This window comes from Tiliqua scincoides, chromosome 4 (assembly GCF_035046505.1).
Source record: "Tiliqua scincoides isolate rTilSci1 chromosome 4, rTilSci1.hap2, whole genome shotgun sequence".
NCBI classification, from domain to species: Eukaryota; Metazoa; Chordata; class Lepidosauria; order Squamata; family Scincidae; genus Tiliqua; species Tiliqua scincoides.
The window spans coordinates 55808621-56070214 of record NC_089824.1 but is presented as its reverse complement, the minus strand read 5'-3'; the positions used below and the strand labels follow the sequence as shown (position 1 = coordinate 56070214).

At 43.3% G+C, this 261594-nt stretch overlaps 3 protein-coding genes and 1 pseudogene across 3 annotated transcripts; 2 read left to right on the top strand and 2 right to left on the bottom strand.

Annotated features, from left to right (window-relative positions):
- Positions 1-50918: 50918 nt before the first annotated feature.
- Positions 50919-172919, top strand: COLEC12 (collectin subfamily member 12). The gene is made up of 10 exons (XM_066624804.1): positions 50919-51044; positions 71775-71825; positions 140869-140991; positions 141920-142018; positions 142601-143647; positions 150857-151327; positions 154953-155089; positions 164382-164491; positions 167472-167617; positions 170821-172919. Exons 1-10 carry the CDS (start codon positions 51038-51040, stop codon positions 170832-170834), a joined length of 2205 nt encoding a protein of 734 aa, XP_066480901.1. The 5' UTR covers positions 50919-51037; the 3' UTR covers positions 170835-172919.
- On the bottom strand, positions 163468-163587 carry LOC136650700 (5S ribosomal RNA; annotated as a pseudogene).
- A 33898-nt stretch (positions 172920-206817) lies between the features above and the next one.
- Positions 206818-232836, top strand: THOC1 (THO complex subunit 1). Its single transcript, XM_066622826.1, has 21 exons — positions 206818-206908; positions 208801-208874; positions 208971-209031; positions 210083-210149; positions 211517-211635; positions 213040-213088; positions 214322-214417; positions 214781-214863; positions 216073-216146; positions 216714-216822; positions 218071-218202; positions 218899-218999; positions 220112-220178; positions 220851-220901; positions 221636-221706; positions 226763-226861; positions 228053-228118; positions 228212-228295; positions 228473-228620; positions 230367-230445; positions 232431-232836. Exons 1-21 carry the CDS (start codon positions 206861-206863, stop codon positions 232724-232726), a joined length of 1974 nt encoding a protein of 657 aa, XP_066478923.1. The 5' UTR covers positions 206818-206860; the 3' UTR covers positions 232727-232836.
- Positions 232837-236453: 3617 nt separating this feature from the next.
- On the bottom strand, positions 236454-261272 carry USP14 (ubiquitin specific peptidase 14). Its single transcript, XM_066622827.1, has 16 exons — positions 260903-261272; positions 255697-255842; positions 254041-254073; positions 253448-253552; positions 252101-252204; positions 250290-250348; positions 247955-248085; positions 247592-247672; positions 243523-243608; positions 242663-242777; positions 241592-241657; positions 241010-241102; positions 240458-240586; positions 239077-239137; positions 237411-237518; positions 236454-237204 (listed from the first exon to the last, which is right to left on the bottom strand). Exons 1-16 carry the CDS (start codon positions 260916-260918, stop codon positions 237053-237055), a joined length of 1485 nt encoding a protein of 494 aa, XP_066478924.1. The 5' UTR covers positions 260919-261272; the 3' UTR covers positions 236454-237052.
- Positions 261273-261594: the final 322 nt, after the last annotated feature.

The window sequence follows — 261594 nt, the reverse complement described above, 5'->3', positions numbered from 1 at the left end:
ATTAAAATGGGTTCTCATTCACTCTATGGAGATGCCTATTGCCACTTAATATACATGCCACATTAATGTATATGTAATTAATGGGGTGTTCATACCTTAAAACAAGTGATTGTTCCAAATTAAAATATTGTTTTCATGTTATTGAAAATATATCTCATCATATTGCAACTATGAACTATTTGTCAGTAAATAGTGAAAAAATATGATTCCTATTGAAGTCAGTGATAAAATCTTAATTGATTGTAATATAGTTTGATTGTACCCCTCATCATTGTTTAAAGTCTGACTTTATGTTCTAGTCCAGAATATTGTTTATATGTCTGACAAAGGTAAGCACCTTTCAGCCCCATTTATTGCAGTGGAGATCTATTCTCATGCTTATTTTGTCCTTTGACAAAATAATGCTACAATCCTATCAATAATTATAATGGCATAGGAGCATGTAGATATAGGACATGGATTTATATTTGCAAGCCCATCAATAGCAAGTGGTCAGCATATTTTGTTTCAAAGTATAATTTAGCAGTGCAATCCCCAAGATACCATATTTACCACTAAAGCTGAAGTTTCCTCTTGCAAACCAGTTTCCAGCTTCAGGACAGATCAAGGCTGTGTGCTGTTCTAATTTCCATGTGTGTCACGGATTTTGCCATGTACTACTTATCTAATGACAAGGTTCTTAATCCTATTCACTCCCGGATTGGCCTTTTCAGCCACACTAGACACTGTGCCAGAACCACCTTTCAGAGCGCGATACCATAGTCTTTCGAGACTGAAGGTTGCCAATATATATATATAATCCTATTAATGGGACATTTTGTGATTAGACTACAGGCACTCTCTCTCTCTCTCTTTCTCTCAGGCCTGCCTATTCTTGCATCCAAAAATAGACACTAGAGGGAGCATAAGACACAAGTGTGGAAAAATAGATTCGCTATTTGCTTTGTTGAACATATTAGATATATCTCCGTCAGTGTTTCATTGAATTATTGTCTTTTTAGGCTAGGCATAAAGTCCATAGGTACCAATGAATCCTTCTTTATAAGCCATTTGAAATGAATAATTTATATATTGTCAAGCCATGATTTCAGTAGGGATCCAGCAAACTTGTAGTAACTACTTTAGGTGTGCCTAAGGCCCCAGGCCTATCCAGTGGCAATCTCTAGTTTCGCTTTCAGTTACATTTGCTTGGATCCAGGCTTTTATTACAAAATCACCCTGAAGATGTTTTACTGGGTCTCATATTGCCACAAGGATTGTAGCCATAGGATTGTATTAAAGGCATTGTATTAAAGGATTGTATTGGAGGCAGGCTGTGCAGCATGGCCTTTCCCAGTTTGAAGAGACACTTTGCCAACAGTCTGAGGCTAAGAGGCAAAGAAGGAAGGCCCATAGCCAGGGAGACAGACCAGGGACAGACTGCACTTGCTCCCGGTGTGGAAGGGATTGTCACTCCCGGATTGGCCTTTTCAGCCACACTAGACGCTGTGCCAGAACCACCTTTCAGAGCGCGATACCATAGTCTTTCGAGACTGAAGGTTGCCAATACAATGTAGCCATAGTCTAAAGACTCTACTCAAAAGTACCCACTGTAGTGTTACTGCACAACTTTTTAAGTCTTTGCAGCAACATGAGAACATGGTTTTCCCCATCTGGAAGATGAAAAGGCTCTATTGGCAACATGCATGTACATTGAACTGTGTGCACCACGTTTGAGTTTGTTTGGTCATTTATGAGCTAAATCATCCTCCCAGCTCATGCTTTGTTGGCAATTGGAGCTATAGCTCTGAAAACTACTAAGTGTCCAGTAACACAAGTGCATTGCAATAAAGAGCAGGGTGATGGGAGCAACTGAAGGAGAATGAAAGATAAATAGGTGCAACTTCTTGTACATGAGTTAGGAACTGACTGGATTGTATCATTTAAGTACCATTGTGTATGAGCAGAATTTTGAGATTAAGCCCCTGCTGAAACTTCCGTAATGTTTCATTTAGGCCCACCTCCAGCTCCTTCTGCTTATTTTCTGAAGGCTAAAAGTAGATACACTTTTGTTAGGTAAAGGACTTTTAAAGCATCTAATGAGACACTAAAATTCTAAAAATTATCATATAAGCCTCAAAAATCATAAAATTGTAACTGAAATCTAAAATTCTTATTGCTTTAATTGTAAATACCTTTCCTATTGCTTTGTTATTAGTATGAATGATAAAAATTAACAGACAGCCAGCAAATAAGTTGGGATCCACTGATTTCTAAACAGTATGTTATCTTTACTTGGAAGTAAAATCTACTGAAACCACTTAGCACTATTGCTGTGCAATCAGTGATTTGATAAGAGTGATCCATATCTGGAAGCAGATTTCCATATAGGAATGTGCCCTGTGGAACATACAGATGTTTCCTGCAGGATACAACATTCCCTATATCTAACGCTTGGGATCATAGTATCATGTTCCTGTTCTGTACATGTACAGATGATTAGTGCTATCAATCAAGAGCAGTCATCAGATATTAGGAAAGAGGAAAGGAAGTACTAGGTTTTCAACCAGCGCGCATACACACACACAGGTTCACCTTTAGATACCGGAGTCCCAAGCAAGTCAAGTAAGCCACCTTGAGGGCCCTTAAGCAGGGTGGAAAGATGGGGTATAAATCTCTTAAATAAATAATAAAGTCTTTTAATGTTTAAAACAAACACTGTAAATTGTGGTCAGAAATGAATCTAAAAGCTGTGAAACTGTTTTAACACTAGAAAGATATGTTCAGTTCTACTGAACCTGATCCAGCACCTGTATTTTGGACCAACTGCAGTTTCTGAGCAGTCTTCGAGGAGAACACAGTGGATAACACATGGCAATAATCTAAGTGACTGAGGGTGCAATCCTAACCCCTTATGTCAGTGCTTTCCAGCACTGACATAAGGGCAATGCAGCTCTGAGGTAAGGGAACAAACATTCCCTTACTTTGAGGAGGCCTCCATGAGTGACACCCAACTGCAGGATGCAACACACGTCCCATTGGCACCGCTATGCCAGTGCTGGGAAGCACTGACATAAGGGGTTAAGATTGCGCCCTGAGCTAAACATTTGTTCCCTTCTTGTCTGGAGCTTTCAAGGGAACACAGTTTGTCCATATCTTCTATCAGAGTTACATTTTCGAGTCAGTGCTTAAAGGAAAATCGTATGTATGATACTTAAAATTACCTTGAAAATCCTGTACTTTGAAAAAATACTTACTGCCTCTTTAAAAATTACAAGAGACAGGTGAGAACAGAGACCGAGTGAGGGTGCAGCAGCTTCATTCTGCTATCTCATGCTCATTCTTAGGCAGGTATTAGTAATGGAATGGCAGGCAAAATTGCCTGCACTATTTCAAACAGTTGTTTTCTTATGTGTGTGTGTTTGCTGAGCACATGTAGTTGAATTTGGGCAAGTCAACTGGGCATTAGATGAGGAGTGACTGTACTTACATATTTCAAAAAGTCTGAGGCAAAGAATCCTGATTGATCTCTATAAGTAAAATATATCAACATATGCAGTAAGAAGAGAACTGTGTTCTCTTCACTAGCTCTTAAACAGAAATTCACTTGCTTCAGGCACCAGTCACTATTCTGCCTGAAACTGAAGATTTGGCTTCTATTTAAATCCAGAGTTTTTCCTAATTCATCCTTCACTGATTTTTACCAACTGGAATACAAATGCAAGAGAACTTTGATTCCAGTTTTAATTACAGTAGTGGTTTACTGTGATTTAGAATTAATAATGACGTTTAGAGTATTGTCCTTTACTTTCAAAGTTATTATCTCATTATTGTGTGTTTTTACAGCTGCTTCTAGGAATATAAATACGATGCTGCCCATTTACTGCTGGCATGTAATTCTACAGTGCTTTGAAGTTCTGAGGTATAAACATTGGTTATAGTGGAAAAAGAGGGAAATATCCCCCTAAGTATCATTGAAGTAGAAAGTTGCTGGAAAGACCGGGAAGGACTAGTATGGAAAGGGAATAAAATGAGCAGGGAAAGGGAAAGTTAGTGGTAGAAAGAGGAATTCACACAAGTTCTGCAATGGAAAAATGTATTGTTCATTGGAGGGACTGTGCACATACAACAGGTCCCCAACTTACGGAAACCTTGGCTTACGTAAACTCTACATAAGCTTATAGAGTTTGCATACGCTTGGGTGTACTCACACAACAACCTTGTAAAGTAGGATAGAATAAAAGAGAGAACGATTGGTCCAAAGTCAACCAGTGAACCAAGAGGGATTTGAATCCAGGTCTCACTGGTCGTAGGGTATCCACTGTACTTTACAGGGCTATCTTTTCCCAGCTGATTCATATGATTACATCTCTTGCTACCAGTAGCCACCACTGTTGCTCATTGCCATCTGCCAGCCATCCTTAGATACCACATTATTCATGTGCACTCAGAGCTTTGAAAATGGCTTCAAATGGATAGAAACAAATGTGGTAGTGACAGCCTTCATGCTCAAAGCTTTTGAATTTGGAGATTGTTGGGAAGGAGACATAGCTTAGAGCAATGCTTAGAGAGAGAGCAACCGGGCTAATAATCATGCCATAATATCCCCATTACTAGACTTACCCAATGTCATCTCCAAATTCAGAACAGATTGTATTTTAGGGAAGCCTTGCCTGTCCTCATATGTTTCTTATAAAGAACAATTAGAAGGATGTTGGAAAAGGGATGGCATGAATCTAAATCTCACTTTCACTGGCTCAGATTCATTTCCCCATGTAATTTGCCACTTTGCTTTGTGTCACTCTGCTCTCAAAAGCAATGAAGTGTGAGCCAATATAGATCATTTTACATATCAGCTTGAAGCAGAGTTGTTGCCATATCATTTCCATAGACTTGTTCAACATATGAACTGATTTACGAGATGCCTCTCACATATCCTCACAGCATTCCCATGAAGTAAGTCACGGCGGCTGCCATTTTACAGATGTGGGGCTGCATTCTTCAATTGTACAGTATATGACCCAATTTGCGAGGAATGTTTTGGGTGTGGTGGATCCTGCCTCACTACTGGAGTAGTAAGACCTCTCTTCAGTTCCTTAGCTCCATGCTTCTTCAAGACAAAACATTCAGTTATGGTGTTGGTCAATGCAGTGGCTGACTTTAAAACATGGCTGGAAACTCTGGTGGACAGGCGTGCTTCAGGATCTTTGGCATTCCAGTGGAGCCCCATTTCATCTGTCTTTGCTCCTTTGAAGACACCTCCTTTTCCTCCCACATTCCTACAGCAAATCTTGTTCTCCTGAGGTTCCTAGTTTCAAAAATGTAGCAGCCTGTCCTTTACTCACCCTGTTTCATGTGCAAAGCCCAAATGCAGATGTGTTAAACATTTATTGCTTTAGGAAATATTTTTGAACAATACAGGCTGTTACAAAGCTGGTGTTACTGCAGACACTTGCCCTGCAGTCAAGCAGAAGGATTGAGAAGCCATAAGATTTATTTTAAACATTTACTGCTTTAGGAAATCTTTCTGAACAATGGAGACTGTAACAAAAATGGTGTCACAGTAAACTCTTGCCCTGCAGTCAAGCAGAAGGATTGCAAAGCCATAGGATTATTTTTTTAAATTGCTTTCTGCTTAGGAGTCTTAAAGTTGCCATAGGACTGGAAGGTAACCAATGTTACATCAATATTTAAAAAGGGATTGAGGGGAGGTCCAGGAAATTACAGGCTGGTCAGCTTTACGTCTGTTCTGGGTAAACTGGTGGAAAGCATATTTTAAAGATAAAATTATTAATTATATAGAAGAGCAAGCCTTGCTGAAGGAAAATCTGCATGGTTTTAATGCAGGTATGTCCTGCCTCACCAACCTTCTAGAACAGGGGTGCTCAAACTTTCAACTTTAGGGATGCTGGACCTTTAACAAGTGTATAGAAGAGAGAATTTCAGCAGGTGCAACTTGTCATCCCACAGATGACAAGCTGCACCTGCTGAAATTATCTCTCCTACACAATTTTAAAGGTCCAGGGTCCCTAAAGTTGAAAGTTTGAGCACCCCTGTTCTAGAATTATGTGAGAATGTCAACAGGCACATGAACAGAGACAATTCAGTTGATATTATATTCTTGGACTTGACAAAGTTCCTCACCAAAGTCTCTGGAGTAAATTTAACCATCATGGAATTAGAGGACAGGTCCTGGTAACTGGTTAAAAAACAGGACACAAGCTGTAAGAATAAATGGGTAATTTTCACAATAGAGCAGTGGTTCTCACACATTTTGCACCGGGACCCACTTTTTAGAATAAGAATCTGTCAGGGCCCACCAGAAGTGATGTCATGACTGGAAGTGACATCATCAAGCAGGTAAATTTTTAACAATCCTAGGCTGCAGTCCTACCCACACTTACCCAGGAGTCAGTCCCTTTTACTATCATTGTTAAAAGAATTTACATAGTAGCTTGTTAAAAATACAGGTCTGTAACAGTCCTTCAAATGCAGTCACTTACTATGGTAGCATCAAGTCTATATGTTAAAAATAAAATATTGAAATGAACGGGGACCCACCTGAAATTGGCTTGCGACCCACAGTTTGAGAAACACTGCAATAGAGGGAAGTAAGGGGGATCCCAAGGAATTCACTTGGGACCAGTACTTTTTACCTTGTTCCTAAACAGTTGGGAGTTGGGAGTAAAGAGCAAGATAGCTGTAGATGACATTCAGGGTGGTAAAAACAAAAGCAGATTGTGAAATGCTCCATAGGGATTTCTCCATACACTAGTAGCATGCGCACATGGGGGGGAATGATGGGAGGGGACCCAGTGTGATGGCACAACTGTATAATTGATGGCCCAATCCTAAAGGCACATTATGCCAGCAGAACATGCATTCCTCACCAGCACAGTGCACTTTGCAGCTGGCAGAAAAATGACACTGACAAAGAGCATGGCCTGGCCACCACCAGAAGCAGCAAGCAGACAGGTCTATGTGGTGATGGATGCCAAACAACTGCCACCCGAGGTAAGGCTGTGCAGTGACCAGGAGGAAGGCAGGGAGGAGCAGAATGGGGCAGGGTGGGCAGAATGGGTGGTGACAGGGTGGGGAGGAGGGTGGATTGGGGCAGGTTCAGTGGCTGTGATGCCCACTGAATCCTGAATCCAAATTTGTAGTGCTAAACTGCATGGATTAATCGGGGGTGTGTGTGTGTGATTATTTGTTTCAATAAAAAAAAAATGTTGTCTTCCGGGCCTTTGGATCTGTAGCTTCTTGCCATAAGTCCTGTAAAATAGTCGTATTACTGGTCTGGCCCTTTGCTTTCCAGGCAGTCACTTGGCACCAAGTACACATGTTTAAATGCATGACTCCTGCATGCCTTGAATTAAAAGAAATAAACAGAGATAAAAAATATTGACCAAGTAACATTAGTAATGGTTATTGATATGGAATGTAATACAGTAGATTTCTTTCCTTGAGTATGGTCTCTTGTTTCAAACAATAAAGAAATCATATCCTTGAAACATCACATTTCTCCACATCCGTCAAGCACCTTCCCATGGCAAGATTGGGAAGAAGCTAAGCTCTACCCCAAAGGTAGAGTCTTCCATTATTTTGAAATAAATACTACAAAATGAATCAACACCAAAAGCAAATATGACTTTGGAGACTAGCAAAGCAATTTTCTATCCAAAAGAAGCTATTTAACTGCATAGCAGAATTTTTCACCCCTTTTGCCCTTTGATATTTTTCACATTTTGCCCTATTTGTTCTGATCTGTAAGGTTAGAAGAGTATGGCACACCACAGAAACATTGCAATACTAGTTTTCTCTGGTGACTCACAGCCCAATCCTGAGCTTCCCAGTACCCCCTAGAGCAGCAGCACCAAACCAGTTAGTGCTGTATCCAGCGGGTGCCAGGAAGCAACCGGAGGTCTCCTTGGGAAAGTCCCAAGACCCGCAATAGAGCTTCTTAAGTCTGCGCCAGCTTTTTTGCTGGTGAAGACTTTAGAGACTCTGTGTTGGGCCTTCCAGCTCAACGCAAAGTTCAGGATACGGCAGAGCAGAGCTCCACTGATCCCACTTCCTCCCACCTAGTTCCTCCCCCCAACCCTCTCTTATTCTGTCCTTTTCCCACCACCCAGAGGCCACACCATCACCCGGCGGCTGCACTTACACCCAGCACAGTGAGTTGTCTTCCAGCCAGCACTCCTTACTCACCAGGTGCCATAAACATGCTTTATGGCACATTTACCGCACCCAGGACCAGCACTAGGGCAGCACTAGCAATGAATTTACAATTGGGCTTTCAATTGCCTTTTCTCATCAAGTATACATTGCTGATACAATCCAGTGACTTCTCAACTGATCATCCAGAACCACCACGGTATAATGGAATCTTGCCGTGTTGACAACCAAAATGGGTGATAATGGAACAAGTGATTTCTAGGTTCAGGGACTGGAGGAACAAGTGAACCTTGCAGAAAAGACAGAGATCAATAGGAGTTTTCCTGTTGGAAAAATAGGGATATTTCTAATACAATCCTGGAACATACAGAATCAAATTCTGGAAAACAAAATAGGCTGCATCCCACTTATATCTCTCTGTGACATAAGCGAAGAGCCTGTATATTCTTCATGAAGGTCCTTTCATGTATACAGAATATTTCATGGCCCATCAGAATTCATATTTATAGGAGATCCTTGCCTTGTATAAGCTGCTCTAAAGCTAACTTTCTGTCATGCATTCTAAAACCATATGGCAAGAAGATAACTAATTCCAGATTCTAAGTCATTTCAGATGATGCAATAACTCATCAAAATCCAGGGTACATTTTATTAACTGTCCACAACTCTACCTGGCTTTATATTTATAGAACAAATACAGCAAGAATCCATCCTGAAATTACTCTAAGTGCTGCCTGTTCATCAGATTACATTGGTTGACAGTAGGGCCTTTTTGATGGTCGGTTTAAGCCGTGTTGGGGCCCTACACTATGTCATGCCTAAGAGGTCCCATGCTATAACACTACCAATACAAGTTTATTATTCTTGAATTCCCAGAAGAGAGATAAAGTGGGATATAAATTTGTTAATCAACATCATCATCATCTAAAGCAGGGGTGCCCAAACCCTGGCCCTGGGGCCACTTGAGGCCCTCAAGGCCTCTCAATGTGGCCCTCAGGGAGCCCCCAGTCTCCCATGAGCCTCTGACCCTCTGGAGATTTGTTGGACCCCACACTGGCCCGACGCAACTGCTCTCAGTGTAAGGGCGACTGTTTGACCTCTCGCGAGAGCTGTGGGATGAGGGCTCCCTCCACTGCTTGTTGTTTCATGTCTGTGATGCAGTAGCAGCAGCAAAGGAAAGGCCAGCCTTGCTTTGTGCAAGGCCTTAAGCTATTGAAAGATCTTCATTTAAGTTCATCTTTAATATAGTCATTTCTGTAAATTTATGTAAATTTGTTTAAATTTTAAATGCAAATTAATTCTTCTCCCCCCCCCCCCGGCTCCCGACACAGTGTCAGAGAGACAATGCAGCCCTCCTGCCAAAAACTTTGGACACCCCTGATCTAAAGGAAAGGACAAAGACAGCAAAAATGCTAAAATTTTATGTTCACATATACTCACAGGTGAAGGTGTAATGAAAAACTCATTAAACAAATATTGTGCACTAAGCTATTAACATCATGAAGCACCTTCAAATGAAAACACTTTATAATCTTTATGATTTCTTAGCAGAGGCCCCTTATAATGTAATGTCCTAATCTGTAGTTTACTTACAGCCAAACCCTATGGGCCCACTGTGCTGCCAGAACTCATGATCCAGCAGCCCAACATGCTTTACAGAGGTCATAAGATGCAACCCGCCATTTCACACAGCAGGTTTCCACTGCAAGCAGCAAGTGGCCATGACTGCATGCCAGCAGGTTCCTGAAAATCCCTGGCACCAATAAGTTGGCACTGGGTGGGAGTGAGTGGAACAGGGAGATGCCTGGGAGAGGGATGCAGTGTGTAAAGGCCAGGGAGGGGTGGTTTAGGCAGTGGCAGTTCCACCAATATCTTATGCCCTTCACAGTCCTCCTTCCTGAATTAGACTTGCAGCAGCAAAACCATTGTCACAGGTCTGAGTACAGCCATTGTGGCAGTAGAGGCTTATCCCTAAGCAAGGGAAGAAATGTTTCCTTGCTCCCCCCTCCCCAATGCAGCATGTGCTGTGTTGGCACGGCTGCACTAGTTGGGGGGGGGGGTGTAGGTAGGATTGGGCTGTCAGTTTATGAATAGATCTGGTTTTGTCTTCCCAAGAAAGCTTATCTAAACAACTCTTTGTCCTCTTCTGGGTGGCAAGCAAAAAACTTTATTTTATCAGTTGTGGTATTGGTTATGCTGTAATGTTTTATGTCTGCTCTGATAATTTTAGTTGTGTGTCAATAGACTGTGCTCATAGTGCAAACTTGTTTTGATGTTTGAATTGCTTATTATTGTTCTTACTGCGAAATGCTTTGATCAAGAAATTGCTGGAAATGGTAGATGATAAATTTATACAGTTAAATGTGTGTGAGTGAGATCCCCCCTCCGGATCTAGAGTTCGTAAACCACACACACAGTCAAGAATGCAAACGTTATAGGAGACCTTTCTCATTTAGGACCTTACTAAACAAATAAACAGGGCAGCAAATGGAATTAACATTAATGAAAACCATTGTTTCCTCAAAGAAAACAAACATTCATGACACTAGGAATTAGAATTCATTTGCTTTGAGAGGAAAAAAAGTTAGTAATTAAAATTCCTTCATCTCACCCCACATAACCCTGTGGTTCTGAATTACTTGAATCATGTACTCCTAGCCCTGTTTAAAGACAAGTTATAAAGAAGACAAGATGCAAATAAGAAAGATTAACAGCGTCATCCTATACATGTTTACTTGGAAGTAAGCCTCACTGTCTTCAATGGGGCTTACTCTCAGGTAAGTGTGTATAGGATTGCAGCATAAGATAACAACTGTCATAATATGAAAACAGAACGCACAGCAAATTCTCAAACTGCCTTGCAAATCTGGCTTTCTCCTAGCTTGGTCAATACTAAATCATGACACAAATATTTATCTGAGCATGTGGAAAATGAATTTCATTATTTGAGCAACTGCCACTTATCTCATGTCTGAAATGAGAGACAGGACTTTCAGTCACAGTGTGAATTCCAGACAGACACAAACCTTGGCACCACTGCTGTTAGACACTAACCACTACATGCGTGGATGAGACGGTGGTGTAGGGAGGAGGGGTTTAGATTCGTTAGGCACTGGGGAACGTTTTGGGACAAGCGGGGCCTGTACAAGAGGGAAAAAGTTGGCAGAGCAGCTTTTAAACTGATCCCTGGGGGAAGGCCGACAGGAGCCGAGGGGCATCCGGTTCGGGACTCCTCATCCCTATTGGATGAGGATAGGGAGGTTAGGGAACAACAAGACAAAGGCAGAGTAGGAGAAGAAATTGGGAAAGGTAGGGTGATGGGATGTGATAGACGGTTTGGCACAATGAGAGGATGCGGGGTCAAAGGAGCGAATAAGCAGCGCATCCTGGGGCATTCCATGTATAAATGCTTTTATGCGAATGCCCGAAGTCTATGAGCAAAGGTGGGAGATCTGGAATGTCTGGTGACAAGGGAAAATATTGACATAGTGGGCATAACGGAAACCTGGTGGAATGCGGAGAATCAGTGGGATACCGCAATCCCGGGCTATAAACTCTACAGGAGGGACAGGCAGGGGCGTGTTGGAGGTGGGGTGGCCCTTTATGTTAAGGAAGGGATAGAATCCAGCAAAGCAGAGATTGAAGGTGGGTCCGACTCCACCGTAGAATCTCTGTGGGTTAAATTACCAGGCTTGTGCAGCGATGTAATACTGGGGGCCCACTATTGTCCTCCAGACCAGAAATCTGATGGGGACCTTGAAATGAGAAAACAGATCAGGGAGGTGACAAGGAGGGACAGGGTTGTAATCATGGGGGACTTCAATTATCCTCATATTGACTGGGTCAATTTGTGTTCTGGTCACGATAAGGAAACTGGATTTCTTGACGTGCTAAATGACTGTGGCTTAGATCAGCTAGTCATGGAGCCCACCAGAGGACAGGTGACTCTGGATTTAATATTGCGCAGTACGCAGGACCTGGTTAGAGATGTAAACGTTACTGAGCCATTGGGGAACAGTGATCATGCTGCGATCCGTTTTGACGTGCACGTTGGGGGAAGAATACCAGGCAAATCTCTAACAAAAACCCTTGACTTCCGACGGGCGGACTTCCCTCAAATGAGGAGGCTGGTTAGAAGGAGGTTGAAAGGGAGGGTAAAAAGAGTCCAATCTCTCCAGAGTGCATGGAGGCTGCTTAAAACAACAGTAATAGAGGCCCAGCAGAGGTGTATACCGCAAAGAAAGAAGGGTTCCACTAAATCCAGGAGAGTGCCCGCATGGCTAACCAGCCAAGTTAGAGAGGCTGTGAAGGGCAAGGAAGCTTCCTTCCGTAAATGGAAGTCTTGCCCTAATGAGAAGAATAAAAAGGAACATAAACTGTGGCAAAAGAAATGTAAGAAGGTGATACTGGAGGCCAAGCGAGACTATGAGGAACGCATGGCCAGCAACATTAAGGGGAATAATAAAAGCTTCTTCAAATATGTTAGAAGCAGGAAACCCGCCAGAGAAGTGGTTGGCCCTCTGGATGGTGAGGGAGGGAAAGGGGAGATAAAAGGAGACTTAGAGATGGCAGAGAAATTAAATGAGTTCTTTGCATCTGTCTTCACGGCAGAAAACCTTGGGCAGATACCGCTGCCTGAACGGCCCCACCTGACCGAGGAGTTAAGTCAGATAGAGGTTAAAAGAGAAGATGTTTCAGACCTCATTGATAAATTAAAGATCAATAAGTCACCGGGCCCTGATGGCATCCACCCAAGAGTTATTAAGGAATTGAAGAATGAAGTTGCAGACCTCTTGACTAAGGTATGCAACTTGTCCCTCAAAACGGCCATGGTGCCAGAAGATTGGAGGATAGCAAATGTCACGCCTATTTTTAAAAAGGGAAAGAGGGGGGACCCGGGAAACTATAGGCCGGTCAGCCTAACATCCATACCAGGTAAGATGGTGGACTGCCTCATCAAAGATAGGATCTCAAAACACATAGACGAACAGGCCTTGCTGAGGGAGAGTCAGCATGGCTTCTGTAAGGGTAAGTCTTGCCTCACGAACCTTATAGAATTCTTTGAAAAGGTCAACAGGCATGTGGATGCGGGAGAACCCATGGACATTATATATCTGGACTTTCAGAAGGCGTTTGACACGGTCCCTTACCAAAGACTACTGAAAAAACTCCATAGTCAGGGAATTAGAGGACTGGTCCTCTCGTGGATTGAGAACTGGTTGGAGGCCAGGAAGCAGAGAGTGGGTGTCAATGGGCAATTTTCACAATGGAGAGAGGTGAAAAGCGGTGTGCCCCAAGAATCTGTCCTGGGACCGGTGCTTTTCAACCTCTTCATAAATGACCTGGAGACAGGGGTGAGCAGTGAAGTGGCTAAGTTTGCAGACGAAACCAAACTTTTCCGAGTGGTGAAGACCAGAAGTGATTGTGATGAGCTCCAGAAGGATCTCTCCAGACTGGCAGAATGGGCAGCAAAATGGCAGATGCGCTTCAATGTCAGTAAGTGTAAAGTCATGCACATTGGGGCAAAAAATCAAAACTTTAGACATAGGCTGATGGGTTCTGAGCTGTCTGTGACAGATCAGGAGAGAGATCTTGTGGTGGTGGTGGACAGGTCGATGGACAGTGTCGACCCAATGTGCGGCGGCAGTGAAGAAGGCCAATTCTATGCTTGGGATCATTCGGAAGGGTATTGAGAACAAAACGGCTAGTATTATAATGCTGTTGTACAAATCGATGGTAAGGCCACACCTGGAGTATTGTGTCCAGTTCTGGTCGCCGCATCTCAAAAAAGACATAGTGGAAATGGAAAAGGTGCAAAAGAGAGCAACTAAGTTGATTACGGGGATGGGGCACCTTCCTTATGAGGAAAGGCTACGGCGTTTGGGCCTCTTCAGCCTAGAAAAGAGACGCCTGAGGGGGGACATGATTGAGACATACAAAATTATGCAGGGGATGGACAGAGTGGATAGGGAGATGCTCTTTACACTCTCACATAATACCAGAACCAGGGGACATCCACTAAAATTGAGTGTTGGGCGGGTTAGGACAGACAAAAGAAAATATTTCTTTACTCAGCATGGGGTCGGTCTGTGGAATTCCTTGCCACAGGATGTGGTGATGGCGTCTAGCCTAGATGCCTTTAAAGGGGGATTGGACAAGTTTCTGGAGGAAAAATCCATTATGGGGTACAAGCCATGATGTGTATGCGCAACGTCCTGATTTTAGAAATGGGTTATGTCAGAATGCCAGATGCAAGGGAGGGCACCAGGATGAGGTCTCTTGTTATCTGGTGTGCTCCCTGGGGCATTTGGTGGGCCGCTGTGAGATACAGGAAGCTGGACTAGATGGGCCTATGGCCTGATCCAGTGGGGCTGTTCTTATGTTCTTATGTACATGTCTTTTTTTTTAATTATTTTTTTATTTTTCCATAAACACACATACAAAACACATACATACAAACATTGAGGTTGCAGGATACCATATACCAATTAATTAATAATTCATTCTACCAATAATTTCTTATATCTTTTAATATAATCAAAAAAAGAGAAAAAAAGGAAAGAAAGAAAACAATTATAAACAGAAGGAAAAAAGGATATATAAAAAATACATATCCATTTCTAAAAACCCTGTTTCATATTTTATATGGCTTCATGTCTGCAGCATCCTCATAATTCAAGTCTTTTCTACTTGTCTGTTAACATGTCACACACTTAAGAATACAACAGGATGAATATCCTGAGGCATACTCTCATACAGTTGCCTGGATTTTGCCTTAAAATGTTAGCAAGTTATATTCATTCTGTGCTGTTCTTTTTTTTCCCCAATATGAAGAGCACCAGAACATTGCACATGCTAGAGCAGCAGTTTCTCAACTTTTTCATTTCATGACTCACTGACATGGTGCTAAAATTGTCAAGGCACACCATTAGTATTTTGACAATTGACAAGGCACTACCACACTGCCAGTGGGGGGGCTCACATCTCTCAATGGCCCTACTAATAAAAGACCCTACCCCAAACTCCCCCAGCACACCTGTGGATTATTCACAGCACACCAATGTGCAGTGGTACATTGGTTGAAAATCACTGTGCTAGAGGGACATATTCACATGCTGTTTCCCTTTTCTTTGTTGCCAGGATACACTTCTCCAGTTCATCTATGTGATCTTCCTCCTTTGGTCTGTGATCTCACTATTTTTTATTTATTTCTTTAAAAATTAATAAGTTTTTTTAAAGAAATGACAAAAACAACATATACTATAAAAAGGAATCTTCCATATCCCAAACTTAAATTTATATAACAAAACCCCCATCTTCCCATCCTGGTTGTTCACTCATATAATAGATGATTGCCAAGAAATGATTCAACTTGCTGAATGTGTTGTTAAGGTTGCAATCATATTGTAAGCTGTCTTGGGTGCCCTTTGGGGAGAAAGATGGGATATAAATCAAATCAAGTAAATAATCTTATACACACTTACCAGGGAGTAAGTCCAACTGAATTCAATGGAGCTTACTTCTCAATTGGCATCCACAGAATCATGCTGCAAGATTACAGAGAAAAGGTTCTATATTCACTTGGCTTATCCCAGTTCTGGGGTGTCATGTCCAGTTACATAAGCACTGGCCATCAGTTTTTCACCAAACGGTCTGTTTTCCCTTGTCGTGTACAGATTTATTGGGCTAACTTGTGCACAATTATCCAGTCCTAGATCCTTTGGATCCATTCCAAAAGTAGAATAGATACTTTATTTACGGTCATCCGACCAGCTGATCACAAACAACAAAACAAAATACACAGAATTAAAACCAACACCCCGTTACACATATGTAAAATCATAAAATCAGAGATGTACACTCTCAATTTTCTTCCTTACCAACTGTGCAGCATGACAGAAGTGGGCAACCCTGATTGATATATCTAAGTATACATCAGAAAGCAAAAAAGCAAGCTTTTCCTCCACCTGCATCCCCATTTCAATACCGAAGATCGGGGAGATAAATTTAGATCTCAAATCATCATAGTATGGACATTGCAATACAATGTGGGCAGTTGTCTCCACCACATTTTGAGGGCAGGGGCACAGTCTCTCTGAGTAGGTACGCCTTGCATAACGACCCAAAAGAACAGCTGATAAAAGTGCATTACACCTAGCTTTAGTAAAAGCAATCCTAAATTTAGGAATAACAATATTATAAAAATATCTGGCAGGAGAAAACGCAAGAGCTTGATCCCCAAGAAAAACATACACAGAAAGTCTGGCTCTCGCAGATCTCGCAGAGGTCTACCAACCTCTGACGCAAAATTTATTTTGCATCTCCCGGGCTCATCATCATTAAACACTCTGGGGAGAGATCACAGAGTTTGAAATGATCCAAGCACCTTTTTTCCCAGGTGCCTACAAAAGGATCCAAAAAGATCAAATAAGTAAAGTTATCCTGTCGCGAGAGAATCTTCAAAAAATAATGTAAGGCATTTAGCCACATCAACATCTCTATACTTGGGGTACCGGATTCCAACCTGACCACTGTGTTCGGCACACATCGGGGAACATACATCAATTGGCGCAAAAATTTGGTCTGGATCACCTCCAAAGACCTGGTATTTAAATATGGGGCGATCTCAGAGCCATAGAGCAATTGAACCCTAGTTTTAGCAGTGTGCAGCCTTAAAGCCGCAGGAAGAAATTTGGCGCCTTTAGATGAATAAAAACGATAAATGGCACCAGATGTTTTTTGTGCTGATTGACCGACATAGTTTTTGTGGGCCAAACGGCCTCCTTGATAATGAAAGATCACCCCCAGGTATTTTATTATTTTAACCTGCTCAATGGGTTTCCCATTAAGGAGCCATCAAAAGGCCTTATAATGTCTAGCAAAAACCAGCACCTTTGTTTTATCAGAATTTATAATTAATTCCTCCTGTGAACTGACCAAGGCTAGATGGCGAAGAACTCTCCTCATGCCAACCTGTGTTCTTGATAATATAAGCACATCGTTGGCATATTCCAAAAGTAGAATAGAATCTAGAATGCAGCAGAAATCCAGTAGGAGGGTCAGCATATTTCCACGTATGTGCTATCATGCAGTTCTTTGATGAAAAAGATTCTGTTTAATGTATTTACTTTCACAAAGAAACACTTTAATAAAACTCAGTATTCTCATAAGCACATGCCAAAAAAATGCCAAAACAAAAAGAACAGCTGGTAGAATTACAAGGCAAGTACAATAGTTTTATTCCTCATTCATTTTGATGGAAACCAGTCTTTCTCAAACAAATTCCTATAACAGGTACAGTAGTAGGACCTTCATATCAATATGCATTACATATACTATGCATTTACAAAATACTAACATGCAGGCTCAAAAACATATTTGAAAGTACTGTAAACTACATTACATGATAAAATTTGAAAATAAGATTAAAAATGAAAATCAAGGAAACTAACAGATATTACTACATGTGATGCACAGAAGCTCCCTGCTTAAGAACAGGTTAGGTTCCAGGGGTCTGTTTGTAAGTTATTTGTTTGTACATCCAACATCACTGTTATCTGTAGTAAACATGTAGTGAAATATGAAAAAAAAAATTTCAGTGCACCTACAGTACAGCCCTCTATAATTTTGTAGACCAGTGGTTCACACACATTTAGCACACATTTAACATAAACATTTAGTTTATGTTCTCACACATAAACACGTTTAGCTTTCTAAAAAAATCACTTTTTAATTTGTCAGGACCCACTGGAAGTGATGTCATGACCAGAAGCAACATCGAGCAGGAAATTTTTTAACAATCCTAGGCTGCAATCCTACCCAGGATTAAGAGGCCAATTGTGGGCTTGGCGCCGCAACTTTGTGCCGCCGTGCACTGTTGCAAACATGCCATAAGGCACGTTTGCAAGCCTCACCGATGAGCTCCCCCCATGCTGGTGCTGGGCTAGTGCCGGGCTAGTGCAGGGTGGGCACCCAGCCTCCGCCACTCAGTGGTCTCATGGACCGCCGAGCTGCGGCACAGTAAGCGGGGGCGGGGAGGAGGCGTTCCGGGGAGGGGGAAGGTATGGGGAGGGTGGAGAGAGGGCAGGCGGGAGGTGTGCCAGGGGGCAGTGGCTTAGCTAATGATCGTGTAGCCTGGTGCCAAGCTCAAAATGTTGCCCCGGAAGTGATGTCACAATCGGAAGTGATGTCACGCCCAGGCTTTTTAAAAAGTGAAAATTGGGAAGAACCCACCTCCTCCCCCCATGAACTCACCACCCACTTGCTCTGCTGCCTCCCCCCCAGTCAGTGGCATAGCTAAGGCATCTATCTGCTGCCTGGGGTCAAGGAAGATTTTGTAGCTCGTCCTCCATGACAAAGTCAAATTTAATTAATTAAGTAAATAAATAAAAAGTTATTGGTTCCCTGCTGTATCATAATAACATCTCATTGGCATTCAGAACAATCAGTCTCATAGGTCAGTTTTGAGTTAAGCAAATCTACTTTTTGTTCCATAAGGCAGTTGTGTTTTCATTTTCTGGTTAATTTGCCATAACTTTAGATAGAATAAAGATATTTCAATGTGGTTTGCTTCAATGCATTAAGTATTAAATTACCTTTCCAATGATATATAACATGATGGTATTATTCATACATACCAAGATTTTCACAATTTTAGTCACTAGTGTCAAGCTCAGCTTGTGGCCCCCCTAAAGTTTGATGCCCGGTGCAACTGCTACCCCCTGCGCCCCCTTAGCTACGCCACTGCCGGGGGAGGGATTGGGGAGGCAGGAGGCCGGTCCAGTGGAGCTCTGCTCCTCCGGATCCTGTCCGTTTGTGCAGTGCACAGTGCTCTACATGAATGGCTTTACTTTACTGCCGACCTTTTGGTTGGCGGTAAAGTGAGTAGCCCCATTGTGGGGCTGCTTCCCTTACCTGGGAGAAGGGGAAGAAAGTCCCCTTCTCCTGAGGTGCCACCTGCAGTGCCGCCAAAGCTGGGCATGCCAGGCACCTCAGGATTAGGCTGTCTGTTCCATTTACTATCATTGTTAGAAGAATATACAAAGGAGCTTGTTAGAAGTATAGGTCTGTAACATTTCCCAAAATGCATTCACATACCATGGTAACATCAAGCTTAATATATTAAAAATAAAATATTGAAATGAATGGGGCGCTTTTCAAGAAAAGCAAGCTCACAGGGCTTGTTGGGGCTGGCTAGAATAAGGCAGGGACTGTTAGGGAATTCTGGGAATGGGCACCCTCTGTGGACATATGGCCAGGCATGGTTTTGTACTTTGAAAATTCTTAATAGGGGAGCTTCTGTAATTTATTTTCCAATGATGAGTGTTCACTAGCATTAGAGTTAATAACCAGTAAGAAAGATAGCAAATATGTTTCTAACAGATATTCCAGGTTCTAATAGTTGCAATCCTATGCACACTTGGGAGTAACCCTCTTTGAACTCAGTGAAATTTATTTCTGAGTAAGCTTGCTAAAGATTGTGCTGAAAGAAATTCTCTGTTGAATGCTGTTCTGCATGATTGATTTGTGACCTGAGCAAGCAAATTCCCCTCCTCCACCCTCTTTTAATTGTCTTATTAACTGCTGCTCCCTTAAGGGAGATGAAAGAGAGAGGGAAAGACAGAATACTGTATCAGCTTGAAACCCAGCAAAGAGCAGAAAGGGAGCAAGATAAACTTAAAATGTACTGTGCACTGGTTCAAAAACTTTTAAAGCATCCATGTTTCATCTATGTGATGAATGCCTAAAATGGCATGCAGAACTTAGAATTCCATGCCAATTCCTCAAGGGCAAAGAATATTTAAGCATCTTTAGTTCACAGCATTCCAGCAGGCAATTTCCTATCTGCTCACTTCCTGTCCTGTTTATCAGGCTGTATTTATTTCATGCCATTCTTTATTAAAGTAACGCCATCTTATCTGTAAACAAGAAAATGTACAAAAAATTTTTAATTTTTCCTATATGGGCATTTGAACTTTCATTCATTCCTGGGAAATTATATTATATATGAAATTGGATGTTGTTGATTCAGGGCTTTAAAACTTTTTTAAAAAAGTGGAACTCTTCCTTCTCTATCCAGGTTAGTAATTTGGTCCATGATCATTTGATCGTCCCCAGCCCAACACACTGTGGTGCCTGAATCTGGGAGTGAGGTGCCACCCCTACCCTCTCTTACTTGGTGCTGTAGGATGCCTCCCTCTTTCTTAATATTACAGGTGTTGCCACCTTAATCTTGACCTTTTGCTTACTGTTCTGCCATGTTGCTCCTCCTCCTGCCCATCTCTACTTTCAGCCATCCAATCTGTGTCTGAAAAGCCAGAGAGTGGAAATGGGACCGACAAATGACAAAAGGAACAAATGAAAAGCTGGTCTATTAAGAGTGACCACTCAACTCCCTTGAGGCATGGGGAAGGCAATGATTATCTCCCACCAATGTGCAACAGTGGACTTACTGGGGTTCCAGACATTTTCTTCCTCTTGCTATCACAAAGAGTTTTAGACAATGATTTTCAGTACTGAGCCTTCCTGCAAACAAAGCGACTGTATCACACGAAAAAGGAAGGAAGACCTCGCATTGATACCAGCAAGACCCGGGATCAGAGAAAAGTGGAGGAATTTGCACAAGCGCTTGAGGAATCTCTTCCAGGCCCGGCCGACGCAAACGCATCCAACAGATGGGAACATTTCAAGAATACCGTTTACAACACCGCCTTGTCCATATTCGGCAAGAAGACCAACAAGGCGGCAGACTGGTTTGAAGCCCACTCTGAGGAGTTGACACCAGTCATTGAGGAAAAGAGGAGAGCTCAAGCAGCATACAAGGCCTGTCCCAGTGAGCGCAACCTGCAGGTCCTCCGAACTGCTCGCAGCAAAGTCCAACAGACTGCCAGGAGATGTGCTAACGACTACTGGCTCCAGCTCTGTTCCGAAATACAGATAGCAGCTGACACGGGCAACATCAAGGGGATGTATGATGGTATCAAGCAGGCCCTAGGTCCAACACAGAAGAAAATTGCCCCTCTGAAGTCTGCCACAGGCGAGGTCATCCAGGATCGGGCGCAGCAGATGGAACGCTGGGTGCAGCACTACTCTGAGCTATATTCCAGAGAAAATGTAGTCACCGAAGAAGCACTGAACAACATTGAGTGCCTGCCTGTGCTGGAAGAGCTTGACAGTGAACCAACCCTAGAAGAACTTCACGTGGCCCTGGACTCCCTTGCCTTTGGCAAGGCACCTGGAAAAGACAGCATCCCTGCTGAAGTCCTAAAATGCTGCAAAGAGATCATAGTCACTGAGCTGCATGAAATCCTCTGTCTCTGCTGGAGAGAAGGTGGAGTACCTCAAGACATGAGGGATGCAAACATCATCACGCTGTACAAGAACAAAGGTGACAGGGGTGACTGCAACAACTACCGCGGCATCTCTCTCCTTAGCGTTGTAGGAAAGCTGTTTGCCCGAGTTGTACTAAAGAGGCTCCAGGTACTTGCAGAGAGCGTCTATCCAGAATCGCAGTGTGGATTCCGAGCCAACAGGTCCACCACTGATATGGTATTCTCCCTTAGACAACTGCAGGAGAAATGCAGGGAACAACGACAGCCACTCTTTATAGCCTTCATAGATCTCACAAAGGCTTTCGACCTGGTCAGCAGAGACGGCCTCTTCAAGATTCTCCCCAAGATTGGATGTCCACCCAGGCTCCTCAGCATCATCAGATCTTTCCACAAGGACATGAAGGGCACTGTTGTCTTCGATGGCTCCACATCAGACCCTTTTGACATCCAAAGCGGAGTGAAGCAGGGCTGTGTTCTTGCACCAACCTTGTTTGGGATTTTCTTCGCTGTCCTGCTGAAGCAGGCCTTTGGAACTGCAACAGAAGGCATCTATCTCCGGACCAGATCAGACGGAAAGCTCTTCAACCTCTCCAGACTGAGAGCAAAATCCAAAGTCCAGCTGAAATGTCTGCGTGACTTCCTCTTTGCCGACGATGCAGCTGTCACTACCCACTCTGCCAAAGATCTCCAGCAGCTCATGGATCGTTTTAGCAAGGCCTGCCAAGATTTTGGACTGACAATCAGCCTGAAGAAAACACAGGTCATGGTTCAGGATGTGGCCTCACCTCCCTGCATTACAATCTCTGAACATGAACTGGAGGTTGTCCATGACTTTGTGTACCTTGGCTCAACGATCTCCGACACACATTCTCTCGATACCGAGCTAAACAAGCGCATCGGTAAAGCAGCTACCACGTTTTCCAGACTCACAAAGAGAGTCTGGTCCAACAAGAAGCTGACGGAACATACCAAGATCCAGGTCTACAGAGCTTGCGTCCTGAGTACACTTCTGTACTGCAGCGAGTCATGGACTCTTCGCTCACAACAGGAGAGGAAACTGAGCGCTTTCCACATGCGCTGCCTCCGACGCATCCTCGGCATCACCTGGCAGGACAAAGTTCCAAACAACACAGTCCTGGAACGTGCTGGAATCCCTAGCATGTATTCACTGCTGAAACAGAGACGCCTGCGTTGGCTTGGTCATGTCATGAGAATGGATGATGGCCGGATCCCGAAGGATCTCCTCTATGGAGAACTCGTGCAAGGAAAGCGCCCTACAGGTAGACCACAGCTGCGATACAAGGACATCTGCAAGAGGGATCTGAAGGCCTTAGGGATGGACCTCAACAAGTGGGAAACCCTGGCCTCTGAGCGGCCCGCTTGGAGGCAGGCTGTGCAGCATGGCCTTTCCCAGTTTGAAGAGACACTTTGCCAACAGTCTGAGGCTAAGAGGCAAAGAAGGAAGGCCCATAGCCAGGGAGACAGACCAGGGACAGACTGCACTTGCTCCCGGTGTGGAAGGGATTGTCACTCCCGGATTGGCCTTTTCAGCCACACTAGACGCTGTGCCAGAACCACCTTTCAGAGCGCGATACCATAGTCTTTCGAGACTGAAGGTTGCCAATACAATACTGAGCCTTCCTCTCCTTCCAGCACAGTTAGAAGATCTTATCAAAGCAAGTAGGTTAAGCTTGAGTAATCAGCCTTACCTCATTCTATTCATAGTGATGGCAGCTACATTATTCAATTATTCTTCAGTGGAAAATCTTTGGAGCAAAGTACCAGATCTTTCCTGAAAGCTTACTGTTCTAATCCTAAACACTCTTACAATGGCTTCATTTATACAAATGTCAATGCATGTAAGTGGATTTGGGGTTAGGGCCTTCATCAGGTAAGCACTCCATCCAAGTGCTTATAAATGCAAATTGAGTTCCTCTGGTTTGCTTGTGCATGGAAGTATCTGCCCATTTTTGAGACTCAATTGATGAAATCAAACACTACACAGGAACAATGTTGGATCCTATGGGTGTATGTGCATGCACATGCACTGTATGTCCCTTTGCACAATGACTCATTGGTCTATGCTTGGAACAGAGTTGGCATCCTTCAGTCTTGGAAGACTATGGTGTCACGCTCTGAATGGTGGTTCTGGAACAGAGTGTCCTCTCCAGTGCGTGAAGCCTGGGTAAAGTAGGTATGGAGGATAGGCTGTTACCCATGCAGCAAATCCCCCCTCTCCACGTCGCTGGAATGGTCCAATGGAAAGGCAGAGGCCAATACGGTTGGTTCCAGCGGCGTTGCAGGAGTTGCCAGAACGTGACTGTGTTCAGCCATGAACTGCCTCAGGGACTCCGGCTCCGGATTTTGCCTCGAGGTTGACTCCTGAAGCCTTTTCCATAACTGGATGTAGCCACAAGGCAGTGGAGGTTTGGGATCAGAGTTTTCCTTCTCTCAGATGAGCTGCCTTCCCAGGCTGAGGAGTCCCATCTACCCGGTGGCTGTTTAGTTGCCTCTTATGACAAGTACAGCCAAACTGAGGGCCTATTCTTATCCCCAGCCCCCAGGGGATTGGAACAGAATGAAGTGGTTAAGTCCTGAGGTGATAACTGCATTGTACCATTTCATATACCAGGTGAGGGTCATGTTTTTGAATGGCTTCTGTTTAAAAAGAATCTAGCATAGCAGGGAGTAGCCTGAACCAGATTCTTTCTCCTTAGTATTATGGTGTTGTTTTTTTAAAAAACTATTTTTAAAAAATAGGGATCTTTTGGGGGGAGGTGCAATTCAAAAACGTTACACAAACCTCTGAAGTGGTGTGATCCACTGCTTCCCCTTGGAGACTACTACTTCATTCTGCTTTTGGTATAGATTGTATCACTCCCTCTGTTCACACTCTATCCATCATAATGATTTACAATTTGATATAGATAAAAAACAGGTATTTATGTATATATAATAGCAGAGAGGATGTGTACGTACTTGGGAAAATGAGCTGCTAGACTTTCATTACTATATACACTCTACCTAACTAATCAGGGCATTTGTAAGTTACCTTTCAATTTCCTAAGATGCCCTGAAGGTGGCTCACATTCAATTAAAAACAGTTCATCTTTAAAAAGCATCAGCAGGTGGAGGAGGCAATTCTGTTTTCTAGAAACCAATTATATTTTTTTCAGGTTCTTTAAAAGTCTGTGCCATGTGCTAATGTCCTCTGTGATCCTAATCCAGGGTAACAAGCATGCTTTCATCATCTAAGGCTGTAATCCTGCATATACTTAGTCACAAGCAATCCAAAATCCAGAAAATTCTTCTCAATGTGCAAATGTGATCAAGTTGAGACTATTTTGCATTTTATTTTAGAGTCTTGGTTCAAAAGTTTTGCCAGAGTGGGAGTCCAAAAGTTTTGACAAAGGAGTGGGATGGGGATTGGGTTATAGAAGACCAAGGCTTCATTCCTGTTTGCTGCCCCAGATGCTGCTTTTCCATGTCTGCATTCTTTTTCGTATTCTTTGTTACAGTCTAGAAAGTCAGAGGAAACCTGACTTTCCCAGATCAGGAGGTGGCTGAGGCAGCTTAGAACAGAATTTAAAAACTTTTAATAATTTTATGAATGTAAAAAAACTGTGAAGCAATATTATTGCCCTGCCGAGTTCCATCCTGCCCTGTCCCATCCCAGGCTCAGAGTGACAGTATTTTTCTGCACCTGTGGCTGATGACAGGCCTGTTTCCAGCAGGCTCTCAAAAAAAGAGGGGGGGGGGAGGATTCAAAACAGCTCACTGAACTGACCCTGTAAAGAAAAAAGAGCTCATCAGGCCCATTGTGCTCTGGAGGCAGGAGCGCCTCCCTGGCGCATGCTGCCCAGCAGGCATGGGGGAGGGGGTTGGGAGGCCTACTTAGAGGTGAGGGGGAAAAGAAGGGCCTCTTGGCTCCCTCCAGGTGGCCTCCCTGGGCTCCAGCCCAGCTCCCCCCCAACAGGCAGGGACAAGGGAGCGAGGAGCCTGCTTCTGACGGGCAGCTGGCCAGGAAAAGCTGGACTAGCTGGCTCTGAATGGTCTGTGGAACTCCTTGCCACAGGTGGTGGTGATGGCACCTGGAGCTGCCTTTCAAAGGGAGGCTGGTCAGAAAGGGGGTCTGGACAGGAATGGAAGGGGTCCAGGTGGGGATGCTGCAGCACCGCCCTGGAGCGGGAGGGGGCAAAGGAGCGTCTGCCCTCCTTGCCTTTCTGCTGCGGTGAGGGGGTGGACGGGGTAAGTGGGGGACCCCTCCGCTCCCAGTGACGTCACAGCCCACGCGAAGGGGGCGCCCCGGAGAGCCGGGCCGGGCCAGCACAGGGGGCGCACTGGCCGGGAGCGGGGCTGGAGCTGTGCAGCAGTGACGTCAGGAGAACCGTGTGGCGCCACGGCCTGGGGCTCCCCAAGGGGCGGCCCGGAGCAGCCCGTGGGGGGGACGGACCGCGGCAGGGCGTGAGTTCGCCTCCGCCGGGGAGCCGGTGCCACCTGTGGGGCGCCCACACGGAGCGCGCGGGCGTTTCCGGGGACGGGCCAGGAAAGAGCGCGGGGTGCCGGCGCCGCCCAGGGAGGCTGCGGGCGTTCCGGGCAAGGGCCGCCGAGCTCCGGGACCCCGAGGCGCCCGCGCTGCCCCTCCCCCCCGCGTGCAGGGGCTGCCGGTCCGCAGAGGGAGGAAGCAGCCCCTGCAGGCGCTCCGGCAGCAGCACTCGCAGGCGGGGACCGACCTGGTGTCCCCCCAGAGCTCTCGCACCCCCAGTGCCTCCCCGTCCCAGGGGCTGACGGTCCGCAGGGGGGAGGAGAGGAGGGGGGAGCTCACCCCCTCCCCCTTTTGCAGGAGAGGCTCAACCTCGCATCCCACAGCAAAGCAAGCACCACGCGGGGCTCCTCCGGGGAGGAGTTTGGGCTGCGATGCGGTTCACCCGCTGGCAAGACTGGTCATCCATCCTTCCCCCAATCAACCAACCCTCCATCCCTCCCCCATCCAGGGAGTGGGAGGAGGAGCAGTGGAGGCAAATAGGCAGAGATGAGCATTCCCCACCCAGCGCCTCTGAGAGGAACCTTCTCAGGGGGTACAAAGTTTCTTTTGGGGCCCTTTGCAAAGCAGGAGGGGTGACTGGTGAGCAGAACAGGGGCAGGGAGGGGCAAAGCGGGGTGATAGGAGGATAGAGGCAGCTGGAAACTACTTTGGAGCCCAGGTCTACCCACCCGTGTGGCATCAGTGGTGTCTTCAATCATGGTAGTGTCTTCAGCATCCCATACGGGCAACAAGACTGAGTAGACAGGAAAATGTAACATCCCAGGAAATTTCTGGGCCCCTCCTTCAGACCTGGGTACAAATTACCCCCTTTACCCACCTCTCCTAGGCCCTGTCTTCTCCAACCTGTTGCCTGTGGCAACTGTTTCAGTTGGCCCCATGGATGGGCCAGCCCTGCCCCAGGGAGAAACCAGCCAGTTGCTGATTGCTACCTTGCTGAATTGATCCCCACACTCTCTTGCTGCTTTGCTTCTCCCACTCTTTACTGCTTAGGTGGAAGTTGCTGCTTCCCTCCGCTTCCAAAACAGGGATGATGAAACCCTGCTGTGCAAAAGTGTGACGTTGACACCTGACATCGCGCAAGAAGAAGAGGGCCATTCTTGTCACAGCTCAGCCTTTTTGGGATGGGAATCAGCCACGACAAGTGCTGGGCTGCCCATTTTGAGGCAGGGCAGATGGCCCTCCATTAAAGATGACAAGTTTTGGAGGTGCTTGACTTCTTCCGAAACAGAGCCTGTGTGTGAAAGTATTGAGTTGACAGCTGGGTGAGGCTGGCTTCAGTGGCATTGCTACGCAGGTGCATTGGGTAACGTGCTCAGGGGGTGACACTACCACTGGCAAAAATGATGAAATCCAACAAACTGCACTGAAATATCTGTGTTCTATCAAATGTTATACCCCCAAAACCAGAAGAGTTATGTAGCAAGTGGATTTTCTTAACTCAAGACTGACCAATGTGATTGATTGTTCCAAGAGTCAATGAGGTGTTATGACACGGCAAGAAACCAATCAGGTGTTAGTATGAGTCAGCCACATATCAGAGCTAATACACAACTGAAGAAGAGTTCTAGTGTCATCAAGTTGGCACTGGGTTTTTTTGGTTGGTTACTGATTTGTTGGGTAACCTGTACTGTTATATATTTAAATAAATGAAGTTAATGGGGTGACACCAACCCTCAAGGTGCCACTGCATTTAGGCTGTGCATGTGATATTGTAATTTATTCTGGATGGTCTGGTACAGGAGGAGACCCAACATGAGGGCACCAGGTAATACAAATCCTAGTGCCACCACTGGTTCATTTCTTTGATCCCTACACAGATTGCAACAGCACAGGGAGAAGGCTACAGCCAGCCTTCTATCATTTAAAATCATGTTTATATTGTGATGCATGAAAACAAGTATCTTGGCAGTCACAGCATTAAAATATCCACAGTTAAATTGTCAAGTAAAAACTGATCAATAACAACAACAACTGATCAATAACAACCACTGCAGCAAAATCAATGCCAGGCATAATATAATCATTTCCCTCTTGTGGATGTTTGCCAGCAGACAGGGCCTTCTCTGTGTTGGCATCCAACAGGGATGGTACCAGTTCACAATGGGCACCTGCTTTTTGGGGCCTAGTGGACATTCATGCACACACTCTCTTGCACATGAAAATGCGTCCCATTGTACTTGTATGTGAGGCCTGTGAGGTTAAACTGAATTGGAGGCTGTTTGCACAATGTGCAGTTTTTGTCCTTGTGTCGCAAGGCATATTCGCCACCTTTGTTTTGGTTTTCTGGGCCAGATTTAGCTCTTTAAAGCCAAGCAGGCCAGAGGTGTGGCAAGCCCAAGTCCTCCCTGACTTCGGAGTCCTCTGCAGCACTCTGGTACCCTGCTGGGGATCTTTTTTCATGTTTCTGATTGTTTTCGGTTTATCAAGACCTTGCCCAAGGTGCTCATGAACTGCAAGGGTTACATATCCCAAGCCATTTGTTTTTCCATACACCTGCCATTGTGGTCAAAGTGAGTGAATCTGTTTAGTCTGTTAGCACCTCAGGTTTCAAAACAGGCCCAGAGATTTTGTGGGATCTTACATTTTCCTATCTCACCCAGACTTGCTGCCCATGTAGGATGCTGGGGGCACTACTGTGGCATGATAGCAGCTGCTGCCGCAAGCCATATGCACCAGTCTGAGGAATGCATACATGACACGCCTTAACAGTGTCAAATCTAGGAGGAAACTGACCTGCTATAATAGCTCTTTGCTTGTGCATCTGCTAACCACAAAGGAATGTTTAGAATACAGCTGCAGAAGTAAGTTTTGATGCACAAAGGACACTTTCCATTCTAGTGTGAGCCTAAATACAATGGTGCTATTTTTTTGCACTGATTTTCTATATTTAAAAGACTTTTGAGAGACTTAGGAGTGGGTTTGGTTTTCTGTATTACTGTATTAAGCTGTTGATGCCACGTGAACAAGTAGACCTGCATCAGGAAATCCAGGAAATCTGAACTCCAAAGTCTATTCCAGCTGTCCCCCCCCCCTTTGAGAAGGGACCCAAAAGAAACTTTGTACCCCCTTATAAAATTCATCTCAGAGGCCCTGCTTGAAAGCAAACCCCATTGAACTCAGTGGGACTTACTTCCAAGTAAACATGGACTGTGTTAAGTAAAAAGAAAACAGGGGAAGAAAAGTGATAGTGACATTTAAAATATAGAGAATAGTAAATAAATTCACCAAATTTCCAGTTGGTTCTGGAAAATCTCACGATCCTGATGGTTTTAAGGAAATTACACACTATGAATTTGAGCTGTGTTTCAACCATACGGCTTTTGCTGATGAAGCTTTTTGAGCAAGCTAGCATAGCAGACTAATTGAAAATAAATAATCAAGAAATCAATACAGGCTTAATGTGCTGTTGTAACACTGTTTTGCTTCTTTGTGGCAAAGATAATGATTCCACTGTGTTTCTGAAACATACAGTAGCAACTATGCATCCTGGTTAATAAGGTGGGTCTTCCAGATATGGAAAAAATTAAGTTCTTATTAAATGATTGCTCACCCTCAGAATTGAAAAAGGTTTCAAAATTCATGATGGAGGTGATAAGCCATAACAGCTGAATGATGTGTTCAGTCCAATCACCAAGAGGGTGGCAGTCTATATGCAGCTGATGGTGGCAAGTAGACCCAAGAGAAGCTATCCAGTATATTTTATATGTTAGGCCACTATGTTTTATATGGGACAAATATACCTCACTTATTCAATTGTGATGTATTATACATCATAGGCTTGTACTCACTACTGTTTTTCTCTTTGTTGTGTTGTTATGTTTGTGTTTGTTATGTATGCCAATAAAGGTCTTATCTATCTATCTATCTATCTATCTATCTATCTATCTATCTATCTATCTATCTATCTATCTATCTATCTATCTATCTATCTATCTATCTATCTATCTAAAACTAGCTAAAATGTTAGATCTTTCATTAGACATGTAAAAAAGATGTCAGTAGGAGAACTGATCCAGGAATGGAACTTTCCTCTGAAAGTACTCCCTCTGAAAGAGCAGGAATGTGGCTTAGGAGTGCTCTGAATTCAGCCCTGCTTCTGGAAGGTGATAGAAATAGTCCAGTGTGCCTTTGCTCTTCTGTGGCTAGTGTGCCAGCTGTGGCCCCTTTTGGGGAAAACTGATCTCATGCTTTAATCACATCTTGGGGCTGTCTTGTGTAGATTGTTAGGACAACCTTAAAGGCTAAGGACTTCACACTTTATAAAAATCAAATAAAAGGAACCTGAGATGTTCAGGTTGCTGAATTCTACGCAGGTAAATAGACAGTGAAAACCTGAGGCAGCTTGCTGTCTTTCAAATTATGCACCTAATACCAGCCTCTGTGCTTTTATGGTACAGTTGCAAAGTACCCATTCTTAAGGCTGAGAACTAGATCCCAGTGCAGGTGTGCCCTAGTATCTGCTGGGGTTGCATTCCAGACTCTTTTGTGGATACCTGAAAACTGGATACTGGAGCCACATTTAAAAAGATAGGGGAAAGTTTAAAAATCTTGGTAAAATAGATTTTTTATAATGTTCCCCTATCTTTTTAAGAGGTGTCACTGGTATCCATGGTACTTGTGGATACCAGAGCATGCTTGTAGTTCATTCTTGATTATAAATAATTCTTTAATGTAGCAGGCTTCCATGCTCATTCAGCCACAAAATATAACCTCTTAAGGTACAACACATATTACTTCTAAGACTCATTTTGCTCCTCTGTGTGTGTGCGTACACACACACAATTTAAATAGTACAGAGGAGATTCTGAATGTCAGCAGAACTGTAGGAGGAATAAGCACTAAGATTTTGTACTGCTACAGTTCTGTTCATGGCCTGTCCCTGACACATGCTATTTAAATTAGGAAAAAGCTTCACTTGATGAACTAAACTACAGCAAAGTGCAAAAGGCTCCCTAGCCTCTCTGCCATAGTTTTGCTGCAATTTGAACATGCCCTCCAGTGCAATTTTAAAAAAGAAAAAAATACTGAACCAAAGTACTGCATGAAAAGTAATGTGTGTTTGGCCCTCTTTGGTTGCCCTGTGAATGTAAATTGCTAGATACATGAGTCTCTTGGAGTGACTGTTAATAAAAGCTACTAACAAACTTACCCTTTTCTGTCCCACACTGTGAAGTTATTTAAGTAATTAAAAGGGTTCCTATATCAAGTAACAAAGGCTCCCTATGACATAGGAATGTGTGCTGTTTGTGACTTTGCTCTTCTAGTAAACCATCCGCATTTTCAAAGAGAAAAAGGATTGTCCGCTGGGACCAGGAGCCAGGAAGTCTAAGATCTGCCCTGGATCGACTACTATCCTGCTATGTGTCAACTGAACTTTATAACTTGTTTCCTTTTAAAATTGCTTCAGGTATCGCCCACACACAAAAAGAAAAGTATTATTAGTATGATGATGGTTGCATGCATTAATATGTTTATTTGTAAGACTAATCAATAAAAACTGGAGCTGCTTAATTTGTGAGGGCAAGTTTTAAGCATTGAGACTTAGGGCCCAAACCTGTCCATCTTCCCAGCGCCAATACAGCTGTGCCAATGGGGAGTGAGCTATATCCTGCAGTGCAGGGTCAGTCACAGAGGCCTCCATAAGATGTGGGAACATTTGTTCCCTTACTACAGGGCTGCATTGCAGCTGCATTGGTTCTGGAAAGTTGGATAGGGCATCCCCTGGGCATCATCCCAGCACTGAGGCTCAGCACCGACTGGTATTGGCCCCTCTGCTGGTGCTGATTCACCTTTTAAAGGCATCTAGGCCAGGTGCTCTCAGCACATCCAGTTGCAAGGAGTTCCACATATTAATTACATGATGGGTAAAGAAATATTTATAAAGAAATATTCTGTGCTGCTTCCCTTCTACAGGATTCCAGCATAGGCTGTCTGATGGAACATGATAGGACATGCAGTGGATTTTCTGACTATAATATGTATATCCAAATGTCTGCAAAAACAAGTTTTTTTTCAACTTTTTACTGTTACTCAGAACTATTATGAGGCTCAGAAGGAGCTATAGTTGCATTTGGAAAGCTGTGATATTCTTCCTGTTGAAATAACGGATGCAGAACTAATTACACATTGTAATGTATCTATGGACTAGACACTAAGGTACCATTATAGTAACTCTCAGTACAATGTTTGTTTTAAGCAGTACATTTTCTTCCTCCTGCCAGCTGTATGTCCATGGAATTACTAACAGATACTTTTTAAATGCTGGTCTAGGAATTATAGAATACAACTTTTCCACTCTGTTTTTTATTCCCTGTGTGAAGATTTAGTCTTACAATAATTCCAACTTTAAGCCTCCTAGCATCTTTCTCTCAAAGCAATGATGACTGCCTGTAAAGGATGTAAGAATGACTGCCTATGAAGGATATCCAGAGAATCAGCCAAGGGTCTTTTCCAGCCCTATCTAGCCAAATGCCAGGACTGAAATGGGGACATTCTGCAGCTAGAGCAGCGACCCACCAGTTCATGTAATGCTTCCCCCATCCCTTTAAGGGGCAGGTGAAGGGGAGGGAGGCAGCAACACAATCCCTAGGATCGCACTGCTAAGGGGGGAGAAGGTGGGTGCTTGTGACTTACTTGGCATGGTGTAGGGCTGCATCAGGCTGCAGGAGGTGCAGGGAGCTCTGCACAACCTTCCACAGCTCTCCCCGAGGCTTGGAACCTGCAATAGAAACAGGAGCAAAGGACTTCCGTTTTGCAGGAGGTGCTTTGCGCCCACTTCTGTTGCAGCTTCCAAGCCTCAGGGAGTGCTGAGGAGGGCTGAGCAGGGCTCCCTGCACCTCCTGCAGCCTGATGCAGCCCTACACCATGCCAAGTAAGTCACAAGCACCCCCTTCACCCCACTTAGCGGCGTGATCCTGGGGATCACGTTGCTGCCCTAGCCCTTCCCCCGCAAGAACTTACTGAGGGGGTAAAGCTCCCTCTAAGTTTGAGAAACCCTGATCTAGAGAATATGCATGTAAAGTACGCTGAGCTTTTCCAAATTTGCAAATGAAGCAAATAGCAATTTTGGAGGGGCTCAAGTTGGGGAACTGCTGCAGAGGCAAAGGGTTCAATTCCATAAAATGGCCTTGATCCAAATTTGGCCTGCCTCTTGTTTTCTGAAGAACAAAATCTGGGGAAATTACAAGCATAGAAGTCCACATACCTTGTACTTCGGCACCTAGACAGACACTTTCAGATGGAAGCATGAAGACAGCAGAACAAAGCCGGTTTCCTACAAAAAGTATAGTGCCCCTCTGCTTGCTGACAAAGTAAAGGTTTGGGCTCTTTCCCCCCAACATGTTAAATGGACTTGTAGCTTATGTTTTGAGGATTATGCCATGCCTCCTGCAAGAGGAACCCTCAGTTAGGTAGAATGATCAAAGAAATTGTTGCAAAGGACATAGCTATTCATTACTGGTAAGTTTTTTGCCTTTGAAGGTGACTCTGGAAGTCTTCTCCCTGAGGGGGCTATTCACCATCTTGCATGGACTGTAGATTTTGTTACAGTGAAAAGGAAATTGTGCACTTGCAGCACAAGCACAAAATTACATGGGCCAGTCTTCTGGAGGCTGAAGGCAAACAAAACAATCAAATATGCAATACTGTTGGCATCCTTTAGTCTTGGAAGACTATGGATGAATAGTCTCTGAATAGTGGTTCCGGAACAGTGTCCTCTCCAGTGCGTGAAGCCTGGGTAAGGTAGATATGGAGGATAGACTGTTACCCATGCAGCAAATCCCCCCTGTCCACGTCACTGAAATGGTCCAATGGAAAGGCAGAAGCCAGTACGGTTGGTTCCAGCGGCGTCGCAGGAGTTGCCAGAGTGTGACTGTGTACAGCCGCGAACTGCCTCAGGGACTCCGGCTCCGGATTTTGTCTTGAGGTTGACTCCTGAAGCCTTTTCCAAAACTGGATGTAGCCACAAGGCAGTGGAGGTTTGGGATCAGAGTTTTCCTTCTCTCAGATGAGCTGCCTTCCCAGGCTATCGAGTCCCATCTACCCGGTGGCTGTTTAGTCACCTCTTACAACAAGTACAGCCAAACTGAGGGTCTATTCTTGTCCCAAGCCCCCAGGGGTTAATATGCAATAAGAGCAACTTAATTCAACTTTGCATGCAAGACAAATTGCACTTGACTTTCTCCACTTCAAGAAATAAAAAAAAACAATTCAAAAACTCCAATGTTGAGCCAAACTCCAGGGAAACTAATAGAGCATTCCAGTGGTAGTCATAGGCTTTGACTGGATTCCAGTTTATTGTTCTTAATAACTGTTCGAAGACAAAAACATGAATATACTTTCTCCAAGCAACTGGTATCAGCTTCTGGCACCTGATGCCCATTCATAGTTGAATGGCCCTTGCCACTGGTATTCCATACCTCCCACCCTTCTGAGCCAATCTCTTCAGACTCCTCAGGAACAGTGGCAGGGGGGAGCACCTTGGAAGAACTCAAGATGGGATTGCCCTCAGGCAATTGCTTTAGGAAATCTCTGTGCAATCTGTATGCCAAAGGGGACATCGCCCCTTTGTATCACTACTGGAGAGTAGTCAGATGATGCTTATGTCCCCCAAAACCACTAGAGATAGCCCTGCTTCTATAAAAGAAAAGCCTGATTTTCATTAACAACAGTTTGTTCTCTGAAAACACTGAAACATTTATTGGCCACCAACATATTAGCCCTGTACAACAAAGGGCACAATCCTAACCCCTTATGTCAGTACTTTCCAGCACTGACATAAGGGCAATGAAGCTCCAAGGTAAGGGAACAAACATTCCCTTACTTTGAGGAGGCCTCTGTGAGTGACACCCAACTGCAGGATGCAGCACATGTCCCATTGGTACCGCTATGCCAGTGCTGGAAAGCACTGACATAAGGGGTTAGGAATGTGCCCGAACTGAAATAACTTTTGCATCTGCATTTTTGTTCTTTTATACAACTTTGTCCCAGATCATATGAGCATATTAGAAGCAAATGGCTTAAAGAAGAATGGAAAACGCTGAAGCAAAGTCATGTGCAATTAAAAGTTTTAAGTCCTAATCCTAAAGGTGTGCAGTGGCAGCGATGAGCTCCATCGCTGGTACTGTTTTTCATAAATGTGCCGTAAGACTAGATAAGAGCTCTGGGTGGCGGTAAGGGCCTTGGGGGCTAGAGGAGGCATTCTGGGGCAAGGGGAGGATGGGGAAGGGCGGGGCAGTGGGAGGAACTGGAACAAGAGGGCGTGGAACCAGCAAAGCTCTACTCCACTGGATCCTGAACTCCGTGTTGGTCCAAAGGCCCAACAGAGTCTCTCATGTCTGTGCTGGCAAAATAGCTGGCACAGACTTGGGAAGACCCATTGCAGGGCTTGGGGCTTCCCCTGAGGAAACCTCCAGTGGCCTCGGTAGTGTCAGGAGATGCAGCAGTAGGTGTTTTGGCGTCCCTGCTTCCAGCAGAGCAGCCAGCTTTCGGATTGGGCTACCAATCAGTTTTCATTACATCATTGCTATTTTAGAATCTTGATACTAGTATCCTGGAATGTTTTCTGATTCTTGATTGTAGCGGCAACAGCGTTTTTAGCTAACAGCCTCACCATGTGGGAATCAGCGACTTAGCATGAAGAACACTTTGGTGAAACTGTAGAACATGCTGGAAAACGTGCAAATATTAATAGCAAAAATGTGTTTGTAAATCAAATAAACCAAGGTCTTATTTTTGGACTGCTGCTTAGGATTTACTCTTAAAGCATACATTTGTTCCTGCAGGAGAAAGCTTTGCAATTTATGTTTCTAATTTGAAGACGTTCCATAGTTCACCGCATACATTATTTGGAGGGGGCAGGGAAGGAAAGCAAATGCTATTTTAAATTAAATACAGATGAAATATGCCTTACCTTCTGTACTCCACCTTTGTGCAAAATATGTTAATGCATATAGGATGCCAGCCTTTCTTATTCTTTGTATTTTTTTTTTTGCCTGATTGCTATATTGTCTTGCACAAAAGAAGGTCTGAAGTGCAGAGGGCAGAATAGTAGTTGTGCTGCATTAAAGTAATGCTCTCGTAATGCTCAATGGAAACAACAGACCGTTTGCAGTTATAATCTGTGGAAGGCTATATATACACTAAGTCCCAAACATACATACTGGTTCTGTTCCAGAGGTTTGTCTGGAAGATGGAATGTACGTATCTCAAAACAGCCAGCTCTTGCTGGCCCAATGCTATCATTGCCTGCACAAAAGCACCACAAAGGACATAATGCACCTGCATGAAAGCGCCAAAACTCAGATGTCTATAACTTGAAGAGCATGTCAACGTTAACTTTAGCCCATCGAACTCCTTCACTTCTGCTCCAACCCCCTCCTGCTTCCCCATAGGAGAGAGGCAGTGATGGGGAGGTGAGGTGGGAATGCAAGGGAGGCAACAGGGGAGCTGGAGGGTGGCAGTAGCTAGAAAGGTGAAGAGGTGGAGGCAGATTTGGCAGGTGTGGGCATTCTCGTGGGCAGCAGGGAGGCAGGAATTTGAGCAAGGCAAAGATGGGTGTTTCACTCATCAGTTCATTCTTGTTAATGAAACCATCCAAGAACTGGTTGCACATCCTGGATCATTAGCCCCAAGATTATTTATTTGCAAGGGGTAATTTTTCCGTAACTGTGGGGAGGGACATCTAGAGAAAAATTACCCTTTGTGTGCCTGTACCTCATCCTGAGGTTAATGGCATGAAAAATTCTTGAATTCTGATGCAGCCATACTATAAACAATGAAGCAAAGTGTGAAGGGAAGCCTATTCAGGACTGGAAGCAGGAAGGGTAAACATTCTCACAAAGCTTCAATGTCTTTTAACTTGTTAATGAACAATGGTTAGTGGGTCACAAAAGATGGGATGCCATTGGAACCTCCATAACAAAATGAACTCATTATAATTAGGAACAGAGCCATGAATCTTGAAAAGCTTTAGTTCGTTTCATTGAATGTGTTTCCATATATATTAGCAATGGACAATGGTGAGGATGTACCTCATCAACATTTTTGCCTGAACAGTAGTACTCATTTTTTAAAAATATCCAGTTCCAGGTTTGGCTCGTCTTTCCATTACAGAGAGAGATGTGAAACTTGGAGTTTCACCTTGGCTCTGGTGCATATGCAGAGATTCTGGTGTGTCAATGAAACTCTACAAAAGCAGTGGCAGTCCCGTTCATTTCAATGAGTGTTATGCTTGTATAAGTACCAGATCCCCACAGAATGTTGTATTATTATAGCTATTCTGTGGGGATCTGTCATGGACAGAGAGATGGGGGGGGGGGTTAACCTGGGAAGAAGTACCAGAGTTCTCAAGGTACAAGTTCAGTGCGTTTGCACTTTTGTCCCAGATGAACAAATTTCTTCTAGCTATAGAACTTAAGAGTTTTGGTTTTATCATCAGATGAGTTTTTGTGGCTTCTGTTCACAAGACAAACTTAAGTTATCAAGTCTCTCTTCCACACTCCCTGTACTGATAGATGAAATTTCACTTAAACAACAAATGAGAAGCCAATATGTAAAGTGTCCAGAGTACAAAGAAGAGACCATCTCAAAGGTGTAAGCTGAGACTCTTTCTTTCTAAATGTTTGGGGAGAAAAAAATAAAACTTGGCAAATGTTAGTCTGAAGCCAGTTCTGAACTACTACTAGTTGGCAACCTTCAGTCTCGAAAGACTATGGTATCGCGCTCTGAATGGTGGTTCTGGAACAGCGTCTAGTGTGGCTGAAAAGGCCAATTCGGGAGTGACAATCCCTTCCCCACCGGGAGCAAGTGCAGTCTGTCCCTGGTCTGTCTCCCTGGCTATGGACCTTCCTTCTTTGCCTCTTTGCCTCAGACTGTTGGCCAAGTGTCTCTTCAAACTGGGAAAGACCATGCTGCACAGCCTGCCTCCAAGCGGGCCGCTCAGAGGCCAGGGTTTCCCACCTGTTGAGGTCCACTCCTAAGGCCTTCAGATCCCTCTTGCAGATGTCCTTGTATCGCAGCTGTGGTCTACCTGTAGGGCGCTTTCCTTGCACGAGTTCTCCATAGAGGAGATCCTTCGGGATCCGGCCATCATCCATTCTCACAACATGACCGAGCCAACACAGACATCTCTGTTTCAGCAGTGCATACATGCTAGGGATTCCAGCACGTTCCAGAACTGTGTTGTTTGGAACTTTGTCCTGCCAGGTGATGCTGAGGATGCGTCGGAGGCAGCGCATGTGGAAAGCATTCAGTTTCCTCTCCTGTTGTGAGCGAAGAGTCCATGACTCGCTGCAGTACAGAAGTGTACTCAGGACGCAAACTCTGTAGACCTGGATCTTGGTATGTTCCGTCAGCTTCTTGTTGGACCAGACTCTCTTTGTGAGTCTGGAAAATGTGGTAGCTGCTTTACCTATGCGCTTGTTTAGCTCGGTATCGAGAGAAAGAGTGTCGGAGATCGTTGAGCCAAGGTACACAAAGTCATGGACAACCTCCAGTTCATGCGCAGAGATTGTAATGCAGGGAGGTGAGTCCACATCCTGAACCATGACCTGTGTTTTCTTCAGGCTGATTGTCAGTCCAAAATCTTGGCAGGCCTTGCTAAAACGATCCATGAGCTGCTGGAGATCTTTGGCAGAGTGGGTAGTGACAGCTGCATCGTCGGCAAAGAGGAAGTTCTGAACACACACATAAAAACAGCCCAATCCTACAAAATTCACCATGTGGCAATGCAGCGGCACCAGCACAGGATACTTTGCATCCTGTGGGGAATTTTTGTCTCTGGGGGTCTTCTTGGGGTAAGGGCACATTTGTCCCCATGCCCCAGGGTAAACCCAAACAGGTGCAATGGGTCAATCCAGACCTGCATCAGTGATATTGCTGGCGCAAGTCTACATTGATCTGTAAAGGCAGATCAGGCTAGTGAAGGGGGTTTGGATACTGCGCACGCTGGTGCTGCTGATCCTGTCCCCCTCCTGAGCCCAATCCACCCATCCCCACTCTATCTCCTCTCTGTTTCACTCCTTTTCTGTCCTCCTCTTGCCCCTGCACTGGACTTATCTGGTCCACCTGGCATCTCAATGGCTGCTGGCACATGCGGGAAGATTGTGGGCCTTCTTGCCAGTGCGCAGGCTCTCAGCACTGTCGCAAAGTGCTTTATGGTGCTTTTGTGAGAGTGTGTACTGGCGGAACATGCATTCCACTGGCAACTCCTTTAGTCCTTTAGTAAGGATCCTTTAGTAAGCTCAATTTAGTCCTTTAGTAAGCTCAATTCTATCCTTTCCCTCCTGCTGGTGCAGCTATGACATAAAGGTGCATGCTGTATCCAACGGAGGGGGAGATCAGGAGGCTTCAGAGGGGAAAAGGGATTTAAGCCTCTCACTCCACAATGGGTCTCCTTAGGCCTGTACCAGCCCTTTAGCTGGTGCAAGTCCAAGGAGAGAAAGGGGGAAGAGAACTGCCAAAAGGGGAGGATAGGATTTAGCAAAAACCCACATGAATCTCTCAGTAAATTTAGCTTCCGCTCATAGCAAGTTCAGGACAGCTCTATGCATGAGCAAATAGAGAATACTTCACACTCTAGATCAGGGGTTCTTAACCTGGAGTCCATGGACCTCTAAGCATTTCATGGATGTGCTTCAGAGGGTCTGTGAACCAGACACAAAAAATGTTGTGTGTATGTGTTTATGCGCATTTTTATGAGGAAGGGGTTCAGACCTTTCATCAGATTCTCAAGGGAAATGTAATGCAAAAAAGGGTAAGAACCACTGCCCTAGATCAGTGTGCACTGGAACACCTGTATGTAGGGTTATCGTTCAACTGTAGTCAGGGCCAGCCCATCCACGAGGCCATCTGATGGAGGACTGCATCAGTGGCAGATTGCAAGGAGTCCAAGGGGGCAGTGGATTCAGGGTATCTTTCACCCTGAGCATGCTGCCCCCTCCTTCCAACCTGGTGCAAACCACCAATGCATATTGCAATGATCTGCCTCCTGCTCACTTGCGTGAGTAGCAGATAATTCCCTTCTTACTGTGCTCCTCATACCCTATCATCACACCTGGCAGGACGCATGGCAAGGGATTGTTGTTTCGTTTGTTTTTTTTGTAGTTTGGAAGCAGCAGACCTGAAACAGCATTAGGCAGAGTTCCAGGTGGCACCGTCCCTGGCTGTTGTGGTCTTATTTTATGCATGCACGGTTATGATGTAGCATGCAAGACAAGTAGACTGCATAGCTGAGCTGAAATGTTCTCTGTCTGAGATCTGGATTACTGCATTTCATTAAGGGGTTGGTGGGAGGGGTGTCATCAGAAATGGAAACAGTAATACAACAGACGGGGGGGCAATTTCCTATATTGGCAAAATACATGGAATCTATGACAGTATCTGAGACAGATATTTCCCATGTGTCAGGGCAAATTTGAGGCATCTGTAATGTACATCTGATTTGTGCAGTCCATATTGTAAACATCTGGAAATCACTGTTGATGCAACACAGTACCTGCACTTCAAAACCCTAATGGGGCAAACACTGACTTGCTGTACAGTATCCACTATTTTTAAAAACAGAGTTTGTGAACTATTCAAATGCCAATATGTCCTCATGCTATCATCTGGAATGGGGGCACTTTTTTTTCTCCTTGTGCTTATTTATGCTCTTGCGTTATTCTTATAACATGGAAGTGTGTAACAGTATAATTGGTGCTCCCCTCCTTTTTAAAGAGATAAGCAACTCCATCTAGGAAATTAATAGATGAGCATTCCCTGCTCATGCTTGCACTTTCTGAAGCATGTTCAGCAACCATACCCCCCACACTAACCCAAAATAAACAAGGCCAAAGAAAACAGAAACACAGATTAAAGCAGTTGTTATACCCTAGAAAGCAAAACATCAAAGACTCAGCATTTCCACAAATAGCCATTTATATAAATTACAGAGGTACTGATCTAAATACTATATGACCAGTGTGGTACTTAAATCATGTACAATGCCTTTGTATATTTTCTGGTTTCAAATTAGGAGAGAGTGGTGTGCTTCAGCCTTGACTTCTTTAGATTTAGTTTCACCTACTTGCTGAACTGTGAGCCTTAATTGGTACTATTGGCAGCTACACAGTCAAAATAAGTAACTTGGATAAGAAAACTGCTTTTCTTGCACTGCTCTCATAAACTTGAGCATCCTCACCCCATATACCCCAGAATCAGAATCATCTGAAAGAATCTGAGACTGTTGATTTAGGCCACTCTCCACAGCAGATGAAAAGAACGCTTAGAAAAATAATGTATTTGATAATCTTTCTCAAATAAAAATAAATAGTTCCAAGAGATTACTCTAAAAAAAGTCATCTTTACTTAGGCTTAGGATCAAATTATCTTAGGGACTGCTGCTCCATACCGATATGCCAGATCTGTAAAGTCTTTCAGGGAAGCCCTCTTGCAGATTCCGCCACTCTGAAGCTCAGCTGGCAGTGAACTGCGAGAGGGCCTTCTCAGTGGTAGACCCTGCTGTTTGGATCCCTATGCCCTTTGAGATGCAACTGGTGCCTTCCCTATGGGTATTCACCAACTGAACTCCTTCTTGTTCTGGCAGGATGGATTTTGCCAATCTGCTTTAATTAAAGGTCTTTTGTACATCTGTGTTTTTAATTTTGATTTTGACCCACCTATTCCTGTTAGTTTTGCTTAGGTTTTTTTTTTTTTGTCCTGCTTTGAATTATTTGGTTGTTTTTGTCTTGTTTTAATTTGCTTTTGTTGTTGTAAGCAGTCTGAATCCTGTGAGAAGGGCAGGATATATGCTTTCAATAAATAAATTTTTTATTTTATTTTATTTTAAGAAATATATGTCCCGCCTTTCCCATGCCAAAGCAAATTCCCAAGGCAACTTACAAAGTTTTATAGTCAAGTACGGAGTATCACAACAAGTAATAACATCAAACAAGAAAGTAGAATGAAATACATATTTTCTTTTTCTTAGGATGCCACTTCTACTGGAATCTTTTTTCAGGTTTTGTTACTTTTGACTCTGCTTTATTTTGCCTTGCTTTTCCTTTATTGGTTCATGAGTAGAATGTGTGTTGGTTCTCGCTAACTAGCCACTTCTTCAGGGATCACTATTCCAGAAGGCAAACCAAAACACATTGACATCCACAAGCTATACAGGTACTGTTGCCAGCCTCTTCGTTGATGGCTCCTAGTTCAACTGACCAGATGCATGATACTGTCTGAACCTAGCACCAAGTCTCCCTTCTAGTTGGTGTCTTTTGGGCATCCCATATCACTCTCTCCATGTCTGGTTTAGTAGTAAAGCCGCTGTGAGAAGGTCCCATCTGGCCACAATGTCTGCATCAGTAAGAAACACACGATTGTTTGAATGCACTTTAAACCAGAATTGAGGTGCAGAGAGAATGACACTTAGCAGAACACATGGAATAGAATCAAGTGGATTAAAAAAAAAAACAGTCTGCAGATTGTCACCAGGCTGTTTCTATCAACTAGCACCAGAAGAGCAAGAGAGTTTCCAACTAGCACTAGAACAGCAAGACAATTTTTTGATAGGAGGACTACAGAGACCAACGACTACCATGAGGATACTATACAACAGGGTTTCTCAAACTTTGAGGGAGCTTTACTCCCTCAGTAAGTTCTTGCGGGGGAGGGGCCAGGGCAGCGACATAATCCCCAGGATTGCGTTGCTAAGGGGGGCAAAGGGGGTCCTTGTGACTTACTTGGCATGGTGTAGGGCTGCATCAGGCTGCAGGAGGTGCAGGGAGCCCTGCTCAGCCCTCCGCGGTGCTCCCTGAGGCTTAGAACCTGCAATGGAAGCTGGTGCAAAGCACCTCCTGCAAAACGGAAGTGCTTTGCACCCCTTTTATTGCAGGTTCCAAGCCTCAGGGAATGCTGCGGAGGGCTGCGCAGGGCTCCCCACACCTCCTGCAGCCTGATGCAGCCCTACACCATGCCAAGTAAGTCACAAGCACCCCCCCTCGCCCCCCCTTAGCAGCACGATCCTGGGGATTGCGTCGCTGCCTCCCTCCCCTTCCCCTACCCCTTAAAGGGATGGGGAAGTGTTACACGAACTGGTGGGTCGCGACCCAGCAGTTTGACAACCACTGCTATACAAAATGCTTTATCCACATATGGAAGACAAACTTGCCCATGTTACCCTTTAGAATAACTAGGGCCCAGTTTACACATTACCATCCAGTGTGGTAGTTGCTGAAAAGAGCCTTCCCTGTGATTGGGTTCTGTTACTCAGCAGCACTTATCAGAGCAGTGATCACAGGGCTATCCAGCTCCTGCTGCTATTTCCCATGTCAGTTACACAATCTCCATATGGTGGGAAAGTAGCCATGTAAGTCAGGCAACTCCTGTTATCAGATCATGCTGGTGCCTTCCTGTATCCTTCCCTCAGCTGCCTCACAATGGCAGCAGCCAAGATAAGACCGTCTCCAACATCCTTACTTGTCACTGTCTGCATCAGTGGGTTATCTGACAACCCTTCTTGTAGCCTGATCCTGCCCCAAGAAGTTTGCATCAGGCTACTGCATGTTGACTTTATATCAAGGTAGAATTACAGTCTGTAGTGGAGCTTCTTAGATTAAGAGCATGTGGCAGAAACTATCATTCAAGCAGAATCCATTATCGGTCAGAAGCTTGGTGGAAGTCAACTGACCATGACGCATATTTATCATTAACATATCTTTTTGCTCAGACACCTTAAATTACTGGTCAGACACCTTAAATTACTTCAAAAACCTAATTTTACTGAACAACTGCACACAGTTTATCACAGCTTGTACGAGCTGGGACCATCTCCATGTGAACCTGGGACCATCTCCATGTGAAGCAGCCTAAGATGGGACTGCAATTTTGTTGATCCTCCATAATCAAATGTGTGCATTTTTTTTTAATGAAAGACTACCAAATTGGGTAAACCTTATTTATCTAGACAGAGAAAAAACTCAGTACAGTTAATGTTGCAGAATGAGATCTAAAACATGCAGTGTTAAGAATACAGTATGCTATTTTTTCAAAGCAGCAATATTTGCTAGATGTAAGGTAGCCAAGCCATGTGAATTCTGGTGTTATTACATCTTGTGATCAATGCAAAAGTCATATGCATAACTCATAACAAATGAATGCATAACTCATAACAAATGCTTATGTTAATTTTTATTAGATAAAACAATTCTAATATTTAGTGAGAGGAAATATTTTGTAAAAAGTCATCATGAATGTCAATTGTGTCTTTAAAAAAAAAAGGCCTAGTATTTTCACTACATTATGCATTTCTAGAATGAACCATTGTATATTGCAGTTACTCTAATCCGGAATTGGAAATCTTTATGATCATAATTACTGGTCTTTGCCAGACTCTTAATGTGCTACCTAGTTGGCAACCTTCAGTCTCGAAAGAGTATGGTATCGCGCTCTGAAATGTGCTAGTACATCATGATCACTTAGAAGTAACGTACCCATCAGGCTACTATTTATTAAATTAAAACTGACTCTTGCTATTAATTAAAAGCCAGTGAAGATTCATTATTTAAAACAGAAAGAAACAACTTGTCTTTGAAGACTTTATCAAATAGAATACAACACAGGTACCAAAAGTTACCACTTTAAAAAAAAGGCACTCTGTTGATTTGAATAGGTCTACTGCACAAGATATGTTTCAGGATTAGGAATCAATGTGACCAGTTTTCATGTTCCAGATTCAGGGAGGGGTAAGATTAGGGATTGAGTTTCAAATGTTGAGGAAAACTGCGGATTGGGGGCACTGGAGAAGAAAACTGCGGATTGGGAGCATTATTAAAACACATTCAGTTGCCAAGTATTTCTGTCTGAGTTAGTATGCATAGGATGAGCAGCGTAGCTGAAATCCTATGTGCACTTCCTTGGTCAGGTTCCAGGAGATTCCAGGACAAAGTCCTGCACTGGACCCCCAATGGTGCCTCCTGCCTACCCCCTAATGGCAAACTGGGTACTATCACTTTCACCAATACTGAGGGTTCAGAGGTCTACCTGGCCCTCTGACAGGTATAGGCTATCAACCAGTGCTTAACATCACACCACTGATTTAGAATATACTGCTTTGCAGGGATGGGAACTCGCATCAGGCAACTCTAATCCGAGTTGTGAAAATCAACATTTTTTGCCAACTCTTGGAGAGTCAGCTGTGCCAATGACTCGGGAATCAAGTCTGAGGCCACTGATTCGGTCTCTGTCTGTGTCTGGGTGTGCTTACTTTTTTTTTTTTTTTTTTTTTTTTGCAGCGTGAAAAACCTTGTGGGGCCATCATTCAGGCCAGGTGAGCAGCAGGGAGGTTCCAGCCAGGAGGCACAGTAGGTTTAATGTTTTGCTTTTGCATAGAGGAGGAGGGGGGAGGAAGAAGTGGGCTGAAGGAACCAATGGTCATTGGACAAAGGATAGGAGGTCTGATTTGTTTCTTTGAATGAGAGAAGGCAGGAGGAGGAGCCCAAGGGAGTTCTTGCATTGGAACTGGCTGGAGAAGACCAGGGAAAGGAGGCAGGGAAATGGGGGAAGGGAGGTTTGTAGCAATCACATTTTCCAACCGCATGGCTGCTGTGAGCTCCGTTGTTACTTGGAGGGAGGAAGCCCCATTGAATGACCAGCTGCAGTGGGGCAACTTCTTACAGCTACAAAGGATTGGGTTTTATGGTAAGCCTCCCAGCTGCTACATGTGATACTCCTCCCTCTTGTAGCTTCTGTCCCTGCTCTCATGCAGTCCATTCCACCTCCTCCCACCCTGTTTTCAAATGGGATGGGGCAGCAGGGAAGTAAGCTTCTGTAAGGGTAAGTCTTGCCTCACAAACCTTTTAGAATTCTTTGAAAAGGTCAACAGGCATGTGGATGCAGGAGAACCCGTGGACATTATATATCAGGACTTTCAGAAGGTGTTTCAGACATGGTCCCTCACCAAAGGCTACTGAAAAAATGCCACAGGGAATTAGAGGTCAGTTCCTCTCCTGGATTGAGACCTGGTTGAAGACCAGGAAACAGAGAGTGGGTGTCAATGGGCAATTTTCACAATGGAGAGAGGTGAAAAGTGGTGTGCCCCAAGGATCTGTCCTAGGACCAGTGCTTTTCAACCTCTTCATAAATGACCTGGAGACAGGGGTGAGCAGTGAGGTGGCAAAGTTTGCAGATGACACCAAACTTTTCCGAGTGGTGAAGACCAGTTGTGATTGTGAGGAGCTTCAGAAGGATCTCTCCAAACTGGCAGAATGGGCAGAAAAATGGCAGATGCGTTTCAATGTAAGTAAGTGAAAAATCATGCACGTTGGGGCAAAAAAATCAAACCTTCACATATAGGCTAATGGGTTCTGAGCTGTCTGTGACAGATCAGGAGAGAGATCTTGGGGTGGTGGTGGACAGGTCGATGAAAGTGTCAACCCAATGTGCAGCGGCAGTAAAGAAGGCCAATTCTATGCTTGGGATCATTAGAAAAGGTATTGAGAACAAAACGGCTAATATTATAATGCTGTTGTACAAATCGATGGTAAGGCCACACCTGGAGTATTGTGTTCAGTTCTGGTTGCCACATCTCAAAAAGGACATAGTGGAAATGGAAAAGGTGCAAAAGAGAGCGACTAAGATGATTACTGGGCTGGGGCACCTTCCTTATGAGGAAAGGCTATGGTATTTGGGCCTCTTCAGCCTAGAAAAGAGATGCCTGAGGGGGCACATGATTGAGAAATACAAAATTATGCATGGGAAGGATAAAGTGGATAGAGAGATGCTCTTTACACTCTCACATAACACCAGCACCAGGGAACATCCACTAAAATTGAGTGTTGTGAGGGTTAGGACAGACAAAAGAAAATATTTCTTTACTCAGTGTGTGGTTGGTCTGTGGAACTCCTTGCCACAGGATGTGGTGATGGCATCTGGCCTGGATGCCTTTAAAAGGGAATTGGACAAGTTTCTGGAGGAAAAATCCATTATGGGTTTTTCAAAAGCCATGATGTGTACGCGCAACCTCCTGATTTTAGAAATGGGCTATGTCAGAATGCCAATGCAAGGGAGAGCACCAGGATGCAGGTCTCTTGTTATCAGGTGTGCTCCCTGGGGCATTTGGTGGGCCGCTGTGAGATACAGGAAGCTGGACTAGATGGGCCTATGGCCTGATCCAGTGGGGCTGTTCTTATGTTCTTAAGTGTTTAAAGAGAACTCCAACACACACACACACACACACACACACACACACACACAGCCTAGCAGCAGCCCCATTTTTTTTTCCCCCACACATCCAAAAGACGAGTCTTTTTGAGTCACAAAACCCCTCTGGGCAACTCGGAAAGTGGTCTCATTAGGACCCATTTTTGAGTTGATTTGGGGGGGGGGACACGCCTGACTTGCCCATCCCTGCTGCTTTGCATATACAAAGTCTCATTTTCCATGGCATTTTCCATGGAAAGGAGAGTTGCAGTGCTGGCAAGGCATCTGCCTGAGACCTTACTGAGCTGGTGACAATCTGAATAACCAGTACTGGGCTAGAGGAACTAATATCTGACTCAATAGAAGGCAGCTTTACATATCTGTATGACTTAGTTCTGAATTGACATGTATAAGCTCAGGCTTCCAGGAAGCACATTTGAGAGCCCAATTCAATGTATTAAGTCCCAGTGAGTCCAATGAGAGTTATTCTTAAATAAGCATAATGTTGCAGTTTCTTTCTTACATATTATGTCACATTGTCAAGACAGAAAAGTATTCAAAAGAAAAAATAAATCTCATGCTCAGTCTCTGTACAGGTGGACATTTGCATTAGGAACCATTCAAAACAGATCCAAATTAAGGCTGTAGTCCTTACATGGGAGTACATGGGCTTACTTCTGAGTAGATATACATAGGATTGCTCTCTCACACACACACACACACATGTGTATGAGTGGAGAGGAAGTTCAAGCAGAGAGAGACACACATGAAGGTTTAAAGAGCTTTAGGTCCAAATCCTAACCAACTTTCCAGCCAGTGGTGTAGCTAATGATTGTGTAGCCCGGTGCCAAGTTAAAAATGTTGCTCCGGAAGTGATGCCACAGCCAGATGTGACATCACGCCCGGGCTTTTTCAAAAGTGAAAATTGGGACAAACCCACCTCCTCCCCCAGCAGCTCACCACCCACTTGCTCTGCTGCCTCCTCCCAGTCAGTGGCATAGCTAAGGCACCTATCTGCTACCCGGGGTCAAAGAACATTTTGTAGCCCCCCACATAATAAAATCAAATTTAATTAAGTAAATAAATAAAAAGTTATTGGTTCCATGCTGTATCATAATTATATCTCATTGGCACTCAGAACTATCAGTCTTATAGGTCAGATTGGAGTTAAGTAAATCCACTTTTTGTTCCACAGGCCACTGTGTTTTCATTTTCTGCTTAATTGGCCATAACTTTTGATGGAATACAGATATTCCAGTGCAGTTTGTTTCTTGCACTCTGCATTAAATTACCTTTCCAATGATATATAACATGATGGTATTATTCATACATATCAAGATTTTTACAATTTTGGTCACTACTGTGAAGTACAGCTTGTTGCCTCCCTAAAGCTTGATGCCCCCTAAAGCTACCCCCTGCACCCCCTTAGCTACACCACTGGGCACAGCTGTACCAATGAGGCATGTGCTGCTTCCTGCAGTTGGGGGCAGACACAGAGGTCTTCTCAAAGCAAAGGAATGTTTGTTCGCTTATCTCGGACCTGTATTGCCCCTGCATCGGTGCTGGAAAGTTGGTTAGGACTGCGCCCTTGCTCAATGAGGTGAGAGTACAGACAGTGTGATCTTAAGTTTTATAACCATACAGATTAGTTAAAGGGAACACAAATCACAGATAGTCATCTTAAACTAGCCTGGCTCCCAGATCTGTTGTTTTCCTGAGCCACTGATAAAACTGCCTCTGCTGTCAGTTAACCTCTTTTTCAGTTCAAAAGGTTAGAAGGGCAAACCTCTGGACATATGAGAGGTCATTGGAATTGTCTTCCTAGGAAAGAGGCTGGTTCTCCCAGATGAACATTCCAAGGTAGTGACAGAAGCCTTGTTCAGACATTTAGTATCTGGGTCCCCTGTATTCAGGGGCATGACCATTAGCCCTGTTTTTGACATGGGCACTTGTCTGGAGGCAAGTTCTGAAACTGGGGAGAGTTTCTCTCTGGGTCTGGAATGCTGGGCTTGAAATTAGCAGGCAAAGTTCTTTCTGGGCTCAGCAGTTGTCTCTGCAGACAAAGCTATGCTTGGGAAAAGCAGGTGGCATAGCTACAGTGCACATTGGCACAGAGGACATCATTAGCACGTGCTCCCATTTGCCCTGTACCTGGTGCACCCAATACGTAATGCCTGAGCAGGGCTGAAGTTTGTTCATGACAGGGAAGTCGGCTTGAGGGTGAAGGGTAAGAACCTACCCACCTCCTGCAGCCACCCACCCACCCAACCCTGTGCCACAGCCACAATCCAAAGCAGAGCTCTGTGCCTGCTTTTTGAAAAAGAAAAAGGCACTCCCATGTTTCCATCTAGTTTGCCTTGGCGATGAGGGAAACGTCTGAAAAGGGTTGACAACTTTTTCCAGCAGAGGAAGAGGTTTGTGGTTGAAAGTTCAAGCAAGGGAAAGTGTGGGTTCATGGAAGCCAAGCTGGAAGTGAGCACAATACACAACACTGGGGAACCAGTTTACTGCTTCTGTTCTGTGGAAGATATTTTGTGGAAGTTGTTTTGTGGAAGACCAAATTCCCGTGCTTCGGGGGGCATTTGCAAGCATCTCAACTCTTATTTTAAACTGCTTTTCTTTTTGATTCTAGCATGATGCACTGTTGATGGGCTGTAGCTTAAACAAACTTGAAAACAAGAGTGTTTTTTCTTATTCAATTGGGATGTTGACTCAGTCCAACTTGAACAGCATCTGCTGATGGAGTGATGATGCCTCCAAGTTCAGCCAAAATGCATGCCTTTCCTGCATCGTGTTCTACTGAGCATGAATTGATGCACCTTCTGAAGTGACAAGCTTCCCCATCCCTCATAAGAACAGCCCTGCTGGATCAGGCCATAGGCCCATCTAGTCCAGCCTCCTGTAATCTCACAGCAGCCCATCAAATGCCCCAGGGAGTACACCAGACAACAAGAGACCTGCATCCTGGTGCTCTCCCTTGCATTGGCATTCTGATGTAGCCCATTTCTAAAATCAGGAGGTTGCAGATACACATCATGGCTTGTAACCCGCAATGGATTTTTCCTCCAGAAACTTGTCCAATCCCCTTTTAAAGGCATCCAGGCCAGATGCCGTCACCACATCCTGTGGCAAGGAGTTCCACAGGCCAACCACATGCTGAGTAAAGAGATATTGTCTTTTGCCTGTCCCAACACTCAGTTTGAGCCTTGCTACATTTTAGCCCTCCTTCTTCAGCCTTGAACATGAAGAGCTGGGGCTGCAGGGAGAGAGAGCGGCCTGCGTGTGGAAGAAAGCCCACACCTTTGCCTCTGTGCCAAACCACTCTGGCCTCCCACCGGCAGGCCGCCCTAGGAGGCCGGGGCGGGCGGCCCAGAGCGCGGAGTGGGACCGTCTGGAGAGGCTGCGGTTAGCCCAGCGAAGGCACAACCCTGCGGAGCGTCTCCTCCTCACTCAACCCTCGCCCGGGGTTTCTTATTCCAGCCTCTTCCCCGCATCACTTTCCAGCCCAGACCGCGGAGGAGGCGGGGGGAAGTGGGGAGGGGGGTCAGCTCAGCTCAGCTCAGCTGCCCGGGGAGAAGTGTGGAGCCAGCCAGCCAGCAGCCTTCTCCAGGCGGAGCAGAGGAGGGGCAGAGGCTGGTCGTGAACTGGGACTCCTGGGGGAGGCCGGGAGGAGGTGGGCGCTGCAGCCGGCCGGCCCAGAGCCCGAGCAGATGCTCCAGGGCGCCTCGCACGCGCGTCCCGCCAAGGAGTTGAGGGCGCGCGCCGCCGCCGCAGCAGCACTTCGCTTCTCCGGGCTGCGCGAGCTTCCTATGCGGCTGCGCTGGGCGCCAACATGAAAGGTAAGCAGCAGCCGGGGCAGAAAGCGCCCCGCTGCCTCCAGCGCCGGAGCCTCCGGGCCGCGGGCAGGTGGGCGCCAGCGGGTCCTGCGAGAGCCTGGCGCAGCTGCGCTCCAGCCAGGCTGCTCGGCAAAAGTCGGAGCTCAGCCTCCCGCCAGTTGTTTACAGGTCCCCTTTTCAGATGTTTGCCCTGGAAAAAACTGCTCAGGGGAGCGCCCTGCTCACCCACCCCCTTGCGCTTGTTTTCTCCAGCACAGAGCCATGGGGGGGGGGGGATTGCCAGCCTTCTGTGATGTTCTCAGTGTTGCATCTAAACATCTGGCAATGATTAGGTTCCAGTAGAACTGGTTTGTGAAATGTATTTGGCACCTTTCTCCCCTCTCAAGATCCATATAGACTGGAAAAAAAATATATTGGGGTTTGACTACATTTCATGTGCTGAAATCTGAAGTTTGCAGTCTTCTTCCTTGCATTTCGAATCACATTTTGGCAGCAGTGCGTTGGGCAGTCCTGTTTTGTCCCATAACTTGTGACCATTGCTTAAGTACTTTGGGGCCCAATCCTATCCAGTTTTCCAGCACTGGTGCAGCTTCAGTGCAACCCCAAATGTTCCCGTACCTTAAGGAGACTTCTGTGACTGCCTCCCCACCACAGGATGCAGTGGCACTGGAAAATGGGATAGGACTGAGCAATTAACTAAGCAAATGCATCTCCACCTTGTCTGTGGCTGAATAAAAGAGATGTTAGTGTTTCGCAATAAGGCCTCTTGTTAATGAAAAGTGCCTTGGAGTGCGCACAGAGCACTGGGCACCAGGGAATAATTACACGCAAGGCATCAGATAACCTTTAGGAATGCTTAAGAAGTAGTTGTGAGCTTGCCATCATAGACTTCCTTTAGCTACAAAAGTAAATCCACATATGTAAAGGGACAAAATATATATGGAGGAATCTGTGACTGGGTACCAGCCTGTTGCTTGGATTGTACTGTGTAGTTCTAGATGCCAAGGGGGCAGTGTACTTTGCAATAGTTATTTCCAGAGGCAAATAAGAACACTATGTGATCACTGATTTAAGTTGCCAGAAAAGCAGCCTATGGGGAGAAGTATTTTGTTTTACTGAGCCCACACATGCACAAATAACTCTTGAATGTCCTCTGGTGGGGAGGACTGTAGAGCAGTGATTTTCAGCCTTTTTCATCTCATGGCACACTGAAAAAGTGCTAAAATTGTCAAGGCCCACCATCTGTTTTTTTGACAATTGACAAGGCACACCACTCTGCTGATGGGGGGCTCACATTCCTCAATAGTCCTACTAACAAATGACCCATCCCCAAACTCCCGCAGTACACCTATGGACCACTCATGGCACACTGGTTGAAAACAGCTGCTGTAGAGGATACTGAAGATTATTAGCAATTAAAACAGTTTTATCTGTAGAGGCACCAGGGCACATATTTCTGATATTGCATGCTATTTGCAGGTGTGACGGAATAGCAGTAATGACTGAAAAACTGCACTTTTGCTTAATATAGACAATATAATATTAAAATACAATACTGTGTGAGGTGTGAAGATTGTACCTGTTGTGTGAGTTTTTCATTTGGGAATGAAAAGAGCACCTACTGTTAACACTCCTTATTTTACTGCATTTTATCCTGAACCAAAAGTACTTGCACCAGGAACAATGAGAATCTTCCATTTAGGGCACAATCCTACCCTGTAATGGAATAATCAAGCCAAGAAGCTTGCACTGTATCCAGCACAGGATAGTGGCCCAAAGCGGCTTAGCCAGAGGCAAGGGGAAACTTTTCCCCTTACCTCCAAGTAAGGCGCCTTTGCCCCTATGTGTCTCCTCAGACTTGTGCCACCTCCTGAGGTGGCACAGGTCTGAGGAGAGTGAAGCGACTTGAAGCTGCTCCGATCTCCCTGGGAACAAGGGTTGGGATCCAGCGTAACTGCTGGATCCCAGCCCTGCCTCCTGCTCCCCACTGCCAAGACCCCCCGCCCTCCCCCCATCCAGGAATGCCTCCCGTCCCCTCCCTCCTGCCCACCCCAGAGCCTTGTGACAGCCCAGCCAGGCTGATGCAAGGCTCATGGAGTAAGCCACCACGGAGGCTGGATTCCGTCTCCGTGTGCCAACGTGGCTTACTCCTGAGGAGGCACAAGCATGCTTTATGGCACCTCTGGATTGCACTCTTATTTATGCATTTATGCATGATTTAGGTCATATGGGGATTTTCATGTAGTAAATGTATTGCAAACTTCCCTTCTCGCTGACTGATTTGCACCTAAGAGGCTACATCCATGATAAGCTGTCACATGGCAAAAACTTAACCAGGATGTCATTTTATAGCTGCATGCATCTTATGAATAGTATTGTTGCTTGTATTTCACATTCAAATGGTTTCTGCCTCATTCATTCGACATCTGTAGCCCGATTCTTTGTGTATTTACTCAAGAGTAAATCCACTGACTGCCCAATTCTGCCACCTGCCATGTTTTAGCATTCAGCTGCGCCAACAGAGGCTGTGCTTCATGCTGTGGTGGGGGGCGATGGGTCAGCCTGAAGGAGGTAAGCAAAAATATTTTTTACTCTGGTAGGTAGCCTAGTCACCACTGGGCCTTCTTGGATATATGCCAGCCATTTTGATAATGCTCAGAGAAAGGGTGGAATAGACTCTGGCATATGTGACTGCTGCTGGATCCACCCACTCTCTCCCTCTGGCATGGCTTCTGGTTCCTCCCCTGAAATGCCTTGGTACCCCCAACTTGCCCATGGCCTGTCCCCACCATTGACTTACAAGTCCTTATGGAGCCTCCCAAGGCTGCAGCCATGTGTGCCATGACTCTTGGCATGCTCAGCAGCATGCAACAGTAGCCCAACTATTATGCTGCAGTAAAGATCATTTTACTGCCATAACTCGGTTCCGGCAGTACAAGGCACCACTAAAATTGGGGCCAAAGCGACTTGCTTTCAAGAAGGAGACTGTGGGCCCAGTTCTGTCCAACTTTCCAGCACTGGTGCAGCCACAATGCAGCCCTGTGGTAAAGGAACAAATGTTCCCATACCTTGAGGAGGCCTCTGTGACTGCCTCCCCACCATAGGATGCAGTGCATAGCAGCACCAGCACTGGAAAATTGGATAGGATTGGGCCCTAAATCACCAGTGATGGATTGGAATGCGGGGGGAGGAATCCACCTATCCTTCCAAATATGAGGTCACAGAGCAACCCTAGTAAGAGTTTTCAGTCTGATAAAGTTAATGAACTGTTTCTCTGAGAGGCTGGACAATAATTACCATGCACACAGTAGACAAAATGCAACTGTCAAATCCAGTACATATTTCTGCACCTAGAGCAGGTGTCAAACAGCAGGCTGAATAGCATTCATTATGCCTGCTGAGGGCTGGAGGTGAAATCATTAGGCAGAAAGTGATATCACTAAACAGGTCATAACCAGAAATAAGCACTTTTTTCTCACATGACAAGGGCCCAATCCCATCCAACTTTCCAGTGCTAATGCAGTCATGCCAACATGCTGCATCCCACAGTGGGGGGCCAGTAATGGAGGCCTCCTCAAGGCAACATATGTTCCCTTCCTTCGGGGCTGCATAGAGGCTGCAACAGTGCTGGAGAGTTGGATAGGATTGGGCCCCAAAACTGATACATGTGCAGTATATCAGTAGTATAGGGTGCAGCTGTTTCCAGCTCTCTTGTGTGTATATTTGCAATTATGTGTAAAACTGTTATATTTTTACATTTCATATATATGCCACACAGTACAATTTTATATGCTAACAGTTATAAATGATGTATTTTATGCTGCTAAAGCAGTAAAATAAATTCAGGCTTGATATGAAAATAGCCATTATATACATTTCATTCCGCTCCCCCCCATTCCATTTTTTTCCATGGACAACATCCCATTTTTTTTCCTGCAAAATTTCCAGAAATTTGCTTGTTAATGAGCCCTACCTAATGAGTCTCATCCTGTAAGACATTTCACAAATCACATTATTTATCCAGAATCATGGAAACTCATAATAAAGCTTGCAAAAGAAAATGTTTAAATTACAGAATTAACAAGTCCTTCATGTTTGTGAAGCATTGCAAATACATCAGTGCCGATTAATTTCAGTGTTTTTCAGTTGTGCCTGTGACATACGTACATATTTGGCTTTCCACATTCTTTGTTTAAATCCCCTACTTATAAAACCTTGGAGCTTTTCAGTTTAGAGTAATCACATGGTCTCTTCATGAGTAACCACAGGGTTGATCTGCTGGATGCAATAAACAGCTGTCTCTGTTCCTTCATTCACCTTCCCTGGAGAACTGAAAACTATGAAAATAATTACATCATGAGAGATCTTCAAATAGTGCTCTAAGGTTCTGTTGCTAAAATCTTAACGTCATGTGGCAAATCACTGATAATATCCATTTAATTACATATTTCCAATGGCTTTACAAGAGTTCCTAGGCTTTGACGTGCATTAAAAATACAAAATTCATTGTGTTAGTAAGTGGAGTTTCTATTGCTTTAGGACCATTTGTTTCTTAATTAAAACTAATTCCAATTATTCACAAATTCAGACAGTTTTATTGTCATAAGTAATGGTTCTTGCTCATAAGAAATAGAGGGGAAAGAATAACATGTTAAACCCCAAGTCTTCAGAGGCAAGGGTAACTCAGTAAAGTAGCTTTAACTCACATTCTAGTCGTAAGATCTTGGATTCTGTCTCTTGGTCATGCTAGAGTATGACCATTATATAAAAGAGGCAAAATGCACACACACCCCACTAAGGTCTTTGACAGGTGAATGGAAAATGGGCTGATGATCAGGACAGGGCTGGAGAGGACTGTCCTGCAGCCTATAATTCTGATCACCACTATAGAGCAAGTGAAGAAAACAGTGGATTTGGTCTTACCTGTGAATTTTCCTTCTCGGTAGTTCTGAGTGATTTTACCCACAAAGTGCCTGGGACACATGTCACAGTGGACCTCCATGTGTTCCTCTTGGTCTACTGGTGGGGTCTGATGGAACTGTTCCAATATAAAACAGAATAGTTCCACCTGCCAGCTCACTGCAGACATGATGGTGGCAGAGAAAAAGGAATGCTTCACTGCCATCATTGCCACAGAGCTGGCCCAAAATTAACTGTAGCCTGTTTCCAGTCAGACCTGGCACAAGTCTTCTGCCACTGTTGCTCAAGACATCTACCCTGCCACTTCAACATTCACAGTTCCTCGGCAAACCAAGGAGCCAGTGATTCTGCAAGATGGTAGACTGCTCAAGAGCAATCTCATGCATAGCCCTGGCCATCTCACTATTGCAGAGACCAGACAAAGCCTTAGATGAGTTGCTGGCCTTGGCAGCAGAAAAATTCCCCATAGCCCTTAAGAAACCATTCAGATCCATTAGTCTTTGGAGGTGGACTATATAATGTGTTCCTCCTCGTCTGTGGAGGCAGGAGGCTGCAACAAGTCTAAACCTTACCAGGAAGTTATCTAAGAACATAAGAAGAGCCCCAGGCCCATCTAGTTCAGCTTCCTGTATCTCACAGTGGCCCACAAAATGCTTCAGGGAGCACACAAGACAATAGACACAACCTGCGTCCCCTGCATCTGGCAATCAGGCAGCCTTTTCTGGAGGAAAAGTTCATTACAGGTTATGTCATAGCAGGTATGTGCAAGCTCTTGGTTTTAGCTTGCACATACCTACTATGACTTGTAACCCGTAATGAACTTTTCCTCCAGAAATTTGTCCAATCCCTTCTTAAAGGCATCCAGGCAAGATGCCATGACTACTTTCTATGGCAAAGAGTTACACAAACTAATTACACACTGGGTAAAGAAATATTTTCTTCTGTCTGTCCTAACTCTCCCAACATTCAACTTTAGTGGATGTCCCCTGGTTCTGGTGTTATGCGAGAGGGAAAAGAGCGTCTCTCTATCCACTCTGTCCATCCCCTGCATAATTTTGTATGTCTCAATCATGTCCCGCCTCAGGCACCTCTTTTCTAGACTGAAAAGCCCCAAACGCTGTAGCCTTTTCTCATAGGGAAGGTGCCCCAGTCCAGTAATCTTTTTGGTTGCTCTCTTTTGCACCTTTTCCATCTCCACTATATCCTTTTTGAGATGTGACAACTAGAACTGGACACAATACTCCAGGTGTGGCCTTACCTTCCATTTGTACAACAACATTACAATATTAGTTGTCTTATTCTCAATGCCTTTCCTAATGATCCCAAGCATGGAATTAGCCCTCTTCACTGCCACCGCACATTCATCAAGCTGTCCACAAGCACCTCAAGATCTCTCTCCTGATCTGTCACAGACAGCTCAGAACCCATTAGCCTCTATGTAAAGTTTTGATTCTTTGCCCCAATGTGCATGACTTTACACTTACGTTCATTGAAACGCATCTGCCATTTTGCTGCCCATTCTGCCAGTTTGGAGAGATCCTTCTGGAACTCCTCACAATCACTTCTGGTCTTCACCACTCAGAAAAATTTGGTGTCATCTGCAAACTTGTCCACCTTGCTGCTTAGCCCTGCCTCCAGGTCACTGATGAACAGGTTGAAAAGTACAGGTCCCAGGACAGATCCTTGGGGCACTCCACTTTCCACCTCTCCCCATTGTGAAAATTGCCCATTGACACTCACTCTCTGCTTCCTGGACCTCAACCAATTCCTAATCCAGGAGAGGACCTGCCCTCTAATTCCCTGACTGTGGAGTTTTCTCAGCAGCCTTTTCTCAGCAACCTCTGTCCATGACAAGAGTGATCGAGTCTCCTCCACATTCAGATCACCTTCCATTTGTCCAGTACAAAACACCAGGTCTAATGTGTGTTCAGCCTTGTGAGTTGGGGCTGAGATCTTTGGTGACAGGCCCATGCTTACTGTGGTGACCATAAGTCCTGAGCTGCATCTACCTCTGGGATCTCAGCATGTACACTGATGTCCTCCAATACCAATAGACGGCCCAATGCAACATCCAAGATCAACCCAGTCAGTTCAGGTAAGGAGACTGTTAGGTAGGCAGCATGGCTGATGATGCACTATCAGAATCCCAATCCTGTTTCACCTTCCAACATGACATACAGACACTCAGACCCAGCGAATTGCCAGAGAGATCCTGGTAAGAGAGATGGATTCCCAATAGATCATTGCAACCACCCACTTCCCATCCCTGCAGTATGGCTGCTGCACTACCTGGAAGCCTGGTGGACAAAGCTGGGAATGATTCACTCCTCCCACCTCACCCAACGTGGAGGACCTCCCCAGCCTCACGCCTGGGACAGTGGTCCATGATGGCGCACCCTGTGGACTGTCACCGCTTCCCTGCACAAAAATCTGCCCCCCTCCTCACTCACCTGAGGCTCACGGAGCCTTGCATGACCACAGCCTGTGTTGGGGAAGCCTTTCTGAGGTTCCCCGACCCTATAAACTGTTTCAGGAAAACTGGAAGCACAGTTTCCAACCCTGTCGGGAGCCTCCGAGAGCCGGCTCATGCCTGGGGCATTTGCCTTGAAACCCAGTGGCAGGTCAGCAGCTGATACATGCCAGATTGTTATCCTCATCTGGGATTAAATCCCAGATATGGTAGGTATTATTATTCACCAATCTAGTATTCAAGAGCAGTAATTTCAGACCCAGGGAATTGCTACCAAGGCCACCAAATGTCAAAGAACTGCGGGAAAAACTGGAAAAGAGGGGCAATCTGTACCTCCTTCCCCTGGAATGGCCTGCTCCCCCCCCCCCAACCATAATATCTTCAATGGCCTGTTATTCTCTTGATGGTGGCAACCTTCCCCTCTCCTTTAATCTTTTGTAAAGGTCTGAAATCATGTGTCATATTCTTCAGATATGCAAGAAAACAGAGCCTTCCTTCGGTCAGCATTAAAAGTTTGCTACATTTAGATTCCATAGCATGTCTCCTGCATGAGGTCAGTTTCCTTGTCTAATTCCAACTTTCTCCCCAGATATTTTCATGTAAGCCCAACTTTAAAACACATATAAAAGGTCAGAAACATTTTCTTATGAGGGAAAGGTATATCATTTTCATCCTCCTTGAAAAATAGTGGAATAGCTTCCCTTGCAGTACTTTCCTGGATTGAGGCCAAGGTTCAAAACAGCTATTACCTTAGTGAACAATTCCCAGAATATAGCAAATTTGCAAATTATCATCAACTGAAAACCAAGGATTGCAATGGAAATGATCCAGAAACCTGAACTTTGTTGTACCTACCCCAAAGATTTGCAAACTAAACATTTGAGCAGGTACTATAAATCCATGATGCAATAAAGAACAAATTCTGAAGTGCACTAGTAAGTGATCATAGAATCGGACAGCAGAAAAGATCTGTGTTTGTAATTTCTTGAAAGGAATTACATCTACATGGATGCACATTTGCATATTCAAATAGTGACCTTGGGCTATCACTTTCAGCCTCACCTATCTCACAGGGTTGTTGTGAGGACAAAAAGGGGACCAGCTGTGTATACCGCCCTGAGCTCTTTGGAGGAAGAGTGGTATAAAAATGTGAAAAATAAATAAAATATAGGCACATAGTCATCCTCAGACCACAACAACTTCATTTATTTAAATGACGGGATAGATTTGCATGCATGTGCCTAACAAAATGAGGTCCTCCCCCTTCATTGCAATTAAAGCAATTAATTCAATTGCTTGAATTGATTCAAGTAATTCAAGTGCAATTTCAGCACTGCAAGTGCAATTAAAGCACTGAGGCAGAGTTGAAAATAACTGCCCAATACCACAATTCTGTGCATATCTACTCAGTAGTAAGTTAAATTAGGTTCTGTGGATCTTACTCCCACAAAGGATTGCAGCCCAAGTCGAAAGTTAAGCTTTTTCTAACAAGTTTTTTCTGCCTATCCTTCCTTCAGCAGCTTCAAGGAAGTTATTTTATATGCTCTTTGACAGGTTGTTCCATTACTAACCAGCTCTCTCGGTTTTTCCCCATGCATTTACTTTAAACATACTTTCCAATAACCAGAGCCTTTGAAAGGAATTTTGTCAGGGGGGTACAAAGTTTCTAGTGGGCCCCTTCCCAAAGAGGGATGAAACAGAGTGAGAAAAGGTGACAATGGGGGTGGGCAGAATGGGGGTGGGGAGGGGGTGAAACAGGGTAACGGGAGGGTAGTGATAACCAGAAAAGTCCTTAGAGCCCAGGTGTATGTGCCTATGCAATGTTGGCAGCTAGATACAATGATACTGAAAACCAAGCACACTCCTCTCTAAAATCTTTTAAATTTAGAAAATCATTGCAGACAATTAGCATCATGGAAAGTGTCTTGGGTGCGCCAAAACTTACTTCTACAGTAGAAGTAGTAGTCCTGCAGCTGTGTCACTGAGCTTCTGTACGCTCCTTCATGGTAAGTGGATCCACAAGCCAAAAAGCTACTGTAGCAGGCTGGTTTCCCCCTCCTCCCAAATTTGACACTGAGCTTATTATTAGGGCTGATATTCTTTTTTCATTAGTAATTATATAACAATCACCTTGCTTAAGATTGGGACCACTTTAAGCCCTTTGCCCTGCCACAGTCCTGACCTTGATCCTCCGTCCTGTGGATGCTATTTATCCCAGAAGGGAGCCTTCCATTGGCACCCTGATCAAGTCTCTGTCAGATATTATTTCCTGAATGTCCCTGTCAAAGATTGAAAGCAGGTGGGCTGCTTCAGGGAGCTCTTGGGTTCAGAGGAATGTGGTGTTCTACCAGGCCAGATGTTGTTAGTGAGAAGGGGCAGAGTACATGCATGGAACCTGTATCTTCATATGCAGTATACCTCTGAATACCTGTTTCTGGGGGCAGCAAGAGCAAGGACAGGCTCTATCCTTTATGTCCTTTTTGTGGGCTTCCTAGTGGCATCTGGTTAACCAGTGTGGAGAAACAAAATTCTCTACTTGATGTGTCTGGTCCTATTAGCAGGGCTGTTCTTATGTTCTTAAACCTGGGATTCATTCCTTCTTATGCCTTCTTCAGGAAGTAATATCTGATCAGGTCTCAAAGGACAATTGAAAGCTGGCCCAACATAGAGGCTAATTAGCAAAGTGACCCGCCTCCACCTGCCCGCCCACTTCCACCACTCCTCTTTCTGCTCCCTGCTTTTAAATAGAAAGTGCATCAGAGTTACTCTGTCTATTGTTCTTTTCTTTTCCACAGTTCTTCCTTTCTATTTCTTTCTTGCCTTCTGAATTCAGGGAATTACAGGAGCAGTGACAGATGGTGTGCTCCCAGGTAAGGGGGTGGAATTTGGTATACTGCCTTAGTTAATAGTGGACCTTGGACTGTCCCAGATAAGATCTCTCTCTGAGTTCAACTCTTCTGATTTCCTACTGTTACATTTTCTAATTTATAGAATCAACATGTAATGAGTGCTCCTCATGATACACTTGTTCTTTTATGCTGGAATCTTCACTGCTCCTTATTGGTGCATTCAGTTACAGATATATCTTCCTTTATTGCAGTTATTTCTGCATATTATTTGCCCATGTGGGAGCTAATTTATTTAGGTTATTCTTTCCCACTTCCCTTGCTTATCTGTAAGCTATTGGAAAAATCTTCTTCTTTTCTCATTTAATTGTCTTTTTTCTATTACCATCATTGCTATACCTCTGTGAACACATGTTAAACCCATGTCAGGCTGAGGTTTCAAAATTTCATATCTGCACATTTGCTGTTTAAATACTGTATTACTATTAACAAAAACGTGCCTTAATCAATCCTGTTTATTGTGAAAGTCATGTTGAAGTTCAAAATCCACATCATCTACAGCTATGTGATACATCAAACATTGGCTATTTCTCACATTCTGCATGCTCCACACCAAAGACCAGTTTGGTTTATTGTTGCTATTTAACATGACATGCGCTATAGCTCTCTCTTATATGTGCCAAGAATGACATTAATAAAATTTAATAGTAAGGCTGTAACTTTCCCATTGAAATTATCCTGGTCCAAAGGATCTGACGGGCTGCCAGAGAAGGAGAAAGTTGAAAGCTTTATGTGTAAGAAAATGTTGGCCTTAGCCTCAGACTTTCTCACTGGAGCCCAGTGAATCACTCATGGCTGGTGACAAATGCATGATTTCAGTATACCAAAGCAGAAATCATACACTCAACCGATTTGTTGCTATTCTACTTCCAAATGTGTTTTGAGTGGAAACAAATCAACTAATCTTTCTCTATAGACCCCCTATGGATGTCCACTCCCATGAATTATTGAACTGTAATTTAACTAGCTATGCATTATTTTAGAATGTACATTGGTAAATATTGATTGCTTTGGTTTTTCATCAGATAGCTGAAGAGTAATCAAAACTTGCAGTTAAATATGTCAAATCCTGAAGGCTGCCAATAATGGATTAAATAATTCTGAGGCCCCATTCTGAGTCATACTTAGGGATTTTTAATCCTCCCCTTTGTCTCTCATTTTCCAAGTACTGTACTGTACTTAATGTGCAATATCAGAGGTGCCAGAACTGTAGCATGCTTGGAAGGCATTTTTTGTCTGTAAGCTGCTGTGCTCTCATCCTAGAGGTATAAGAGCTGCTTGAAGTCATGGTTCATGCTTCAGTGGTAAGCTGGGCAGCCCAAGACCTCATGACTCCTGAGGTGATACACCAAATTCTACTCCCTTCCTTATCAGTAATACACCAGCCTCTGCCAACTCCACTGTTCCCAGTCCCTGGATTCAAAAAGGAAGAGGGGGATGGAATGGAAAATAGAGAATGGAAGTTTCATATGCTAGAGCAGCATTCTTCAGCTTTGGGGTTGTGACCCCAACTAGGCCATGAAGACCCATTTGTTGGGGAAATGGGAACCAAGTTAGGGGAACCAAAATGACTGTCAATCATGCCAAGTCATACTGTTGAGGTGGCATGGTGCAGAATGCGGGTAGATGGTTGCATAACGCCAACATTCCACATGTGAAAGTATTGACATAATGCTTGCAAACATAGGATTGTTACTGAGCCTTGCTCCACTGTTAGACTTTGCTGTATGCTGCATACCATCCTATGTTACTCTGCAGCAGCCTGTCCAGCACTGATATAAAAGTCAGGGGGGACACATTGTCTTGAAAAACAAAAATGGTTGTGCTAAGTTCAAAAAGAGCCTTCCCCTCACTGAGACCTATGGGGGGCAGGGAGTGGGTGGGGATGGGCTGATCAGGTCCTGGAAGCAGGGTGGGATCAGTGGTGGGCCGTCTGTCTGTCGGGGTCATGGCTCAGAAAGGTTTAAGACCACTAGAGCTTTGGAGACCCCTCACTTTCCTCTCTCTTACACTTCCTCTTCTGCTCTGTTCCTCTGTGTTTTTTTTTTTTTCAAATCCAGGAAGCAGGAAGAGGAGATACATCAGAGGTGGGTCCTGGTACATGGACAGGCATGTGGCTTGGCTACCACCTGAGACAGCCACTGCTGTTGATTTTGCAGATGGGCTGGCCCCACATGGACATGGTTGTGTTTACTTCTCATACTGCTCAGCATGTTCCTAAGGGGGAGTTCTGGCCATGTCCTCTGTTTATTTTATAGGCATGCCTAAAGGCAGGCGCCTAGAGAAGGTGTCTGCCACAAAAGATGACTATGAATGGCCAGTTACCGTGGGATGACCACTTGTAATCATGTTCTGTGACATGTGGATTGCTCATCATTTGTGGTGCAAAGCTGCATAGTGAGGTAGATTGTAACTTCCTGTAACCTCAGAGCCAAGTCATTGTGCCTCTGTTGAGTTGAACAGGATGCTATGGTGGAGGAAACCATCACTGCAATTACTGAACCTCTGTATGATAAGGATGTCTGAGCCTCTAATTTTGATTCTTAACAGTGATGACTCGAATGAATTCTGTTTTTTCTTTTTTAATTTGTTTATGTTGAGATTTTCTGGATTTCTATCTTCGCTTCTAAAAGGAGTCTTGGAAGCCATGCACAGGTCACGAGTTGTATACATTCTGGGTTGTCTAGGTTTGTTCTCAGGTATAACAACAAAATATTCAAGAATTCATGTTTTGAAAGCAAAAACACATGTTAACATATACTTGGTTCTCTGTCTTAAATGTACCATAAATGCTTGTCATAAATAAAAGATTTTGCATGAGTCATTATAGAGCTTTACTGCCAAGTAGAGAAGAACTATCGTTGAAAAATCACACCCTTGCTCTGTTTCAAAAATAATTAAGTAGTAGGCAGCAGGCCAGGGAAATCTAGATAAATACCTGGCAGTGCTGTTGGGTAAACTATGAGTAATTAATTGGCTTACATAGTTCATGTAGTGCTTTGAGGATAGAGGCCTGGCTTTTTGCAAATGCACATAGCTAAATATGTAAGCCTTACAATTCATATGCATCTTTTCAGGTTTACTTTGCCATACAATTATATTACAGGAAAATACTTTTATTATGACACCTGCCTTCATTACATGCCATCTGTTTGTAATTAAACTGGATTTGATTGATAAATAGCCCAATACTGTTCCCTGACAGCCCACAGAATGCAGCACTGCTGATGGAATGTGCACTGCATCCTATGGTAGTGGGCGGACCAGATGGCCTAGAGAATCCAAAATATTTTTTACTTACCTGTCCGTAGGCCACTTGGCCTCCAATGGGTCTCCTTGGATCTACACCAGCTATTTAGCTGGTGTAAGTCTGAGGAGATTCAGAGGCTGTGTTAGACTGGGAAAGGGAGGATAGAATCTTGGTGTGTACCACTGCGGTTAAGTTCCTCCCCCTCCTGCCCTTGAACTGCCCCCTACCTGTGAAGCCCCTCCGCCACAAACTGTCACCTGCTCCAGTGGCACATCGGGGAGCTGCTGTCATGACCTCTGGCCATTTGTGCTGACAGCCTTGGTCCACAAGACAGCAGTGCGGCTTTCACACCCTAAATCAGGACCTGCACTGGTGGATCATGAGATCCATCACTGCATACCCTAGAGAGGACTGGGGCATAAATCTTAGGTTCAGTTCTTTCTGATATAGCCCTGAACACTATAAGAGTAGTAGGCCAATCCTAATAGACTACTCTGCTTGTGGAACTAGTGTTCTGCCAGCACTAGCTGCCATAAGGCAGTGCATGGTGCTGGAGTACCAACAGAAATGTTAGAACCTTACTGCGCATGTTGTTCCATCACTGGCTGCCCTCCAGAGCAGGTATTTCAGTGCAGAAAGTGGAAGTGGGTGGGGAAGGTCAGGGTGGGGATGAAACTGGTTGAAGAGGGGGAGGAATGTGGCGGGGAGACTGTGGATGGGGTAGATCCAGCTGCTATGGTGCCTGCCCGATCCTATACTCCATTTCTGCAGCATCCTTGCCTCTTTCTTTCCTGGGACTTGTGCTATCTAAAGAGCTGGAGCAGGTTCAAGAAGACCAATTACGGGGCGGAAGGCTTACGGAGGCCCCTTTCTTCCAAAGCCTTCCACTCCACTCCATCTCCTGGATACAATGCCTGCCTTTTTGACATGGCTGCACCTACCATCGGTGGAAAGCATAGGATTGGGCCATAAGATACAACTATCTGGTTTTGCATAGAATGGTACTTGTATCAATTGTCCAATAGCCTCTTGAAGCTTAAGTACAGCAGTAGCAATCGTGGTAGGAACTAATACCCCTAAACCTGAGGCCCTTCACATTGGCCATCCTGTAAATGCAGCAATGAGCTACTAACAAAAGTAGCAACTTACAAAACCAGGTTGATTGAAGTGTTTATATAACAGCAGAAAAACTAAATTACTATACAGTTTCCAAGCCCGTAAAAGTCCAGACTCTTTTTTCAAGTCACTGGCCGCAAGCTGTGAGTTGAATCAGGGTCAGTGACATCCAAGACTCGAGTCATCAAAAATAGCCGCTTAGTGTGACTCAGATAGAGTCAACCTGAGCTGAGTGCCCAACCCTGCTTCCCCCCTCATTTCTGTTTTGAACTGGTTTGTTCCAGACCCCAACTTGGTAACTGAATGAGGTTCAATTCATATGTTACTTTGGGGAAATGCTTTCCGTGCTATACTGATAATGGTCCTCAGTCACTTTGCATAAACTGAAGTAAATTATAACTTCCTACCTTCTACATTTACCACAGATACTTGAGTATAAGTTGATCTCACAGATAAATCAAGGGCAAGTTTTGAGAAATCATGGAATTTTTCAATGATCCTCGGATAAGTTGGGAGTTTAAACTTGGGGGGGGGGGGCGCTGACTATACTTTACTCTGATTTTACCCTAGCCCAGATCCTGAAAAATAACTTACCATTAATTACCTAAGAACTGTGCAGTCTCTAATTTATTAAAAAAATAGTAAAAGATCATAAGATACAGTTTTATTCATTAACTTTTTTAATTCCTGTCTTCACAACCTTTTTGTAAACACTATCAGAGTAAGTGTAAATAACATACCAAGAAAACCATTAATCAAATCCTTCTTTAAGGTGTCTAGTGTGTTAAGCCAGAGGCTCTACATATAACATACAACATAAACACATAACTGGGAGTGTGTAATTCAGTTCAAAGCAGAGAGACAAGGAATGACTGTGAGCACGTACAGCTGCACATAGTTGCAACCCTATTTACTCAGAGGTAGAGTAAATAGGGTTGCAACTATGTGCAGCTGTACTTGCTCACAGTCATTCCTTGTCAGAGGTAGAGTAAATAGCTTTTACTAAATAGAGTAAATAGTAAACAGAGATAGAGTAAATTGCTTTTCATGGATGTTATTCTTAAGTAATGGCGCACCAAACTGTAGCCTGGTTCTTTGTTTCAAATGGAAACAAGGATTACATCCTGGTGTTTTTAAAAACTAGACCTCTGCCAAACATTTGCAAAGTGAAATGAGGCTGCAGAATGGTCTGCTAAAGAGAACAAGGCTTGCTTAATAAAATGGGAGCCTTGGTTTGCCTTTTTTCTCAGGAGCAGTGAAAAGGTTAACTTTGGCTGCAGCTCGCCTTGAAGCCTGGTCATCATGGAGATTGATTGCCCTGTCATTATCTCTGCTGTGCAAAACTCTGACCCCTGAGTGATCTCACAGATAAGGCGAGGAGATGATTTACACTTGATTTATTGGCAGAAATTTCTCACCTTATAGGCAAGTTCCTATGGTAACTTTTCCAAAGAAGTGTCCTTAGTCACTCCTCCTTGCTTTGATTATGTTTCTACTTCTTTTTCTCTTCACCACTAACAATTTGCAATCCTGTTGTTATTTTGTCCCTTTGGGCATGTAACCTGGATATCATTAATTTGTGTTTAATATTTTGCCAAAGATTTCATCTCCTCCCAAATCCCATCATTTTGTTATTGAATAGCTCTAAAATCTATCAGTATCTCACATATGATCACTAAAACATTGGTTCATTCTCTTACTATCTGCTCCTTGGATTCCTACTACATGATGATGCCAGTCACGAAGACTTACAGCTGGCAGGGGTAGATAGAAGCTGATCCAAATTATACAGTTTAAGGGAGTAGGAACAGACCAGAATAGGAGAAGAGGTGTTCGGTAATTAATGACTATCCCATTGTGGCTCTCTTCCATTCACTGAAAACTTAGGGTCAGTGTCAACTGCACCTCGCTGTCAGTTATTATTAAATGCCAGTTTGGTTCCATTTAAATCCATTGTCATTAAAGATTTCACAAGGGTGAAGAGGCCAACCTAGCTCATCGTACCAAATCTGGTTACACTTGTTCCTAGATACAGTATAGTCATTTTTTCTCTTGGTTTGTTTCTAGGCTAAAGTGCTATTTTAACCCTCAAAACTCTACGTGGCCTAGGGCCAGTTTGCATGAAAGGGCCTCTCCTTCCAGATGTTTCCTTATAAGCTCTAAGGTCATTTGAGGAGGGCCTGCTTGGCTCTACTCATTCATGGAATTGCAGACAAGAGGAGCTGTATCTCAAGCCTTCTCTTTGATGCCAGCTTTTCTTTGGAACTCCTTTCCAAGGAAGATGCAGCTCATGGGCTCCCTTATTAAAACCTTCTTCTGTAGAAGACTGTTGCACTGTTTTGTTTGCTTTTAATTTGTCCGTTTTTAATTTGTCCATTGATAGTATTATATTTTTTAACCTTGTTTTTAATTTTCAGAGTCACTCTATGAGTACACTGTGCTGAGCATATAGGTTAAAAAGCTTTAAATAAATAATCTTTTGGTTAGACTTCTTTTTCTTACCCAATTCCTCTTTTTTCTATTCTGCTATTTTTTCCACAACCAGTGCTTTGACACCTATTTCCTCTTTTTCCCCACTCCCTTTGCTGGTTATCTTTTTGTGTCAATATTTACCAACCTTATCCATGCATTTTTCTTCTTGCAAGTACCCCACTGCCGCTTCCTCATTCTTCTGGCACTAACCTCTGTAAAATTAGAATGCAGTGACAGTTAAGAACATAAGAACAGCCCCACTGGATCAGGCCATAGGCCCATCTAGTCCAGCTTCCTGTATCTCACAGCGGCCCACCAAATGCCCCAGGGAGCACACCAGATAACAAGAGACCTCATTCTGGTGCCCTCCCTTGCATCTGGCATTCTGACATCGCCCATTTGTAAAATCAGGAGTTTGCACATACACATCATGGCTTGTATCCCGTAATGGATTTTTCCTCCAGAAACTTGTCCAATTCCCTTTTAAAGGCATCCAGGCCAGATGCCGTCACCACATACTGCAGCAAGGAGTTCCACAGACTGACCACACGCTGAGTAACAGATAAGGTGACTGTTGCTGCTTGCATTGAGCAGCAAAATGACTTGGGGTGCTTTTTTGGCCCAAGTCTGCTGCTGACCCCTGCATCCCGCTATAGATGAAGCCATTCAAATCTGCTTCCTGCTTGCTAAACTGAGCAGGAAGCAAATCAGAGGCAGTGAACGGTTCTCCTAACTTATTTCCTTTTTTCACAGTCCCTTAAATGGACAGAAAGTGTGAGACACACTGGGACCTTCCCCAGTGCATTCCACATTTTCTGTTTAGTTTAAGCCATCTTTGCCCAGTGTTGCATATACGCAACAAGGACCAAATGTGTACACCTGTGGGCTGGGCAAAAATGGGTTAAAGGGACTGTAAAGAAGGAGAAAGGTAAGGGGGTAGGAGTCAGACTCACAGCGTTCTATGTGGCAAGTGTGGGGAGCGCAGCAGAGATGGTGCGTCATTTCCCATTGCTCCTACTAGGGTGTCTTCTTCTGTTGCTTGGTTGTAACCTTTTTCCTTGAAGAACTGTAACTTTATAACTCATTCCTATCTGTAGCTTCTTTGCTTTCATCTTTCATGGTGACCCTACAAAACTATTTTGGCTTTTACTGATTAACCTTCTCTGCCATCTTTTCCATCCCCCTTGTCGTGTGCTTTTACAATGTAAGTACACAGCAAAGCCAGGATTGATTACTGTTACAGGTGGTGCCTTGGTATCCACTGATTTGACTCACCACTGATACTGGAGTCCATATTTAAATACCTTATAACAAGGGTAAAAAAAACACCAAAATCTAATTTTCTACCTTCATGCTGTTAAACTGCACTGGTTGCAAGCTTCTAAGAGTTAAAGATAGTTTTAAAGACCAATTTCTGGGTTTCTTGTTTCTCCATTCTCACCCCAGAATGCTTTGGTATATAGACACTATACCTCATTCAACCACTAGATGGGGTGAATAATGGAATCTAATGGAATGAAATTATTCCATTAGGAGTAAGTCAAAGTCAAAAACCTTTATTGGCATAAACAGTAAAACCAGGATGTAAAACAGAAAGGTGTCCATATACATTAATAAGACTCAACTTCTTGAGACAATTCTTGTATAAATACAATAAAGGTACTTTGCCACATTGGTTGTTAAAATCTCATTCCTGCTGGTTAGCAACTATCTAACCATGAGCATTAGGAGTAATGAAGGAGCAAGAAACCCAGAAGTGGGTCTTTAAAGCTATTTTTCCACTGATTTGGTATCCACTGATTTTTTCTTAATCCACTAGGGTTCCAGAACAGAACCGCAGTGGATAACAAGGTACCACCTGTACATGACAAGTAGTAAGTTTATGACCCAATCTATTTGGATGCCACACTGATGTTGCACAGACATAAGTGTAATGTTAGGCACACAAGTCTCTCAATGGCAGGGGTCCCTGTGGGTTATCTGCTAGCTGAAAGGAACCCTTTTCCTTTTTCACCAGTTCTCCTTAGAGAAGCCATTTTCAACCACTGTGCCGTGGCACACTGGTGTGCTGCAAATGGTCCCCAGGTGTGCTGCGGGAATTTGGGAGAGGGTCATTTATTAGTAGGGCCATTTGGGAATGCGAGCCCCCCACTGACAGCACAGTGTGCCTTGTCAATTGCCCAAAAACCAATGGTGTGCCTTGACCATTTTCATGCCTTGCCAGTATGGCATGAGCTGGAAGAAGTTGAAAATCACTGCGTTAGAGAAACCAAAGAGATACAGCTCCGTGGTGCGCATCTGATCACTGAGATGTAGTCTCCCTGGCAGAGGCTTTAGTGCTGGCGTAGGTGTGGTGAAATTGGCTGCCAAACATGGTCTGTATCCTGTGCTCCATTGTAGGACAGTGGGTGGGACGGGGTGTGGCAGGTGGTGTAATTTTCTGCTGTTTTTCCCTTTCCATTGTTCCTTATGGGGTTCCTCCTAGCTATGCCAGCTCTGTTGTGGGTATAATGTTTTTCTGGTGTTGGGGATAGGTCCATTATCTGAAAAGGGGTTAGATATAGTGTACATAGGCTTTTCCTTATCCCTCTTTCATCCCTCCTCTGTCATGCCGCCATTGCTAGATTAGATATAGGTTAGATATAGATATAGATCTATATCTAGATCTAGATAGCACTAGATCTAGCACTAGACCTAGCATTAGATCTAGATATCTATAGATATAGCTATAGCTATAGATAGGTTAGATATAGTGTACATAGGCTTTTCCTTATCCCTCTTTCATCCCTCCTGGGTCATGCCTCCATCGCTTCCTGTTTCGGCCTCTGTGCTGACAGACTCACTGGTGTAGGAGTGACATCCAAACAATGTCGGTGCAGCATTTTTTTCAGTGTTGCACTGGCATCTGTGGTGTATCCATCAATGGATAGGCTTCTACACTGGTGGGGTTGTTGTTCCACGGGCTTGTGTGGAGATGCACTGACTATCTCAAAGATAGAACTGAGCCTTTAGACTCAGTTCATCATAATCAATAGAATACTATTGATTATGATGAACTCAGTAAAATGCAAATCTGGCAAGCTGACAGGCTGCTGTCTTCTTTCTGTCTATAGAAGAACATTAGGCTTGTGATCAGAAACTTCAAAGCATCTTGCAGCAGGTCTTAACCTTGGCTCATAAGGGATCCCTCATTTCTTCCAAGGCAGGACTGAAGTTTAATCTCTGTATTTGTTTGCTTTATTGTACTTGTAAAAATGATATATTTAAAGCCAAGTATAACTTGATTTATTGGTTATTATTTTATGTGAAACTTTTCTGTTCTATTAAACTGTGTATTGGACCACCCAATAATTTTCATACACATGCCTCTGAGTATGACCAGATGACTTTAGGCTTGTGATTTGAACAAATGAGGCTCCAATTGTATGTATAAACTAAGTATTGGATAGATACTACAGAACAAAGAAAATGCCCTTGATACTTTCAGATTCCACTAAGTAAAGATGCAGTAAATGCAATAAACACACAGAATTTTCAATGTCTAGTATAGATGGGAAAACATTCATATACTAACATGATTTTTTTTTTACAAAATGTAGACGACGTTGCAGAAGAGGAGGAGGTTCAGTCCTTTGGTTACAAAAGGTTTGGTAAGTTACCCTGAATCATTGTATTCATTTTTGTAGTGTTTAGATTCAAAAGACAACAAAAGTCTTCAATTATAGTGCAGAACTGTTATGTTTATCATTAATCATTAAACACATTTATCATTGTGTTGTATATACACAACAAAGAAGTGGCAAGGTATTGATTGTAAAAGATGATTTGATCCTTGGTCAAACTATGGTCACACTATGATTTGATCAGGAGAGTTGATTTATGGTTGATTGCATCATTCCTTTTATAAAAATCTGTTTTTGTCATTTTCTTATTTACATAATTGTTTTTTGCCAATCCTTGCAGTTCAGCAGAAGTGATTCCATGTTAACAGTTGCGAGATGCACACAAATACCATATATTACAAAATGTCTTCTTGATATTTTCTGTCCAGTTAAGTCACTTCCTGTCACTGATCTTCACAGGCCAGTAGCAGAAACAGAGGTCATAAATCAGAAAGTACCTAATTAAAAGGTTGCTTTCTATTGTGAGGGTTTTGGTATAAACAGCCTTTCTACCTATACTGAATGCATATGATATGTCCTTCCTGTGCTGATCTTGCTAGTTTATGTTACCTAGCACTGATCAGCTAATGAGAGGTGTTCTCCTTCTCCCACCTTGAAAATGAGGTTAAAGAATGATCCATTCTCTTATGTACCACCTTCCAGCAATTCTTTTTAGTTGGTGCTACTAGTATCACACATGAAACTTCACACTATGGCAGGTGGTACTTGGCCGAGTGAACTATTCTACATGCATAGAAAACACTTCTATAGGGGCCGTGTGACATTGTTCTGCCAGACCCCATCAGAGGTGAAGATGGGTAGGGCAGCAGTAGGGTGTAATTCTATACTAGTTCAGACCTTGTCCTCAGAAAGATGCAGGTTGGGCAAGGTGGCAGCAATAGCTGGAGAAATCTCTCCCTTGTTGCAGGAATGACTGTATGGTGAGCTGTGCAGTCCTGCACAAAGCAGCCATCCCTAAAGGCCGTGGTTCTTGCAAAAAAAGGGTACTCATGGAAATATTATAGATTTTTGTTGGTTTTTAAACAATAATCTTGAAAAGCCCTGCCTTAAAGACATTCCAGAGAGGAGTAATTCTATAGATATCTGCAAATCTGTTCACTTTATAAATGGTGGTTAACATTTTATGATACCAGCATGCAACATTACTTATTCTTTTCTGGACATGGCACAGTCATCATGAACACCACCTGCTGAGAGTGATGAATCTTGAATCTTTCTGAACTGTAACTTAGTAGGTGTGCTATGAATAGCACTGATATACAGCTAATATCGTTTACCACAACTGTTCACCACCTTTTTGCACCTTTTTGGAATCTGTCTAATGGTTGACAAAGAGCAAAATACATCCCATGTGTGTAGCTGGCAGAATCGGATGACATCTGTATTTTGGGAACGGATTGAGGAGGGTGGAGAAAGAAAGAACTGTAATTGCTCTGTGCATATCACCCTTCATGTGTCCCATTTCACAGATTACCCCCAAGACTCCTCTTAAGTCTAGGCTTGTTTATTTCTTGGCAAATGTAGGCAATCTTGTATTTTGAAGAAAGCCCTTTTAAAAACAGTCTAAACTGTGAATTCACCCTTTCTCAACACACAGGCACATCCCACATCCTCTGTCTGTGGTATCCATATCATTAAATTCATTTGAAGTACTAGATTATGCTACCATTCACTGCAACAGGCAAGACCGCAGTCTCACAAAGTTATGCCAAAATAGCATTAAGTAACAACCACTGTGGACTCTGGCTCTCCTTGAAAGCATTGGAGAAATACACACTAGCAATTTTTTGGGTGTTTGTTTAGTGAGAAGAAGGCTACCGAGGAAAGTCAGCAAGGTTAGGAGAAGCTCTGTATTAGCATTTTTATTTTATTTGTTTAAGGGCACAATCCTAACCCCTTATGTCAGTGCTTTCCAGCACTGACCTAAGGGCAATGCAGCTCCTAGGTAAGGGAACAAACATTCCCTTACTTTGAGGAGGCCTCCGTGAGTGACACCCAACTGCAGGATGCAGCACATGTCCCATTGGCACCACTATGCCAGTGCTGGAAAACACTGATGTAAGGGATTAGGATTGTGCCCTAAATTAGCTTGAAAAATTGATGGGGAAGGGGGCTCATTGAAACCATGAATGAGCAAAGAGAAAACAGGGAAACATCATTCATTCTTACCAAATATAAGTGCTTAATTTCATTCACTTTAATCAATAAGCAGCATGTTTAAGATGAACAAAAGAATTAGATTAATATTTGGAGGCTTCTTAAACACAATAGCCAGGAGCACAGTCTTTATTAAGACCACGTACTACTGACTTCATGATGCTGAAGCCCAATAACAGGGCTTGGCTTTTTTCCTCTGCTTATGAAATCTGCCTGTGACATCTGACAAACCTGTCATCAGGTAGAAGAATATCGAGCTAGCCGGATCACTGATCTGGTCCAGCATGACAATTTTTATGTCCTCAGGAATAGTATAGCATAGATTCTGTAGAAGTGCAAAGAATTACCAGGAGTGAATTGACACCTGACTCAGCTTAAGAACATAAGAACAGCTCCACTGGATCAGGCCATAGGCCCATCTAGTCCAGCTTCCTGTATCTCACAGCGGCCCACCAAATGCCCCAGGGAGCACACCTGATAACAAGAGACCTGCATCCTGGTGCCCTCCCTTGCCTTTGACATAGCCCATTTCTAAAATCAGGAGGTTGCACATACACATCATGGCTTGTAATCCGTAATGGATTTTTCCTCCAGAAACTTGTCCAATTTCCTTTTAAATGCATCTGGCATTCTGACATAGCCCATTTCTAAAAATCAGGAGGTTGCACTTACACATAATGGCTTGTAACCCGTAATGGATTTTTCCTCCAGAAATTTGTCCAATCCCCTTTTAAAGGCGTCCAGGCCAGATGCCATCACCACATCCTGTGGCTAGGAGTTCCACAAACCAACCACACGCTAAGTAAAGAAATATCTTCTTTTGTCTGTTCTAACTTTCCCAACACTCAATTTTAGTGGATGTCCCCTGGTTCTGGTGTTATGTGAGAGTGTAAAGAGCATCTCTCTATCCACTTTATCCTTCCCATGCATAATTTTGTATGTCTCAATCATGTCCCCCCTCGGGCATCTCTTTTCTGGGTGGAAGAGGCCCAAACGCCGTAGCCATTCCTCATAAGGAAGGTGCCCCAGCCCTGTAATCATCTTAGTCGCCCTCTTTTGCAGCTTTTCCATTTCCACTATAGCCTTTTTGAGATGCAGTGACCAGAACTGGACACAATACTCCAGGTGTGGCCTTACCATCGATTTGTACAATGGCATTATAATATTAGCTGTTTTGTTCTCAATATCTTTTCTAATGATCCCAAGCATAGAATTGGCCTTCTTCACTGCCGCCGCACATTGGGTTGACACTTTCATCGACTTGTCCACCATCACCCCAAGATCTCTCTCCTGATCTGTCACAGACAGCTCAGAATCCATCAGCCTATATGTGAAGTTTTGATTTTTTGCCCCAATGTGCATGACTTTACACTTACTGACATTGAAACACATCTGCCATTTTGCTGCCCATTCTGCCAGTCTGGAGAGATCCTTCTGGAGCTCCTCACTTCTGGTCTTCACCACTCAGAAAATTTTGGTGTCATCTGCAAACTTAGCCACCTCACTGCTCACCCCTGTCTCCAGGTCATTTATGAAGAGGTTGAAGAGCACTGGTCCCAGGACAGATACTTGGGGCACACCGCTTTTCACCTCTTTCCATTGTGAAAATTGCCCATTGACACCCACTCTCTGTTTCCTGGACTTCAACCAGGTCTCAATCCAGGAGAGGACCTGCTCTGTAATTCCCTGACTGTGGAGTTTTCTCAGTAGCCTTTGGTGGGGGACCGTGTCGAACGCCTTCTGAAAGTCCAGATATATAATGTCCATGGGTTCTCCCGCATCCACATGCCTGTGGACCTTTTCAAAGAATTCTATGTAAAAGGTTTGTGAGGCAAGACTTACGCTTACAGAAGCCATGCTGATTCTCCCTCAGCAAGGCTTGTTCGTCTGTGTGTTTTGAGATTCTATCTTTGATGAGGCATTCAACCATCTTACCCGGTATAGATGTTAGGCTGATTGGCCTATAGTTTCCCGGGTCCCCCCTCTTTCCCTTTTTAAAGATCGGTGTGACATTTGCTATCCTCCAATCCTCTGGCACTGTGGCCGTTTTGAGGGACAAGTTGCATATTTTAGTCAAAAGATCAGCAACTTCATTCTTCAATTCCTTAATAACTCTTGGGTGGATGCCATCAGGGCCCAGTGACTTATTGATCTTTAATTTATCAATGAGGTCTGAAACATCTTCTCTTTTAACCTCTATCTGACTTAATTCCTTGGTCAGGAGGGTCCGTTCGGGCAGCGGTATCTGCCCGAGGTCTTCTGCCATGAAGACAGATGCAAAGAATTCATTAAATTTCTCTGCCATCTCTAAGTCTCCTTTTATTTCCCCTTTCCCTCCCTCACCATCCAGAGGGCCAACTGCTTCTCTGGTGGGTTTCCTGTTTCTAACATATTTGAAGAAGCTTTTATCATTCCCCTTAATGCTGCTGGCCATGTGTTCCTCATAGTCTCTCTTGGCCTCCCGTATCACCTTCTTACATTTCTTTTGCCACAGTTTATGTTCCTTTTTATTCTCCTCATTAGGGCAAGACTTCCATTTATGGAAGGAAGCTTCCTTGCCCTTTGCGGCCTCTCTAACTTGGCTCGTTAGCCATGCAGGCACTCTCCTGGACTTAGTCGAGCCCTTCTTCCTTTGCGGTCTACACTTCTGCTGGGCCTCTATTATTGTTGATTTGAGCAACTTACATGCTCTCTGTAGAGACTGAACTCTTTTTACCTTCCCTTTCAACCTCCTTCTAACCAGCCTCCTCATTTGAGGGAAGTCCGTTTGTTGGAAGTCAAGGGTTTTTGTGAGAGATTTGCCTGGTATTCTTCCCCCGATGTGCATGTCGAAACGGATCGCAGCATGATCGCTGTTCCCCAGTGGCTCAGTAACATTGACATCTCTAACAAGGTTCTGAGTACTGCACAATAGTAAATCCAGAGTCACCTGGCCTCTGGTGGTCTCCATGACTAGCTGCTCTAAGACACAGTCATTTAGCATGTCAAGGAATCCGGTCTCCTTTTCGTGACCAGAACACGAATTGACCTAGTCAATATGAGGATAATTGAAGTCCCCCATGATTACAACCCTGTCCCTCCTTGTCACCTCCCTGATCTATTTCCTCATTTCAAGGTCTCCTTCCAGTTTCTGGTCTGGAGGACGATAGTATGCCCCCATTATTACATCACTCCTCAGGCCTGGTAATTTAACCCATAGAGATTCTATGGAGTCGGACCCACCTTCAATCTCTACTTTGCTGGATTCTATCCCTTCCTTAACATAAATGGCCACCCCACCTCCAACATGCCCCTCCCTGTCCCTCCTGTAGTGTTTATAGCCAGTGGGATTGCAGTATCCCACTGATTCTCTGCATTCCACCAGGTTTCTGTTATGCCCACTGTGTCAATGTTTTCCCTTGTTACCAGACATTCCAGTTCTCCCATCTTTGCTCAGAGACTTTGGGCATTTGCATAAAAGCATTTGTACATGGAATGCCCCAGGATGGGCTGCTTATTAGCTCCTTTATCCCTGAATCCTCTCATTGTGCCAAACCGTCTATCACATCCCATCACGCTACCATTCCCAATTTCTTCTCCTACTCTGCCTTTACCTTGTTGTTCTCTAACCTCCCCATCCTTGCCCCATAGGGATGAGGAGTCCTGAACTGGATGCCCCCCCGGCTCCTGTCGGCTTTCCCCCAGGGATTAGTTTAAAAGCTGCTCTGCCACCTTTTAAATGTTATGCGCCAGCAGTCTGGTTCCATTCTGGTTCAAGTGAAACACGTCCCTCTTGTACAGGCCCCGCTTGTCCCAAAACGTTCCCCAGTGCCTAACGAATCTAAACCCCTCCTCCCTACACCACCGTCTCATCCACGCATTGAGACCCCTGATCTCTGCCTGCCTAGCTGGCCCTGCGCGTGGAACAGGTAGCACTTCCGAAAACACTACCTTTGAGGTCCTGGTTTTCAGCTCATTGCTCTGCTGTGTTGACAGGGCATATGACAAAGCATGTTTGCTTATCATCCTTAGCTAGTCATCAGTCACAAAGTAACTTCTTTGAAGTCATCTGTTCCAGATAATGAACCAGAGATTTATGTATATTGTTTTTCACCAGGAAACTGCAACCAGTGCTCAGTCTTTCCTAAGCCAGAAATTTCCTATTGGAAGCACTCAGTGAACAAATACTGGAAGCACCAAAATTCTTTGGTGCTCTTCTGGTGTGAGTCCTTGAATTTTAAATCTAGGATCAGAATATGTTCCTCAAGATTAATGCTTGAGAAAACAATATGGTTCCAATGGTTCCAATTCCAGAACTAAAATTAACTTTAAAATGCATTGATATGGCTAAGGCACAATGCTGTATGTAGCAGAGCAAATTCAGTCTACAATGCTCTCTAAGAGTTGTAGTCTCCTTAATTCATGCCTATTGAGATGCTGGCACTAGTTTTAGATAGGATTGGGCCATAAGGAGAATTATGCAATAAGCTGCAATAAATTGTTCTTGGATGCTACACTTTTGGTTTGCCAATGGTACGTTACTTTGGAATTCCCTCTGCTTATTTTGACAAAATATATTTCTCCATCCACCTAAGGTGCTTATCATTGTTGAGTTAGCACCATCTGCATGACAAAAAGCAGACATTAGGAGGAAAGGGGAAATGTGAGAGTCCGTTGTTGGTATGATGGAAAGAAGCAGCTTCCTGGAATGATCTCTGGTCCATGGATAAGGAGACAGAGAAACTGTTCTCTTTCAGCAGCAGGAGTGAGACAATAGAGAAGGTTAACATGACAACATTCCACTGTTGTTAGAGTTCTTATAGCTGAATCATGTATCTGAAAGAGGTATGGGACTTCTTGACACAAGAGTTGGTGTGCTGAGATACTAAAATGCCAAGCTCCATCTTGGGAGAAATGGTTAACAAGAAGCAGAAATTCTGAGATGTGATAGATAGGGTACAGTGTTGATGTATTGTACTACTACTACAAAGCTACTACAATATTTACTATTCAAAACTCTTGTTCTAAACTCAGGTTATTCATGTTCAAAGGGCTCCTTTTGTTCTTCCAGTTGCCCAGTACCCCCCAAACCAAGTTGTCTTTTAATAATTGTTCTCTATGGAATGTTCCAATCCTCTGCACTGAATTCATGACCTCTTCAAAACTCCCTCTGGCCTTGGCAGACAGTGACGGGCTCATCAGAGGGGCGACTGAAGACAATTCATAGTCTAATTGGGGTTTAGCAGTTTGTTATCTGGTGAATCAGTGTGGCAAGATTATGGGAGCCTGTAGGATTTTATTTATAGCATTATTAAAGTTGCTAACAAAGAACTGGTTGTCCCTTTTGTTGTCAAGACTGAACAAGACTAAATTGTTGTCAAGACAGTTGTCTGTCCATCATTAATTATTCAGTGCACCAGAATCTAATTAGATGAATCTAATTCATCTAATGGATTTATTCAGTGCATCACAATCTAATGTCATCAGGTTTTGATGACATTATGACAGGACATAATCCTCATTGCCATCTAGGAAGATGAAAAGCTATTTAGATTATGCAGTGTGACTGGAATTACCAGCATTGTGAGGATTTATGAAGTGTGCTTAGATGATACTTTGCACACTTTCAACAAGGGATGCCCTGGACTGTGATATAAAAGGCATCCTGGATTGCTGGGAGATCACTGTGGACTCATATTGGCAGAAATTTTGCTACAAGTGGGTAAACCAACTACAGGCTCTTATGGCAGACATGTGGGAGGCAGCATTGCAATGGTTAAAGCTCACAGTAGAGGGAGTGACCTATTATCATGGGAAAGGTTTTAGATCAACTCCTGCAAGTCATGCCAGCAGAAGCTCGCATATAGGTGATGTGAAGTAAACCTGCAACATTAAAAAGTGCCACTTGCTATTGGTGTTGCTAGAGAGTGCAGGCTGCACTGGGTGACGCACATGGGGAGACTCCTCACCAAAATTTTTAAAACCTTGGTATTTTTGAATAATACCATCATATATCAATTGATGTGTAATTTCATGCAGAATGCAATGAAACAAACATGTTGAAATATCTCTATTCTATCAAATGTTATAACCAAAAAAATCAGCTTGTGCAGGGTGATGGTCTGTCACACCTGTCTGGGGTGTTGCCCCACCCAATTGCATGGGATGAGGTCCATCATAGGGGTGACACAATGGCCTCCCACATCGGGTGATGCAAACCACCACTGCCACTAGCATGTTAGAAAATTACTTGACAATGGGGGACACTTAATGTTGGAGGAAACAATCCTGTAGCATAGATGAGACACCAAACAGGGTAACCTGTTGGATGAGACAGGGATGGGTCACCACCACCCTGGGAGATCTGAAAAAGCCTGTCTTTGTATCCGTGGCCAGCCAGGCACCTGCACAGCCCCAGCCATCTTCTTATCCTACTAGAACTGTGTTTCTTAAACCCAATTTCAGGTGGGTCCCCATTCAATATTTTATTTTTAATATAGCAGACTTGATGCTACCATGGTTTGTGACTACATATGGGGAAATGTTACAGACCCATACTTTTAATAAGCTACTATGTATATTCTTTTAACAATGAGAGTAAATGGGACTTACTCCTAGGTAAGTGGATAGGATTGCAGCCTAGAATTGTTAAAACTTTTCCTGCTTAATGATGTTGCTTCTAGTCATGACATCACTTCTGGTGGGTCCTGACAGATTCTTATTCTAAAAAGTGGGTCCTGGTGCTAAATGTTTGAGAATCACTGTACTAGAAGATACAAGATTTTGACTGAAAACCAGAAGAACAGCCTTCATGAATAAGTAGGTTCAATGACTCCTCCAGAAACAGGCATTAGTGGTAGTTCCTGTCACCTCAAAGGACTCTGCTTTGGACAAATGGTCTACTTCTGCTGAGTATATCCATATATGGAGTGTGACCTGGGCTGAAAAACACACTTGGTGAGTAGGTCCACACCCTCAAAGCCATCTCTCTTCTTGATCCCCATGTACATGGGGGGTGTTAAGAAATGTAATGACCTTATTGGACTGTGGGAAGTTGGCATCAGGGATATATTGTAGTTATTGGCCTGAAGTAGTTATTGACCTGATTTCCCTGATGTTTACAGGGTAATTTCTTGGTGATCTTGGTGATCTCTCTACTTTTTCCAAAGTACTGGGCCACCTTTACTGAGGGTTTAGTAGTTGTCCTGTCCAGGTGGGTCCTCTGGTGTGTGTGGGTTTTTGGCTAGTGCTCAACTGGCCCAGCTCTGATGCCATCCATGCTGAAACCTCTTTCAGCTCCATCAATCCAACTTGCTAGGGTCAAATTGTGATCTGGGGTAATTTAGCTTGGAAAATACCCAGTAGATTACTGCCCCTCCTCACGCTGTAGATTGGATCCAGATCAGAAGCCCACACAACTTATTTGGTTGAAGTGAGATGTGGAGAATTCCAAGCATAGGATACAGAGGCATGTATTTGCTTGGTTCTGGTGATTGGAGAACAGACATTTATCAATTTCTTTTTGTTTTGTAAACCTCTGTACCAGGTTCAACATGGATTCTGTTATGAATTCTGTCAGAACAATTATTCCTCCTTTTCAAACTTGCGAAGTTCTAGGGACCAGTGTTGGTAAAGGCTCCTTAAGGGATTTGGAGGGACTAGGTGAATGCTCCTTAAGGTTTTGCACTGCTATAAGAATCATTGCAACAATTTAATTAAAATAAACATAGGTATTAATAGCACATTTTAAGCCCAGTCCTATGCAGGCTTGTTCAGAAATATTCCATTGTGTTTAGTCTCAGGAAAGTGTGTTTTGAGTTGTAGCTTTTGAATATGAAATTGCTATGATAACATGAAAAATGAAGATCAGGAAAGTTGCCTGATATTCTTGTGTAGTTTTCAAGTATTAATCTGTTAAAGATCATAGGTTGGTATTATTAATCAATTACATACTGATTTTTAAGGTGGGGAAGTTGCTGCATTTTCAAGTCTTTAGCTGGGGAGGTTGTAATCCTTTCTGTATTTCTTTTATTTTTTTAAAAGGAGGGGGATATGTCACTGGTCTGAAAACACTGAAAGACATTGATATAGTTGGCATGTATATTTGTGCAATACTGTGGTATTGTAGGCTTGCTATGATTGTGTTAACCTTGAACAATTGTCCTAAGGCTCATGGCTATAGATCATGTAAAAATACAGGACTGAAAATTCCTTGTGCTTGACTGCGTATACAGAGATTAAAGGCCCAATTCTATTCAACTTTCCAGCTCCGGTGCAGAAGCAATGCAGCCCCAAGGTAAGGGAACAAATGTGCCCATACCTTGAGGAGGCCTCTGTGACTGCTCCCCCACTGCAGGATGCAGCACACACCCCACTGGTACAGCAGCACTGGCCTAGAAAATTGGATAGGATTGGGCCCTCAGTGGGCCCATATTGCTTTTCTATCAGCAGAGTGGAACTGAAACCAAGTCTTTGTCCAATGTGCTGAGATCCTAAATGCCAGCCAAGGAACAGCAGGCATAGCAATTTTATTTAGTCTTGTCTCTTTTGAAAATGTCATTTTCCTTTTTGCAGTGAGTTATCAAAGCAAGGAAACATTTCTCTTTTTGGGGGGCTGAATGTGGTGACTATTTGGGATTAAAGGAAGCGTGCAATGATAGATTGAATGGGAGACTATAGTGGGTCAAATATGGGAGAGTACTGAGCATTAGCTTCCATTTTCTTTACCATTTCATATGGAGAATTGTCAGCAATGCAATCAGATCAATTCAGTGCTGTGGGAGGGGAGACTGAATTGTGTTGAGCGTATTCTAGCTTTGGGGAACAATCTAGGATTTTTGAACTTGTCTGCGTGTGTGGCTTTAATGTGTAATAAAGGATATTATTTCATGTCTAATAGCTAGGATATTAGCTAATGTCTTTACACACATAGCTGCTTACTTACCTGACAAGAGTTCCTTATACTAACATCCTCATGAACATCATTCAGGTTCAAGCTTGAGGAGTTGTGTGTGTGTGTGTGTGTGTGTGTGTGTGTGAGTGAGTGAGAGAGAGAGAGAGAGAGAGAGAGAGAGAGAGAGAGAGAGAGAGAGGCAGAGATTAGAATAAGAGAGCTCAAACTTAGGATATCTTGGCTTTAACAAAGCCATTGGCCATCTCTTTACACTCTAGGATTAAGTTGTCATCTGTTCTAGATAAGGCAGACAATTCCTTGCTTATCTATGTCTGCCTTGGTCATTTGGCAAACTCTCTATTTATTTGATCAACTGTGGCTACTTGGGGAATGAAAGAGAACAGAAGATAGTGAAATTCTGTTCTTAGTTCTTTCCGTTTTACTCATTTCGAAAACCAATGAGTATTATGCTGAGAACATACCTGCTTCTTTATTGCCAAAAATTTGCCCATGTTTGGTTCTGTTGTAGTTAAGGTATGTGTAAATTTTGACTTGTTCCTATAGACCAGGGGTGTCCAAAGTTTTTGGCAGGAGGGCCACATCAGCTCTCTGACACTGTGTCGGGGGCCGGGGGAAAAAAAGAATTAATTTACATTTCAAATTTGAATAAATTTACATAAATGAATATATTAAAGATGAACTTATATGAACGAATGAAGGTCTTGCAGTAGCTCAAGGCCTATAAAAGACCTTGCACAAAGCAAGGCTGGCCTTTCCTTTGCTGCTGCTGCTGCATCACAGATGTGAAAGAGCAAGCAGTGGAGGGAGCCCTCATCCCACAGCTCACATGAGAGGTCAAACAGTCGCCGTCAATCTGAGAGAAGTTGCGTTGGGCCAATGTGGGCTTCAACAAATCTCCGGAGGGCCAGAGGCTCATTGGAGACTGGGGGCTCCCTGAGGGCCGCATTAAGAGACCTTGAGGGCCGCAAGTGGCCCCCGGGCCGGGGTTTGGGCACCCCTGCTATAGACCAACATACTTGCCTACAACTTCTATTCCTTAAGCAAGTGAACATCCTGATTTCTGTGAAGTTTTTGTCACAATTATCTTTTGTAAGATACATATCATGTGATTTGTGTATTAATTGTACAGGTGGAACCTCGGTATCCATTGATTTGATTCACCACTGATACCAGGATCCACCTTTAAATACCTTGTAAAGAGGGAAAAAAGCAACAAAATTCCATTTCCATTGTGCTGCTAAATAATTATAATTTCATTCCATTAGATTCCATTATTCACCCCATCTAGTGGCTGAATGCCATATAGCGTCTATATCAATGCATTCTGGGGTGACAGTGGAGGCACAAGAAACCAGGGAGTGGGTCTTTAAAGCTGTTTTTCCATTGATTTGATATCCACTGATTTCTTTTATCCACTAGGGGTTCCAGAACAGAACCTCAGTGGATAACGAGGCACAACCTGTATAGTCTTTTAAAGACCATGGACACAAGTTGCTGGGAAGTCTGCTTGTGATAACTCATTGAAATGAATGGGAGCTGAAAAAGAGCAAGCTTCTGTAAGAAAAGGTTCTTGTGAACTGTGGCCATCATCATTAATAACAACAGTGAAACAAACCTCCATAATTTGTTAATAAGAACATAAGAAGAGCCCTGCTGCTGGATCAGGCGAAAGGCCCATCTAGTCCAGCTTCCTGTATTTCACAGTTGCCCACCAAATGCTTCAGGGAACACCCAGGACAACAAAACATAACCTGTGTCCTGGGGCCCTCCCCTGCATCTGGCAATCTGAGGTAGCCTACCTCTTAAACCAGGAACTTGCACATACCTACCATGACTTGTAATCCAAGATGAACTTCTCCTCTAGAAATTTGTCCAATACCCTCTTAAAGGCATCTAGGCAAGATGCCATCACTATTTCCTGTGGCAAGGAGTTCCACAGACTAATTACATGCATCACATAGTTGGCCTTGGTTGACAATAAAAGACTTTGTCTTGAATACTGTTAAAGAACTTTGCTTTTTCAATAAATGCAATTTTAGATTTTACACCAGGTACAATTACAACAAAAAATATGTGTCTGTAATGTCTGCAGTGAGCACTGTGTATCTCTCTAGTTCTCTCAGCTATGTTGATTCTTAAAGGCCAAGTGCTAATGTAGACAAAAGCTGAATAGGGCTTCCATTACCAGTGGGGTGGGGTATGGAGCAGTGGATGGGTAGATCAGGTCCAGGAAGGAGGTGGATTTGACAGCAGCTGCAGCTTCCAAATCCTAACCCCTTGGACCCAATCCTGTGACGTGGGTTCACACAGATCTGCACCAGCTATTTAGCTAGCACAGGTCCGAGTAGACCTTCCCATCACAAAGGCTTATTCCCAGGTAAGGGAAAAATTGTTGAAATTGTTGAAAAGTGGTATATTATTATTATTCCCTTACCCAGAGGAGACCAACTGACTGCCCCCCCCCTGCAGCAGTAGTTATTTTGGCGCCACTGCATCAGTGGGGGGCGGGAACAACAATAGGATTGGGCTCTTAACCACCACATCTCCAGGATTAAAGGGTCGGTCCAACATCCAGTTTTTGTTGGCACCAGGTTTAATAAAACTGAAGGAGGACAGTTTTATTTTCCTGTCTTGTGTTTGATGTGTGTAGTGCTGAGAACAGCAGAAACTAGAGAACAAAGTACAACAGAGGAGAGACAAACTGTAGTTGTAGAAAGAGTTCTGGTCTTTGGAGACATTTCATGCCTCCTTTGTTTTGAAAATCTCTTAGTGAAGAATGATGAAAAGCATTTTTATTGTTAAGCAAAACTTACTGAGATTTTCAATATAACCATGTATATATACTGTTGTTTTGGATACAGTTCCTTGACAAAGCATTTTTGCAATGTTCATTCATAGAAAGTAATATAAAAACGTCAACTGCGCCAACTGGCATACATTAAAGCACGTGCTTCGCTCTGACTTGAATTGTTTCATTTTATATACTGTACTTTACTTCATCGGACTGGGGTATGTGATACAGACATATTTCAAGACAAGGTTAAAAACATCTGCAGTTTAGAAACGGGGTCCTTGGGGATGGTGTTAAATCCAGAGAGTGCTGATCTGTTTCCTGTCTTTGTTATGATTTCTCCACTGTAACTGAATATCCCTCTGAGCTATAGCAAATGAGAGTTATCCTAGTACGGCTGTGTCAGCAGGCCAAGAATTGCTCGCTTCACCTCCCCCTTTCATGTATGTATAGCTAGCGTCCAGAATCCCAAAGCAGATTTTTGTCCTTTTACAAAATTTTAAACCATTCTCTCAGAGCTTGGTTTGAATGAACTGGAGAGTTGCTGTACTCCTCATCCTCTGTTTGTTCAAAGTACCTGTGCATGCCTTAGTGAATTTGTTTATTTTTATTCAATTTATACTTTGTTTTTCTCCCAGATAGGCACCCAAAGGTCCCTACCTAAGTCCATGCTTGCCATTTCCAGATTACACTATAATGCAATATAAACATGTAGTTGTTCAAAACGTATTATACATTGATATTCAGGTAGATCAGACCAGGCTGGCACCCTCCTTTGATAAAAGAATAGGTAAAGTGCACATACACTTGTGTATATGTGGGTAAAGGCAATGCAGTTATTATAATAGGGATTTCACCAAGTTAATAGGACATCCCCATCAAAAAAGTTCTTAGACCAAAATGATGTGCAGCCCAAATGGAGTCTGCTGTGAGGGCTTTTGGATGCCAGTTCCCAGGTCCCAATGGGAAAGATGTTTCCAAAAGCAGTAGTGGGTCTTATCCCTTTTGTTAAATGGAGTTCAGGTCCAGTCAGTGATAAAAAATAAAAGGCACTTTTTAAACTGACTGTAAAGAGACAGGCTGTCCTGCTAAGATTTTATTAAACAAGCTAGGTTCATTCACTCTCACTTCCACTGTCTTGTCCTCACTGGGGTCTTGCCAGTTGTTGCATACATATTGGGGTTTCTGCCCTGGGGCAGGAGTCAGTTGTTTGGGACGTCTGTCGGGTTCTTTTGTGGACCGTGTACCTGTGCTGCACTGGGACAGAGGACCGTAACATGCCATCCGCCCCCGAGACTCACCCAGCTATACAGCTGTACAGCCTCGCATGATGTCCCTGGGTGCTCAGAAAGCCTTCAGAGGCCTCCAGAGGGCCGTTAAACAGTACTTCCATTTCTTCAGAAAACCAGAAGTACTGTTTAACAGCACTCAGAAGGCCTCAGAAGACTTTGGGAGTGCCTGGGGATGCAGCACGGGGTATTCCTGGCTCATAGAACCGCTCTGGATGGTGGGCGGAGGCAGCAGCGTGGTGGGCATAGTGATGCCGCCCCCACAAGCATGGCACCTGGGGCTTTTGCCCCCCTGACCTCTCCCAGGATCAGCACTGGTCAGGTTCCTCTAGCACTATGTCTTTTAAACACTCAGGGAAGTGCACTTTGCTATCAAGTTTCTCACTGGCTCCTCTAGCCCTGTCACACAGGGATCTTGTTTGGGAGGAATTTTTTTTTTTTACTAGACTAGAATTAGGCTTTGTTTCCACTTGTTGCTCAACTTCCTCTTCCTGTTTCCTGACCTTTTGTAAGGTACCCACACACTATTAGGCTTACAAGGAGTTCACAAACTTCACAACATTCTTCCCATTATCTGCCACTATTGCCATGTAGGAAGTTTGACAATAGCGGTGGCAGTTACATTGCAGGGTCTGACCTAATACCCTACTGAGGGCAATACTATGAACACATCTACATTAGCTGTTATGCCTCCAGTAGCACTGTTTCACACAGTATTCTGTTTTCCAGGAACATTTTTCCAAGGCATTATAGCTGAGGTATTCAATCTGTGGGTCCCGCCTCCCTAGGGAGGCGTTGCTGGCTGCCAGGGGCGTGGTGAGGCATATCCATGAAAGAGGTGGCCGTAGCTACAGGACCTAGCAGTAGTAGAGTAGAGTAGCTGCTTCTGCTCTGCTCAGCTACACCTGCCCCTGCCCCCTCCCTACTTGCTGCTTTTCTTCAGCTGTGAACGAGGTGGGTGGGGCAGCGTGAGGTGGGGAGAGCATGTGAAACATGGTGTGGGGAGGTGGGAGAGAAGGCTGGCTGGGCAGCAGCAGAGGTGCTGCATCTCATCAGCACAGGGCGAACTCCTGGCAGGCTTCAAAATGGGAGGGAAGAGTCAGTCCTCCGCTTGGGGAGCCCAGCCTGCTCTTAGTGTCCAAATGCCCCACTTACTTGGGGGAATAGGGGTGGCATCTCCATTTTGGGATGTATGTGTGTGAGCAGCCCCCATCTACTTTGGGGTAAGTTGTAATCTTGCTGGGTGTGGCTGCAATCCTGTCCACACTTTCCTGGGAGTAAGCCCCATTGACTCAAATGGGGCTTACTTCTGTGTAGACTTACCTAGGCTTGGGGGTCTGTGTCAGCTTAACCAAGGATCCTCACCTTTCTCTTTTTCCTCCCCCCTTGAAAAAAGAGAAAAAAGCCACTCTTGATGGCTTTGTCTCCAAAAATTGATTAAAAAATAAAAATACCAATTTCTTTTCAGCCACCCCCCTTTTTCCTCCTGCCTCCTGGGGGGGGGATACTTCCCACATTATTATTATTAATAATAATTATAATAACAGTATTTATATACCGCTTTTCAACATAAAGTTCCCAAAGCGGTTTACAGAAAAAAATCAAATAACTAATGGCTCCCTGTCCCAAAAGGGCTCACAATCTAAAAAGATGCAACACCAGCACTAGAAAAGACACTGCTGGGGGGAGGTGGGCCAGTTACTCTCCCTCTGTTAAATAAAAGAGGAGCACCCACTTGAAAAAGTGCCTAACCCTGGTTCCCACCCTTTAAAATGTTGGAAGTTCTACTCGCAGTGATTTGTGGTCATTGTGGGAACTGACCTGGAGGGAAGGGGCAGGAAAGTGGAAGGAAAACAGTAATGGGGCAGAAGCAGCAACTTTAAGTAAAGGTCTGAAATAGAAAGACAGGTGAAGGCATTTTTATTCCTACAATCCCAATGGTTGTAAAAATATAATTTACATTTTGCTGTCCTGGAAGGAGCTTGCTTCCTCGTCCTACCTAATGGCAGGGCCTAGCAAGGTCTCAGTGACTTCTATAGATTTGACCGGGCATAACTGCTGGAACAAAATTTAAATGTTTGTAACTCATTCATCTTGTAGTGCCTTGGTTTTTCTGGTTGCTTACATTTGTCAATCTAAGTGATAATTTACTCTAGGACTGCCTTTATAGCTATTGTTTTCTCACTACTTTGTTGGTTTCCCCAAAATTATACCTCCCCTACCAGGTTAATTTTGTTTGTTTGTTTTTCTTGTTAGAGAGATGGATGACTGGTGGTGCTTTGATGCTTTCTGGTATAGTCCATCTGTTCTCAGGCTGCTTTTCCTGCCAGAGCTGACCACACTGAGACTCCGCATATCTAGTCAGCAAATTTCTTCATTTTGGAAATATGCTGCTCGGAAAGTCTGGAACTTGCATTGCTTCTTCTTGAACTAGCCAGTGAAGAAGAGCCAGCAGATTTCCCGTAAACTGTGCGCGTGCTTTAACTCAGAGGAACATTTTTAAAGTATGTGAACCGTGTCCTCTGTGAGACTTCTGAGACAGTTGAGAGTAGTACTAGTCAAGGGAGTGAAGATCGAGGATTGTGTGATTTGTAAGTTATATGCACTCTTTTCCAGTGTAGGCAATAATATATATTTAAATGGTGTTTTGTAGGTTGTTTTTTTCAAGTTAATTTCAGCTGGAGGCTTGTGCAGAAAACATAAGATTTTTCCATTAGTGTGCCTAGTTTTGCATATCAGTTGCATTTTGGATGAAGAAAAGGACACATTTTATATGACTCAGAGCTCTTTGTGAACAGTGTGCTTACTTCTGTGCTTGATGATTTCTTTTCCTGCAAGCATGTGATCAGATTGCAGGTGATCAATGCTGCGCAGGGATGACAGTACCATTCAGTGTATCTAACTCAGAAGTACATCTCACTGAATTCAGTGGGACTTACTTTCAGGTAAGTGTGCATGGGATTGCAGCCTAGGTCCTACAGTTCTGTTTTATATTTCACTCAGTAGTTTTCTGTTTGCTGTAACAATTCACAGTTAGTTTCCTGGTTCTTTCTATTAGAAATATTTCCGCTTCACATTCTATGAGCAAACCAAATTTTCCGTTGTGGTTCAGATTCACATGCAACAGACTCACTGCACTGTACAGATTTTGAAATGATATATACCCAGACAGATCTTCCATTAACTGTTGTGTAAATAAAGGATTATCTGTGTGAACTGAGAATTACTAGAAAGTATACTTTGGCCTCCAACATTTTGTTTACCCATTTTCTAGGTGTGTGTGTGTGTGTGTTTTGTTTTTTTAAATCCGTGACTGTAACGTTATATATTAATGCCAGGAGACGGATGGACAGCTGTACCACTCATATGGTCATGCTAACTGTGTGATAGATTGCCCCCTCACCTGCACATGGCACAGAAAGCCTCCCTCCTTTGGAGGGTTACTTCTAATATTCCAAATCCATGAGCAGATCCAAGCAACTACAAAACAAAGTGTCACCACTGCCCCCGCCCCTAGGTAGTTTTCTCCTTTATGTTATATTGAATGGACAGCTCAGTCTCATCTAAATTCCCATGGGGCACTCCATGGCTTCCACTGCATCCTGTGGGGGATTTTCAGCTGCTGGAGGTCTCTTTACAGTTAGGGGACATTTGTCCCCTTGCCACAGGGTAAACTCCAGCAGACACAACAGGTCAACTTGGACCTGGGTTAGCTATATTGTTGGCACAAGTCTACATTGATCTATGCAGGCAGATCAGGCCATGGAAGCAGGTCAGTATTTGGTGTGTGGCACCACCACTGAATCTTGTCACCTCTATGGCCCAATTTGCTCTCCCTTCATCCCACCTCCTCCCTGTTTTGCTCTTCCCTGCTACCTGCACAGACTTACCTCCACCGGTGGGTCTATGTTGATCCTCTGGTGCATTCTGGAAGGAAGTGGCCTTTGTGCTGGAGCACCAGCTGCTTGCACTGCCGCAAAGTGCTTTACAGTGTTTAAGGAGGGTCCACTATAGTATAATTTGATCTCTCTATTTCTAGCCATCTATTCAAGACCCAAAGTTTAGTTTTGATAAGTCCATTTTCTAAATGTCCCCCATTCAAAAACAGCAATTGCTTGGCAAAGCAGTATGTGTCACACTCTCACTACCTATTTTATTTCTTGAAAATGCAGCTGATTTTGCATTATCAGCAGAGTAAAAGAAAATAGAAGAAAAGTCATATGGATTATGTTAAGGCAAGCCTTTATGGACAGGTTTAGAGTGCAAATCAGAAATGAAGGAGAAGTATTTAAAGATTGCATATGTAGAATTTATATTTGCATTTTGAAATACTTTTAATGTCAGGTTATGTTTTAAAAATCCATTTTAAACTTCCCCAATCCCCACTCCCTTTTTTTTTTCTTGAATATATGCCACCAAAACAGGTAGCATAAGTTCAAGGATACCTATAGGTTGATCCAAGGCTTATGCAGAGGTAAATGTTTTTTATTTACTTCCCATTTGCCCTTGGGTCACCTCTCCACTGTTGGATTCAGTTTGTGCCTTTTTGGCAGGGTTACACTGGATGCTGCTGGAGGGGATAGGATTGAGTCCTCAATCTTGTCCTCCCTTTGGTGCCTTATTTCTAGACTGAAAAGCCCCAAACATTGTAACCTTTACTTGTAAGGGATGAGCCCCAATCCACTAATCATTTTGATCACTCTCTTCTGCACCTTTTTCAGTTCCATTATATACTTCTTGAGCGCTGGCAACCAGAACTTGAACACAGTACACCAGATGTGTCTTTACCACTGATTTGTAAAATGGTGTAATAATATTGGCAGTTTTATTCTTAATCCTTTTTAATAATCCCAAACACAGAATTAACATTCATTATCACCATCACGCACTTTATCGCCATCAACACTTGCATTGAGCTGTCCACCATCACCCCAAGATCTATTTTCTGATCCAGCAATATTCAATCTTTTTTCATTTCACAGCACATTTCACGGCACACACTGACAAGTTACTAAAATTGTCAAAGCATACATCAGGTTTTTGATAATTGACAAGGCACGGCATGCTGCCAGTGGGGTGCTCACATCCACCACTGGCCTTACTAATAAATGACCTTCCCCCAAATTCCTGTGGTACACCATGTTCCAAGGCACAGTGACAATGACAATGGCTATCCTAATCCATCACAGTCTGCTCAGAATCTACCAGTATCTATGACACTGAAATGTGAAATTTTGATTTCTTGCACCAGTTCACACTTACTTACATTGAAACGTATCTGCCATTTTGCCACCCTTTTCCCCAGTTTGCAGAGATCCTTCTGGAGCTCTTCATAATCCATTTTAGACCACCAACCAGACAAGTTTAGTGTCATCCACAGACTTGGCCACCTCCCAACTAATTTATCCCCAACTAATTTAAGAACAAATTGAAATGCATCAGTCCCACGACTGATCCTTTGAGTACAACACTTTTCACCTCTCTCCATTGTGAAAATCACATATTTACACACACTTTCTGAATTCTGGATGAATCTGTTATGTATAGCAGTGCTTGTTTTCATACATTTGTTTCTTCTTGTACAGAGTTCTCTACCTTCAATTGTTTGATCAAAAACAGTCAAATTTCACTTAGGGCGCAATCTAAAAACGCCCTTGGGCCAACACAAGTCTCTTTTGCCAGCCCAGGAGGTTTGCAAACATGCTGTAAGGCACATTTGTGCCTCCTTGAGAGGAAGCCGGGCTGGCGCTCTAAGGAACACCGGCCTGAGGAGCCTGATGGAAGCCTCTGCGTGGGCTTTCTCCTTGAGTTTTGCGTTGTCCCGGCTGGGCCAACGCAAGGAGAAAAGGTAGGTGGGGTAGGCGGGGAGGAGGTGGGAGGGAGGCGTTCCTGGGTGGGGGGAGGGAGGGCGGTGGGCGGCCCCGGGGGGGGCGGGCGGGCGGGGAGTGCGAGGCGGGGCTGGGATATGGCAATTATGCCAGATTCCAACCCCTGTTCCCAGGGAGAACTGAGCAGGTCGAAGCAGCTCCGTTCTCTTCAGACTTGTGCCACCTTAAGAGATGGAGACCCATAGGGCCAGCGGCCCTTACCCAGGAGTAAGGGGAAAAGTTTCCCCTTGCCTCTGGCTGAGCCACTTATGGCCACTATCTGCACTGCTTACAGCACAAGCCTCCTGGCTTGCCTGTTCCAGCACAGGATAGGATTGCGTCCTTAGTATTATGCTCTGTCTCTTAAATACTTGTGGACTATTATCGTCCTGTGCTGTTTGCACCAATCATTGCTTTTTGAACCAGTGTATTTGTACTTATTCTCTAATTGCATATTAAGCACAATTCCTTTCTTTCAGCAATATAGTTTTGCAGCATTTATGAGTGACTGTTCACAAACTCCGGACATCATCTGCCACATTGCCTATGCTTGACTAATTTAATGCTAGAGGTGTTGAAAACAGTGTTATTTACCTTACTCAGAAGTAAACCCAGACTTGGTATGTAAACCTATCTTACTCACAGGAAACGATTATCTCTATTTATTGCATTTCTCCCACAACAGTTTTCTGTCTTCTAAAACGTTCACATAAATATGGCACATAGTGAATCTCTCTATGACATCAGGAAGGAGTCCACATACAGTTTTTCACCAGTAGAACCCCTCACTGAGTGCTGTTTCTGAACTTCCCAGCAGTGTTAGGTGTAATTACTTAATTCCCATGGAGCATTCAAAGTCAGTTCAATAGGACATGCACAGCTGGGAGTATATGTTACTGTTTCTTTTGCTTTTTCTTCATTGCCTTGGAAAAAAGCTATGTTGATGGATGTCATCTTTCCTGGCTAAACATCCAGAAGTTCTGTTGGAAACCATTTTATGACAGCTTGATGTGGTTATTATTAAGAACATAAGAACAGCCCCACTGAATCAGGCCATAGGCCCATCTAGTCCAGCATCCTGTATCTCACAGCGGCCCACCAAATGCCCCAGGGAGCACACCAGATAACAAGAGACCTCATCCTGGTGCCCTCCCTTGCATCTGGCACTCTGACATAGCCCATTTCTAAAAATCAGGAGGTTGCACGTACACATAATGGCTTGTAACCCGTAATGGATTTTTCCTCCAGAAACTTGTCCAATCCCCTATTAAAGGTGTCCAGGCTAGACACCAGCACCACATCCTGTGGCAAGGAGTTCCACAAACCAACCACACGCTGAGTAAAGAAATATTTTCTTTTGTCTGTTCTAACTCTCCCAACACTCAATTTTAGTGGAGGTCCCCTGGTTCTGGTGTTATGTGAGAGTGTAAAGAGCATCTCCCTATCCACTCTGTCCATCCCCTGCATAATTTTGTATGTCTCAATCATGTCCCCCCTCAGGCGCCTCTTTTCTAGGCTGAAGAGGCCCAAACGCCGTAGCCTTTCCTCTTAAGGAAGGTGCCCCAGCCCCGTAATCATCTTAGTCGCTCTCTTTTGCACCTTTTCCATTTCCACTGTCTTTTTTGAGATGCGGCGACCAGAACTGGACACAATACTCCCGGTGTGGCCTTACCATCGATTTGTACAACAGCATTATAATATTAGCCGTTTTGTTCTCAATACCTTTTCTAATGATCCCAAGCATAGAATTGGCCTTCTTTACTGCCGCCGCACATTGGGCCGACACTTTCATCGACCTGTCCACCACCACCCCAAGATCTCTCTCCTGATCTGTCACAGACAGCTCAGAACCCATCAGCCTATATCTAAAGTTTTGAAAGAGTTATGTAAAAGTATTATACATTTGTGTTGAATTTAGCTGAGAAGTATGTAGTCAAAGGATTAATTCTCACTGAGGTTTGGGCAGTCCAATCCTATTTAAATCCCCCCCCCCCACTAATGTAGCCACACCCCTGGAGTCTGACCTGCATCCTGCAGGGGGCAGTCCTGGAGGTCTCAGACAAGGGAACATTTGTTCCATTGCCAGGAGGTAAGTCTATACTGCCCTGTTGGTGCAAATCCAAATGGGAAGGTGGACTGAGACCAGGAAGGAGGATAGGATATCACCTGCCTCTGATATCACCCCCTTCCTGGCCTCGATCGGCTCTCCTCCCCACCCTGGTCTTCACCCCATTCCTCCCCCACCCCATTCCACCCAACTTCCCACCTCTCTCCTGTTCTCTACACTGGTTTATCAGCACTAGGAGCTGTTGCAAGGTGTGTCACCTTTTGTTTCAGCCTTAAAGGACCTGAAAGTGCCAGAATGCTAGTTCCAGATTTAGGGATTGTGCCGAGAATGTTGTTGTGTGGGTAACTATTTTGAAGTTGGGTAGCTTAGTAGCAATAAGCACACTCTACCATGCACTAACTTGTGCAACAATTTCCATTAATGTTAGTGGGACTTGTGCAGGAGCTCTGCTTAATTGACTGTAAGCTGCACAGTAGTCATGGTTGGTGGTTTGCACCTCTCTGATCTGATTCAGCTCCTAGAATACACACCAAGCCGTAACATGAGGTTTTTTATTTTCATGCTACAGAGCTTCACTTATTAAGTCACTTAAACTAAAAAACAAATCTTCAGTCCAAGATGACCTGGATTTAATTAAATTCTGTTCAACAAAGTCTTGTCAGTGCTTAGCAACCAAGCACATCTTGTGTCTCACAAGTTCCTACAGTATTCAGAGGTGAATGGCAAAGTTAGGAAGATAACTCAGACTGATGCATTACAGAAATTCTGAAGGTTTCAGAGAATCACACTGGCTGACATACTAGGCACATTAGTCATGGGCCATTATTTTGGATTTAAGTTTTCTAAAGATACAATAAAGAAACAGTGAAACTAAGCAGAAAAGGTTCTCCAATTATTAAAAGCACCTGGCTACCAAAATTACATCAAAAGGCTGTTTAACATGCACATGAAGTGAGGAAATAACAGCAGGTGGCATTGGAACTTTTTGGCATAAGCATTCATTTAGCTTTCCCAGTCCATTTACAGAATATATTCACTAGCCAGAAATGAACTTTCGACACTGACTGCCCTAGTCTGAAGTTATCTGTTCAGTTGCTATAGACCAGGGCTGCTCAAATCCTGGCGTAGGGGCCGGATCCGGATTCGGACGAATCTGTCCGCCTGGTGAGCAGACCTTACCGTTCTGCCTGGGTGCCATGTTCATTCCTCCTTGATTGGGGGACAGGGATGCTCTGTCTGCAGTTGTGTCTGCCTAGACGTCCTGTTGCGCTGCCTTCTGGGACTCTAGTCAGCACATGTGACTGCCCAGAGCATCCCCGTCCCCCAATCAAGGAGGACTGATCACTGAACACGGCACTCAGGTGGAATGGAAAGATATGTTGCAAACAGGGACTGCATTTCCATTGCACAGCAGTGGCGAGTTTGGCCACTGCTGTTACAGACAATCAGTTGATATTAAGGTTAAGGCTACAGTCAGCCTGCATCTTATGTGAGGGTTGTGTTCTAGGATCAGAGCATAAAGCCAAAATCATGTATAGCAGTGGTTCTCACATATTTAACACCAGGACACACTTTTTAGAATGAGAATCTGTCAAGACCCACCGGAAGTGATGTCATGACTTACAGTGACATCATCAAGCAGGAACATTTTTAACAATCCTAGGCTGCAATCCTACCACACTTACCCAGGAGTAAGTTCCATTTACTATCATTGTTAAAAGAATATCATAGTAGCTTGTTAAAAGTACAGGTCTGTAACATTTCCTCAAATGTAGTCACCTGCCATGGGAGCATCAAGTCTAATATTTTAAAAATAAAATATTGAAATGAATGGGGAACCACCTGAAATTGGGTTATGACCCATCTTGTGGGTCCCAACCCACAGTTTGAGAAACACTGCTGTATAGTGAAAACTCCCTTAAAGCCAACACTTACATACTGTTTCTTTAAGAACTAAAAGCGCAGTATGAGAGAGAAATATGGCAACGGAGAGGTCTGAGGTAACAGCAGCTTCATTCTCCTGTTTCTGGCTCACTCTGGGACATTAACAGAGTACAGTAAGTGGAATGTCAGGATTAGTTGCCTGCACTATTTAAATGGTTGGTTTTCTCTAGGGTGGGGGCAAGCAGGTATACCTGAATTTGTGCAGGTCAATAGTGTGTGAGATGAGGACAGACTGTATATGCTCCTGGCAAGTCTACAGAACAACAATGTATTAAAATCTATTTGCTGTGGAACCCTCTGCCAATGAAGTGGGCTTCTTTTCAAAATATACACCAAATGTGCAGAAAGGATATAATGTCTCTCTTTCACTCAGTGAAAGACTACCTAAAAGAATGGACACCTACGCTGGGGCTTTTAGTCTGACATGAGCCAAACCTAGCCAGTATCAGTCTTCAAACTGAAAATGGAACCCAGTATCCTAGGATCAATTTTTTAATTGGCTGAAGAATTGGAACTATCTCCAGGTAATCTTGGCATTCCATGCACCAAATATCAGAATACCTACCCTGACCTCTGCCACATCTACCAGATCTTACTGCTCTAGAATATGAGTCATAAGCCAGACTTCCCACAGGTCATGTACGTCATTCAGCATCTCATCACTGGATGACTCAGCTGAAGATGTCAATGGCCTCCACTGAAAAATATTGCATTACTATTTATATTTCAAGCACATTTCTATTTATACTTCAAACACCTTGAAGACTTAGAGGCAGAAATACAGTACAAGTTTTATTGGACATTCATTGGGAACAGGCACTGCCAGTTACCCAAAAATGTGTAACCAAAGTTTTTACAAGACTTAGGGCGCAATCCGAAAGCGCCCTTGCGCTGGCCCAGGAGGGTTGTAAATGTGCCATAAGGCACTTTTGCACCTCCTCGAGAGGAAACCGGGTTGGCGTTCCAAGAAGCGCCAGCCTGCAGAAGCTGACAGAAGCCTCTGCGCCAGCTTCCTCCTAGAGTCTTGCGTCGGCCCAGCTGATATGCCATACCTTCAAGGTAAGGCAATGTTTGTTCCCTTACCTCAGAGTTGTATTGCCCTTACCTCAGTGCTGGAAAGTTGGTTAGGATTGCACCCTCAAAAAACCTCTTCCACAGGGATCCCTCTTTTCTTCACTTATCTGACCGTGCTTCCTCTGTGGTGCTGCTCTGACTTCCTTGCTTCTTGATGAGGACCCTCTATGAATGGAGACATCCTATCATCTTCCTTATACCTTGAGAGGATATGGAAGGAATAACAACCATTTTGTTACAGCCAGGTAGCACAAATCTAACCAGCTCTTAATTCAGTGTGGCTCTATGAAGTCCTAGCCTCAAAACTTGGTTTGAGCAACTTGTCTCCCAAGAGAAGACTTACCCTACCTAAGCTCCCACTCTCCTCCTCTACACTGTTTTCTTTTCAAATCTGCCCCCTTGTCCACCTATCTTGATCAAAAATTGATCCTACCAGCCTCTGTTCCTTTGACCTTCAGGTGCTGCCTCTGAAACTTGGCTTGTATGCACTGTGGCATGCTTCTTGCCTTTGATCTTGCAGGCAGACTACTAGTATACCTCCATGAACCCTGAAATCTGTCTGCTTCAGAACCTGAACCTCAGTGGACCTTGGCATTATCCATATAATTCCTCATGTCTTCCTCAATGTTTTCTTTCTGTCAATGTCGTCTTTAGAATTTCAATCTTCTTAAAGTTACCCACTTTTAAGGACTTTGTGGGCGCAATCCTGAAATGATGATGGGCAGATGCAAGTCTCTTGCACTGTCCCACCAGTATTGCAAAATGCTGTAAAGCACTTTCATGCCACTAGGAAAGTAAGGAGACCAGCACAAGCCCCATTTGGCCGGTGGACACGTAAACCCATGCTGTCTGAGCCAGGGTGGCATGGGGGTTTGGGGGGGGGCATGGGGAGGGCAGAGAGGAGACATTTTAGGGCGAGGGAGGTAGGCAGCAGGCAGGCCCATGGAGCAAGGAGTGGGGCCAGTATCCAGCATTTGTGCTGGATCCTAACCCTGGTCCTGGGCAGCCTGGAGCAGCTCTGGACTACTCAGATCTGCACCACCTCTTGAGTTGATACTTAAAACCCCTTTACCTGGGCTAAGGGGAAGGAACTCTCCTTGCCCCAGACTGAGCACATTTGGTCCCAACCCTGCATTGGTTATGAGGCAGGCCAGCCAGTCTCCCCATGCCATATCTATACTGTATGTCAATACGTGCCAATATCTATACTGTATGTCAAAGGATGAGTACTACAGGAAAAAATTTGAATTGAGAACAAAATATGAATTCAACCGCAAATGCAATGGGAATATCTTCAAATGAATCCCACCTTGGGCATTTGCTTTACCATGGAAAAGGCAGGATATAATTTCTTTGAATGAATGAATGAATGAATATTTATAAAGGTGTTTGACCTAGACACATTTACATTGCTGCAGATCTCTCCCCCCCCCCCCCCGACACACACACAAGTTTGTGTTTGAAGGAAATGGCTTACCTTCCCAATGTTTTTAAAACATTGCCTATTTTTAAAAAGGGAAAGAGGGGGGACCCGGGAAACTATAGGCCGGTCAGCCTAACATCCATACCGGGTAAGATGGTGGAATGCCTCATCAAAGATAGGATCTCAAAACACATAGACGAACAGGCCTTGCTGAGGGAGAGTCAGCATGGCTTCTGTAAGGGTAAGTCTTGCCTCACGAACCTTATAGAATTCTTTGAAAAGGTCAACAGGCATGTGGATGCGGGAGAACCCGTGGACATTATATATCTTGACTTTCAGAAGGCGTTCGACACGGTCCCTCACCAAAGGCTACTGAAAAAACTCCACAGTCAGGGAATTAGAGGACAGGTCCTCTCATGGATTGAGAACTGGTTGGAGGCCAGGAAGCAGAGAGTGGGTGTCAATGGGCAATTTTCACAATGGAGAGAGGTGAAAAGCGGTGTGCCCCAAGGATCTGTCCTGGGACCGGTGCTTTTCAACCTCTTCATAAATGACCTGGAGACAGGGTTGAGCAGTGAAGTGGCTAAGTTTGCAGATGACACCAAACTTTTCCGAGTGGTAAAGACCAGAAGTGATTGTGAGGAGCTCCAAAAGGATCTCTCCAGACTGGCAGAATGGGCAGCAAAATGGCAGATGCGCTTCAATGTCAGTAAGTGTAAAGTCATGCAGATTGGGGCAAAAAATCAAAACTTTAGATATAGGCTGATGGGTTCTGAGCTGTCTGTGACAGATCAGGAGAGAGATCTTGTGGTGGTGGTGGACAGGTCGATGAAAGTGTCGACCCAATGTGCGGCGGCAGTGAAGAAGGCCAATTCTATGCTTGGCATCATTAGGAAGGGTATTGAGAACAAAACGGCTAGTATTATAATGCCGTTGTACAAATCTATGGTAAGGCCACACCTGGAGTATTGTGTCCAGTTCTGGTCACCGCATCTCAAAAAAGACATAGTGGAAATGGAAAAGGTGCAAAAGAGAGTGACTAAGATGATTACGGGGCTGGGGCACCTTCCTTATGAGGAAAGGCTATGGTGTTTGGGCCTCTTCAGCCTAGAAAAGAGACGCTTGAGGGGGGACATGATTGAGACATACAAAATTATGCAGGGGATGGACAGAGTGGATAGGGAGATGCTCTTTACACTCTCACATAATACCAGAACCAGGGGACATCCACTAAAATTGAGTGTTGGGCGGGTTAGGACAGACAAAAGAAAATATTTCTTTACTCAGCGTGTGGTCGGTCTGTGGAACTCCTTGCCACAGGATGTGGTGCTGGTGTCTAGCCTAGACGCCTTTAAAAGGGGAGTGGACAAGTTTCTGGAGGAAAAATCCATTATGGGGTACAAGCCATGATGTGTATGCGCAACCTCCTGATTTTAGGAATGAGTTAAGTCAGAATGCCAGATGTAGGGGAGGGCACCAGGATGAGGTCTCTTGTTATCTGGTGTGCTCCCTGGGGCATTTGGTGGGCCGCTGTGAGATACAGGAAGCTGGACTAGATGGGCCTATGGCCTGATCCAGTGGGGCTGTTCTTATGTTCTTATGTAACAAAATTCATTTGCCCAGTATTTGATAGAGCAGGGGGGGAAATGGATAATTGATGCAGTTAAGGGAAATGAAATAAGAACTGAACATTTACTTCTCAACATAATGGAATTAGGCATTGACAATATTAAATCATCCATTATTAATTTAAATTAAGGCTGATTCAGCAGAAAAATCTTTGCAGAATACATTGCACTTCTATGGAATGTTTTTAATAAAGATTGGATTACTGCTGTGGGATGTGTAGGTGACAGGGCGCCACCTTTGCACCATATGCTTTGGGAATGTCCAGTCATCGAATTCTGGGAATCAGTGGTTAAATGAATGATAAAGCAAAATCTTGAAAAATGTATGGCTCTCAGCTTCCAATGCTCAGTACAACAAAACTCAGAGAAAGGTGTTGAAAAGCTCATCCAAAATCTTCTCAGAGCACAGAAACATTTCTACATTCACCGATCCTTAACGCACATGCAGTGTTACATAGAAAATGCGTGACCACATGTTTTGTTTTAATGAAAACATCCATCAGAGACTAGAGGGATGCCCCTTGTAATTTTTCCACCTTTGTTTTTCTACCTATATCATTTTACTTCCAGACAGAAAAGAAGCTGGGGAAATTTTGAGTGATAAAACAGTCCACAGAGATAGGGATAGGGAGCACCTCTCTCCTGCTGCTCTTTCATTCCTGATATCTCCCCATCCTGTGGCTGCTTTTCACTTAAAAATAGAGAGACTGTTCACTTATCTCCTGTGCAATGTATTGATCGACCCTTAGTTTCTAAACAGGAATTTCAGGGGTACTAGGGAATTTTATTTTTGAATTTGCTTTTCAGAAATAATAGCATATTGACTTGCAAGTCCCGCTGAGTTATATGCAACCACCGGTTTTTAGAGATAGCCTATCACTGATTGCCAGATTCAAGGGAGTGGCAACAGGATACAGGTATGTTGTGTTACGTGCTCCCAAAGGCATATGGTAGGTAGACCACTTTGAAAAATAGGGAGCTGATCCTGATGGGCCCTTGGCCTGATCTAGCAGGGCTCTTCTACTGTTGTTATGACTTAAAAGATAAATTAAAATGTATTTATTGCATATTTCAAATAGTATAACATTTAAATGTCTGTTACTATATTTCATTCCTTTGGTACTATTTGTTATGGAGAATCTGTATTTGGGAGAAAGAAGAGATCACATAGGAAAAACTAATTCAGCAGTATGCTGGGGACATGGTTCTTCCCACTTGATTCCATGTGTTTCGTCTATTCCTATATTACTGGCATGCCTTGGAAAGCTGCACAGTATAGCAGCAACTGTATCATTCTGGTAGTACAGGAACTGGCCCTTCTCATTTAATTGTTTTCTTCTCTGAAAATGATTGTATTTAACATGAGTTGAGGGGATATGTAAGTTCTATCTGTAGTGATTTATCTGTGGTGGATAGTTAACACATGCAAATTGTCACTGGATGTCACAGTCACTGAGTGATTGATATATATGTGTTAAGTTGCCCTCAGCAACTTGTCCAGCAGGAAAAACAGTCATCTCAGAAACAACCCATTCTTCTTTGTTGGGGAAAGCACACAGCTTATAAGTAAAAACAAAAATGAATTTATAAAGGAATATGTGGAGAAAGCACAGCAAGCAGGCCTCTGTGTGCGCTCTTGTCACCACCTTATATATCAGCGCTGGCATGACTGAAAAAGAGGGGCAATGCCATTTATAATTAAAACAATTACAAAGATGACATTAACAAATTGAATAGCTGGCTTTAAGTGGAACTGAATGGGACAGTTAAGTGGAACTGATAAGTCTGTGTCAGTGTGCTGAGATAACAGGGTTGTATCCTAAAATTTAGATAGGATATGAACAGTCTTGAAGATATGCAAATAAAAGGAAGAATGCAAACTGTCTGGGTCTGATTAGCAGTAAATAAAACCTTATAAAACCATGTGTGAATTTCATTCCTCGTAAAAAAGCACACACAAACACACACAAACTCTCACACTCACATTCCTTTACAGGAAATACTTTTGTGAAACAAGGAAAAGAGCAGTCTTCATTGCCGAATAACCAAGGAAATTGCAAAGGAAAGCAAACAAAAAGTCCCCTTTGGGGTGGTTTTTTGGATCTGTGTCAGAGCTTTAAAACCTTTTCATGTTTTCTTGTACTCTTTAACAGAAATGAACTTCCATTGGAGATGATACCATAAGATCTAGTGATCTTCATTTATATAATGCAAATAAAGAAACACAAACCAACTTTGCTCGGTAACACAATGTGGAGGCTGAAATTTCAAAATTAGTGGGGGACTATTTTTGGCTTACTCAGAGACAGCATCTGTAAACAATCAGGCAGAAGCTTTTCCATAAAACATCACAGAATAATCTCAAAGAGCATTTAAAGTCTGCAGCGTTTAAACCAGATTTTTAACCCATGGGGAAGCCAAAGTCAACACACTACTTCCTGCATATGAAAGCCTGGAATGGCATAGACATGTGGGGGCTGTAAATGGCTGATACATTTGTCTCCTTTAAAAAAAAAATTTTGTTTGGTGTTGATACGAATATTGGCAGAAAAAACAAGGTGATTTTTGAAAAATTGTCTTGAATATATTGCTAGTTGTGGTCTAATGATTGGTCAGTGATACTGTACCAAGTTGAGAGGCATGAAAAGGATCTGAATTGTGGCCCAGATTTCCCAAGTATCAAAAACTGATCTGATCCAGAGGTCGAATTCATGTCTACATAACTAACTAGCAAAAGCTATTTCTAACAATCCAATCCTGTCTAACTCCCCCCTGCCAATGCAGGCACTCAATGGAGCATGTGCTGCTTTCTGGGAGGGGGCAGTTGCAGACTTCTCAGGGTATGATAACTTTTGTTCCCTTGCCCTGTGGAAAGCCTTTGCTTTCCCTCTGGGTCTCCTTGGTCCCTCATCAGCTATTTTGTGGTACAGAACCCAGGACTGCAATGCTGGTAGAGAGAGATAGGATCCAGATGCATGTGAATGCGACCGATCTCACATTCTGTCTTGCTCCCTCCCCCTCTCCAACTAGAAACTTCTCTGTTCCTCCTCTCACACCCATTCCATGCCAGCCATCCCCACTACCACATCTCACGTTGTGCCAGAGGATGGAGTCTTCTTTGCTGGTCATTGATTGTGCTGGCAGCCTTGCTGTGCTTCCTGGTGGAAGTGGTTTTCTTTTGACATCCTCGTCCTTCCACCAGCAGAATGCTTGTAGGGGAATAGGATTGGGCTGCAAGTTGCATCAATTTTAAAATAGAGCAAGATGGCAATGGCTGTGGTCAGTAGTACTTCAGAGTTGTATAGTTTAGGAGCTGGCATTCTTGGCAAAAGCACATTTATCATGGACTAGTTTGGGGCATTGGATGTCTGATTTGTACCTAAAGGCTGCAGAAGCATCATTTATTGTTATTTTTATTTTGGCACATGTGTGCTGTGTTGAAAAGAATAGACACATGCACTGTATGTACTTGAGTTCAGACAAAATGAAAATAAGGATGAGTTTATCATTTTGTCAACAGGGAACTCTCACCACAAGGTGCAACACCCTTCTAGATCTGTGATTACTTGTTCTCTTAAATGCACCTCATGTGGGCAAACAGGCTGAATCATTAAAAAAGGGATTTTTTTCATATCAACACAAGGATTCAGTGTGATTGCCTGACACGTCACAATGTGCTTTGGATCTATAAGCAGTTTTAATGGGGATATTTTTCCTTTGTGAGATTTTGTTGTCAAAGGTAACTGGGTAAACTTACAACTTGTCACTCTGAAACAAGTGGAACACACCTACCTGTAAGGCACAATTCTGTAGCAGTGGAATTGTATGTACAGCCCCGCATATCAGCGGATTTGGTTTCTATGGTTTCAATTATCCACAGTTCAGAGATTCCCTTGTCATGCTCATGACTTTTTGTTTTGTTTGCCCTCCTGTCACTATCTCATATGCTGTTTGCTTCCTGCTCCAGTAGCTTCTGCCATTGTTGCTGCTGGAGGGGATAGTGTTTGGAGGCTTTCTCTTCATGCTTGCTTGCAGTGGCATTTCTAAGGGGGTGTGGGTGGTGCAAGCCACACCAGGTGACGCACAAGTGGGGTTGACGCGCGCTGCAGGGGTGACGTGCTAAAATTGCAGTGGTTAGGAATAACCCCATCATGTTATATACCGTTGGATGTGGAATTTCCAGCAGAATGCAATGAAAAAAGCAGGAACAAAATATCTCCTTTCTAGCAAAAGTTATTGGAAAAAACAAAACAAAAAATGCATGGAGCCCAATGGAAAGTGAAACCGAGCCATACTGCACATTTACTTGCGAATAGGCAAACTTGCCTTAGTCCGTCAGAAAGGGCAGGCTGAGAGGAATCCAACAACACCAGAATGGTCCTGATCCAAGGAATGTAGCCCCCCAAAAACACCCAAGAAGGAGGTCCCTTCCTCCAAGCTGGCGAATGTATTGAGCCCTATAGAAAGCGAAACTAAGCCACATGGTCGTGTTTACATGTGAGTAAGCAAATGTGCCTTGGCTCCTGGGCAGGTCAGGCAAAGGGAAATGTAAGGCCCCCAGAATGGTCCTGATTTGATGCAACTAGAGCTCAATAAATGCTCCAGAAGGCAGCTCCCCCCCCCTAAAAAGAATGAAACAGAGGCTTGACATGGTAAAGTGAACTTTTTTCTGATTTAGGCTGCAATGCTATCCACACTTTCCTGGGAATAAGCCCCACTGACTATAATGGGACTTACTTCTGAGTAGAGAGGCATAGGATTGGGCTCTCAAACTTGTAAAGCCAGGTGTGTCCTGATCATGATATGCTTGAAATATAAGAACTTAAATTGAACTGAGTATTGGGTAGGGGTGAAAATCTTACTGATTCTTTTTTGGGGTGGGGAGTTTTATTGCAGGCAGGCTACAGAGAAAATTCACTTGGTGGAACAGGGCTGGCTTTCCCTTATTTAATTATTTGTTTTACTTTAATTTAATTATAATTATTTATTTTAATTTGCTTTATGATGGGTCCTGGACAGATTGTCATTCTAAAAAGTGGGTCCCAGTGCTAAAAGTTTGAGAACTGCTCCAATAAGGTGTTAGTAAGTTGACACCCTGGAGGGAGGTGAAACCACTAGTGACCAAAATCACTAAAATCACAGTTTGTAAAAATAATACCATCATGTATATATCAATCAATGTGTAATTTCATGCAGAATGCAATGAAACAAACTGCATTGAAATATCTTTATTCTATCAAAAGGTGCAGCCAAAAAACCAGTGGGGGTGGGGGATGGTAGATCACCACGCCCACCACCTGGAGTGTTGCCCTGCCCACTACATGGGAGTGACGCGCTGGTCTCCCGCACCGGGTGACGCAAACCCTAGTGACGCCACTGCTTGCTTGTTAGTGCTTGCCCCCCAAGCATGAAGAGGAAGGCGTTCGGAGGGCTTGCACAGAGCAACAGTAATTATAGGGTTCACTGCTATCAGCTGTTTTGATTCTTCATTGGTAGCAGCAGATACAGGGGGGCAACTGTATTCTCATTTATCCAAGCTCCTGATTCCATCATAGCAGATAGTTTTCTGTCCATTCACATCAATTAAGCTACATGTAATACTAGACCTTGCTATAATTAAATAGGCCTTTACTATTACACATCTTTTAAAAAGTCCAGATACCTTACAGATTCCCAGCTCATACTTTTTCTGAGGCTTGAAAAATGCCCATAAAGGAATCCGTGTATGCATATGTGTTGGCTAAAATTTAAAGAATGATTCTGCTTGCAAATCAGTTCCATATGTTGGGGAACATGTGTCTTGATCCTATTTCGTCTATGCAAACAGTCAAAGTGATTTAAAGAATTGTACTATCAAGACTCTGTATATTGGAATGTATGTTGGAATGCACTATCCCTTACAGACAGATAGATATCTGGCATGCAGGCAGGCTGCTTTAATTTAAATATGCTTATGTAAATGTATATATTTAGACTAAATGTGTTCAGTCTAAATATATAAATAAATCTGCAGAAAACTTGTTGAAAGAGGGCATGGAGTCCAGTAACCAGTACATTAATTCTTTGTGGAATAAAAAACTTCTATTCCTTGTTTCATCATTTCCATTTTGGAGTAACAAATTGACTCACTTCCCACAAAAGACAAATTGTGTCTCTTGTCCTTCTAGGTCACCCACCATTGCTATAAGGTTATATACTGAACACCTCAAGCTAATGGCATGGCCTGAATGCCCTAGCACTGTTTCTAAAGTTGTAAACCTCTACTTACTCACCTGGGAGTAAGGCTGCAATTTTATGCACACTTGCCTGAGAGTAAGCCCCATTAAAGACACAGGGACTTACTTCTGAGTAGACAAGCATAGAATTGTGCTCTTAGTCATAATGAACTCAACAGAATGTACTTGTGAGTAGGCATCCCTAGGTTTGTGCTCTAATTTTCTCAATGGACTGAAAGATTAAAAACACCAGGAGAGTGTTGCCTATGTGATGGGGCTTTTCCACCCTTGCACCCATCTCCAAGGCTGCTTCTGAAGGTGAAGAACCTTAAAGAACACCATGAGAGGGCATGAATGGTGCACCTGGAAGGGGAATCAGTGGAAATTGGAGACACCCCTATTTATGCATGGAGAAGTGCCTTCTTATTGTACAATGGACCTTCTGGATCCCATCCAATCCTCTTTAAGGTTTGGCAGAAGTGTAGTTCACTGTTTTGTGGGGAAAATATAGCCTGTTTTCTCTGGACAAACACAGATCTCAAATTCTTCTATAAGTAACTCACAGAAGGAAGCTTCTTATGTTCTCTATAGCTCTACCTCACCATATACTCACCATGGAAAGCAAACTGTGTGGACTGCACAGTCTTTCCCAAAGGATCCCCATTTGCTGTGTAGACTAGCAGTATTCTAATTCTGATAAACTTATCTATGAAATCTTGCACTCATCAGGAATTTTCTTTTTAAAAAAATACAAAAGCATTTGAAAATAAAATTAAAGTTAAGGGGAATTAACATTTTAACAACATTAATTTTTGTCGTCTGAGCTGAATTTAATTTATTCCAGTCTTGAATATCTTTTTTTTTTTTTTAATTAAGGCTGTGAGTTTCTCATAACTGTATTTTAATGACTATTCATATTCGAAGACATGTGTCACTTCATGTATTTGTTAGGTGAGTAGTGGAACTCTGAATCAAAGCTGCAGATTACAAGTATTGTATTATTCTGCTTTCATTGTAGATGTAGTTTGAAACAAAACTTTTCAGTAAGCTGGGTAGTGGGGGTCTCTCAGAAAAATTTCTTAGGGTTAAGCACCCAGCTGCTATTTGTTCTCCAGATTTTCATAGAGCTTTATTGCATTTTTAACTTAAATACAACATTGGAAGGCATATTGATGTTGTGGAAAACAGACTTTTTCAGACAGCAGCAAGGATTGGTTCACTTAAAGCTACCACCAAATTACAGTTAATTTCATGCAGAATATATGAAGTGTTTTTAGAAGCTGTGCGAACCCAAAATTCTGTCTCACAAATTTTTCATATTATATTATTAGTATTATATCCCCTATAATGATGGGAATGCATTCCTGGGAAACTGAGAGCTGTGAGAAACAGTGCTACAGGAGTAACAGCAGCACTGTTCTAATGTAGTTGTGTTCACAGTATTGTGCTCACCAGTGCATTAGTCTGGAGCCTCCTATGTTAATGCCATTGCTGCTACATGGCAATGGGGGAAGATGGTGGGAGAAGCTACTCCCAGGAGAATGAGATAATTGTGCTTATCATTGGGAAGTACAGGCTTCTTGTGGGAAAAAAGGTATCTAGGGTAGATTTCCTTCCCTGCTTTTTCTTCTCTCCAAAGTTTCATTGGAGCAAGTGATTTGCCCCATACTAGCCAAAATACACCTCTTTCATTGACTCAGAGCTAGCAAAATCATACAGCTTCCATTGGCTGAAAGCACAGCTCAGAAGGCTGTAGTTTTGCACACTGTTTTGAATGGTTTTAAGGTTTTTAACTTTTTTTTCATTTTCATATTGTAAAAATTACACCAGGACAAAGAGTGTTGTAACAAAACAGTGTTTATAGGAGGTATTACTATATGGAGACCGGGGGGGGGGGGAATCTTGTTTCCTTGGACTTATTATGATTGTTGTTATTATTATTATTATTAAACTTTATTTATATGCCGCCCTTCTCCCCAAAGGGACCCAGGGCGGCTCACAACATATTAAAAACAGATTAAAAACATAATTTATCACAAATAAAAACATATTTAAAACACATTAACATATACCCATAAAAACCATAGTCAGATAAAAAGTCAGATAAAAAGAGCAAAACGTAGCAAATCAGAGGAATCAGGCCTGTAAAAATACTAAAAAGATACAGAAAAGATGTTTAAAAAGGCCATGCACTCAGAAGGCTTCTTTAAACAAAAATATCTTCAGGCCTCGCCGAAAGGTCTCAAGAGAGGGAGCCATTCTCAAGTCAAGGGGAAGGGAATTCCATAATGTTGGTGCCACTACTGAGAAGGCCCTATTTCTTGCCGCCGCCCCACGTACCTCCTTAGACGGCGGCACTTGTAAAAAGGCCTTCTCTGATGACCTAAGAGGACGAGCCGGATTGTACGGAAGAAGGCAATCTCTGAGATACCCTGGCCCAGAGCAGTATAGGGCTTTAAAGGTCAAAACCAGCACCTTGAATTGGGCCCGGAAACGAATGGGCAGCCAATGCAGCCCCCAGAGAAGAAGGCTGACAGAGTCAAACCGCCTAGCTCCAGTGACCACACGGGCCGCCACATTCTGCACTAATTGTAGTTTCCGAACTGTCTTCAGGGGCAGCCCCACATAAAGCGCGTTACAATAATCTAACCTCGATGTCACCATGGCATGGATCACCGTGGCCAGGTCTGCCCGATCCAAGTACGGCCGCAGCTGGCGCACCAGCCGAAGCTGAGCGAAGGCCCCCCTAGCCACAGCCGCCACCTGGGAATCCAGGAGCAGCTGCGAATCCAGGTGGACCCCCAAGCTGCGGACCTGCTCCTTCAGAGGGAGTGCAACCCCATTCAGAGCAAGCCAATAGTCCAGTACCTGCATTGAGGATTTCCGAACCAGGAGAGCCTCTGTCTTATCCGGATTTAATTTCAGCTTATTAGCCCCCTTCCAGATCCTCACTGCTTCCAGACAGTGCTCCAGGCCCTCAACCTCCTATGGTCGATGGTATCGAACGCCGCCGAGAGGTCCAGCAGGACCAACAGGGACGCACTCCCCCTGTCCAGTCCCCGGCGTAGGTCATCCACCAAGGCGACCAAGGCAGTTTCCGTCCCAAAGCCCGGCCTGAAACCAGATTGAAAAGGATCCAGATAATCCGTTTCATTCAAGACCCTCTGGAGTTGGGCCGCCACCACCTGCTCAATTACCTTGCCCAGAAACGGGATGTTGGAGACTGGCCGGTAGTTATCCAACTCAGTGGAATCCAGGGAGGGCTTCTTCAGGAGGGGGTGAAACACCGCCCGATTCAAAGCGAGTGGCAACGTCCCCTCCATCAAGGAAGAATTAACCACCCTCCCCGTCTACTCAGCCAGTCCACCCCGGGCAGCTCTTATTAGCCAAGCTGGGCAAGGGTCAAACAGGCAGGCAGACAGCCTCACACTCCAAAGGAGTCTGTCCACATCCTCAGGCTGTACAAGCTGAAAAGAATCCCACAACACTGGACAAGCAGTTGCCAAGGGGACATCGTCAGACATTGTCAAAGTGGCATCCAAGTTGCAACGAATACGATCAATTTTATCTGCAAAGTGTTGCGCAAACCCGTCACAGCGGCTGACCGTGCACTCCTCCTGGTCCACTAGAGGGGGCTGATGAAGGAGGCCCCGCACCACACGGAACAGCTCTGCTGGACGGTTGTCAGCAGACGCAATGGTAGCAGAGAAGAACGATCTCTTCGCTGCTACCACTGCCACGGAGTAGGCTCTATAATGAGCTCTACTCCGTGTCTGATCGGATTCATCGCGAGTTTTCTGCCACCGTCGCTCTAGACGTCTGCCCTGCCGCTTCATCATTCGCAGCTCCTCAGTAAACCAAGGAGCCGCTCTGAGTCTGCGACGTGGCAGAGGTCACTCCGGAGCAATCTCATCCACTGTCCTGGTCATTTCCCTATTCCAGAGGTCAACCAGGGCTTCAAATGAGGCGCCAGTCTTGGCAATGGGAAAATCCCCCAGAGCCCTCAGGAAACCTACAGGATCCATTAGCCTCCGGGGGCAGACCATAGAAAACGGCCCCCCACCTCTGCAGAGGAAGGAGGTCGCAACAAGCCTAAACCTTACCAGGAAGTGATCTGTCCATGACAACGGAGTGATCTTAATCTCCTCCACATCCAGATCACTGCCTCCGTGTCCAGCTGTGAACACCAGGTCCAACACATGTCCTGCAGTATGTGTCGGGGCCCAGATCTTCTGGGACAGGCCCATGGTTGTCATGGCGGCCATGAAATCCTGAACTGCACCTGCCGCAGGGGCCTCGGCATGAACATTGAAGTCCCCCAGCACTAACAGGCGGGGGGCCTTCAATGCCACCCCCGAGATCACCCCAGTCAGCTCAGGCAGGGAGACTGTTGGGCAGCAGGGTGGGCGGTATAGGTATGTTTTTATAGGTAACATGCTTAAATATATTCATGTTAATTGCTCCAAAAATGATGTGCTGTGGCACAGGTGAAAATCTAATGGCCATTTAGAAAGGAATATTTGATTGTTTCTTGTGCTTCATGTTGTACATCAAAAACCATCTAAGTCATACCTGCAAGTAAGTTCCCACTGACGTCAAAAGGCAGAAATATCTATAGCAGTAGTTCCAAACTTTTTAGCACCAGGGCCCACTTTTTAAAAATGACACTCTATTGGAACTCACCTAGGTTTACAAGACTTTAAAAAAAATCTAGAAAGGAATAATATTTTTAATTTACACATAATAATAACCAGAAATAAAGATGCTCCAACATTTATCTCCCTATATTTACAGAAGCTTGTAAACCGCAGGAGCTCTTTGCAGGGTACAGGTCCAGCCTTGTTATACATGGAATTTTTTATACATGGATTTGACTCAACATGAATGGCCAACTGAGAAGGAATGTGCTGATCCCTAGAGAAGCGGGAAAAATGCATCCCTTTAAAAATCACAGTTTTTAAACAGCGCTTTTTTTAGTGTTGTAGAGAGACAGTCATGCAAGCAATCATTCAGTTTTTCAGCTGAACCAGGTGAAGGCAGGGTCATTAGCATTTCTAATTGCTGGCTGCCTCTCTACAACAGTAAGAAAAGCTGTTTTTAAATCACATTTGTAAAGGGACACCCTTTTTTATTTAACACAGTTTATGGTATCAGCAGATAGTCCCAGAATCAAACTCCTGCAGATGTTGAAGCACAACCTTATTCCATTAGGAGCAATAGAGGGGCAAGAAACCTGGAAGTGGGTCTTTAAATCTATTTTCCACTCTTTTTTAATCCACGGATTTTTTTTTTTTACGGGATGACCTGTAATTAGCAACTATCTTGCAAACTGCAGGAGCTCAGCTCTTTGCAGGACAGTTAACAGTGTTTTAATTTTTGAAAAGCCTCAGCACTTACTGATCATTCCATCACCTGTGTTTTCATTGAAAGCTCTGCTTGGCTGCTGTGGGACCTACTGAAAATCAGGGCATAATCCATCAGTGGATCCTGACTCACAGTTTGGGAACCACTGATCTATAGAACTGGGCTGTCAAGAGCAAAAACAATTGTTATATATTAGATTTCAGATTATTTTCAAATGCTGGAGACAGACAAATAGATTAAAAAGCACATTATTACTGGCATGAGATTTAACTGACCAAAGGTAAACACAATATTGGCCTGTTTGCTCTTAGCATAATAGTGAGTTGTGGCTTTTAGTCTTTTCCTCTCTAAGTATAAGCAGTCTGTGGAAAAAGTCCTTAATAAAAGGACTTCCAGATGAGATCACTTTTGAAGTTGTTCAGTTTTTATACTGGCAAATATGAAGTTCTTCTTTCAACACAAATAAAGTGCCACAATATGGGTGGTGAGGTTTTGTTGTTGCTCTTTTTAACTTAGTGGAAACATGCATGTCTGCTTATATTCTAGTTAAGACTGCAGATTTTGAAATTTGTTTACTCTGAATTTCTAAATTATACAGACATGTGCAAATCAAAAATTAGGAATGGAGAATAATTTTGAGAATGGGGGGATTCAGAACTCCTGTAGTTCAGAAATTTGTTAGCCATTATAAGCTGAGCCCAATTCCCCCCTCCAAAAAAATATTTGCCGACTCTTATAATTCTTAGCAGTTTTCTCAACCACCAGTTATCATCCTATCTTCCCCACTTTCTGTCAGTTACACAAACTTGCCAGGATGAAGCTGCTCCTGCAGACATGAACTCTGGGAAGCATATTTTTAATGCCTCTGTGCTTGTTGACCAGGAGAAATTGGGGGAAAAAACCTTTTAATACTAGAAAAACTTTAACACTAAAAATGTTTCCTTACTACAGTATTCAGTGAAGACTTGACAATGCATAAACTGTATTTCTCAATGTGGGAGGTATAGTATATTGTTTCTCCTATGAGGAATAAAAGGTCTACAGTTCCAGATTCTCTTAATGGTGGAGTGTTTGGGCATGCTCAGGCATCTCTGCAGAGAGAAGTATTTCTTCCATTTGCACAAAGGGGAGGATTAGTTTCCCAAATCTCCCTTTGAATTTGTCGTGTTGCATCTGGCCTCCCAACCCAAAAGTAACTAGCAATGATGCCATTGCCAGTTACTTCCGGTGGTATTTCAAATAAGTGGATCATGCGAAGTGGTACAGCAGAGGACAAACCCTGAGAAATGCTGGTCTAGCATACTATGATCTAAGTCTTGGGTGCCCAAACCCTGGCCCTGGGGCCACTTGCGGCCCTCAAGGCCTCTCAATGCGGCCCTCAGGGAGCCCCCAGTCTCCAATGAGCATCTGGCCCTCCGGAGATTTGTTGGAGCCCACATTGGCCCGATGCAACTGCTCTCGGCGTGAAGGCTACTGTTTGGCCTCTCGTGTGAGCTGTGGGATGAGGGCTCCCTCCGCTGCTTGTTGTTTCACGTCTGTGATGCAGTAGTGGTGGCAAAGGAAATGCCAGCCTTGCTTTGTGGAAGGCCTTTTATAGGCCTTGAGCTATTGCAAGACCTTCATTCATTCATATAAGTTCATCTTTAATACATTCATTTTAAATTATGTAAATTTATTCAAATTTTAAAGGTAAATTAATTTTTTTTCCCCCCGGCCCCCGACACATTGTCAGAGAGACGATGTGGTCCTCCTGCCAAAAACTTTGGACACCCCTGATCTAAGTTGTGAAGCTTATGTTTCTAAAAATGTGTCAGTCTTTGAGGTGCTGCAAGACTCTTTGTTGCTATGGATGCAGCCTTGGCCCTTGTTTCAACTTTGTGAGTGCTTTTATCTCTTGTAATTAAAAGAGGGAGGCAAAAAACTGAACATCTGAGACACTTAATTCATTCCTCAGTTCTTCACATTATTTGGGTACCTCTTGGTATTCAGCTAGTAATATGTCTGAAGTTTTTTGTTTTTTTCATCTGGTTGGAACTATATGTCAATAGAATTAAGTAGTAATTTCTGCACTGTTTGACACATTCTGCACATTAATTTCTAGAGTTATTTAAATATTTGTAGGAACAGAACAGTCATCATTTCCCCCTTCCCTTGTCAGAGTTTAGCTGCCTGTGCTTTAATGCAGAGTATTGAACGTACTTCACCATGCTCTACCACCACCGCACCCCTTCTTGCCATATAGTTGACGTTTATTTGGCAAAAATTTTACCTTCAAACAAACCATCTTGTGCTTGCACAGAATCAGTCTGTCCTTTGCATTAGGTCTCCTCCACTTCAATGTTGATTTAACTGACAATCCATAGGAAACTGGAAATGAATCTAAACATTCACAAAAATCCTGTACACAACACGAAATACCCAGTTTTCAGAAGGGGCAGCACTGGTGTGGGATGGAGCTATACTACCTCTCTCATAATCTCATGGAAAGATCCCTGTTGCATAAGGAAAACACACTCAGTAGTGGACCCTCTGCTGCTAAAGTAATGTGGGGTGGATGAGCAAAAGAGAGGAGTATTGTGGTGGGTGGGATGGGACCTATTTGGATGTGGCACCTAAAATGTGGAAGGGCCCTCTGAAAGAGGAAGACCAGGCCCCTTCATTGCCCACTTTTAGGCAGGTCCTGAAAGCAGTCATATTCCAAGAAAACTTTTAAAGATCTGGACCTTGTATAATTATTGTGTTTCCTTTTCACTTGATACTTGATTGATTTTGCTTGGTCTCTGGGATGGCTTGGACTACAAGGGATATAGAATATGAGAAAGGCCTCAATCCTATCCAACTTCCCAGTGCTGATGCAGCCACAATGTAGCCTTGAAATAAGGGAACAAACATTCCCTTACCTTGAGGAGGCCTCCACAACCACCCTCCTCCACAGGATTCAGTACACTCCCCATTGGCATAGCTGCAATGGCACTGAAAAATTGAATAGGATTGGACCGTAAAAATGCTCAAGCAATATGAGTAAACATGCTCCAACAGTTATATCTTTACATTGGTCCTACAATGATTTGAATTAGGGCTGTGCCAGATTTCCCCTGCTGTTTATATTCAGACTAAAAATAATGCTTCAGGAACTATTTTAGGGGGGGGGGGCGGGACCTTGGAGCCCAGTCCTATCCAACTTTTCAGCACTGTGATGCAATTGTGCCCAGAGGGCATGTCCCTCATCCTGCAGTATGGGGACAGTCACAGAGGTCTCATCAAGGTAAGAGAACATTTGTTCCCAGTGGCATAGCTAAGAGGGTGCAGGAGGTAGCAGTTGCACTGGGCATCAAGCTGAGCTTGACACTAGTGACCAAAATTGTGAAAATCTTGGTATGTATCAATAATACCATCATGTTATATATCATTGGAAAGGTAATTTAATACTTAATGCAATGAAGCAAACCACATTGAAATATCTTTATTCTATCTAAAGTTATGGCAAATTAACCAGAAAATGAAAACATAACTGCCTTTATGGAACAAAAAGTGGATTTGCTGAACTCAAAACTGACCTGTGACTGATTGTTCTGAGTGCCAATGAAATGTTATAATGATACAGCATGGAACCAATAACTTCTTATTTATTTACTTAATTAAATCTGATTTTGTCATTGAGGGGGAGCTACAAAATCTTCTTTGACCCCAGGCAGCAGATAGATGCCTTAGCTATGCCACTGACTGGGGGGGAGGCAGCAGAGCAAGTGGGTGGTGAGCTGCTGGGGGGGGAGGTGCGTTCCTCCCAATTTTCTCCTTTTAAAAAGCCCGGATGTCACTTCTGGTTGCTGCTCAAGTAACCATTTTTTTTTCTAGTTAATGTATTATTCTGCTTCTCAGATTTGAGCAATCCTAGCCAGTCAGAGACTGTGTCAGCAAGATAACACCACGATTCAAAGTAGCTAGTCAGATTTGACTATGTCTTTGATGGTTGAAAAATCAGTTAAGACTGGGAACAATGCTTCCTAGATCCATCCCAGACAATCAGTGATCATATAACAGACCAGATTTGAGGAATTACACGAAATCATCACTAAGGGTAAATATAGTAAATTGATAGAGGTGTTTGTTTTACCTTACTCAGAAGTAAGCCGATTGTGTTCAGCAAAACATAGGCTGTAATCCTATCTTACCAGAAACAGACACCACTATCAATTGAGTGGTAGAGCAAAAGAGGGCAGGGTAAATGAGTCAGTGAACATTTCCATTTCCCGTCCCCCCCAAATAAATGGAATGTGTATGTCCTGCCGAGTGTTTCTGAAATACAGTGAGTGTTTTGAGCTCTGCCTTAAGGTAATTAGAATAACCAATCGCAATGACACTTTCAACTTGGAGCGAAGTTACATGAACAGAATTGGTTCACAGAAGCTTGCTGGAGTGTAGCACTTTGGAATGCAAGTTGTATTTTTTTGAGTGCTTTTCCACATGAAAGAAACAGTTTGAACACTGAAAACTAGCATGTCATGGAAAAGGGATCTAGCTCAACTTCTTGATGCACAATTTTTCTGTGTTCTGGGAATGTCTTATACAGGAGAGCAAGCAAACATATGATCTTTTGCCACCTTCAAGAGCTAGTATAGCATAGTTTCTGACCTGCAAATTTCACCTTCCTCTGTTTGGATCTGCCATGGACTCTCTGGATGGCCTTAGGCCATCCTTTGAACCTTAGTTATGGGGATCATAAGGCTCACCTCATAGGGCTGTTGTAAGGACAGCATCATAAATAATACCTGTGAAACACTTTGTACATTCATACAAAGTGCTATGTAAATGTTAAGTAACATTACTGAAATTGTACAGTTAAGCAAGAGCTGTCTCATGTAGCACGGTTGTCATTTATCCCTTCAGTGATTTCTTGCAGGCATGGTATAGCAGGGTATGCATGGACCTCCCCACTGAGTTTCCCCATTCATGAAAGTGGGAAGTGGTAATTGGTTATGAGAATTCCTACAGGATGAATTAAAAGGCAACTTTTTCTGTGCAATATAGTAGAACATCTTACATAGGGAGTTAGTCACCACTATAAATCCATTTCAAGTCATATAAATGCACTGATTTATAAAACGTTTGAATGTATAATTTGGAGAGATACTACATAGATAAGACAAATAGAAGCTAGAAGTATATTCATGAACACTGTCTTTATGCTCTTTTGAAACAGCTATTCTAAAATGTAAAGCAGATAATCTAGGCAGATCTTGGGTATAGCTTTGTGAATTGGCTCTGTCTCTTTTGACAGCCCCATAGATGTGAAATTGTAGTATTTAAACTCCCCACTGAGTCCTGAATTTCAAATAACCACAAATAATTCAAATCTAATCTTTATTCATTCCTTGCCAAGATTCAGGACTGTCATGCTGCATGTATTTATGTAGAAGTGCAGTAACTTTTGTTACAAGAAAAAGATGGAAAGCAAAATTTTCTAAATTAAAATTGGTTTTGTCATATGCATTTTTAAAAGGACAAATTCCATGTGGTGTTTAAAACATTTTGTCTGTGCTGAGAAGAAGGTACTGCTGCCACACTGCAATCTTTGGCAACTTTTTCCTCCTTGTGCACTGTACAGTCTAGGGCGGCAGAGTGACTCAGGGCCAAATTAGGTGGAATGTTGGAGTGTATAAAACCATCTCTTGTTATATTCTTTTTTCCCCCCTTAAGCTGCCAGGGATAGTGATTTGAATTGGGGCCATGACAGGCAGAAGAGAAGTTTTCCCCTGCCTGCACTGATTCCCCAGTGCAAATTGCCTCATTTTACAAATGTACATTTCCCCCTCCGTTACTTTATTCAGTTGCAGGGTAATTTGGATCAGAGTTAACCTCCTCCTATCAGATCACAGTCCTAAGACATATTGTACTCCCTTCCAGGGCTTCTTTTAGCCTCCCCCCACCCCCAAACAAGACAGCAGGCAATATTTCATATGAGTGAGCTGCTATAGCAAATGTATTTTCACAGCCAACCATGCAGGAGTATATGGGAAGTTTGACCACACTATTTCAAAAATTTAGAAACATAAATTAGGTTTTCATGTTAATTAAACAAGTGCATTCTTCCAAAAACATCTAAATCAATCACATGTAAAATGATAGGTCCCTGAACTGCAAAAGGATGATTGTGGAGACAGAGTGAATACTAGTGAAATAGTTTCTTGTCTGAAAGGACTCATCTGTCTTTATCACCCTGTCTTTATTTCAGTAAGAGCCAGCATTTTTTTTAAGTAGTTGATAACAGCAACAACAAAAATGCATACTTGATATGAAGGAGAAAAACAAGATGATGTTCAAACACAGAAACATGGTTTGTTGTTGTCATATAATTCATAAACAATATTGAAAGTACAGCATCATGATCTCAGTGCATCAAGAGTGTGACTGGCTGTATTTCTGAGTAAATGCATTTAACAGACAAAAAGAATCTGTATCCTCAGTATCTGAAATGGGACAAGATCCCATTGCTTAGTAAAAGCCACATGGTTGTAATGTATCCAGAACGGGATGCCTACATTGAAGCCAGGTTTTGCTTCCATAGAATCCAGTGTGAAATCTTCCAGTGGTTTCTGTGGAGCAAGAGCAGACTTTATTTTTGTTTCTCCAATAAAAGTGTCACATTTAGATTTTAGAGCATGCTTAATCCCTATCGACTATCGCTATAATCCTCCGATTCCTTCTCTTCTAAAAGCTTGTATTCTTACTTGTATGCTATTTGGGAAGCCAAACCTAGAGCTTCTTTTAATTCTTAGAAAACATAAGTAAATCCTTGCATCAACCCAGGCAGGCTGCCTGCACTTATGCACGTATTTGTCCAGAGATAATTGCCAACATTACACATACTGCACAACCCTAGATGTCCTGTTTATCAAAAGAACTGGCAGGGGAAATTATTAATTTATATGTCTGTCACACTTTAAGATATGGGTGACATTAAGCCCTTTACTGTAAAGCTCAAGGAGAGGGAGAGAATATATAGCCAGTATATTATAGCACACAGCTCTATTGTAATGAAAGATCTTAAGACTAGATAATCCCTTTCCCTCAAAGAAGAGCATGACAGTGCAATCCTATTTCAATACTGGTCTGGCACAGCAACTGCTGCACCAGCTGAGGGTGTCATGAACATGCTGTTAAGCACAGTGCAAGTAGCAGCACCGGCAAGGAGGCCTGAGCCAACCCTTTGGCACTCCCCGGGCGCCAGCAAGAAGTAAGGTTTGTTCTAGGCAGCAGAACGGCATGGAGAGGGTGGGGGGAGGGGTATTTTGGTGTAGAAGAGGGTGGAATGGGATAGATCTGGCTCAGGAGGGGTGTGGGATTGGAGAAGCACCCCTCCCAGGCCAGTTGATGTTACATCAGGCTGTTCGGAGGCTGGGGTGTTACTTGGGGTAAGGAGGAAAATATTGCATTATCCCAAGAAAACTTGTGATGTGTGTTGCATCAGAGTAGAGTGACAACTTGCTGGTCAAAAACTCTTTATTTGAGGATTGGGGAGGGTTTCTGCTATGTTCAGAACTGGGGGTGGGCTAATTATAGAGGATATCTGAGTGATAAGGAGAGCTTAGAGTGTTCTGTTTTAATGTGTAACTTGGGGTGTGAATGTGAAGGGAATTCTTATCAGGCAGGATGTGGGTAACAAGATAGCTTCAAAGGGAGTGTCAGCTAAAATGCAAACGTACAATGGTCACTAAGCAGGGTGCAAGGCAGGACGTCTGGCTTCCTGAAATGAGGTTTACATAAGTTAGTACAGAATGCAGGTACAATAAAATGCAGATGTTTTGATACAAAATACAGAAGTTACTTGAATTGCATTTACAGAGGGCAAATACAAAATGTAAATACAGCTAGGAGATGCATAAAATGGATTACAAAGTTTTATTCAACAGGGTACACAAAGTGAGATTATCTCTTTCCTCCCAGGATTAGGCCCTCCTTAGTTTTAGTCATGACAGTGTTGGAGGAAATACCAGGTAGAAGTTCCCCACTGAAGATGCTGGATCAATCGAGGTTGCAGGCCCTGTAATACTTGTGTGCAGGTTAGGCAGTTGCCAGGACAAGTCCCTCTTGGGAACTGGGAAGGAGATGGCTAGTTGTGCAGGATGCTCAGTGAACCACATCCCAGTGGCCTTGGACAGTGCAGAGAGGAAACTTCCTATGGGGACACTGGTGGCCAGGAGAGATTTGTGATCCACTACTGCCTCCTGCTGAAGAATATCCAGTGATAAGAAGAGCCTCTCTTGAGAGAGTCTGGAATAATGAGGGAACCTCCTGCCAATCAGTTCACTGGGTTGCCATTCAGACCTACCCAGTGACTGCCTGTTGAGGTGAGACATGGAAAGCCCAGGTCACAGCAGGAGGGTGAAGGCTGGAATGAAGAGCCCCAAGCTTCTTTAAAGTACCCAAAAATCCCAGATGCTAACTCCAAAAGGGTTAAATTAGGCTGTGTAATATATCCATGCAGAGGGCATTCAAAGCAGTCTTTAGGAATGTTAAGAATGTATTGTGCTTGTAGGGGTTTTAACCTTCCTGCAAAAAAGCAAAATGATGGGGGGTCCTGGAACAATCCAGAATAGAGGAAAGCAGATGTTTGGGACATAAATTACATTGTATCCTTCTATCCCATAGTGAGAAAGAATTTCTACCTCCACTGTCAAAATTTTATGAGAGAAGTTTTGCTGTAAACAACCAGAAGTATTCAGCCACAGAAAATCAAATCAATAACTGAAATTCAGCTCTCTCTCATTGCTTTTTTTTTTTTAATCCTTAGAGTTGTCGGATCACAATGCTACAATGACAATAGAAATCTTCCTTCCCCATTTCCTTAAACCATATACTCTTCTTTCAGACTCTTTCGTCTGCACTACACTTTCAACCTTCTTACCTCTACAGTCACCATTCTTTGTTAAGTTTCCCTACATAGCAGGATCTCTTCCCAGTTGTCATGCTAGCCTTGTGTGAGGTTTTAATCCCAGTCAAATTGACAGTTTTACCTGCCCACTCATAAGAACATAAGAACAGCCCCACTGGATCAGGCCATAGGCCCATCTAGTCCAGCTTCCTGTATCTCACAGCGGCCCACCAAATGCCCCAGGGAGCACACCAGATAACAAGAGACCTCATCCTGGTGCCCTCCCCTGCATCTGGCATTCTGACATAACCCATTTCTAAAATCAGGAGTTTGCGCATACACATCATGGCTTGTACCCCATAACGGATTTTTCCTCCAGAGAAAATTGGAGGAAAAAAATTGAACTGCAAACTCTTTTAGTTCCTTGAGCAAGTGAACATTCGGTGTTATAACCTGATCTCAGTCAGGTTCAGAGACTTCACAGCCACAAGCACAATATTGATTCTTAGTACTAAACCATGAGCAAAGCAGACAATTCAGCTTATGATTCACTGTGGTTCAAATTGTGTGGGATGACCTGTGGAGAATGATGGGTACATTCCCGCCAACGAAGGGAAGGAACTTCTATCCCTACAATTCTGTGGTTCCAGATTCTGTTTGTTTTGGAGAAAGTTAACCATGTTTCAAATATCAAGCATGAAATTTCACGATAATTTCACGAACCTATATGAACCTTGCTAGATGAAAGGAACTTTGATTTTTCTGGAAAAGGTCTGTTTGAACTGGTGGTTCTGCCGGATTGTTTAAATATCATGTGAGAAGAAACAAAAGGTCATGACTTTTGTGTTTGTACCTCCACTATTTCCCCCCAAACACATAAATTGCTACCAGATTGTTAATGGCTTTAAACAATGCCGAGGCATTTCAGATTAAAAGGCATTTCAGAGTTTTGCAATACTATAATGTATGGCAATACTGTACCATCAGTGTACGATAAACAGCAGGCTAACAGATCACAACCCTTTGTTTCTTTTGCAGCATTTTCCCAAAGTCCTGTGAACCATTGCAAGAAAACAAACAAAGCCACAGGAATGACGACAGTTGGGAAGCATAAACTGATGTGGTTGTGGTCACAGTCAGAGGGCTGGTGGCTTGTGTTAGAACAGATCCTCTATGTAACTTAAGATGTGTCAGTCTTTCATAAAGAAACCCAAGCATTTGCTCTTACAGACAGTTTAAACAGCTCTCCTGGTTAAAGTTCCACAGGCTGCTTAGCTAATCAGTCGACTTGCTTCATCTCTGAACAAGCTGTGGCAGAACATTATGGAATGCACCTGCAAAATGTTTTAAAATAGTCCAATGTGGATTACCTAAACACCAGAAATATAACATGGCAAGATTGACTTTTCCTTTAGTTATTTAACTATGGCAAGGAACACCTTTCTTGAGAAGCTAAACAAAGAAACCCTGGCATTTTCCAAACTCTTGCCCTTTCTCACCTCGCCATGGTAAAATAAATATTTGAGAAAAGAAATTCTTAAAGCTACAGAAACCCTGTATTAAGCAGGGAAACTTAATTTAGGGAAGGAGTATGTGTCAGTTTATGTGTTTTATACATCTAGGGTTTTATGAATCTAGTATTGACACATGAATATCTTTCAGATCATCTAACAATATAGAACTGCATCACTTCTATAATATTGTCTGTACTTATGTGCCCTCCTATCAGATGCTCTCCAAGACTAGTTGCAAGTTGTATCCTTTTAAATGTGTGAAGACTGTCTTGTTTGATAGTCAAAGGCTTACCGAATATGCCTTTTCTCATACCAGCATCATAAACTGTAGTTGTATCATCTATGTATTTTTCTCCTATTAGTTTCTGAACATTTTTTGCAGGGCTGGTGTGGGAATTCTTTTGGAAAATCAAATATTGAAATAGCACAGATTTGGAAGAAATGCAGTTTACAAAAAGAAAAGGCAATTCTGCTACCTAAGAAGCAACTGAAATTTTAAGAGCACAGGATTACAACATTTTATATATAAAGCATTCTTCTCCCACAGTGGAGAAGATATCGGAAGAGAACTGAAGCCAGTGACAACGGCAGTGTGCACAATATCCTAAACCCTGCTACCCAGCCAGGCAGCCCTATAGCTAAATAGCTGGTGCAGATCTAAGTAGCTGCATAGGGCAGGCTGGGGCGTTACTCAGGGTAAGGAAAAAAAATCTCCTCACCCCAAGGTGACTTCCAGCCTACTCTTAACCTGCATTAGATATGATGCAGGTCATGCAGCCTGGCTCTACCAGTGCAGGTTAGGATTGCACTGTAAGGTAGATAATTGGAGGGGTCAGAGGCAGGCTTACTTATCTTTGAGGGCTTCCTCAGCCCTAGCTAGTGCTACCTCTTTCCTTTGCACCTGCAACCAGGGCACTCTATGAATGGAGACATTTCCCCTGTCCTCCATCCTCTCTAAAAAGTGGAAAACCATCTTCTGAAGAGGTGGAGAAACAGCTCCATTCCTACAGTGCCTTGGTTGAAGGCAGAGCACCAACACCAAGGGCTCCCTGAAAGGTAGGTATGCCTGCCCCAAGCCCCATCCCATGTGAATCTACTTTTGCAAGTTCCCTTGGCATTTCCGAGGGCACTTTGTGAGGTTTAATAGACCTTTGCAAACACTGGAAAGTGGACAGCACCTGCAATTCTTGAAGTCTACTGAATTAGCGTTTGTTACAATGAGAGTTCATGGTATTTCATTGCTAAATTAACCTATAATGTCAGTACTCATAAGGCATTAAGTGGGTGTCAAGGTGGCACTTCTAGAAGTCAGACTCTGTAACCTTTTGCACCACAAGTGTTTTGGCCTCCGTGCAAGCTTTGCAAACTGAACTCTAGGGTACTAGGCTGTAGTAACGACCTGCCTGACCACTGTGTACACAATGACTCCAAGGCTAATCCTGATCAGCTTCTATAAAGTCATGGTCTCAGAGCACCTTGTCACTGATGTAAGGGTTCGGTCTGGCTTCTACTACCTTCTTCCTTTCTTTGAATATGTAACTGCTTTTGGCTCTCCGATTCTAGTTTTTTTCCTGGACTTGATTTCTGTCTGACTCAGATCATGCACCTGCCTCCCCTGAACCTTGTTTCCTAGTTTCCAGGAATAGGAACTCGAGTCAGGTGACTTGGACTTAAGTTGCAAAAATGCATGTTTTTCACTAACTCGTGAGTTACATGCATGGAAGACTTGGAAAACACTTGAGTCAAGGGTTCTCTGACTCCACACTCATCCCCATGCATGCTGACTCGAGTCTGCCTGTGTCTGGGTGTGCTTGCTTACTGTTTTTGAGATGTGAAAAACCTTGTGGGGCCATCATTCAAACTGGGGGAGTGGCAGGGAGGCATAAGAACATAAGAACAGCCCCACTGGATCAGGCCATAGGCCCATCTAGTCCAGCTTCCTGTATCTCACAGCAGCCCACCAAACGCCCCAGGGAGCACACCAGATAACAAGACCTGCATCCTGGTGCCCTGCCTTGCATCTGACACAGCCCATTTCTAAAATCAGGAGGTTGCACATACACATCATGGCTTGTAACCCATAATGGATTTTTCCTCCAGAAACTTGTTCAATCCCCTTTTAAAGGCATCCAGGCCAGATGCCACCATATCCTGCGGCAAGGAGTTCCACAGACCAACCTTCCCTTTCACAGGCAGGGAAGGGTTAATATTTGCTTTGCAGCTGAGTGGGAGGGGAGAGGCAGGAGCATGCTCTCTGATAGGAAGGAAGGAAGGGATGATCATTGAGCGCAGGTTGGGAGGTTTGGCATTTTCTTTGGCTCAGAGATGGTAGAAGGAGGAACCAAGGGGGTTCTTGCCTTACAATTGGCTGCAGAAGCTCAGGGAGGGTTCGTAAGCAGGGAAGAGGGGAGGCATTTCATAGCAATCACACTTTCCTCCTCATGGCTCCATTGTTACTTTGGAGGGGAAAGCCTCACTGAATGATCGACACTTCTGTGTAGTGACTGTGCAGACTACTACTTCTGTGTAGAACTGCCAAGGATTGGGTCATCCTGGAAAGCCTCGTAGCTACTGCGCATGGCCGTCTCCCTCATGCCAGTTCTGTCCCAGCTCTCTCACAGTCTCTCCCACCCCTTTGTGCCCTATTTACAGATGGGCAGGGACATCAGCGGAGTGAATAAAGAGAACTCCAACACACGTACTCACACTCCAGCAGAAGCCCAGTTTTTTTCCACGGCTAGATTTTTAAAGGGGGAGACTCAATTCGAGTCCTTTAGTTATGAAAGGGAGACGCAGTGACTCAGAAAGTGCCCATTATGACCTTTTTCAAGTCACAGAGAGCGGAGACTCTAGACTTGACTTGAGTCAAGCAACAGTGGGTTTTCCCATCCCTGCTAGTTTCCAAATCTGAACCCTGTCTGTTTTGTACTATGCATCTGCATCTAACCCAGTTACATGCCAGGCCCTTTCCTCTTTGACCCAGACCTTGATGGTCTTGACTAACTGTCCCCTGCTGGGATCTGATTATATTTTATTATATTAAGGATTTCACACTATGATTGTCAGAGTCAGACCAATAGCTTTAACCCAAACTAGTTTACATGTATATAACAGAATACATCAGTGGTTCTCAAACTTTCTAGCGCTGGGACCTACTTTTTAGAATGACAATCTGTCGGTGCCCACTGGAAGTGATGTTATTAACCTAGAAGTATTGTCATGGCTGGAACTGACATCATCAAGTAGGAAAATTTTTAACACCCCCATATGACAAAATCAAATCAAATCAATTAATTAAGGAAATTAAAAGTTTTCAATATGTGTTAAAATGTATTTAAAATAAAGACAAACCATCCTAACCCTCCCAAGCAGTTGCTAATCTGTTTTAAAAAAATTATCCAAACATCTCAAAGGCTGCAATCTGCACTTACCTGGGAGTAAGCCCCATTAACTATCATTGTTAAAAACATACTCACAGTAGCCTGTTAAAAGTACGGATCTGTAATACTTCCCCAAATGCAGTAACATACCATGGTTGCATCAACTCTAATAAATTAAAAGTAAAATACACATAGAAATGAATGGGGACACACCTGAAATTGGCTCACAACCCATCTAGTGGGTCCTGACCCACAGTTTGAGAAACACTGGAATTCATGATATAAAAAAATTATAAGTAACAGAATGACTACTGGCTTATTTAAGGCCCCATTTTGTTTTCAGAATGGTATTTTTCTGTTGATGAAACAGCTGTTTTCAAGCTGAAATTTCTCTGATGTTCATGGGTTAAAGCCAGAAGCTTTGCATTAACTAAACATACTGTTTTGTATTAAATTGCTAACTCAAGTGGAGGAATTCAGACATATTTGGATTAGGATTAACTTTTAGTTTTGACCCAGCTATACTGTTTTCTTTCTGCACTTACATAATTCTTTATATTGTGCTAGGCGTTTTCCTCAGAATTCAGTACATAAATGTTCACCTGTGCCATGAAATGAGGCAGTGTGCCGAAGATATAATTAAACATGTCAACTGCAGGTGCTTTCACATAGGCACATGGAAATCTCTGTATCTTCAGAATTTTTTAAATCAGCTAATAATGGAATTTCTTTTTCAGAATTCTTGCCTTCTTAGCTACAGCCCAAGTTCATTTTTCTGTTTCTTTGTGTTGTTTCAGGTGATTGGCCCTGTTGAAATGCCCCAAGGGCTTATTTGGCATTTTCCTTTATAACTCACAAATTAACTTAATAAATGGTTGGAAAGTCCTCACTGCTCTCATTTTAAGGCTATTTCCACATTGTTTCTTCTGGAATGGACGTCATTAACTCATTGAGTTTTTACAGGGAAACTGTAACTGTAAAAATAATTGGATACTAGTCATTCCATGATATCCTCCAATATTTTTGGTTTCAGGTCACATTTGCTGCTGCAGCCTGTCCTGTGCGGACTGGCAAAACACTATTTTGGCTTTCCAGGCTTACAGTATCTGAAATTAATAGATTCCTTCTTACTTTTAGATGTTTCAGCCCCTGTAATTGTTTCCTGCTCATTCATTTAGCTGCAGCATTCCTGAATTTGTCCTTAATTAGTCAGTTCCTGTTTTCTTCAGGGTAGGGGGAAGGTTTTGATTACTAATTCTCTCTTTATACCCAGTGCAATTTCTCATTGATTTTATATTATATGATTATAGTTGCACTTATAGGAAAAAATTAAAATGCAGCATCAATTCTGGCTGCAATTAAACAACCAATTCAGGAATATCCTGGCTGCACATGAACAGAAAGTAGTTTATTACAGGGAGAAAAGCTGCTTTAAAAGAAAAAGGAAGGAGGAAACTGATAATTAAAGGGATGGTTGCAGGGAAAGGCAGGACTTGTCCATCTTCTGGGGGGGAAAAACAGTAGATTCATTGCCAGATTTTTATGTGGAATGTAATGCTATTCAAGTGTGATGTGGAACCGCCATTTTAATTCTACTTGCAGAAAAGCAATGCCTCAGCAGCGCTGAAAAGCCCTTGAGGAAGCAGCCTAAAATGCTGTAATTTTATGAATGACACTGTGCTAGCTTGACAGCTTGTTACCTAGTAGCTCTTGATTATGGGATTCCAGTGTATGCTTGTTTTCTTTAATTTGTCCACCACTACATATCCATTTAAATGTCACTTGGTAGGGGTATGTAAAAGAATCTCATTTGGGATATGCCACTGAGTTCAAACAAACAGCATGCTAGAAGCTGGTAGTTGCCCTGCAAGCATGTGTAAAGAAGCTTCTGCACCATCTATATTAGACCAAAAGCTGATGCCATTTCCTGATTGAAGTTTTTGGAGGGACAAAAGGGATGTAATACAATTTTGGGCTCAGTCCTATCCAGTTTTGCAGCACTAATGCAACTGCATCAACAGGGCATACACTGCATCTTGGGGTTGTGGGGCAGTCACGGAGGCCTTCTCAAGGTAAGGGAATTTTTGTTCCCTTGGGGATGCAACACTGCTACATTAGTGCTGGAAACTTGGATAGGATTGGGCCCTGCATCTATGTAAACTGAGAAATGCAACTGAAGGGGAGAAATACAACTGAACTGAGGTTGTGGATTGTTAGAGAGTGTTTATTCTACATCAAGGATGTCAAACTCATTGCATGTAGTGGGCTGAATAGGAAGTGACATTATTGTCAGATATATGATGTCCAGAAATAAGCACTTTGTTCTCAGACAGAAACTCATTAGTTGCAAACGGGAGAAGAGAAAATGTGCAAATCTTGTTCAAAATTTCAAGATATGAGAGAACCCAATTATCATGCTGGGAGAATCTAATTATAATGGGGGCTGGATAAATTGCTTCTGGAGGCCATATCTGGCCCATGGGCCTTATGTTTGTTTGACACCCCTGTACTACACTGTATAGCTAACCATTGTGTTATACTCAACTGGGAAGTTTATATGTTGCAAGAAAAGGGGATTGTCAGTTCTTCATGAGATGATGGACTGAGTCAGGGAAAATGCTTGTGTGAAGACACACACATGTATGCTTTTGGGCTACCTGCCACTAATGGACCTGTGAGAACTATGAAATAATAAGCCCCTGAGAGCAAACTGCTTTGAAAGCTTGGCAATGTAGATGGAGGACTAAACCACAGTGTGACTGACATGCTTCCTAGGCTGCATTTAGTCATTCTTTTGCGAGTCTGTTCAAGGCAGGGATGCAGCTTTATGGCACAGTTTGACACTCTAGAAGGGGGCATCTTGGTTAAAAAGCTGCAAAGTGATTACCTTGGATACTGTGGGGAGACTCCTGAGATGAAATTCTTGGCAGTTTTCTACTTCATGTAGAGTGCTTCAGGTCACAGAGGTCTGTAAATAGCCCTGTAATGGCTGGTTCCTCAGCAGGCATAAGCATGTGCTTTGAGTTTGCAAAATGATTCAGAAGCATGCTGTGAGATAGCTACTGATAACAAGCAGATGTGAAGCGTGCTTTTCAAGAGGGGGAGGAAAGAAAAGGGGAACTGCAGTAGACATTAGTAGAGTCTGATTTTAGTGGGCACGATCTAATTCCCATAATACATATGGCACATATTGCTCTTTTCTATAGCTATGAATTTAGAAATTACATTTGCATTTTAATATTCAAGCTGAAATCCTAGCTACACTTACCTGGGAGTAAGCCCCATGGACTGTAATGGGACCTGTTTCTGAGTAGACCTGAATAGCAGTGGCCTCTCAGTATTATGATCTTATTTCAAAAATGTATGAAAAGCATTGATTTCCTATACAAGTTTTTTTTTAACCTGTTCCATAGTTTACTGAAGCATTTAGTCTGCAATTTATGCACACATATACCTGGAAGGAACATTCATTTGAAATAAGCAGGACTTATATCTGAATAAACACGCATAGGATTGTGCTGTAATGAAATATACCTGCTAAGTTTAATTCCTTTGGAATTTAAAGTCACTATTGTATAACAATTTTTTTTCAAAGACATTTTTTGCCAATAAAGAAAGTTTCCTAAATTGGTTTGTTCTCACTACACCTAAAGCAGACTTCTCTGACCTTGCTGCAGTAGTATTCCCAGACGGGGAGCACAATACTTAAGTTTTGCAGGCACCTCAACATGCCATGTAAGCAGCCCTTCCGGACAGCAAGAGCAACACAGAGATGACAACTCTGCATTGCTCTTGCCATTCAGAATGGTGCCAAAGGTGAGGGGAATGGGCTGCTTACACAGCAGGTTGAGACGCCTGCTGTTGCTCTGCCCTCTCTCTGGGAATGCTACTGCCTTGCTAACTGAAAGCTCCAGCCCATTTTTGATGTAACAAAGTTAAGCAAGCACAAGTCTTGGTCTTGTACACTTCTTCCTTTCCTTCACATGTGAGGACAGGAGGTTGGAAGCTTCCATTTGCTGTTTGCAAGAAACCAGTGTAGCAGGAAGCTGTGGTTTGTTACAAATGCCAAATGGAAGCCCCTAGTCTCCTCCCTTCCCATACAGAGGAGGGAAGAGGCTGTTGAGTACATGAGTCCTGCTTCTTCTTGTCTCCACAAACTTTGGCTTGTTATGATGTCTAACTGGATATCTGTGTTTTGAATTCATTCTCCAAGAAGTTGTTTATCTCCCTTTTTCTTGACTTAAGAATGGCTCCCTCTCTTGAGACCTTTCGGCAAGGCCTGAAGACCCTTCTGTTTAAACAAGCCTTCTGAGTTCTCTGCCTTTTTAACATCTTTTTAGCATCTTTTAATATTTTTTACAGGCCTGATTCTTTTATGATTTGCTGCTGCTCTGTGCTCTTTTTACCTATTTTTTATCTGACGGCTGTTTTTATGATGTGTTAATATGTTTTATTTGTTTTAAATTATGTTTTTAATCTGTTGTAAGCTGCCTTGAGTCCCTTCGGGGAGAAAGGCGGGGTAAAAATAAAGTTATTATTATTATTATGTGTTGGAGTTGACGCTGTAAAACAGCAACCAGCCAACTTGGTGTACTGTGAAGGGTAATGTCTCATGATGGTTTAGCTGCATTTTGAGCATGAACAGTAATCTAGTAATGAACTAGTCCTTTGGTGTGTGCCTGTGTTGGAACCTCACATATACACATACTGTACTGTTAAAAGTATGGGGGGAAATGCCTCTAAAAAAACTGTGGACCTGCCAGAAAAAAATTCTGGCATCTGGTCAGGTGGTGGAAATAAAATACAAATTGCTGGCAGCTGGTTCATCAAACTAGTATTGTGATTATCATATGGAGTATGTTGTGAATACCTAATATTTAGACTGACCAAATATCATCCTTCAAGACTTGTTTATGGATGCCAGCTGCAACTCAAAATTGACTGTAGTTGTAAGCTGAATAATAGCATTTTTTTCTAATTGCATGTCATTGTATTAACCATTAACAAGCATGCTAAAAATGCTTAGCATTAATGCAGATTCTAGAGACAGCTGCTGGTTTTTCCTGCAGCCTTTTTGCAGTGTCTTGTCTTCTCTTTAATGAACAAACCAGTTCTGAGGCTGTCTGGCAGCTTCAGGGGCAAATAGCCACTTTGGTGTAAACAATGCCAAAGCAAAGGGTTAAACCTTCCTCCCAATTCATTCCACAGCCCAGATTGATCCTGCCCTGTAGCTGCAGTTTAAAAAGAACCCACACATGTGGAAAAAGACATATTTAACAACTTGTCTGGTTTGATCCTCATCTAATGCTTATTTGACCAGTGTAGAACTCAGATACCAAGCTATGGAATCTTTATATGTTTAAACCATATTCATTACAGCAACAAAATTGGCCTGTCCTGCTCCTGCCTTCTTCAGAACATTTATTGTCACATCTGGGACAAGGAAAACAGGTGTGCCCTGCAAATTTGCAAGAGGTGCTTATAGAGGGAGTAGTGGATTCACATTGCTCATGCAAGCAAGCTTAACCAGGTGCTGTTGGAAAAGGTAGATTAACTTGAGGATCACTATTGGGGCAAAGCAGAGAGAAGGGAAGTGTTCCTGACCTCGTATGGCAATGATTAATACCCTGAGTACAAGCAAAATCAATCCTTGTAAAGAAGCAGTGGGAAATCAATTATGTTAACAGATGACAAGAGTTGTAGTTCTGGGAAAAGAAGATCTTACTAGTAGTTTTTTCAGATAGTGCAGAGTGGACAGGTGCCTGTGTCAAAGTAATTTATAGAGAAATAATATTTTAGAGAACATTTAGGGGAGGAAAGTCATTGGACAGAAAATCAAACCAGAAATTAGAAGTAAACATTTGAAATTTATTCAGAGGGAACTGGGAAATATACTATCCACTATATGCTGCCTTCAGCAGGGGGAAGGGGAATTCCTTTTACATTTCTTCTGAAAATGCATTGCTTTCTTTTTCTTTTCAATTCAGCACTTCATTCTTGACTCTGTGATGGACAGGGTGAATTCCTCAGTAGACGAGAAATATAACCCAGCTAGACAAGTTAATCATAAGGTTAGCCATAAATAGAGCAACATTTATACTTTGTGTTTTTCAATGCAATACAATCAACTTTAGATATGTGATTGTTGTTGGCTATAGTTTCAAACAGACTACAGGAGCTCCTATGGGCCAGGGTGGATCAGCAATACTTTTATACTGCAATACTGTTTATACTTTCTGCAGCAGGACAGAAATCATGTATGACTCTGCAGTGTTAGTAGAGCAGGAAAAAAATATGATTCAATAGAACAGTTTTTAACTTCTCCAGGCATATATGCCTTTTTAAACCCCTGAACCCAATTTTATAGCCTAGTAATAAAGAATGTAATAAAGAATGTATTGCAAAACAAGAAAACGTGTCTACGTTACTGTATAACAGGGTTCTCCAAACCCTGCCAGGGGGCCACATCTGGCCCGCCAGAGGATTTTGTCCAGTCTGCGGCATGTGGTGTGGAAGTTTGACTATTCCAGCCCACAGCAACCTTCTGACAGGCTGGGTACACAGACCTTGTGCAGAGAGATGTTCCCACTGAAGAGGCTTCCCCCGAACATCACCCCAGAAGGCTCTGCGGCTGCGGGGGTATGTGCATGGAGAGAGTTAGAGAGAGGCAAACAGAAAGAGTAACTACTGTCTGATTCTCAACTTCACAAATTATATCACATCCTTTGCGAACCTGAGAGGAGTTCTAGACACATTCCAGACACAGCAATCAGACTGCTGGCCAATCAGCACCATCTATCCAACACATACTGAAAGTATGTTTACTCTTTACAAATTAATTCATTTCTCAGATTTCTCCCAACTTTATTTATTACTCAATTGTTCCCCTGCTTTCTATCCCTCCATTAGATCTCTCCCCAATCCCTCCAAATAATTTCAGTGGCCCCAGTTCTCCACTGTAGCACTGCTGGACCCCTCCACCAGGGTAGCTCACCTGCAGAGGTCCTCCTTCTTCCCCTGCCAGCAGCTTCTCCAGCAACTACAGCAACACCCTGGTCCTCAGCAGGTCTTGGGTACACACCAATCCAGTGTCTCCAGCAGTCCCCATTCCAGCAATCCGTAGAAGTCTATTTGCCAGTCTGTCCCTTAGTCAGTCAACTAGTAGTCCATTAGCTCCTCAGTCCTTTAATCCATCAGTTTAAGCTACTTTCACTTTCACTCTCCTTCCTTTCTTCTCCAAGCTTTCCTCTTTCTACTGCCCACACCCTTTTTCCTTCCTGCAGGTACTGCTTTTAACCCTGAGAGCCTTATTGCTTCCAAGTGGCTGCAGCTGTGCAGCACACTCACTGCAATCTAAGGCCCTGGTGTTAACCCCATGCTTGCCTGCCAGAGCAAGGGGCCACTGTTGACACCATACCCTATTTTCTTGAGGGATCTTGCACATTTCCATTACAATATATGATGCCAATATTAACAGTATTTATATACCGCTTTTCAACTAAAAGTTCACAAAGCGGTTTACAGAGTAAAATCAAATAACTAATGGCTCCCTGTCCCAAAAGGGCTCACAATCTAAAAAGATGCCACACCAGCAGACAGCCACTCGAACAGACACTGCTGGGGTGAGGTGGGCCAGTTACTCTCCCCCTGCTAAAAAAAGGAGCACTCACTTGAAAAAGTGCCTCTTACCCAATTAGCAGGGGTATATATATGTTGTTACATATATTAATATATAATATTAATATATTATATATTATACCATGTCAAATATATATATTATGCCATGTTAATATATATATTATGCCATGTCAAATATATGATGCCACATGCTGAAAAGCTTGGAGACCCCTGTTCTATAATCCAGTAGTTTTACAAAAGTTGAGATGTCTTTCTCTCATCCAGAGTTTGTTTTCCAAACTGTCTTCCTTCCAGCACCTGCCACCAAAAAAGTGGGAAGTTTCTGAACATAATTAGGCCCAGGATGAAATGTGCAACCCAGACTGCTGGATGCAGGTGATTCCCTTCAACAGCAGCCAGTTTCACATGGATTTGGGTGTGATCCTTGGTTCCCTTCCAAATTCTGAATTCTGAATCTTTCCACTCACTTTTATTACTCATGTAACATATTGGTCACTAGCATGTATGTGCAGGCATCCCCACACTGGATTTTTCCTCTATCCACAACGGATTTGACAATGAAATATGGCTATGTTCCAAGTCAATGTCATTTTAATAAATAGATGAGTTTGTCAGGAAATTATCTGAACTTTTAATTCTGTCACTGTAGCACCCAGTGATTGAATAGTACATAGAACTGTATGGCCAAGTATAGGATGAGCAATATTTGTTTTAACCTCCATATGGAGGCCGTGTTCTAACATTTCTTTAGGTTGCTATTTTCCTTACTGAATTTGTCTAATATTTAACAGCCCCTTGCGTGGATAGTTCCAAATAGCAACACATGTTTGTATTTCTGTTACTAAGGAACATGGTCAAAACCGTTATTATGTTCAGAACAAGATTTTTGCTACAGAACTAATAAACCTATTTGGCCCAAATAGCAACTTTTTCATCCGGTAAGAAAACCATGCAACTCTTTGGTTTTCTGATCATCTTGAATTGCAAGATTACACAATAGCACTAGATTAGTTACAGCTTGGCACTTCAGATATCTCTGATGTTCTTCAGAGGTCCAAATTCTTGACCAAGTCAGACTACTGTAATTGTAGATCCACAATTTAAGTGTAGATCTCTCCGTGCCCCTTGCCCTTCCCAACTCAAAACTGCCCCTCCTCACCCATGACATGCCCCTGCTGCTAACTTACCAGAACTATTACAGCCCAGGCTCCATGAGGGCTGGTGTGTGGAGCTGCTGCCATTTTGTAGCAGAGGCTCTGAATGGCCCAGGAGTAGCATGATGTTTGCACTGTTGCTGAGCCTCTTATGGCAGCATGTCAGGAAAGAAGTGGTTGTAAAAGGCTCATAGGATTGGGCCTCAAGAAAGGTAGTTTAACTATCACCACAACTTGGTCCATTGTTGATCCACTTCTTAGCATTTCATTTAAGTTTTTTGGTCCTGTAGTTTAAAAAATCAATATTTGGTTGCTATCAGAGATGTAGCATATGCCGTTTCAGTGGCAGTTTAGGTCAAGGAATCAAAAGCCTATGGAGCACTGTCAACCAGCCCTTTCTTTCCATATGCAGTCGTCATATTCTACATCAACATCATCATATGTTCTACCATTGAACAGAGACTAGCATCATCAGCTGGCAATGTTATAGAACAGAGACTATCTTGGGATCAGGGTGGGGAGCACAATCATATCAAAGAGCTGGTCATTTTCTATATTGGGTTTCCGTATACCATTGCAATTTCCAGTTCTTGTCAAACCAGAAAAATAGGAAAAATACGACCCTGCTCCAGCCAATGGTGGAGGATAGGATTGGGCAGTAAATCATATTTTAAACTCATTTAATGCAGGCTGCCTCTTATTGTCATGCTCACCCATAGAAAGGATGTTGCAGTGTTAACTATTTTATGTTTTACAAGTACTGGCTATAATCTAGCCCAGAGGTGCTCAGCAGGTGTAGCTTATCATCAGAATTTCAGCAGGTGTAGCTTATCATCTGTGGGATGACAAGTTGCACCTGCTGCAATTCTCTCTTCTATACACTTGTTAAAGGTCCAGCATCCCTAAAGTTGAAAGTTTGAGCACCCCTGATCTAGCCAAAGCTAAGCACAGTTCAGTCGTACAATTTGAGCATGAGACAAAGAAACATGGGCTTGACATTTCCATTGACATCAATAGGATTTAACAGTGTTTCACTTTGGTTAGATATAGTACACCCCTTCCCAATGGCATTCTCATGCTGTAGAGGCTGAGTACCCAGTGAGAATGCTCAGGTGCTGCTTCGCTATGGTAGTTATAGCAATTGGTGATGCACAACTGTAAGACTGCAACTGTTCATAGAATCACTCAAATTCCATAGCTTCATGCCTGGGGAATATCGTTCTAATTAAACATGACTTTTCATGCATTAAATGCTGCATTAACTATACCCATGTTTGTTTGCTTTTAAACTATGTTAATGTTAAAAAGACATGGATGAAATTTCAGTTCGGCAAGACATGCCTCTAAACTGGTAGTTTAAAGGATATCAGTCCCAAGAGTTTAATAGTCTTAGCACATTTTTGTGGCTTGACCTACTGCTATAACAAATCTATGATTTTCCTCAAAATAAATCAGGGCTGTCTTGAAGCGCATAATGTTTATGTAATGTGCAGTTCAGATACTTATTAGGGATTGAGTCTTTCTCTTTGGTCTTTTCAATTAATACCACTTGTATTTAATCACAATGGGATACTTGATGGTTCCATACAGTTCAATGGCTATAGCCTTTGAATTGCATAATTGGGATTTTTAACAATTCATTTTGTATCTCTGGACTGCAGTGAGGAAGAACAAAGACAAATATAAAATGACTGGGTTATAAAAATAGGTGAGATTATGGTCAAACTGGGTAATGGGGTAATAGGGATCCTTTCCTTCTTTAATGAAAAGGATTGTGTACGTTACATACAATCAAAAGTATTTTCTTTGTTGAAACTGTTCCAGAGAAAATAGCAACATCATTTTGGGACACTATTATGTCAGAAAAGATTAATGAAAGGAGGCAAAGCAGATGACTTAGTGGTTTTGCAAAACCTTTCCTTTGTATTCTTCCTTCCCTTCTTTGTGTTCAGAGCATTAAGATCCTGGAAATATGACTTTAACAACCCAATCCTATGGGATGAAGCCACCAGCAGAATACATGTTCCACTGGCAGTGGCTGCTGAAAAGCAGCCATACATTGAGCAGCAGCAGCGTACTGAGTAGCTCACTGCCAGAGTGCCAGTGGGAAAGCTGGAGCCTTCTCACCCATGTTGTCAAACCACTGGCCACCTGCTGGAGCGGGTAAGCCAGCTGGGGAGCAGTGAAACTGGGTGGGAAGGGGGTGGAACAGGAGTAGGGGGGCTGCAGGAGGGGTGCATCCATTGGCCCGCTTTCTCTCCTCTGAGTTGACCCAGTGTGGAGCAGGAGAGGATTTAAATTTAAATTTAAATCAGGGAATTGCGTTGCATCCTGTGGGGAGGGGGCAGTCACAGAGGCCTTTGTTCCCTTTTGCGACCTTATCTTGGGGCTGCATCAGCGCTGGAAAGTGGGATAGGATTGGGTCTAAAAAGTATATTATGAAACTATCTTGTTGTTCAAAGGTATATAACAGTAATCATACATTTTATAATTAAACGATGTACAACATTTTCACTGGGAAACTGATTTAACCCTTACGCCAGGGTTGCCCCAAGTTTTTGGCAGGAGGGCCACATCAACTCTCTGACACTGTGTTGGGGGCCAGGGAAAAAAGAATTAATTTACATTTAAAATTTGAATAGATTTACATAAGTTCACATAAATGAATATATTAAAGATGAACTTATATGAATGAATGAAGGTCTTGAAATAGCTTAAGGCCTATAAAAGGTCTTGCACAAAGCAAGGCTGGCCTTTCCTTTGCTGCTGCTACTGCGTCACAGACGTGAAACAGCAAGCAGTGGAGGGAGCCCTCATCCCACAGTTCACGCGAGAGGTCAAACAGTCGCCCTCACGCTGAGAGCAGTTGCCAGTGTGGGCTCCAACAAATCTCTGGAGGGCCAGAGGCTCATTGGAGACTGGGGGCTCTCTGAGGGCCACATTGAGAGGCCTCAAGGGCTGCATGTGGCCCCAGGGCTGGGGTTTGGGCACCCCTGCCTTATACAATGACAATACATTGGGAGAAGCCCCTGCTTTGATATGGCTTGTTGGGATCCTTAAATCACAGTCTCCTGTTTCAGATGTCATGGGAGACTGTGGTTTGGCAACCAAGGAAGTTTTGCATTTAGTCAAGCACATGAGGAAAATAGGAAAGTGGATGAGGAAGAGGGTGTGTGAGGGTTTGTTTACTCACGTTTGGTGGATCATCAACAGGCCACTTTAGGAAAACTGAAAGGGAAACTTAAAATTGGTACAGCAAGAAAAAATGTATGATTACTTTCAGTCTTCCAAAGTTATGATTCTTGAAATAAAATACACTGGTGAGCTGGGCTCTTTGAAAGTCAATTCTTTACTCACTGAAAAGGGGCAAAAATGTTTTTCACCCTTCAGTAGTAAAACTGTTTATCTCCAGTCCAAAAAGAACTTGCAGATGGAGACCCCCCACATAAGAGCAAAGATCCCAGTCTCTGGAATGCAATACTAGAAAAACAAATACTACAAAGTCTAAGAACAGGAGGATGTCTTTCTAGCTTGTTTTTTTGTGATCGTCTTGGCTCCTGGAGAAAGGGGGTCCCCAAAACACATGTGCCAGCTGGATCCCTTTGTACTGAGCTCCAGTCTGTTTAGCCAGGTGTCTTCCCAACAGTGACAAAGAAGAAGAAAAAAGCTCTTCTCATAATAAGTCAGGAAGCAGAAAAGTGTGTCAAGTGAAAGGAGGCCCATTGTGTCCCATCTGAAATGCATTAAATGTTGTTTAAGCAGTGAGAAATGTGCAACATCCGGAAGTGACCCTGACTCTCTGGTATGTACTACCAGTGACAGACGTCTGGGAGCAGATCAGCATTAAAGCCATGTGCTCAGATTGCATAATGGAGTGTGCAAGCCATAGAACAGTAATAGATGAAAATCTGAAGCAAACCAAGCTCAGTTCTGCATGACTTAACACATTACCTCTTCATAGAACAATATATGAAGGACTGTCTTTGAATAAAGTTTAATAAAAAATCTACTAATGATATGACAAAAAGCTCTCAAGAATAAAAGTATTCACTGCATGCATCTTTTCTAATAATAAAAACAATTGGAGACTGCAATCCTCTACCAACTGTGTGCATTTAAATTCCGTTTATTTTTCTAGAACCTGTTTTAATAGGACTGAGTATTCAGGGCTAGAATATTCAATCTGAATAGGAGTATAAAACTTGAATGTATATGTAGATGATAAAAGTGAATATGGTATAAAGATGTTGGATTCCAGTGAGTACATTACAGCCGGAAAGCCCAAGCTTGAGCTGCCTGCAGTGCCCAGGTCCGGCGGCTACTGCAGGAGGCTCCTCGGGAGAAGGGGATGTTCGTCCCCTTCCCCCGGGTAAGGGAAGCAGCCCCACAATGGGGCTACTCATTTTAGCAGCAACCAAAAGGTCGCCGCTAAAGTAAAGGCACTCATATAGGGCATGCAGCCCTGTATGAGCACCTTGGGTCCTGCGGAGCTTGGCTCCGCGGATCCGCCTCGCTTCCTCCCCGACATGCCTCCTGCCCACCCCCGGCCATGCCTCCTCCTCCCTGGAACGCCTCCCCCACGCCCCCGGCCATGCCCCCGCCTCCCATTCTGCAGCCCGGTGGTCCAGGAGACCGCCAAGCCGCGGAACTGGGCGACCACCACGCGCTAGCCCAGTGCTGGCTGGAGCTGGGCTAGCTCCAGTGGGAGCCCAGCAGTGAGCCTCTAACGTGCCTTATGGCATGTTTGCGACTGAGGTCCGCGGTGCGGAGCCGTGCAGCGGACCTCAGGATTGGGCTGTAAGTCTTACTGAACACATAACAAGGGGAGAGCAGGATCACACCTGCTGGACTCACTTCCACCCTCTACATTGCATGCAACATAATGTGTGAAAGAGCCTAATCATATATAAACTGTATTTGGGATGGGTCATTATGCCAGATGTATATAGGGACAAGGTGTGATTCTGTTCACCCTTTTGTGCATATTTAATAACTCCCGAATAACACTCAAGTGTTGAGTAATTCAAGGTGTGTTCAGACATATTTTGAGCAGTGAGCCTGTGGTGGAAGCCTCCTCACCACGTTATGTTCAGATGTACAATCATATCTTGAGAATTGGGCCCCATTGCATTGCATCCTGCACCCTCCAGGCAGCCGCTGGTGGCTCCTCAGGAGAAGGGAACTTTTGTCCCCTTCTTCTGGCTAAACCGAGTAGCCCCACAATGGGGCTACTCGATTCTCCGCCTACCCAAAGGTCGGCGGAGAATCAAGAGCCTCTGTGTCGGACAATGAGCCCAACACGGAGGCTTTGGATCCTACAGGTCTCGTCTCCCTCCCTCCCCCCAGGATGCCTCCTCTCCGCCCTCTCCCTGCCTTCCCCCTCCCAGAATGCCTCCTCCCTGCCATATCCCTGCTCTTCACCCACCTCCCCAGAACTCCTTTTCTCTGCCTTCCCCGATGCCCCCACTTACCTTTCTGCTGCTCAGTGGTCCGTGTGACACCCAGCACTACCCCAGGACCATCCAGCACTGGGCTAGCACCGGCGCTCACCCAGCAACAGGGCTGCAAATGTGCCTTAGGGCACATTTGTGATAGTGCACGCCGGCAATAAACCGGTGCACACTATTCAGGATTGGGCAGGTAATCTGAAGTTTTGCAGAATTTGTCAGCTCAAACACGATGACGTAGAGCTTTATGAAGTTCAGCTAGATTTAAAATCTTACCCATATTCTTTTACAGGTATTCAAGAAGGTACACAATGCACCAAGTGTAAAAGTAACTGGGCACTGAAGTTTTCCATCATACTGTTGTATATATTATGTGCCTTGCTAACAATAACAGTAGCCATTCTGGGATACAAAGGTACGTATCACATCTGTAATCATCTTTCTGTTGAGCAGGAATACATGCAGTTTACTTCCTAGCCTATGCCCCACTACCATGCTCTCAGCAAATGGAGCACTTGGAATTGCAATGTATTTATTTATTATTTTTATACATGTTATTATGTAACTTAAGATGGCATATATAGGGTTTCCAGGTGGCTTCTCATCTAGGTACTTTCTAGGGATGTCAAAAGTTTTTAGCAGGAGGGCCACATCATCTCTCTGACACTGTGTTGGGGGCCGGGGGAAAAAAGAATTAATTTACGTTTAAAATTTGAATGAATTTACATAAGTTTGCATAAATGAATATATTAAAGATGAACTTATATGAATGAATGAAGATCTTGAAATCGCTTAAGGCCTATAAAAGGCCTTGCACAAAGCAAAGCTGGCCTTTCCTTTGCTGCTGCTACTGCATCACAGACATGAAACAGCAAGCGGTGGAGGAAGACCTCATCCCACAGCTCACGCAAGAAGTCACGCAGTCACCCTCACGCTGAGAGCAGTTCTATCGAGCCAGTGCAGGCTCCAACAAATCCCCTGGAGGGCCAGAGGCTCATTGGAGACTGGGGGCTCCCTGAGGGCTGCATTGAGAGGCCTCGAGGGCCGCAAGTGGCCCCAGGGCCGGGGTTTGGGCACCCCTGGTCTAGGCCAAGCCCTACTTGGCTTCAGCGAGATTGCTGCATCATGTGTTGTCAGGCTGAGGCCCTCAACATCTGGGCATAATGACTACCATAGGGGAATTTTGTCTATCTGTTAAGCCATTTCTGCCCAACGTTGCACATACACAACAGAGACCAAATGGATACACCTGTGAGCTGGGAAAATAATGCCCATTATGCTCTATGATGTAATATTATCACATGCTGTTAATTATTGCTAACTTATTGTCTTCATTGTTCTAGTTGTAGAAAAAATGGACAATGTCACTGGTGACATGGAAATATCAGACAGAAGATACACTGAAAAACTGACAGAAGTAGAGTCTGATCTGAAGAAACTGGGTAAGACATATACATTCAAAAGCAATAAAGACAATAGCCTCTTTTAGTTTATTGGTGTATTAGAGTCTTAGTTGATATTTAAATTCAGTTCCAGATTTTTTCCCTATCAGACTAGAAGAATACCTACTAGAAGAATCTATGATTATAGATCCCCAGCAGAGGAAAAGCTTTGTGTATTCTTTACCAAATTGTCCCATGTGCCTCTTGCAAGAAGTCCTGGACATCTTCAAGCAACAAGGATGGGAAAGACTTTTGCATAAAAACCTGAACTCAAAATAGACAATACTGGCCCAAATGGACCAATGACATGGCTCAGCAAAAGGCAGCTCAGTATGCTTTGTTCAGATGTTATCCACATAAGCCATTCTTAAGCACTTTCTGTGGATTGTTCCTTTTGTTTCAAAGAGGGAAGAACTATCAGGTTGGAGTTAAACTCACTGCACAATTGTGCAACAGAGTGGTTACTCTGTTCCACTAGAATTACAAACATGTGCCCAAGTTGTTTTTTTTATGAAGCAGCACTATCTTCTAATGAAGGTGGTTCTCCTAAACAATAGAACAACATTTTCCTTTTGTTTTCAGATTATCAAGCTGGAGAGAAAGCTGTGAACACCAACACAGAACTTTCAAGCTTCAAAGCAGACATCCTGGCTCTTCGCCAGCAACTTCATGAGATTTCAGAGAAAACTGCAAAGAACAAAGATACACTGGAGAAGCTAGAAGAAACTGGTAATGTGTTAGATGACAGGCAGAGCCAAATGAAAGGTGTGTTGGATTCCAACTCTTTCATGATCATTAGTGTCAACAAAACTCTCCAAGCCTACAATGGCTACATCAATGATCTCCAGCAAGATACAAGTAGCATTCAAATAAGTTTGCAAAGTCAGATACACTCACATAATGTAGTCATCATGAATCTGAGCAATCTGAACCAGACACAAGGTCAGCAAAGAGATCTGATCAGTGCTTTGCAGAGATCTGTGGATGACACAAGTCAAGCTATCCAAAGAATCAAAAGTGACTTTCAAAACCTTCAGCAAGTTGCCCTCCAAGCACGGAAGGACACTGACTGGCTTAAAGAGAAAGTGCAGAATTTGCAGATATTAGCAGCCAACAATTCGGCTTTGGCTAAAGCTAATAATGATACACTTGAGGATATGAACAGTCAGCTTAGCTCATTCAGTGGGCAGATGGACAACATCACCAGTGTTGCACAAGCCAATGAACAAAATTTGAAGGATCTCCAGGAACGCCATAAAGAGTATGAAAACAGAACGTCTGCCAGCTTTAACCGGCAAGAAGAACGATTTCAGAACTTTGAAACAGATATAGTCAGCATAATCAGCAATATTAGCTATACTGCCCATCACCTGCGAACATTAACAAGCAGCCTCAATGATGTCAGGACAACGTGTACAGATACTCTTAGTAAACACACAGATGAAATGACTTTTATGAACAACTCATTAGCAAACATTCGTCTGGACACTAGTGCTCTCAGGATGCAACAAGATGGGATGAGGACAAGATTAGATGTTGAAGTAGCCAATCTGTCAGTAATAATGGAAGAAATGAAGCTGGTTGATTCCAAGCATGGCCAGCTCATTAAAAATTTCACAATACTGCAAGGTGAGTTGTGGCTCAGCTAATGCTTTGGGCATAGAGCCTCTTTACTGCCTAGCAACACTGAATGTGCTTTGCTTGTTTCTCCCTGCAAAATGAATATCATGCAGGGCTTTGTTTTTTAATGAACACTAGTGCCTGCCCACAAAAGGTCTTTCTAGATGGAATGCATTGCAGCACCAATCCATATGTTCAGGATGCTGGATCCTCATACTGATTGGTGCTAAAGCAGATGAAATAGTGGAATCAGCCCAAGTAGTACTGCAACTGTTGCTGCATTCTCTTCCCCTCTGTTAAGACCCACATATTCTTCAGGATATTACATATTGTATTTGCCAGTTTGATGCTGTCAGTACTTCTGAGAACTTTTGGAAGTGTAGTTACTTTTCTCTAACATATAGTTTTACGACTACTTCTTTTGCACCTGATTATGCTACAGTATCAATGTGTGTGTGTGTGCGCATGTGAGTGTGCGCGCATGCGAGCGTATTTCAGACTTCAAATTACAATCATAAAATTTATTTGATCTTGACCATGAAAGCCTGTCTGCTCTGTGCATGTCTGTCTCCACTCTCTTCTTAGAATTGTTGATGAGGCCATCCCACCCATGAGGCCAGATGAAGTGGCTCCTTTGAGCAGCAAGATGGGATTTGTTGGAGGGGATGAATTGGCAGGAGTTGTCCTGCATACCTGCCCACTGTCTCCCCCAACCCACTGACTTACTGGTTGCTGTACCCTCCCAATGTCCCCGCCTCTGGCTTGCTTGTTCTACCTGAGAGTGAGTAAGAAAGGGACAGCAGTTTACTTTTTTTAAATCATCGAGCACCACTGCCAAAGATCAAGGTGAAAGGAGGAAGTAGCAGCTGATGCAGTCCTAGTATGAGAGCAATGCAGAACAGAGTTGTTATCATCACCATAGCCTCCTCTCTCTTCCTCCTCTGCCACCTGCTACCTCTTCAACACAAGCCAGATAGAGAGGATCCTGAGAATTGAAGGCGTTTTGCACCTAGGGCCCTCCCCACCCGGCTAGTTTTGAAGTAGTGACATGTGACAGAGGAAGTGGCAATAGGGTACAGGGTGCACACATGCTAACATGTGTGTCCCCAAAAGGGGAGGGGTTGTTTCAGGCATCGCTTTGGCTTGGACCAGTCCTGTTTGTGGGTCTGGGTATTTTGAAAAGAAATGATGGATAAGCTGTACATCTTGATAAACAAGTCATTAGGGCACAACCCTATTCAACTTTCCAGTGCAACAAATGTTCCCTTACCTTGCAGAAGCCTTCATGACTGCCCCCAGCGCTACATGATGCAGCACATGCCCCATTAGCATGGCTGCATCCTCACTGGAAAGTTGGATAGGATTGGGCCCTAGGTTGCAGAAGTACATAAAAGGGGCAATTGGAGTCTATAACACAGGTGAGTCAGTATGGTCTGAGGTCTGGATCCAGCTTGTGAAAGCCTCCAGTTTGGCACTGTGCCTCATTCTTGCTGATGTATAAAAATCCAACCCTTCAAGGCTAGATGTCCAAGCCAGCCATTGCCACCCTGCCTATTGCTTCTTTGCACCATCCTACTGAAACCTAGGGTGCTACCTTGCACATGCGTGGTGTTACTGGAGCAGACTGCACTTCCTCACATATGCATGGCTTGAAGGAGCAGCAGCAGAAAGTATATATGTGATGTTTGCCTGCTATCCATCCATGTGCTGTCTGCCACCATTGATGCTCCCCTATCCCTCTCTTCCCAAAGTGAAAGTGTCTACCCAATGTGCGGTGGCAGTGAAGAAGGCCAATTCTATGCTTGGGATCATTAGGAAGGGTATTGAGAACAAAACGGTTAGTATTATAATGCCGTTGTACAAATCAATGGTAAGGCCACACCTGGAGTATTGTGTCCAGTTCTGGTCGCCGCATCTCAAAAAAGACATAGTGGAAATGGAAAAGGTGCAAAAGAGAGCGACTAAGATGATTACGGGGCTGGGGCACCTTCCTTATGAGGAAAGGCTACGGCGTTTGGGCCTCTTCAGCCTAGAAAAGAGACGCTTGAGGGGGGACATGATTGAGACATACAAAATTATGCAGGGGATGGACAGAGTGGATAGGGAGATGCTCTTTACACTCTCACATAATACCAGAACCAGGGGACATCCACTAAAATTGAGTGTTGGGCGGGTTAGGACAGACAAAAGAAAATATTTCTTTACTCAGCGCGTGGTCGGTCTGTGGAACTCCTTGCCACAGGATGTGGTGCTGGCATCTAGCCTAGACGCCTTTAAAAGGGGATTGGACGAGTTTCTGGAGGAAAAATCCATTATGGGGTACAAGCCATGATTTGTATGCGCAACCTCCTGATTTTAGGAATGGGTTAAGTCAGAATGCCAGATGTAGGGGAGAGCACCAGGATGAGGTCTCTTGTTATCTGGTGTGCTCCCTGGGGCATTTGGTGGGCCGCTGTGAGATACAGGAAGCTGGACTAGATGGGCCTATGGCCTGATCCAGTGGGGCTGTTCTTATGTTCTTATGTTCTTATGTTCCACTCAGACAGGCAGAGCAAACTGAGTGCAGAGACTCTGTTTCTCTTGCTCCCAACTTGATTCTGTTCCTCCTGTTCTGGGTTCCTGTCAACTCCAGTTCTGGCTAATTGGCCAGTCTCTTTGTGGGCAACACAGCAGCATCCTATCAGGGTTCAGCCAGCAATACCAATAGTCCTGTCCTCTCTAGCTAACCAGTAGCCGAACAAGAGAGGAACTGGGCACTTCCTCTCCAGGAAGTGGTGAGTGTGGTAATTCTCCCCTGAGTAGGAGGCAGGGGTTGGTTAGTTGCCTAATGTGGTGGGAGAAATTTGAATTGATTGCTAAGGCAGGGGAAAATAAATCTGGAAATGAAGGATTAAACACATTTAAGACTTCTAAAAATAGAACTGTGTGGATTGTATGGAGAAAACTGGATGGCTGGCTTACTGTGTTTATGTGAGTGTGTATCTGATGTTTTAAATTAATCAGTGAGTGAGTGAGTGAGTGAGTGAGATATTTATAACTGAGATAGAAAACTGAATGGATTGCTTACTTTAGGTTTTCAATTTTTAAGTGATTACGTTTGTAATTGTGAGTGACCATTAGGGCCCTCCATATAATTTCCATATACCAGTGTGCAGTGTTGAGAATTCAAGTCAGATGACTCAGACTCGAGTCGCAAAAATGTGTGATTTGGATGACTCGGCAACTTGTGAGTCACTTGGTAACTTGTGGAAGACTCTGAAAAGACTCAAGTCAGGACCTCCCTGACCTGGCACTCGTCCCCATGCATGCTGACTCGAGTCTGCCTGTGTCTGGGGGTGCCTGCTCACTGTTTTCGCTGCATGGAAAACCTTGTGGGACCAGCATTCTGATGGCTAGCAGCAGGGAGTTCCAGCCAGGAGGCAGGAAAGGGTTAATGAATCCAGCAGAAGGGGGGAGGCAGGAGTGAGCGCTGTTTTCCTCCATCTCTGATAGGAAGGAAAGGTACCAATGATCATTGGACAAACTATGGGCATTTGTATTTTCATTGACTGAGGGAGAGCAGCAGGAGAAGCCCAAGAGGGTTCTTGCCTTACAGTTGGCTGAAAAAGCCCAAGGAGGTGGTAGAAAACTTTTTTGCCCAGTTCTGCTTCCAAACCTTATGGCTTCTTGACTCTGTTGTTAGTACTTCTAAGTAGGGCTGCAATGATCGGGTCTTCCTGGTAAGCCTCCCCCCTCTTGTTGCTTCTGTCCCGGCTCTCTCAAAGTCCCTCCCGCCCATCCCACTCAATTTACAGATGGGCGGGGACAGCAGGGGATTGAATGTCTGACACACACACACTCCCCAGCAGCTGCCCCATTTTTTCACAGCGGACTTTTTAAAGAGGGGGAGGTGACTTGATTTGAGTCCATTACTGTCAGTAAAGGATGAACAAAATGGGATGGTTCTGAGTAAACACGTATAGGATTGTGCTGTTAATCAGTATACCAACAAGAGCTTTTCTTGATTAACTTTCAAGAAGTAGCCAATATTAGTGGTTGCAAGAGGAGGATGTATTTATATATTGACACATATGAATTAGGCTGCAATCCTGTACACAGTTACCTGGAAGTCCCATAAATTCAGTGGGCCTACTTCTGAGTAGACATGCAGAGAATTGCATTGTTCATGCACCAGGAACTGAAAACAAAAACAGTTTTCATTGCCCTTCCTTCAAATATTCAACCAATTGGTTAACAGATAATGAACTAACCATTTTAAAATCTGTTAAAAGTTTTACTGGGGGATTAGAAAAAGTTAAGGACTAGGCAATTTAGAAAAACAAATGTGCACTTTTTCATGCACACACAAAGAGTCCCAAATGAAATGTGGTTGTGAATTCTGTTAAACAGCCATTGACATTATTGTTTTAAAAAATCATTAAGAATCTTTGAAATGCTGGAATCAGTGAATTTTCACATACCTTGTATCAAAATAACGTCAGCATCACAGGACGTTTGCACAAAAATTAGTAGTACTATTGTACTAACATTTACATTAAATGCAGGGATATAATGTAGTGGTTCTCGAACGTTTTACTGCTGTGACCACTTCATGGCCACAGCTGCCGTGTCATGCCCCTGAATGAAAAGCCAAAAGACATTCTGGGGTGCAACATGTTAATTATGTGGGTCATGTACCTGTGGTAGCTGGAAGCTGCAAGACATTCTGGGGCACAACATGGCTCAGAATGCCTTGTGGCTTTTGGGTAGCATCAGCCCTATGACCCAGCAAAAATCGGTCGTGACTCACTTGTGAGAACCATTTGAAAACCACTGATGTAATGCCATTTGGCACAAGACACAAGATGCACACACTAAATTTTAAATCACTGAAGTGATGGTGATCATGTGAAAATCCACTGATTCCAGCATTTCAAATGTAAGCTTTTGGACTTATTTTCACTTACAAGTCTTTTGATCAGTTAGTTTGTACCCCTTGGGTTGAAGTTCTTCTGCTACATGCTCCTACGTGTGGATTTCTGGAGATTCCCCTCTCTGTGTTGATCCCACCATCCCATCCTGAAGGTTCCCAGAAAGGGGGAGGGGACAAAAGGCACAGGGAGTTATTGTGGAACAGCATGGATACAGAAGTTCAGTTGTGCGAATGTCCTTCCATGTCCTTGGGATTCAGTCCATTGAAATGTGGTGTTTCCATCCTAATTCTGAACTTAGTTTTTTCACTTATTTAATATGAATCCATTATACTATATACATTCATATGCTGTATTTTCATTTGCTAATCCTTTTGCACTTGCCTGAAATTTGAATGGTCTGAAATTAACTGGAATTTCAAACAAATTATGTGTTTTCCCTGTTAGAAGTAACATTTTCTGTTTTAAATAACTTCTAAAATACAGTAAGTGTACAGTTGTATCAGCCCTAAGACATCAATTGCCTGCTAGGGAGAAAATGAATGAAATGTTTTAGTTGGTCCATTCCCAGAACAGTTTAGTTTTTGAAAAAAACAAGAACAGATGGTTAACACTGTGTTTTAAAGCAGTCATGCTACAGCTTTCCTTACATCAAAGATTACGTTCTGAAACAGACACAAATACAATTTTCATTGGTTTTCATTGTTCAGAATTATTTGAAAGGCATTAATATGAAGATTTGTTTGTGTGAACTGTGCACACATTCATTAATGTGATCTTTAAACATGCTGGCTGATGGTTAACATTTATCTAGTGGATATGAATTGATATACTAGATATAATAGTACTCAGTCTTATATATTTCATATACATGTGTACACACACTCGCGCACACACGCTTGTTGCCCTCTTTAACAAATGTCTGGGACTTTACACTTCCTCATGCTTTCACTACTATCCTTTTCATGACTTTTATAATACAGGGATTCTTAACCAGGGGTATCCATGTTCCTTGGTTTATGGGAACCAAATGATGGGCGTGTGGGACTTGATATCTAAACAGTTAAAAAAAAGTTGTTAGATTATTAGATTATTTATTCCCATTATCAATATGGATTGAGGCATTCTGTTCCTAGCTATCCATATGTAAAATAAAACCAAGCTATTAATGTCTTTTGAAGTCATAATGGTACCAAATAGGACTGGTGATGATGGTGCTTTCAGCAGTCTGGTGAAGAGGGTATGGGGCATATTGGGCAATCCATTGGGGGTCTCTAATTATAAAAAGGTTAAGAGCCTCTGCTATGATGTATGAGTGCCTGTTGTTGAGTTTTCAAAAGACAAAGAACATGAAATAGTAAATAGTACAATTGAAAAACAAAAGAAGGTGTCCCATATCACAGCTTTATGTATTATTTATACAAGGAGTGATAACAGAGAGGTGTTCTTGCACTTAAGGTCCTGCACCACCTTCACAACTTCTCCCAAGCATTTCCTTATTCTCTGTATTCTGTTCTGCTGGTGTTCTATACTATACTGTATTCATTACTGTCTGGTGTGCTCACTGGGGCATTTGGTGGGCCGCTGTGAGATACAGGAAGCTGGACTAGATGGGCCTATGGCCTGATCCAGCGGGGCTATTCTTATGTTCTTATGCTTTTCATACCTTTTCCCAATGTGCTACAGATGTGTTAATTTTGGTAACATTTCCAAAATTACCTTGCATCTTCACTGAACTTGAATTATGAGGTCAGTGATACAGGACCAATTGTATTTTCTGCGCCTATTAAAGTGGCTTGGTGATTTGCATATAAAAATATGTTTCCCAAGAATGTTTTCGATATCAAACCAGAGATTGAAATTAGCTGAAAAGCAAAGAAAAAAGCCTCTGGAGTCACCCCAGCACATTTCTGGAGACAGCCAAAATGTAAATACTAGAATTATATCATATAAGCATATGTAGATTCACTGATAGGAATCTCTGTTGACTCATTTCAGCAGCCCATCCAAAAGTAAATTACTTTTATGTTCAGGGTTGCTGTGTAAGCTTTAGCTTTTAATTTCAATTTAAATTAATTTTTTTAATTAATTTTAAATTTCAGTCCATTTTAGTTTCCCAGTGACTTATGTAAATTGCAGGCACAATTAGTATATTTCCTAGAGTCCCTTGAAGAATACCATCACAGTGTAATTTTTTATTGCCAATATATTCTTAGAAGTGTTTGAGGCATTGCAAGACTATTATTTTTGTTATATTAAATAAATCTTATTTCCACTCTAACTTTCCACTTTTATTTAATTATTTCAGGTCCTCCAGGCCCAAGAGGTCCCAAAGGTGAGAGGGGACCGCAGGGTCCTTTTGGTCTTACTGGGCCCAAAGGACAAAAAGGAGAAAAAGGTGAGCCAGGACCCCCAGGACCTCAAGGTGAAAAAGGACCAACTGGACCAATTGGACCACCGGGTGAAAAAGGCGGAAAAGGTTCCCGAGGCTCACCTGGATCCAAAGGTCAAAGAGGTTCAACTGGAAAGACTGGTCTGCCAGGCCCTAGCGGAGACCCAGGAGTACCTGGTCCTGTTGGCAAAGATGGCCCCCAAGGCCCACCAGGCCCAGCTGGACCTCCTGGTCTACGAGGAATTGTTGGTGAACCGGGATTACCTGGTCCTCGAGGGTTGCCTGGTCTGCCTGGGTCACCTGGAATGCGTGGTTTACAAGGACAGCCTGGACCTCCTGGGCCACCAGGTCCAGGAATGCCTGTGGCACTGCAAAGCGAGGCTAATGGTAAGCTGTTTAATTACAAGCCCACCTGCTAATTTGTGTGTCTCCCTGTACATTGGTTAATGCTACGCTCTACACCATATCAGACTGATACAGCACATGGTAACCTTCAACAAAATGCTGCAGTGTATCCTTAGGCCATGACAGAAATGCTTCAGTTAAAGGCTCTAGCAAGTTTGGAAAAAGAACCCTGTGTCATCTTGCAGCATGTTTAGGACTCATGGGAGGGAGGGAGCACCCATATTCTTTCCCATCCTTCTGAAACTTTCTCCCATTGTGTTATATGGGACAAGATAGCTTAGGACTGACTGCTAACCCCAAAACTACTTTATTACTATGGGGATGGGGCAATGAGAGTGGGAAAGTAAAGAAGGTGTGTTCCCCCCTTTCTTTCTCTTCAAACCTATATCATGTATACAGGGGAGTTTTTAAATGTCTGATGTGCATCCCACAAGCTTTAATCTCCACTTTCATGAGCTTTTAGGGCCTCAAGCAAGTAAATTCCCTACACCTTTTCTTTTTTTTCTGTTGTTTTCCAGCTGACACCCTGACTATTATGTAGCTTAACTGCCCTTGATGCTTCATTGGTCTTGGAAGTTTAAGAGCATAATAGTCCAATCCCATCACAGCTTTATGCTGACGGATCTCATTATCTGTCCGTGTAATACCAGGCCCACTGTTGCACAAATTGCTCCGACAATGGGTGGCTTGCTACTGATGATGCAGAAGCCAAGGAGCCATGTGCCAACAGTGGCAGGCTGCCAAAATGCCACCAGAGCAGATAGGTCAATGGAGGATCAGGGTGGGGATTGAAGTGAGCTGGGACGGATCTTGGCGGCACCTGCACCTGCTAGGTCCTATGTCCCTGGCCAACATATTCCCTTGGACCTATTAGTTTTACACCAGCAAAGTAGTTGGCATGGATCTGAGTAGGGCCACTGGGACAAAGGGAGCAGCAAAGTAAGAGGCAGACCGATCTTAACAACAACAACTCTTTCAAGTGCAGTGGCACCAAAACTGCTACCGCTGCATCAAGTGGCAAAACCAGAGCCGTCACAGGTCTCCTCAGGAGAAAGGAACTTTCATACCCTTCCCCCGGGGAAAGCCCCAAGCCCTGCAATGGGGCTTCTCAAGTCTGCGCTGGCTATTTTGGCAGACATGAGAGACTCCATGTCAGACCTTCTGGCCTGACACGGAGTTCAGGATCTGGTGCAGCAGAGCTCTGCCACTCCCACTCCCTCCTGCCCCAGTTCCTCCCCCCATTCCCCTAACTTTTGATGTCTTTTTATTTTGCTCCTCATCTTTACCTAACTCCTTCAAGGTCTGTTTCCAGTTAGCTGCCACAATTTCTGCAGTTTCTCCCCGCCACTCTTTTCTCTTTTATTTCCCGGTGTGGCCAGTTTGTCCCTGTCTTCCACAATTCTGTCTTTGTTTCCCATCTTTATGCCCCCCCCTCTCTCTCTCAGTTCCCTCACAACTACCACATTTCTCTCTTCAGTCTGGCTAAAATACTTCCCTTACTTCCACTTTTCTCATCCTTGTTCTTTATAACATACACCTTTCCTTTCTCTCTTCAATCATCCTTTCTTCCACCCCTACCCCATCTGTTCACATACCTTTTGGTCTTCATTTTTCCCCTTTTCTCTTTTATCAGGTATCTGCTTGCAGCTTTCCTCTCTAATTTGTTTCAAACACTTTGTATTTGCTGGTTGCTTCTTAGGGCTGCCAGCAAACAACTGACTAGCACCTCAGTCCTAAAGCCAGTGGCTCCACTGGGTGCAGAGGCACCAAAGTGGCTACCCGCTGCATCCAGTGGCACCGCCAAGGCCACCAGAGGTCTCTTCGGGGACTTTAGTCCCCTAGAAAAAGCCCCATACCCAAGCAATGTGTCTTCTCAAGTCTTCACCTGCTGTTTTGTGGCATCCAGCCGGCACTGGTGCTGGCGTTTACTCCATGAGGTTGTTGCTTTACGGCACATTTGAGCCACAGTGCCAGCACTGGAGCTCATGGCACTGACACAGCTTATGATTGCACCCTAGATCCGGGGTGTCCAAATTTTTTGGCAAGAGGGCCACATCATCTCTCTGACACTGTTGGGAGCCGGGGGAAAAAAGAATTAATTTACATTTCAAATTTGAATAAATTTTCATAAATAATATATTCGAGATGGAACTTATATGAATGAATGAAGGTCTTGCAATAGTTCAAGGCCTATACAAGGCCTTGCACAAAGCAAGGCCAGCCTCTTCTTTGCTGCCAGTGCTGCATCACAGACGTGAAACAGCAAGCAGTGGAGGGAGCCCTCGTCCAACAGCTCACTTGAGAGGTCAAACTGTTGGCCATCATGCTGAGAGCAGTTGTGCCAGGCCAGCGTGGGCTCCAGCAAGTGTCTGGAAGGCCAGAGACTCATTGGAGACTGGGGGCTCCCTGTGCGCCAAATTGGGAGTCCTCAAGGGCCGCAAGTGGCCCCAGGGCCGAAGTTTGGGCACCCCTGCCCTAGATCAACACACTGCCTTTCTTCTTCCTCTTCTTCCAACCACTCTTTTTTGCTCAGTGGTGGTATCACAGAGGAGTATTTCGTGTACTTGTTCTGTGGAGAGGAGAGCAAGATAAAGCAAGGCAAGTGGTGTTGAATAAGCAAGTTCAGCAGCTTGATAACTTCTCGGCTTATCACTAATTCTCTGCAAATGTTCTGCTTAGCTGTTCCTTTTGTCCTTACCCCACACCTTGTGAGGTTACACATGCACAGTACTCCTTGCCCTAGTTTTGGGAAGATTTACCACTCTTTGGGGCTTATTTTATAAAAAAAACCAAGTGGAACAACCTTTAAATATAGGGGTAACTCCAAAGATGGGGTAGTTTTGTGGGTGGTCCTGTTTTGGCAACATTCTTCTTGGCATGCAAGAACCTAGTTGGCCAGTAGAGGGAGAGGGGATAGTGATAATATTTTAGACAGATTTTAGACATTTCCAACATTTCTGCATTGGAGACATAGTTGAACTGTAGAACTGTATTTGCTTTGTTCTTTATGCTCGCCTGGAAATTGATTTAAAACAATTGGTATAAAGGGATAGCTGCAGCACAGTAAGAAATGAAAATGCCTTTCATTAAACTATATTCTGGAGATATCTATTTTTTAACTCTGTCATCTCTGAAATTGTTAGATCCCATTGTACAACAATAAAGCCCTGCACAGATCTAATCAGTGGGATATTTTTTGGGCTGGGTCTCCATATTTATTAGTTCAGCATTTCTCAAACTGTGGGTTGGGACCCACTAAGAGGTTGCGAGCCAATTTCAGGTGCATCCCCATTCATTTCAATATTTTATTTTTAATATATTAGACTTGATGCTACCATGGTATGTGACTGCATTTGAGGAAATGTGACAGATCTGTACTTTTAATAGGTTACTATGTATATGCTTTTAACAATGAAAGTAAATGGGACTTACTCCTGGATAAATGTGGGTAAGATTGCAACCTAGATTGTTAAAAATTGTCCTACTTAATGATGTCACTTCCAGTGGGTCCTGACAGATTCTCATTCTAAAAAGTGAGTCCCAGTGCTAAAAGTTTGAGAACCACTGTATTAGCTCATTGGTTTAACAAAACTCTTTGATGTTTCAGGATGTCCTGCTTCCTGGAAGAATTTTACAGGCAACTGTTACTATTTTTCATCGGAAAGAGCCATTTTTGAAGATGCAAAGCTTTTCTGTGAAAAGAAGTCATCTCATTTGGTTTTCATAAACAGTAAAGAAGAGCAGGTATAGTACCACATCTGGTATTTTGACAGCTAGATGTGTTAAAGACTGTATGGAGACAGAATTTTCTCAGCAATATAGGCACACCCTGAACACCAAGTGTTCATTATGTCATTATTCCTGCAATTCTACTTACAAGTCAGTAAAGCACAGCTGGTTTTTTTCCTGGAAAAAGACACTTTTGGTCCACTTTCTGTATTAGACTCATCAATTAACGACAGGCTTAACATAACATTTGTCGCCTTGCCCTCATAGTACAGGCACACGCAATCTTCAGGTTTGCAAGATCAACTCTGTTTTATTCCTTGAAGCTGAGATTCATCAACAAAACTATAATAATAGTGGGGTAGGGGGAGTGGTACTTCTCAGTTAAGGATCAGGGTGTTTCTGAGCACATACTCAGCCCAGGAGTATTTGCCTTCCTGAGCTTTTGTAAACTCACCTGGGAAGGCCAGCCCCCTTTCAATCAGGAAGGAAGGAGGGGGGAGGAGCCAGCCAGGAGTATAAAGCTAGGCGGGCCATCGCGTGAGGCTCTCTGCAGACGCGTGTGGCCTCTGGGAACCAAGTGCCTCTGGGAACTAAGTGCCAGGTAAGGCACAAGAGTTTAGCATCTGGGCGAGGAGAAGGCAAGGAGACCTCTGAGTTTTGGAGAAGGAGAGGAGGAGGAGCAGGAGGAGGAGGTAAGTGTACTCATTCTAACGCTTTGTCTTTCTAACTCCCTGTCTTCTAACCTTAATCTTACCTTTAAAGCAACCTTAAATCAAAATTGAAAGTTAGCACCTAAGGGAGGTACATAGGGCTACTCGTGAGCAGGAGCAGAGTCCTACTCGTGAGTAAGAGCAGAGTCCTACTCATGAGTAAGAGCCCAAGGGTCAGGCATTTAAATCAAAGTTGAAAGTTAGCTGCACCTAAGGTAGCACTTAATCGAAGGAAGGGAGGAGGATAAAGTGGAAAGCAGGTTTTTCTACTTGTTTAAATTAAACCTATACTTAACCCAGGTTAAACCTAATCTAAGTTAGAACATAACCTAAACAGGTCAGTAAATTGGGACACAGGATCTAGAGAGCAATAAATAACTAAACAAACCCAAATAAAAACTAGCTTGAGGTTACAAAAACAGTCCAGCCTAAGAGAACAGAACTAGGAGGGAAAGGACCTAGGAAGGGCCAATTCCCAACCCATTAAGAGCCCCATTAGGGCTAATCCAAGCAGTCCATTCAGGAGCCTGCAGAGTAGGTCACGCCCATCAGCAGCCATTTGCCTTCCTGAGCTTTTGTAAACTCACCTGGGAAGGCCAGCCCCCTTTCAATCAGGAAGGAAGGAGGGGGGAGGAGCCAGCCAGGAGTATAAAGCTAGGCGGGCCATCGCGTGAGGCTCTCTGCAGATGCGTGTGGCCTCTGGGAACCAAGTGCCAGGTAAGGCACAAGAGTTTAGCATCTGGGCGAGTTTAGCAGCAGGGCGAGGAGGCCAGGGCCCCATACACTGCCCTTCCTCTTCCCTTGAGAAGAGGGCTGCTATCCAGTGTACGGTTTTTAAAAGGACCCCTAAATAAAACAACAACAACAACAACAAAAAAGCTATGCAGTCAGACAGCCAGCAGCAGGGTGGGGGCTATCCAGTGTTCTGCATCGAGTGCCACATGTATGATTATATGCCTCTTGGGCATAAGTCATGGGTGTGTCCTCGGTGCAAGGAGCTCCAGGCTCTCAGGGAACGCGTCCGCTCCCTTGAAGCCTTGGTGGCCGACCTGGAGAAGCGCAGGCAGCCAGAGGAGGACCGTGGGGAGACTTCCGGGGACGATCAGGCTTCGTCCCAACCTCAGGCGTGCAGCTCCTCGGCTGCCCGGGTGGGAAGTCTCGGGACTGGAGGACGTCATCCTGGAGAGGAGGGAAACAATCCCCTAGGGGGGACCCCTTCTCCAGGGGATGGGCCCGTATCCGAGTGCACTCGGGATACTCCTCGGCGGGAGGGGGGTCGGGGGCTTCTTGTAGTGGGGGATTCGATTATTAGAAACATAGAGAGGGGGGTTTGCGACGGATGTGAGGACCGCATGGTGACTTGCCTGCCTGGTGCAAAGGTTGCGGACATCACTTCTCGTCTAGACAGGCTAGTAGACAGTGCTGGGGGAGAGGTAGGGGCTGTGGTGCATGTCGGCACCAACGACGTGGGCAAGTGTAGCTGGGAGGTCCAGGAGGCCAAATTTAGGCTTTTAGGCAGGAAGCTGAAAGCCAGGACCTCAAAGGTAGCGTTCTCTGAAGTGCTACCTGTTCCACGCGCAGGGCCAGCTAGGCAGGCGGAGATCAGGGGTCTCAATGCGTGGATGAGACGCTGGTGTAGGGAGGAGGGGTTTAGATTCGTTAGGCACTGGGGAACGTTTTGGGACAAGCGGGGCCTGTACAAGAGGGACGGGCTCCATTTGAACCAGAATGGAACCAGACTGCTGGCGCATAACATTAAAAAGGTGGCAGAGCAGCTTTTAAACTGATCCCTGGGGGAAGGCCGACAGGAGCCGAGGGGCATCCGGTTCGGGACTCCTCATCCCTATGGGATGAGGATGGGGAGGTTAGAGAACAACAAGACAAAGGCAGGGTAGGAGAAGAAATTGGGAAAGGTAGGGTGATGGGATGTGATAAACGGTTTGGCACAATGAGAGGATGCGGGGACAAAGGAGGGAATAAGCAGCCCATCCTGGAGCATTCCGTGTATAAATGCTTTTATGCGAATGCCCGAAGTCTACGAGCAAAGGTGGGAGAACTGGAATGTCTGGTGACAAGGGAAAATATTGACATAGTGGGCATAACGGAAACCTGGTGGAATGCGGAGAATCAGTGGGATACCGCAATCCCGGGCTATAAACTCTACAGGAGGGACAGGCAGGGGCGTGTTGGAGGTGGGGTGGCCCTTTATGTTAAGGAAGGGATAGAATCCAGCACAGTAGAGATTGAAGGTGGGTCCGACTCCACCGTAGAATCTCTGTGGGTTAAATTACCAGGCTTGTGCAGCGATGTAATACTGGGGGTGTGCTATCGTCCTCCAGACCAGAAATCTGATGGGGACCTTGAAATGAGGAAACAGATCAGGGAGGTGACAAGGAAGGACAGGGTTGTAATCATGGGGGACTTCAATTATCCTCATATTGACTGGGTCAATTTGTGTTCTGGTCACGATAAGGAAACCGGATTTCTTGACGTGCTAAATGACTGTGGCTTAGATCAGCTAGTCAAGGAGCCCACCAGAGGACAGGTGACTCTGGATTTAATTTTGTGCGGTACGCAGGACCTGGTTAGAGATGTAAACGTTACTGAGCCATTGGGGAACAGTGATCATGCTGCGATCCGTTTTGACGTGCATGTTGGGGGAAGAATACCAGGCAAATCTCTAACAAAAACCCTTGACTTCCGACGGGCGGACTTCCCTCAAATGAGGAGGCTGGTTAGAAGGAGGTTGAAAGGGAGGGTAAAAAGAGTCCAGTCTCTCCAGAGTGCATGGAGGCTGCTTAAAACAACAGTAATAGAGGCCCAGCAGAGGTGTATACCGCAAAGAAAGAAGGGTTCCACTAAATCCAGGAGAGTGCCCGCATGGCTAACCAGCCAAGTTAGAGAGGCTGTGAAGGGCAAGGAAGCTTCCTTCCGTAAATGGAAGTCTTGCCCTAATGAAGAGAATAAAAAGGAACATAAACTGTGGCAAAAGAAATGTAAGAAGGTGATAGGGGAGGCCAAGCGAGACTATGAGGAACGCATGGCCAGCAACATTAAGGGGAATAATAAAAGCTTCTTCAAATATGTTAGAAGCAGGAAACCTGCCAGAGAAGCAGTTGGCCCTCTGGATGGTGAGGGAGGGAAAGGGGAGATAAAAGGAGACTTAGAGATGGCAGAGAAATTAAATGAGTTCTTTGCATCTGTCTTCACGGCAGAAGACCTCGGGCAGATACCACTGCCCGAACGGCCCCTCCTGACCGAGGAGTTAAGTCAGATAGAGGTTAAAAGAGAAGATGTTTCAGACCTCATTGATAAATTAAAGATCAATAAGTCACCGGGCCCTGATGGCATACACCCAAGGGTTATTAAGGAATTGAAGAATGAAGTTGCAGATCTCTTGACTAAGGTATGCAACTTGTCCCTCAAAACAGCCACAGTACCAGAAGATTGGAGGATAGCAAATGTCACGCCTATTTTTAAAAAGGGAAAGAGGGGGGACCCGGGAAACTATAGGCCGGTCAGCCTAACATCCATACCGGGTAAGATGGTGGAATGCCTCATCAAAGATAGGATCTCAAAACACATAGACGAACAGGCCTTGCTGAGGGAGAGTCAGCATGGCTTCTGTAAGGGTAAGTCTTGCCTCACGAACCTTATAGAATTCTTTGAAAAGGTCAACAGGCATGTGGATGCGGGAGAACCCGTGGACATTATATATCTGGACTTTCAGAAGGCATTTGACACGGTCCCTCACCAAAGGCTACTGAAAAAACTCCACAGTCAGGGAATTAGAGGACAGGTCCTCTCCTGGATTGAGAACTGGTTGGAGGCCAGGAAGCAGAGAGTGGGTGTCAATGGGCAATTTTCACAATGGAGAGAGGTGAAAAGCGGTGTGCCCCAAGGATCTGTCCTGGGACCGGTGCTTTTCAACCTCTTCATAAATGACCTGGAGACAGGGTTGAGCAGTGAAGTGGCTAAGTTTGCAGACGACACCAAACTTTTCCGAGTGGTAAAGACCAGAAGTGATTGTGAGGAGCTCCAGAAGGATCTCTCCAGACTGGCAGAATGGGCAGCAAAATGGCAGATGCGCTTCAATGTCAGTAAGTGTAAAGTCATGCACATTGGGGCAAAAAATCAAAACTTTAGATATAGGCTGATGGGTTCTGAGCTGTCTGTGACAGATCAGGAGAGAGATCTTGGGGTGGTGGTGGACAGGTCGATGAAAGTGTCGACCCAATGTGCGGCGGCAGTGAAGAAGGCCAATTCTATGCTTGGGATCATTAGGAAGGGTATTGAGAACAAAACGGCTAATATTATAATGCCGTTGTACAAATCTATGGTAAGGCCACACCTGGAGTATTGTGTCCAGTTCTGGTCGCCGCATCTCAAAAAAGACATAGTGGAAATGGAAAAGGTGCAAAAGAGAGCGACTAAGCTGATTACGGGGCTGGGGCACTTTCCTTATGAGGAAAGGCTACGGCGTTTGGGCCTCTTCAGCCTAGAAAAGAGGCGCTTGAGGGGGGACATGATTGAGACATACAAAATTATGCAGGGGATGGACAGAGTGGATAGGGAGATGCTCTTTACACTCTCACATAATACCAGAACCAGGGGACATCCACTAAAATTGAGTGTTGGGCGGGTTAGGACAGACAAAAGAAAATATTTCTTTACTCAGCGCGTGGTCAGTCTGTGGAACTCCTTGCCACAGGATGTGGTGCTGGCGTCTAGCCTAGACGCCTTTAAAAGGGGATTGGACGAGTTTCTGGAGGAAAAATCCATTATGGGGTACAAGCCATGATGTGTATGCGCAACCTCCTGATTTTAGGAATGGGTTAAGTCAGAATGCCAGATGTAGGGGAGAGCACCAGGACGAGGTCTCTTGTTATCTGGTGTGCTCCCTGGGGCATTTGGCGGGCCGCTGTAAGATACAGGAAGCTGGACTAGATGGGCCTATGGCCTGATCCAGTGGGGCTGTTCTTATGTTCTTATGTTCTTATGTTCAGGAATTTGTGTTCAGCACCAGAACTGAGCTCACAGTCCTTTTACACAAAATAATTCATTTCTGGTTTCTCCTCAAGCTTTCTTTGTTTCAGCTTTCTTTGTTTCTTTGTCTTAGAACAGGGGTGTCCAAACTTTTTGGCAGGAAGGCCACATCATCTCTCTGACACTGTGTTGGGGGCAGGGGGGAAAAAGAATTAATTTACATTTCAAATTTGAATAAATTTACATAAATGAATATATTAGAGATTGAACTTATATGAATGAATGAAGGTCTTGCAATAGCTCAAGGCCTATAAAAGGCCTTGCACGAAGCAAGGCCAGCCTTCCCTTTGCTGCCGCTGCTGCATCACAGATGTGAAACAGCAAGCAGTCGAAGGAGCCCTCGTCCCACAGTTTGTGCAAGAAGTCCAACAGTTGGCCATCACGCTGAGAGCAGTTGCATCAGGCTAGCATGGGCTCCAGCAAGTGTCCGGAGGGCCAGAGGCTCATTGGAGACTGGGGCCTTCCTGAGGGCCAGATTGGGAGCCCTCGAGGGCCGCAAGTGGCCCCAGGGGTTTGGGCACCCCTGTCTTAGAAAAAGAAATGCCTTTTTGGTGTTGTTGTTGTTGTTGTTGTTGTTAAACAACTAAAGGCACAATTCTAACCAAATTTCCAGCACTGGCATAGCTGTGCCAGTGGGGCAAGTGCTGCATCCTGCAGTTGGGGGGCAGTCACAGAGGCCTCCTCAAGGAAATGTTTGAAATGTTTGTTCTTTTACCTTGGAGCTGCATTATCCTTACCTCAGTGCTGGAAAGTTGTTAGGATTGTGCCCTAGGAGTCATGGCCTTGCTAATCTAGTTGTGCCCTTCTCCACTCTAAGCATCATTCACCCTTCTGCTCTAGGGATTCCTGTTCTACAGAACAGTATACAGACAAACAAACTTCAGAATGTCTCCCTCTGTCTCTACTCCCCCAGATAGTGCTAGGGGATTTCTTCCTCTCTGATGAGCAGAATAACCTGGATTTCAGCCTCCTCATTGTGCTATCAACTTGGTTCACAATTGCATGTTACTCCCTGGACAGAGAAAGCATCAAGTGTAGTATAGCGGATTCACACATGCAAATAGAACTTTCACATCATCTTCACATCATCTTCAATTACCATTCCATTGTATAGCTTATATACAATGCTTTCTCACTCACTCAGCATACGTTAGCTGCTTATAATCAAATTAAATGTGTAATGAACCAGCTCTATGAAGGAAAAATATCTGTGAGCTACTAAGTTGTAAAGTCTATAATGATCTGTTCAAGTGATGTTGTCAAAGCTCATAGTCTTGCCTTGGAAATATGTATCTTGGGGTTTCTAATGCTCACCTCAAACATGACAGAGTGTTCCCTCAAATAAGATATTACAGCCCTTGACTTCTTAAGCTGAAGAAGAATTTGAAAGTCATAATGTTCATGTCATATTTCCTCACACTTTCTGTATTTTAGGTGAACATTAAAAACCTCTCACACTTCTGATCATGGAAATATGAGCCTTGACAACACACCTGGTGGAGATCATTCTAGATCTTGTGACTTTTCCTACCCTCCCTCTCTCTCAATTACCAATTGTACAAGCCCCTTCATTCTTCTCCCACTTACTAGGCTGGTGCTCTGGTGGCAGCACGTGGGGCGTAGGAAGGCGAGGAGACCTGTCTCCATCCTTAGTGATGCAGGCCACAAGTAGCCCTTGGAGCATGTACTTTTTCCATAAGAAAAGTCCAGGTGGATCAGTTCAAGTGTCCATCTAGTCCAGCTTCCTGTTTCTCATAGTGGCCCACTATACAGAATACCTGTATCCTGATGCCACCCCATTGCATATGGCATTCAGAGATCGTCAACCCATTAAAACCCAGAGTTTGCATATAGTCATCATGGCTTGTAATCTGTGATGGACTTTTCCTCCATAAATTTGTCCAATCCCCTTTTAAAGGCTTCTAAGCCTGGTACCATCATAAGAGTTCCACAGATTAATTACTAGGTAAATAAATATTTTCTTTTGCCTGTAAGGAAATTTACTGCTGAGATTACAGTAGCCCTTGAGAAAATTCTATTCCCTGGAGCTCCATGCAGCTTTGAACGATGCATGGTGGCACTCCTGGCACCTGCTTGCCTTGGCTTGTTGCCACCAAATCACCACTCCAGGAAGCAGCATGGGAGAGAAAGGGAAAGTGAAAATAAGCCAAACTAGTTTTTCCTAGAGGTGTTTTTCTCAATGACCAACACAGAATGCGAAATAATGAGAATTTCTTGTCAAATTGCAATATAAAATGATATTAAGATCAAAACATGAAAAACCACTCATTTTACAAAATAACACCAGTTCTACTTACTTTTGAGGAATTCACAAGTAGTTTTCACTAAGGCAGCAAGCCCCTGAAGCATTTACAATGGTGGAGCTACTGAGTAAAAGTATCTCCCAGAGGGTGTGTGCATGTGCGGCAGCTGGGGGGGAAGAGAGGTGAGTGGGTAGGGAAAGGTTGGGATTCCTGGTGAGGTGATGGATTTCTAAACTGTGGTCTGTATGTGATCAGGTGAATGTGCTCAGATCTGGATTTCCCCTCTGCCCCAAGCCACTCTCTGTAAATGCCTTTTCTGGGGCTTGTTTGCATGGTTGGTTAGCAACCTTCAGTCTTGAAAGACTATGGTATAGGCCTACAGCACCCGGTATTCCCAGGCAGTCTCCCATCCAAGTACTAACCAGGCCTGACCCTGCTTAGCTTCCGAGATCAGACGAGATCAGGCATGTGCAGGGTAACAGTTGCTGCTTGTATAGTGCTTCTCTTTGTTGGAAAATCAAGCAAGGCTCAATGAAGCCTTTCTCTGAGTTTTATTTTTTTCCGTATTGTACTGCACTTTGATCTGATCACTTTCTGTTACTTTTTTGCACATTTTATGCCATCCTGATATGCAAAGGGGGGATTTTAACTGGCCACCTCACGCCAGCAGTGCCTTTTCTAGTAGCTGTCTGCTGATGTTGCATCTTTTTAGATTGTGAGCCCTTTTGGGACAGGGAGCCATTAGTTATTTGATTTTTTTCCTGTAAACCGCTTTGTGAACATTTTGTTGTAAAGCGGTATATAAAATACTGTCGACAGCAGCAGCAGCAGCAGCAACAACAACAACAGCAACAACAATAATATATTTTTTAAAATTTCTGAGTATTTTAAAATTTAAAATACACTTTTGAGAAGCTTGGAAAACCAATGAATATATCTTTATATTTTATTATATTTATATTATTTGGTAACAGTCTAAAATAATACAGAATATACAGTTGAAATGCTTCTTGTGCTTTATTGCACTGTGTGTACAATTTTGAATAAGAATTTGGATAAAAACACACAACACAACAATTTGCTATTTTAATCAAGAAATTCTGGGGAAAAATCACCGGGGGGGGGGGGGAAACATTCCTTGTTATTACGCTCAGAGTTTAAAAAAAAAATGACATGACATTTCATGACATTAAAAAAAATGGGTTATGCCTCATATACCAAAAATCTTGTTTAATACGCCTATTTAATATGCCATATAATGCAACCAGTGCTTTCTTCTGCTTGCAGCAATGGCTAAAAAATCAAGTTATTGCAAAAGGCAGCTTCTGGATTGGCCTCACGGACTCAGAAAAAGAAGATGAGTGGCGATGGCTGGATGGAACCTTACCAGAATACATGTATGTGTTGGAAGGATTCTGAATGTTGGTTTTCTGCAACTGTTTTTGCTGTTGCTTTCAAGGCCAACCTCTCCCTATGAGATGAGGTGGCTGCTTTGTGGTTCCCTATTCCTTCTCATTCTGTGTTTTAAGATAGAGGAATGGAGCAGGGCTGGGACAAGGAAGTCAGGAGTAGCACTGCCCCACTTCAAAAAATGAAGAGCTGCCACCAGCAAGGATGTGCAGCTCAAAACTCGGAAGTGCGGCAATGATGTGTAATGTCATCGCTGAGCATCTGAGACAGCATCACAATGCCACACAGCAATAAAAGCATGCAAGCCCCTTACAGGGAACGTGGACCTCCTGTCTACTTCTCTCCTGTTTCCAAAAAAAGCGCCAAAACTTCCTTTTGGGAGAGTGGTGTGGTGGTTCTCCTTGTTCTGTCCCACCCAGCTGCTCTATTTCAAAACACAGAGTAGCACAGCAAGGTAGAGAAGGAAGAGACAGTGGCTGGGGCAGTTAGGGTGCCTACCCTCTAGTGCTGCTGCCAAGATTGCAGCAGTGGCACTGGAGGCAAAGGTAGAGGTCATGACAATTCCATCCCCAATCACTCTTCTGCAAAGGGGAATGGCATGACTACCTCATCCTTTCCTCCTTCATTATTTCTTCTAAATTAGCTGGTCAGGGAGGATCCTGGGAGCAGAATCTCCTGCTTGTCCTCTTCAGTTTAGAAAAAGAGAGAATTTGGCAATGGCGGGAGGTGGAATATGCTTAGGCAAGACCTGGTTGCTTCCTTAGTCAGCTTATATGACTGCGATATGATATCGCAGATGGGAAAGGTTGCTACAACCTCCCAAAGCAGTACTTTATCTGGAAATGCTATTGACTTCTGCTTTTTCCTACTCATTCAGATGCTCTTTCCTTTTGTATTCATAAGGCTTTATTTCTTTGCCAAAAAGAAAACTGCATATTGAGTGAAAGAATCGTAGAACCACACAGTGGGACATTCCCTGCCAAGAAGCTCATTGTAGAATGTTATTGCAAAACAGGGGTGGAAATCGTTGAACTTTTTTTTTCTCCCTTGGATTTGTTTTACATTTTTCTTCTTAATTTGTATTACAACTGGCTAGGGGAAGAGAATCTACATTTGTTGACAGAGGATAATGGACCATAATTTTTTGGGAAATAACATCCCTCTCACTTGCATCAGATTTAGGTCATTGCTGGAAACCAAGCCTTTTCCTCCCTTTTTCCCCCCAGCTGGAACTTTTTGCCCAAATAGCCAAGTCCCTTTGAATTGGAATCAGGGTGTACACTGTACCACTGAAGGCTACGTTTGGAGCAAAGGCCCTAGGATGATCTTTCCATTCCATTAAGTGAAATGAAGCCTGCTTCTTTCCATTACACTGTTTCTCTGTGTTTGGCACTGTTTGGCTTTGGGAGGTGCCACTTGATGAGTTTTGTCTTACCTGAATGAACTCCCTAGCTACTCAACTGAAATCACCCTCCAAAATTAAGATTTTCCTAACGTTAGAAGAAATTTGAACAGATCTTCATGCTTCATTTTCTTACTAGTAAAAGTGCCTGTATGGCAACCTCTTTGATGGTCAAATACTGGGCTGCTGTGTTGGGGGACGACGACACAGCAGGATATCTTGCAGTTTACTTCCATTATTGCATGAATGCTAAAGCGGAAGATGTAATGATGTATCCCAGCTCAGATAAAAGCCAAATGTGAATGCATAAGAGGTTTGAAACCCTCCCTAACTAGCAGCTGTAATGGCAGAAAGCCAGACGAGCTTCCAAGACTGCTCCTAATTTGTTTTAAATGCTGCAGATAGAAGCCTTCATTTTCAGTATAGTGCAGTGTCCCATACAGTGTGTAACATAGGAGTAATCTCACTGCTGAACTTGGAAAAGTCATTATTTTGGTGCCTTCCAAACTGCTGTTTCATTTTTACCTTCTCTTAACTTACCACTCTAGAGCAAGACTGTGGCTTTTTGATGCAGCAGCTAACCTAATGTTTATCTTGTATTTACTATGTACCCTCATGACCTCAGGGTTGCCAGTTACCTAAGTGAACAGTATTAGTTATTTTTGAGAAGCTCTGTGCCTTCCCACGAGTTCACTCAGCCCCTGTGAGCTGGGCTAGCATGTTCTTTAGCTGCTTGTTATGACACTGTTTCAGCCAGCAACCACAGACAAGCTTAACAACCAGCTTCGTCAAGAAAGATGAGCCTTTAAAGTTTTACACTTGGAAGCACATTTCATTTATTAAGTGAAAACAGTCAAGGGATTTAGGGCCAATCAAGAAAGAACTTTAAGTTCAGCAGTAAATTGCTCTGTAAAGGCTAAAAGACTCAAAAATCTTTTGCAGTTTGAATTCTTGTTTCTAGTCCAAAGTATAGACTGTGAGGTACATGGTATACTTTCGTTCTGAAGGCGTACCAGAGTGCTGGCCGGATACAAAATCCAGCTGTTGCCACAGAATCCTTCTTGTGCTGTTTGATGGTTAACGTGTGAATGTGCCTTCGTTTGTCATAGTTTCGTACTCTCTGTTCTGTTTCTTCCTCTGTGGTTGATAACAAGAAACAATTGGTTTTGTTTTGACTTGGGTATGCATATGTAAATCCAACAGGAAGTCATCTTTACAGTATGTCTCAGTAGCTATTCTGCAGCTGTAGATGAAGAAGCAGATGCAGCCCCATGAATGCCCCCGCCCCATCTATCCATGTGCATCCCCAAATCAAAACAAAAGCCATAGGACTAATTTTAGGCTTTTGAATTTTGGCAGCTTGTTGAATTGACTCCCTTTTCTGCAGCCCAGCTGTTTTCCATTTCCAAGAAGAGACATACATTGTTAAGAACTGTGCTTTCTGCTCAGAACAGATCCTTGGTGCATTGTTTTTTTTACATTTCTGGCAATCTCCACTGTTATAGAATCATATCATGTTTTGCTGTTTGTGTTTTGGAATAACCTATTCTCTGTTTTGTTGAAAGAAACTGGAGTGCTGGGCAACCTGATAACTGGAATCATGGGCATGGACCTGGGGAAGACTGTGCTGGGTTAATCCATGCTGGGCTCTGGAATGACTTTTACTGTGGTGATGTTAACAGTTTTATTTGCGAACAAGAGCTGGACGAAGGTAAGCTAGAACCTCAGCTAGGGTATATGGTCATTTGTCTCAAAGGGCAGTCTAAAACCAAGTTTATATATAGAGTGATAAATTCTTCCTATGGGCTTCTGGACCATAGTCAACAAGTTTAGCTCTTCCTAAAGTTCCACCCTTTACTATTTAGGGCATGGTCAAAGGACTGAAGCACATCACCTAAAATCCTGAAAGCTGTAGGAGCAAAGATGTAAACACTCCACTGAAGTACAGACAGTAAAAACTAGAACACAAATTACCCCAGCTAGTAGTTCACTAAAGCACTAAACCTGGGTAAATTCAAGTTAAAATCTGGCTTCTAAAAAAGTCCACTCCCATCTGAATACAGAGGAAAGAGGAGGCTCCAGGAAAGGGGTGGGTTTGACAACAGCAGTCGCTCCAGCACAGGTTCATTTGGACCTGCACCAGCGATTTCACTTTTGCAGGCGTGAGTAGAGCCCCCTGTGCTGCAGAGGCTGACCACCAGGTAAGGGAACAATTATTCCCTTACCCAGAGGAGGCTTCTGCAAGTCTTCTTCCCACTCCCTGCAAGATGCAGTGGTAGCCATTTTGACACTGCTGCATTTGCGGTGGGGGGTGGGAGGGGAGGAAAATAGGCTTAGGCTGCCATTAATTCCATTTATACCAGGCTTGTCTCCCAAACGAGCACCCCAGGTGATTAGTTATTTATTTGAAGAATTTATATCCCACCTTTCTCGTTAAAAACTTCTCAAGGCAGCTTACAATAAAAGCAACATAATATCAATTATTAAAACACTACAAACAGGCAGTGATAAAACACCAGGCAATAAAATCACAGCAATAAATAAATAAAAGATTCCCAACGCAATTTTTTAGGCAGCTTACATTCAGAAATAGGCCCACCCTCAGTTTCCAGCAGAATCATATGCTGAGAATATTTTTGGAGTCAACAGTGCAGATACAGGACGACAATTATAGTACAGCAGTACTAGCAAAGGTACCCAAAAACTGCTAGGGTCTCTGGCCTGCATGCTGTGCTAAACCAAAGACTGCCTTCTAATACTTGTGCTGCACTGGTAGATATATTACTCAGAGCCCAATCCTGAGCTCCGCATGCAGGCTTACCACCGGTGCGCACAAACGTGCCGTAAGGCACATTTGCGAGCCCTAATGCCAAGTGAGCACCTGTGCTAGCCCAGCACTGGTCAGCACTAGGCAAGTGCCTGGCTTCTGCCGCTCAGTGGTCGCATGGACTGCCAAGCAGTGGTGAGGAAAGCAGGAGCATGGGAGGTAGTGGGGTGTTCCGGGTAGGGGGAAGGCGGGTGGAGGGCTGGGAGAGGGCGGGGAAGGTGTGACGAGAAGGTGGGAGGCAGGGAGAGGGCAGGGGAGGCGTGCCAGGGGGAGGAAGCGGGGAGGGAGAGAGGTGGGACCAGTGGAGCTTTGCTCCACCAGATCCAAAGCCTCTGCGTCCAGCTCACTGCCTCACACAGAGGCTTTTACCTCACCAATCAATCAAGTAGCCTGATTGCAGGGCTACTTCCTTTACCTGGGGGAAGGGGACAAAAGTCCCCTTCTCCCAAGGTGCCGCCCACAGCTGCCTTGGGTGTGTAGGATGCGGCGGCAGCCGTTTTCGGTGCCGTTGCAGTAGTGCTCCCGGGCAGCACAGGATTGGGCTCTCAGTTGTATTGTCAGCACCACCCAGATTAGGGTACTGCTATTCAGTCATACATAAATAAGGATGACAGAGTACCCTAGAAGAGTATCCTGGAAGAAGAGTACATAATGAATAAGGAGGAGGAGGTCCTTATTCAGGACAGGAGGGCAGGAGGTCTGGTCTAGAGGGTAGAGTCTCTGTCTGCCTGAAGATAACATCCACAAGGTCGCCAGTTCGAGGCCACCGGCACCGTGCGACCTTGGAGCAGCTGACAAGCTGAAGCCGAGCCATTCCATCTGCTCTGAGCGTGGGAGGATGGAGGCCAGAATGTGAAGCCAGATTGGAATGAAACACCTTGAATGTAGTCATTCTTGAAAGAAAGAACCTTCTTTGAAATTGTAAAAATCCCTATTTAATAAGGGATTTAATAAAGCCTGCCTATGTAAACCGCCTTGAATAAAGTCTTGAATAAAGACCAAGAAAGGCGGTATATAAATACCTGTTATTATTATTATTATTATTATTATTATTATTATAACAAATGGACAAGTGGTAAGGGCAGGTGGGGTTAAGTTTTCTTCAGCCGTTCCTAATTATTCTCTCCTACAAATGTCCTTCCCCACCCCAGTTAGTATTATAGTAACAAACATAGAGTTGGGAAGCAACATTTGCCAAGGAAATACTGAATTCAGCTCAGTATGTTTGGGCTGATCATCCTGTTATGAGTACAGTGAGGTAAAGGAGTGCATCAATTAGTGACAGTCCAATTAACAACCATCCTAATCTATGACAGTGGTTGGTTTCCCCTCTCTTGAGCCATTTCTGCCCAACGTCGCATAGATGCCACAGGGACCAAATGTGGGCTGGGCAAAAATGGGTTCACTCCCATGCACCTTGCAAAGTCTCCTGCAGCGGTTGCGTTTTCTTCCTCCTGATAGCCGAAGTGGAACCACTGAACTTCTGCTTGTCTAGAGTGTCCTGGTGAGCATGATCCTTTGATCTCCGAGATATGCTACCTCAGCACACACCTAACTTCTGCATATCTCTGATATCCCACAGGAGGCTTTGCAAGGTGCATGTGGGCTGGAGAGGAAAAGGATTGCACTGCAACTTTCCAGGAGGAAACTGAGAAGCCTGCTTCCTTTGCTTAATGACGGATTTACTTAACAATGGGGATCAGAGAACATATCCTCATCGTAGTGATGCACACCTGTACAGCCATCCCTGTTCTCCTCCCTCCCCAGATCACCTCTGCCATCCCTGTACATTTGCACATACACTCATATACATATACAGCATACACTCATAAAAGGCAGGACATGTAGATCTGTGTCATGTGATTGATTCTCCAGAAAATATCTCACCCCCATATGATTGAGGCTTACATATGTTGGATTCCATGCATGTAGGCCATATGTTGCATCCCTGAAGTAAGTCGATAGACTGGATCAGCCTGAAAATTTTGTCCAGGCCTCCATCGTTTCCCACTTTGTGGGTTTTAAAATGCTGGTTTTACTTTTATAGGACTTTAATGTGGTGTTTTTCTTCCCCACTTTTGTTCAAGCTCCAGGATTATAATAGGCTGTGGACTGAGAGGCACAAATATGTGAGATTTCCCGAAAGAAGAAAAATCCTCTGGGACTGAATCACCAAACCGAAAGAGAGAGCACTGAGAACTGGCTTTGATGAACAAAATGTATCAGCACAATTCGTCCTCCTTGTCTTCTGAATTTTTCAGGAGCTTTAGAAGCTGTTGCACAAAGTATTTGTTGGAAATGCAGTTGGACAGAACAAGCTATAAATCTTCCTCAACTCTAAAACATACAAATACATAAGATGAGTTCTGGTAAGAAATGGACTATGCCAAGCTGTCTACAAGTCATGACTTTTCCACTATAGGGAAAGGAGGAGAAACAGATACAAAGCTACTGTGTAAACAAAAACAGCCACTTGCTAAAATTCCAAATATAGGCAAATTATATAAAAAACATATATAAATATATATAAAATTTTATATATAAATATATATAGTCCAATTCTGATCAGTAATATAGAATATACTTTAAAGCCTTTAAATTTTTGTATTTTTGTACAAAATATTTGCCTATTACATTGGTCTTTTTTAAACTGCCTTTTTAATGATATGAATATAGTACACAAAAACCAAAGAAAATAGTGATTCTACTCATCATTCACTAGAATCAATTGTCAGGTGTAAGTTTCAGCAATTATATCAATATATTTTTGATTTAAAACACATACATATTTCTCCCAAGATAAATTGTCCTTGCTTGGAATTTATTTTAGATGGCTTTTGCCGTATTTTATGCAAGGGGCGTCAAGGGTGTTGGGATTCCAAGGACAGATGAACTACAATCTTCAAATGTCTTGTTTCTAATTTGGTGCCATCGACTGTTGTAGGATGGTTGCAGAGACCTAACAAACATATCCTCAGGACCAACTAGTGGTACTGTCTGCCGAAAGGAGGAATTAAAATTGATATCCTTCCTCTCTAGATAGTTGCCACAGTGTGATGGGCTGTAGTGTGCTTGGGACTGAATTGTAGTAGGGATGGAGCCATAAGTCAGTAGAAGAGCATATGTTAAGCATGCAGGAGACCCCCCCAGTTCAAAACCTTATGTGTCCAGAAAGGCCTGGAAAAGGCTCCTGGAATGCTGGAAAGCTGCTGCCAGCCAGTGTAGAGAATATTGAGCTAGATTGATGGATGAACTAGAAGAACAGAAAAGCCCTGCTGGATCAGGCCAGGGGCCCATCTATTCCAGCATTCTGTTTTCCTCATTTGCCTCTGGGAAGGCCACTAACAGGACAGAAAAGCATACCCCCCCTCTCTCTCTCACCACTGCTCCCCATCATTCAGAGGCATGAATACCAGCATATTGATTCAGTATAAGGCAGCTCTGGTATTAAATGGAAGCGAAAGAACAAGCTAGACATTTTTCTGAGATATGTATAACGTCCACAACAACGGTTTGTGTTTTTATTCCAGAACATTGGGAGGGGACAATGGACAGTGTAGTAGCAGAGGTGGAAAATGCTTAGATCTTTCTCTGCCTACCATTTTTGTATCCCCTTCCAAGCTGCACCTTCCTTTCCACCGGGAAAAATGGTCATCCAGAAAGGATTAAGCATCTTCTCCCCACTGCTGCTATTCTGCTGCTGTCACCCAATCCAGAAAATTTTGAGTGCTGAAAAAAGATACATCAGGGAGAAGTTTTGACATGTCTATATTTAACAATCTAGTTTGGGCCTCAACTGCCTCAAATAATTGCATCAAGACTTCCTGCACCAGCATAATGTCCTGTAATGAATCATGTTTTAATCCGTATAAAGGGTAGATGGCACATACATGGGTGTTATGTGAGATTTGTGTGGAGAATGTATTGAATGAATGTTTCTGTGTGTATCCAGTGTAGCAGAAATGTCTGTAATGTGATCTGCTTTGCTGTGGCTGCTGGGCTCCTAAAAGGAATTGATTTTGTAAAACAGCAAACAAACTGCTATGCATGCAGAAACAAATGCTTACCATAACAACAAGCTGGGAAACATCAAAGCAACCTGAAACATGTTACTGAGATGTTTTACACTACGTTAGTATCAGCTGTTCCCATCATCTGCTTTGTTCAATAAAATACCATGTTCTAAAACCTCCTTCTTTCTCTCCACATCTAATTTCCTGGATAGTTTATCTTGCTTGTATTAAAGTGAATAGTCAATTGTTGCTTTCTAAAGTAGAATGTCTAGTACTCTGTATAGATACTGATTAATATAATCCAGTGTTTCTCAAACTTTGGGTCACAACCCACCAGTGGGTCCTGTCCTGTCCTGATTTTTGGTAGGTCATAAAACTGACAAGTTGATTACTGACAAGGAAAATGTGTTGAGCCCTATGGAAACAGCCACATGTGCATGTTTACTTGTGAGCAGGTCAATGCACCTCAATCTATTTCAAATGGCAGGCAACGTCACCAGAATAGATCCAATCCAATGAACGTTGGCACCAAAAAAAACACTTGAGAAGTTGCCTCCCCTCCAAGCTGACAAGGAAAATGTATTGAGCCCAATGAAAAGCAAAACTGAGCCACACATGTGCATTTACTCACAAATGTGGCAAACATGCCTGTTGGGCTTTGTGTGGGGGCAGGGCAGTTGTCATCTGTGTGAAGGAAATCAGATCTCACCCCTTTATGGCCGAGTAATCTTTTTATTACCCTCAGGGTGAACAAGTGGCCATAAACCCTTATGGTCACTGGGCACCTGCAGATCTCTCCAAGACCGATTGCCAAATAGCTCCTAAACCACAGAGCTTCCACTCCTGATAGCCAGGATAAATTTGGGGAACCCTCCCCTTGAGTCGTACTCCAGCTGACACCCTCTTGGACTCAGCTTAATAAAAAGGAGTAGACTCCCATACAGGCTCTCCAGGGTCCACCCCGCCCACACTGGATTGCCTCCCACAACCAGTCCCTGTACTCCCTTCTAATCCCAATAATCCAGTCAGTTGTAATAAGTAGGATTTATTGCATAAAGGCTTAAAGCAGGGTTATACAGACAGCACTGCATAGTCTAAAATTTAGGAATTTAGGCAAAGAGCATAGCATTACAATACAAAACTCAGTCTAATAAAACAATAACAACTACCTCCTAACTCTCACTCACCAAAGTCTTAGCATTCCGAAATCTGACCTAGCCCATCTTGCTGCAGTCAAGTTGGGTTCACTCCTGCCAGAGCGGTCCAGGATCTCAGGCCCCCTCAGCCAGAGACAAAGTCAGCCCCGCATAAGCGTCCCTTCCCTCACCTTTATAGGCCTCCTGACCCATCCACCAATCAGAACTCGGTGCCAGCCGAACATTCTAGGGGTGAACGTGCCACCAGCCTCCTTACTGTGGAAATGGACATAGTGGAAATGGAAAAGGTGCAAAAGAGAGCGACTAAGATGATTACGGGGCTGGGGCACCTTCCTTATGAGGAAAGGCTACGGCGTTTCGGCCTCTTCAGCCTAGAAAAGAGACGCTTGAGGGGGGACATGATTGAGACATACAAAATTATGCAGGGGATGGACAGAGTGGATAGGGAGATGCTCTTTACACTCTCACATAATACCAGAACCAGGGGACATCCACTAAAATTGAGTGTTGGGCGGGTTAGGACAGACAAAAGAAAATATTTCTTTACTCAGCGCGTGGTCGGTCTGTGGAACTCCTTGCCACAGGATGTGGTGCTGGCGTCTAGCCTAGACGCCTTTAAAAGGGGATTGGACGAGTTTCTGGAGGAAAAATCCATTATGGGGTACAAGCCATGATGTGTATGCGCAACCTCCTGATTTTAGGAATGGGTTAAGTCAGAATGCCAGATGTAGGGGAGAGCACCAGGATGAGGTCTCTTGTTATCTGGTGTGCTCCCTGGGGCATTTGGTAGGCCGCTGTGAGATACAGGAAGCTGGACTAGATGGGCCTATGGCCTGATCCAGTGGGGCTGTTCTTATGTTCTTATGTTCTTACTCATGGTGGAATCCCCCCTCCCATCCCAAGACACTCACAGCTGAACCCTGTTGTAAATCAAGCTGGCCTTGGAGCCCACTTGGTACAATATCAGAGGCCCTGTGAAGCAACCTCCTCCACAGTTCTCCCAGGTTTGGTATGCACTAATTAATGTTGGATACAGCTGGGGTCTGACACTGGGGCCTACCAACATGGCTACAAGCAGATCTTTCCTTATTCAGATATTACCTGGTCCTTGATTTCCCTTTTTTGTCACAATCTGTGGAGCTTTGTTCTCAGCCTTCCAGGCCTTTGCAGCAGGGGGAGGAGGCCTAACAAAGGGTGGAGGTAAGTGCCACAGGGGCCTTAGCTGGGTGACCAGAGGAAGGGGGTACAGCACCCTCCTCCTCTCTGTCTTTTGAGGGTGGCGTTCACCAACAGGAACTGCTCCACACCTTCCCTCCTCATCACAGGCTTCCCTTATGAAGCCTAATCTGCTCCACCCTTCCTCCATCTCCCTCCTCCCACTTCCTTTGTGAGAGCCTTAAAGGGGCCTGGGGCTTGTGTTTGGTAGAACAGGTAGTTGGGTGTGCTCAGGGGTTATGCAGCTTCTGCCCCCTGTGGCTTTTGCTGCCAGTTTGGGGACCCTCCCCTGGCCTCTCCAAATAAGTTGGGGTGGGAGGAAAGCAGCTGACCCTGATAATGCTTTGGCTCCTGCTGAAGGCCAGGCAAAGGAGAATGCAAGCCCACCAGAATAGTCCAGATTCAATGAACATGGAGCTCAACAAACACTCCAGAAGGCAGCCCCCCACCATAGTGAAAAGGATAAAAACAGGGAGTATGACTTTTTTTGCAGCCATAACACATAACACTTTCTGTCTTTGTTTAAATTCCTTGAAAGAAGAGGAAAAAGATTAGTTGCTCCATTAAAAGCCAGCTGCATGACACTGAAGGGATAACTGGATTATTTGTCATTTGATTGCGAAGCTAGGATTTTGCTGAAGACAGTGTCACTCTGCCAGCACATTGTACTTCATATCATAATTTAAAAGACATGCTCTTGGACCTGAGATGCAACTGTTGATTTCTGATACCTAAGCAAGTCATCGTAGTCTCCCAAGAAAAACCTCAAGGTCTGATAACACACTGAAACATTCTATTTGGATGTAACTTTCATGTGAAGTCACATGCAACAGCTCACCACACCACACGGATGCACAAATATTTTCATGCTGCTACCAACTACCCAAAAGAATGTTGGTATTAAGGTTAAAACAGGCAGCTCCAAGTGGTAAGAGGAGGTATGTCAAGGGCCTGCTGCAAAGGCAGCCTCCATGCGGTTGCTAATGTTGTTCCATTGTGTTATTTTGGGCTAGGAGTCTTGTAGGACATAATGTGCCATTGGCACCTCTCGGGTTTATTTGTTAGGGACCAATTGAAGACAGCCTGTTGCAAAGAGTTCTAATTTTTTCCCCCCAAATAACTGCTGTCAACTGCTGTCAGAAGGCAGACATTTTTGTGTGTTTTCATACTATGGCTAATCTGGAATGTGGAAATACCTTCAGTAGCATTCTATACTACTGTCGGCCATGACAAACAACCAGCTTACCACGTGGGGACACCATCTGGGAAAGACCCCAACCTTTGCTAGAGCCTAAAATGTGTGGCACAAAAAATATGATCCCATATTTGCATGGATAAAACATGAGATAAGAAATCCTAGCACTTGGTAAGCTGGACAACTGTATTACCTTAATGTTCTACGATAATGTGAAAGTGTGGACGCATTTACCTCCAAGGGAGGTAAGGGAATGTAATACAAAAAACTCTGTAGTATGAATGTGTTTAAGAGGGAATATGACAAACCCTTCATTTGCTATTCATTACATAGACCTACCAACCCCTCTCCTTTTTGTACCAAGGTTGTTTGAATTAATTTAAGATATTTTGGGGGTGCTGAATCAGTTTTGTCCAATTGGCTCTAGTTTTAGGGGTATGGCATAGCCACCTTATATGCTAATTCAAGCAGCATCCTCATGATGAAGTATACGCCATGGCTTCCTCATGAGGAAGCTGCTTGAATCGGCATATAAAGTGGCTAATTCATATCCCCAAAATTAGAGCTAATCAGGCAAAAACCAATGCCATTTTTGGATTCAGCACCCAAAATATGCCCAAGATAGGTCTAACTTTTATGACAACAAGGTGTGTGTAGGCCTGTGTTATACATTCAAGGGAAGAAAATCAGAATCGTGGGTGGATCAGATGATCAGAAATCATGAAATACTTAGCAACAGAGCGGTAGAGGTGGCACATTAATCCAAGAGGTCAAATCAAGAAATGCAGTTCAACAGAAGGTGAAGATGGCTAGACAGAAGAGACCTTTGGACAACAGATCAGTGACTTTATGCTTCTTCTATTTTTAGTAAACACTGGAAACAGGCAGAGACAACAAAGTTCAAGGACTATAGGCAGCAGCACTTGAGGCAAACCTATGGAACAAGATAACAAAGAGTGTCTCTCATGTATAAGAAGTGGGGCTGTTTTGTTCACATTGATGACTAGTCAGCATGTGTGTTGCTCAGAGCAGGGAAACAAAGTTTACTGATCTACAGTGAAATTCTATTTGTATCTGCTCAGTAGTAAGCCCCATTATGTTCAAGGAGGCTTACTCCTAGGAAAGTGTGTATAGGATTGCAACCATATTCTACTATTCAGTCCAGAGCAGTGATTTTCAAACTTTTTCATCTCATGGCACACTGACAAGGTACTAAAATTGTCAAGGCACACCATCAGTTTTTGAACATTTGACAAGGCACACCTTGCTGTTGGTGGGGGGCTCATATCCCAAAAATCCTATTAATAAATGACCCTCCACCAAACTCCCGCGGCAAACCTGGGGACCATTTGCGGCACACCAGTGTGCCATAGCACAGTGGTTGAAAATGGCTGGTCTAGTGGTAAGGTTTTAAAAATTTAAAACAATAACAATCAAAATAAAACGAACAGTCAACAGTCTTTTTTTTTTTAAGAGCAAGTAGCATGTCGTAGTGTTAAATCAGAAATTGAAAACACTGTAATACTTGAAAGATCTACTCATTCTGGGCAAAAGAAAAGTTCCTCTCTAGGTGATGGGGGGGGGAACATGCCTCTGTACCAATCAAGCTTCTGGGGAGACTCAACTTTCAGAGATGAGATGAGCAATGATTGAAGAAAGGACTTCCTTTGTTGTAGAGCTTCAGTGTTAGAATACTCTTCCAGGGGGCAGGGGTTCTAAAACTGAAGCTCCACAACAAAGAAAGTCCATTCTTCAGTCATTGCTCATCTCACCTCTGAAAACTGAGCCATTAAATTGAACAATTAAATACTTAGGCAGGCTCCTGCTGGAGAAAGTCATCCTCAAGGTATCCAAGTCCTAATGCATAGGGTTTTAGTAGTCAAACCTAGCAGCTGGAATTGTGTTTGGAACTGATCCAGAACCAGAATAAAAGTGCCTGGGTGGGTAAAAGAGGAGGTCACTGCTAGAAATCTTGTAATAAGGAGATGGCAGAAGTGTAACCAGATGGCAGAAGTGTCACCCCCATGATGGACCTTCTCCTGTACCAGACCATACAAAATAAACGACAATACCATACACCAGTGGTTCTCAAACGTTTAGCACCAGGACCCACTTTTTAGAATGAGAATCTCTCAGGACCCACCAGAAGTGAGGATATGATTGATAGTGACATCATCAAGCAAGACAAGTTTTAACAATCCTAGGCTGCAAACCTACCCATACTTAACCAGGAATACGTCCCATTGACTATTATTGTTACAAGTATATACATAGTTAAAAGTACAGATCTGTTAAAAGTACAGATCTGTCACATTTCCCCAAATGCAGTCACATACCATAGTAGCATCAAGTCTGATATATTAAAAATAAAATATTGAAATGAATGGGAACCCACTCACACAACTGAATAAGAGTTATAGTATTAGCTCTGACGCATGGAAATGAGAACTGACTCATAAGTGTGGTGTGGGAGTGGTAGGTGAGGCAGAACTGCCCCATCGTAGTCCATGGAAAAGCACCGCAGTTGCCCCACCTGCTTACACCCAAGGAGGCTCTCCTTACACCTGCTTTCTCACCTGCGGAGCAGCTGCAATGCTTTTCCATGGACTATGATGGGGCAGTTCTACCTCACCTGCCACCCCAGCACCGCACATCCCTGACTCATACTAACACCTAATTGCTTCCCTGCTGTATCATAACAACACCTCATTGGCTCTCAGAACAATCAGTCTCATTGGTCAGTTTTATGTTATGAAAATCCACTTTTTGTTACATAAGACATTTGTGTTTTCTTCTGATCATTTGGCCATGATGTTTGATATAACACAGATATTTCAATGTGGTTTGTTTTATTTCATTCTGCATTAAATTACATTGAATGATATATAACATGATGGTATTTCAAAATACTAAGATTTCCACAATTTTGGGGGCTGGGGATAAGAATAGGCCCTCAGTTTGGCTGTACTTGTCGTAAGAGGCAACTAAACAGCCACTGGGTAGATGGGACTCATTAGCCTGGGAAGGCGGCTCATCTGAGAGAAGGAAAACTCTGATCCCAAACCTCCACTGCCTTGTGGCTACATCCAGCTATGGAAAAGGCTTCAGGAGTCAACCTCGAGGCAAAATCCGGAGCCGAAGTCCCTGAGGCAGTTCATGGTTGAACACAGTCACGTTCTGGCAACTCCTACGACGCCGCTGGAACCAACTGTACAGACTTCAGCCTTTCCATTGGACCATTTCAGCGATGTGAAGAGGGGGGATTTGCTGCATGGGTAACAGTCTATCCTCCATATCTACTTTACCCAGGCTTCGCGCACTGGAGAGGACACTGTTCCAGAACCACCATTCAGAGCGTGACACCATAGTCTTCTGAGACTGAAGGATGCCAACAAAGTGTCAGCCCCTGCGTGCATCACCCGATGCAGTCTGCACCCACTGCACCTCCCTAGCGATGCCACTGGGAGATTGTGAATCATTGCAGAACAGCTGCAGCTTAGTAAATTAAAGAAAAAATTAATCATGTTATTTAGTAAGTAATTGGGTAGAATACTGTGTACATATACATCATTGTTATGTGTGACAAAGCTGCTGGTGGAAATGGCCAGCAGCTCCTAGCGCATGCCTAACTTGCCTGGATGCTCTGCTGACCCAAGTAAGGTGGCAGAGGAGGCTGTTCAGGGGAGGTTTGTGTGGAGGAAAGGGCAGGGAATGGGGATGAGCTGAACAGCAGCGGACCTCCCCAGCCCCACACCCAGGGAAAAGGTCTGTGATGGCACCGCCCCACAAGCAGAAATCCGCCCCCCTACTCACCAGAAGCTCATGGAGCCTTGCGTGACCTCCACCAACGTAGGGGAAACCTCTGTGAGGTTCCCTGACACTATAAACTGTGCTTCCGGGAAACCAGAAGCACAGTTTCCGCCCCCGTCGGGAGCCTCAGAGAGGCTTCGGCAGGGCCCTAGCACTTTGCGCATGGGGCTTTTGCCCCATCAGACCTTATGGTAGGTCCGCAATTAGGGCTGAATATGCCCTCGTAGCAAAGGCATATGCCAGATCAAATCCCTTATTTTTCAATCCACCCTGATACCTTTCTCGACCTGGGCTTATGCCAGCAAAATAGCTGGAGTAGGGATGAGGATACCCGTAGACCAGTGATTTTCAACCTTCTCCATCTCAGGGCACACTGACAAGGCACTAAAATGGTCAAGACACACCACCATGTTTTTGACAATTGACAACGCACACCATGCTGCCAGTGGAGGGAGGGGGAGACTCACATCTCCCATTGATCCTACTAATAAATGACCTTCCCCCAAATTTTTGTGGCACACCTGTGGACCGCTCGGGGCACACCAGTGTGCCACGGCACAGAGGTTGAAAATGGCTGCCGTAGACAATTAGGCAGCCTACTAAGAGTTAAATAAAAAAGCTTTCTGCTTACCTCCTGTTGGCCATCTGATCCCCACCACCACAACATGCAGCACATTCTCTGTAGTGCAGTTGCATGGCAGAAGATGACGGGGGATAGGATTAGGCTGTTAGTTTTTTTGTTTTTAATGACAGCTAAAAATTCTGCTTTTGGCTTGAAATATGGTGGCTAGAGCAGCATTTCTCAATGTTCCCCCCCCCCCCCGCCATACCACTTTGCATGGGCCATCTTTTGAAAATACCAGAGGCAGTAACTGGCAATGTTATCATCAGTTACTACTGGATTGGGAGGTCAGACACAATGCAGTAAACTCCAGTAAGAGGCTCAAGGCGGACGTGGAGGTGCTTTTTGATCATGCAGAAAGTGCGCACTGGAGCTCTGCCCGCCAAGCCTCCTATTGCTGCTTGTTGGGCTGCATTGCTGGTCTCACTGCCAGGCAGCAGTGGTCTGGGGGGTTCTGCGAGTACCACTGGACACCACCTCAAGCACCACCAGTAATGAAATACCACCCCAGTGAGAAATACTGGGGTAGAGGCAAGCAGCCCAATGATTACAGCTCAGGAAAGAACCAGATCAAGATCTCTGAGACTTTCCTGAAACACAACTTTGCTGTTCCCCAAAAGCTGTCATTCACATGCAAACAAGCCCTTGTCCACTTATGCAAGTTTAGTGCAAGCTTTGGCTTTTCCTTAAAACCCTAGAAACTGAATTACTTCCTTTTTAAATATCCTTTTTTAACTTTCATTGTAAGAATTTTCTACAATTTTATCATAATGTATTTTTATTGAATAATTAAGATGATAATAGATCATCTCACAAAACAATAAAGAAGCAAAAAAGAATCCCTTTCAGATATTCTCAGGAATAGAAGGGCCAAACTATGTGTTACGTTAAACACATGGCTGAAGCTGATATGCAGCTATGGGGGATAGGGGGTTGCATGCTGATTAGGACTTCAGGACCTCCACATGTGGGTGGAGCTTTAATTCTTTGCCCTGCCATGATCCAAGTCCAGACTGCTGCCCCCCACTGCTATTTACTCTGGGAGGGAAGCTGCCATTCACGAGCAATCAAGCTCATGAAATGTAGCACTGAACAGATTACCTTTCTTTTGGATAGAGCCTGAGCATTTAAAAACAACATCATGTGAATCTAATGACTTTTTTAAACCACAAGTCACTTTCCCAGAAAAAGCAGAAATTCCTTCTGGATAAACTTGTCAAATTTCTTTATATCCGTTCCCCACCTACACAAATTTTGCAATACATGATTGCTCAGTTTGCAGCTGGACGCAACACTTTGAATGCCATTTGAATTAAAAATAGGCTGTAGTCATCTATGAAAATTAAAGTTGCTATTTTTCCAGTGCAGCAATATATAGTGAAATAGACCCATGTACATTCTTCACAAGATAGTGTGCACTTATGTGCATTTTTTTCTACATAGAAGCAATACAACCACGTCAGAAAAAATGGCTTGTGTAAATGTCCTGGGTCAACAAAACAGGACAATGACATCTAAGATAAGACTATTTTTGTTTAAAACAGCCTTGCCACATCATCTGTTTTCTGTTCAGTAAATGCCTGTTCCTGTTTCTTCTTTCCATCCATGGTCCACATGTCATCCTTGAACTTGTACTTCAATTGCATAGGTGTTGCTTTTTTCAGCACACAGACCACCTTACTATCTCGCTGGGAAAATGTTCTGATTCCCTTAGATAGCATATCTATGAGCTGATTAAAGGAACGCTTCCTCAGCAGGATGTGGAATGCTCTCCACCTGCAGTTTGCATAAGGACCTGTACTAAAACTCATCAAAAACAAATTTGATATCTTTTTTAGTTAAACCTTTTTTTAGTTTAAACCAGTGGTTTTCAAACTCTCATGGAGAGTTTGAGCCACTGTAAGTGCTTGCGGGGGTGGGGGGGAGGCAACGGGGGCAGGGGGGAGGCAGCGGTGCAGTCCCCAGGATCATGCCGCTCAGGGGGCTGCAGGGGCTTGGGTGCACTTACCCAAGCCTCCTGCAGCCTCCCAGGGGTGCAGGGAGCCCAGTGCAATCTTCAGCAGGACTCCCCGCAGCAGTGAAAGTGAAAGCGAAGCAATCGCTCCGCTAAAGTGGAAGTGGAGCACGATCGTTCTGCTTTCACTTTCACTTGGTAAGTGCACCCAAGCCCCTGCAGCCCCCTGAGCAGTGTGATAATGGGGATCGCGCCGCTGCCTCCTCCCTGCCTCCAGGCTGCCCCCACCCCTTAAGGGGGCAGAGGCCAGGGCCCACAGGCTGGGGCGTCGCGATGCCCCAGTTTGAAAAGCCCTGGTTTAAACCTTTTCAGCTATTCACAACTGCTAAAACTACACAGCTAATCAACTAAAATTGCAGCCCTAATATTTACTGTGATTGCAGTATTCCTGTGGTTGCACAAGTGTCATAGGCTGCTATTGGGTACTACTCCTAAAATATTACTTACAACAACTACTACAACAATTGCTACTTGCAGCAACTGCTTCCTCTCTTGATTCCCACACTATTTTGTAACCTTTTAAAAAAAAAGCATTACTTTACAGCACAAACCTATCAAAATTCCCCCCCCACACACACACACATACCTGCAGCCACACTACTTCATAACTAGAGGGGTGTGGGGACATACCACGCTTGTTGACACCCACGGGGGTGGGGGTGAGCACCACTTGTTACTAGATCTTTCTTTAGCCTTGAAAGTTTGTTATATAGTTTCTGAAATTCCATATTGAGTATTCTTTTAATGCCCTCAACTGTTAATCCTCCAGCTCACTGTCCAACTGTTTTTACAGTAATTGTTCTTCCTGCTATATATCTTTAATGTAATTTATTATATCTTCTGATCTGATCATCTGTTGAGTGTTCCACAACCATTGAATTAACTTTCCCAATATACAATACTTTATAACACCACCAGTACTGAGGGCTTACAGCTTTGCTAGTAACCAGTTATTTCCAAAATATCTGGAATCAGTATGGGATAATATTACTTTGGCAAGCAGCTAAGACTTAGCTGCATTTTCCCTCCACTTCTTTTCCTTGCTACTTCAAACTCACTCATGTTTCTTTCCCTCACTTCTTGGGTCGTAAGGTTCAAATGATTCAGTAGGCAGTAGTTTGGCTCATTTGCCGATACATCATTTTGTATCTTCTGTCCAGATTTTGGCATTGCCTATAGGAAGCCATCTTGAAAAATGGCTGGAAAAATGCAGAATGTACCAAGTATTTGGTCAGTGAAGGGAATGATCCACTAATTCGTAAATCATTTATTACATTTTGTCTGCCTTCCTGCAAGGATAAGCAACATGGCAGGAAAATGCTATCTGCTATGGATCCCTTTTAGCTGAACATAGGAGGGGCAAAAGGTAGGCAAGGCAGTTCACCCTCTGCAGAGCCACCTCTGGACTGAAAACAAACTAGATGTCCCCAGATACATGCCAAGAGCCGAAAACATGTCCTTCAGATATCTCTTTTATGGTTGCTTTAATTCAGTAGATACTGGGTTTTGAAGCTACAGAGTACTAGGTGTTGGTTTTCATTTGCCAATATGAGCAATAAAGGACTGTGCAGTATATTTTTTACAGCTATAAAAAAAAATTGGCAGTGGAATCTGTAAGGATCTGTTTGGATTTTCTTTTCCCTCCATTCTGTGGGTTTCTACAGTCAGTACTGCATAATCATGCTAACCAAGATAAACAATGGAACAATATGCAACTGTGAAATAGGAATAAAATCCAAGAATATTTTGGCTCCTTTATATAAACAATTATATACCAACAATGAATGTTTGTGGTACAGCAGGCCAGCCATTCCAAAAATTATTCACCAAACCACCCCTCCCCTTCAGTGACCTTATCCTGGCCTTTGTTCTGCCTTAGGCTGCTTGCTGTGTCTGAGCAATACAACAGGGAGCATCCAAGTTGTGCCAGGTCACAGCTCTTACAAAGCCTACATACCATTCATATGTCACTTAGGCTGTAATCCTATTCACACATACCTGGGAGTAAGTCTTGTTGAACTCAATGGGGCTTACTTCTGAGTAGACATGCATAGGATTGTGCTGTTAAATTTTTTACTGAAACGTTAGCTGTGCCAAGACTAGTCCAGAGTCCTGGATAGTTTGTATGATATCCTTCCTCTGAAAAACTATTCAGTTACTCAATGAGTGTTTCTTAAGAGTTTGGGATCATCTGAAAATATTCTGATACACATTATAACCTGTAAAATAAGTCCTGTGCAAAGCAGCTGATACATCTCAACTACAGACAATTCACACAGGGCCAAATGAAGTGAGATAGTAGCATTGGTCAGCACATACTGAAGTGATCATATCAATTACTTCTTATGCAACACAGATTAATCCATTTGCAACAGCTTTGTGGTGGCATAAGGCGGGTATGTATTGAAGCCATTGTACAATGACTTCAGCAAGCATCAATCCCTGCAGAGATGCCGTCTGGTTTCTCAGCATGTCAGTTTTAGCCTTGCAAGAGCCAACTCCCAGAATCTTCTCAGCGCATGATGGTATTTTCCACTACTGTGTTGTTCTAACTCCCAGTTTCACTGCCACACTGAACCGATTGTGTAAATTTTCATGCTGTACAGGGATGGAATTTAAATACGCTACCACAATTGCTCAAATGCAGGCATCCTAGAGCTGATTCAGGCTGCCCAGTGCTTGCTGTCAATACGCATGTGACCAGCTAAGCATATGGAAGTCATGGAAAAAATTCCACATAGATTGACTGAAAAAAAAAAAAACATGGTTGCCATCTTCTGAGGATTTCATGAGAACAAGTCAATCCAGTCCACTTTTGGACATACTCTCTACTGTATTCAAAATGTGTTCTTCCTCCCTTTTCCAAGCACACATCAGCAGCAAACTGCAACATCAGTGTAAATAGCTATTGAAACCTACTTTTGCCATAGGCAGTCTTCTAAGGACAATTTGGTGTATATATTATTGAACTTTTCCACATACTGATTAGTCCAGAATATGTTCTGGAGGAATATGGCTATTAAAGAGTTAAACTTTAGAACCTTATTTTATGGGATGGAGCTAGACTGCACCCTTAGATTTTTCTTTCTTTTTCTTTTAGTTTGTAGCATAATTGAGTCCTGCCCCACAAACATGCTTGCAATAAACAGCGAATGAGTCATTTATTCTGGAAAACAGGGCCCTATACAAAACCATCATTCTGATTAGAATAAGGTATCCATAAATTATCCTGATGAAACAGACTAAAGCTTCCTGCGGCTCTTGGATTGCTACACATCTCTGGGTTTCCCTAACGTCCTTGGTTCAGATCCCCTTTGTTTGTGGTCAGTTTTTGCTTGTACGACTGAGTAATGAGCCTTTACACAACATTGCAAAATACTGGATGATTCAGTTGAAGTGAACTTATTAACCATGGAGCAAAAATGTTTAGGCAAAATAAAAGCTTGTCGTCTTTGAGGATTAAAGTCACAGTTGTGCAAGCAGTCGAACAAGACAACGAACTACAGCAATTCCATTGCTAAACTATGGAAAACTTTTTATTTTGAGTTTATTTATGTTGTGATTGGAAAGCTAAAAATGTGATTTTTATTTTTCTTACATACCAAAAAAGAAGTTACTTAAAGGACTACCAAATCTGTTAGTAATTTCACAATTAATTTGGCATGCCAAATTAATACGGGAAACAACTTGAAGACAGAAGGCTCTTTAAAACAAAACAAAATTCCTTCATTTGCCAAAATCTTCCATTTGTGTAATGATTATATAAACTACAACTTGCTAGAAAGCCAGGGACTATTCAACATGGATGGGTATTCTACAGACAGTCACTGCCACATAGAACTAACTCACTCCTGAGGATGGGTGAAGTGGTTGCTTTGAGCATCAGGGTGGATGCCCTGCACCCCTTTGTCTGCCCACTGCTGCTGCCCACTTCACTCTGTCACCACCCCAGTGCTCTAGCCTTGCCTCAAAGGAGAATGTCTCCAGCCTGGAAAGAGAATGTGTGAGAAAAGCTTTGAGATGGGAGCACAGGCAGTAGCAGCCTTCCTTCTCCACCTCCAGTCCTGCCAATGAAGAACATGGTTGTTGAGTGGAGGTAGGGGACCACTGTGATCCTTTACCTGATTGCTCACCTGAGTGTGTGCCCTCACCCGGTGTTGCTGACACTTCCCTTTTCCTGCTTCCATTGCTTCTTCAGAACAGGGTGGGCATGAGGATCCTGGGATTTCCATCACCAGAATCCTCCAGTCCAGCCTGCTTTGTGTAAGTGGTGAGCAAAAGATGAGGTGATGGGAGACAGGCACGTGCTCTGAATCAGTCATGGTCAGTGACGCAGTGACAGAGGATGCTGAAACACACATTACTAATGGCATTCGCCTCCTGCTCAAGGCTGTAATTTTGGGATGCTTTTGAAGCCTTCCACTGACTCCGCCTTGGGAAAGACACCACCCTTTCTATTTGGTCAGGACCTTATAATTGTCATTCATGTCCTGATGATCTCAGAACTGGCTACTTCAGTGTACTCAGGAACAGAAAGAAACTGCACCTGAAAAGGCTTTTGGATATCATTAGGTTATCCAAAAGCAACTGGTAGCCTTTGACCAGTCATTTGGACTGTAATTGCTCATCATGTGCATAGCAACCCAACTTTCATGCTGCTGAAACATACACTGTGATGCCAGAACATGAATTCCAGCAGCACAGTCCGTGGATAGGACAGGGCAGTTAGTCATGCAAATCTCACCTGTGATGAACCCCATGAATTATTCTGTGACCTTGTGAATCTTTCTGGACGTGAGTTGCTCTGTGAGTCCCATTTCAATTGCTACTGCAGAAAGAAGGAATGAAAGATGTGAGGACCCAATCCTATCCAATTTCCAGTGCTCGTGCAGCTGTACCAATGGGCCGTGCACTGGATGAATTCCACTGGATGAATTCATCACAGTCCCTTTGTGAATGTGACATACCACATTCCCTCTGAAGTCAACTTGGTTATTTCATCTTATGTCATCTTGTCTTAAGACAAGCAGATGTTCTTATACTCAGGCAGGTGAAAAAAATGTGTACCTTACACAGTGAGGTTGGGCAGACATGGCCTCCACTGCATGCTATGGGCTGGCAGGAGACAATGCCACAGCTGATAGTTAATTTATTTTTTTTACTTACCTATTCCACTGTGCCATTGTCCCAATGGGCCTACTTGGATCTGTACCAGCCCGTTGGCTGATGTAACTCCTAGTGGGTCCAAGGGTTGAAGCCTAGAAGAGAGAAATAAATATTGGTGCCACCACCACTGCTGCTATCTGCCTCCTGCCCTACCCCAACACACCCCCAACTGACCGTGATCCTTGTACCAATCTTCTCTCTCCCTGCCCATGACCCATCTTTACCACCAACTTATCTGCTGGTGACGGCTGGGTGCTCTGATGATGAACACATGGTCGCCAGTCATTCATACTGATGGCCCCATTCTGCATGGTGTTGCCGTGACTGCAACACTAGCAGTCCAGTGAGTTCTGTCAATGGAAGACCTGCATCAGATTGGGCCAACAGTTGCTGTTCTCATTGCCACCCAGATTGCCCCAAATTTCATTCAGTGGTCTTTTAACTGTGTCAGGGCTGGTGTGAGAGTACCAGAGTGAAAATTGCTTCCACCTACTCTGTCCCTCATTAATTTGAAGAGAGGACTTCCAGAATGAGCTCAGTTTGTTCCTTGGCATTCTCATCAAAATGATATTTATAAACTAACTGTGACAGTTCTAATCTACACTGGCGTGACTCCCTCTCTTAAATCCCAGGGTTAGCCAGCAAACAAAATGGGCACTTTGGCATCAGGAAAAGACTATTGTTTAGTAATAAGGAGGAACATGTTCCCATCTAACAAACATTCTAGGGTTCACCTTACAACACTCAGAGAGTTGGGCAACCACCGGCTTTAGCAACCATTGGGGCTTTCTGGCCAAAGTTCTGTGTTTAAACAGGCCTTCCATCTTCATACCACAGTCTGTTTCCTGCTCTGCACTAGTCAATGGAGCCTCAGAGTTGTAGGAAGCTATAGTAGCCTAGAGGATATGTGCAATCAGGCACACAGACTTAACAAAGATGGCTGCACTTGGCAGTCTGTTTGCTTGCGGTCCTTGGCCTGATGGGCAGCCCAGTCCTGTGCTTTCCTAGAGCCCAGGGCTACAGCAGCGCCAAAATGGCAACCACTATATTCAAAGGGGCAGAAAAGCAGTGCCATGTCTCCTTGGAGTAAGGGAACAAATGTTCCCTTACCCCATGGAGTAATAGCGAATCTGCACCTGCTATTGAGTGGGTGCAGAATTGAGGAGACCTGTGTTGGGTTTCCCTGTCTGGGAGGGTGGTTAGGGTATGGTGGCAGAGCTTGCAGCCATCTTCGTCCCCCTACTGGGCCCGCTCCTCCCCTCCCCTGCCCAGTTCTGCCCCTTTCTGCCCTCCCCCCTGCCCTGCCCTGAACAAAACTGCCTCCAGCCAGCAGCAGAAGTTACCACTAGGAGCTCTCCATAGCCTGTCTCTGGCACTGTGTCCCTGCACTGACTGATGCTGGGCCCAGTGCCAGTGGTGTGCCGGTACCACTGGTGTGGAAGTGCCTTACAGCACTTTTTGTGACAGTCAGGCCAGCAGTGCTGGCTTTTCACCAGTGCCGCAGCCTGTAGGATTGAACGCTAAGAACCCAAACGTGAGCTCAGTGTGCCAGCCCTACACTGGTGCTGAGTGTTGCAAATGTGCTGTAAGGTATGCCCATGACACTCAGCGCCTGGTCAGCACTGGTGCTGGCTCAGCACCATTCCATGCTGAGCCCAGCTCCAGCCAGAAGCCCACTGTATGCCAGCCAGAGCAAGGGAAGAGCTCTGGGCAGCGGACAGTTTTGCTGCAGTGGGGGGAGGCATTCCTGGATGGGGGGAGAGCAAGGGAGGGTGAAATGGGGGGAAGGGAGCAGGGTGGGAGGGGGTGGGACTGGCAGAGTAGAGCTCTGCCAAATCCAGAACCCCACGTTGGGCCTTCTAGCCTGACACAGAACCTCTCAACTCTGCACTGGCAAAATAGGATTTGGCTGTGGGAACAGTTCTGATTGTTTAAAAGCTGCATATGGCATTGGGGTTGTATCCAGCCCTTAGCTTGGATTGTTTTTCTGCCCCAGCCTACAATGAGAAACATGAAGGGAGTGGAGTCTCCAACATGGTTGGAGAGGATGGGCTCTCCTAAAGTAATAAGAGTGACTAATGTCCCTGTCAGAGAATCCACATGTGCTAGGCATTTATAGACTGAAAACCAGCCCAAGTAACATACATGGGGGGGATGAAGCTGATGCCAATAAAATGTAACCCAAAGCCCTGATAGCTGAATTTATCAATAGCACGTGCTTTAATCACCTCGCACAGGCATCTGGATCATTTAAAGTTCTTATTTTTAAAAAGTTATGAGCTATCATAAACTAAAGATTTCCAACTACAGAATGAAAGCATGTCTGAATATCCCTGATTTGCCTCTTATTGTTACTAGAATTGTGATTTTCATTCCCAAGTGAGAGATCACTCTGCACAGAATGATGTGCTAAGAGAAAATGAAATTTACCCTCCTCCTGGGCAGTGTCTATTCTTTTCCCCTTTCAATGGAATTTGTATGGCACATTTCTCTTGCCTGAGTGAGGGACGAATCCAGACCTGGGCCAGCACCGCCGCTGACCTCCAGCACTAACACTGGGTGGTGTAAAGCTGCCACAAGGCAAGTCCACAGCACCCTGTGCTGTGTCAGTGCCAAGGCTGGCCCAGCGCCAGTCATTGCTGAACCCAGTGCTGGCTGGACACTGCCTGGAACTAGGTAAGAGCTCCAGAGAGTGGTGAGGGCTTCGGTGATGGGGAGGCAGTTTCCGTGCAGGGGGAGGGCTGGGCAGGGGGAGGAACTGGGGTAGGAGGGGGTGGGACTGGATCCTAAACTTCATGTTGTGCCAGAAGGCACGAGACAGAGTCTCTCAAGTTTGTGCTGGCCATGGACTTGAGAAGCCCTATTGCACTACATGGGGTTTTTCCCAGGGGAAGGGACAAAAGTCCCCTTTCCCAAGGAGACCTCGGGTGGCTGCTGTAGGGCCACAGGATGCAGTTGTAGCCACTTTGGCGCTGCCTTTAGTATTGGGCTGTTACTCAGGGTGCAATCCTAACCCTTTACGTCCGTGCTTTCCAGCACTGGCATAGCAGTGCCAATGGGACATGTACAGCATCCTGCAGTTGGGTGTCACTCACGGAGGCCTCCTCAAAGTAAGGGAATGTTTGTTCCCTTACCTCAGAGCTGCATTGTTCTTATGTCAGTGTTGGAAAGCACTGACATAAGAGATTAGGATTGCGCCCTCAGTTATGTGTGAGCAGAATTTTTTAAAGGCCTAAATTGGAGAAAATATATCAAAATTCCATTCTTACCACCCTCACCTTTTCTAATCTTCATATATAATTTTCTTTGAAGTTTAGAAAACTTGAAATAACAAGTATTTCAGTATATTAAACTCATTATGACAATATTCTTGTATATTGTTAATCTGCACAATGAATTATATAGGAAGTCTAAAACATCACTATAGACGGATTCAAAACTATTACAGATATTACATCAATGTAACTTCACATTTGTAACAAATCTCATTTATTTTTATGTTGATATGACTTTTTCTCATAACAAGATATTGAACTCAGGGGATGATAGCAAGAAATCAGATCTCTAAAGTGTGGCTTGTGTTTCAAGAATTCTAATTGTCTTTAAAGATAAATGACTTCAATTTATTCTAGTCTCTCATGACCACTTCAGAAATACTGAGTATGCTGCTTAAACAAAAGTAATCAGGTGATCTCTTACATGCAAAGCAGAATGAAGAACTAGTGTGTCTAAGGCGGTAGCTGGTTGAGCACAAACTGTATTTTATATCTTTTTCTGAGAGGAAGAGAGGCAGAAAATAAAAATGACCCTCGCACTGCAAGACTTGTGCTGAAAAATATTACAATAACCTTACACATCATAGTTAGCTTCAGCAAAACCAAGATGATCATTTGTCTGGAAACTAGGTTTCGTCTGATTTACGTGAAGCAAAGCTGTGGGAAGTCTGTGCGTAAACTTAAACTGGATTCTTCTGTGAAACTGTGATAAGCCTGATTTGAAGATTCTGAAGGACCTCCTTCCTCTGTATGAGATGACCCCATCCCCTGCAGACATCTGGGGGCCCCTCCTGCATGTACCACAATGATTGAAGCAGGGATGGGAAAACCCAGCATGGCTTGAATTAAGTAGTTGCCGAGTCACTGCCCCCATGACTTGACTCGAAAATGGGTCAAGATGGGGGCATTTTCCAAGTCACCAAGTCACCTTTTAGTTACTCTGAAGGACTTGAGTTGAGTTGCCTTTAAAAAGCCTGCCATGGAAAAAAACGGGGCTGCTGCCGTACTGCATGTGTGTGTGTGGGGGGGAGACTCCCTTTCTGCCCCATCCCATCTGCAAAGAGGACAGGTGTTGGAGGGACTGCATGACAGCTGGAAAAGAAGCAACAAGAGGGAGGAGGGTCACACACAGCAGCTGCAAGGCGTACCAGGATGACCTGATCCTTTGCAGCCCTATTCATAAGTAGTCCCATTGTAGCTGGTCATTCAGTGAGGCTCCCTCCTCCCAACCAGCCCTGCCGTGCAAAGCATGATCACTGTGAACTCTCTCCGCCCCACCCTGCCACCTCTCTCTCCCTGAGCTTTTCAAGCCAATCATAAGGCAAGAACCCCCTTGACTCCCTCAGCCAATGAAAATATCAGAATGCCCATCCTTTGTCCAATGATCATCTGCTCTTTCCTTCCTATCAGAGACAGGAAAAGAGAGCCCAGTCCTGCCTCCCCCGTCTTCCTCACATTAATCCTTTCCTGCCTCCCAACTGGAACCTCCCTGCTGCTCACCTAGTGGGAAAGCTGGCCCCATGAGGTTTTTCACCTGGTGAAAACAGTAAGCAAGCACACCCAGGCATAGGCAGACTTGAGCCAGCATGCGTGGAGATGAGTGCTGAGTCAGGGGGGCCCTGACTCAAGTCTTTTTCAGAGTCCTCACGCACACGACTCACGAGTCGCCAAGTCACCCAAAATCATGCATTGACTCGAGACTGAGTCCCTTGAGTCCCTTGAGTTCACTTGAGTTCCCAACCCTGGATTGAACCTACTCTGGTGGCAACAAGAGGGAGGGCTGTCTGTGTGGCAGTGCCACAACTTTGGAACTTCTTCCCAGCAGTGTTAAGAACAGTCTCCTCCTGACCTTGTGGTGGGGGCTGAAGATCCTCTTGCCCAGTTCGCTTTCTTCCTTTAGTTTTTGTTAGCACACTGCCTTCTCATTTTTTATTCTGGCTTTATTGCAATCGGCTGTTTCATATGTACTGTGTTTTGGTATTTTTACATGGGTACTCACTGTATTTTATCTACTGCATTTTTACTGTGTTTTGAGCTGCCTTGCACTTCTCAGTTCTTAAGAGGAAAGGCAAGATATACATTTTAAAAAAGATAACATGGAAGAGGAAGAAGTAGGAAAACAAGCTGGAAGAAGGATGCAAGTAAAAGATTCACATACTTTGAGTTTTCACATATATGAAGTCACTATTACATGAGGATTTAAAGGCATTTTGCTAATGCATTTGGTCAGACTTTGCACCAGCCTGAATATGGCCAAGTGAGAGGCCTTAATGGGCTATGCATGGCTGGTGGGCTGTGTTGGCCTTGCTTAATCTAGGACTGCCAACTCTCAATCCGTGCAGTCAATCTTCAAATTTATAAAGTGGCTAGATCCTTCTTTGCCAGCAAGGAATGCCACAGGCATGTTCAATGTAACTGATAAAAGGCACTCTTGTCACCGCCTACCAAAGTAGTCTCAAGCCCTTTCATACTACCTTTTAAATAATTGCTGTGTTTGCTTCAATTCTCAGTGAGTAACCCACTGTAATAAAATGTCTTGGCATGTTCCTTGGAAAGAGATAGAAAACTATCTCACACAGAAATCTATTTGGTTTTTATACTAAACATTTCTTGCTTGCTGGCACTGCTAGCCTATCTGCCTTTGGCCAAAGTAAGCATGAGAAGGTTTGTAAAAAATGCTTCTCGTGCTTAGTGACCTTGCTGACACAGCACCTCTGATCAGGGTGCTTATAGGTTCCCTCTGATTTTCTTTTTTCTTTTCCTAAAGTCTCTCTGTAAGCCATTCCATGGTTGACAAGTTTAAAAAGCAATCATGATCAAGGAACATTTTTTCTTGTTTATCATTCATGAAGTAGGTGGAGTGAAGCAGGAAATGAATCATGGAGAAAAAAAGCCCTGTGAATGGAAAGACTAGCTTGCATTAACGGAATTAGATTCTTACTTCATCTGAACAGTAAACATGCTTTAAGTTGTCAAAATGGAACAAGAACAGGAGAACTAGAAATAACTGCACAGAGAAACCTGGAGGAAAGCAAACACCTTTTCAGCTGAGTTTGAATATTACATACTCCAAGATTAGTAAAAACAGGCAACTTCAAAATAATAATAATAGCAAACCAGAAACAGCTCACAATCTTTTTTTCTTTTTTTTTAAATTTCTTGAAATAACCTGGCAAATATGCAATGATCTTCCAGCATTTAAATCTAGTTTGGATAATTGGTAGAGTCAAATGCTAAATGGCTTTAAATTTCCAGCATATCCTACAAACTGCTTCAGTCCCAAATTGTAAACTAGAAAACAGAAGGCAGATAATACTGGCTTATTTTCTGTATCAGTTCTGACATCTACTGGCACAATAATCAGCTACAGCCAGTATGCTAGAAGTCAGTATATTTAACAAAATGTTCTTACGCCAGGAAGTGGAAAAGTAAATAAAATAAAAACATCTTTGATGCATAATTATGCAAAGGAAAAAAGTTTCTTTGATCCATTCATTCTGTTTTCCAAAGTACACACAAACACACATGCCCAGACACACAATTTTTCCCCAAACTAGCCAGCTAGAATAACATTTATTCATAAGAACATAAGAACATAAGAACATAAGAACAGCCCCACTGGATCAGGCCATAGGCCCATCTAGTCCAGCTTCCTGTATCTCACAGCGGCCCACCAAATGCCCCAGGGAGCACACCAGATAACAAGAGACCTCATCCTGGTGCTCTCCCCTACATCTGGCATTCTGACTTAACCCATTCCTAAAATCAGGAGGTTGCGCATACACATCATGGCTTGTACCCCATAATGGATTTTTCCTCCAGAAACTCGTCCAATCCCCTTTTAAAGGCGTCTAGGCTAGACGCCAGCACCACATCCTGTGGCAAGGAGTTCCATTCATAAACACAAATGCCATACAGTTCTTCAAAGTGCATCCCAATTACATTTTTTCCCTTCATGCATGCTTCTTGAAAACCATCACAGTACTATATTCAGACCTCATGTGGTGGGGAAGAGGAAAGAATTGATGTAGGACCTAGTTTTTTGTTCTGCCATTTGCCATAAACTTTGGGAAATAAAATAGGCAAGTTTTGTCAATTTCACTTCTTTGCTTTTCACAATAAATTCCATGGACAAAGCTGGATAGTCAGTGCATAAAGTTCTAAGCATTTTCAACCGTTGGGATCGGTGCTTTTCAACCTCTTCATACCTCTTCAACCGGTATACCTCTTTCAACCTCTTCATACCTCTTCAACTGGTGGGACCCATGTAACTGTCCTAGGACCGGTGCTTTTCAACCTTACTCAACCTTACTTAAACTTACTCAGACCTTACTCAAACTTACTGTACTCCCATGTAACTGTGGGACCAGTGCTTTTCAACTGATGGGACCCATGTAACTGTCCTGGGACCGGTGCTTTTCAACCTCTTCATAAATGACCTGGAGACACGGGTGAGCAGTGAGGTTGCAAAGTTTGCAGACGACACCAAACTTTTCTGAGGGGTGAAGACCAGAAGTGATTGTGAGGAGCTCCAGAAGGATCTCTCCAGACTGGCAGAATGGGCAACAAAAAGGCAGGTGCGCTTCAATGTCAGTAAGTGTAAGGTCATGCACATTGGGGCAAAAAAATCAAAACTTTAGATATAGGCTGATGGGTTCTGAGCTGTCTGTGACAGATCAGGAGAGAGATCTTGGGATGGTGGTGGTGGACAGGTCGATGAAAGTGTCGACCCAATGTGCGGCGGCAGTGAAGAAGGCCAATTCTATGCTTGGGATCATTAGGAAAGGTATTGAAAACAAAACGGCTAATATTATAATGCCGTTGTATAAATTGATGGTAAGGCCACACCTGGAGTATTGTGTCCAGTTCTGGTTGCCGCATCTCAAAAAAGACATAGTGGAAATGGAAAAGGTGCAAAAGAGAGTGACTAAAATGATTACGGGGCTGGGGCACTTTCCTTATGAGGAAAGGCTACGGCGTTTGGGCCTCTTCAGTCTAGAAAAGAGACGCCTGAGGGGGGACATGATTGAGACATACAAAATTATGCAGGGGATGGACAGAGTGGATAGGGAGATGCTCTTTACACTCTCACATAACACCAGAACCAGGGGACATCCACTAAAATTGAGTGTTGGGAGAGTTCGAACAGACAAGAGAATATATTTCTTTACTCAGCGTGTGGTTGGTCTGTGGAACTCCTTGCCACAGGATGTGGTGATGGCATCTGGCCTGGACGCCTTTAAAAGGGGATTGGACAAGTTTCTGGAGGAAAAATCTATTACGGGGTACAAGCTATGATGAGTATGCGCAACCTCCTGATTTTAGAAATGGGCTATGTCAGAATGCCAGATGCAAGGGAGAGCACCAGGATGAGGTCTCTTGTTATCTGGTGTGCTCCCTGGGGCATTTGGTGGGCCACTGTGAGATACAGGAAGCTGGACTAGATGGGCCTATGGCCTGAACCAGTGGGGCTGTTCTTATGTTCTTAACTGTGTATAGGACTGCAGTTCTAGTGTATATGTCTTATTAACCTCTGTTATGGAGCTGGAGCAAAGTTCTAAAACCCCCCAACCCACCTCCCCCACTGCAGTTCTGCTCCGCTTTATTTATTTATATATCTTTCACATTCCTGTTTGGCACTTCCTCCAAGCTTAGAGTGGTGTACATGGTTCTTCCCCTCCTCCTTTTGTCCTCACAACAGCCGTGTGAGGCAGGTGAGGCTGAAGGAAAGTGACTGGCCCAAAGTCACCCAGGAAACTTCATGGCTGAGAGGGAATTTGAACCTGGATCTTCCCAACTCCCAAACCACTCCAACCTGGCTCATTTTGCACCTTTCCACTACTACTAAGCTAGTGTTATTGAAACGGTGAACAGTTATTGAAATGGTTCTTTAGGGCGGCACCAGGAACTCAAAGGGGAGGCGCAGGATGTCCTCTTGAAGTGATACAGTCACACCCCTGGGTAGAATATGAGCCCAGAAGGTCTTCTGCCCTTTGTCTGCACTTTTTTTTTAAGCAGAAGAAACAGGAGTAGCTCAGCTGCAAGAGTGGCTGCTGCCGCCCCACCCTCTTCGGAGCATGCATGGTTCCTAGTTCCCAGCCTGGGATCGATTCTCATCAAAGTGAAATCTCTCTTTTCAACCCCCCCCTTCCACTCCCCCCTTTCGATCTGGATCTGCTTTCCTCCCCCTCCCCTTAAAGTTGTTTCCATGCAGTTGGCAAAGGGGGAGGGGAGAGACAAACACACACTTTATTTGGCCAGGAGCAGAAAAAGGGTACTGTTTTAAAAGTGATTTATTAATCTTGTTGTTTGACTGAAGAGGGAAGGCTGTATTTTTAAAGTGATGAATCTTGCTATTTGAAGGGAATACTTATCAGCCATTGATGAAGTGATTGCCAGCCCAATTCTATCCACACTTTCCTGGGAGTAAGCTCCATTGACTCTAATGGGACTTACTTCTGAGTAGGCATGCATAGGCTTGAGCTGTGCATCTCCTAGTATAGGAGACAAATCAGCTTCCCAACCAAACCCTTAGCAGCTCTGATATATTTTCATGGTCTATTTTTGTTTCCCTACCAGCTGCTGGAAAAATTTAATTTCATTAAATTAATAAAGGGTTCAATCCTATCCAAGGAGAATGGGAGAAATGACTAGTTGGATTGGGGTCCACAGGGGTGTGTGTGTGTAATGTTGGTCAGACTGGTGGTTCACAAAGTTCATTTGATAAAACAATTCTATTGGCATGCTTACAAAGTTTAAAAAAATTAGTCCTCCTGGACCAGACAAAATCTACCTACTCCAACATCCTGTCTCCAACAGTGATCAGCAGCTGATCATTTATAAAGCATGTATATTTCTGTGTATTAATAATATATTTTTAAGATCTGCATTTAATTAATGATATGATTAATATAATTAATATTAATATAGTTAATATATTTAATATTTAATATTATATTATAATAAATATAATATTAACTATATTATAAATATAAATATATTATAAATATAAACAAATAAATATAAATATTAAATATTTTAAATATAATATTATAATATTATATTCAATATATTTAATATAGTTAATATTTCTGGCCACTTCCTGTTTAATGATGTCACTTCCAGCCCTCAGGAACATGATGGGGAGTCATGGCCAATAGCCACGGGGGTCAAGGGAGCCGCTGGCTGGAAAAGTTTGAGTACCACTCTACTAAGCCAAAAAAGAAAAAGACAAATGACAATCAAGGCACACAACATGTTTAGTGTAACGTCTGACCCTGAGAGGCAAAGGGCACAATCCTAACTGGGTCTACTCAGAAGTAAGTCCTATTTTGTTCAATGGGGCTTACTCTCAGGAAAGTGTGGTTAGGATTGCAGCCAAAGAGAGATCTGAGTTTTTTTACATGGAGTTACCTGAATCTGAGAACTCAACCTTTGGAGAACTTCCCAAAGTGCTCTCTGAGAATTCAATGTTCCACTGTGTGTTCAGAGGAGCATATTTACCTACTATGCACTGATTGTTTGCACTTAAATAAAGTAAATATTAGAAATGCAACTTAAGTTTCCAGTGTTCTGTTATCCAAAGGAAAGTAAACTTTGTAGTATTGCCCCAGGAACTTCATGCTGCTTGAAGTAGAGAGCATACAACAGCATGTTCATGTAAATATAAAATCAGAAGTCAAATACGCGTATATCTAATTCACTGAGGAGGCAATCAAAATATAGGTGAGATAATTAGAGGCATCAGGTGTTGCAGACTTTCATGAGAATAAGATGGCTCTTTTATATTGATAATTTATATATGGATTCTGACAATTACAGATTTCCTCCAGTCTATTTGTCTTTTTTTACATGAGTTAGATTGTGAGAATGTATTTTTCCAGGAGAAAGGTAATCCACAGATTTTTTAATAAGTTGCTCTCAGTGATTTTAGAAAGACTTTTAGTAGAATTCTACAACTTTGTTGTAACCAAAGAAACTGTTTGGGTTCAGTCAGTAGAACATAAAATGGAGGAAGTGGATAGCTGGATTTTACTGCTTACATGTTTCCCATGTATAAGAGTAATCCAAAAAGATTAACAGTTTCAGCCTTCCATCAGAATTTATTCAGAAATATATTTGCACAAAACAATAAAACATACATTACCTGCACTAACAGACTTTTAAAATAGCTAAGTTAATCATGATTAACTGTCTTGTTGCTTTCAATGGTGCTTAGTCATGAGTGACAAACACAGTCTTATGCATGTCTACTCAAAAGTCCCATTGTGTTCCAGGAGGTTTACTCCAACTAAGTGTGTATAGGATTGCAGCCAGGCATCCCAATCCTACTGGACTGCCTCACAAGCAAAACTAGTGTTCCTCCAGAGCACACTGCCTTACTGTAGTTGCAAAACTCACTGCAGCAGTGCACGGAGACGCATGCTGCCAGAGCACCAGTGGGAAGGCTGGAGTTTTCCCACATGCGCCAGCCTATTGCTCAGGACATGCCGTTGCAGGTAAGGTAGTGGGTAAGGCAGGACAGAGTGGGGGGAGGGTGGAATGGGGTGGGCAGACTAAGGTGATGACGGGGGCTGAAGGAGGGTGGAATGGAAAGGTGATGGGGAGGGATGGGCATGTCAGGTCCACTAAGGGGTGAGTTTAGTGGCAGTTGCTGAATCCTAACCCCCTTCCCAGGCCCAATCCCACAGTGTGGGTCATGCGCTCTTGCACCAGCAATTTCACTGATGCAGATCCAAGTTGATTCCACATCGCACCATGAAGGCTTACCCCTGGCTAAGGGAACAGATATTCCCTTACCCAGAGGAGACCTCCACAATTGTCCCACCCCACAGGTTGCAGTGGTAGCCATTTCAGTGCTGCTGCATCGGTGGTGGTGGGGGAACGACTAGGACTGGGATTTTCATTTATTAGGACACAACCCTTTAATATTTCTATTAAAGTCCAGCATGCATATTTGGTATTTACATAACTTATGTTTTATCTCTGTTAATTGTATTATATATTATAATCACTGTGATTTGTTTTTCTTATTGCGTCAATTCAATGTTAATTTTGTTATTATTTGTATTGGTATAGTATTTTCTTAGGGTAGGTTTCTTGTGCTCTTGTTGATTCACCCTGTTCTCTTTTCACCCTTCCTCAGTGGTTTACCAAGTTGTGAAACTGGACACTTTAAAATGTTTAAGAATAATTCTGGCAATATCTTTTTAGCAAGAAGGTATGGTCATTTTCAGTTCAGCCAAAAAAAGATATTCTCATTTGTGTGTGTGTCCAATTATGTCAAACTGGAAAAATCTGCTCTTTTTAGATTGCTGTGAAAAAGGCTGCTACTCTTTTTAGAGTGGTGGGATAGACAAAGGAAAATAGGACTGTTATGAAACACTGCCCTTTACATTTATTCATGCACTGCTGAGGATAGCAGTATCAAAAGAAATAAGAGTCATTTCATTTAGTCTTCCCAACAGACTAAATGGGAAGAGCACTTTTTAAAGTTGACAACTATGTTTGCCTTGCAGTGAATTAAATAAAGATTGCAGAGTGGCCTTTCCAAAAGGTGAATCTGAACTGTCTTAAAAGATGGTAACATGATTGGAGTCTGGTCTTCAGAGACTTGAAAGGAAATGGAAACATCTAGCTAGGCAGGAGGTCCAGTCAACAGTTTTCTACTGCGTTTTCTGACAAATTTGTATAGAATCAATCAAGATGACAACAAGGGACTTACAGCTCACACAAAAGAAAACATCTTGATATCTTGTTTCTGTATCTATTCAGAGTTCCCACCGTCCAGATTAACACCTTACTATGTAGGAATGTATGTATATTAAATGCGTACACACGTATCTACAACATCTGTCGTCAACATATAGCAGAGAGATGGTATAGTTATTAAATTACTACATCAAAAAGTCTGCTAAATTCTTGGAGGAGTTATTTTTTTCTACCACAATAAATTACAGTGCAATCAAATGTCTATACAGATCTAGATCAAATACAGATCATCTGCAAGAGGGATCTGAAGGCCTTAGGGATGGACCTCAACAAGTGGGAAACCCTGGCCTCTGAGCGGTCCGCTTGGAGGCAGGCTGTGCAGCATGGCCTTTCCCAGTTTGAAGAGACACTTTGCCAGCAGTCTGAGGCAAAGAGGCAAAGAAGGAAGGCCCATAGCCAGGGAGACAGACCAGGGACAGACTGCACTTGCTCCCAGTGTGGAAGGGATTGTCACTCCCGGATTGGCCTTTTCAGCCACACTAGACGCTGTGCCAGAACCACCTTTCAGAGCGCGATACCAGTCTTTCAAGACTGAAGGTTGCCAAGGTTAAGGTTAACAGATCTAGCTCAAGTTGGAGTGATGCTCTCATTTTAGAACTCACCCTATTTTTTCTACCCAACTTATTTTCTGTCTGCACATACACCTGCTGCCTTCTTCGCTGGTCATTTCTTTAATGCAGGATAGGCAAGGATTGGGCAGCACTCACAGTGCTCCCAGAGCTCCCTCCTTACCTTCATCCAGTGTTGTCCTTGGGGGTGGGTGTGCAGGGGGTGTGGCTGCATTCCATGACACACTCCAGCAGGATGTCTGAGAGGAATTTTATCAGGGATTACAAAGTTTCTTTTGGGCCCCTTCCCAAAGGGAGGGGTGGGCGACAGCTGCAATAGTCTTTGGAATTCAAATCTACTGGACTTCCTCATGCAGAGCCCAGGTCTACCTGCCCATGTGGCATCAGCAGCTTGATACAGTAATACAGAAAACCAAACCTACTCCTAAGGATGCAAACCTAACCCAGTTTCCAGCACCAACATAAGGGCAATGCAGCTCCAAGGTAAGGGAACAAACATTCCCTTATTTTGAAGAGGCCTTCATGAGTGCCCCCCAACTGCAGGGTGCAGAACATGTCCCATTGGCACAGCTATACCAGTACTGGAAAGTGGGTTAGGATTTGGGTCTAAGTCTCTCAAAAATCTTTTATATATAGAAAATCACTGCAAAAAATTAGCACCATTGTATTTTGGCTCACACTAGAATGGAAAGTGTCCTTTGTGCATCAAAACGTACTTCTGCAGCTGTATCCTAAACACTCTTTTGTGGTTAGCAGATCCACAAGCAAAGAGCTAATGTAGCAGGCCAGTTTCCTCCCAGATTTGACATTGTGTTAAGGAGTGTCATGTATGCATTTTTCGGCCCGGTGCATATGGCTTGCGGCAGCCGCCGCTGTCATGCCACTGTAGTGCCCTGTCGCAAACTTAGGGGGGTTCGGGGTGCTCAGAGTTCTTGGTTCTTGAACCCTAAAGCCCTCAAGGGGAAGGGATTGTCACTCCTGAATCAGCCTTTTCAGCCACACTAGATGCTGCACCAAAACCACCATTCAGAGTGCGATACCATAGTCTTTCAAGACTGAAGGTTGCCAACTCTCTCTCTCTCTCCTCACCTGGGTCAGTTACTCTTGTAGATCTTTTAGCTCCAGGGCTACCTATGAGGCCAGGTGCCCATGTTGGACAATGGAGCTCAAAGTGCGTCCAGGATGTTGCACCCAAAAACTCTGTCCAAGAAGGAACGGGACACACCCCTTGGGCGCTCATTATTATACTTCTTATGCTAATAGTAGAGGTGACTTCACACTTATTTAGACTGTCCAATCAGACCCTTCGAGGAACAGAACCTTCCTGAAGTTCGCCTGGTTGTTAACTCCTCCTAGTTCTTACCCCTCCAACTGGAGATCCATAGCTGCACTCCATCACGCTTGATCAGGTGCCTCTCTGTCTACTAAGGTGCTAAACATTCCAATGGATTGTAATTCTTGTTATCTGTCCTTTCTGGCCAGCAAAGGAGAGACAACAATCTTTTTGTTTATTTACTCACATTCTTACAGCTAGGAACTGCTAGCAACTTCTCAGTTACTGACTTAGTTTGGTTCAGGCTTCTACTGCCCACCTAGGCCTAACATGTACATATCCATGACATGCCCCCAGCATCCCACGTGGGCAGCAAGTCTGGGTGAGATTGGAAAATGTAAGATCCCAGAAATCTCTGGGCCTCTTTTGAAACCTGAGGTGCTAACAGACTAAACAGATTCACTCACTTTGACCACAATGGCAGCTGTATGGAAAAACAAATGGCTTGGGATATGTAACCCTTGCAGTTAATGAGCACCTTGGGCAAGGTGTTGATAAACCAAAAACAATCAGAAACATGAAAAAAGATCCCCAGCAGGGCACCAGCATGCTGCAGAGGACTCCAAAGTCAGGGAGGACTTGGGCTTGCCACACCTCTGGCCTGCTTGGCTTTAAAGAGCTAAATCTGGCCCAGAAAACCAAAACAAAGGTGGCGAATATGCCTTGCAAGAAAGTGTTTTGTGCATGAATGCCCACTAGGCCCCATAAACCAGGTGCCCAATGTGAACTGGTGCCATCCCTGTTGGATGCCAACACAGAGAAGGCCCTGTCTGCTGGCAAACATCCACAAGAGGGAAATGATTATATTATGCCTGGCATTGATTTTGCTGCAGTGGTTGTTATTGATCAGTTGTTATTGTTGTTGCTATTGATCAGTTGTTTTTTACTCGACAATTTGTGGATATTTTAATGCTGTGACTGCTAAGATACTTGTTTTCATGCATCACAATATAAACATGATTTAAAATGATAGAAAGCTGGCTGTAGCCTGCTCCCTGTGCTGTTGCAATCTGTGTAGGGATCAATCAAAGAAACGAAGCAGTGGTGGCACTAGGATTTGTATCACCTGGTGCCCTCGTGTTGGACCTTCTCCTGTACCAGACCATCCAGAATAAATTACAATATCACACGCACAGCCTAAATGCAGTGGCACCTCTAGGGTTGGTGTCACCCCATTAACTTCATTTATTTAAATATATAACAGTACAGGTACCCAACAAATCAGTAACCAACCAAAAAAACCCAGTGCCAGCTTGATGATACTAGAACCCTTCTTCAATTGTGTATTAGTTCTGATATGTGGAAATCAAAGCTGACTCATACTAACACCTGATTGGTTCCTTGCTGTGTCATAACACGTCATTGGCTCTTGGAACAATCAATCACATTGGTCAGTCTTAAGTTAAAGAAATCCACTTGTTGTTACATGAGGCAATTGTGATTTCCTTTTCTGGTTTTTGGGGTGTAACATTTGACAGAACACAGATATTTCAACGCAGTTTGTTTCATTGCATTCGGAATTAAACTTTGCATCAAATAATATATAACATGATGGTATTATTCAAAAATGCCCAGATTTCACCATTTTTGCCAGTGGTGGTGTCACCCCCTGAGCATGTCACCCAATGCACCTGCGTAGCAATGCCACTGAAGCCAGCCTCACACAGCAGTCAACTCAATACTTTCACACACAGGCTCTGTTTCGGAAGAAGTCAAGGACCTCCAAAACTTGTCATCTTTAATGGAGGGCCATCTACCCTGCCTCGAAATGGGCAGCCCAGCATCTGTCGTGGCTGATTCCCGTCCCAAAAAGGCTGAGCTGTGACAAGAACAGACCTCTTCTTCTTGTGCAATGACAGGTGTTGACGTCACACTTTTGCACAGCAGGGTTTTGTCATCCCTGTTTTGGAAGGGTGGAAAAGGATGCTTTGGAGCCTCCTACTGCTGTTTGTTGTGTTACACCAGGGGTGTCCAAACTTTTTGGCAGGAGGGCCACATCATCTCTCTGACACTGTGTTGGGGGCCAGGGAAAAAAGAATTAATTTACATTTCAAATTTGAATAAATTTACATACATTAATAATAATAATAATAATAATAATAATAATAATAATAATAATAATAATAATACTTTATTTATATCCTGCCCTTCTCCCCAAAGGGACCCAGGGCGGCTCACAACATATTAAAAACAGATTAAAAACATAATTTAACCACAAATAAAAACATATTAAAAATACATTAACATATACCCATAAAAACCATAGTCAGATAAAAAGTCAGATAAAAGGAGCAAAACGCAGCAAATCAGAGGAATCAGGCCTGTAAAAATACTAAAAGATACAGAAAAGATGTTTAAAAAGGCCATGCACTCAGAAGGCTTCTTTAAACAAAAATGTCTTCAGGCCTCGCCGAAAAGTCTCAAGAGAGGGAGCCATTCTCAAGTCAAGGGGAAGGGAGTTCCATAATGTTGGTGCCACTACTGAGAAGGCCCTATTTCTTGCCGCTGCCCCACGTAACTCCTTAGGCGGTGGCACTTGTAAAAAGGCCTTCTCTGATGATCTAAGAGGACAAGCCGGATTGTACGGAAGTAGGCGATCTCTGAGATACCCTGGCCCAGAGCAGTATAGGGCTTTAAAGGTCAAAACCAGCGCCTTGAATTGGGCCCGGAAACGAATGGGCAGCCAATGCAGCCCCCGGAGAAGCGTGCTGACAGAGTCAAACCGCCTACCTCCAGTGACCACACGGGCCGCCGCATTCTGCACTAATTGCAGTTTCCGAACCGTCTTCAGGGGCATTAATATATTAGAGATGGAACTTCTGTGACTGAAGGTCTTGCAATAGCTCAAGGTCTACAAAAGGCTTTGCACAAAGCAAGGTCGGTCTTTCCTTTGCTGCCACTGCTCCATCACAAAAGTGAAACAGCAAGTAGTGGTTGGAGCCCTCATCCCACAGCTCATGTGAAAGGTTGAAGTCACCCTCATGCTGAGAGCACTTGTGTTGGGCAAGCATGGGCTCCAGCAAGTCTCCAGAGGGCCAGTCTCATTGGAGACTGGGGGCTTTCCGTGGGCCGCATTGGGAGTCCCTGAGGGCCACAAGTGGCCCCAGGGCCGGGGTTTGGGCACCCCTGTGTTACACTCTTGGTCTCGCTGCCAGGTGGCAGGTGTCCACGGGTGCCACGGGTACCACCAGGCACCACCTCAAGTCCCACTGGTGGTGCCCGTACCACTGCTTGAGAAACACTGGGATGAGGTGTTGTCTTTTTCATGGCTGCTGTGACCTCAGCTATGCTGGGTGCCAGCCCAGAAAACCTGGCCCTTGGTGGAGACCTGCTGCCTTTCTCTCAGCACTGACCACGGCCAGGTTTTCTGGCCTGGCACCCGACATAGCTGAGGCCGCAGCAGCCACGAAAAAGACAACACCCTCCATCAGGGTCTGAGGAATCTGCAAATGGAGGGCAGTTGGTGCTGTTTTCAAATAGGGAGAGACGAAGCTCGCCCCCTCTTCGACACTGATCCTGTGGGGGAGAGGAACTTGCAGCCGTTATTTTCGAACAGGGCACGTGACAGGAGTCCTTGCTGAAGGGCTGCCAATCCTCCTCTCTCCTGTTTTCAGCAGCAACCAGAGGAAGCGAGCGAGCTTTAGAGCCCAGGCCTGTGCGTGTCTACTCAGAAGTAAGCCCCACTAGAGCCAATGGGGCTTACTCCCAGGAAAGCGTGGACAGGCTTGTAGCCTGAGCGAGCCAACAACCACCACGCCGTCCCACGCTCCACCTCAGAGACTTGGAGGCGGTTGGTTGGCCGCCCCTCCCCCCGCTCCTTCGCTCCAGGTGGGCGGGGCCGCCTCGAGGGACGGCGTCGGGAGGGCGCGCGCTGCTGCTGGAATCCTGGCAGGCTGTGCTGAGCGCGCGGGGATGGCGTCATCGGTCCGCGCCGCCTCTGCTGCTGTTGCAGCCGCAGCTCACGAGACGGTTCTGCCGGGAGGGGTCATGTCTCCGCCGCTCTTCAGCCTGCCTGAGGCGCGGCTCCGCTTCACGGTGAGCAAGATGTGAGGGCGGGGCGCCCTTCCCTCCCCCCCAGGCTCTGACAGGGGCCTCTGAAAGCGCCAGCGTTGTGTGCTCGTGGGGGGCTAGGCTGAGGGTGAGGCTCATCTCATTCGGGGGTTGCGACCCTCTAGGCGCGTCGCTCAGGGCGAGGGGTGTAAGAGCCCAGTCCCAGGCATGTCTGCTCAGAAGTAAGTCCCATTATAGTCAATGGGGCTTACACCCAGGTAAGTGTGGATAGGTTGCAGCCTCAACCAGGGAGGTGTGGTGGGTGGGGAGGCAGATCGCACCTCACACGGTGACGGTGCTTTTCAAAGGACTCCAGTGGGGAGGCTCTGCCTCACCTGCCTCCCCACCACCACACCTCCCTGGCATAAACCAAGACAGTGGAATCCTGGACTGGACCACTTCAGATCCCAGGTGTCGGTTCATAGTTTTCTCTCCGGCTTACCACATGCAGACGATTTTTGCAGGACAGAGGATCCAAAAATATGATTCACCGCCACCACCTTAGCTTACCACCTCACTCTTGGGTCTGACTTCCACAGCTTCTTTGGTTTAGTCCAGTGTTTCTCAACCAGTAGTATGAGTGCCACCAGTGGTACTTTAGGTGGTGTCTGGTAGTACTCCCTGGACCCCTGGTCACCTGCCACCCAGCAGTGAAACCAGGAACGCAGCACAACAAACAGTGGCAGGAGGCTCCAAAACATGCTTTTCTGCTCTCGAAAAGGCCCTCGTATCCACCCTGAGACTCTTACTGATGTTCATTGTGTTGCATCTGACCTCCCAACCCAGAAGTAACTGGTAATTATGAGTGTCACCAGGGCAATGAACATGAATTTGGGCACACTCTGGAAATTAGTGGTAGACAGGGAGGCCTGGCATGCTGTGGTCCATGGGGTCACAAAGGATCGGACATGACTTAATGACTGAACAACAGTTACTTCCATTGATACTTTGAATAGGTGCACCATGTGAAATGGTATGGTGGAGAACAAATGTTGAGAAACAGGGATTTAGTCAATGCGTATCATGCCATGCAAAATGGTAGCTGTCACAGGAGTACAACTGGCTAGGCAACATAAATGCTTTCATTTCTATCCGTTTGAATTGTTAGTGGCAGCTGAGCTCAGAAGAAGCCTTCCCGGTGTGAACATTTTTCCACCTTTCCATGGAATTAGCTTCTGGTGTTAGGTGAGCCATAGGATTGTACACATTAAGGAATGACAAACATTGTAAGCAGCTATGTTGGTCTCTTGGATTGTCATCTAAAAAATGACAATATGGTAATATCTTCATTTGGACCACTGTAAAGATCACAAATGTTTTCAAATGAATGAGAGGCTTTATTCATGGGAGGGCTTTCACCTGCTCAGAGGCTGATTGACACATGCCTGCACATTGCAGTTGGACCCCAACATCTGTGGATCTGGCATCTGCAGATTTGACTCACCCCAGTTACTAGTGGATACTGATGTACAAGTGTAAATGCCTTTAAAAACCAAAAAAGGCATGAAAATCAGGGCTCCTGTCACTTTGCTACCAAACTGTTCTCTGTGCTCCAGTTTCCTGGGGGAAGCAATTGCCTGGCACAAGGCTGTATGAAGACTGGGCACAGTGAATGGTGACTGAAGCGCAGAACGGTAAGGCTTTGCCACCATTGTGCAGCACCCCAGAAGAATAATTCCAACACACTGGATCTGGCACACGGGCCATGGTTAGGAGGCCCCTGTTATAAATACAGTAGATACATTTGTGGAGGTGACTTTAATAGATTTTTCGCTTTTTAAAATTGTCCTGCGCAATACTGAATTTTAAAATAAGTGTAGGGCTTTGCTCTCTTTAATTGGCTAGGGATAATTTTTTTAAAAATTTTTTTTCCTCAGAACTCTACTCGAGATGCTCTCAACAACAAAACCATTAAACCTTTATCGAGTGCTTTCAGTCAAATACCTGGAAGGTAAAGAAAAGTCTGTTTGCATTTTATAGATAATGTATATTTCATTGATGTGTAAAGCATTGGTAAAACAATTTCTTGAATTTTTTTCATCCATAGTGAAAATGAAAAAAAGTTTACTCTGGATCAAGCTTTTAGAGTTGTCCTAGAAGAAGAAATTGTGAGTACTACAACTGCTGTTCATATTTAAATGTTCAACAAATAGAAGATTTTATTTGGACATTATTTCTATTTGGATATTAATGATTAATTTCATTCTGAGCAAAAATGCAATATCTGTTCCTGCTGATATGCCTAGGAAAAGGTTTTAAGTGAGTAAAGGTAGAGATTCAGTTGAATTGTCTAATTTTGTTAAGCAAAAGGTTTCCTTAAAAAAATATACCTTTTATTGTCAGTAGTAAACTTTAAATCCTTCTTTTGGTTAAATTCTTGGATGGCCTTAATGATACATTTGTTGTATGAGATTATCAGAGTGGTTTTCAAACGGGGGGGGGGGGCATCATAATGCCCCAGCCTGAAACCCTAGCCTCTTAAGGGGCAGCAAGGAAGCAGGGAGGAGGCAGCAGGGACTGGGATACACTCACCAGTCCCTGCAACAGCTGTCCTGGGGTGCAGGGAGCCTTGCGCGAGCATCTGCAGGGCTCCACAGGCTTCTAAAAGTGAAAGTGGAGTGATTGTGCTCCACTTCCAGTTTTGCGGAAGTGGAGCGCGATTGCTCCACTTTCGTGTTTGACAACCTGGGGAACCCTGCAGATGCTCGCGCAAGGCTTCTGGCACCCCTGGAAGTCTGCTGCAGGGACTGGTGAGTACATCCCAGTCCCTGCAGCCCCCCTTAGCTGCTTCTCCCCCGCCCCCACCAAGAATTATTGCGGTTCAGACTGTCCCTGAGAGTTTAAAAACTGCTGGATTAGCGATATGTTTCATGAAATAATGTGTTGATGTTGCCATTGGTATACTCCCAAGTAAAATATGTTGCAGCAGGTCTTAGGACTTTTTAAAATGAAATTATATGATTAAAGGGAGTCTGTAGAATCTAAGGGAGATGTGTACATTTTATTCTTATTGTAAAGGAACATGCATGTATTTCTGTGAGTGTAATTTTCTACTCTGTTGGTTTTCACCAACCTAATTAAAATAAAATGCCTCAGCTCAATTTCAAACAGTGTAATGATCTGCATTACAATGATCTGCATTGTATCATGTTTGTTTAGATAAACAAAACTTCCTGTGAAAATGTCCTGGCTATCATTTCTCTTGCTATTAGTGGAGTCACAGAAGGTGAGCATGGGACAGGTTCTGGACCTTTTGATTTATGATTGATATTATTCTTCAATTTTTGTGTAATTGAACTTTGTTAACTTTGTTAACTGTGATTACATTATTATTGCTTCCTCCTAACTTATGGTGTATCATTTTATGTGGATAGTGATAAATAAAATACAATTTTAATAAAACAATGAAAAACTTTTTGTGTATTTAGATTAATTCTTAAATTAGATTACTTTACAATGTTTCCTGAGATTGAGCGTAAGTATCATACAACAGTGTTAGGTCCTGAAATCATTACATCATACAATGTGTTAGGTTCCGGTTGTAAGTGTTGGTCATCACTGTTATACTTTGCTTTTGGGGGAAAATCTGTGAATTAATACCTGGATTTTTTTTTTCTCTGTTGTAATTTGTTGTTTATGTGAAAATGTGTGGAAGCATCTGTGTTCTTCAGTTAGAGAATAAAAAACCTTATTAAGCTTTATCTAATTTTGTAGTCTTAATTGTGCTTTCCACATTAGAGGCATCCCTAGGCCTAGCTGATACAATTGATGGTCAGGTATCCTGTGTTCCCAGTAATCTGTGTGCCTCTGCTGCAAGTATGTTGTAACATGATGTAGGGTTACGTCATCAATTACATACAACTTAATTGTCCATACTGCAGCCTTTATCAGAAAATCACCTGCAGATAAATCCAGGTGATTTAGCACACCTTTTTGATATCAGCTTTGCAGACAGAAAGACATGCATGGAAAAAGAGAGGCATAATAGACACTGCTTAGAGTTTGCAGTACAAGTCGTGCCTTGTTATCCACTGGGGTTCCGTCTATAGCCCCCCAGTGGATAACAAAAATCAGTGGATGCCAAATCGGTGGAAAAATAGCTTTAAATATTCACTTCTAGGTTTCTTGCTCCTCTATTGGAATGCACTGGTATACCGCATTCAGCCACTAGGTGGAGTGAATAATTTCATTCCATTAGATTCCTATTCATTCTATCTAGTGTCTGAATGTGGTATAGTGTCTATACTGATGCATTCTGGGGTGACAACAGAAGAGCAAAAAACTTGGAAGTTGGTCTTTAAAGCTATCTTTAACCCCGAGAAGCTTGCAACCTGTGTGGTTTAACAATGTAAAAATAGGAAACTGAATCTTAGTACTTTTTTTCCTTGTTACAAGGCATTTAAAGGTGGACCCTGGTATCAGTGGTGAGTCAAAGTGGATATTGAAGTCCTTCCTGTACTGAAAAAAAAGAAAATTCAGTTTGTTCATGGAAATATGGAATGGAAATAACTTTTATTGTTAACCAATTTTTTACTCTTGGAAGGGAAAAAAGCTAATAGTCTCCATAGTTTCAATATTGTCTATCTTACAAAGGTATCTGTACTGCATCAACCCCTTTTGTGCTCTTGGGAGATGTTTTGGATTGCCTTCCTTTGGATCAGTGTGACAGAATTTTCACCTTTGTGGAAAAAAATGTTACCACATGGAAATCGGTAAGTATTATTTCAAAAGTGTGGTTTGATTGAAGACTGGTTGTGAGCTCCCAAATCATTATGGTTTTTGCAGAAGTCAAGCGTTCTCTGGTAGTGTGTCATCTCCTTCTCCCAAGGAGGGAGCTCCACTTGTTTTGCAAAGCCAGCTAGCATACCATGGTTGTGCACAACAGTCTTTCCTTTTATTCACTTTCCTGTGGTATAAAAAAAATTGTGGGAGGGGTTATCCCTACTCCCTGGGTTGTTTTCACCCTCTTGGCTGCTGTCTCCTTTTGTACAACATTGAAGTTTATCTTCTTTAATACAGCCCAGGGTGGAGCCTCTTGGGATATCTTAGCTTCCCCATATTAGGCTACCAGGTCACCCACGGCTCTTCTAGGGATGGGGCAGTTTCCATGGCTGTCCACGCCCTGCCCTTCCTTGGGGAACAACTGGCCTAGGGGAGGTGTCTTTTTGGCAGGTCTTGGTGGTCAAACAGCCTCCCTCAACCATGGCCCTTCCTTGTTCTCAGTCACCCCATCCTCCTGGAGTTGGACTGGCTACAGCCCTCTGCTTTTCCTCTGAATTGAATTGATTTCCAGACTGTTCTTCTCCAGGAAGACCTCAATCTTACTTCTTCTATTGGCCTTTTGTTGTATGTGTTTCCCTTTCTTACCACCACTGCCTTCTCTTCCTCTTCCTCCTGCTGTGTCTTTCTTTCTTCCTCTTTACCTTGTTGATTTCTTCCCCCATTTCTCCTTTTGTTCCTGCACTTCTCCTTACCTCTCTTTTTGTTTCCCCTGAGCCTCTCTTGGGAACTGGGACCAACCACAACCTCACTCAGCCAGATGTTTCCTGTTTATTTCTCCCTGGCCTAGAGTGTCTTATCACTGGTGGCATCACTGGTAGCCGACCTCCTGTCTAGTCAATGGGAGGGGCTGCCTCCAAACTGATTGGTGGGACTGCATGGACTGCCATTGAGCTGTACACCCCTCCCAGTGCCTCATAGAATTTTGACCTATAATTTACAGAAAATGTGTAGCATCTGTGTGCTTAGGGGCTGAATCCCAACCAACTGCCCAGCACTGGTGCAGCCGCAGTGCAGCTTCTTGGTAAGGGAACAAACATTTTCTTGCCTTGTGGTGGCCTCCATGACTGCCCTCCTACTGCAAGATGCAGCACATGTCCTAATGGCACAGCTGCATGAGAGCTGGCAAGTTGGATAGGATTGGGCCCCAGGTGTCTTGAAATAAGCAATCCTTAGAATGACTTGGTGAAATGGGCTGTACTTTAGGTCCTGTCTAATTGAAGTGTAAACTCTGGGTCAATAATACAAATGAATTCACAAAGTGACTTGCTCACAACAGTTTTTATTAGGTTGCCTCCCAACTCATGCAGATGTTAACTGTGGTACTTGTCTTTTAGAATACATTTTATTCAGCTGGAAAGAATTATTTACTGAGAATGTGCAATGGTGAGTAGCCTTTTGTTTTTCAGAGAGAAGACTAAGCTTTTAGTGGTCCTCATCAAAATTTGACACAAATCTTAAATTACTTTTAAGCGAGTTCTCATAATATCGTATGATTGAATATAAGCACTTGTTGGTATTTCTAGAGCTTACAGTAGACATGAGCTTCTGTTTGATGTACAGTGTGTTTCCTAACTTTTTGGAGCAAGGTACACATGAAATATATGCATATTTGAAGTTCAGAGAACTACAGATCATAAGGATGCTTCCTCAGAAGAAAGCGTTATTGAGGTTACGTTTGTAGCTTTATAAAAACATGAGGAAAAAGTAGTGAGGAATTTGTAGTGAATTAATGTGTCCATGGGTTCACAAGGATCATAGCTCCATAGCTGGAAGCAGTGGCATAGCTAAGGAGGTGCAGGGGGTAGCAGTTGCACTGGGCATCAAGCTGTAGGGGGGCAACAAGCTGAGCTTGACACTAGTGATCAAAATTGTGAAAATGTTGCTATGTATAAATAATACCATCATGTAATATATCATTGGAAAGGTAGTTTAATGCAGAATGCAGTTAAACAAACCACATTGGAATATCTGTATCAAAAGTTATGGCCAATTAACCAGAAAATGAAAACACAACTGTCTTGTGGAACAAAAAGTGGATTTACTTAACTCCAAACTGACCTGAGTCTGATTGTTTTGAGTGCCAATGACAAGTTATTATGATTCAGCATGGAACCCATAACTTTTTATTTATTTAATTAAATTTGATTTTATCATGCAGGGGGGGGCTACAAATTCTTCTTTGACCCTGGGTAGCAGATAGATGCCTTAGCTTTGCCACTGACTGGGGGGAGGCAGCAGAGCAAGTGGGTGGTGAGCTGCTGGGGGAGGAGGTGGGTTTGTCCCAATTTTCACTTTTTAAAAAGCCTGGGTGTGATGTCACTTCCAGGGCAACATTTTGAGCTTGGCACCGGGCTACATGATCATTAGCTACGCCTCTGGCTGGAAGTGCCTTCCGTTTGCAGAAGGAGCATTGCTCTCTTGCATGGACCCCTTGTGTGAGCACAGTGCCCCTTCTGCAAGAGAAGAAGCTTCCAACAGAAGAACTGTGCTCCTGCAAATTGAAGATACAGTCTCTGAATATTGTTGATGATAGATCTGTTCACAGGAAATTTCAGAAACAATGCTGGAAACTAGAGAAATTAATAAATGCTTCCTCCATGTATATCTGTCATTCAGATCTTTTAAGAAGATTGTCTAAATCACAGAATACTGTGTTCTGTGGAAGAATTCAGCTTTTTCTGGCTAGATTATTTCCCCTTTCAGAAAAGTCAGGTGAGATCTGATCTTGTATAATGGCACAAACAATGGACTGATTAAAATGGAGTCTGTCAGATGTATTTCAATCTCAGTTCAGTTCTAGCTTTAATTATTCCTTATTTAATTGCATAATTGTGTAAAATTCTACAGAAATACATAAAAAATACAATTATTTTGGAATGTGTAATTTTAGATTTTTAGCTTGCCTTTATCCATGGGGCTTTGTTTAGGTATATTAGGCATAATTGTTTTAGGTTAGACATAATGTTTTATTCACTTTGTTGTAATTAAAATTCATTGCTATCATTGCTGGTAAAATTACATTATATATGTTATAAAGTGCACATGGTAGAACCTAAAACGTTTTTTTTCTTACAGGACTAAACTTGCAAAGTCAATTTAATCTGGAAAATATCACTGTTTTTAATACCAATGAACAAGAAAGTACCCTAGGACAAAAGGTTATCTCCGTTTTACTCTATATTATAGGGAAACAGAGTCATTGAAATAGAAACCTGTTTCTGAGAAACAGATTGCATTGTTGCAACTCTTATGGATTTTCTGAATCCATTTCAGCCTTGTTTCAGGCCTGGTTTTTGTATGAGATCGGTCTGATAGATGACCTCTGCTGGGAGAAGAACAGGGTGAGGACAACCCTGCTAATTGTTCTGCACCTTCTGGTAGACCTTTGAGAACTATCTTCCCAGTGCATAAACAATTAAGCTGGCTTCTGATCCATTTCCAAGCACAGTTCAAATTGCTTGTGGTTATCTCTTAAATTTTCGTATGGCTTGAGACCTTGGTAACTGAAAGATCACCTATTCCTGTGTCAGTCTGCCTGGGACTAAGATCTTCATCAGAGGTCTTCCTGTGAATGACTCCCACCTTCTGAGGGGAGGCGGGTAGTAACTTGGGAGAGGGACTCTTCATTTCTGGTGCACTATCTGTGGAATGTTCTCCCCGGAGAGGCTCGCACAGTGCCTCTCTGGTTCCATTACAATGTCAGATGAAGAGCATTTTATTTTGCCAAGCTTTTTAAACCACTGTTGAATGAGTTCTAGTACTAAAATTTTGATCTGTTGTATGTTTATCTGTTGTTCTTTTGCTCTTTTTAATTGTTCAGATGTTGGAGGTATTGGTTTTAATCTTGTGAGCTGTCCTGGAATATCTGTTGTAAAGAATACAATTCATTATATCAATGGAAATTGTAGCACCAAATCCCATTTCTCCTTCTTTGTATTGAATAAATATGACTCTAATGCTCCCCAAAGAAGAGAGTAATAAAAGAGGGCTATTGAACTATTCTTTACATCTAATTATCTGCTCATATTTAAATGCCACTTTTCAAAAGCGATGCTTTTCTAAACTGGGCCCTGATAGGAAGAGGAGATGCAAGTTAAATGAACCTGTTAAATTTGAGCTATGTGTGAACTTGTTCTTATTTATAATTTCCATTGTAACAAATGTTTTAAGTATATTTATAATCTATAATTATATTTTATAATCTGTAACTTATATCTTCTAGTCCTGATGCTGAAAAAGGCTGTATAGTAGTGTTTTGTTCTGATTTGGGTGTGTAGGCAAGTTCTCAAGTTTTATGAATATATGACAAAGATCTTATGCTTGAGAAACTGTTATGTATAAATTCTAAATGCACTACTTTCCTGCAGCATGTAGAGGAGAAAGATGAAGGAATGGAAGTAGAAGAAGGTGAAATGGGAGATGATGAAGCTCCTACAAGTTGGTAAGCTTATACATCTTTTAAGACTTCAGTTTGTTCTGGAGTGGAAAAAAAAGTGTATGCTATTGGTCTACTAGGACTAAAGATATGTAGAAGTCCCAGGCAGTGACTGATAGTGGCATATAAATCAAATGCTTAGAACTCTCCGAGAGTTTGGGAACCACTGTAAGTCTTTGCAGCAGAGAGGTGAAGGCAGCAGCGCGATCATCAGGATTGCACTGTTGCCAGGAATGAAAGGGTTTTTTTGTATTTACCAGGGTCAGCACCAGCTTCCTGGGGGGGGGGGTGCGGGGAGCCCACGGACACCACTGCAGTGCTTCCCAAGACTCAGAATATCTACTATCCCCCCCTTCCTTTACTTCGGAACCTGCACTTTGCAGCCTCCTTGGTTGGTGTGTCTTTGTTTGAACCAAACAGGCACTAGGGAGGATGGGAGTTCAGCATCTCCTACTCATTGTAAACAGAAAGGGGTGGAGCAGGGAGACAATATTTCACTCTGTTGTGTTCAAGAGTTGATCTTTTTTTGGCTCTAATAATTGCCTGAAACATTTTCAAATATTATTTTCTCAGTTCCATTCCAATAGACTACAATTTGTACAGAAAATTCTGGTCACTACAGGACTACTTTAGGAATCCTGTGCAGTGTTATGAAAAGGTCTCATGGAAAACCTTTCTTAAGGTAATGTCTGTGATGTGTTTTTCTTTATTTCTAGGAAAATTGGTATTTTGTATAACTTATAGAACATTCCAAGCCTAAAAAGCTTCTTGGTCTTTGTTGGGGATGGTGTATGCCTCTGCACCACCTCAGTCCATTGCCCACTACAGCCTTGTCTCATGCGTGCCCACGTGCACCCCTCTCACTTTGGGAGGACAGGAGGGTGAATGAGTGGGCATACTTCTGTCCCCCTGTTCCTTTACTTAAAAACCTTGCACCGTGTATCCTCCTTGTTTGACACATCTTCTGATTGAAATGAACCGGCACTTGAGAGTCTGTGAGCCCAACATCCCCTGCTCATTGTAAATTGAAGAGAGCAGAGCGGGGAGTCTGCACACATCAATTTTGTAAGTACAGTGAAGGGGTGGGCAGGCTGCATATCTCCTGTCCCTGTCTATTTGGTGCTTCATAAGCACCAAGTAGTAAGAGAGAGGTGATCTGGAGCCATTGCAGCTTTCCCCCCCTTTCTCCTTCTTTTTACCTTTGCTAATACTTCTGGAAGGAGAAGGAAGATATCACCACTGTGGTCTTTTTCCAACTTGCTCCCAGCAAGTTGGAAGAGGGTTGGAGCACCTAGTGGAATGGCAGGCTGGAGAGGGCAGCAGGCAGGAGAGTGGGGTGGCTCATCCTTTTGCCACTTCTCCAATGATGCCACTCCATGCGAACATTTCTGGTGGCCTCATGGTTGGGCCACCTCTGCACATTGTTGATGAGTTGGTGTGAGAGTACATTGTTGTTGTAAATGAGGATAAGCCTTCCTGGCACCTGCTTGAGAGATTAATCATTGTTCGTAATGGAGTACAGGTCATTTTAGATGTATTGGAGAGATTTTATCTGGGAGCTGTACATGAGGTGTTATCACAGTTCCATTTCAGGAATATTATGCTAATAGTGCAGGAAGATTTTCTGGCATGGCCTTGCTTATAATGTTTTTGAAAACCTTTACCTGCTGCTTCCAGTGGCCTTACATACTGGTTTCTATTTGAGTCTGTGCCTGCTTAGCTCAGTGACGCTTGTTTGTTTTCTTATAGAAGCAAAGGTTATAGGAATTTAGGCTTATGGAATTATAGGTTATGGAATTTAGGCTTGGGTAATCCCTTTCTCACCAAATGGAAAGGTGCAGTGTTAGACCATCATCTGCAGCTGTCTGAGCAGGCCTGAAGTGAAACTGCATTATGACTGTGATTTTTAAAAAATATTGTGTCTTTCAAGTACTCTGAAGAAGTATTGGCTGTCTTTAAGAGCTACAAGTTGGATGACACTCAGGCATCAAGAAGGAAATTAGAGGAGTTGAAAACTGGAGGAGAGCATGTCTACTTTGCTAAATTCCTCACAAGTGAGAAGGTATTATGCCTACTGATTCTAAAATACATAAGAATTGCATTGTATGGAAGAAAGGATAGATTTTTATGCATTGGCTCACAGTTTGCAAGTCTTACCACGGGCCCAGTTCTGGGCAGGTGGAGAGTGGGGAGAAGGCATGACGGGAGGGAGTAGGGCGGGAGGGGGGTGGGACCGGCGGAGCTCAGCTCTGCCTGATCTAGAGCCCTGTGTTGGGCCACCTGGCCCGACATGGGACTCCTTCATTCTGCACCAGCTCAAGAGCTGCCACAGAATTGAGTAGCCCCATTGCAGGGCTACTCTCCTTACTCGGAGGAAGGGGATGAATGTCCCCTTCTCCTGAGGAGCCGCCAGCGGCTGCCTGGTGTGCTCAGGATGCCATGGTAGCCATTTTGACACCGTGACAGCCCTGCGCACTGGGCAGCTCAGGATTGGGCTGTTAGTCTTGTTAGATAATCATACATTGGGGGAAGGTGTAGAAAGCTTACAGCCGGATTAGCAAATCAGAATACTACTTTTAAGTTCTTTTAGCCGTAAAGATGTCAGTGGAGCAAAACTTACTATATTGAATCATCTGGTTTTAAATATGAATCTATAGTGTATGTTGCCCCTCCACTTTTTTTGTTCCTTCATGTGATATTTCTATGTAATTTGAAGACAATTTTTAATGGGTATTTTCTTTCTTTTTAAAAAATACAGTTAATGGATTTACAACTGAGTGACAGCAACTTCCGCCGTCATATTCTATTGCAATATTTAATATTATTTCAGTATTTGAAAGGACAGGTGAAATTTAAAAGGTAAGCTTAAATTCAAGGAATTATCTATCTTCAAGGAAATTTCTTTCTAGAAATTATCAAATCAGGAACTTATAGTTTTTCCTGCTTTATTGCTTTATTTTTACACATAAAATATTTCTCTTTCCTCTCATATTTTCATGAACTAACTGTAACCCATTGGAGAATACCCCTAAATGATCTGATGGGTATAACAAATTATACCAAAGGATTTTTAGAACACTATTTTTATATACTTACTTGTGATGTTCTTCAAAAGGGGAAAACCTAGTGGACAAGCATTCTTCATAAAATGCACTGACATTTACCTCCTTAGGAAGAAAAATGGGAGGCTGGTATACATGTGGGTTTCTGGACCCCAGTGGTAATGTAACTGTTGTACCTAAAAGTTCAAGTAGCAAGGGAAACAAACTGGCAAATAAAAAATCTCCTGTAGTGAAACTATTCTGTAGTCTCTTAGCACAAAGATTAGTGGATGAGCCATATCTTCAAAAAAAGTTCATAATGTGTAACTACTTGGTCTTGAGTACATTAATTTGGAAACAGAGGTTACTGATTTCATCAGAACATGTTTCCAAAGTGTGTTCTCAATAAATATGTTTATGATTGAAGTACAATTTAATTGTCGAGCTTTATTCTGCAATGGAAGTGTTTATGGTCATGTTCCAGAATTCACAAGCTTAGTGCATCTGAGAAAACTTATTTGTCAAGAGAGCAGTTAAGTACTGTACTCATTTTCTGCCTATTAAAGTTTATTAGTACTTGTAAGGTGTCACTTCTCTATGGCGCATTCATTGAAATGGTTTTTTTCACGTTTTTAGTTTTGATTCTACTATATTGTGGAGGGAAAAGTGGTATAGCTAAATCAACGAAATTAAATGTGTATTCAGACTTGACTGTGTTGCTTCTCTACTAAAAATTCTCATTTTTACACTTTAAAAATTAGTTTTTCCCACTTGGCACCAAATGAAATGTTTACATCACTCCCTTTGACATCAAAGGCATAAAACTTTGACTGGATTGTGCCCACATTCTAGCTGCTATATAACCACTCGGAGTATTAATATTTAAATGTACTGTATCTTATTGTCTTTGACTTTTGATTCGCTTTCCAGTTCAAACTATGTTCTGACGGATGAACAGTCCCTATGGATTGAAGACACTTCAAAGTTAGTTTACCAGGTCAGTGCTATAGGCTGAAAACAATATGGAGGCCGTCCTGACTAGTGTGTCCCTCTGGGAACTCACCCAGCAAATGGAATCTTCCTTCATGAAGAGAAGGAGCCCAAGAACCTCTTTTGTGAATGGAATGCTCCTTCTGCAGGTTTCCATTTGCAGAGTGAGGTTTGCCCAACAATGAATGCAACTTTTATATAATCAGACTGTACACTTTAATTTTCACAATTCCTTGGTATTTTAGTAGCTGTGGGCCTAATCCTATACAGCTTTCCAGTGTGGATGCAGCTGTGCTGACAGGGCATGTGCTGTATCCTGTGTTGGTGGGGGGCATTCACAGAGGCCTCTTCAAGGTAAGGGAACATTTGTGTAACAGTTGCATTGAAACTGGGAAGTTTGGTTAGGACTGGGCCCTGTGTGTGTGTTTTAAGAATCAAGTTAAGCCATGTTATCTAGACTACAAAAGGAAGCTGAGATAATATTTAGCTGTCAAGTAGGTATGCTACTTCTTAAAACTGTAATCGGGTAGGAGGTCTGGTCTAGAGGGTAGAGCCTATTAATAATAATAATAATAATAATAATAATAATAATAATATTAATTCTAATTTTTTGATAAGCTGTCTTTAAAAGCTGTGTTGCAACTGTGCAAGTCCATGATGCAATCTCTTCCAATAACAGCTTCTTTCAGAAAATCCTCCTGATGGTGAGAGATTCTCAAAAATGGTAGAGGTGAGTGACCACTATGCAAATTGACTGAAAATAAGCTTTATAGGGTGCCATCCATTTTAAGTGGAGTTAGCTTCACATAGTAAGTCATCAGCTGCAGGTATTTTACTTGATAATTTCCTTGCTAATATCTTGGTATAGCTTTGTGAATCCCTGTCAGTCTTTTTGCAAGCACCATTTTTCTTCTGTCTTTAAAAATATTTTAAAACTTCTCATGTTCCTGTGACAAAGTTGTATGCATAGCCATTTTTAAAAATTACTTTTGACTATCTGTGGTACACAGTGAAATTATATTTCTCTTCCGACCTCTTCACTTGCTATCCAGTATGTCAGCAGTTCCCAAACTTAAAGTGGTCACAGTGCCCATCTTTCATGGTGGTGTCTTCTTCCTTGCTCTCCGGACCACCATAATCTTGGATTGTGAAATTTTGCATGATTCTTAAGCAATCCAAGTTGGTGATGCCTCGGAGAGCTGGGAAGAAGGAGCCTCTGAGGACATCCTGCAGTTCCCCTGTGAGTTTGCTGCAGCGCACAGTTTGAGAACCACTGCAGTGTGCTAACAGAGCAGCCCAATGTTTGTTTACTCAGAAGTAAGTTACATTATGTCCATTGGGGCTTATTCCCTAGTAAATGTGTGAGAATTTCATTGTAATAGCATGTTCTTTAAAAAAAAAAGGCCCTGTTTTCATGTCAGTAATGACTTGTCTTGACACATCATTACACCTTTGCTTTTACAGCACATTTTGAACACAGAGGAAAACTGGAATTCATGGAAAAATGAAGGTTGCCCAAGTTTTGTGAAGGAAAGGTAATATAAGATGTTAAGAAGTTGTTCTTTGGATTGAATCAGCATTGCCACTACGGGCTAAAGGTCCCTATAGTGTTAGTAGATTGTATTGGCAACCTTCAGTCTCGAAAGACTATGGTATCGCGCTCTGAAAGGTGGTTCTGGCACAGCGTCTAGTGTGGCTGAAAAGGCCAATCCGGGAGTGACAATCCCTTCCACACCGGGAGCAAGTGCAGTCTGTCCCTGGTCTGTCTCCCTGGCTATGGGCCTTCCTTCTTTGCCTCTTAGCCTCAGACTGTTGGCAAAGTGTCTCTTCAAACTGGGAAAGGCCATGCTGCACAGCCTGCCTCCAAGCGGACCGCTCAGAGGCCAGGGTTTCCCACTTGTTGAGGTCCATCCCTAAGGCCTTCAGATCCCTCTTGCAGATGTCCTTGTATCGCAGCTGTGGTCTACCTGTAGGGCGCTTTCCTTGCACGAGTTCTCCATAGAGGAGATCCTTTGGGATCCGGCCATCATCCATTCTCACGACATGACCAAGCCAACGCAGGCGTCTCTGTTTCAGCAGTGAATACATGCTAGGGATTCCAGCACGTTCCAGGACTGTGTTGTTTGGAACTTTGTCCTGCCAGGTGATGCCGAGGATGCGTCGGAGGCAGCGCATGTGGAAAGCGCTCAGTTTCCTCTCCTGTTGTGAGCGAAGAGTCCATGACTCGCTGCAGTACAGAAGTGTACTCAGGACGCAAGCTCTGTAGACCTGGATCTTGGTATGTTCCGTCAGCTTCTTGTTGGACCAGACTCTCTTTGTGAGTCTGGAAAACGTGGTAGCTGCTTTACCGATGCGCTTGTTTAGCTCGGTCTCGAGAGAATGAGTGTCGGAGATCGTTGAGCCAAGGTACACAAAGTCATGGACAACCTCCAGTTCATGCTCAGAGATTGTAATGCAGGGAGGTGAGTCCACATCCTGAACCATGACCTGTGTTTTCTTCAGGCTGATTGTCAGTCCAAAATCTTGGCAGGCCTTGCTAAAACGATCCATGAGCTGCTGGAGATCTTTGGCAGAGTGGGTAGTGACAGCTGCATCTTCGGCAAAGAGGAAGTCACGCAGACATTTCAGCTGGACTTTGGATTTTGCTCTCAGTCTGGAGAGGTTGAAGAGCTTTCCGTCTGATCTGGTCCGGAGATAGATGCCTTCTGTTGCAGTTCCAAAGGCCTGCTTCAGCAGGACAGCGAAGAAAATCCCAAACAAGGTTGGTGCAAGAACACAGCCCTGCTTCACTCCGCTTTGGATGTCAAAAGGGTCTGATGTGGAGCCATCGAAGACAACAGTGCCCTTCATGTCCTTGTGGAAAGATCTGATGATGCTGAGGAGCCTGGGTGGACATCCAATCTTGGGGAGAATCTTGAAGAGGCCGTCTCTGCTGACCAGGTCGAAAGCCTTTGTGAGATCTATGAAGGCTATAAAGAGTGGCTGTCGTTGTTCCCTGCATTTCTCCTGCAGTTGTCTAAGGGAGAATACCATATCAGTGGTGGACCTGTTGGCTCGGAATCCACACTGCGATTCTGGATAGACGCTCTCTGCAAGTACCTGGAGCCTCTTTAGTACAACTCGGGCAAACAGCTTTCCTACAACGCTAAGGAGAGAGATGCCGCGGTAGTTGTTGCAGTCACCCCTGTCACCTTTGTTCTTGTACAGCGTGATGATGTTTGCATCCCTCATGTCTTGAGGTACTCCACCTTCTCTCCAGCAGGGACAGAGGATTTCATGCAGCTCAGTGACGATGATCTCTTTGCAGCATTTTAGGACTTCAGCAGGGATGCTGTCTTTTCCAGGTGCCTTGCCAAAGGCAAGGGAGTCCAGGGCCACGTGAAGTTCTTCTAGGGTTGGTTCACTGTCAAGCTCTTCCAGCACAGGCAGGCACTCAATGTTGTTCAGTGCTTCTTCGGTGACTACATTTTCTCTGGAATATAGCTCAGAGTAGTGCTGCACCCAGCGTTCCATCTGCTGTGACCGATCCTGGATGACCTCGCCTGTGGCAGACTTCAGAGGGGCAATTTTCCTCTGTGTTGGACCTAGGGCCTGCTTGATACCATCATACATCCCCTTGATGTTGCCCGTGTCAGCTGCTATCTGTATCTCGGAACAGAGCTGGAGCCAGTAGTCGTTAGCACATCTCCTGGCAGTCTGTTGGACTTTGCTGCGAGCAGTTCGGAGGACCTGCAGGTTGCGCTCACTGGGACAGGCCTTGTATGCTGCTTGAGCTCTCCTCTTTTCCTCAATGACTGGTGTCAACTCCTCAGAGTGGGCTTCAAACCAGCCTGCCGCCTTGTTGGTCTTCTTGCCGAATATGGACAAGGCGGTGTTGTAAACGGTATTCTTGAAATGTTCCCATCTGTTGGATGCATTTGCGTCGGCCGGGCCTGGAAGAGATTCCTCAAGCGCTTGTGCAAATTCCTCCACTCTTCTCTGATCCCGGGTCTTGCTGGTATCAATGCGAGGTCTTCCTTCCTTTTTTGTGTGATACAGTCGCTTTGTTTGCAGTTTCACTCTGCTGCACACCAGGGAGTGGTCAGTGTCGCAGGCAGCACCATGATAACTGCGTGTGATCTTGATGCTGGGAAGGCTGGAGCGTCTGGTGAGGATCAGGTCGAGCTGGTGCCAGTGCTTTGATCTTGGATGTCTCCAAGAGACTCTATGTTGGGGCTTTGTGTTGAAGAACGTGTTGCTGACACAGAGACCGTGATGACAGCAAAACTCTAGCAGGCGTTGGCCATTTTCGTTCATCCTCCCAGTGCCAAACTGACCTAAGCAAGTGGGCCATGAACTGTTATCAGCACCAACTCTAGCATTGAAATCGCCGAGGATGAACAATGGCTCTTTTACAGGGATTTTCTTGACAGTGGTGGCCAGGTCATCATAGAATTTGTCTTTGGCTTCTGCTGGAGACGATAGAGTCGGTGCATAAGCACTGATGAGAGTGATAGGTCCTGCTGATGACTGGAGCTGCAGGGACAAAATTCTTTCACTTCCCACAGTAGGTGGGATGATGGATTTCAGCAGGGTATTTCTGACCGCAAAGCCAACGCCATGTTCCCTGGTTTCATTTGGTGGTTTTCCCTGCCAGAAAAATGAGAAATTTCTCTCCTTGACAGATCCGGAATCTGGCAGCCTAGTCTCTTGAAGGGCGACGATGTCCATCTGCAGTCTGCTCAGCTCCATGTCGATGACAGCTGTTTTGCGTGCGTCGTCTATTTCTTGCAGGTCATCAGAGAAGCCAGGTGTCATTGTCCTAACGTTCCAGGTGCCCAGCTTTAGGGCAGTAGTTTTCTGTTTTCTGTTGCATGGTGCAGAGTTGTCGATCCGCTTGTCGGTTTTCACCCTAAACCCCACGCACCCCATGAGGTTAACGGACCGTGGCGAGGCAACACCTTACTGGCTGGGGACTGCCCAGCTTAAGGCGGGCGGTAGCTGCCCAATGAGATGCAATGATCTCTCCCACCGTCAGAAGCAGCCCCTGGCGTCATGCTCTACACCAATCGAGCAAAGACTTATAACCGGTAAACTGCTGCTTCCCGTGTTGTGCCGACGCCGTATGGCGAAGTTGGAGTGTCCTCTCCAGTGCGCGAAGCCTGGGTAAAGAAGGTATGGAGGATAGGCTGTTACCCATGCAGCAAAGCCCCCCTCTCCACGTCGCTGGAATGGGCCAATGGAAAGGCAGAAGCCAATACGGTTGGTTCCAGCGGCGTCGCAGGAGTTGCCAGAACATGACTGTGTTCAGCCATGAACTGCCTAAGGGACTCCGGCTCCTGATTTTGCCTCGAGGTTGACTCCTGAAGCCTTTTCCAGAACTGGATGTAGCCACAAGGCAGTGGAGGTTTGAGGTCAGAGTTTCCTTCTCTTAGATGAGCTGCCTTCCCTAGGCTGACGAGTCCCATCTACCCGGTAGTAGATTACATATTCAAGAAGATCACTAGATGCTGCTTATACTGCTTATTAAACTCTTTGTAAACCGGTAAACTCATTTACCAGTTATGTAAATGACAGACTTGTTTTCATGGACTGCCCCCTTCTCTGGTATAGAGTATAATCCTATCAGGTTGCTGTCATTTTGCTGCTTGTTGGACAGATAATCCCAACATATAAATGCTTTGGGCTTGCGTTCATTTACACCTTAGTGGAGGGAGGGGGAGAAGAATGAAATACCCTACGGTTGGATGCTGACCTTGGTTGGATCCAAAATATGTTTGGGCATGTCCAGTGAGCCCTGGGAGTTGTAACTCAGTAGGAGGACATCGAATATTTCACTGGGCATGCCTAAGCACATCTTTGGATCCTAGCCCTAGTTTGCAGGTGTGTACAAAAATTTTACTTTATGTAAAGCATCCCAAATAACTACGCAAATTTTTTTTCAAAGAGATGTTTAATTTTATGCTCAGAAATTGATGGAATTATAGGCTGTGATTCATGTATGATTCATCAAAGTCCATCAGAAAAGCCAAAAGTGTAAACCCTTAACAAAATAAAGCCTAACTGCTTTTGTAGTAGGAAGAGAGGAAATGACCAGCACACCAAACTGGGCTGAAAACAGTCTGCAACTTCAGAATTTGTTCAGCATACAGATGCCAAGAGACCAACTGTGGTGGTGCAGTCCTTTGCTGGACACTGAAATGAGGAAGAATGACTCAAGGGAGAAGCAGATGTAGCTATTGCGTGTAGCCAACACACACATAAGGCTCTTAACATTTTCCTCTGTCATAGGAACTGTTTGGGAAGACAGAACTCTTTAAGGAGGCATCCACCACCACTTTAGGCTTGTAGGTATCCAGATAGGGAAGCAGTTCTTGCTTTGGTTTCATTGTAGAATGAATTACTGTGGCACATCCAACAGGGATCTCTTTGCATCGGTTATGTTTCCTGTTCTGCTCAGACTCTTCCTCAGGCAGATATTGATCTCTGATATTTGTCAACATATAAGATCTTTAAAGCATTTCAGCCAGAAACCTTACTACCTTATTAATAAGACTCTCTGCTTTTTTGTTTTAGTTACATTGTTCTGACTCTTTCATATTTGTTCTATAGACCAAGTGATTCCAAACCAATAAGACCTTTTGTGCGAAAGAGACCAGCTCCTGAAGATTTCCTAGGGAAAGGCCCTAATAAAAAAATTCTAATGGGGAAGTATGTCAGTCTTTTTTTTTTTTATACTTGCCATTTTGTGTGAATAGCCTGCTAATTTGACACTGTGAGGCACAAGAACATGGGCAAGTTAACTTGTGAATGTCAAGGTCTTCTGCGTGCTTGTGCATAATAGTTCTTGCGCTGGTTCAGATGTAGCATGAAGCCAGGATTCAGTCCAGCTTTGTGTGACATCAACTACCTTCCTGTCTCCTATTTCTCCTTTTCTTTTTGATTTGTACCTCATGCTTGTACTGCCATCTTTCATTTTAGAAGAATCAACGATGTTGATTAGTACCTTCCTCTCTAAGAAAAAATTTAAAAGAAAAGTTAAATCTGGTGTTCTGTTACAAGGGAGGTTTTGAGTAGCAGTCTTTGACCACATTGTTAAATAGTACTAATCCCAAAGGAATGATGCAGGAGAGAGGAGTCAGTGCTTTTGTCAAACCAGTATGTGCAGATGAAAGATGGTGGCTGCCAACTCCCAAACTAGATAATGTAACATTCAGTGTAATGTCTAAGGGCCCAATCCTATCTAATTTTCCAGGGCCAGTGCAGCCGTGCCAGTGGGGCATGTGCTGCATCCTTTGGTGGGGATTCAGTCACAGAGGACTCCTCAGTGTTAGGGAACATTTGTTCCCTTACCTCCGGGCTGCATTGCGGCTGCAGTGATGCTGGAAAGTCGGATAGGATTGGGCCCTAAATCAGGGCTATCAAATTTGTTTCATACTGCGGGTCAAATAGCATTCATGGTCCCTACTATAGGCCGGAAGTGATTAAGCAGGTCATAAGCAGAAATAAGCACCTTTTCTCAGGAACTCATTAGTTGCAAATGACAGAAGAGAAAATATGCAAATCTTTATAATATTTTCTTATAGTGCCCAGTTGTCAATGTAGTCACCCCTTTCAGCAGTGACACTTCAGCACAGCTCACCAGCTGAGGGCAGCTGATGGTGGTGCTGGGAGAGTCCAAGGGCTGAATAGTTTCTTGGGGCCACATCCGGCCTTCTGGCCTTATGTTGATACCCCTGGCCAAATTGACCCTTAGTATTCAAGGTTTTGAGAGTGATGAAAGGGTAGCTGTATCATCACTGTAATTTCACCTCACATAGGATGAGTTCAGTTTGCAATACATTTGGCACATTGAAATATACTTTGTACAATCCAATAATCTGTTTGGGTTTCCCCTTACAGTGAAGAGTTGACGCGGCTGTGGAATTTATGCCCTGACAATATGGAAGCTTGTAAATCTGAGAGCCGGTGAGAAGTTTAAAAATTGGGGGGGGGGATGGGAGAGTGAATCCTGTATTGTCATTAGTTGAAAGTAGCATCCTGAATAACTTTATTTCCTAGGGAATATATGCCTACACTGGAAGAGTTCTTTGAAGAAGCTATTGAACAGGCAGATCCTGAAAACATGGTTGAAAATGAGTATAAGTATGTAGTACAATCATTCTTTCTTCTTCTGTTTGATTTGTCTATCTTGTGATAATTGATAACTGTACATTTCTGCTCCATACTAATAGTTTGGCCAGCATAGTATAGCAAGGAAAATGGCTGCCCTTTTCCCAGTTGACACCCAATGGCTGGTTAATCCTGACTTTATCATTACAGGGCTGTGAATAATTCTAATTATGGATGGAGAGCATTAAGGCTGTTGGCACGCAGAAGTCCTCACTTCTTTCAGCCAACCAACCAGCAGTTTAAGAGCTTGCCAGAATACCTTGAAAATATGGTCATCAAATTAGCTAAAGAACTACCAGTAAGTAGTATTCTCTGACATTTATTTTTATTATCTCTCTAAAGTTCTGCTGAGGGCAGACAACAAACTGAAATAATTTAATGCAGATTTAAAACTGAAGTACCCCAAGGTCTGTAGCCACCACTTAAAATCCATCTAAATTTTAAACAAAGAACTGGTTTGTTTCTGAAAAGAGCCTAGGCAAACCAGACTTAGGGCCTAATCTTATCCAACTTTCCCGCACTTGATGCATTGCAATGCAGCTCTGAGGTTAGGGAACAAATGTTTCCTTATCGTACGGATGCCTTGGTGACTGCCCCTTCCCCACTACCAGATGCAGCAGACAGCTCATTCACACAGCTGCATCAGGATTGGGCTTTTAGTAAGGCTCCAGTAGTGGGAGAACATTCCAGACCTGGGACTAAACCACTGCAATGCCTCTAGATTTTGTTTTGAGATGTGAAAGAAATTCAGACAAATTCAATTCTCATTCTGCTCATGAATCCTGCATATAATCATAAAATTAGTAAACACAAAGCTGATGTAGTATTTCAGATGATTTTGCTGGATGACCTTTGGCAAATCACTCTGCTATATATAGCATTATTATGTATTGTGCCCTTCTTTTACATAACTCAGCAGTAAATTTATCCCATTTTATTTTCACAATAGCCCTGTGAGGCATGTCAGACTAAAAGATGGTGACTGGCCAAAGCTTTTTGGTCAAGTGGCGATTTTAACCCACATCTTCCCAGTCCAAATACAATATTCAGTGCTCCAACCACATTGGCCTCCATGGATTACTAACGTAATATATGTGAATCCTACATAAATGCTAACTTTGGTTTATTTATTGCTAGGTAAAGGCCTGTCAACTTCCACTGTTGCATTGAGCATTCTGGGCAGGGAGGACCACATTCCTCTCCCATTCCAGTTATTTCTCCTAGTCCTTCCCTTCCTTATCTCAGGTTGAGCTAGAAGCAAAGCATCAGAAGTACATCATTTTGTCCTTACCAGCATTCTCTTGCACTGTCTAAGCGTGACAGCTCATGAGAGTGTGACAACAAATACTGAGAACTAGCTATTAAATGTGTATTTCTTTTGGCCTGTAACGCACCTTTACTCACAAACTGCTGTCTGCAGATCTTATGAAACAAAACTTTAGCAGAACAGATGTAGAAAATTTGGGTTTCTATCTCTTTTTTCCAAGTTAATGGCAATACATGAAAGTCCTCTTGGGGGTATGTGTGTGTATTTTCTTTTTGCCTATCTTGATTGAGATCTTTCTTCCAAGGATCCAGACTAATTGGGCCTTGTCTTGATGTTTTACTATGGCAGGGACAATAAAAGGAGAATTTAACATGACACTTTGGGTTAGTCCTATGAGATCATTTGAGTTGCTACTTTGTTTCAAAAAAACAATCACTGAAGTTTCAAAATTGTGTTTTCATTGCAGTTGAATTTTTCATTGCCTTTATCATCTTAGCTGATTTGCAAAAGTGCTCATTGAGAAATGAATTCAGTGTCAAAAATGCAACAGTAGCTTAAAAAGAAATCTTAGTCCTTTATTCAGCACCTTACTCAGTGGTTTTTGTTTAGTGGTGTTTTTAGAATAGACCTCTAATGCAAAAGAGGGTGTAATTTTTTTTTAATTTTGAAACGTTTTTCTAAACTTTTTATTCTACTTCATGTGCATCAAAGACCTTCACAAAGCAACTCCTTTTAAAGCACAAATCCATCCAGTGATATTTAGTTCTCTCATTATAGCCTCCTTCTGAAGAAATTAAAACAGGCGAGGATGAAGATGAGGAAGATAATGATGCTTTATTAAAGGAAAACAATGAAAGTAAGACTGTGTTCTTGGGCTTCTTTTCATTTTCCCTCTTGACACATGTTGTAAAAGGTGTATGTGAGCAAATGTATGTTCTCCCCAAGCTTATCCTATTTACTGCTTCTGAGCTGCAGTAGTACCTGGTGCTCACCTGTGTACATTTTAATATGAACTTCCTGGAAATCAAGCAGCAGCACCAGACCCTCAGAATCCTGCTGTGCTGAACCTTCTCCTGCTCCAGCCTTATTGGAACCTGGCTATCTAGATGGTATTTCATCCAGCATTAATGTTGGATGGTGCTTTATCTGTGTCTTTTCTGAATGCTTTACAGTTCCATCATAGTTCCTTTTGGCAAAAACTGCATTCTTCTAGGATAGCATCTCCTTGTAGATAGTTTCACTCTTCAGTGTTTTATGAAAACTAATTATGTAAATGTCTACTGTAGGCAGTCAGTATTGAGAATTTGAATCCATCTTCATCTGCAACAAATGTTTTTATGACTTTTCACCCTCCCAGTTCCATCTCCTTCTCAGTTTGCAAATCATTCTGTTGATAATCTTGCCATATCCCTGACCTTCTCTCCCGCCTCCATTCTGCTTATTCCTTTTGCTGAAATCCATTTGCATGATTTCTCTTCCTTCATTTCCCATGTGATCTCGTCATATCCAGTTTGTTCTGAATGATGGTGTAATGTCATGCAGGTCTGTTATGCTCTTTCATGAATGTTTCTACCTATGTACTCCATTTGCATCCAAGATGGTGTTTGTAGCGTTCCCTCCAACAGAATCCTGCTTATCCTCTTTATCTGTTCTGCTGCATTTTCTCATTTTGGCACTGTTTTGCTCTCCCTTTAGATGGCTTACTGGCAGTGTTAGCAGCCATGTCCTTTTTTTTCTAGTTTATAACAGCAGACGTCTGCGTCTTAAGTTTTCTCTACTATATCTAAGCCCCACTTCTTAACAAGTCATAATAACCACAGCTTGATAGTGTTTGAATGGCCTGGCTCCTAGAAGTAACAATCACACTGTGTGCTTTCCTCTGCCCCTTGTTTTTTTCTTTTTCTTTCTAAAACCTTGCACTTTCTGAAATGCATTGTAAATGTGACTGTGAGAAAGGTAGAAAGATTGGGAATAAGCAGTTACCTTTCAGAGCTATTATAGGGAAGTTATATTAAACAAGTTACTTCTGATTTTTCAGCTTTGCAAATTCATTGAGTTCACTATTTAACTTTATGGAACTCATCTGAAATCCATGAAATGATTTAAAGCAGTATTTGAGAAGCTGACTACTGATTATAAAGAGGCTAGTGATTTCAGGCAGTATGTACTTGGCCTAGAGTAGCTCTTTAACTTTGTTGGTTTTGTTTTAGGATGTCTTAAGTAGCTGGTGTTTTGTGAGAATACAATCGCATTAACTATTTTTCCCCCCTGCTGGTTTGAATGCTAATAGCAAAAATTTATTAGCAATAGCTTTATTATTATTTTTGTACTCCACTGTTAACAATTCTTTGGAAGCAAGTTGTTTTGAAATCTACATGGACTCACCTTCTTGTAAATAATTTACTACTGGGATACTATGGGCTTAGATGTGGAGAATGATAGTAGGGTAATGCTATAAGAAAGTTCACAATACTATTAATATCCTTGTGTTAGTATTAAAGCAAGAACTAAATTGAATGAACTGTGCATTAAAAGCTAAACCATTGCTAAAAATCTAAAACATGACTTCATGTTTAGTCAAATAGGAACTATAATGACATTAACATTTAAGAGTAATGTTAAAGCCAACCTGGGTGCCAGATTGTAATAAGATATGTCTGTAGTATCTAACTCAAGTGTGGCTGATCTAGTATAGAGAAATCCTAGATATTAGTAACTCAGAATGGATTTAAATAAAACTGAACGTGAATGTAAAATGTAAATTCTTAACTGAACTTTGGTTATTGTGATGTCAGTTTTCAGGAACTATGTTAAACATAAATATGCTTGTTTTTGTTTTAGGTCCAGATGCTCAACGGGACAAACTTGTAACAGGAGAACAAATAGAGTTATTTGCTAACAAGCTTGGGGAATTCTGGAAAGTTTTGGCCCCATACTTGGAAATGAAAGACTCTGATATCAGACAGATTGAATCAGATAGTGAAGATGTAAAGATGAGAGCTAAGCAGCTGCTCGTTGCTTGGCAAGATCAAGAGGGCATTCATGCTACTCTGGAAAATCTAATTGCTGCATTGAACAAAGCTGGATTAAATGACCTTGCTGAAAGCTTAACCAATGACACTGAAAACAATAGCTAATTTGGGAACTTTTAAAAAAAAGTAGTGGCTATTGTTGCTGGGTAACAGGACTAACATTTGATATGGCAGTGTATTGGTAAATAAAATCTTTTTGTAACAATTGTTTAAAAGTTTCAGGCTGAAAAAAATTAGTGCTGGCTACAAAAGACACACTTGCTCATACACACATTTTTGACCTCATTCTGAAATTAAACAGGGATGGCACAGAACGATTTTAGTACACAGAAGTTTTACACTATTTCTGAATGGTTATAAAGAGTTTAATGTTTTTAGTAGGTTGGTGAACCAATCCTTTAGGACAGAGTTATCAGAAAGAGGCAAAACTGTTCCATGGCTGAAAAAAGATCCTATTGCAGAAACTTCTGGCCCAATTTATTGCTCAAGTTTCCAGCTCACTTGCCTGGGATCTTTACTACACAATCTAAATTAGACTACTGTGTTTGGCATTACTGTGTATGTACAAATGATGTTCCCCTCCACCCTGTTAGTTAAAAAAGAAAAGTAAAGAACCATGAAGTTCCTTTTACTGTAAAACATCTGCTTAAAGAATTAAAATGGAAAAATACAAGGAACTCCATTAAACTGCAACTGTTTGAAATGTTTACATCAGGAATAAGCACAATGGTCCAAGGTGCTATCCTATTATCTTCCCATTAAATGAAAATCAGCTGGAAGTATGTCACTACTTTGCCTTGCAGAAGAATTTCCATAATTAAACACCATAAGCTATAGTGTCTTATTACTAAGCACAGGAAGTACAAACCTTGCAACCTGGGATCTTATGCGCTTTAACTTGGAAGCAGGTTACACTAAGTAATATATAATTCAGTACTGTTGAGTCTATTTTGCTAATTTAACTAGAGTTCTCAGAAGATGGCTTAGGTGTGATCCTGTCTTGACACAGCTGCTATAATGCACAGTATTGGTAGTAGAGACCTACATGCATTGCTCTCTTGTTTCAGGAATATTTTGGTGTTCAAGAAATATTTTTATTGCAAAACACTAGTAATGTGTCTTTCTTTTAAAGTGGTCCCACTGTTCAGTATCAAATTTGAATTTGTAGGTCTAGTATTACTATTTTGTACAAGCAGTCAATGTTTGTTATGATTTTAATTTAAATTACAGCAACTTCAGTTAGTTTTAAGTCACATATTTCCTTTAGAAAGATGGTCTTCCCTCTAGACCAGTGTCACCTGGCAGTGAGACCAGCAATGCAATGCAATAAATAGTGGTAGGAGGTTTGGTTCAGTGGCACTTCCAATAGGTGACTGTGCAAAGTGGTATACTTGATAACATGTTGAGAAACACTGCTCTAGACCAGTTTTCTTTAACCTGTGGGGCTGGACCTCATTTTGGGGGTCATGGTAACCTTTTATAGCCTATGCAAGAGAGGTCTTGGATCCAATCCAATAATGATACTGCCTGCTCAAAATTGATACAGTTCTGCATAGTCTGGGCAGACTATGCTCCTTCATGCTGCTATCTTACAGGGTTGTAAAAACACAAGAGATGGGGGAAATGGAGAGTGGGGACAAGAAAAGGGAGGGCTGGATCAGCAGTGGATCCCCTTTCATACTTTATTGGGGTCATGGCACAAGAAAGGTTGAAGATTACTGCTCTAGACCAGGAGCGTCCAAACTTTTTGGCAGGAGGGCCACATCATCGCTCTGATACTGTCAGGGGCCAGAAATAAAATTTGAATAAATTTACATAAATGAATATATTAGAGATGGAACCTATATATATGAATGAAGGTCTTGCAATAGCTCAATGCCTATAAAAGACCTTGCACAAAGCAAGCCCTGTGTTTCCTTTGCTGCTGCTGCTGCATCACAGATGTCAAACAGCAAGCTGCCCTTGTCCCACAGTTCATGTGAGATTGAACAGTCACCCTCATAATGAGAACAGTTGCGTTGGTCCAGTGCTGGCTCCAGCAAGTGTCCGGAGGGCCAGAGGCTCATTGGAAACTCAGGGCTCCCTGCAGGCTGGACTGGGAGTCCCCAAGGGCAGCTAAGTGCCCCCCCCCCAATGCTGGGGTTTGGGCACCTCTGCTCTAGACATCCCGAGGCCTTTCCAAGGCCTAAAAGGGCACTTTCTTGCCCCCAAACCGGAAGTGTTCTTCTAGAACCACCAGAGTCCATTTTGAGGCCTGTGGAGGCTGTACGCTGCCTCCACATGCTTCAGAACAGCTCGTCGTGTTCAGAGCTGAGTGGAGCCCAAATTTCACTTGACTTCGTTTCATGTGATATTTGGTATTCGCATGGGTTCAGGAACCTGTATTTCCTGTATAGAACAGGCAGGTAAATTCTCACTATGCCTGAGATATTCAATCTGTGCATCCCACCTCCCTTGTAAGGCGTGGCTAGCCTCCAGGGGTGTCGCCAGGCATCGCAGGGCGAGAGGCTGGGAGGGCATGTGAAACATGGTGGGGGAAGATGGGAGAGAAGGCTGGTTGGGCAGGCAGAGACGCTGCATCTCATCATGGAGCTCTCCCCATGTGCAACCTCACCCCAAGGACTACATTTCCCAGTGTGTGCCTTGTCCTGGGCATCTTGGGATTGGTAAAGGTTGGAGGAGAGGAGGCTTCAACCTGGGAAGGTAGAGTTTGCAGCTCAGCGGAGGGAGCCACCAACACAAGCAGCTCAGCAAAGGAGGGAGCTAGCCTGCTCTTGGGGGGGGTGTCCAAATACCCGAGCCTGCATCCCTCTGTCTTGCCTGGGGGAAATGGGTGGCATCTGCATGCTGGATGTGTGTGTGTGTTGAGCCCCCATCTGCTTTGGGGTGAGTTTTAATCTTGCTGTGTGTGGCTGCAATTCTTTCCACACTTTCCTTGGAGTAAGCCCCACTGACTCAAATGGGGCTTACTGCTGCATAGACCTACATAGGCTTGGGGTCTGTGTCAGCTTAACCCAGGATCTTCACCTTTCTTTTTCCTCCCCCTTCAAAAAAAACAAAAAGTCACTCTTGATGGCTATGTCTCCAAAAATTGATTAAAAATAAAAATCCCCATTTCTTTTCAGCCATCCCTTTTCCTCCTCCCTTTTTTTTGGGGGGGGGGGTACTCTGTTGGCTGCTATTGTAAGACAAAAGGCACAATCCTAGCTAGGTCTACTCAGAATTAAGTCCTATTATGTAATGGGACTTACTCCCAGGAAAGTGGGGTTAGGATTCCAGCTGAACAGTCTTTAGGTCTCAGTTTGCATCAGTTTGGAATTAGCAGGTGCACACAAAACAGTATTCCCCACCCCCAGCAAATTCTGGAGAAATGTTACAGATCTGTACTTTTAACAGGCTACTATGTATATCTTTTTAACAATGACAGTCAATGCAACTTACTCCTGGGTAAGTGTGGACAGGATTCCAGCCCAGGATGGTTAAAAATTTTCCTGCTTGGTGATGTCACTTCCAGTCATGACATCACTTGCTGTGGGTCCTGATAAGATTCGGAAAAAGTGGGTCCTGGTGCTGAAAGTGTGAGAACCACTGATCTAGACAACTATATCCAGACAACTGTAATATCCCAGTGTTCTTTTGAATGCTCTCCCACTGTACAAAAGCATTCAAAACATGTTTGTTGTATGGGTAATTTTCCAAACCGCATGCACTATAGCTCCAACAATGAATAAATACAATTTTTTTTTACATTTATGGATTCATGATACCAGCATGGATAGAAAAACCTACTAATCAACCACTTTAGAGCAGACATGTACCAGGAAGCATTAAAGAGAAGGAAAAAGCCAATCTTTTTAATGTAAGAAGCACCATCATTACTGATCACCATTTATTTAAAGTCATGAAATGCCAGCAACAGAACAGGCTGAGTTGGCAGGTCAGGCTGGACAAATACGTGATTGTAGCCATGTTTCCATAGGCTATGGGCAGCAGCAGCAGCAGCAGCACTGAGTGACATGTTGAGGCAACAACTGATTTCACCTTTCTGACAAAGCTGTCAGACACAACAGAAAGGATGGACAGCTACTGAACCAGTAGAAACCATGCAAGAGTTAACAACAAATGATGCATTAATAGGTGTGGAATAAATATCTTGCTGGTGTTGTTAGAGGAAGGGCCAGGAGGCTCACTTAATTTCATCAATAGTTAGATTTTGTATTCTTGCAACACTGCAACTAAAATTAATTTCAAATATGTCAACCTGCTACCACTGAGTGGCTGCATAATCTAGTAGTGGCTTTAGTGCACAGTTCAAATGAGTTTTTTGCTTCCTTGCTGCTTCAAAATGACAGGAAAGTATGAACCAATTTTGCAGCCTCCGTGAAGCTCAGGAATTAAGAAATTTATTTCACACCTAGGCAGAAATGAAGTCTACTGTTCAGCTTCATCTTCCACTATTTCAATTCTGCGCGGTCCATAAAGTAGAACGTAGGCTATATGCCAGTCTCCACCCCCAGATAACCTCAAAATGTCTTCAGGCGTAACGATGCTGACTTTGTCATCATCAAATTTAATCCATTCATCTGTGAAGAAGAAAAGTACACTAGTAAATTGCCACTAGTACACTAGTAAATTGCATACACAACATGAACAGTACAGAGCTAGATCCAGTTTATCAGAGCTAGATCCAGTTTTCCAGTTTATCATTAGAAAAAGAAAACTGACAAAGGCTAGGAAAGGGACCAGTCCTATTTTATATTATTGCAAGCTTTTAAAGTTGCTTCAGTACCTTGTTTTCTTTTAACCCAAGATACATAATGTCCAGAAGAACTAGATCTTCCCTGATGTGTTAGCACTGCCTGCAGGTCATAATATCCACAGTTACTGGAACCAATATCTGAAAGACATACCACAATGTAACTCAACAACCAGCAACATGCAAACAGTTCATCTATACTATTTCATAACTGCTACAGTACACTTTAGTAGTAAAAGATGAAACAAACCCAATTCAAACAGGGCTAAGTAGGAAGTTATTGGTGAGTGCCCAGCATGTGCATCCATCATCTGCCCATGTGAACATGCACCCCAAGAGTGTTAAGAAGCCAACATGGACAAGAAATGAATAAGTGGAGAGAGGAAAGCTGATGGCAGATAGCCAAGCAGAGTCTCTACAATGAAGGAGGAACACACTTATCTGCCCAAGAAAGACTTAGCACTTTCTTATACATTTATATACACTCAAAATATTCAAAGTGAATAGTCACATACACCAGGACAGTGGTTCCCAAACGTTTTAGCACCAGGATCCACTTTAAAATGACACTCTATTGAGACCTACCTAGCTCTATGAAACTAAAAAAGAAGTTTCACTTTACCAGCTGCTCAAGTCTGTTTTTTTGTTTACTATGGGAGGGGGGGAACTCAACATTCATCAGATTGGGACCTGGCCTTTGAGTAAACATGGCTGAGTAAACATGCACCTGTGGCTCCCTGCTAACTGGTTAAGAGGCGCTTTTTCAAGTGGGTGCTCCTCTTTTATTTAGCAGGGGGAGAGTAACTGGACCACCTCACCCCAGCAGTGTCTTTTCTAGTGGCTGTCTGCTGGTGTTCTTTTTGCATCTTTTTAGATTGTGAGCCCTTTTGGGACAGGGAGCCATTAGATATTTGATTTTTTCTGTAAACCGCTTTGTGAACTTTTTGTTGAAAAGCGGTATATAAATACTGTTGTTGTTGGCTCAGTTTTGCTTTCATTAGAGCTCAATACATTTTCTTTATCAGCTTGGGGGGGGGACTTCCTACTCAAGCATTTTTTGGGCCCTGTGCTCATCAGGATCAGGACCGTGCTGGTGGGATTGTACCCCCCTCAGCCTGCCCTTTCAAGTGAACCAAGGCACGTTTGCTTTTTTCATGGGTAAACACATGCTCCTCCATTTAGGTTTCCAAAGGGCTCAATATATTTTACTTGTCAGTTATAAAAATGTCAGTTTCGTGACCCACCAAAAACCAGGTCGCAACCCACTGGTGGGTTCCAACCCACAGTTTGGGAACCACTGCACTAGGAATCTAAACATATTAAAAACACAGCAGCAAATCAAATATGATACACAATCACAGGCTGAATGCTTGTCAAAGAGAAATGTTTGATAGGTAGAGAGAAATAGATAACAACCTGATATCTACCCTGGCCCAACACTGTACTTATTCACTACAGTCAAGTACCATTTCAATACAAAGGTGTGCAATTTATCAGATGCTTATATTCTTAAAAGGGAACACTGATCTCTTGTGTTCAAATTATAACCACAGATATCCAGCCAGTATATGCTAAGAGAAATTCAAAAGTGTGTGTGGTTCCATTACGTCAGAAAATTTATGAATGTTACCTTCAAGTAATTAACGTAAGGTGAAAATATGTTTTAATATAAACACTTAATCTTTCAAAGTTCACTTACCCTCAGGAAAGGAAAATGGTTCATATTTAACTTCCTTCTGTGCACCATCATTTTTACGAGACTGAAAAAGGAGGTTTTTAGTTAAGATAAGTTATATTTAAGTAATCTATATATTGCTACTAAACTAGAGGCTGTGAACTAGTGAACTGTGAATTATCCATTTAACAATGAAAAAATAACATTAAAATATAAAATAGTCTTAAAATGCTATAATGATTGCAACAGACTTGGCTTTAAACATATGAAGTAGAAGGGGGTCCAATTTTAAGTGCAAATGGGGCATGCAGGTAAAGAAAGCTAAATCTTCGTTGCACAAGCCCAGGGGAAAAAGTGTCTAGAATGATGTTACACAATAACGGCAAACCTAACAGTGCAATCCTATGAATGTTTATTCAGAAGCAAGTCTCACCCATTCCAAATGGACTTACTACAAAGGAAATGTATATGACACTACAGTATTGTTTAACTTCCTTCTGCACCATTACTAAATAAAACTCAAATATTGCATGTTGACATATGATGTATCATAAGTTTAAAAACAAAACAAAAAACATATTCATACAGGGGGCCACATCTGTGGTTTCACTTAACCGTAGATTGAATTCACAGCCTCCCCCCCCCCCCACATGTGTTGCCTCTGGAGGGTGTTCTGAGTTGGCCCACAGTCTCTGCTGGCCTCAGAATGACTATTAAAAAAAGAAAAAAAAACATTACTTCTGCTTTTACAATAGAACTGGAAGTAATATTCTTTTCTCTGTAACAATCATTCTGAGGCCTTCAGGGGCCGCTGTTGGACATGCGCAGCCTCTGCAGGGCTCAGAACACCTCTCCCCTCGCCTCTGGAGGGTGGGGGGTCCCCTGTATCATTGGATTCAGTTATCTGGGGGTGGGGATTCTGGAACAGAACCCCCGTGGATGCAGGGGCATGCTTTTATTTCAGTTTGAATACTGAAAACCTTGCACCTACAGACCAGGAATTTTATGTACAGCAAGGATAACAGTCTATTAAAGACATGCTTCTTTACTTTGCTTAAAGCACACCGCTCCAGATCCAGAACTCATTGTGTAACCAGATGCACTCACCAAACACCAGAGATCTCCTTTGCTTCTTCCTCTACCCAGACCACCACACAAAGTGATAATAAAAGCTCCAAAACACTTCTGGAACTTCAGAATCAAAAAAAGCCCCAAGCAGTCAGAAGTGCAATCCTCAGAAGGATTCTCCATCACCTTCATCAGAGTTTGCACCCACCAGGGAACTTAGGGGAAAGTGACATTTTGGGTAATCAGGGTCAAATTTCACAATAAGGTAATGTTTTAGGACATGCACAAAAAGAAATATTTGGTATACTGCATAAATCAAATGCAACAAGTGACGTACATTCTTTGGCTGCTGATTTACTTTTTTATCTTCTAGGTCCTTGAATTTTGACCGATATGAGACCATTTGTTCTTGAAGTTCTGGTGTACATAGTTCATATACATCCAACATGAGAGGAAATTTAACATCCTAGAAGTAGTTAAGAGAGTGGCTTTAATGTTTACATAAACACCACATAAAGCTAATCAACTGTCACAGACGGTTGCCCATGATTGTTTAAACATCTTAAATTGTAGTTAGAACAATCTTTTAACCAACTCAGTGTTTAATTACAAATACCACAGAAACAGTAACCAGTTTATCTGCTTGAAACAACTACTTAATCTTTTATGACACTTTTATGACATCTTTCTTCGGCACTTAGTTCCATACATTTCTAGCAAAAGAATCCTGTACTAAATAGACAAACTGAAAGGCTGGTGACAGTCCAGCTTTTAATCCTATCTGTAGTACAGAGGCCTGCTGACCCACCAATTTAAAGAAAACAACATACAAGAAAAAGAGTATGTGACAACATACAAGAAAAAGAGTATGAGCTAGGAAAATACCTACCTTGAGAACTTTGGCATTCACAGATTCCTTTTCTTTGTAAAAGAAACGAACCATCTGAATAGTCAGGTAGGCAGGCAAGCGACTTATTTTGGACTAAAACAAGAAAAGCATTAATCACTGAAGCATGAAAAGCATTCACCTGAGTCACAATCTTAAGCTTTATTAAACAAATCAACATTAAGTTTTACATAATTGATTGTCTGCAAAGGCAGACACACACACTGTACACCCAAGCCTCCACAAAGAGTTCCACATGTGGTACTAGACTCTTGTCTTACACCATCCTGTACTCCTTTCATCCTCATTCCCCAGGACAAGAAGTACAAATTATTCAGGTAATCTAATTTGCTCCTGTGGTCAGGTATCACTCTCATGGTGAAGATGTTCAGGACTAAATGGCCAGGTTATAACCTTCTCTAGAATGATATCCTGTCATTCTACATATTCACAAGTCACCAACACAATAAAAATCCAAATCAATTTGCATTTCAAGAGGCATATCCATTGCCTGTGGCACCTCACATATCAACGTAAGCACAGAGGTTTACTGATTTGTAAAAATGTTAACTATGTGCTACTCACAGTTTTCAGATAAAGGGCATTTCTTTGCAACGTTGGAGAGAGTTTGGTAATTTCTTCTTGGAGGCGCTGAAGAGAAATACAAAAGCTACATGATATTATATAAATTCATTCCCAGACCACTGCTTTAATTTCTTTACACCTTGCTTTTTGATCTGTTTCTGCCACATTAACAATATAAGCAAGCAATTGGGTCTTAAACAATGATCCCTGGCACACACTTGAACCAAGATGATGATCTGAAAGAGGTAACTGAAAATTTCCACCACCTACTGAACAGGCTGTTCAGTTCTCAGTTTAAAATTTCAATGGAAAAGCAGGTCAACAGAGCATGTTGTTTCAGTGGAAACTTCAACCACACACCCCTACCAGCTGTTTGCACAACTTCTGTGTACATATACAGCTTAGCTAGATAAGAGAACAAATGAAAAGTTACATTTTCATTTGGAAGGCTCCGACACATCCTCCCACATTAAGGTAAGTAAGTGTGGCTGTCCACTGAGCACATCAACCAGAATCATAAGCCTGAATACAACATTTCAGCTCTATTGGCATACACTGTTTCAGGGCAAGAAACATATGATTCATCTGCAGTATTTAAAAACAGCTCTAACAGTTGCGATTGCACTTTCAAACTGCAAAATCAGTAAGTCAGGGTGCAATCCTAACCGGGTCTAATCAGAAGTAAGTCCTATTTTGTTCAATGGGGCTTACTCTCAGGAAAGTGTGGTTAGGATTGCAGCCTTAGTCATGCACAACCCAGGTATGATGAGATGTAGGCATTTCAAAGAATTAACATACTTTGAAATGATACCATGCAAAAATAAAAAATACAAGCACTTTAACATGTCTACTCCACAGACTTCAGAGATATTGCTGCATTTTTTACCAACAGGCAATATCACCTCTCCATCTCGGTACACAGTAAATAGTGCATATATATAAGCACAGACTGAAATACCAGAAAGTGGTGCAAACATCCAGACAAGATTCTGAACAACTTGTTTTTGAGATGGATTAAGCAAAGCTTTTCAAACACTGAACTTTGCAAAACACAAAATTAACCACACTCACCAGTTTAAGACCTGTGAAAAGATATTTAACTTCTTGATTGATAAAACAACTAAGTTGGAGTTGATTCTCTTTTCCTTTTATTACATCCTCATCTTCTGTTTCTGTACATTTCATACTTCACACAATATTAAGGAAGAGTGCCAGGAATTGAGCTTCTTCTTTAACACAGTTGAGTGTAATGAAGTATCAGAATAAACCCGACAATGCCTACTCTCTCTCTCAGAAAGTTTAAACTGCTGTGAAACAGTGGGGTTTATATCAGATTAAGGACGCAATCCTAACTCACTTTCCAGCATCGACATAAGGGCAATGTAGCTCCCAGGTAAGGAAACAAACATTCCCTTACTTTGAGGAGGCCTCCATGAGTACCCCCAACTACAGGATGTAGCACATGCCCCATTGGTAACGCTATGCCAGTGTAGGAAACCTGGTTAGGATTTGGGCCTAAGCTGTTCTGATGGTAGTGACTAGCCTTTGTGTTAGCAAGTACAGGATACTTTTGCTTACAGCAACACTGGCTTCAGTTTTTATAGGGTTAGCAAAGCAGGCTGTTACATTTTCTCCCAATTTAACAGCAGACATTAGATTCCATTCTTTACAGAAATATTTGGTATAAGTGCCACTTCCTAAATGCACTTCTTTATCTCCCTCTGCCCATTTGCTGTTGATCTCTTTACTGTACAAGTCATCTCCCATTACACTCCCATTACATCTTCCATTTTAATCATCATTTCCACTTCTGTAAGTAGAACTTATAAATCTCACCCCTGGTGACAGCATTGCCCTTAACAATGACAGTATTGCCCCGTGGCAACAAGAGTCACCATGTGTTTCATTTTGTTAAAAAATGCTTAGGATACGTCGTTTCAAACTCAATACTAAAAAACTGGTCAATTAAGCTCTTCTTTTTAGGTGGTGCTGATGCTCCTGAAACTCCAGAGTCAGTCTGCAAAAAGAAATATTTTATTATTAAAATATTCAAAATGTAGCTCCAGTTCTGTTATCCTTATAACAGCTGAAAACACCCTCTTTCTGAATTTCAGTATGAGTAAGCAGAAGAGCTGCATACAAAACCCGGTTGGCCAAGGGCTTTACCAGTGTGCCAGAATAAAAGCCAGCCAGCCAAGGTTTTCACCTTATGTGAAGTGGCCAGTGCCAGCAAAAGCCAGGTGGGGCAAGTGCACAGCAAGGCTGAACCTTTGTTTAAAAGCAGCTATGGGGAGGGATGTGTAGATATAGCCAATGGCTTCTGCAATGCAAGAACCACCAACTGCTGGTCCCACTACACTTTTCCCTCTGTATAAGCACTTTCACCATATAGATTTTCACTTATCCATACTATGCATATTAAGACCATCCCTCTTTATCCATACCAAGATTTTCAATATAAGGTCTAGGAATGGTGGGGGGGAAGAGGACCAAGCCTCTTGGGGAGACAAGGTCTACCACATGTTTTACCCAATTGGTACACCTCCACTCTGTTTTAAGCTTCAGAGATAGAGAAGGGGAGAAATTTATGTCACATGCCCAAGGAGGAGTTCCAGGAGGTTGAACTGAATGGTGGGCTTTAGGGCAAGTGCTCTTGGAGGACCAAGTATGACTGGGAAGAGGCACCTCCAGGTGAGAAGCATTGCCTGGCGGACAGTATGTCCTCATGCTTTCAAGGCAGGTCTCTTTTACACTGTATTTTCTGCTGTGCTTCTACAGAAGATGAAAAACCTCACAGGAAAAGTGGAAAAACAGATGAAATAAGATGGTTTCTCATATTTTTCAACTAAAGCTCGAGATGCTAAACATCATTATGTTACACTAGAACTAAAACATTTTCAATGTTGACTTTTAACACTTTATTGATGCTGCATAATGCTGTTAACTGTTATTCACTCTATTTTACCGCATCATGCAGGTTTTTCCTTATGCTATTAAGCATTTAGAAGAATTTCTCGGGAGGGGAGGGGTCAGCCAGCAGCTGAACAGACATGCCTTTCTTGAGCTCCCGAAAGGCACTCTGTTTTTTCCCCAAAAACTGCAAATCCAAGGAGACCCAGGGATATTTTTCAGGAGAGACAAATTCCTCCATGTGATGGCACGATTCCTGAGGAGATAAGCCCCGCCAGGGGGACTTTCCCAGGAGATTTCGCCGTCTGGCAGCAATGGTGAAGAATTCATGCTGAATCAAGCTGAAGGCCCTAGCAGGGAGAGACTTTGAAAGGCTTAAGTAAGTGTTATTCCATCTGTGTATGACTGGCGTGGGTTGAGTAATTGGTTGCCTGATCTGGTTCTTTTTTGCCGTGAAAAGAAGAGGAGGGGGGAGGCTCCCCCCCAGTTATTTATCGGTGTGTGGAGAAATCGTAGAAGAGATTTGCCAAGCTCGTTATGAAAGTATAATTACAACTTTATAACTGTGAACTTTGGTGGATTATAAATTAACTGCCCTTAGATAAAGTTTGTGCTTTGGAGCATTTATTGCCTTGGTTTGATACTATTGTTTGGTATTGCTGGAAAGAGCGACAGGATGTTTTGAGATTCTTGAGAACAGAGGAATGTGGTTGCCAAGGCTACAACTATAAATAAGATAACAGGAAAAAAAGTGCACTAGTGACATCTAGTGGATTTAAAAAGACATTGCAAGAACTAGATTTGTGTCTATAAATGGAGAAAGGTAGATAATACACGGACATCTAGTGGCCTTAAAGAGCATTGCAAACAAAAGATATTTGAGTTGAGGGAAGAACGAAGATGGAGGGTAAGAAAGTTCAAAGTTTGCCAGCATCGGAGATGGGATTTGGAAAATTAGTACAAGAGGAAGCGAAATGGAAAGATTTGAAACAGAAAATGCAAGACAACATGGAAAAACTGTTGGCAATGGTACGGCAACAAATAAATCAATCTGCACAGACCCAAGTCAGCGTGAATGCTTTAACTGAACGATTAGATGAACTTAGTGGACATCTGATAATTTGAAAATTACATCAGAAGAAGACAACAAGAGATTGAGAGATTGGGAAAAAAGATAAGAAAAGACCAAGCTAAAATATCAGGGATAGAAGAAAATCAACATGACGCAGAGACAATGTTAATGGAAACTCAGATGGATAGTGCAGCTCGAGTGATGAGGATACAAAATATTCCAGAAGAGAAAGGAGAAGATATGTCGCGACAGATTGTCAGATTAATATTAGAATGGATTGATACACTGATGGAGAACCTAAAGAACTGGATGAACCTAAAGAACACTGATGAATACCTAAAGAACTGGATTCAGTGAGAAGAGTGAGCACTTTTTATCTGAGAAAATATGAATTACCAAGAGAAATTCATGTGAAATCCATCAGAACCTTTTACAGAGATAACTTACTGAAAGCTTCACAGGAAAAGAAATAGACAGTAGATGATAATAAAAACAGAATTTTGAGACATGTTCCATTGGGAGTGAGGAAGAAGTGAAAAAAGAATTGTCAAGGCAAGGTGTGAGGATGGGCTGGTGGACGCACCTATAAGTAGATTCAAGATTTGGGGGAGACAAATAAGATTTTTATATGGAACAGACACCATTTGATAGACTATTGTTAGAAACAAGAAAAATATACTTAAAAATGTATATGTTTATATTGGATTTTGAGATACACAAAAAAATAGTAAAACAATGTATGATAAAATGGGCACAAAATACAGGCCATAATATCATAATAGATCAATGGGAAAAGATCTGGAAGCATAATATAAAACTTATTAGGGCCTTTTTTTAAAAAAAGTATATTTTTAGATGTTATAAAGAAAAAGATGTGTATTTAGTTATTAAGATTTTATTTGTAGCAAGGATTTTATATGTTAGATATTGGAAGGATTGTAAAATACCAGTGAAAGATGAATTAATAGAGAAAGTAATGAATCTGGCTGAAATGGACAGGTTTTCAGAAAATTTGGATCAACAACGAAAACCGACACCAAACTGAGCAATGGAAATTATTTCATGCTTGGTTGAAAATGAAGTTTTAGAAATATATGATAGGGCATTTAGATGATTGTATTACATATATCCTATGATATGATATATTAGATGAATGATGAATGAAAAATGATATTAAGAGGTAAATTTAGAAGAGGAATGATAAAGATATGTAATGATTTATTCGTTTTAGTGATATATGATAATGATATATGATTTCCTGAATGCTCTTTTTTGTGTAGTGAAGTCTGTTATGTTTTTTGTGTTATGTGTGTTTGTTTATATTTGTTTTTGGGGAAAAATTTTTTTAAAAAAGAAGAATTTCTCAGTGAACTTAGAATTTTCCCACTGAAATTAAAATACTCATCCAGATTTTCACTAAGGGTTATTTTCAGGAACGGATTAGGGCCATATAAAGGGGGAAAGGTGTATAGGATGTTAGTCCAATCAAGAGTTCTTCATCAATAAGCGAGTTCTGATGCACCACTCCTCCCTTCACTTAAACATCAATGAAAGTTCTGAATGTGCAACTTCATTGTGTGCACAAAGCTGTTCCTAACGTTGCAGAATTGAAAGTTTGTGCATTCTGGCAGCTCTGTAAGCACCTTGTAGCATCAGCCTATAGAAGCAATTTCTTCCTGTAGAAGCAATTTCAAGGGATCAACTTATTGCTACAGGTGTATGCAAATGCTCAAGTTCGTATCCCTAGAGGCTACCGACATTGGTGCTAAAATGCAGGTTTTTCCCATTGTAAATGAAAGCTGCAGACCAGTTTCTCATGGATTCAAAAGGATATATAGGGCAGCAGCTAGAAATAAAATTTGATGTACTTTAGTAGCATATTGAAGCTATTGAAAATATTGTAAACTAAGCCTGCAATTCCTCAGGCATGCCCATTGTTACATTTGTGTAATAAAAGCCTACACGAGCACAGAGTTTAACGCCAGCACCTTCTGGACAGTATGTCTCAGATAACTTACTTCCATGACTGTGTCACCCTCTATCCCTTCTAGCTTCTGCTGCAGTACTCTCATCATCTGAACCCAGCATTCATTGGCATCCTGAAAAGGAAACAAAACAAAAAGAAGATAGAATATTTGATAAATACTCATATTAACAAAAGATATACTGCCAATACAAAAAACCACAAATATTCCGAATCTAAGATATTAATTGGTTATTTAAAACATTGTTTATCATCATTAAGTAGAACTAAAAGTGTGGAAAGTTACTAAGTCAATACAGTATACAAAAGCAGCCACAGACTTAACAATTGTAAGACAAAGAATATAATTTATCAAAAACTTGCTGCGTGCACACAGAAAGTTAAGAGAAACATTTACCTGTTGAAGATACTGGCCTTGGTCCCCTTTCTCTGCAAACTGGGGAAAGGCCATATGTAAAAACTGGAGGAGAATGATGGGAGGGATACTAGATGAGGTTTTATCCATGGAATCAAATAAATCTCTAAGAGCTTAAAACAAAACAGAATTAAAAAATAAAATCTGTCAGTACTATAGCAAATTATACAATACATACATTTCTTTAAATCCACTTCCTTTAATGCAGGGGTGCCCAAACCCCGGCCCTGGGGCCACTTGCGGCCCTCGAGGACTCCCAATGCTGCCCTCAGGGACACCCCAGTCTCCAATGAGCCTCTGGTCCTCTGGAAACTTGCTGGAGCCCGCACTGGCCCGATGCAACTGCTCTCAGCGTGAGGGCGAATGTTTGACCTCTCACGTTAGCTGTGGGATGAGGGCTACCTCCACTGCTTGCTGTTTCACGTCGGTGATGCAGTAGTGACAGCAAAGAAAAGGCCAGCCTTGCTTTGTGCAAGGCCTTTTATAGGCACTGAGCTATTGCAAGACCTTCATTCATTCATATAAGTTCCACCTCTAGTATATTAATTTATGTAAACTTATGTAAATTTATTCAAATTTTAAATGTAAATTAATTTTTTTGTCCCCGGCCCCCGACAGTGTCAGAGAGATGATGTGACCCTCCTGCCAAAAACTTTGGACACCCCTGCTTTAATGCATACTATAGCAATATTTTCAGTGAAGAACAACTTAGTTTTCACATCATATGTACAGCTAAACAACCTGCAAAACAGATCTGAATATATTGCACAACTATGATAACATCAATCACTATAAAAGTTTAATATGTGGCAGTGCTGCACAGACCAGGAAACCAGCTGCTATAAATTTCAGGACACCACTGTGGCACAGAATTTTGTTCTTTTCAAACATAATTACTGTACAACCTCTTGCTTTGAAAGCATTAAGTACACATTCACTAATTTTTGAAAGTTAATAAAATGTTGTATTATTGACAATCTGTTCTTGAAAGATGCCAGCAGCTGACCTGAGCCTATCTGTGTGAGTGCCCTACCACTGCTACCACAAACTCGCATGAGTCTGCTCACAGAAGAGATGCTGCAAAAACATTGTGTGCTATCAAGTTTACTTGACCTGGGCTTCAAGGACCAGTTTCATGGTGCATATACAGGAGTATGCTGATCAGGTGGTGGGCACATGTTTAATCTATAGCTCAAGATGATTCTCTTGTTTCATCAGTCACCACTCACCTGACTTTCATGCAGGCTAGTCTCAAGGATAACTAAACTAATTTTGCAATGAGTCAAAGAAAACAGAAGATATACAAAAATAATGCATACACACACACCCCCAACCCAATCAAGTGGCACTTTAAGCATAATGCCTGATGGGCAGGCACAAAAAGCCTCTGTGCATTCATACTGCCACTCCTTGTTTCATATTAAGGATGCACCTGCACCTACAAGGTGAATGAGGAAGATTGCGAGTTCCAAGAGCCCTGCGCACAATGGACTTCACCTGAATTCTCAATTAGGAACACAGAGCACATCTTACAGCAAAATTGAACCTATGCCTAGCAAAATTAAACTTCTGAACTGATATCCAAAACCAAATGAAAACAAAGAATTACTGGAGATTATGACCAGAACTCTTTTTATTTCTTTGCTAACAGTGTTTTCAAAAGAGGGATTCATGCAATATGACAACTGGATCAATGCGGAATCATTGCAAATGATCCCAAATGCCAAGCACTAAAAGCAAGAATACAGGTATTTACTTAATAAATTCGTACCTGAGAAACTGAATAAAATAGTAACAATAATGATGAGGGTCAATATTTTAGGAAGGGGAGGAGCTGGGTCTTACAGAATAGCCAAAAATTGATCGCAGTAGATATACCCAAAAGTGGATATTTTCTTCTGTATTTTGCTTTTTGTTTGTCCTTAAATTTCAGTGTCCTGGCCCAGTATCTTAGTGGGGCAATAAAATGGGAGTAAAAAAAAGAAAACAGAACGGGCAAGCAGTACCCTTGGCCAACCGTGCACCTTCTAGTTTAGCATGTTCCTGAAGAGATTTTCTTCACATCTGGAACAGACAATAATCTATTTTTGTAGCAATGGACTTCACCATTTTAATTAACGACATTTTTTAAGGCGCACCATGCAATAGTCAAATTTAAAAGGGCACTAGATGATAATGGATGAAGCAGAGTTAGAAAGTTAAAGAAAGAGAAGAACTACAAGAAAAACAAAACTGTCTTGGGTACAGAATCCTGCATGCTTTGTTACCAAGTAACCAAACCCAGTAGAAAGATACTGCCTGCTATGCAAATACAAACCTGCAGTAATATACTGAGCAGAGGCCATTTCCCCTGAAGCTCTTAAGGCACCAGCATACCTGGACAAATGTTTAAAACAAAGTATTTAGTTTGGCACTGGAACCAATGCAACACCACACAAAAATCATACTAACATAGCTTAACAGGACATCTTCTCAGTAGCCATAGCACAATTATCCAATGAAAAACTGGAAATCTTGAGAATCTTACCATTATTGTTTTTAAGTAGAAAGCAACCACTTTTATGACAAAAATGGATTGTCATGTAGTGTCTGCACACGAGACAGACTGCATGCATGCATGTTCATTTTATATAAATAAATCTAGGCACGAGTCAGACAGGGCTTCTGAAAAGTAGTCCATGCTTCCTTAGGTCTGGCTCACACATTATGTAAATGTTACCTAGCCTCAGTGAGATGGCTATAGGTTCACACAATCTACTACTTTGCCTTATGCAGAACCAAACTAGAGAGATAATATATTTATTTGAAGAAAGGATATACCCAACTCTGCAAGATAAAGCCAGTTTTCTTTCTAGGAGATCCTGCATTCAAATAAACGTTGATTTCTCCAGTTAAGCCATTCACTACACGCAATGAGAGAAAGAAAGCATTGAACCCAAATCCTGCTCCCAGCCACACCAAGAAATGTGAGCAAATTGAGCAGACCAGACATGCCTTCACAAATACTTTGTATCTTAAACTACCACACTGTTAACTCTTTCAGTACCTCTGCCAACCAAAAGTTTACTCAAAATTCCAAGTTATGCAGAACAAGAAGTTCTGCTAGCAGTTGTGAAAAACTGAGCTTCTTAGATTGCACAATTATGAGGAGTTTTGATTGACCTTGGCAAACCACAAGCAGCCATGGCAAATCATGACCACTGTTTACATATTTATCAACTTCTCAGGAGCATTTTCAAAGTATTACCAAATAAGGGTACTATCACGTCAACTTTAAGGCAATAGATGTCATCCAGAGTAATGCTTCTTTCATCAGAAGCTCACTCCATGAATGGAAGAAACATTCCAATTGCACAGGGGGCCCTTAGTACAAGCAGTGTGTTTCTTCCACTGACAGAAGCTTTACTCTGGGTGCGACCAGAGTAAAGATGTCCAGAAAAAGATGCTTAGCCAAACACTTCAACCATCCGGAACACTTTAAAATGCCAGTATCCCTCTAAGTCTCCTTTAACACACAAATTGAACATACAAATAATTCATTCAGTTCCTACGTCTGAAAGGTGCTAGCAAGACTAACCTTTGCCTATTCTGCTTCTTGATGAATTCACAAAATGCAGGAGCAAAGTAGCAGTAAAGAACACACAGAAGTAACATTAAGCATGAACACACTATTTAAAAAGGCACAGCAAATTTCTGCACCATCCACTTAATAGTAAAGCATTCACACCACAGTCTCGTTTATATCCCAAATCACAGGACACTAAAATCTGATGCAAGAGTATTCTTAAATGCTAATGTACAAGCTTCCACACTGGATACATCACATTCTGAAAAACCAGTTAATAGCAAAGTACAGATATTGCCCTAAAATATTCTTAAATAAACTCTGCAGGGATACACTCTGCAGAATGCCAAAGAGCAAGTCACACTTGCTCTTATAATTGCATTTCTAATAAATCATATCCAATGTTGTGTTTTATTTCTAGTAATAAAATGTCAAGGTTTAAAACTGTAATTCCTCTTCCCAGATTAGCTATTAAACACATTTTATAATTTTGAACAGAATAACATAACAGAATAAGTTGAATAAAACTGCAAATCATATTTAAATTATAGTGTGACACTTACTTCTTAAGGGCTTCTTTCAATTCTGGCACAGAGCGAATACACTGAACAGTAGCATTCATGTAGCAAGTATTTCCAAGATTTGTTAAGCCACACGGTAATTCCATCTGCCATGAAAACATAAGTGTTTGAAGATTTCAGAGAGAGTTGTGCCTAGAATGCTGAATTTTGATGAATGTAGTCTCACAATCTAATGGTGTTAAGTCTGATGATTACATAAATTAAGATGTATGAGGGGCCCGTATACACAGATCCCATATAAGCAGTTTCACTTATCCATGGATACGGGGAACCCCCCCTGCATACCCCTGTGCCCATTTAGCAATTCAAAAGCTTACCACGTGGTGAATTTATTCCTTAAACCGCTGTAAGCCTACATGCTTACAGCACTTTTCAAGCTGCTTCCTGGCAGCCAGAATTCTTTAAAAAATTCAGAGAAAGTGCTAATATCACTTCCTGTTGGCCTCCTTCGGGGTCGCACAGGGAGGTTCCCTGTATCTGGTATCTGTGGGGGGGGGCCAGGAACACATTCCCCATGGATACCAGGGCACCCCGTGCTGTACGACACAATAGAAAAAGACTTTAGACAATCAGTATTTAACACAGTTATTTAAGACATTTTGCTATTATAAGGGCACTTTGCTAAATACGATTAGAAGTTACGCAGAATTGTTTTTAAACAGAGATGACTGTTCTCTTAGAATCACTCATTTTAAAAAAAACATTCAATGTATAAATAAAACTTATTTATCAAGACAATGTGCTAAATAAAATCAAAATGCTACATATACAAAATGGATTCCTTAGATATAGATGCAAAAATTCAAAATAATTATTTTAAAAATTATACTTGACCCTTCTTCTGTACTCATGGTGGTTGCAAAATTACATACCCAGATTCCCACACTTGTCACAGTATTCACTTCTTGGGTGCTTTTTAAAAAACCAGAACAGAACACCACACAAAAACCTTTGTTTGGAAGAGGCCAGCATTTGCAGTTTAGCGTTTTGGGAAAGATCTAAAGAGATGCTTAGGCTAATACAAGGGCTTGTACCAGTCCAATATAATTTTGCTTCTGTCCTATGAGCAGCTAACATGTGCCCCCACCTACAGCTGATCACAAATTACTTTTTAAAACACCCCTCAGCTTCAAAGTGGTTTGCAGGAGCAATAATGGAGGTTACTGTTTGAGAGCAACTCCTCTAATGCCCCCCATGGCTCACAAAACTAGTTTGGCCTTTTTTGGATCTTGACTTCTATTTGAACAACCAAGCAAGTAGTACAGAACACATTTTCTTGATTAAACCACAACATTCAAATGTTCAAAAACTGATAAAAATTGAGCTTACAGCTGAAGCTAACTGTTCCTCTGTCATGTCTTCCACAAAGACTGGACGAGCTACTGGCTCTTCAGGTAGTGCATCAGCAGAACCCATCATTAATAACGTCATCCCCTGCTCAATAAAGGTTATCATTAGACAAATAAGAAAAAAGTAAGCATGTTCACAACTAGCCTCAAAGTAGAGTTAAAAAAAATAAACAAGCCACAAAACATGGTGGTGTACAATCTTGAACGTTTCATGACATAAATATACTATGGAATCTCTTCCAAAAATTAGTACATCAGTATTTGTAGAACTTTGTGCCATTTCACTGCCTAATTAAAAAAACATTGCATTTGCTGTACTCTTATTTAACCAAGATTTGCACCTCTTTCCAGTAATGTTTGATTTACTTAAAGAAAAAGATACCATTATTACTAGATAATAACATTAACTAGTTTCCCATTATCGCTTTCATGTCTACTTCAAAAAGTTAAAAAGCCCCTATCACAGCAAACCAGGCAACAATAACAAATGAGACAGTCAAGTGCTCCACAGAAGCAGTTGCTAACTACTTATAGATATAATAACTACCCAAGTAGCCACTCATCCATACTTACATTTTTTATTTTGATATTGCCCCAATCATCATCCTATTAGAACAAACAAAAGAAATAAATGTTTTACAATACATTAAGTTTGTTCGGTAGATTCTATAACCACTGCATCATAAATCCAAAGATAGTTACCCTATTAACTCCATCAAAACTCAAGCATGAATAACCTCATCTAGAGTGCACCAACATGAACTACAGCAGCACATACAGAGCACCACCTATGAAAAAAGCTCTCAATCTGTTTCTTGCAGAACAGACATAATCAGTATGCATAAAAGAGTGTGCACAGAACATTTCTATCTCACAGAAAATAATGAAAAGGACCTGGGGATGAAGGGAGTGGATGGGTAGCACATTTGCAAGTGTGCTACATGCACATGTGTCTACATAATAATAATAATAATAATAATAATATACAGTATTTATATACCGCCTTTCTTGGTCTTTATTCAAGACTTTATTCAAGGCGGTTTACACAGGCAGGCTTATTAAATCCACGCAGGGATTTTTACAAATTGAAAGAAGGTTCTCTCTTTCAAGAACCACCACATTCAAGCTGTTACACTCCGATCTGGTTTGACATTCTGGCCTCCATCCTCCCACGCTCCGAGCAGATGGAACAGCTCAGCTGCAGCTTGCCAGCTGCTTCAAGGTCGCACGGTGCCGGTAGCCTCGAACTGCCGACCTTGTGGATGTTAATCTTCAGGCAAATGGAGGCTCTACCCTCTAGACCAGACCTCCTGCCCAAACCAGAGTCTATACATGCCAAAAACTGAGTCTATAGCAGCGGTTCCCAAACTGGTGGATCACAACTCACCAGTCAGGGAAGCACTTGTCCCTGTCCCTTTAAAGGGCAGGGAGCAGGGGAAGGCAGCAATGTGATCTCCAGGACCATGCTGCTGCTGGGGAGCAGGGAGGGGGGAAAGCAGCAACATGATCCCCAGGATCATGCTGCTGCCAGGGAGAGAGGGAGGGGTTTAAAAAAAAAAAACTTACCTAAGGGAGTGCTAGCCTCTGGGAGGTGAAGGGTGCTCCACAGATAACTCTGTAGGGTTCCCCAAGCCTCCAAAATACATAATTGAAAAACACTTCTGATTTTCAATCAAAAACTGGTTTCGATCCTGGGACTGCATTACTGTCATAGCCCTTCCTCCTCATACACTTATGATGCTCCCAACTCCCTTGTAGGAGTTTGGGAAGTACTGGTCTATAGGATATTAATATCATTAATAACATTCTTTACACAGATTTAACAAGCAACTAATACTATATCGAATGTGGATGTTTACCATTGGAACAGAAAGATATCCTTAACAAATTAAAAAAATAAGCTGCTGTAACACAGATAATCATTGGCACTGCAAATGTGCAAGCAAAAGTACTTAAATCTAGCTAGGGTAATTGAAACTAATATCAGAACAGAATAGCGCATAGATATAGGCATGTTTGCTGCTAGTTTCATTGTGTTTTCCTACATCTTTCTTTCATTTTACTGTGTATTCCTGAATCAACTTCCAGCATCCAAATGCCAAACATAAATGTGGTTCATGTTTTTCTATCCATATGCAATGAACTTACACTTACGTACTCTCACCTGTTAAAAAACTGCACCAGAATACTAACATTATGAAATTTGGCAAAATTATTATGCAACTATACCTTTAGAGTTCCACCTTTCACCATCACTTTCTGTCTGTCCGGCTGCACTCCAGTTAAAGCAAACAGCTGAGCTTTGAATACCATTGGAGGTTCATCTGTATTCAGCTCCACACCATCAAATTTCTCCTTGCCCCATTTTACATTGACTGCAAAACAACATCATTCAGATAAAACTATTACTTTAAGATGAACATGTTACCAGTTTTATTTCAGTCTAATTTAATATATGCAAAAGGTGAGTTTCTAAAATTCAATACAGTTTTTGAAATTTTTCCACATTCCACCATTATCACTTAGCATTTTATGTGGTCCAAATGAACATCAGATGCTGGCAATGCAGAACAACCATACTCAAAATATATTTATAGTTTTAATAAAACTTCATTTGTATCCCAGCTTCTCATTTTGTAATCATTGCTTTGATAAAGTTCAACTAAACAATAGAAGACAGAAGATGTCAATCTAGGGCAGTGATTTTCAATCTTTTTCTCTCACAACACATTGTCAAGGCACTAAAATTGTCAAGACACAACCTCAGTTTTTTAGAACTGACAAGGCACATCATGCTGCCACTGTGATGCTCACATCCCCCAACAGCCCTACTAATAAATCTTCCTCCCCAAACTCCTGTGGCACACCTGCAGACCATTCCAGCACATAGGTTGAAAACTGCTGATCTAGGTTAGGGCAACAATATTGTTACTACCTCAGTCATAGTAACAAAAATTAAATGTTTTGAATTCTGGCACACTATTAAATGTAACTGGTTTCCAATAAATCAATCTTCATTTTTCTCTACATGTTTCCTAGTTATCAATGCAGATGATAAAGCAGCAATACCACTCAACAAAAATTACAAAGACAACATGGATAAAAGTTTACAAAATGATTCTAACCCTGACTAATAAAAGGATATCTGCCATGTAACATGTTTCGATATGTGGTGGTATTAGCTGCTAGTGACATGTTGCGTCCCTCAGAAGCAATTTAGGGCCTACCTGTTACATTACATTCATAGACATTCAGTAAACTACAAATTCAAATTTTTAAGAAACACATATAGAAACTGCTACGCTATTTTAAGTTATTTATTTTCATGTAATTCAGTGGGGTGAAAAGTTGGACAGAGCTGAAAGTCACCCCACTAGGGGGGAAATATCACTGAATGAGTATACTGTTCTGAGTCTACCAGAAAGGATCTATATGAAATGGTTTATGTTTTCAAGAATAAAAGACTGTAGTTTATATAAAGCTAATGAAATATTGTAATATGCAGGTCTGTTTTAAAGACAGATTTCCTAATCAACCCCAAAGAACTTTACAGAAATCCAGAACAAGAGATCTGAAAATCAGCAAGAGTGACTAGGCAATGCACTAATGGAAAGTAAAATATTTCGTCCTCTCAAGCTAGATGCGTTGCCATGAAATGACTGACTCCATTTTGGCTATTTCTTATCAGCATATCACAAAGGCTAAAAATCAAAACTCTGCTGAATTTTATCCCCTGGAATCCACAGTTAGAGCTGTAATTCTATACACACTTAACTAGAAGTAAGTTCCATAACTTAATGGGCTTACTTCTGAGTAGACATGTATAGCTTTGTGCTGCAAGTGTCTGTATACCCTGCCACATAATCCAAGATCAGGTACAGAAACTTCACGTATAATACCATATTGTTTCATAATGAATTAAACTAGTTTTCAAATTAGCCCATATCATACCTATTACATCATTCTGTGAGAAGTGGAGGGCCATGACACATCTCACAGAGAAGGAGAAGTTTTTTCTTCTTGCCACCCTCCTCTACCCAATTCCGCTTACCTCAGCCAGCCATGTGGAAAACATCCAGAGGATGTTATGGGTCTTCCTAGGCTCTGGAGACAATTTTATGAACAATCACTGCCTCAACTGTGCCTCCTGCAGGCAACCTGCAACAGATCTCTAGACAGCCTTGGGAACAACTATCACTGGCCAGGAAGCTGTGGCTCAAGCTGTGGCTTGAGCAGGCTGCCTGTTGTAGTTCTCTTAGCAGTGGTTCTCAAACTTTTAGCACAAGAACCCACTTTTAAGAATGAGAATCTTTCAGGACCCACTGGAAATGATGTCATGACTGGAAGTGACACGATCAAGCAGGAAAATTTTTAACAATCCTAAACTGCAATCCTACCCATACTTACCCAGGAGTAAGTCCCATTTACTATCATTGGTAAAAGCATATATAGAGTAGCCTGTTAAAAGTACAAAGCTGTAACATTTCCCCAGATGCAGTCACATACCATGATAGCATCAAGTCTAACATACGAAAAATAAAATATTGAAATGAATGGGGACCCACCTAAAATTAGCTCACGACCCTCCTAGTTTGAGCTAACCGAGAAACACTGTCTTATGGGATGAGCTTTGAGTTCAGAGCATTATCCAAGCCCAGTTGTTCCATGTACCCCAGCATATGGTGGCCATTTAATTTAAAAACAAGGTACTCCCAAACACAGTCCAAACAGTCTGTATTACTCAGGGTACTCATACCTGAAGGCATGCATCACCTAAGACTGCGGTTTTCAAACTCTCCGGGAGTTTGAAAACCAGCAGTAAGACCTTGCAGGGAAGGGGAGGGAGGCAGTGGGGGGGGGGAGAGGCAGCAACATGATCACGTCGCTCAGAGGGCTGCAGGAACTGGGATGCACACACCAGTCCCTACGTCCTGGGGTGCAGGGAGCCCTGAGCGAGCGCCTGCTGGGCTCCCTAGGCTTCCCCAAAACCAGAAGCGGAGTGCAATCGCTTCACTTTTGGAAGGCTAGGGAGCCCTGCAGACGCTCACGCAGGGCTCCCTGCACCCTCAGGATGCTGCTGAAGGGACTGGTGAGTGCATCCCAGTCCCTGCAGTGCTATTAGCAATGAGATCCTGGCGATCACATCGCTGCTTCCTCCTGCCGTTGCCCCTTAAGGGGGCAGAGGCCAAGGCCTTCGGGCTGGGGTGTCACAACGCCCCAGTTTGAAAACCACTGACCTAAGCCCATTATTCCCCTTTCTTTAAGACCAAGGCTGAGGGACAACTAGCAAAAGTCCATTTACTTCAGCCTAACACCCAGGCAATGGCACAATCTGAGGCACATTACCCTCTGAATGCCTGCAAATGTTGAAATGTGCAGCCCTCTGCTTGTATGGATTTTGGATTAGAGGGAGCTAGAACAGCATTACTCACCCCCCCCCCCAGCCTGGAAGGGCCCACTCTTGTGCTCTGTCTATGCCATTTTTGGGGGCACGCTGTGCACAAGCTACTTACCTACAAGCTAGCTACCTACTAAAGGAGCAGTAATATCACATAAAACTTTCCTTTCTTCCCCAAACACCTAGCTTCAGTGCCTCCCTATTATATTTACCAGTCGCAAAACAGGCAATACACTTTTCTAAGTCACTGCAGTCTCTCTTGCTATGGAATTGATTGCAGTACCATCCTCATTATCGTATTATTTTACTACTGTTGATTGCAAGTCCGACATACACAGATCATCGCACAGTGTCCAACATACTGTACTACAAGCACTAAAACTATAAATCAGTGTTCCTCAACATTTGTCCTCTACTGTATCACTTTACGTAGTCCACCTACTTGAAGTACCACTGGAAGTATCTGGCAATGACACCACTGCCAGTTACTCCTGGATTGGGAGGCCAGATGAGATGTGACCATGGTAGCACTAAACACTACTAAGAGGTACAGGGTGGACAGGAGGGCTTTTGGGAACACAGAAAAACATGCTTTGGAGCCTCCTACTGCTGTTTGTTGTGTTGCGTTCCCAGTTTCACTGTCAGGCAGCAGATTCCACAGGTCCCATGATTACCCAGACACCACCTCAAGTACCACTGGTTGAGAAATACTGCTAAAAATTACAGCCAGAATCACAACACCCCTTTCGTATATATATAAGACTCTTGTCATATATACAGGTTGAGATGCTTACACCAGGGTGAACAGGGTGTCTCGTCCTCTGAACCACTGGACTTTAAACAGGTTGACAGCCACAAGGGGGTCACATCAATGACACTGACTTTTTAATTGTTTGGCTTCCAAAAATAAGAACAAACCATCAGAAGAATAGAAAGAAAACTGCCAGATGAAAAGGAGAACAAGGGCCCCTGAACGTCTAATTGTTGTGTGGCAGAGGATTTCTGGAGATGCAGCATTTGCTGTTTCTCTGTTGCTTGACAAGGTGCACTTGGCCAAACCCTCTTTTACACGACTATGACACATACAAGAGCACTTGTAACTGAACACCTTGCACATGGACATGGCAGTCACTTGCAGAAAATAATTCAGAAGGAGGTCTGATATTGCAGGTATGGATTAAAAGGTGAGCCCCCGGATGTAATAAGGCTCAAACAACTCGTGTTGGTTCAGGCCATGAAGTGCTGGGAAGCAACCCGATGTAAGTCTCATTCGAGTCAATGGGGCTTACTCCCAGGAAAGTGTGGATAGGATGGCAGCGTCAGAGCCCACTCCTATGCCTGCCTACTCAGAAGTAAGTCCCATTAGAGTCAGTGGGGCTTATTGCCAGGAAAGTGTGGATAGGACTGGGCTGTGAGACATCTTTTGTGTGGAGACCCACTTTTCTAGGTGCGTGTGGAGGAAGAAAGAAGAAGTCACCCCCCATGGAGAATCAGCAATGACTATTTTGTGCTCTTCCCAGCCCCATCTCACATCAAGTCAATTCTCCCCACATTGTTAAGCAACCCTCAGGCCAGGAGAAGGACCACCATCGTAATCCTCCCCCCAGGCCATCTCCCTCCAGGGAAAGGCTGCCCACCATCCACCCAAAGAGCCCACTGCCTTCTTGGAGACCAGGAACAGGCGGGCCAAAGCAGGGGCCAGACGGCACAAACCTCTCCACACTTTCCTGGGAGTAAGCCCCATTGACTAGAACAGGGCTTACGTCTGAGTAGATACGCACCGGATGAGGCTCTCAGGTTGCAACGCCAGCCCACAGCTCCCTGGGAGGAAGCCCACTGACTCCAACGGGACTGGCTTCTGAGCGGGCAGGCAGAAGAGGGCTCACAGGCTGCCATGCCAGCCACGCTTCCCTGGGAGAAAGCCCCATGCCTGTGAGGGTCTGAGCCCCTCGGCCCCGCTGCCCCCACAGCCCGCCCGGCCTCGGCGAGGGAGCAGCCCCGCTAGGCCCGGGTGGCGCGAGGGCGGGCCCGGCTCACCTGTGAAGAGCGGCATGGCGGCGGGCGGGTCGCAGGCGACGCTGCAGCGGAGCCTCGAGGCAGAGGCGCGAGAGGAGCTCAGCGGCGCGGCGCTTCCCTCCCTCGGGGTCTCATTCAAACCGGCCCCTCAGGATGACGCTGCAAGCGCGGCCGGGTGCGCGCGCAGGTCCGGAAAGGGCGCCCCCTGGCCGCCTGCGCGACGGCGCTGACTGGGCCGGGACGAGGGGAGGCGACACCGGCTTCTCCCTTGCGCAGCCGCACCTCAGCCCGGGGGGGTGCTGCTGCTGGATGCCTGCCTGCCTGCCTGCCGCTGACGGCAGGGACTGTACTGGGGGCGCGGTGTGAGGCAGCCCCTTCTCGGTCTTCCCCGGAGGAGGAGGCGCTGGCAGCTTCACCCCTCCCTCTCCTTCCTTCCAGCGTGACGTCACTATCATGACATCATGGTGCCACTTCCGGGTCCTCCCTGGAGGAGGTGGCACTGTCAACTTTGCACCCCCTTCTCCTGCATTCCTTCTCCCCTGGAGGCTCCCCACAAGAGAAGGAATGGGGGGGGGGGTGCAAAGCCGCCAGCACCTCCTCCTTCAGGGAAAACCCAGAAGTGGCATCATGATGTCATATGACATCATGACATCACTGCCCCAGGCACCAGGACTTCTAGTTACACTTCTGGTCAATTAAGTTCTGCCATCATA

Coding starts and splice junctions, on each gene's coding strand:
- COLEC12 (XM_066624804.1), top strand. Junction 143,648..150,856: donor AAATTTCACAATACTGCAAG/GTGAGTTGTGGC, acceptor TAATTATTTCAG/GTCCTCCAGGCCCAAGAGGT. Junction 164,492..167,471: donor GGAACCTTACCAGAATACAT/GTATGTGTTGGA, acceptor TTTTGTTGAAAG/AAACTGGAGTGCTGGGCAAC.
- THOC1 (XM_066622826.1), top strand. CDS start 206,861: ATGTCTCCGCCGCTCTTCAGCCTGCCTGAGGCGCGGCTCCGCTTCACG. Junction 216,147..216,713: donor GATGAAGCTCCTACAAGTTG/GTAAGCTTATAC, acceptor TTATTTTCTCAG/TTCCATTCCAATAGACTACA. Junction 220,902..221,635: donor GATTCTCAAAAATGGTAGAG/GTGAGTGACCAC, acceptor TTGCTTTTACAG/CACATTTTGAACACAGAGGA.
- USP14 (XM_066622827.1), bottom strand. Junction 254,074..255,696: donor TGAAAGGTGGAACTCTAAAG/GTATAGTTGCAT, acceptor TTGTTCTAATAG/GATGATGATTGGGGCAATAT. Junction 252,205..253,447: donor AGGAACAGTTAGCTTCAGCT/GTAAGCTCAATT, acceptor TTTTCATGGCAG/ATGGAATTACCGTGTGGCTT.